Source organism: Mauremys mutica, chromosome 7 (genome assembly GCF_020497125.1).
Source record: "Mauremys mutica isolate MM-2020 ecotype Southern chromosome 7, ASM2049712v1, whole genome shotgun sequence".
Classification (NCBI taxonomy): Eukaryota; Metazoa; Chordata; order Testudines; family Geoemydidae; genus Mauremys; species Mauremys mutica.
The window spans coordinates 114730381-115018738 of NC_059078.1; the positions used below are offsets into that span (position 1 = coordinate 114730381).

A 288358-nucleotide genomic window follows, 5' to 3' on the forward strand; every position below is an offset into this window, starting at 1 on the left:
AAGGAAAGCAGGTCTCTGCGTCTTCCTCAACAAGAGAGGCCTGGTTCCAGCCAAGAGCCTGGTTCCAGCTGAGAGCCTGGGACAGCTCGCTACCTGGGCAAGCCTCCCAGTGAATGGGATGGTGCAGCCCAGGAAGGTTAACAAAAAGGATTGGCTGCATGGAGATGAGCCCTGAATAGGAGGGCAGGGTGCTGGCGACAAATCCTTTTATTTTAGACTTTAATATCTTGGACCAGGGGGACTCACGTGTGCTATTGCCAGAGGGCTAAGGCACTACATCACCCAACCACCTGGGACCCACAGCTGAGTGAGTCATGCCCTGATGAGCCCCAAGAGAGTGCTGCCTAGGCAACCCGATTCCAGGAGGCAAAAGGTTGCACATTCAAATTGGAGTTTGTAGCGTGACACTGACACATAGGGGTCATAATCTCACACTGAATTCATAAATTGTACAGACCTATTTTCAAATTGTCACTGGAGGTGAGGGTGGCTTTCTTCCCTACCCCCTTCTCTAAAAGAAGCAAATACATGGAGATCCCCATGGAGCCACACAGTCAGCTGGAGAAACATATCTCAGTAGTGATTTCAGGCCTCCCGTCAGGCAGCATAGCTACATTAAAGCCATGCTGTTAGGATTCCCTCATCCAGTGTTTTCCCTTGTAACCCTGTCTGAAGAGGCATTCCCAAGCACAGCAGGACTCTGATAAAACATAAATACAGCCCCAGTCTGTCCTGCCTGGCACCAGGTTTGCTACTGAGTGTCAGGGATGATGCAAGTCCTTGCAGCGCTCAAATGCACAGATCCCTGACCCTACAGAGAGACCTCAGCAGACTGGGAGTGGTGGTGTCATAAAGGTGGTGACCCTCTGTGTGTTCCATTCTATGCATCCGAAGAAATGAGCTGTAGCCCACGAAAGCTTATGCTGAAATAAATTTGTTAGTCTCTAAGGTGCCACAAGTACTCCTGTTCTTTTTGCAGATACAGACTAACATGGCTGCTACTCTGAAACCTCCTCATACTGTGGCACAAGGGCAAGATCTGAGTCCAGAGTCCACTCCACACACAGATTTAGAGGGAACAATTGGGCCCAATATTATCTAACTTTTCTCTATGCTCTATTAGCTGGCATTTAATCCCACGCATTTACTTGCATGCAGATACAACTGTTGCTAATTTCATCCTTAGTTTATTATTGGAGAAAACCTCCCATAGTTATTTATTAGGAACAGAGAATCCATGATATATTCAAAGCAGTGAAAACGTAATCCTGGATAATTTTTATTCCAAGAGGAAAGTCATCATGACTGATATATTCTTTCAATTAAAAACACCCATTTAGTTTATTTTTAACATTCCTTTCATTATGTTATGAGCTCTTTAAGGATAATGAAATAATTGCCTGTCTCTTTGATCTTTGTTTTGAAAGGAAACTTTAATAGTGTTATTTCTAGAGCAGGCTTACGGTATAAAACAATTAAAGGAAAAAAACACAAAATTAAAACATATTGAAGTACACGTTCCAATAATTAGGCCTCTAATTCCAGTTAGCTGGAGGGTTCTGTGGAGAGAAGTTCAAGCTAATGTTTGTTACAGATGAATTAAAATTATTTATTGTTTGCATTGCGGTAGCACGCAAAGGCCCTGTGAGCAGATGCCTTTCCCACTCTGCTCTGAAACACAGTGTACACATTATGTAGAATCCAAAATTACCCCCTTCTTGGGTTTTAATTTAATGCTGAAATTAACAGTAAGGTAAGAAAAGGTAATCTTAAACCTTCTCCCCAGGACTGACTGTTTCTAAGGTTCCTCTCACAGGACTGCTCTGCCCACACCCTAGATATTCTCTTCCTAAAGAATTCTGACACCTTCTTTGTACCCAGCTGGGAAACAAGCCATCTGCCTCACTGAGTTAACAGAACTCACTTGCTCCATTCCCAGCAGGATCATCCCCAAGAACAAAGTAGGTATTTCCTTATCAGCATATACAAACATTCAAGGCACACAAATATTTCTGCTTTCCTGGGACAGATTCTTCCCCTCAGCAAATATCTGTGTGGATTCTTGGCTGCTGGTGTTTATGTCCCATTTTAAAAAAGGTATCTGTTCACATACTAATCAATATCCTGGCTTTAGAGCATATGTGGTCATTTGCAATGTTCTGCAGACTGCTGCTCTTCATTAATATCATAGAAGTGCCTCCTCAGGACACCTTGCCTATTTTAAATAGATATAGGCTAGATCTTCAATTAATGTAATTCCATTGACTGCCATGGAGCTGATTCATGCCTGCTGAGGATCTGGCCCTATATTTGTAACCATACACTGGAAAAAAATCAGATGTATATTTCATAGGCATTTTTAGCTGCTAAAGATGTTCAGGAACAACACACGTACCAATTGTGTTAACTTAATGAATGTTACAGGAAAGTATTGCCTATAGTCTGTGATATGATTCATCACACTGTACACAGGAAATCTCCTTGGAAAATGCTATATTGAGGAAAATTCCAGCACTTTTTATTAAACAGTTTGTTTGTTTTCCAGGTGATTACTGACATATCATCTGCCTGTGCAAACAATTTTCCAGAGGGGAATGAGAGAACTGCATCAAAAATGAAAGAAGTTATTGTATATACTGAAGGTTGCGTAAACCAGAAATACCTACTCTGTTTGAGATGTTGGATAGATGCGTATGGTAGACAGTAAGTGCAGAGAAGGTAAGCCCTGCCAGTATAGGTTACTGAGCTGGATTTTTAGTAGAAGTCCTTGTGTAGATGAATATGTGATTAACCTCTCTAAAGTCACTCATCTTTTGGTAACTGTAATGGTCCTTTTCTTGCTGTCTGATATGAAATGTATCTGCTGTCGTGGCAGATTGGATGTAAAGATGTACTTTATGAATTGTAACTTTTCCAAACTTTATTCAGCCAGGAAATAGAGAGAACCCTAAGGTGAAGTGTTCATTAACATGCTAACAGAAGCTGTTCCAAAGAGGATATATGCTCAGACATGCAATGGGAGGTGGGGGTGCTTTAAAAGGCTCCAAGGTGTTAAAAGTAAAATGTCTGGTCTTCTTAACTAGTGTTTCACAGGCGTGCGTACATGGCTCTCACTGTTTAGACAAGTTCAAAGACTTCATTATCATATGGGCGGAAGAGCTTTTGTAAAGTGTAGATATGCACCCAAGCAAGATAGAAGATGGAAATGAAAAGAATAGAGATACTCAACCTATACATATTTGGCATGACCTTGAAATACAATTGTCTTTGTGTATTAATGTCTGGACTACAGGATGAGGTAATACATGAACACTTAAGATTGGGAAGGCAGTATGGCCTAGTGGATAAGCGCACTAGACCAGGATACTGGTGTTCTATTCCCAGCTCTCTTGCTGGGTAACTTCGGGCAAACAACTCTGCTGCAATTTTCCCCACATATAAAATGAGGATAATCATACTTACCTCATTGGTAAAGTGCTTTGAGATCTACTGATGAAAAGTGCTATTCAAGAGCTATGTATTTTTTATTATAAGAAAACGTGTAGGAAAGTTTTTTCCCCTTGCTGGAACTTTTCACGTATCTTTCTAGGACATTGAAAGACAGATAGACTGGCAGCAGGTGGCTGAGACAAAGGACATTTTAAGATACAATGTTTTCACCTTTTTGGTTTGTTTTCTCAGTAACTTGGCTTAGACCCCAGCTAGTTAAGGTTTAGGTCAGATTTAGTCTAGTTGTGCTTTACATTCAGCTTAATGTTTTGTGATTTTTCACAAAACCCTATACGAGGGGTTGGCAACCTCTGGCATGCGACTTGCCAGGGTAAGCACCCTGGTGAGCCGGGCCAGTTTGTTTACCTGCCGCGTCAGCAGGTTTGGCTGACCGCGGCTCCCACTGGCCGCAGTTCGCCGTCCCAGGCCAGTGGGGGTGGCCGAAAGCCGCAGCCAGCACATCCCTCACCCGCGCCACTTCCCGATGCCCCCATTGGTCTGGGACTCCCTGGTGAGCTGCATGCCAGAGGTTGCCGACCCCTGCCCTATACCAAATAACCTTTGCTTTTATTTAAGACCCCTGAAATTACTTGGATGCACTGTTAGCTTGGCCAGAACCACCGCTGGACAAATAACTTGTCTTCTCACTTTAAGGGATGTGGAAGCAGAGATGAGGTAACAGATTTGAGCTCTCTGTCTATAACAAGGGAGTTATGATAGCTCTTCTGAAATGGCCTTCTGATGGAGATTGCATAGGCCAGTGCAGGCATAAGGAAAGCTGAACATATGGTGGGTGCTTGGCTTGGTAACAATTTACTTTTCATTCAGTGGGATCCCAAAGTGCTTTAAAAGTATATGGGGAAGATCCTCAGTTGGTGTAAATTGTTGTAGCTCCTTTGAATCAAGCTCTGACAATTTTATACCAGCTGAGAATTCTGCCCTTATATGAATAATTCCACCAACCACTGAAATGTGGCAGTACCGGGGGGAAACGTGGTAGCAGTTGTACAATGCACTGCAACAACACACTGCAGCTTAGGACATAGAATGAAGAATTCCTTATCCAATTGAAAATACATAGGAAATTTTGGTAGTGTAATTACCCGAACAGGAATTTGGTCAGGATACCAAGTTTTAACATTTCTGCTCTTGATGTGCTGAGCCACTGGTTCAATATGAACTCTTTGGAAAAAATCATAGAATATCAGGGTTGGAAGGGACCTCAGGAGGTCATCTAGTCCAACCCCCTGCTCCAAGCAGGACCAATCCCCAGACAGATTTTTACCCCAGTTCCCTAAATGGCCCCCTCAAGGATTGAACTCACAACCCTGGGTTTAGCAGGCCAATGCTTAAATGCTATGCCACGTAATGACTCATCAATACCACTTTCTGCAGCCATTTAATTTTCTGAACAGGCGCAGCTCTGCTTAGCTTATGAGATCACAGCCCAAGGTCGTGAGGCTACAGGTGTGTGTTGAACTAGCTTTTGAAGGCTGGGACAATCCGGACTTGAGGTTCACACTGAAATAGTTCCTGTACTCATTTTCCAGGATTCCAATAAGCCTGAGTTAATAAATACAGATGATGGCAATTGTGACTTTGGGGAAATCTTGAAATATCAAAGTGGGTCACATACCGATCTAGAACTTTGGTAAAAGCAAAGACCTTTATGGTCAAGCTGAGAGAGAACATCTTGAATCCATTTATGGATATATGAAAAATTGATTGAATCTCTATGGGCTGGATTCTTTCAGAATGATAAACACTCAGATGGTTCTGGTACCCTCCATAAAAGGGATAGTCTGTTAAGTTTTTAAAGTCATAATAACTTTAAATGCAGGATTGTGGAGCACATGTAATGAAACGTCAGCACAATAAGCAGCTTAAGAGCTTTGTCTGTGAATTAATTGTTAGCTGCTTTGAGACAGCTACGGAGCCACTTGGACTTATTCTAAAGTGTTGGGTGCTGAAACGTAGGGCGTTTCCTGTCGCCTTACTAACAAAGCCCGTGTCGTAAACATTAACCCCATTTCTGGGCTCAGCTGATGTTTCCAAAGCTCAGAATTTGATCTCCACCAAGATAGTGCTGTGTGGTCTCTAGATTCTGACTGTGAAGTATGTTCTATGGCAGTTGAGCCAGGGGAGATTTAAGGAGGATTAACAGACCAAACTGTGGAAGTGATGTATCGTTTTCTAATAAAGAGAGCTCAAACCCAAAACTGTGTGCTACCAAAGCAGGCAATATTTTGTTGTAAAAGCAGGCCTGTTCTGGACAGCTGGCATTCTAATGACTCAGCCTTGGCTCATTTGTGGTTCAGGATCCAGTTCCGACTCATTTGGGGCCAAAGAGCTTCTAAGACTGATGGGATGACGGAGGCTCCTAAGGCCAGCTGGGGGATTGGGAACCCTGCTGAACCTCCTAAGGTTCACTGTGGGTAAGAGCAGAGATGAATTCACAAGCAAGGAAAGATGTGGTTCCTCCATGAAGTCTGAGCCGCAGCAGGAGATACAGGCAGGTGGTTTTTGCCCCTCTTTCCCTCTATCCCACACTTCCTGCAGATCTTAGAAGGAGAGTCCTAGTCCTTCAGACGTAAAGCCCTGAGAGAGCGCTAGGTGACTTGCCCAAGTTCACACAGGCAATCTGGAATAAAATCTAAATCTCCTAGTCCTGTTTTAACAATATCCTTCTTAAAAAGCAAAGTATCTCAAACCAATCTTGTAAGCCTGACATCCTTCATGTTATATAGGTACCCTCTTGGCTTGGTCACTTTTGGTCATTTCTAGGTCAAACACTTTATTCTATGGTACTTAAACAGATAAAACTGTTGGTCCAAGGTTTTAAAGAATGGATACCTATTATTTGACTCCTAGGACCTTATTAGGCCCCTAAAAAAGTAGCCTTATTTTCAAATGTGTTAAGGACCCAGCAGCTACCACTAGCATAAATGAGAGTGGCTGGGTGCTCAGTGCTTTTGAAAATCAAGCTTCTTATTTAAGTGCCTATATAAAGACTTTGGGCTTCAATATACAAAGGTGCCAAAGGGAGTTAGGTGCCTGACTCCGACTGAAATGGGAGTTGGGAGTTTAACTCCTTTTGGATCATTTCAAAACCCCATTCCACGAACCTAACTTTTAGACACCCATTTTTGAAAGTCTTGGCCTTAATGTGTATGTGTATGGATTATTTGGACCGATTTTATCCATTTGGCATCAAGACACCTAGCTTTGTCATATAATCCAATAGGAACTTGCAGTATTCAGTATAATGTGTATAGTCTTTCTTTTGAAAATAAATCACTCATGTGGAAATATTCAAATAACTGGGCACATGTCCAGATGGAGTGTGCCTCGCTTAGTGGCAGCAAGTTGTGGCACATATCCTATATTATCAAGGACAGTAAATGTTTTGGCTGCCCTAATAGAAAAACAATAATTCAATTGGGTATTATAAAGGAATTTCCTGGAGAAGTTTGGCCCCACTCAATCATCCTGTTAGATTTTTCCTTAATATGGAAGAGTGGCACATTAAATTCATTAAATAAATTGGCCCAGCTACATTTATTTCCAGATGGCTTTTCATAAAGGGGCTTAAAGATTTAAAATTACAAGTAATGGAAAATGGCTTTTTGAAGAAGCCTTTCTGTGTATCTCATATAGGATGATAATGATAATGACTGCTTGCATCCGAAGAAGTGGGTATTCACCCATGAAAGCTCATGCTGCAAAACGTCTGTTAGTCTATAAGGTGCCACAGGATTCTTTGCTGCTTCTAATGATACAATAGTTACACTATTGTATTTGCGATATTTCTAATCAAGGATGGATCTAATGTAATTGGTTTTAAATGCTTTATAAATCAATAGCAAAGGGTGCGAAATAATTGAAACCTCACCGGTTTATTTTGCAGGGATGCAAAATAAGGCTAGGGTATTGTACAAAGACAAAGAGGGGGCATGTGGGGAAAATGTCTTGCTGATAGCCTTTGGCCCTTGAAGTAAGCTTTTTAACACCGCACATATTCATGCTTCATCAGTGGCTCCAAATGATCTACACCTGTAGGTTCCAGCATGTTACATAAAGAAACATTTTGTATTTACAGTATATTAGGGGTGGGATTTTCCAAAGTGCTGTGCTTTGGATAACTTTGCTCCCACTGAAGTGTATAGGAGTTTTACTCTGGATTTCAGAGTGGACAGAGGTAAGTCAACGTTGAGCACTTCTGAAAATCTCACCCCAAACTTTATTTACAACTGATTCTAACAGAAGAATTTTGACCTTGCCAGAATGGTCTGTTTTAGCTCTACTCATGAGTGCAATCCTAATTAGACTATTGAAAAGGTTTGTGGGCCCGACTCTCCCATCACAGGATATGAGTAACTTCCACTGAAGTGGTGAAAAGGAGGCCCTCTGTGTGAAAGTAAATAAGACCCATCAATTTTGCAGTGCAAGATCCCTTTGCATCCTTTTCCTTACAATCTTAAACAAATTCCCTTTTCAAAGACCAGAATCCTCCCACACCTGTGAAGATTGTCCTGAATTACATAAGCTTCTCCCATGGGCAAGGTCCCAACTCCCATCACATCTATTAAACCTTTCCTTAGTCATCAATTCCTACACAGCCATAAACTTTTACTAATCATTTAAAAAAATCCATAGAATTTCCAAGTGGAAAATATTCACTCTGGTGTTAGGCCCCTTTCCACCTCACTGAAACTGACCCAGACAATTAGCTTGATCACAAGCTACCACCTCGTTGATATTAAGTGCAACAACTCATGTTAATGCAAAGCTAAGGTTGAAATGTAATATACGTAGTGAAGTCGGCAAATGAAAAAGTGGAGTTTTCTCTGCAATATTAACTGACTCTGCACATTCTGTACTCGGTTTATTATGTTACACATTTAACAGTTTAACTATGTATCAAGATTACTGTATGCAATGTGGGAGAGCTAATATTGACCGTAATGAGACCCTTAACTACTATTTCATGATTTTTGTATGCTTTAAAATTCTGATTATTATTTTAAATTGAGGATTTGGCTACCACTAGAAAGTTGTAATCCTTTAGCTATACCAGTACAGTTACAGTGGTACAAACCTTCTAGGGTAGATGCAACCACTCTGGTATAGCTTATTCCTGAACAGCAGAGGTTCTCAAACTGTGGTCCGCGAGATCCATTCAGGTGGTCTGCGGATAGTTCCCTCTCTCTAAGGTATGTGCCTGGGTGGCCACACACAAGAGAATGAAGGGCCACCCACCTAATTAGTGGAGCCACGCAGGTGCATGTGCATGGCTCCACTAATTAGGTGCCTGGACCCTGGAGAAGACACACATGTAAAGTGAGGTGGTGGCCTTGGGGGGAATAGGATGTAGGTGCCAGGGGGCAGTGGGGTGAGAAGAGGGAGTGGGGGAAATTTGGGATGTGCAGGGCTATGGCAGCCAGAGAAAGAGGCGACTTTCCCCAGCTCCAGGGCTGCAGCTGCCATGGAGAGATGGCCCTCCTTCCCAGCCTCAGCTCTATGCCTGCTGTGGCGGGGGAGAGACCCCCTCCTTCCCAGCCTCAGCTCTATGCCTGCTGTGGCGGGGGAGAGACCCCCTCCTTCCCAGCCTCAGCTCTATGCCTGCTGTGGCGGGGAAAAGACCCCCTCCTTCCCAGCCTCAGCTCTGTGGCTGCTCTGGCGGGGGAGAGACTCCCCTCCTTCCCAGCTCCATCTTGAGGCCTGCCGCTGCAGGGGAGAGAGGGCACATCCATCACATTAGAAAGGTAAGACTACTGATATTAAAATATGAGTTGTGATAAAACAGTACACAGCCCAGGTCAGACCAGGCCTATGACCAGGGCCCTCAAGAAGGACATTGAACAGGGTTCAGAGAAGAGCCATAAGACTGATTAAATTATTAGAAAACATGCCTGATACTAATAGACTCAAGGAACTCAATCTATTTAGTTTAACAAAGAGAAAGTTAAGGGATGACTTGATCACAGTCTACAAGTACCTAAGTAACCTTTGGGTGGGATAGAGTTCACTTCATTTCCCGTCTCCAGTGCCTTAAAAAAAACAAAAAACAAAAAAACAAACCCAACTCCCATAGAAAGTAGATGGAGACCCAGAGTTCAGTCTCTATAGATTTTCAGCAAGGATTGCACAGGGTCAACCTCCCCACATTCAAGTCCCAAACGGAACAAAAGAAATGAATTTAATTAAATAACTTTATAAAATCTTATGATAAAGAAACAATTAATAATCTAATTTTTACAACAAAACATGGCTATTTTATAATCCATGGACGTCACCTTCGCAGTTACACATAAACATAAATAAAGAAAACAAATTAAAATCTGAACAGTTCAGTCCCCACAGAAACACAGTGAGAAGAAACTGAGAGTTCCCAAAAGCTTAGGTTTAGTTCACCTAAGTCTCAGTTAGGAGTCTTTGATCACCAAATCTAGACAGTCTGCTGAGTCTAAAACAACATCTTCCCTCCACTTGCTTGTAGGGATCTTCATTTGGAATCCATGCAGACTCTTCCTCTGCTGAAATCACTGCTAGCTAGCCAGCTGACTGATTAACCAACCACTCAGTTAAGTGTATAGATTTAAAGAAAACCCTGCTGCAAAATGCGTCAGAGTTAGGGACAACAGCCTGCTTCCTGTGCCTGGGCTCAGCTTCTCCCAACTCACAAAGGGCATGTGGCCTTCTGCAAAACAGCTGACTTAACTGCTCACCCTCATGGAGTCTGACCCCAACAACAGGGAACCTATTGGAGCAGACCCAAAACTACCACACCCAATTCCAGAAGTTTCTGGATGTGGACTGCTTAATTCGCCTAGCAACAATGACCTACACACAACTCACTCCTACCTCCCCACAATGGGTCTTTTAAAGAGATTTCTCCCTGTTGGGCACATGGGTTACACCTAACTGGGGAACAAATATTTGATAGCAGTCTTTTCAATCTAGCAGACAAAGGTATTACAAGATCCAATGGCTAGAAGCTGAAGCTAGAAAAATTCAAACAGTAAATGAGGTGTAAATTTTAACAGTGAGGGTAATTAATCACTGGAACAATTTACCACACGTGGCAGTGGATTATCAATCATTCCCAATTTTTAAATCAGGAATAGATTTTTTTAAAAAAAAGATATGCACTAGTTCAAAAGGAATTATTTTGGGGACGTTCTCTGGCCTGTGTTATACAGAAGGTCCGACATGATGATCACAATGGTCCCTTCTGGCTTTGGAATCTACGAAACAGTGCAGAACACTATTGCCCTTGTCTACACTTGCAGCTCAGCTGTGTTCAGCATGACTGCAGCTATACTCATTTCTGACATCAAGTTCTCCGTAATGGGTAGTTTTTATAGTGCAAGACTTCTATAGTGCATACTTGTAATGCACCACATGTCCATACACAAAAGAGCTTGCAGCTCTGCATGTGTTGCCAGCACCATTGCGAATACACTTGCTATTGTGCAAGATTTACCACCACTGCATCCTGCATCAGGTAACTCTGCTTTGTTACAGTGCCACACAGGACAGAAAGCACTGGGTGTTTCAGTCACACCAGTACAAATAGTTCTTTCAGAACATTCTCACAGTTTCCACAGTGATCTCTGGCCAAGCCTTTGCACTCCAGAACAGATATGATATTGCATGTTTAAAATATATTTACCTTTTATATGTGTAGACATATGTATAACTCACAGTCATGTCAATTTTATAAATATAATTTTCATATGTATACAATTAGCATGGGTACCAATGTACAGGCTTGTGTTTTATATGTTTGCAAATTATACTAGTAAAATGCAAGTGTTTATATTTTTCAGGAAGGAAACTGAATTGGGCAGTGGATGGGAACTGTCCCAGGAATTGTGTGATATGTAACCACAATGTACTGCTAGTTGCAATGGTACAGGGCATGCTGTGTTTGAACAAAGTATATTGTGTGCATCCTAAACAGGACAGGCTAGTGGGGATCAGGGGCCGCTCTAGGAATCCCGCCGCCCCAAGCAGGGCGGCGCGCCGCAAGGCGCGCTCTGGCGGTCGCCGGTCCCGCGGCTCCGGGGGACCTCTTGCAGACGTGGCTGCGGAGGTTCCGCTGGTCCTGCGGCTCCGGTGGAGCATCCGCTGGCATGCCTGCAGGAGGTCCACCGAAGCCACGGTACCAGCGGACCCTCCGCAGTCATGCCTGTGGGAGGTCCACTGGTCCCGCGGCTCCGGTGGACCTCCCGCAGGCATGACTGCGGAAGGTCCGTTGGAGCTGCCTGCCGCCCTGCCGGCAAAATGCTGCCCCAAGCGCGCGCTTGGCGCGCTGGGGTCTGGAGCCGGCCCTGGTGGGGATGTTCTTCACCATTGCAATGGTGCAGTTGTCTAGTGTAGACAAGGCTTGTAAAGAGGGTATGTGTAATGCTCAGTACTACTGGCACAATTTGCTGAAGTGGGGGATATGTAGTGGGATTGCTTCCAAAGTCTAGGTGTTCGGGAAATGTTAAACATGTGTTTGGTAAAATTTTGGGGTACCCAATTAAAATCATTGTGTCAAATGCACTGTTAGGTACCAAGAATGCTTCTCTTCTAGTCCAGCTGAGCCTTTTCCTTGCTAATTTCTGCCAGATTTTCCACTGCCCCCCGCAAAGGCCCAATTCTTGTGTACCAATTGTAAATACTAGTTCTGTAAAGTTGGGGTATCATGGCTCTGCTGAAAAGCTCACAAACTACAAATATAGACTCTATTCAAAATATTTTGTTATTTGGTCCACTGATTATGCTGAATCCAGTGTTCCTGCTATTAAACCAACCAACCTTTGGTATAAATAGTTCCATACAACTTTGAATATCCCATTGGGATACTTCATTGTAATTGTTACCTTTATTATTTTACCCTCTGTACTTACAATGTCCCTAATGCTAGATGTCTGTGCCCCTTCTTTGTAATTGTATTTCATCTGTACATTTGTAAACTCATAATTTTCTGCAGCTTTTTAAATTACCCAAATCCCTTTTTTCCCTCTATGACTTCCAAAACAAAAATAAGCAATGAAAGGCAGAGAAAATCCTGTTGGATATGTCCTTACTAAAAGTCTTTTTGTGTAGCAATTAATTTACACTATTTACAAAGCAAAAATTATGTAATGCTATTGGAAAGCTTTGTACAACTTATTAAATGTCTCTCTGTAACTAATGCTCATTGCAGGAGTTCCTAGCCTTCACTCTGAATCAAGAGCTCGCAGGCGTGCTGGAGATTGTGGACTAGATTCTGATTTCCATTACACTAGTGTAAATATGGCACATGCTGTTGACTTTAGTGGAGTTACTCTGGATTTACACCAGTGTAGTTGGGATCATCATTTGGTGGCCTGTATGTAACTTAAGTGTGTGTATGTGTCATAGTTTTTTAGTTTGTCACCCCAGTGCCTACACCTCTGCCTAGAGAATGGGTAGTTTGAACCAACCAGCCTAGTAGAGTCATTTAAAATTCTTCATAATTATAAGTACATAGAAGTCTATAAGAGAACAAGTAACTGCTGTCCTCATGTGCTTGGAAAATTACTTCTTAAGGCTACGCAAACTTGAGGGGAAGTTTAAAAGCTAGGCTGCTGCATGTATCTAATGAAGTTTTGCTAGGGGTTAGGGCAAACATGACCTCAGAACTCTTGTGTCCTACTCCACTACTGATTGACTATGTGATGTTGGATAAATTGCCTAACCTCTACGTCCCTCAGTTTACCCCTCTGTAAAATGGAGATAGTACGTACTTTACAGGGGAGGGAAGGAAAGGCGATGTGAAGCTTAAACTTAACTCAGGTCAGATTCTGCCACCTTTACTCACACTGAAATAGTACCATACTCTGTGACAAGCCCCATTGATGTCACTGGGATTATTTTCAGAGTAAGGCAGTACTCAACATGAGTAATAGCAGGGATGCAGTGGTGCCACAGCCATGTGGAACATCACTCTAGGACCTGAAATCCAGGATGGAGCTATGCTCCAGCATTTCAGAAAGCTATTCTCCAGCAACTCTGCCTTGTCATTTTCTGATCCTCAGGTTAAGTCTTCACTGCAGATGGGAGGTGTGATTCCCAGCATTAGTCGGGCAGACTCGTGCTACCTCAGCTCATGCTAACATGCTAAAAATAGCAATGTGGATGTTGTGGCCCAGGCAGTGCCTTGGGCCGGCTGCTTGAACTCAGACTTAGGGGGTCAGGTAGACTCAGGACGTGAGCCCAAGCTGCCGTCTGTGCCGCAACGTCCACACAGCTATTTGTAGCATGCTAGCTCAAATTGAGCCAGTGCAGCATGCGATGTGGTATGAAAATGAGGCTCCAGCCAATATGCCTAGAAAGAACTTCAAACAACAATGTTCTTCTTCCCTGCCTTGCTTCCTGTTACAAATATATGATTTTCCTGGTGTACTTTATGATGCGGCAGTGACATTAAGTTGTTGCTAGAAGATATGCTAGGAAACAGATTTTCAATTAGATTTTTAGTCTTCCTTCCCTTAGCATCAGGGGAAGCTGGATCAGGCCCTCAGTGTAACAAAAATCCAGTCCTTGTCCCATGGGGTATACCTTACAATGCAAATTAAGGGCCAGTTCATTTATTCTTCCTCACATTAAGTAGCATCTTACTCTATGAGTAGCTCTAATGAAACCAGTGGAACTACTTGTGGAGTTAAAATACTGTTGGGCATGAGTAAGGGTAGCAGAAATGGCCCCAAATACCTATTTTTTGTTTATGTGTTGAAATGCCTTTTGACTTGCTGTGCCAGATTGGGAATGCTGCAGGGAATGAAAAAAAACACTGCCTGCCTGCCTTCTGCCCCATACTCCCCAATGTATACAAAGACATCCAATGTTGAGATCAGATGAACTGAAAAGCCTGCCAATCCCACAAGCTTCTAAAGTAAAACAAAACCTATATTTGTTGAGTATTTTCCTATAGCAATTCCCCCAGCTTTTGGGTATTGGAAGCCAATGAGAAAGAGAGCTGTTTTTCATTAGTTATTGATTTATGAAGAGAAAAATAACTTTTCTACTTGCAGATGAGAAAGTAGGTACCTAAATACAGTTACTTGCTTTTTGCGGAATAGGCTTGGCCAACCATCTCAGCCACCCACTATATCATTTTTACTATGCACTATTACATATAGACATGTGATCCTCTGTCTTCCAATCCCCACAGAACTAATACGACTCCCCCTACCAGGAAGCAAAAAGAGCTGTCTATCATGCTAAATCGAGGAACTCCAATTCTACTTATTGTCCCGTAACAAACACGTGTCTACATGTACAGCACTGCAGCAGTGCAGGTGTACCAATGCAGCTGTGCCACCACAGCCCGTCCTGTGAAGACACTCTATGCCGACCAGAGAGAGCTCTGTGGTCAGCACAATAAACCACCTCCACAAACGGCAGAAGCTATGTCCCACCAACATGGCACTGTGCACATAAGCACTTGTGATAGGATGTAACATATGTCGCTCAGGCGGTGGTTTATTCACATCCCTGAGGAACATAAGTCATAACAAGATAGGTTGTAGTGTAGACATAGCCTTAGTCTTCACTTTCTCTGCAGGCATGAACAGGGCCAGCTCCAGGCACCAGCGCAGCAAGCAGGTGCTTGAGGTGGTTAAGGCAATGGGGCGGCATGCTCGGGTCTTTGATGGCAATTCAGCGGCGGGTCCCTCAGTCCCTCTCAGGGGGAAGGACCTGCCGCTGAATTGCCGCCGAAGAATGAAACAGCGGTGGTAGAGCTGCCACCGAAGTGCCACCGATGCAGCTTTTTTTTTTCCTGACGCTTGGGGCAGCAAAAACTCTGGAGCCGGCCCTAGGCATGAACAACTAGCTGAGCCCTCTATCATGCTTGAGTGTGTCTTGCCTTTGGAAGTGAAGACAAGTGTCTTATATTTTATATGATAGAGAAAAGGGAGCCCATGGAGAGATGCAAAGAGAGGGGTGACATGATCAGAGTGATGGGGTAGGAAAATTATCATTGCAGCAGCATCCAGAATGGATATGCACAGGGCAAGACAGCATTTGTCAGGGCCAATGAAAAGGATGTTTCAGTAACTGTCATGTAGGATGATGAGAGCCTGGATAAGCGTTTTAGATATGAATGGACAGGAAAGGCCAAATCTTACAGCTGTTATGCAGAAAGAATAGGACTTAGCATGGATGTGAGGACCTAAAGAGAGGTCCCCATCAAAGATAACACCCGAGTCCTGAGTCCTGAGTCCTGGTCCTGAGTGATAGGCAGAATGGTGTTATTGTGAAGAAGTGGGTATTCACCCACGAAAGCTCATGCTGCAAAACGTCTGTTAGTCTATAAGGTGCCACAGGATTCTTTGCTGCTTCTGTTATTGTCCATAGTGATCAAGAAAGGATGTATCAGGGAAGGTTTTTATTGGGGGCGTAGAAGATTAAAAGCTCTGTTTTAGAGAGCATGAAGGCGGCTTAAGGCTGCTTTCTTTTACCTTGCCTCCTCCCCTGTGGTTGGGGAGCACGCCAATTAATATAATGTATTGTGAAATCACGGTGCATCTTTTTTCACAGGAAAGGCATTAGCAACCATATATTTATTATGCAAAAAATTTGTATTTACAGTACTGTATAATATACCAGTGCATCATTCTTAATACTACAGAAAACTACAGCTTGGATTATGGCCTTGCCACAAAAAGTAGAAATGTGCTAATGAAATGTGCTGATGACACAAAGTTGGTAGGCACCATCAATACAGTTGAGGATTGGAATATTATGCATTAAGAATTGGACAACCTTGAGGACTGGACTAATAGAAATGAACTAACAGTACAAAGTGCAAGACCATGCACTTAGGGACTAATAACAAGAATTTTTGCTATAAGTGTCATGCTCATCAATTGAATGCAACAGAAGATGAGAGAGAGACACATAGGTGTGTTGATCAATCATAGAATGACTAGGAGCCGCCGATGTGATGTGGCTGTGAAAAAGGCAAATGTGATCCTAGGATATGTTAAGCAAGGTATTTCCAGTGGAGAAAGGGAAACACTGGAGCTAGTGCACAAGGCATTGTGATAGGATACTGTGTACAGTTCTCGTCACCCGTGTTCAAGAAAGATGAATTCAAACTGGAATAAGTGCAGTGAAGAGCTATTAGCATGATCAAGGGAATGAAGAGCCTATGTTATAAGAGGAGACTAAAAGAGCTTGGCTTGTTTAACCTAGCAAAACAAAGTCTGAGGCAGAGATGACTGCTCTCTATAAATAAATCGGGTGGCAAACTCCAAGGAGGGTGAAGTGCTATTTAAGCTAGGAAACAAAGCTGGCACAAGAACAAATGGATATAAACTGGCCATGATTAAATTTAGACTGGATATTAGAAGGTTTTTAACCATCAGAGGAATGAGGCACTGGAGCTACTACCAGGGGCGGCTCTAGGAATTGCGCCGCCCCAAGCAGGGCGGCACGCCGCAGGGGGCGCTCTGGCGGTCGCCGGTCCCGCGGCTCCGGTGGACCTCCTGCAGACGTGCCTGCGGAGGGTCCGCTGGTCCCGTGGCTCCGGTGGACCTCCCGCAGGCACGCCTGCGGATGCTCCAACGAAGCCGCGGGACCAGCGGACCCTCCGCAGGGACGCCTGCGGGAGGTCCACCGGAGCCACCTGCCGCCCTTCCGTGGCACGCCGCCCCAAGCGCGCGCTTGGCGCGCTGGGGTCTGGAGCCAGCCCTGGCTACTACCCAGTAAGCATTGTGGGGGCAAAGAACCTGATTAGTTTTAAGACAGCGCTTAATTAATTCGTGAGTGGCATTGCATGACAGGATTTCCTGCAGGGCTGGGCTTCACAGTTCTGGAGGTCCCTTCCAGATCATATTTTATGTTCCTAAAATCTCATGGTTCAGCTGATCACCTTTAGGAGTCAGAAAGGGGTCTAGTTTGGGGGGTGGTTTGGTGTCCTTGCTCTGAAGCATCAGAGGTTGGAGATGGGACACTAGTGGGGTGGGCTGGTGATGTGGTACTTAGAATTCTATCTCAGGTGCTTGGCTGGTGGATCTTGCTCACATGTTCAGAGTCTAACTGATTATCATATTTAAGGTTGGGAAGGAATTTTTCCCCAGGTCAGATTGGCAGGGAACTTGGATATTTTTCACTTTCATCTGCAGCATTGGCCTCTTGCCAGAATCAAACGGGTATATCTCTCTAACTCAGTTCTCTGCCATTCAAGGGGCCTTGGGCATTGATGCACCTCAGTCTCTCCTGCTTTCTGCCAGTGGCGCACAGAAATTTTGTCTCATCAGGGCTGAAATACTTTTGTCTATTTCTTGTTGTTGGGCTTGCTATAGGGATGGCTGGGTGGTGATTAGTGGCCTGTTATATATAGGTCAGACTAGACGATCTGGTGGTCCCTTCTGGCCTTGAACTTTATAATCTATCGTGTCTAGAATAATGGGAACTGATCTAGACTGAGGCCACTAGGTTCTACTGTAATGAAAATAATATATGAGCTGTCAATGGATTTGTTTGTATTTATGTAACACTAAAGGTGTGCATCGCATTTTGCAAACCACTTGGGGGCAATCCCATTCCCCCTAAATCCGAAAATAGCTCTTCCCTCATCTGCACAGGGCTGCCCGGGGGGCGGGGGCGGCAAGAGGGGCAATTTGCCCTAGGCCCCAAGCCCCACAGGGGCCCCCATGAGAGATTTTTGGGGCCCCTGGAGCGGAGTCCTTCACTCACTCCAGGGGCCCCAGAAAACTCTCGCAGGGCCCGGGCCCCTGGAGCTTCTTCTGCTCTGGGTCGTCGTCGTCAATTCGGCGGGGGGGGGGGATCCCTCCGCTCCGGGACCTGCCGCCGAAGTGCTCTGAAGACCTGCAGCAGGGGGGTCCTTCCGGCACTTCGGCAGCGGGTCCCGGGCCAGGTCTTCGGCGGCAATTTGATGGCGGGGGCTCCCTGCTGCTGAAGACCCCAGGCCCCCTGAATCCTCTGGGAGGCCCTGCATCTGCATAGAAAGGGCAGAGTGATGAAGAGTCAGCTGCCTCCAGCACCACCCACAGAAGAAGCAGCCAATCCAATCCCCAGATCCCACAGATCTCCTGAGATTTCTGAATCTCAGAATGTCTGTTACACGCAAGGTCCATTAGCTCGGTGGCCTCATTCCATGGTGGCTCAGAAGTTCCCTACAACTCTTCGCCATTCCCTGGTGGTATATCTCCATAGCAACTGTGCCACCAGGGCTTCTTCCACATGCTCCTGAAACCTCCTCTCCCTCATGAGGGGAGGCTGCCTGACAGTGTGAGGAACTATTGATGATGTGAATTTGTTTTTATAGAAATGAGGAATGACAAGGTGACAGGCCCACTATATTGATTTAAGAAAAAGAGCTAATGATGTCTTGTGAACAACATTACTAAATAAAACAAATTTTTACCTTATTCAAATTAGTAGGGGTTTTTTGTCTGTTTTGTTTTGTTTTTTATCCCATAAAATTCTACTTATTTGAAATGGATCAGTAGCGACACCCAGTGGCCACAAAGACTTATAAGATGTCTGTGATATTTTTTCAAGTTAATTGACTCAAAATAGAGTCATACTGATTTATTTATAGAATCTAACAAAATTGTTCTTTGTACTAATACTTTATAAAGATTTATAAACAATTTTTTGGGTGGGGGGGTTGCTGGACAGGAATGGAGTGGATAGAAACATATTGCAAAAATATTCTGCAAAGCACCTCACTACTTGAACAACTATCTTTCTTAGAGGTTGACCTGGTACTTTGAAATATGTCCACATCCAGTTGGGATTTCACTTGAGAGCAGCTTGGTTTATATAGAGTACTTAACAACTTTATTTTAAAGTGACATTAAAACAAAAGCCTCCTGAAGGGAAAATTGAATTGTCTATGTGAAGGACTACAGCTTGCTTTAATTAGCGCTTGAAAAGTCCTCTGAGATCCTGGAATCGATCTACCTGTTAGTTTCTCATACTGCATCTATCACCATGATATCTGAACAGAAAGGTCATGTGTATTGTTTTTATTACTATGGGGATGTTATAATCATCATATGACCCGGAAGAAAACATAAAATCATCACTGATAAAGTTTTGCAGACAACATAAAAATTGGGGAGTGATAAATAATGAATAGGACAGGTCACTGATACAGAGTGATGTGGATCACTTAGTAAGTAGAGTGCCCAGCAAACAACATGATTTTAATACACTTAAATGTAAATATATCCATCTAGGAACAAAGAATGTAGGCCATACATAGAAGATGGCGGGCGGGAGGGATCTATCCTGGGAAGCAATGACTCTGAAAAAGACACTGTGGTGGCTAACCAGCTGAACATGAGCTTTCAGTGCAATGCTATGGCCAAAAAGGCTATTGTGATACTTGGATGCATAAACTGGGGAAGCTTGTGTAGGAGTAGAGAGGTTATCTTACCTATTTATTTGGCACTGGTGCAACTACTGCTGGACTAGTGTGTCCAATTCTGGACAATTTTTATATCAATACTGGATTTTTTTTAAAGATATGCTCTAGTCTAGTTCACAATTCAAGAAGTTGGCAAAGTGTTGATAAATTTAGAGAGTTCAGAGAAGAGTCACAAGAATGATTAAAGGATTGGAAATCATGCCTCTTAGTGAAAGGCTAAAGGAGCTCAATCTATTTAGCTTAACAAAGATCAGGTTAAGGGGTGACTTGATTACTCTAGAAGTACCTAGATAAGGAAACAAATATTTGATAATGGGCTCTTCAATCTAGCAGACAAAAGTTAACAAGATCCTGAAAGCTGAGGCTAGACGAATTCAGATTGGAAACAAGATGTACATTTTTTAACAGAGGGTAATTAATCATTGGAACAATTTACCAAGGGTTGTGGTAGATTCTCCATCACTGACAATTTTTATATCAATACTGGATTTTTTTTAAAGATATGCTCTAGTCTAGTTCAAAAGGAATTATTTTGGGGACATTCTCTGCCCTGTGTTATAGAGGAGATCTGACTAGATCAGCGTTTCTCAAACTGGGGGTCCGGACCCAAAAGGGGGGCCACAAGACTATTGTAGGGGGGCTCATGAGAATGGCGGCTGCTGGCCGGGCACCAGCTCCAAAGGCAGCACTGCCGCCAGAAGCAGCACAGGGGTAAGGGTGGCATGGTATGGGGGAAGTGTCATCACAGCCTGAAGTATTTTCAATGGGAGTCCCAGCAAAAAAAAGTTTGAGAACCCTTGGACTAGATAATTACAATGGTCCCATCTGGCCTTGGAATCTATGAATCAGGATTCAAATCTCTAGAGAACAGCGAGTTTCATTGCTATTAAAAAAGCATGGTTTACAAGAAAAAATGAGCATGAAACATACAATTTTCCAGTGCACATAACAAAGAAAAGTTTTGTAGTATATTTACAAAATGTTAGCGATGGGCCAGGGCTACAAAATACAGCTATGGATTTTGAACCTCCAAAGTCTGGGTTGTTTGGATTCTGGGATCATGTTAGCCCCACAGAGCCCTGTCCCTTTTCCTATGACACTTGTTTATTTAGTCTGTAATGCTTAGTCCTTCATTGAGAGTTAAAAAAATGCCAGGGTTGCAAAATGAACACACATGGCAGCAGGTTCATATTACTTACTTGCACAACAAGTGCTTACAATTATTTATACACAACTGGTATTTTAATAACAATCCTATAGATTAAGGTAATTCATATGAATGGAGCTGGTCTGTGAGCACTCACGTCAGTGCTGCTTTCAAATATCTTCAACCCAGTTTCCTAATCATTAGAAAAATGTCCTAGGGGCCCCACTGATATTGCAGTAACACAATTATTGTCTGTATTTAGATACACTGGTTCTTGAATGAATAATGTACAAGGAGATCTGATTACTGCTAAGCAAAACAGAGGTGTAAGTTGTTGGATAATGCCTGTCTTGCTAGGTATACTGAGCTAGTAGCATTATGCGTGTTACCTTGGTACTCTGCACTTATGCACTGCCTGTTCATTCCCTCTGGGGCACCTCGCACTGGCCACTGTTGGAAGACAGGATACTGGGCTAGAAGGACCTTTGGTCTGATCCAGTATGGCCGTTCTTATGTCTCTCCATATAAGCTCCTAGGCAGCCAACACTGTGGTGGTGAAGGGCAGACCACCGTTGCAGGTATGGAGGCTTTGGATTCAACTCCTGCTGCACACGGAGGCAAGTTATTATTTATTTATTAAATTATTTATTTAAAGGGAAAAAAGAAGGGGTTGGGATATATCTCCCTTCCCCCCCTAGCAAGAAATAGAGGGATGTCCTCTTCCACCCATACAGTGAGAGAGAGTTGGATGGGATAGAGTGAAGTTTTCTCTTCCTCACACCATGAGACAGCCTACTGGGGAAAAGGAATGTTCCCCCCACTGCTCAGTGGCAGATAGCCATTGGCAAGGGATAAAGTGTATTGAGCCATTTATGGCAGGTGACATGAGCTGCCAATAGGTGACAATACTGCTGTGACATTGTCACAGTTCACCTGTATTTCCCCTCAGTGGTCCAGCAAGGGCACCCACTCTCATGCTTCCAACCCCCCAGCCATTGCTATTCTGGGTGGAGCCCGGCGTCTCTCGCCCTTCTGACCAGGGTATTTCCAGGCTGCACAGTTCCCTGCCTTCACTGTGCTATTCCGAGGAGAAGCATGTTGTCCAAGCACACCTGCTTGCTTTCTCTTCAGAGACTGATAACAGAGTGATTGTCAACAGTTATAAGCACCACACAGTTCTTTCTTTGCAAGCCTATTTTATTCTTAAAGTAAAAGCACTACAGAGAAAGCATAGTGAAAACAATAAAAGAACCTCCTTGCGTACTAAGAACTAGGGCCCTACCAAATTCAAGGCCATGAAAAGCATGTCATGGACCTGGAAATCTGGTCTCCCCCCATGAAATTTGGTCTTTTGTGTGCTTTTACCCTATACTCTACAGATTTCATGAGGAAGACCAGTGTTTCTGAAATTGGGAGTTCTGACCCAAAAGGGAGTTGCAGGAGGGTCACAAGGATATTTAAAGGGAGTCGCAGTACTGGCACCCTTACTTCTGTGCTGCCTTCAGAGCTGGGCAGCCGGAGAGTGGCGGCTGTTGGCCAGGCACCCAGTTCTGAGGGCAAGGTCCCGCCAGCAGCAGCACAGAAGTAAGGGTGGAAATACCATACCATGCCACTCTTATTTCTGCACTGCTGCCTTCAGAGCTGGGCGGCTTGAGAGTGGTGGCTGCTGACTGAGGGGCCCCCTACAGGCAGCAGCGCAGAGTAAGGGTGGCAATACCATACCATGCCATCCTTACTTCTGTGCTGCTGCTTGCAGTGGCTTTGCCTTCAGAGCTGGTCTCCCATCCAGTACCTGCCGCTCTCCAGCTACCCAGCTCTGAAGACAGCGCCGCCGCCAGCAGCAGGGCAGAAGTAAGGATAGTAGTACTGTAACCCCCTCTACAATAACTTTGAGACCCCTCCACAACTCCTTTTTGGGTCAGGACCCCTACAGTTACAACACTCATGATTTCAGCTATTTAAATCTGAATCACAAATTTAGGATTGTTAAAATCCTGTGATTATAAAATTGACCAAAACGGACTGTGAATTTGGGAGAGCCCTACTAATAATATAGGCTCTGGCAGGAGCAGTCTTTCAGAACCCCATCCATGAGGTTTTCTTGGTGGTCACAAGTCCATCAGAGCTTCAGGTCAGAACAAGAATCCACTCATATGGGGCCTCAGTAGGCCCTGAGCTTCCAACCCTACCCTAGGCATTGGGACTCTCCACGGACCAGGGGTTCTGTCCATTTGTTGGATCAGGAAGAAGGTCCTGAACCAGTTTAAAACCAGGCTATATTTCCAAAAATCCTTTCTTTGTCTATAGGTCCCTGGAGAATCCAGCCTGAACTAATGTATGCACATTTCTCCAGGGGGATTGTTTCAATGGGCTGATAACAGATGAAATACATTAGCATCCCCTTCCTACTAGAGAAGATACATATAATACCACAACACATACCCATTTTCATTTTAATCCAATGGATCCCCAAAGATATTAACCTTAATTCAATAGGTCTTAACTGAATTCAATGAAGTTTATCTCAATTCCATAAGGTTTGTCCAGGATATTATAGGATATTGTTAGTCTGTCACAGACATAACCAGCTAGTTATTGAACTGTTTATGTCACAACAGTTTTGCAGTGACATCCAGGAATTTCAGTGTGCATTTATGGACTACCAGTACTCGGACAGCGTGGGTGAAATCCTGGACCCACTGCAGTCAATGGGAATTTTGCCATTGACTTAAATGAGGTCAGGAATTCACCTGTTGTGTTTAATTCCTGAATCTTACAGGTTCAGGAAGCAAGATGTTGTGTCCTCTTTTTTTTTTTTGCTGTAGCTCAGGCTTTTCCTTTACATCTTATCATGACAATTCGTTTCCACTGGAAAGCTCTTGCTATCCGTCTCTAACACTGAACTCCACAGTATATGCAGCATTCTTAGGGGAGGGACCTCCAAGCTGGAATTCACTCTTTCTTGCAGCCCAAAGACAGGGGACAAAGTCAACTCCCATTAAAGTCAGTAGAAGGACATAGTGCAAGATGCATTTATGCACTCTGGCATCTAGATGGATGATTTTTATCCATCATTAGACTGGGCAAAAAATGGGGTGAGTCTAATTGTATCAATGGTTGGCAACAGGTTTTTATTTTAATTTTTGCAATAGATGCCCAGATGTCACAATGATGTGTGCGATATAAATACCTACTGTGTCTGGCAAGAATAGGCAGTTGGAGCTGTTTGGAATATTAAGGAAGTTGATGTTACTTCAGTTGTATTGTGGGCAGAATGACCAGAGTAGTTTTATCACAGACTAAAACGACTGCTACTCTCCATTCTGATTGGAAGAGAGGGTCTACTTGAATGCCACTTTGATGCCTCCCTTGCGAGAAGGCACAAACTCCTCAGAACTCAGGGAAGTGGAACGTGTGCTGATGAAAATTAAGGGTGCTCAGCTACTTACTCAAAAGGCACTAATGGAAAACAAGTAGCATAAGCCACAGTGAAGCACCTAAGGGAAAACTAATCTGTGCCGTGATCAGTGTCGGCTGGAGACTCAATCCCGATGTAGTAATTGTTTTAAATGAGTGTTAAACAATGAAGGTCACATTTTCGCACAAATATATGTTGCATCAATATAACCCAATGATGGAAAAAATAATAATTGAAGCAGCATTTCTTTACATGCAAACAATATTAAGTTCTATTGTGATGTAACTTGTTTAGTGTTTGCTAATCTTTGGGAGCAGAAAGAGGAAGTTGGAAGATAAGTTGCGTACGTAACTGACAATTAGCTCTATCCTGCTCCCACTCCAGTCGTTAGGAGTTTTCCTATTGACACTGAGGGGTACAGGACTGGCCCCATTGCTTTGGAGGATGAATGGTATAGCCTGATTCCTCAAAGAATAACACTCAGGCCTTCATGTGGTAAACTACTGCTTTCCTTTATCTAATATTGGTTCTTTGTGGTCAGACTAAAATCTTGGCGAGATTTAACAATTCAAGTTTTATTTCATATAATGGGATACTCCCCTCCATTCTGTCCACTCTCTGACTGACTCATTCCTGTGATGAACTCTCCAACAATGTCCATTGTCTTGCAGGGATGGTATCTGGGCTTCTGTTACTGAGGTGAGATTACATTATCTATTGTAGTGAAGTCTGAGACCTTAACTGTACTGCCCAAGAAAAGACGTTAGTATAAAAATATATTTATGTCACATTGATTAGCCAGAGATGTTATTAATGTTACTGAAGCATAAGCACAGGAAGCCTGAGGACTAGAGCTAAGCCACTATGTGGTTAAATATGCCCTAAAGTAATGCCTTAGAGTATATTTCAGGCTTACTAAAAACCTGAAGAAAATAATATTATAAAAATCAACAAGATGTTTATCTAAAGGGAGGACAAAGGGTTCCCCCACCTTCTCCTCTAGGAAAAAGTATTTTCTGTAATAATGTTCATCTTTTTGCCGTTGCTTGTCTTGTAATCCATTTAACTGTGCTACGGTACTAGATTTATTTGGGAATTGCCTGCTGAGACCTGCATTGCTGGCAGATCCTATTAACATATATATCCAGTATTCTTATTGCATTTGCAAAATAAAGAATTGTGTGCATGGAACCTTTCTTCTTTTCCTTTATATTGCCAAGTAAGAACATACATACTGTCAGGTTTTGATTAACCAAAAGCAGCTTTTGATTAATCAAAAAGGAGGACATCGAAACAATGTCAGTGAAAGTCAGTGGAAGCAATGCTCTTTGATTAGGGAAAAAAACAAAGGTATAGAAATTATTATACACATTACCTTCCAATACAAGGGCATGACCCTGCAAACACTTATTACCAATTAGAGCCCTGTGAAGCACTTAAGCATGTGCTTAATTTTAAGCAGGTGAGCAGCCTTATGGAATATAACTAGTTTACTTATGGTGTAAGTCTTTGCAAGTTTGGGCTCTATATAAGGAATAAAATATATGAAAGAGTGTGAGTTTGTCTGAAGTGTTTTGTTTGTCTGGAGAGAAATGCCCTCTTCATCTATGTTATGAAGCAAGACTTGGAAGTCAAGTTCTTTTTATATAATAAAGAGAGTGGGTTTTAGATCATTTACCAAAAACCTATGTTGAAACACACAAAAAACCTGTGTTGAAACTTCAAAAGGCACCTCAATTCGAACACAGAAAGATGCATTCGTATATTGTCAGTAAGCTGAATAGTAAGGAAATGAGAAAGCTGACTCATAAAACCACAGAGCAAGGAAATGCAGTATGCAAGCAACCACAGCATCTTCATTTGGCCCCACTGTCCCTTGATACCACATGATGCAGCTTCCCGTAGCAGTGTTCCATAACCACGAACTATATTCATTTCACTAATGTAGGTACTCATAGACCCCCATTACTGTAGTTTGTGAGCAAATCACAATCTTATTTTTTAATGTATTTATCCCCACAACACCACTGTGAGGCAGGGAAGTATTATTAGCTCCACCTCATAGATGGGAAACTGAGGCACCGTGGCCCAGATCCTCAAAGACACCTAACTTTCATTGATTTATGACTTGCCCAAGGGCACGCAGGAAGTCTGTAGTGGAGTAAGATATAGAACCCTGGTCTTATGAATCCCAGGTTAGCATCCTAACCACTGGATCACCCTCCTTTCTCTGCATCACTTGTGCTACAATATTATAATTAGAGATGAGTCTGAACCAAATGCTTAAACGCAGACACTCCTGAACTCTCTGTGAGTTTAGATCCAGATCTGAACTTTAAGCCAAACCAAAACCCTGGATCAGAACACTGAACTTTGGGTGTAATAATGGTGTCAGATCAGAACTTTCTATAGATAATGATTGTGGGTAAAAACCACCCAGAGTACAAAATATCATCTTTAGAAACCCTGTGAAGGAGGTAGAGATGGTTAAGAATGGGGAGGCAATAATGATTTAATATGTAATCATTCTTCAATGAACCCGTAAACTTCTTCCTCCTCTCAACTTTGAACTCTTTCCAATGACACCCTGTACACTCAGGCAGTCATCCTTTCCCTGTGTGTCAAGTTACCTCTATCTCCTTCTTTATACCTTTCCTTAAAATGCTTCTTTTATTTAACCTTCCAGCGTATCTGACACCAAGGAAGTAACTACAGTAGGAAAAGCCGCGTTGACAAGTGAGAATCAAAGAGGGGGAAGAAGTAATATTTGTCATATGGAAAAGAAGTATAATTTTCAAATGTCTCAGAGGGTAACTGAGCATATACATAAAAAAAGTCCTTTACAATGCCCTTTAGCCAATCAGAACGCAGCATGTAAGCTCACATTACAGCATCTGATACACTGAACAGCTGGTGTGGAGGTAGCATTAACGCCTACAATTCTCTAGTGTAAAATTAAACACAGACAATTACCTTAAGATTAGTAACCTAACGCGTACATGGCTTAATCAAGCCTCTAAGCAGCCTACCCAGCAGCTATCCATGAATGCTTTGGAGGATTTTCAGGCTGGCCCTAAATCCCAAGAGGTACTTCCCCTCCTTGGTAGCAGGCATCCATTGCTACCTTATGCATTACACTGCTGCTGATGGGTGTCCGTTCCTAGAGACTCACTCTGAATCAGGGGAAGGAGCAGTCGGTAAGTGCTTTAACCATGTTAACTTTTATTCTTAATATAACAGGAATCTTAACTGTGTGAAAAGGAGGACTCTCTATATATGGGGATAGAACAGAAATCATCCTTGGAGATCTCCACGAAGCTCTCCTTGCGTTAATCGAAAAGCATCAGCAGGAGGTTCCTGAGGAGAGCTGCCTTATTGGGTGCTCCGTGGTAGCACAGTTTTCCACGCAAGGCTTTCATGAGGTACTCAGGGAGCACTGCCTCCCCGAGCACGGCTGTATCGGGCCCTGGTTCGTGCTAGCTTTCACGCAGCATGCGCTCTCTATCTCCTTCAGTGACCCTCCTCAGGGTGATTTCGCTCGGAGACTCCTGCATCTAACTAGGTTAATTACTGTAATTTTACGCCTGGTCCAAAGTATTTTTAAAAAATCTACGGACAGACGGCATAGCACAGACTCAGCACGCAGCTGCGTGACGAGCGTAACGGAAAGCCAAAGAATATAATGGACGCTCATGGAGGGAGGGGGGAATGAGGACGCAAGGTATCCCACAGTTCCTGCTGTCTCCGAAAAGTATTTGCATTCTTGGATGAGCTCCAAATGCTTCTAGGGTCAAACACAGTGTCTGCGGTGGGTCAGGGCATAGTTCGGCAATTTGCGCACACACCCCACCCACCACCAGAAGTGAAAACAATCCTCTGTTGACTCTTTTACATGTCACCCTATCTTTACTGAATGCTGCAGATAGACGCGATGGTGCAGCACGCTATGGATGGCTGATGATGAGGATGGATTTCCATCTTTTTGTACCATCAGCCTATTGGCACATGGGGCAGTGCAAAAGGGCTGGTAACCATGCCGACTAGTATCAGTAAGGTTAATCAAGGGCGCCTGTCCCTAATTTTTGATGGCTGATGGTACAATATGGCTGGTAACCGTCCTCATCATTGCAACAGGGGGCTGAGCTCCATCAGCCTCCACCCTTCATTGTAAATAAAAGATTCAATTGCCCCTGGACTAGCAGAGGGATGATGGGCTCCTTCATCCACACTCCTTAATGTCCTGCCTGGACTATCATTGCAGCTGGAGGCTTCCTTCCACTCATTTCTCACAAACAAGTCACTGTGTCTTATTCCTGCATTCTTTATTACTTCATCACACAAGTGGGGGGACAATGGTATGGTAGCCCAGGAAGGCTGGGGTAAGAACGGAATGAACAGGTGGTGTTGTTGCAGGAGCACCCCCTATGAATAGCATACAGCTCATAATATATGCAGGATCAGACACAGAGCAGCTGTGCTCTCTGGTTCTATGATACAGTGGTTCTCTAGTACACTTGCCCATAATCTAGGCAGGACTGATTCTATTTTTAGATACCAAAAAGGAGGGATTGACTCAGGGAGTCATTCCCAATTTTGGCTTTTGCGCCCCTGGCTAAGAGCAGCCAGGGGCACTTATGACAGCAGCAAATGGTACAAAAGGACTGGTAGCCATGATCATCTTAGTTCCAATTTATGGAAGGGTTTGGATGGTGCAATATGGCTGGTAACCATCTCTGCTGTCATGCAAAAGCAAAAGCATGCTGCTGTGTAGCGCTGCTGGCCCGCCTCTGTCAGCGGCATCTAGTACACATACGGTGACATACACAAAAGGCAAAACAGTGTCCATGGTTGCCACGCTATGGCGTATGCCAGGGCAATTCTGGGAAAACGGGCTTGAAATGATTGTCTGCCGTTGCTTTCCCGGAGGAAAGAATGACTGGCGACATTTACCCAGAATCCACCGCGAAAATGATTTCTGCCCCAGCAGGCACAGGGGTCTCAACCCAGAATTCACAGAGACAGCCTAGACTCAGTTAATTGTTCGCAAAAATGTATCTTTGCAAGGAATTCACTCCCTGTTTCCCATCTCACAGCTTCCACTGTCTCCAGACCTGCCACAGCATCCCCCTCGCAGAGGCTGGCGAAGATTAGGCGGCGAAAGAAAAAGACAAGGGACAAGATGTTCGAGGAACGTATGGGCTGCTACCTAGCAGAGGCGGACCAGCAGAGCCAGTGGAGGGAGACCGTCTCTCTGGGCCAGCGCTCACACAGCGAACGGGAGGAGAGGTGGCGTGAGGAAGACAAGCAGGCGACTGAAACAATGCTTGGTCTAGTGAGGGAGCAAACGGACACGCTCAGGCGCCTTGTGGATGTTCTGCAGGACCGCAGGAGGACAGAGCCCCCCTGCAGTGTATCTGCAACCGCCCTCCCCCGCCACAAAGTCCCATACCCCCCTCACCGAAAATAATCAGGAGGAGGGGCGGCCGGGGACGTGAATACTGTCACTGCACCACAGCACAGTGCTCAAGTACCCAAAAGCTCTCATACCGTACATTTGCCGAAGTCCTTCACTTCCAGACTCACAGTAGTCCCAATCCCAGTCCCATCCCCTAACTGTCTACTTAATTAATAAAAATGCTTTGCTGTTAATTACTGTTTCCGTTATGTTTTTTCAAAGAAGACTGTGTTTGAATGGGGGGCGTGGGGAAGGGGGTGGTTAATTGCATAGGACAGTCACCTTTCCCAGGGTACAGACACGGGGGCAGGATCAGCAGCGGGTCACACACACGGTGCAGTCAGTAGGCAACCTGGTCGGTTTTTGGAGGTGGTTTCCAGGATCTGTGTGGGCGGGGGAGATGTGACTTTGCAGCGGGGGAGGGCGGTTACAGATCTTATACAGCGGTCCTTGTCCTGGACCGCTGAGTCACGCAGCTGAGGAATCTGTATCCGTCCTCCTCCACCACAAGGTCACATATCCGCCCGCACACAGAATTCCATAAAGAGGGATGGCAGGCTCCGTTGAAAGAAGCCTTCCGGCACTGCGGACCGCTCTAGGAGCAGGAGCCTGTCATTCGTTGAGTTTAGAGGCGGTCTTTACATCACCGCACACCCTACCCAGCACAGCCTGCGTCCCAGTTTCAACCTTTTCACGAAAAGTCATTAATAAAGAAACCTTTGTTAAGTAATAATGGGACATGTATTTTATTTTTACACGTGTGCTGGAAGTGGGGGTAACGGGGTGAACGGGGTATGTAACCGAAGAGGAGAGTCAACAGTCAGTGGGTAAAGAAACAGGGGCAGGTTCAGCTTCTCTGTAAAGAAACTGAACAGTCACAGGTCACGCTGCTCGCTGCTCGCTGGTATTTGAAGAGTTCCTTGTTGCTGTCCCAGGCGCCTGTATAGGGCTTCATGAGCAAGTGCATTAGCGGGCAGGCTGGGTCACCGAGGATCACTATAGGCATCTGCACATCCACAACAGTTATTTCGTGGTCCGGGAAGAAACTACCTTCCTGCAGGCGTCTGAGCAGCCCTCAGTTCCTGAAAACACACGCATCATGAACCTTGCCCGGCCACCCGACGTTGATGTTTGTAAAACGTCCCCTATGGTCCCCCAGTGCTTGCAGCACCATTGAAAAGTAGCCCAATTTCTCAGCAGCTGACTGTGGAAGACGTGGACGATAAAGTGCGAGGAGGAGAAAACGGCGATGATCGCAGCGGGCTCCGTGCTTGCAGTGCTGTGGCGTCCGCGCTGTCACTGACCAGAAAAGTGCACGAACAGATTGCCCGCAGGCGCTTTCATGGAGGGAGGGAGGGAGGTTGTGATTGACGGTTCAATGACGACACTTACCCAAAACCACCCTCGACACATTTCTCCCCCCAGCAGGCATTGGGGGCTCTACCCAGCATTCCAATGGGCAGCGGGGACTGCGGGAACTGTGGGATAGCTTCCCACCGTGCACCGCTTCCAAAATCGACGCTGGCCCCGTGAATGTGGACTCAGAAATTCGAATTAGTGTATTTAGTATGGATACACAAATTCGACTTCATAAGGTCGAATCCACAAATTCGAACTAAGTTGATTCGAAATAGTCTTGTAGTGTAGACAAGGCCTAGGACAGTTTACTGCAATAATGGGGCTGCGTAAGTGCCTCCCCGGGTGGGGGAGAGAGATGGAATCTCTGAGCATAACTGTGGAGAAAAAGAGGAGGGGAGAGCATTGCCAGGAACTGTCCTCCCTAGCAGCAATTCTATCACTTCACAGGCTGGCTTTTCCTCTCTCTCTCTCTATTGTTATAAAGCTCTGACCTCTCTCCTGAAGAGGTTGGCCTGTCATGGAGCCAGCCTACGTGACCTGCCACTGCTTGTATAGCTTGGATATGCATGGGTGCGTCATTCCAGACAGGGCCCATAACTGAAGCCTCAGTGCCACCTGCATGCCTTGTTCCAGTTCTTCTTCCCATCCGCCTCAGCACTTCATTATGCATGTTTATCTGCAGTTGCTCTTTCTTGGCCTTTGATGTCCCTCATTCCTAAATTTCTCCAGAGAACAAATAGAGGGGTGTGTATATTTACTGAGTGAATAATGGATGAATATACGCTTACATTTACTGTGTCATGTTCCCTCTCAAGTAGATTATTTCTACATGGCACAAACAGTGTTGCCAGGCTATGTTTAAAGCTAATGAGCCACAGATTAGCATCTCAGAAGTCAATTAACAAGACCAGGTTGTTGTTGGTGGGGGTTTCCCCCCACCCAGTGACTTGTATTTATATTTTATTAATGAAATACAAGACTTCCTTGTGTGGGATATGCCCATGTTACTCATGAGCAGTGTACAGACATTATTTCTGTTAATGGCCTCAAACAGACAACTATGTAATCAAAGTGCTGTATGTTCCTTCAGGAAAGTAATCAAACTGTAGTTGCCATAGTAAATATGTACATTTATTTACCTAATCTCCATGTGCTTCCCCTGGCTGAACTCCACATTCCAGGTGTCTTCAGCCTGTCTTATCTTTCATACTGTTTAGAAAGAAGGGAACTGTGGCAGGGGTGGGAGTTACTTCAGGTTGATTCCAGAGGGTCGCTTTCTATGCTTAGATGCCCAGGAATGTGAATTTCTGTGGCTGAGTTAATGCTGCACTCGCAACCTTAATATTGGAATCCGTGGAGCTGAGGCCCAAAATAAGTGATGGGGCTGGCGATTAAAATACTCCCCCCTTCCCTGTATCCCACAGAAAAATATTTCTGACCTTCCCACCCCTCTTCACACACATTTTTGATCCCATGAATCAAATGAGCCAGCTAACCACCCTGCAGTTCTTCCCCTCCTCCAGGAAATAAATTCTGCCTCACCAACAGCTCCTCTGCTGTTATTGCCACCACTGCTTTTCTGCAAATGAACAGGCAGCCCCCTTCCACTCTGCTCTCTACTCCTCCACCCCCAACACCCGATAACAGCTGGGGGCTCCAACTGATCTGCTTTCATCTTTCCCCCTTCTCACCATATGCCACGCTCTCCTGCTCCCCCTTTCAGCCCCTCCTCACTAGGTCCCAGGCTCCCCCCATTTCCAAACAAGACCTCTCTCTCTCTCTCTGTCATGTTCCCCATCATTCTGTGCCCCCACACTCCCTTGCCTCCTCTGTGGGCAAGGAGAAATGTTCTGCTGCTGTTTCTCCATTATCTGGATTTCAGTCAAAATAATCTGTTTCTGGTGGGGTTTTATGAAATATAATTTCCTGGAACCTAAAGACCATAACAAGTAATGTACTTGCTCAAAAGCAAACACTAGGAAATGGTGAGAAGCAGAAACAATGCAACAGAAAAAGGTATCTTTACAGATGCTAGCATTGTGTATATTAAAGCTTAGATTCTGAAAAAATTTGTGCACATGATTAAGTTTACTACGCACGAGTAGTCCCACTGGACTTTCATCTTTGGGAAATTCACCTTTGAGATCAACAGGACTGCTACTTGTGCATAAAATTAAGCACATGAACAAATTTTTGCAGGATTGGGGATCTAGATAGTTGTTACCAAGGTATGAGAATGCAGAAGTACAGTACATACAATATTACTGGAATAACAGGATTAATTCTGAAAACTGACTAGGAAGTTAAAATATTGAGATATGAAATACATTGAAGGATTCACATGAAAAAACTTTTACCAGTATTTTTGAATGACTTTCCTTATGTCTGGCTTGATACCAGCTCCTAAATTTAGGAATGGAGCCAAATGGCAATAGAAAGTAAAGAACAGATCCCACAAGCAACCTCCTTCCTCAAGGAAAACTCATGGATTTTGGCAAAAGTTCCTGATTGGGGGTGGGGAACCTGAACTGATTTTTCAAAACTTCTCCAGAGGGTTCCATTGTCTCCTTATGTTGTATTTTGTGAGACAACAATGACAGCATGGATAGATGTTAATGTCAAAAATGACAGCAAAATAATTCTTGGATTTGTGCGTCACAGACCTCGGGGTAAGAGTTGTTGGCGAAAGTAGATTAGGAAATACTTATACAAGTAAGCAAGGTCTGTGTAAAGGCTGGAATATTGATCATGTTCACAGATTATTTTAATAGCTTAAATAGAGGGAAATTCACCTTTGTGCACTGAATGTGAAAAGAGCTCTCTGATCTGCACCACTTAAGCAGCACTTCATTATTTAGGTGAAAATCATGCTGCTGTAAAGGGGCCAACACAAGGCCCTCCACAGTACTATAGCACCATATTGAAGGGAAAGAGGTTGTGAGGCCACTGATGGAGCTGCCAGGCAAGGATGCTTTGATATCTCCTCTGTGCTCTGTATGAGTGGAACCTGCATAGACTAGCCCAATATAAAAGGAGACAAAGAAGCAGACTGGGAGAGGGCAAATATGAATCCAGCCAGCCCACCACACCGCACAACAGGGGTTGCAGCTGCTATTAAAGACCACAGGATGGAATAGATGTTTCAGGATGGGGAGGTTGCACTGCAGATTGGAGAAATATTCCATAGTCTATCCACACTTCACCCTATTAATGTGCAAGAACTCTAGCCTTATATGGCTATATTAAAATTCACCTTTAACATAGGGTCTAAGTGGTACATACGTGGTGCCCAAGGTCTTGTGTGGGCCCTCTGCAGAAGGTTGAATTTGGAGCATGAGATAATATCTATAAAAAGGCACATGAACTGAAAATGCAGGATTGCTTTTTTATGCAGTTTCTTGAACACTCTACATCAGTCAGAGGCTGTTCTGGACTAATCCAGGAAGTGAGCCAAGTATGAAAAACACATCTGAGGTTGTGGAACATCTAAGACTTATTGATCACAGTGTAATTACACTTGAAATGTATTAGGGGAAGTAACTAAAACAATTTTGACTCTAGGAAAGCTGATTTAGGAGCGTGCAAAATGCCCTCAGGGAGGCTGATTGAAATTCTCTCATGAGGTACCATGAATTTATTTTAGAGAAGAGTGGGACATACTCAGAGAAAAGGTGGATAGATTTGTACATCAATGAAATCTAAACAGACAAACATGGTACTAATGAACCAAAATATTACACATTTGAAAAGGAAGATGAAGACGATGAATACCATAAGTAAGAACAAGTTAAACCGACAATTAAAGGAGGAAAAGAAATATAAAATGCCAACCTACCGCTGCTTATTGGAACAAACAAAGATTCTTGATTTCAAATATTATAACAATAGGCAGAAGCTACAGATGGAAATATATCTAATCAGAAACAATAGTGGAGAAATACATATAAAGAATCAGACTGTGTTACATTAAAATGAAATTTTTTTCTTAATATCTAAGAAAAGACGTTGTGGAGATACAATTCCCAAGTGAGGGATCTAGTTTCATGTTGCAGTAGAAGTTAGATAGTGTTCACATAGCAATGGAAACCATGATTAAAAGATGGGATACTTTAAACTTGAATGTGATCCTCTTAAAATAAGCATCTAACACACTGCAAGCAGACATTTTTTATTCCAACTGTGTAAAATACCTCATGTAAAAATTAGAGATGCATCCAAACCAAGACCTAGGCCTGTATCTGTATTTGGGCCAGATCAAATCTTGGATCCAAACACCCCCATATTCTGGCAGGTTCAGAATCCAGATACAAACTGTGTGTCTCTAGGCCACCACTAGTAATAGAAATAACTAGACTATTTTACATTTATTGCATGTAGCATTTTCATTCAAGCATCACAAAGCTGTTTATAAATAATCAAAACCTTGTGAGCTAGGTCATATTGGACATGTGTCACAAATGGGTAGACAGAGGCATGAAGAAATTAAAAGCCCACATTTTCTAAAGAAGCCATTCATTTTTGGTGACTCCATTTTTGGGTGTCCTAGTTGAGACAACTTTTTTCAGATGTGCTAAGCACTCATAATTCTAAAGTAAAAGGAATTTGTGGCTGCTCAGCGTCTTTGAAAATCAGGCCCTAGGTGTTTGAAGTATGATGCACAAAAATGGAGGCTCCAAAAATTAGTTCCACTTTGGAAAGTGCTGGCCTAAGTTACTTGTCTGTGGTCCCACAGTGAATCCATTGCAGACTAGGAATAAAACAAGAGTGTAAATTGTCATCACTGTTGACATCAGTGAAGCTATGACAACTTACACTAGCTGAGGATCTGCCCGTGGATCTCTACAGCACTAAGATATTCTAAATGTGGTTAAGAATCACCTAGAATGCATTTCTTTGTGCTTTGGGATAGAGGAATTTTAGCTTGTGACAGTAAAAACTGCTAAAACAGCAGTTCTCAGCCGGGAGTCCGAGGCTCCCTGCTGGGCCTTGAGCAGGTTTCAGGGAGTTCACAAAGCAGGGCTGGCATTAGACTCCCTGGGGCCCAGGGCAGAAAGCCAAAGCCCCACCACTTGGGCCTGATGCTGAAGCCTGAGCAGCTTAGCTATGCGGGGCCCACTGTGGCGTGGGGCGCTGGGCGATTGCCCTGCTTGCTAACCCCTAATCGGGGCCGGCTCCAGAGCCCAGCGGGGCAAGCACCCGCCTGGGGCGGCCCTTTCCCGGGGGGGCGGCAGGCTGGGCCGGCGGACCTGCCGCAGTCATGCCTGCGGGAGATCCACCGGAGCCCCGGGAGCAGCGGACCTCCCGCAGGCATGACTGCGGAGGGGACGCTCGGCCAGCGGCTCCAGTGGACCTCCCGCAGGCATGACTGCGGACGGTTCGCTGGTCCCGCGGCTCGGCTGGACCTCCCGCAGGCATGCCTGCGGCAGCTCAACCTGAGCCGCCGGACCAGCAAACAGCCCGCAGCTGCGGGAGGTCCAGCCGAGCCGCGCGACCAGCGGACCCTCCGCAGTCATGCCCGCGGGAGGTCCGCTGCTCCCGGGGCTCGGGGGCGCCTCCCGGGCATGACTGCTTGGGGCGGCCAAATTTGTAGAGCCGCCCCTGCCCCTAATGCCAGCCCTGTTTTTTATATGAAGAAAAACAGTTGTTGTGGCACAGGTGGGCCGTGGAGTTTTTATAGCATGTTGTGGGGACCTCTGAAAGAAAAAGGTTGAGAACCCCTATGCTAGACGGATCTGGAGTTCAACCTGAGCTAGAGAAAGGTGTGTTTTGCCATCAGCTCAAAGTGTGAGCTCTGAAGGGGAACTGTAGATCATTTATCCAGGCAGTATCTCCTGCTGAGTCAAGCAGAATTCTTCAGGGGTGGAGGGAAAAAGGAGGAGGTGGCTTCCGTTACAAAGCAGCAATCCCTCTGCAATCTCTCTCAGCACTGGAGGTGGATTTATGCCAGTCTAATCCTTAATGTTGCAGAATTAAAGAAAGAGTCTCTGTGTGGAATCTCAATAGTATCAAAGTGAAGTTTGTGCATTTGTTTACCTAATTTCTTAATGTATCTATCATGTTTATTATGGTAGGGCCTAGGGACCAGCTGATAATGGGGCCCCATTATGCTAGGCACCATCCAAATCAGAGATTGTTCTGACACGTAAGTATTTTCTTCTATATAGTTTCTTTTCCTTTTTTAAATTTTATTAATTATTAAAATAAATAATCTGTCTTTTGTTTTATGCAATCCACTGAGATTGGTAATCTAATTTGATCTAATTTGAGATGCACTACATTAAAAAGGAGGCATGGGAGAGAGTCTGGGAGAGACAGTCTGTCCTAAAGACGTTTAAAAAGTGGATGGTAATGGCAATTTAATAATTTATGAAGAAAACACCCCAAACTACTTGTTACGGAATAATCCAATACTTCCTGCTTTCAAGCAACTTTTTCATTTCAAGTGGCATTTGCCATTTATCTTCATTTGCTGTTTAAAAAAAATACTCCGTCATATTTTTATCTTGTATTGTTTCTTATTTTAAGCTTGTGACCCTGATCTTTTCCCCTCTACCCCATGACAAACATCACACTCTAACATGTGCTTATCAACTGTTTACACTGTGGTAAATTGACTAAAAGCCTCTTTAACATTTCCTCATTTAGAGATCTCTCCTGATCAATGGTGAATTATATGAACAAAGGACTTGTGTTTCATGGTGTTTGCTATTCTTTTGCTTATTACATATGAGAATTGGCTCAAGTACATTCATTCTTTCATGAATTCATACCAAATGCTCTATGCTAAATTATGCATTGCCATGTTTTGCAATCTTATCCTCTATCATTGTTCCAGTGTCTTGCAGAACACAGAAATCAGTGTTGTAGGCCTGAAATATTCTGGCCCCTCGCATGTTTGTCTTAAAGGTCACCTGCAAAGAAAAAAAAGTTGGACATGACATTTTTTGTTTCTTTTTGATGTATAACGGAGGCCTGACATGGTTTTTTCCTAGAGAAGAAAAAGATGTTTTTCCTTACTTTTTTTAATCTTAGAAATATCAGGAATATATATATTGAGAGGGCCTGATTTTGCATTTTAGGCAGTTGTTTATACCTGTTCAAAGAGTGTGCAAAATACGACTAAAACATGATGGATAGGTTTTATACCCACTCTGTAAAGTCACAATATGAGGTGGAAAACACTAGAGAATCAGGCCTATTGTCTTCCCTTTTCTTTTCGAAGGTCTCTTTGGAGGACCACAGTACAGGATTTTTAGCTTTCTATGCCTTCATTGAACGGATAGTGATATTGGCCCTGATTCAGGAAAGCACTTAAACATAAGCTTAAATCCATTCCTAGTCAAGAGCAGCCCCAGTGATTTTAATGGGAGTTAAGTATGTGCTTATGTGCTTTCCTCAACCTGGCCCACTGATTCTAAGAAAGATCTTTTGTCCTATCTCTGTTAGGTGTGTTGAGTTAAATAATAAAGACCAGAGCATCTTAAACAGTTTTAAAATCCCTTCCTCTTTGTTGCTCAAATTTCATTTCTTTGGTTCAGTTGTCCATAGAATCTTCCAGAAAAATTAACGGTAGCTGAATTTCTAATCTTAAAACAAAAAAAACAAACAAAATAAATCCATTTCAGGCCCTCTTGATACAACATAAGGATGTAATCTCCCCTCCCCTTTTTGTCATTTACAGGTCACATTTAATTAGACTTCCTTACCTTCCCATCAGATTCTCATCCCATTCCATTTTACTCTACATTTCAGACACATCCTGTCAGTTTGCATTCTAACATATTTGTTGCTTAGTGTTTCCCTTCATTCTTTCATTCTTAAGAAAACTACAAACCACAAAATTCTGATTTCTGATGCTCCTTTTAGACCATGCTATTCTTTCCCATGAGAAAAACCTTCAGGAAAGGATAAGTAAGCCCTGGAAACTCTAAAAGGTGCATCCCAGTGGCAGCTACAGGGAACCCAATTGGAACTAAATTACTAATGGTTTATGCCAAGTTTGGAACCAAACTGATCACAATAGTAGAGGAAAGGATACGCCCCTTAACCTAGAAATCGGCAGTTGTACTTTCTGTTGTTTTTCCTTACCTAAAATCAAATCTACTATAAACTCTATGACTAATTCCTATTTAAACAGCAATTCAATTTCAAATCCACAATTAATTCCCATTATCTATTCCTATTTTATACACCCCTGTGCTTCAGTAGTTAAAATCTCCCATTATGACCTCTTTGGCCTTCCGATAGCCAATCATGAACATCCAATCATTTCAACTGTCAGTCATGGGCTCTATAAAAAGTTCACACTCTGAATCATCTCTAGTCTCAATCCATGGCTTTGTATCCTTACCAGGTTCTCAAAAATCCTGTATTTCATGGACTAATACTTACCTGCACTAAAAAATGGTACCTCTTGTTTTCCATGGTGTTTTATAAAAATGCAGTTCAGGAAGTTGACTTTTCTAAATTAAAAAAGGTAAATAAATCCAAAATTAGGTCTATTTTGCATAAATTCCAAAATACAGAAGGATAAATATAGTGTGATATCGAAAACTCACCTGTGTGATCAATACTATAGTGTTGTAGTTTATTAATTAAAATGCAGCAAGATGGACTAAAGTGTAAAACAGGTTCTAAAAAATAGCCTTTATCATTGAAGTCTGGGCTAAAAATCCTCATGAATAACAAACTTAAAGCTATTTTTAAAAACTTTTTAAGTATAAAAGACAGGCAAGTGACTAATTCATGGCACAGGCAAGCAGCTGGTAAAATATAATTTATAAATAGTACCTAATAGCAACTTTTGGAAAATGTACTGAGGCTACTGTTTTTGTGTTTCTGGCCAATTTATGCCCAGATTTATCCTATACACCAGTTTGCCCTATTAGATTAATAGATTTTTATAAACATATTTGTATATAATCTTTTCCATCAATAACATAGTGTTTTATTTCTATTGCTAACTTTTCATTTATGATGAAACAAATTAAATAAATAGCTATTTTGACAGGTTTCAGAGTAGCAGCCGTGTTAGTCCGTAGCCACAAAAAGAACAGGAGTACTTGTGGCACCTTAGAGACTAACAAATTTATTTGAGCATAAGCTTTCGTGGGAGTTACATACCTTCATAAAAATTCAAAATTTCTCTAATTTTCTGTTCAAAAAGTCGCTGCATGTCTTTTTCCCCTCTTTTAGCCAAGCCTCATATGCAATATGCTTTCTTTTAGCTTCTTTATGCCATTTGTACATTTATCTCTGTGCAACACTGATTTAAAGCACTCCCTAGAAATGTCTACTCTTTCTGTAAGAACACATTGTTAGATGTAACTCATCCCATCTGTATAGGATTCATCTGTTTCCTTGCTTGAAAAGAATATGCTCAGTGAAGTGTGGATTGCTTTCTTTTTCCTCACAGTTTCAACAATGTATACATCACAAATTAAAATGTCATTACATCATCTAGAATTCTTGGTTTTCCTTTATTCTCTTTACAATTTTCACATTCCTTCCTTGTCCACAACCGACTTTATTACAGCTTTTTCACAACATTTGTAATAACTTTTATTCCATTGTGCTATTTAAGTTCTTGTGTTGTGCCGATTACCATAATATCTAATACTCCTCCCTCCAAAGGGGCTGGCAGTGTGGTAGGGGAGTAAACATTGTTAGTAGCATCATTAACTCCCAAGCTGATTTATGTCAGGAAATCCATCAGGTCCTGAGGGGAGCATTCTGCAGAGAACAGTTGCTTTTCAGTTTCACCCCATCAAATGTTTGCTTTATCCAAAACTATAGACACTGCAGTGGTCCCACTAAGTGACTTTTGTAAGCTCTCAGGTAAGGAGTATCTTGTAAAGTGGCACTGCTCTTTCCCCCTTCCATTCTTTCAACCTAATTTTTGACACATTTGCTCCCCCACCCCCAGAGGACATTACTGGGCTACTGCAATTGATTCCATATAAGTATGGTGCTCTCATTCTAGTTCCTGATGAATATGGGTCCACATAAGGCAAACAGATTAAAAACCACCTGTGTAATTTGGCAATAACTACGCAGGGCTGGTATAGCAGTTGCAGATGGATGTTGCAGGGCAGGATCTGAATTTGATCTTGTTGGTGTTGATCCAGAACTTTCAAGATGTACTAATTTATGTCTTGAGCACTCCCTGCCAGTAAGATTTTTATTTGACTTGCCTAAAATTTATCAAGTTATTGCACTGATTTCATAATGCCTCATTACTGGCCCCCGTCAGGATCCATGTAAACCTGATACCTGTCTGAGGGACAGAGCAGCTCCTTCTTGGTGCCTCTAAGGTAGAGTGGAGGTGTGATTGAGTACTGCTGTCTATGGCAAGAATCCAGCTTGTACTGGTCATCCAGTCTCACAGCCAAACTGATATTTTTGCTGCAAATATAGGATCAAGGAGTAGCCCAATTCCACGGTTGCGCTTGTGAGAGCAGAAAAATTTCTGCATGTGTAATTAGATATGTATGTAATGATAGCCAGTTCCGCTGCTATTTAAACAGATAGAAGAATGTTTAAGTTATGCCCCTTTAATCAAACTAGAGTGCAAGCACTTTAAGGGGGGGACTGTGTTTTTGAAGATCTTTATATGGCATGTAACATAGTGAGGCCCAGATCTAGATTGATGGCTCTGGATGCTACTGGAGTACAAATAATAAAATAACAGACAGGATAGACTGTTAAAACCAGAAGGTTCCATGATGATTGGGGAGCCCCTTTAATTGGAGACTGGGTCAAAATGTGAGACTTGGGGTAGGTCCATACTTACCCGCCGGGTCGACGCGGAGAGTTCGACTTCTCGGAGTTCGAACTATCGCATCTAATCTAGATGCGACAGTTCGAACCCCGAACGTGCTCCCGTCGACTCCAGAACTCCACCACCGCGAATGGCGGTGGCGGAGTCGACGGGGGAGCCGCGGAGTTCGATCTCGCGGCGTCTGGACAGGTAGGAAATTCGAACTAAGGTAGTTCGACTTCAGCTACGCTATTTGCGTAGCTGAAGTCGCGTACCTTAGTTCAACCGCCCCCCCGTAGTGTAGACCAGGCAGTGTAGACCAGGCCTTAGATGATTCCATGGCAGTTGGGAACAGTTGTGGGTTGGTGGAGGAAGAAAACCGTTTTCAAGATTTCCCACTGGAAGAAGAGCAACTATCACCAGAGCCCTGCAAATTGGAAGATATCCACGAACCATGTTGATGGATCGGATGTGGACACATTTTGTATCCACGCAGGGCTCTATCACTGAAGTAGCTTGTCCTGGTGTTTTGTAATCAGGGGTAGGAACTTTTTTCTTCTTTCCATTGCTAGACAAGAAAGGGACTAGAAGCATGGTTTCCCAAGATAGTTTCTCAAAAGCTAGGATACGGAATTCATTTATTAGTGAGTGCATTTTAAGAACTCTGGGTGGTTGGAAACCAGGAGGCAGGTCCCCACAACACCATCATTCTCTAGCCATTTTCAAGAGCTGTTCAGTCCAAATCAGCCCAGCCTCCAGACAGCATCTGCAAAGGCAATGCCCAGTGGGCTCTCTCAGACCTCCTGCTCAAGGGCGGATGCAAAGGCTAGACGGGCAAAGGACCACTGAGAAAATAGCATTTTGGCCCTTCTCTAGCGCCTGTGCAAAGTGTGCCGAAAGTAACTGCCTGGGTGTAATAAACATGGCAGGGAGTGAACTGCAGGGGTTGGTAGCGGTGCATAGTCCTGAGCGTGGAGGGGGATCCTGGGAGTGAAGGGCAGAGGTGGGCAGCTGCAGGGCGTAGTGTGCTAATTCCTTGGCATGTCAGTGACCTGCAAAGGGGGGGGGATCTGGCGCTCTCCTACAGCCGCCCCTGCTATGTCGGAACCTCCTCCGTTCCGCCGGCCATTCATCCTCTTCAGCGGGGGTCTGCAGAAACAGCCCCGGGGATGCCGCGTCTCCCTCGGGCTGCATGTTTGACAAAAGCGGCCGGGGACCCTCGGCAGCCGCAGGCAGCTTCTGCAAACAGCCCCCCCTCTCCCGCCGTCAGTGCAGCTCCAGCCTCTGCTTCGCCCCCTAGCCCGTGGCAGCGCCCTCCGGGCTGCACAACGCTGCCCGCGGCAGCAGCAGCAAACAGGCCCCCCCCGGCGCACGCGGCCCAACTTGCGGGAGCCGCGCGCAAACGCGCCGCTCCCTCCCGCGCCCCTCCCACCGGCGGTGTTATGACGTCACCGCGCAGGGCGCCGTGCCCTGTGACGTGAGGGGTAAGGACCTCCTCTCTCCTCCAATCCGGGTGGACGGGGAGGGAAGCGGCCGTCGGTTTCCCCGCCCGGCTGGGGGCGGGAGGTGAGACCCGGATGAGGCGGCAGCTGGCTGAGGCGGAGCGCAGGGCAGCGCCGCGGGGCCGCGCGGGTGTCTCGGGCGGAGGCTGCGCCTCCCCCGCCGCTTTCCCAGCCCCTCCGCACCTGCCCCAGCTCCATGCCCACAAGATGGAGGCGGCGGCGGCGGCGCTGGTGTGAGGGGGGAGCCCGTGCCCAGGTGCGCGCCTGGCGGGCGGCGAGGCGGAGATGCTGCTGGTCTATGTGATCCTGATCTCGGCTCTGGCCGGTTCCTGCATCACGCTGCTGCTCCAGCTGCTGCTGCTCTACAGGAGGAAGCCGGAGCCCCCCGCGGTGGCCAGAGCCTCCGGCGGCCTCTTCTTCGCCAGGATCCTGCCTGACCACAGCCTCAGGGACTATTTCCACGGCTCGGAGTCGGCGGGCAGCCATCCGCCCCAGGAGCCTGCCCCTGCCGCCGCCTCCGCTGCGACCCCCTCCCCTGGCGCCGCCAAGCCCCAGGCTGAGCCCGGCGCCAAGCAGCAGCAGCAAGAGCCCTCTGCGTCCCCCTCCTCCCGAGAGGAGACCTGCTACTTCCTCAATGCCATCTGCCTCTTCCTCTTCAGGGAGCTCAGGGACACCTCCCTGGTCAGGCACTGGGTCACCAAGAAGATCAAGGTGGAGTTCGAGGAGCTGCTGCAGACCAAGATGACGGGCAAGGTGCTGGAGGGGCTCAGCCTCAGGGATGTGTCGCTGGGCGACGTGGTGCCCCTCTTCAAATCCATCAAGCTCATCCGGCCAGTGATCTGCAGTGACGAGGGCTGCCCCGAGGAACTGAGCTTCGAGGTGGACCTGGAGTATAATGGTGGCTTCCACCTAGCCATCGATGCGGACCTGGTCTTTGGCAAGTCAGCGTATCTCTTCGTCAAGATCTCCCGGGTGATGGGGAAGCTGAAATTGGTCTTCACCCGCTTGCCCTTCACGCACTGGTCCTTTTCTTTCATGGATGATCCTGTGATCGGCTTTGAGGTGAAATCCCAGTTTGAGGGGAGGCCCATGCCCCAGCTCACTTCTATCATCGTCAACCAGTTCAAGAAGGTCATCAAGCGCAAGCACACCTTACCCAATTATAAAATCAGGTAAGGTGCCATGTGCCCCTCTTCCCTGCAGTTACCTTGGGGCAGTCTGCATTCAAATGCCTGTCTTGTACTCACAGATAAGGAAAGGTTTTTATTGGCACTTTTTCAGGCATATGACAATGGCACTTGTATAGTATCTTTCATCTTGTGATCTCAAAGCACGTTGTAAAGATGAGTTAGTGTCACTTTAATTGTTTTGCAGATGAGGAACATAAAGCACAGTGTGGCCCAGGATCAGGTAGTAAATTAATGATAGAACAGGTGATAGAACCAGGTATCCCAACTACCAGTCCATTGCCTTATCCACTTGCTCCATGCTGCCTCTTTGGAATGTTGAAGGATGGCCTTGTGGCTAAAGCACAGGATGCAGCATTGGAGTATGTGGGCTTTGTTTCAGGGTCTGCTACGGACTGTGCGACCATGGGCAAGTCACTTGGCTTCACTTTTCCTATCTTAAAAAACAGGGACAGTAATTCTCACGTGAGGCAGGGACTAATTCACTCACTGTAAAGTGCTTTAATCTTCTCTGAAAGGCACTGTAAAAGTGCAAAATATCATCTTTTTTTCCCCAGTTCATTGCTGCTTCCGCCTGCTCCTCCAGCCCCTCCATCTGCCCTTGGCCAGGCCTAAGAGTTATATGGGGACTATTACTTGCTACTCAAGCTGCCATCATGGAATTTTCTAGTGTCAACTTTCTTTATTGTAGTAAAGGAGTGTGAAGAGCACCTTCTATCTGATTTATACACAGTGCAGTTTTGCATATAATGGGATGTCCAGTGATTTCTGTAGTGGAAGAATCCAAGTGATCAGTTATGTATCAGTCTAAGGGAACACATTTGTCCTTTTATTCACCTGTATGTTCTTCTATAGTTTGCATGATTACTTGCTAAATATTAATGTGACCCTATTTACTTGATTCCTCAGCACTAAGACCAATGTAAAGTTCCTTTCAGGGGAAGCCACACAAAGGAATCACTGCAGAGCTCCATCTGAATTCTAAAGTATATTTAATGTTTATGTTGAGGAGATGGCTTTAAAAGCCTTTCCTGTCTATTTTTTGTTACAAATTATGCTAAGCTCGTGTGGCTGTATATATGTGCATATGTGGAAAATGATCTAGGGCTTGGAAAATCCACAAAAGCAGGTCAGGTAAGAAACTTCTCAGAGTAAATGCCATATCAGAATCTTAATTCTCTTAACAAGTTAGAGGCTTTATGGTTGTGAATATAACTTACAAAGTCTGACTCAAGTCTAAACCAATGTGGTTGGGTCTTCCTGAGTCTTCAGACAGACACCTCCAGTACTTCAGCTGTTATTCATAGCATTCCCACAGTGCAGCAAAATGAAAAGTGACTGGAAGCTTGTCAGCTTCAAGGGCTATTATTCAGAACATTGTGGACAACGTGAAATTCACAAGAATCAGGTCAGTTTCATACAGTTGCAGTTTGGGAAAGGAACTTAAGCTAATAGTTGTGGGAAAAGACCTAAAACAGAGACTTTAAACCATGATTTGAGGATTCCAGTAACTCGGAGGTTAGGGTCTATTTCAGCAGTGGGTGGGCGAGGTTCTGTGGCCTGCAACGTGCAGGTCAGACTAGATGATCATGATGGTGGTCCCTTCTGACCTTACTCTCTGAAGGCAAGGGCAGTAAGGCCCCCACTGACTTCAACAGCCACTTGCAGCAAAGTGGGGAAGGACGGAGAGAACATTCTCCTCCCTTCTTCTTTCCAGTTGCCAGGGTGTCTGTGTGTAGGTCAGTGATGGCTCACTCCCCTCTTCAAGCAGTTGTGGAAGGGGTCTAGCATCTCACTTGGGAGGTGTCCCTGGATAGTGGAGACCCCTCTCCTCATTCAGTCCAAGATATTAGATGTCATGGGGAATTTTTCAAATCCTGTGCATGAGAGCTACTGGGTTAGGATTGTGAGTGCGGGTGAGAGAGAAAAAAAGAAAGTGATAAGTTAAGAAAGGGGAGTATGTTGTGGTGGAGGGGAGATGGACTTTGAAAAGAGAATTCTGAGTGACAGAAAATACTGGGCAGAGGTAGAACACAAAATTTAGGGCTTGGCTACACTTGTGAGTTACAGCGCAATAAAGGAGCCCCGGGTGCACTAGCTCACTACCTGTCCACACTAGCAAGGCACCTAGAGCGCTCTGACTCCATGGCTACAGCGTTGCTGGTACTCCACCTCAGCGAGTAGAATAACGTTTGCTGTGCCTCCCTGGAGCACCGTGGCGCCAGCGTGGACGAGGTATCGCATTACTGCGCCGATCAGCCTCTGGAAATGTCCCATAATCCCCTTAAGTCAAGTGGCCACTCTTCTCATTCTTTTGAACTCACTGTAGGAATGCGGATATACCCTTTGAAAGCTCCGTTTCTGACAGCCGGATGCTTATCTGTGCCAAGATCAGATAAGTGTGCTCTGAGACAGATTAGTGTGGAATGCTGTGTGTGTGGAGGGGTGGAGGGGGTTGCTGTCTGAACTTACAAGACAGCCTGCTGACATGCTCTCAGCCCCCCAAAAAACCACTCTCTTTCCCCCCACGTACACACAACATGCTCCCTGTCACACTCCACCCCCCCCCCCATTTGAAAAGCACATTTCAGTCACTTGCATGCTGGGATAGCTGCCCATAATGCAGCGCTCCCAATGCCACTGCAAATGTGGCCACGCCAGTGCGCTTGAAGCTGTCAGTGTGGACAGACTGCAGCACTTTCCCTACTGCAGTTTCCGAAGGTGGGTTTAACTCTCAGCGCTCTACATCTGCCAGTGTAGCCATGCCCTCAGTAAGAAAGAGATATGATTGTGGAGAAGGGGTCGGGGAGAGAAGGTAATTGAAAGAAATGCAGGAAAGGTATGGCATTATATGTTACAGGAAAGAAGAGAATGAATTCCAAGGAAAGAGAGTCTAAGAAATTTTGGAACCTAATTTAAAAAAAATAAAATCCAATAAAATATTAAAAATGAAATAGTTATTCCCTTAAATAGCAGGGAGTTTGGCTTTGAAAGCGTCATGGTAGCTTAGCTATTTTTCACCCTGGCTTGAAGACTTAGTACACAGGCTAGTAGGTGTTGGGTAACAAAATATCCACTCCCGTATATAAGACTGTTTTCTCAAGAGATCTGAATGTGCTTTATGGATATTGAAACTTAAAACTTAGAGCACAATCTGGGTGTTTAGTGTTGACCCCCATATACAGAGGGTGAAACCTGAAGCACAAACGTTTTTCTGAAGGTAGCACAATGTCAATGGTTATTGGGACAGGGGCCCAGGAGTTCTAATACTGTTCTCAACTCTAAACCACACTGCCTCATGGATAACAGTTTTGGAAAAGTCATCTTTCTTACTAGGCATTTCCTGTTTTAAATTTCTTTAAAAGAAGGCAAAACACTGAACCTGCAATTCAGATAGTTATGCTAATTTATTCTTTTATACAATTTTTCAGTGTTTGGGAGGAAGCCAGATAAATTTTTCCTGACGTAAACATTCAATAATTTCTCATCTGTATGGAATGTATTTGTCCCTGCCTCTCTTTTCTGTGATTTTAAAATATTATTGGTTAAATATTTAACAAGCAGTATGTTGTTTGCAGTTCAAGCCCTTTCTGTGGCTTTCCCCTCTCCACCCTCACTCTAGGAGTCTTGCAAATAAATAATTGAATAGTTGTAATAGTCTTAGGCTATGTCTACACTACAAGCTCTATAGCAGCAGAGCTGCAGTGCTGCAGCTACACCACTGTAATAGACACTTGCTACAGACAGGAGGAGTTTTTCTGTTGCTGTAATAAATCCACCCCCTCAGGAGGTAGTGGCTATGTCAACTGAAGACTACTTCTGTCAACCCAACTGTGTCTATACCTGGGCTTAGGTTGGCATAACTATGGGTATGTCTACGCTGCAATTAAAAACCTGGGGCTGGTCCATGCCCGCTGACTTGGGCTAACAGGATGTTTAATTGTGGTGTAGACATTCAAGCTTGGGCTGGAGCCTGGGCTCTAGGACCCTGCGAGGTGGGGTAATAGCCCAAACCCAAACATCTATGCTGCAATTAAACAGTCTTAGGGCTTGGCTACACTTGAAAGTTGCAGCGCTGGTGGAGGCTTTCCAGCGCTGCAATTAGTAACTGTCCACACCTGCAAGGCACATCAGGGCTGCAACTCCCTGGCTGCAGTGCTGGCTGTACACCTGGTCTTCTTGGGGTATAACGAGTGCAGCGCCGGTGATCCAGCGCTGCTCGTCAAGTGTGGCCACACACCAGCGCTGTTATTGGCCTCCAGGGTATTAGGAGATATCCCAGAATGCTTTTAACTAAATTACTCTCTTTGTTTTGTTATGCAGCCTCTCTTTGTTTTGTTGTGAACTCGGAGCTCCGCGGCGCTCCGGAGCACAGGGAGCTGCTTATCTAAAAAACAAACACAGCTCCTGTTTGCTGTGATCGATCTGTACCTGAGTGTGAACAATCAAATGAGAACCCCCTGCCTGTCTCATTCACAGGGGTTGAGTGTTTGCTTGACGAGGAACAGCTGGGGCAGAGGGGAGAACGGGAGTCCGTTGGATGCAGGCTGTTTGCAGTTAAGAGTTAAGATTAAGGGGTTGGGAACATTTTCTGATTTTGCAAGTCAGGAAGCTAACATACAGTGTTGGCTCCAAAAATCCACTCTCTCTCTCTCCCCCGCTCCCTGTCACACTACACACCACACCACACCACCCCCCTCTTTTGAAAAGCACGTTGCTGCCACTTGAACGCTGGGATAGCTGCCCATAATGCACTGCTCCCAACAGCGCTGCAAATGCTGCAAATGTGGCCACACTGCAGCGCTGGTAGCTGTGAGTGTGGCCACACACCAGCACTGTCCCTACACAGCTGCACGACCAGCGCTGTAACTTTCAAGTGTAGCCAAGCCCTTAGTCTGACCAGGAGTCAACTGGCATTGGCCAGCTGTGGGTGACGAATTGCTGTGTAGACATACCCTATGTGTCTCAGGTGTGAATTTTTCAGACCCCTGAGCTATGTAGCTGGGTCGGCATAAGTTTTAGGTTTAAACCAGGCCTTAGAAAGAGAAGATGTTAGCATACAAGGAGTTCTCTTTTGAACAATTTAAAAAGGTGACATCATTTTGGCTCAGTAATTTCCATATTGCAAGCCTCAAAGCTGTCCTATCTTGTTTCCAGCTGTTAAATAACATTTAAAGAAGCTAAAAGTACACTTAAAAAAAATTACTGTTTGTAAGTAAGCAACTGCTGTAGTTTCTACAGAGATATTTGATGGTCAATGGCAAGAGAGGAGGTCTAGACAATTGTAAATGGATTGATTATATGGTCATTCAAACAATCTCTTTATTAAGGTATGGCTCCCCATGACAGAAATTGAGAGCCCTGTGGTGGTAGTCTGCAGTCTATTCTGCCTGTCCTGATAAAGCTTGTGTAAACTAAAAGTTTTCATTTATTTTTGCTTAATCTTTTGTGATTACTAAGTGTTTTACAGGCAAATAACAACGCAGCCTACTTCTGTTTTTTCCAAATATAAATAAAGTTGTAATGAACAGTAATTGATAAGACTCTTTACAAATCATCTCTCCTCTTATGTAATCTAAAAAAAGGCTTTTGCCCCTCTCTGATTTTTTTCTGATTTTTAACAGATATATCACTTTACCAGTCTGTTCATAACGTTATAGTTTATTTTAATGTTGAATTTCTTAGGCTGATTATTCTTTATTGGATGCCGTTCTATCATCCAGAAAAAAAGTGGAACTGTCCAGCAGAAAATTGCAAAGAGCATAATTTGGCACATAAAAAATACAAATGTTGAATTGTTTAAGGTTGATGTTGACAGATTTACTTTAAAGATAACTGAAAGCCGGACTGTCGTGTAATTTGTAAAGTCTTGTTTAAAAAAGCCAAAATTGAGGGGCTCTTGTTTCTATGTGCTGTGTTGTAGTGAGAAATGTTGCTGTTCGTACGTCCCCCAAAGTTTGTCCACAGACCTGCCTCCCAGCTGGAGGAACAACCACCTCTTTGTTACGCCATATGGCTGTTACTCCCATTTTCTTTGGTAAGCTGTCACCTTCCAACTGCTGGAGAATCTTCGGATTCCAGCATTCCATCTGGTAATCACGGACTGGAGGAGATTGTACCTGGTGATATTCTAAACAAAAGGCCCTCAACCATGCTTGTAGCTTTTTCTATCACTGGACACTGACTCAACAGAAATTCTGGTCTTCAGAGTGGCACACAGACAGAGTGACAATCCTGGAAGGTTTGTGCAGGTGGCAGATGTGGGGCATGTGCTGCGTTGAGCTGTGTATGTATTTTTGTTTGTTGTGTATGCTCATTGTGTTGATTTGTGCAGGTGGCAGTTGGGCCAATCAATCCGTCTCCTGCATACAACCAATGAAACTGTTGTATGCAAATTAGTTGTAGAGTAAGGAGGGTGATTGTTACCTCTGATATCACAGTGGTCAAAGACTGTTGGCATAGCACAGATGCATGTCTTACCGTAGCTGTACACTGCTTAGGTGTAACTTGTAAGTCAAAATGGCTGGGAACTTAAAAATTGCATGGTAACAGACCACGAAACCCAGTAATGATTGAACCTGGTGATATTCTGAACAAAAAGAGCCCTCAGCACTGTTTGTAGATGTTTCCATCCTGCACAGTGACTCTGCAGACATAATAGGCTTCAGAGTGACATTCCTGAAATGTTCCTATGTAGATTATATCACACTGAATCAGATGTTCATGTTCTGATTTATTCCAATTTTGCAATTTAGAAATCCATAAGCCAAGGGGACAAATGATTTGACATGCTGTTAGAGCTTATGCTGAAATACTTACAAACTCTTATTTATATATATTCCATTGAGACTTTCCAAAATACCTGTTTTCCTTGGCTCTTGATCAAGAGTATTTGGGTTTAACAAAACAGTTATTTTGATGCAACAGTTGTCATTCAAGGGCAAAGCTGCTATCTCTCTAAGAGTCAGTTGGCTAAAATTCTCTGAAGGAGGCCACAGTATTATCTGAGTCCTAAGTTTTTCTCTTCCTTTCCTTAATCATCTACTGATGTGATGGTTCTTGGGGAATCCAGGGATGAAAGTCATTTTGTTGCCTCCCCTACTTCCAGGGAGACTTTCTTGTACTTAACTCGGTGTCCTCTCCCTGACACGATCAACCTGTTAGCCATCCAAGCACTCTTTTGGGCTATGCCAACCCTTACTTTACCTTATAAGTTAATAGTAGGTGCACCTGAGTCCCTGTGAAACATACCCCTGTAGTGTTCAGCCCCTTATCCACGGAACACTCACAGAAATACCAGGTCTGTTGTTCCCAAAAGAACAGTATTCACATCAGCTTGAATGATTCAACTCAGGATCAGCATTTCACTCAATACCACAGCATTGAGATGTATTTATAGTGAAAATAATAAGTTTATTATCAAGGCGATATTTAAGCGATAGTAAGAAAAAATATTGGAAACAAATAGTTACATATAAAACAAAATCGGATACAGTTTCTAAAAGTAAGCTGCTAATAAAAAAATTAAGCTATTGCTTTCTTTTATTTCACACACTGTAAAACCTCTTGTCCTTAATATACAGAACTCCCTTACTGATTTAGCTATAATAAGCGGATTAAGTATCTAAATGGATGAATTTGCAAGACCTTGAATTTGGAAATATAACAAATATCAGATTTGTAATATTATGGCTGTAGAAGTAAGTGGTGGTAGAATCAGGAGGACAAGGTAACTAAAGGACTTTAAAATCAGTGTCTTTCTTGCACATAAAGGAAACTTTCTGTATCTTCTATCTAGTGAAGCATGTTCTACATTCCCTATAGATGTGTCTCATAATGGAATTTACCAGATTACTAAGGCTGTGTCTGCATGAGAAAGTTTCATCAGTTTAAACTAAGGTGTGAATTTAAACTGGTACAAATCTGTATGGACACACTTATTTCAGTTTAAACATGGGAACTTTTTAAGCTTAATTTGGGATCAGGTTTAACCTAAAGTAAAATAAGAGTATCCACTTGGGTTTGCACCACGTTAGCTAAATCTGCACTGATTTATTTTAACCTAGCTTTTAAATGGCATTCTCATGTAGCAAGACCTAAAAAATTCAGAGGGTACAATTTTTTTATTCACACTTGTGTAAATCAGGAGTAACAGCAATGTGGAACTGGGTGTAAGGAAGAAGAATCTGACTCAAATTCTAAATAACTCTTTAACATGCCTTGGTAGTTTTTTTCCATACACTGCTGAAAATTGAGATTGCTTTACTTACAATGCACAATACATCTCACTAATCAGAATCTCCAAATACTTTACAAATGTGGATAAGTGGTAGCATCCTCAGTTCATTTAACATATAAAGAAACAGACATTGAAAGAGTGGTTCAAAGTGTCAGAGCCAGCCAGTGGCACCCAGGAAAAGAAGCCAATTTGTCTCATCCATTCTCATGTTGCAACCACCAGGCAATTAGGCACATTAACTGTAAAATTATACCTTTACTTTTTAATGTAAGCCATTTAGCACATTCCTTTAAATAATTTTTCATTGACTATTTTTAATGCTGAAACTGAAGTTAACAACCAGGGCGCACCTTTTAACATATGTTTGGGTTATTTAAAGTAACATCCTAGTTTTGTCCAAACATCCAATGTGTGATACTAGCTAAAGAAGAATTTATTAGGAACTTGGTTCACAATTAGTCAGTTTCTTAAGAATGCACCAGAACTTTGAGGCAGAACCAGAGGCAGAAACTAAACAGATTCAGAAAAGCAGGGTCTTACCAAGACTACTTTCTAGTAATGTTTTGTTGTTGGAAGTTAAATACCACAACTGATCACTTATGGACTTACATTTAGTTTGTTACTGAGTTCAGTTAAACAATAACTGATTCCAAAATAAAGCAGGTGATTCTATAGAATCCTTTTTGACACTTGACAGTATGACCCAAAAGCTTTAGTTTAACCTATTTTAATTCATCCATTACAGAACTTGTTACATAGCTTTTAAAGTGACTCCATATTTTCCAAGAAGTATAAGCCAAAAATGTAATGTAAGCAAGATATTGGCTTAAAATGGTTCTTTGCTTTTGAAGTGACAAACCTAATCAGGTAACAGAGGTCTTGAAAAATGTAGTGAACATCTAATGGAAGTCTAAACTTCTTAGCCACAATTACCTTTTAAAGGTAAGATTAGAGGCACCAGCAATGTCCAGGAGCAGTACTTTGTTGAGAATCCCACCTCCCAGCTCTTCTCATCTGGAAAGAGAAGATGCTAAGACTTTTACTAAGATGCTGTTTCTGGAGCCTACTGATATTTTTATATCTCCCCTTTCTTGCAAAACAGGTGCCTGTTACAGATTTGAAAGTCTGTTCGCTGTAGCTGCCAGAAGGGAAAGGACACATCTATTCTCTCCTATCCTTTGCTCACCTGACCCAGGTGGAAAAGTTTCTGCTAGTCTTTTCTCCCTTTTTTTCAGTTTTTTGGGTCCTTCTCCCTGTGGAAAAAATCCAGTGCCTGCCTCTGTTGATAGAGGTGTCATTATGACATTGTCATGATTCATGACAGTTTCAGTGCTGCTCACATGGTTCTTAAGAGCACCAGTGAAACTGACTAGAGACATCACTATATCGCCTGGCAAACTGATAAACAGGCAGTAGAGCTTTCTGTAAACACTGCAGTTTATCACGTTTGGAAGATCTTCATAGCCACAAGAGCAAATAACTTTTTATTTAAATGTTTTTATTTTTTTATTTGAATAGCTTATACAAAGCTGTAGGCACCTTGACATGTAATTAATATTACAGCAAAACAAAACCCCAACAGCATCAAATAACTATTCATAAAGGAACTTGGCTAGCTTGCCACCAGCTAAAAAGCTGCATTCCACCCTTTCATCATTCCCTCCGCCTACTCCAAAAATCCTGTTGAACAAGATGTCTTTTCAGTGTGCCTGGAAGGTCACCAAATTCAGTCTCTGATCAAATGAAAGCTTTAATTCTGTTGGTATTGATGATTTTGGCCATTGGTTCAGAATAGCAGAGAAAAGAGCTAAAATATTTTTTTTCCTCATGTCATCTAATTATGGGTTCTCACAGTCAGAAGGTAAATCTCAGAATCTCTTATCCTCTGAAAGTTTTAATTTTTTTTTAAATAATTAAAATAAGTTCTATAAGCAATAAACCACTCACAGGACATGTATTAGTAGGTTACTGGTGTGCTTTTTGGATCAGTGAGGGCATAAGCTCTTTGACATGTGAGTGATGACCAAATACTGCATTTTCATGCCTTGCCTGCAATTTATGTATTTCTGTGTGACAAAATCCTATGTAGGAGAATTACATGGGGATCAAGAAAATCTCAGTGAATGCAAAGGATGGTGGGAATAATTAAAAAAAATAAAAATCATGAAATCAATTGAGGTTGAAAGACAGTGTGAGAGAGAGAGATTTATAGTGGTAATTATACTTGCTTGCTTCAAAAACTGATCCAATTAAGGATTAGAGTTAATTGATTTGGTGAGCAATAGCACTTCCTTTCTCAAAATGTTGACCCTCAATCCTACCTATTTGAAAGGATGTGTGTGAGATTCTTTGACACAGTTGCAAATGAAAATAAAACTACAGCACTGGCTTACCTTACTTACAATTGTGGATTTTTAAAAAAATGCTTGCTTTCAGACCAGTGGTGTACTTTTGGGGTAGGTAGATGCTGGTGGGGGAGAGCCTGGGGGAAATCTGAAAGTTCTGTTGCAGACTTCTTCAGTTTGATATCGAAGTGTGGGGGAAAAAAAAACTTTAATGTTTTGAATGTTTGCTTTTTCGTGTGTTCTGATATCTCAAAAAAGGCTTGTTTCAAACTTGCTTCTCAGTGAGGACAAATGCCTTTGTTATTTTCCAACAAACTTTAGTGTTTTCCTAACAGGTCTGTCATAACTTGCATATTTTCAAGGCTTTCAGTAAAACCTCTACTGTTTGTTTCAGCTGACTACTAATCCTAGCTTTGAAAACTCAAATTTCTTTTTAGGATTAAGATAATATACGACACCTAGTGCTTTGGTTAAGTGGGAGAAGGCATGGCCTATTGTTAAGGTTCAAAACTGGGAGTCCAACTTCCCATTGAGACTCTGGCAAAAATTAAGTGATTTACTCAAAGTTTTCCTACTTAAAAATAGGAGTGATACTCTGCTATAGCATATGGGTGTTATGCAAATATATATCACTTGGAGATTCTCATATAGAAAGTAATACGCACACATGAAAAACGTATTCCTTTGCATAAGTTGGTCCAGATCTTGTAAATCTTTGCAAACAAAACAAAAAGGTAAGCGTTTAGAAAGCAATTTGAGTGAGGAAAGTGAGTTTCGGCAATGTAGTGTCATAGAATGCTGCACTCTAATCACTATGGAACTTAAGCCATGGCTACACTTGCAGATGTAGAGCGCTTGGGTTAAACAAGCCTTCGGAGAGTGCACCAGGGAAAGCGCTCCAGTCTGTCCACGCTGACAGCTGCAAGCACACAGGCGTGGCCACATTTGCGGCTCTTGAAGCGGCATTTGGAGCAGTGCATTATGGGCAGGTATCCCACAGAGCACCTCTTCCGATTCTGGCTCTGTGGCTTGTGCGAAGGGGCCCCATAATGCATCGCTTCACATCATAAGAACATAAGAACGGCCGTACCGGGTCAGACCAAAGGTCCATCTAGCCCAGTATCTGTCTACCGACAGTGGCCAATGCCAGGTGCCCCAGAGGGAGTGAACCTAACAGGCAATGATCAAGTGATCTCTCTCCTGCCATCCATCTCCATCCTCTGACGAACAGAGGCTAGGGACACCATTCTTACCCATCCTAGCTAATAGCCATTTATAGACTTAGCCACCATGAATTTATCCAGTCTCCTTTTAAACATTGTTATAGTCCTAGCCTTCACAACCTCCTCAGGTAAGGAGTTCCACAAGTTGACTGTGCGCTGCGTGAAGAAGAACTTCCTTTTATTTGTTTTAAACCTGCTGCCTATTAATTTCATTTGGTGACCCCTAGTTCTTGTATTATGGGAATAAGTAAATAACTTTTCCTTATCCACTTTCTCAACATCACTCATGATTTTATATACCTCTATCATATCCCCCCTTAGTCTTCTCTTTTCCAAGCTGAAGAGTCCTAGCCTCTTTAATCTTTCCTCGTATGGGACCCTCTCCAAACCCCTGATCATTTTAGTTGCCCTTTTCTGAACCTTTTCTAGTGCTAGAATATCTTTTTTGAGGTGAGGAGACCACATTTGTACACAGTATTCGAGATGTGGGCGTACCATGGATTTATATAAGGGCAATAATATATTCTCAGTCTTATTCTCTATCCCCTTTTTAATGATTCCTAACATCCTGTTTGCTTTTTTGACTGCCTCTGTGTTTCCGTCCACAATTGGTGCTATCTTTCAATGGTTCCTGTGCAGAGTGCGCTTTGTCTTCCCTTTTGGTCTGCGGGAATGGAGCCCGAACTGCTGTGGAACATGCTGACGAGTCTCGCCAGCACATCTCGTTTGGCAGTCAAGTTACTGCTTAAGATCCAAAGTGACAGTGAGGAGTCCAACGAGGATATTGAGTCGCGTAATGCATACGACACGAAATTGCTTGTCTCATTCACGGACATGCTCTCCACCGTGGAACACCGCTTTTGGGCTCGGGAAACAAGCACTGAGTGGTGGGATCACATTGTCCTGCAAGTCTTGGATGACGATCAGTGGCTGCAGAACTTTTGGATGAGAAAAGCCACTTTCATGGGACTGTGTGCTGAGCTCGCCCCCACCCTGCGGCGCAAGGACACGAGATTGGGAGCTGCCCTGCCGGTGGAGAAGCGGGTGGCTATTGCATTCTGGAAGCTGGCAAGTCCAGACAGCTACCGATCAGTCGCTAACCAGTTTGGAGTGGGAAAGTTGACGGTTAGAATTGTGTTGATGCAAGTTTGCAGGGCCATTAATCGCATCCTGCTCAGAAGAACCGTGACTCTGGGTAACGTGCATCACATTGTGTCTAGCTTTAAACAAATGGGTTTCCCTCACTGCAGAAGGGCAATAGATGGGATGCATATTCCTATTCTGGCACCAGCCCACCTAGCCTCCGAATATGTTAACTGAAAGGAGTATTTCTCCATGGTTTTCCAGCGCTTGTGGATCAGTGTGGTCATTTCAATGACATTAACGCAGGCTGACCTGGAAGGGTGCATGACACACGCATCTTTCGGAACACTGGCCTGTTCAAGAAGCTGCAAGCCAGGACTTTTTTCCCAGACCAGAGGATCACCATAGGGGAAGTCGAAATGCCCATTGTGATCCTTGGAGACCCCGCTTACCCTTTAATGCCGTGGCTCATGAAACCCTACACAGGGAGCCTGGACAGCAGCCAGGAACAGTTCAACTACATGCTGAGCCGGTGCCAAATGACTGTGGAGTGTGCTTTTGGCTGTTTGAAGGGCCGCTGGTGCTCTCTTTATGGGATGCTGGGCTTGGCCAAAGACAGTATCCCCATGGTTTTAGCCGCGTGCTGATATAACCCTGTGTTGTGGCTGAATTTGCACAGCCAGAGAGCAGGGCTATTAGAGGAGTGCAGCATGGGGCTGCAAGGATTAGGGATGTATTGAGGGAGCAATTTGAGGCTGAAAGCCACCAGTAATGTCTGGTGCTCTGCACAGGAGTTGAATGCAGTGGCTGTGTTTGGTACACTGACTTGCAGTGCTTGTTGCTTTCCTGGGCTAAGGTATATTTTGCTTTATGCACGAATGAAGTATGTTTTCAAAGTAAAGAACTCCATTTATTGAAAAGAAAATTCATTTATTGAGGAAAAAAAAAAGTAACACAGAAATACCAAAAGGGCAAGGGGGTGGGGTGGGGACCGGTTCACTCATAGGCTTGAGTGTGGGAATTTAAAGGGCGGGTCTGTTGCTTGGTCACCTGAGGACAGGGCAGCAGAGTTCAAAAGTGATGACCAGAGTGGCTAGAACAGGCATTGTGGGACACTTCCGGAGGCCAATCAGAGCCATCAGAGCGCATTAGGTGTCCACACTGGCGCCGCGGTGCTCCAGCAAGAGCACAACAAACGTTATTCCTCTCGGGGAGGTGGAGTACCAGGAGTGCTCCAGCCATGGAGTCAGAGCACTCTACGTGTCTTGCCAGTATGGACGGAGAGTGAGAGCGCTTTTGGTGGCTTTATTGCACTATAACGTGCAAGTGTAGCCAAGGCCTTCATCTCATGCTGACAGTTTCACTATAGTAGCTAGTCATTTCATGTTATTGGGTAACTGTGGTAAACTGCTTATTCAACATTCCTGCAGTGATTGCCTCAAGTCACCAACGCTCGTCTTTGTGTATAACTCATGTTCACACTTGCTTGGTTTTGAACTATTTCAACGTTTCATCATTCTCCATTGAACAATAGGAGAATTTATTAATTGTACTGAAAAGTAAACAAAATAAAATGGGGGTGTGAGAGAGTGGAAGAAGCATTTGGGGGAAAGTATTAGATACTCAAATGACAGGATCGGTAATTCAGTAAAGAAGTGTCAGTAGGGACTAATAGTAGTAGTATAACATTGAATTGTGGCTTTTTTTCAGCGACATTTCAAGTGATAGGTTGGACCAATGAAGTTATGAAGCAGAGCAGTTTTATTCTGTGATTTTTTTTTCTTGAACAACTTACAAGTTTTCCTGAAGTTAGTCAAGTGATATTTGTGTGTTAATGGGGCAGTTTTTTGATAAAATAAAGAACAGCAGTACATAAGTGATGAGAGAGCACCTAGTCACCTTATGTATGCTGCATTTAAAAAATGCATCACCGAAGGTGTCTTAGGGTTTGGCTACACTTGCAGCTGTACAGAGCTGGGAGTTAAAGCTGTCTTCGTACAGCTGTGTAGGGAAAGCACTGCAGTGTGGCCACACTGACAGCTACCAGCGCTGCGGTGTGGCCACATTTGCAGCATTTGCAGCGGTGTTGGGAGTGGTGCATTATGGGCAGCTATCCCAGCGTTCAAGTGGCTGCAACGTGCTTTTCAAAAGAGGGTGGGGTGGAGTGTGACAGGGAGTGTGGGGGAGACAGAGAGATTGGATTTTTGGAGCTGACACTGTGTCAGCTCCCTGCCTTGCAAGTTCTAAGGACTTGAAGATACACAGCACCAACCTTCAATCATTTTAAAAGTTTCGACCCCTTCCCCCACCCCTCTCTCATTCACTAAATGCAAATAGCCTTCAGACCAGATAAGCAGCTGCTCCAAAATGGATCCCCCTTCGCCCCCTCCGGGCTGCTTCTCTCCTCAAGCAAACACTAGCTGTGGACATTCATCCCCTTGCCTGCCTCTGCTGGAGCAAACAGTAGCTGTATTTGTTTTTTAGATAAGCAGCTCCGGGAGCCCGGAGTTCACAACAAAACAAAGAATGTTACCTTTACTTAAAAAGCATTATGGGAAGGTTCTGGAGGTGAGTTACAGCATAGTAAGATTAATCACTGTTTACACTGGCACCCCAGTGCTGCAAGAGCAGCGCTATAGTCATTATTCCCCAGGCCGAGGTGGAGTACAGCCAGCGCTGTAGCCAGGGAGATACAGCGCTGTATGTGCCTTGCCAATGTGGACGGGGAGTAAGTTACAGCGCTGTAAAGCCACCACCAGCGCTTTAACTCTCAAGTGTAGCCAAGCCCTTAGTATGTTTATTTTACTGCTGTATTATGGCTTCTGAGCAATCAAGTGGATTTGGATTTAAAAATAGGTTAACTTTCATTTCTGAAGTAATAAGACACATGATTTTTCCGAGTAAAAACATAAATTCACATATTTTTAAGGCCAGAAGGCAGGGACCATTCTAGTCATCTCATCTGACCTGCTAAAAAGCCATAGAATTTCACTAAAGGGTTCCTGTGTCAATCCCAAAACTTCTGATTGAGCTAGAGAATCTTCTAGAAAGACGTGTTCTTGATTTAAAGACTTAAAGTGATGAAGAATCCTTGGTAAATGTTTTCCAAAGGTTAATTACCCTCACTGTTTAAACAAAACCAAAACCTTATTTCTAGTCTGAATCTGTTTAGCTGCTGCATTTGGTCCTTGTATCCAAGGTGCTTAGTACTCTATGACTAGGGTATCTGGAAGATTGCCTGAGCCTATAGGATAAACCCTGATTGACAGCTTTGCTCTCTCTGTGCAGTGGAACTTCCTACAATTCAGAGCAAAGGTTGCCGGTGCAGGAGACAACTTATTTGGGGGCTGGCCAAAGACAGGGGAACAAAGTCTCACAGGCACTAAGGACTAATGCAGACCTCACTATTTTCCACTCCAAGAGCAAGGTGCAACAGACATATAGCTGGGTTTGTTTAACTATGTTCCAAAACACTCCACTGCACACATTTCTTCCCCTAGCGAGAGGATGAGGGAACAAATGTGTGACAGCTGTTAGTCATATTGCTTAATGGACTACTGAAAGGCATTCAGATACTACCTTGATGAGTGTGGTATAGAAACTTTTTTAGAATAACTTCAGCCATTGGCTCTTGTTATGCCTTTATCTGCCAGTTTAAAGACCCCTCTACTATCAGATATCTTCCTTCTGTTTAGGTGCTTATAGGCTATAAGTCTTCTCTTGACATTTTCTTTGCAAAACTAAATATACTAACTAATTTAAGCACTAACATATTGCTTTGTGTATTTTTCGATTGCAAAGATTTAACCAAGCACAAACTTTGGCCTGCAGTAACTATTATCGGTGATGTGTGTGACACCTTCCCAGGTTCACTCTTGGAGTTCAGGTGTATTTTTCAGGGCTGTTAGCTTTTAAAACAACAAAAAGAGTATTGTGGCATTCCACAGTTACCGTGTGTCACGGAATCCAGCTCAGATATTTTTAGTTTACAAACAATAAGGTGAGTTTTGTGTTTTACTTTTCAGAGTAGAACTCCAATGCATTGTTAGGCTAAAATGGGTGGCATGTTGTGGCTTTTCAGCGATGCTGAAGTGTCACTGGGCACCTTAAATATACCTGTTTCAATTTAATTATTTTAGATGGTGACAAAAATAATAAAACATGAGACCAGTTTAACAGAGTCTTGTGAAACTCCAGGTTTATGTAAGAGTGATAGAGAACTGCAAAGAAAGTGTAAGGGATGGCAAAGGTAAAAAGTAGAACTTGATTTTTGGGCGCTGGGGAGAGCGGTGGGGGGTGAGGTCCTTCTTATCTGTGTTGAAGCCTAGAGCAGGGGTGGGCAAACTTTTTGATCCGAGGGCCACATCGGGGTTGCGAAACAGTATAGTGGGCCAGGTAGGGAAGGCTGTGCCTCCCCAAACAGCCTGCCCCCTCACCCCCATCTGCCCCATCCCTCTTTGCTGCCCCGCTCAGAACCTCTGGTCCATCCAACCCCCCCGCTCCTTGTCCCCTGACTGCCCCCTCCTGGGACCCTCCCACCCCTGGGACCCCACCCCCATCCAACCGCCCTCCCTGTCCCCTAACCGCCCCCTCTTGGGACACCCTGCCCCTAACCGCCCCCCTGGGATCCCCTCCCTATCCACCCCTCCAGCCCCTTTTGGAATGTGGCCCTGCAAACATGGGTGGAGGGCTCAGGAGAAGCGGGTGCAGCCGGAGAGAAGCGGTGGTTTCTCCTTCAAAGTTAGCCAGCTGCGTGGATGCCTGGTGCTCCTTCTGAGTCCTTCCGCCGCATTCCCCAAGCTCCCGCCACCCGCACCGCCCACCTGCTCTCTTGCCCCTGCAGTGCAGCCCCTCCCCTCCTGCGGGGGGTGCACCAGTGCTGAGCTGCCCGGGAGCCCAGCCCTGGGGCCCCCTGTTGTTGTTTGGGGGTGGGGGCTGTGCCAGGGCACCCTGTGTTCACCCCTGAGCCGCGCTGCCTGGCCGGAGCCAGCCACGCCGCCACACTGCTGGCACGGTGAGCTGAGGCTGCGGTGGAGGGGGGACAGCAGGGGAGGGGTGGGGACTCGGGGGACAGGGCAGGATGGTCCCATGGGCCCTAGTTTGCCCACCTCTGGCCTAGAGGATGTCTGGTTCCTTAGCTCCTGTAAGCCTGAGGAATGAAAGGCTGGCACAAAGTTCAAACCAGTCTCTCCCACATAACAGGGCGGAACAATACTGTTAGATAAACTTGGAAACAGGAGTATTCAAATATTGATGAGAAGGATTTAAATAGATCATGTTTGTATAGCTTGCTATATTCTGATCAGTGGAAAGAATGAACTAATTTTTTTAAAACTTGAAACCATGGCAACAAACTGTGCTACAACCTGTGTGGCATTTCAAAGGTAAAGTATCAAAAAACGAATCGTGTTTGAAAATCTAAATCGTAGGTTGAATTACAGGTAAAATGTGGAATGGGAAATAACCCTCTAACTGAATTCTCCACAGTGCATGGTGATAAAACATGTTTCTTCTAAACAGCACTCAGAATTGTAGAGCTGCTGAAAAAATGCTATCTAAGTATTTGGTCTGTGTATACAGTATCTGCACTCTAAATTCAGTGACTAGTTTATTCAGATTTGATTTAGTTTGACTCACTTAAGCAACAGTAAAATTATACTATGTTCAGATAACTAAAATTTATCTATAGTAGTAATAGTTTGGATTACTACTACCGAGGTGTCTTATTTTAAGATCCAAGGATGGTAACGAATAGTCTTATTAAAAATATATAGAATCCCCTCCCCCACCCAAGCCCCGAGTGCCATTGTTAGATTTTTATTTTTTTTTAAACTATTTTGTAAACCAGCCTGGTGTTCTTGAGGAACAATTCTCTTTCCCCTGTACATAAAAACTGTATCTTGGTTTACAAAAAAAAATACATCGGGGTCACAACAGTGAAATACGTGTCTCGTCTAATCTGATTCTTACAAGGTGTTAGTGAAGAACATATTATGGGGCAATTAATGATAGAATTGACACCTTGAGTTCGTTAACTTTTTAGATTATAAATATGATGTTTTAAAGAATATAACTTGAATTATATTAACATTTAATTCCTATTTTCAGGGGTCTATCATTCAGTAAGATTCTTTTTTAAAAAAAAATGTCTAGAGATCTTCTATTGTAACATTTGTGAGGGAAATGGGGGGGAAAGGTAGGATCATAATACTTTGGTCTTTGAACTTCTATATTTAAAAATACTGTATGGTATGGGACAAGGGAGATATTTTACATTTCAACAGCAATGTCTTGCAAATCTTTGGTTCTCAATGTGTACACTTTTGGCTGTTTTGGCTTAAAGTAAAGTTCTAAAATCTTTCCAAATCCTTGATAGAAAATCAAGGAGAAAGTTCACTATGATTTACAATACTTATCTGCAAGTTTACATACATCTTTTGTATGAGTATCTGAATATGTCCTTAATGGTGAACTTATTTTTTTATTTTCCTATGTCAGTTTTACACATTAGTGTAACTTTGTGAACCATATGTTCTCATGGTAAAGGTTGCCTATATATATGTACTAAGATCTTCATGTTGGTTTTGCAATATGATGTGTTAAAACAGGATCATATTTTGTTTGCCAGTGTCACTAATGTAATTTACAACACTTAAGCATTTTGTACATCTGGTCTTGTTTACTGTGAATGGTGGTAAAACCTTTGTGCCCTTATATAAAATCTGCCTGTTTCCATGTACCACTCCATTTTGAATGAAACTTGAAGATGATGAAGTTGAGTATGGAATTCCATGTTGTGATGTAAGCATTAAAATAAAAATCAAATAGGCGGTGACTTTACTAGTGAAAATTAATCAGGCCATAACTCACATGTGTAGCAAATGACCTATAATGCCAAGAGGGTTACTATCACAGGCAAAAGTAACAATGTAGAACACGGGGAAACTGAAATTCACAGTCTTGAGGTGGCATTGCAAAAAAAAAAAAAACCAACCCAGCTTTTTTGGTTGGGCAAATAGTTTATTTACCGAAACATACAGTTTTGGTCAACCTGAAACGGTCTGCAAATTTGATTGAATTGTTCTGATTGAAACTACTGATTTTGGGCTGGAATAATGGGTGGAATAGTGGGTGGTGCTGCTGTTTGCCCACATTAGAATGTTTAGCCCAGTAAATAGGACACTTACCTGGGAAGTGGGAGCAGGGACTTGAATGTAGGCAACTTACCCTACAGCCTGATAGTTGGGTCTCCCCATTCACAGGTATTTGGGAATGAGGGGGTCTCAGTCCCTTCTGTTGAAGCTGTTCCACTTTGTGTAAAATACCTGAATAGTCATTGGGCCACACACAATGAGAGAGAGCAGTTTTGTAGCAAGGTGATTAGTGTACTCACTGGAAGAGGGGAGAGGAGACCTGGGTTCAAATCCCAGCTCTAGCATGGGGAATTGAGCTTGCGTCTGCCACATCCCAGGTGAGTGCCCTACAACTGGGCTAAAAGTTGAAAGGTGGGGTGGTGGCTCCTTCCGGACATGGTGAATTTAGGCTTTGGATTTTGTTTGACCTGAACTGAAATTTTTTTTTTTCATTTCTCTCCCCTCCCTTCTCCCCCTCCTCCCCCACTTCCAAAGAACAGGAAAATCAGTTATTCACTCAGATTTAATTGTGCAGATAAATCTATTAATGATTGTGTGTATGGTGGTGGGGGACCATATAAATACCTAAGATAGTGGTGAAACTTCTGTAACCTGTTCAACTTTTTAAAGATTATGTGTAAATGAATTTAGGGCTTTTGAAAGATCCTAGATTGAAAGTCCATAGTGTGCTTCACTATTGCTGTAATCCTGATGTGGAGGGATTATCTTTGAGTCAAAATCAGTCAATTCTTGGCCAGTATAGAAGCTTATAACAAGGATATCAGTGGTTTTCATGATGTAGACATGGAGAGGAAGTATGTGTGATAGGTTCAGTCACAGAGACCCCTGTGGGACTGTCACCTGATGTGCTGAATTTACCTCTGAGCCTGTTGTCCCTGCCATCTTGTGACTCCAGAACCCTGCCTTGTTGAGCCAGACATGCAAACCTGCTGCAACACAGACCCAGGTGTGGTCTATGCCCCCAAAGCTGCAGACTTTAACCAAAAACTGCTCAGCAAGTCACCTATCTCCAGCACCCAGACACCCAGTTCCCAATGGGATCCAAACCCCAAATAAAACCATTTTACTCTGTATAAAGCTTATACAGGATAAACTCATAAATTGTCCGCCTTCTATAACACTGAGAGAAAGATATGCACAGCTCTGTGCTCCCCTAGGTATTAATCACTCGCTCTGGGTTAATTAATAAAGAAAAGTGATTTTATTAAGTATAAAAAGTACAATTTAAGTAGTTCCAAGTAATAACAGACAGAACAAAGTAAGTTACCAAGCAAAATAAAACAAAACACGCAAGTCTAAACAGGTAAATCTCACCCTTAGAGATGTTCCAATAAGCTTCTTTCACAGACTAGACTTCTTCCTGGTCTGGGCCCAATTCTTTCCCCTGGTACAGTTCTTGTTAGCTCCAGCTCAGGTAGTAACTTCAGGGGTTTCTCATGACTGGCAGCACACTTTGTTCTGTTCCACCCCCTTATATGTCTTTGGCACAAGGCAGGAATCCTGTGTCCCCCCTTCTCTGGGTTCTCACCCCTCCATTTAAATGTAAAAGCACCAGGCTAAAGATGGATTCCAGTTCAGGTGACGAGATCACATGTCACGGTAAGACTTCATTACCCACTTGCTGGCGCACACATATACAGGAAGGCTTACAAGTAAATAGAGCCATTTACAACCAATTGTCCTAGTTAATGGGAGCCGTCAAGATTCCAAACCACTATTAATGGCCCACATGTTGCATAATTACAATAGGACCTCAGAGTTATTTCATATTTCTAGTTTCAGATACAAGAATGATATATTTATACAAATGAGATGACCACACTCAGTAGATTAAGCTTTATAATGATATCTTACAAGAGACCTTTTGCATAAAGCATATTTCAGTTACATTATAGTCACCCTCAATAGCATATTTCCATGAAACGTATGGAGTGCAAACGTATGGATTGGAGGTGAAAGCAGAGGGTTGGAATTGAAGAGATCTGGGTTCTACATGCAGCTCTGCCACAGACTTGCCCTTACTGTTAGCAGAGCTTTTTCCTATTTATAAAATGGGGATAAAACCCATCTTGCAGGACTATTTTGAGGCTTAAAGTTTGTATAGTACTTTAAGAGTATGTTATATGGAAGAAGGTGTTAGAGAATTGGAAAATAATGCTTTGCAGTAGGGAGTGGACAGACAGCTTTTTGTTGCTCCCCAGTGCTCTGAAGAATGATCTTCAAATAAAACTGAACATCCATTATTGATGGTATGTAATACTCAACAAGATTGCACATTTTTGAAACGTAGTATACAGTAGAACTTTCGAGTTATGAACATCAGTTACCAACTGACAAGTTAACCACACACCTCATCTGGAACCAGAAGTACGCAATCAGGCAGCAGCAGAGACACACACACCAAAAAAAAAAAAAAAAAAAGAGAAAAGCAAATATAGTACAGTGTTCTGTCAAACGTAAACTACTTTAAAAAAAAAGGGGGGGAGGAGAATGGAGGGAAGCAGAATTTTTCTTCTGCATAGTAAAGTTTCAAAGTTGTATTAAGTCAAAGTTCAGTTGTAAACTTTTTTGAAAGAACAACCATAACATTTTGTTCAGAGTTACGAATGTTTCAGAGTTCCCGAGGTGTTCGTAACTCTGAATACAATGTGTCTGATTAAACAGTTATTACTTGTCTAATGCAAGAGAAGGATTTTTTTAACCATCAGAATTGGCATCTAATCTCACTGAATGAAGGCAGAGATGCTGCTTTAGTTTATCTTTTTATTTTAAAATTAACTAAAAGCTGTCTGCTGGCGTGTTTTCTGGAGCAATCAAACACTGCCTAGTCTTTCAGTGTCCATGAAGGAGAGCACATTCTTTCTTTTTTTCTTTTGCAATACCTTTCAAAAAGTTATCTCTCTTCTTCCCACCCCCCCGCCCCGTCCATCTAGCCCAGTATCCTGTCTTCCGACAGTGGCCAATGCCAGGTGTCCCAGAGGGAATGAACAGAACAGGAAATCATCAAGTTATCTATCCCTGTTGCCCATTCCCAGCTTCCGGCAAACGGAGGTTAGGGACACCATCCCTCCCCATCCTGGCTAATAGCCATTGATGGACCTATCCTCCATGAATTTATCTAGTTCTTTTTTGAACCCTGTTATAGTCTGGGCCATCACTACATCCTCTGGCAAGGAGTTCCATAGGTTGACGGTGAGTTGTGTGAAAAACTTCCTTTTGTTTGTTTTAAACCTGGGCCTATTAATTTCATTTGGTGACCCCTAGTTCTTGTGTTATAAGGAGGTGTAAATAACACTTTCTTATTTACTTTCTCCACACCAGTCATGATTTTATAGATCTTTATCATATTCCCCCCCTTAGTCATCTTTTTTCCAAGCTGAAAAGTCCCAATTTTATTAATCTCTCCTCTTACGGCAGCCATTCCATACCCCTAATAATTTTTGTTGCCCTTTTCTGAACCTTTTCCAAGTCCAAGATATCTTTTTTGAGACGGGGCAACCATATCTGCATGCAGTATTCAAGATGTTGGTGTACCATGGATTTATATAGAGGCAATATGATATTTTCTGTCTTATTATCTATCCCTTTCTTAATGATTCCCAACATTCTGTTTGCTTTTCTGACTGCCGCAGCACATTGAGTGGATATTTTCAGAGAACTATCCCTAACGACTCCAAGATCTTTCTTGAGTGGTAACAGCTTATTTAGACCCCATCATTGTATCTGTATGGTTGGGATTATGTTTTCCAATGTGCATTATTTTGCATTTATCAACATTGAATTTCATCTGCCATCTTGTTGCCAATACCTGCTAAAGAGCAGTTTGACTTGTTTATTACAAATCTGTTTGAATTCATGGTGGAGTTGTTCTGAAACAAATCAAGGGGAACTGGAGCTTAGTCAGCTCTCTGTATCAATTATGGAAATGCATACTACATTCTTTACTGTTTAGTTTAGTGTAGAGGAATTTTTTCCTCCCTGAATATACTCTTGCTCTCAGTGTGCTTCTCCTAGTTTATGCAGGCTTTCGTGATAATGTTGTGCAGTTGACCACTGTACCCTGCTTGTAACCTGAGACTTCTGAAGGTGATTTAGAAAACCTTGGAAAACCACTTCTCCCATGCTGAGCACTGATCTATTATTCATTTTCTAATCTATTTTTCATTTTCCACTTACCTTTCCAGGAGGAAGTTCTTACACAGATTCTCTGTAGTTTGCCCACTATATCAAGGACATTCTCACAGAGGGCCCAATTCAAGAAAGCATTTAATCAAATATTTAAGTATGTGCTTAAAGTTAAGCATGTACTTAAGTGCTTTCCTGAACAGGTTCTAGCTGGAGGTATTCTCACCTGCCTGTTGTAGCCTCGGAACACAACTTCCATTGCAACAAGAGAAAAGCTGGAAGGATTTCACATGAAGTGCGCTTCCATAATTACACAGAGGCACATTGCTTGACCTTTGATGCCTGCGCTCTGCTGATCACTGGTTTTGATTCTGACATTGGTTGCATATTGACGAAACAGACCATGGCACTATCCTATTGGTACTATCAGTGGGAAATTGGTGAACTGGTTAAAAGATAGGAAACAAACGATAAGAATAAATGGTCAGTTTTAATTAATTAATGGAGATATCCTATCTCCTAGAGCTGGAAGGGACCTTGAAAGGTCATTGAGTCCAGCCCCCTGCCTTCACTAGCAGGACCAAGTACTGATTTTGCCCCAGATCCCTAAGTGGCCCTCTCAAGGATTGAACTCTCAACCCTGGGTTTAGCAAGCCAATGCTCAGACCACTGAACTATCCCTCCCCCCGATTGATTAATTTAATTAATTAGTCCCAGGCAGACTGGGTATTGCGTTCCTATAGCAAGTAGCACTGCCATGCTGCTCTGCTCACCAAGATGAGAATAGAAAGATATGCTCCTGGAAAAAAATAGTAATAGCTTCCAGTTGGCTGAGTCACTTGTATTCGTAGATGATCAACCTGTTTTTCAAAGAATCCCTTTGGCTAGTAGCAACAGAGATGGAAGGCCCACTCCATCACAAGGAACCCCTGTGCGTTTTGCCTGTATAGTACAATTCTTGAATAGAAAAGGCAAAAAAGGAGAGGCTTCTCAAATAGTTATCTCAACCATTGTACTTTGGGCATAATCCATGTTGTGGAAATTGTTCTCCCTCTGAGATTAAAAATAAATAAAGAAATATCCAGATCTTTCTTCAAGAAAACATGTGAATGTGGGCATGAAGGAGAGTTCCTTGCAGTGGAAACTACTGAGGCATAGGGGTTAGATTTATGTCAGGTTGTTGCTCAAGTATGACATGATTCTACCCTTATTCCTGGATTCCTTGGGTCTTGTATTTGAACTATCCATTGCAAACTTAATATATTTGGTCAGTCAGTGGGTTCAGGCCTTGCCTGGTTTGAAGCTAACATTATGTGAGGTTTTTGTTGTTCTTTGGAGTGAGCAGTTGGCTTCAGCCGTGTCCTATAAACATCCAAAGGAAACCCGGCAGTAGTAAGGGACCTGAAAACTCTCATATAACTATGGAATTCAGGATTTAAGAGAGGCTATTCTTCAGAAATATCCAAACAGAAACGTGGCCATTCTTAGGCCTGTCTTCTCTGTTTAAATAAAGAAATTAGTTTGAGAGGTCTACTTCAAGATTTTTTGCTTGTTTATTTTAGTACTGACAGAAGTATTAAGTGTTTTCAAGACTCTCTCTACCAGATCTATGACTTTCTGATAAAGAGGTAAAGCATCTGTGCTAGTTACCAGCAAAGAAGCCAACTGAATATTGGTGCATATTTTGCCAGATACTACAGCTCAAATGTTCAAAAGTGACTACTAGTAACTTGGGTTCCCATTTTGATACAGTTCAAACAGCCTGATTTTCAGAGGGTGGGTGCTGAGTACTTTATGAAAATCAGATACCACAAAAGTTTTTTTTTGCCAAGTAAGGCATCCAAAATCACTAGTTACTTTTGAAAAATGTCATCATAGACTTTGAGTCCAAAGATGATGCAGAAAGTTGCTGAAAGCTACTTTGGAGTAAACATATGGTACTTGTGGGATTGTACAACTATTATCTTTCCATCATCTAGGCAGGGGTAGAACTTCTACAAACTCCCTTGTGAAGAATTCTGCGATAGTAAGTTCCATCCTTATCTTCCCTTATGTCATCAAAATATCATGTTATCCCCGCAAAGTAATGGAAGGAGCATAATGTATGCATATGGATTAAGTGAAGGATCTTTAAGAGAAAAACAGGTACTACATTTCCTCTTCTTTGGTAGATTTGACTAAGTCCCTCAGGGCAGTGGTTCTCAAACTAGGGCCGTCACTTGTTCAGGGACGGCTCCTGGCAGGCCTCTGCCAGGCCAGTTTGTTTACCTGCTGCATCCGCAGGTTTGGCCGATCGGGGCTCCCACTGGCCGCGGTTCGCTGCTCCACGCCAATGGGGGGGGGCTGCAGGAAGGGCAGCCAGCATGTCCCCTGGCCTGCACCGCTTCCTGCAGCCCCCATTGGCCTGGAGCGGCAAACCGCAGCCAGTGGGAGCCGCAATCGGCCGAACCTGCGGACGTGACAGGTAAAGAAACTGTCCCGTCAGGGGCTTGAGAACCACTGCCTCAGGGTACTGAGAATTTATGCATGTGATCCTCCTGCATTAATGGGAAAATGGAATCCATGAAGTGGGTGGAGTGCTAAAATGTCAGAAAACTGATTTTGCATATTTTCATAATCGCCTGAGAAGACCCACATGCTCCAATAATGAGGCGTTTTTAATTAAATTGAGCTATTTTAACGGATGTGGTAAAGCTAAGATGCTTTGATCGTATTTGAGACTGACTATCAAATAGAAATATGCTTTGATTTGCTAAAATCAGTTGGATGTAGATCCAGTCATGCTTCTGCAGTACAGTTTTCATTGGTTTCAGTGTGGGCAAGAAAGTGAATTCTGCAAAATAAGTTTTTGTTTTTGTTTTTAAATAAGGATGAGCTCAAATTTTTTTCTCTCTCTCACTGGTGATCTGTAATGGAGCTTTCTGAGTTATAAAACCTTTCAGCAAAGGCATTGGTAGGATTATGTAACTTGTTAGACAATTTCTTTCAAAAAAGTGACTAAATATCACACACATTGTTTTTCATGCTTTTAGGAGTGACCTATAATGGTTTTAGAATTTTTCCAGGCAGTTTAGGATTAAATTGGCCAACAGTGTAACAAACCTAATTTAAATGCTATTTAAGCTTGAAACCAAAAATATTGATAATTTAAATGTTTTTAAGTAGCAAAAGCATGACTTTATCTGGTTTTTCAAAATCAGAATAACTTTAAATGATTTTATTAAAGTTTATTTATTGGATTTCTCCCGTAGGCAGTTAAATGGTTTCTGTGCCTGCAAAATGGAAGAAGTGCAGAACTTATTTTTTCCAAATGCAATTAAGTAATTGTCATCCCTGCATATCTTCCTTAATGGTACAATCTGTTAGAATAAATCAGTGTTTTGTTAAATACAGGTAACTTTATAAGATGCTGTCTTTCGCTTTCCATTTAGGAAGTTGGTTCCTGCAAATACAGTTTGAAATATCTCTCTAAAACCCTTCAGAATAACTCTGCACTAAAAATTTTAAAATTTGTAAATAATGTCTGTTACATTTTAAGTTTCGACTGTTTTGTTGGCATTTGAATTTAAAACCTATTTTAGTTTTAAAGTATTGTGATTAACTGAATATTTAATGTATATCTTCTAAAATAAGCATGTAACTTGACTATAAATTTGTAAACCTGACACTATTAATCTATGGCAGTAAAATGTAGCACTGAAAGTGATATAACCCAAAGTGATGATGTGGTTGTAAAGAGAAATCTGAGTAATTGTTTTTGGAGAACACTGTCATTACATTCCCACCATCAAACTGGTGAATAATTTAAAGCTTTTTTTCTTTCTTTCTCAGAACATATTGTTATATGATCATGCTCTTGCCTTTTCAGCTCAAGCTGACTTAGTTTGCAAATGATAACCTTTCCGTGCTATGAAAAAGGTCTGGTTTTCTTTAACCAGTCTAATTCCTCCTGTTTCTGAAGAGCAGAAAAGGAGTCCAGCTGCTGTTGATATTTTAGTTTGTCCCTCCTTGTATTTAGCTTGTGACTGTTTTTGCACTGTGGTTCTGGATATCCTTGGCAGATAGAGTGAATAGAATTACATAAGGCCTTGGTTGTCTTTGGCCAGACAGAGCTTGGTGGTTGTTTGTTTCTTGGTGCACCTGAAGACATTGTAAATGAGTAGATACCGATAGGAACAGATACTTTCAGCCTATTAGCTAAATCTTTCTTTTTTTATTGTTTTTCTCTTCTCTTCGGTATAAAAGACTATTCCTTGTTTTCATTTTGTCTAGGAAGAAACACTGGCTTAAAGCCCACAAAACAATCCACGTACAATAGCTAATACAAATAGATGCGAGTTTGGGCCAGACACTTTTTAAAAAACTAAATATTAATTCAGGCTGTTTTGCAGTTAGATGGATAGGGCTTTTCCCAAAATTCAAAAAGGAGGGAGCAGAAGGTTATGTGGTCTATATACCCCCATTATAGAAGCACAGAACGTTTTTTTTTTTCCCCCTACGGTAGTTTATAAGATATTTTGGCTTGGGTTTTCTTTGAGTTAAAGGTGGGGATAAAATACCAAATGTGCTGGATTTGCCTTCCTTCAAGGAGAACCCTGGATGGAGAATGTGGATTCTTAAGCATAAAGGGAACTTAAGTAGTTTTAGGTAGAGTATTTGAAACAAATGTATCTTTCTGTTTTTTGGCTTTATGTACAGAAGGACTGAGTCTTGTGCTATTTTAAGTGTAATATCTTTAAGTATTCATTGAGTAGCTCTCTTTTAACAAGATTTCTTTGACGACCTCATCTGACCTACTGTTGTGAAAACATACTTTTGCTGCTTGTTTTCTGTCTTATGTATTTGATTGAAATGCACTGGTGTTATTTAAGGACTGACTTGCACTGAAAAAGAAAAATATTGCATTCTTCTCTTGCAAAGTTTATTCAGAGATGCTGATGGAATGGGTTAGCCAACTAGTACATTCTTTTACTTTAATTTGAAAAGTCTCCATTTTTTTTCTAACTGGTATGGCAATTTTTGAAATTCAAGTAGAACATTTCTAACTTGTGCTGAAGTTATTTGCATGGATGGAAGTTGACAGCTCTATTAGTGGAGGAATGTTGATGAGCTTTTTGTGGGCAGATAACTAACCAGAGTATCTTTAAAATTTTATCTGATTTACTGGTCACTTTGAGTTTGAAATTAATTGTATAGTTGCTCCAGATAAGCAAAAAGTCCTATTGTTTAGACAACAGCACTACAAACACTAACATTTTAAAAACTAGTTCTGATATTGGGTTACTCAGTTTCTTCATTCTGTAGAGGGGGTTTTTGATTATTGGGAACAGTTGCAGAGAAGTCACCAACATAAATTCATTGTAGTTGATTCCATAGTTAAGCAATCTTCACAGGGAAAATGAAATGGCTTTGTATGTCACTGCTTTGTGGTGTACAAAGATTGTTTGAAGTAGTGGTGGAGACATTTAGAGCTTTTTTTTTGGTTTTGTCTTTCACTTTAGGAATGGTTTTGTAAATTTTGACCATGTATTAAGGTAGGATGGTAAGCCAGAGGGTAGTCTTAAATGTTAGTAGATGCAAGTTTTCTAACGGATTTTACTAGAGTTATACAGGGATGTGCTGCCTTTCACATCATGTATTTTGTCAAAGACTTGGTGAGAAAGTAGTTTTATGATTTTTCTATGTACAGAAGAACCTCAGTTACAGACACCTTGGGAATGGAGTTTGTTCATAACTCTGAAATGTCATAATTCTAAACAAATCATTATGATGGTTCTTTCAAAAGTGTGCAACTGAACATTGACTTAAAACAGCTTTGAAACTTTACCATGCAGAAGAACAATACTGCTTTTAACCATCTTAATATAACTGAAACAAGCACAGAAACAGTTTCCTTACCTTGTCAAATCTTTTTTTAAACTTTCCCTTTACTTTAGTAGTTAACATTTAACTATATTTGGTTTTTTTATTTTGTTTTTTTTGTCTCTGCTGCTGCCTGATGCTTACTTTGGGTTCCAAATGACTTGTGTGGTGTACCAGTCAGTTTGTAACTCTGGTGTTCATAACTCTGAGGTTTTACTGTATTGTAGGATGAGGGCATAGCCAGTTTTAGAAGGCAGTTAAACTATTCAACTTACTTTAACCAAATTAAGGAAAAGGGGAAGTTATTGATCACTATTCACTATATTACATGGGCTACAGCTGACTAGCTGAATACAAACGTAGGCACTACAGTATAGAAAGAATATAAATAAAATGAAAAGACTGTAAAGCAGTGGCTCTCAACCTTTCCAGACAAGACTCCTGAAAGTAATTTGTCTTAAGTACCCCCAAGTTTCACCTCACTTAAAGTATAGTTGCGTACAAAATCAGGAAAAAAACACAAGTGTCACAGCACACGATTACTGAAAAATTGCTTACTTTCTCATTTTTTACCATATGATTATAAAATAAATCAATTGGAATAGAAATATTGTACATATAGAGCAGTATAAACAAGCCATTTTCTGTATGAAATTTTAGTTTGTACTCACCCCGCCAGTGCTTTTTATGTAGCCTGTTGTAAACCTAGGCCAGAGGTAGGCAACCTATGGCACGTGCACCAAAGGTGGCACACGAGATTTTCAGTGGCACTCACACTGCTCGGGTCCTGGCCACCGGTCCGGGGGGCTCTGCATTTTAATTTAATTTTAAATGAAGCTTCTTAAAAAAATTTAAAACCTTATTTACTTTACATACAACAATTGTTTAGTTATAAATTATAAACATATAGAAAGAGACCTTCTAAAAATGTTAAATGTATTACTGGCATGTGAAACCTTAAATTAGAGTGAATAAATGAAGACTCGGCACACCACTTCTGAAAAGTTGCCGACCCCTGACCTAGGTAAATATCTAGATGAGTTGATATACCACCCCCTGGAAGATCTCTGCATACATGTACCCCTGGTTGAGAACCACTGCTGTAAAGGACAGCTTTATGGAGTGCAAAGGAGTACTACTATAATGAGATAAAGTTTTTGGAGACAATGGGTTATGAAGAACTGAGGAAACTGTACAACTTGGAAAAAACTGACTATGGGATAGAATTTAACTATGTACGTGCTTAAAGGGTTACTGAAAGTGGGAGAGAAACTGTTCTTTTTGTAGATAAAAATAGAAATAACTGATTTAAATCAAAATAAAGCCAGTTTAAAGATGGCCTGCACAGCAATGAAAAATGTGTGCCTTTTTTATTGCATTATGATGTATCTCTCCACCTGAAAGGTTTTTGTAAGTGTTTGGGAGGGAGTTTAACCTTAGAAATATCAGGAACATGAAGCTTTGTGATAGCTTTGCTAAAGGTCTCCTTGGAGAATTAGAAATCTTAAGTTGCTGGGACTGGGGTTTTTGAATTCTCAAAGTGAGCTTTTACCCAAGTGCGTCAGGAGTTTGAGTTAAATAGTTAACAAAAACAAAGTTTTAGAAAGTTAGACAGTCTTCCCAGCTCATCTGCTAAATTTTCATTATCATTTTGTGATGTTATCCCACTAGTTCCTAATCTTAGTCCTCCACGCAAACCAGGAAGACAAACTATGGTATTTCTGATATTAAACAGAAATCTGTTTTAAAAAAAAAAATCGAAAAAAAACCCCTCCAACCTTATTTGGCTGCCTTTATAGATTACAAAGAAGCAGTAAGGGCATCCACACTTAAAGGATGGACTTCACGGATTCCTGACAATTCTTGTTCTCTAATATATGTTCTCTAATCTCTAAGTTTGTGGTATTTTATCAGTGTGCCTGTTTTCTGTTATGCTAGCTGGTTGCTATGGGGTGAATGCAGTGAAGAAACACTAGAGAAGCTTTGTTTTCAAGGCATCATGTGACTAATCTTTGGTTAAGAGGAAAGAGTAGACTGAGAACAAGTTTGTTCAGCAAACTGATGATAGAAAATAATGTAAAATGACCAGCCAATGAGACATTCACTCGAGTACTTATCAATCCCCTATGATCAAGTGACTCTGAAACTCTGGTTCAGATAATGGAAAACAGTAGGAGATGAAACTGTTAAATCTACTACCTCTAATATGGGAGTGTCTCTCTGAAGAAACAATTGAGCAAGGATTTAGATAAATGCCTACTTATTAATAGGCAGTGGAGTGGAGAAGGGAAGGCCCTTACTTCAATCTTGGACACTCGTAAACTGGAATTAATGATAAGGCTAACTTAAAAGAGCCTCCTTTATTTCAAGATGTAACTGACCCATTTAAAAATCGGAGCAGAGTATTCACTTTGACGAGTGACTTAAGTCTCGCTGAACAGGCTGATGGCATTATAGAAAGACTTAAGAGATGAACTAATAAAAATATATTGGAAATTGGCATTGGGAACTATGGCGAGAAGGCAGAGCAATACTCAGAAAAACACGGTACTTCTTGCAAGTGCTTTTTGGTAAAATTCTCTCCACTATCACACCATTATCTGATTCTTGCATGACATATATAACAAAATGGAAACTGTCTTTTGGCAGGGCTACACTTTCAGCGCTGCAGCTGTACCGCTGTAGCACTTCAGTGCGGACACTACTATGCTGACAGGAGAGCTTCTCTTGTCAGCGTAGTTAATCCACCTCCGCGAGAGATGGTAGCTATGTTGATGGGAGAAGCTGTCTCATAGACATAGCGCTGTTTACACTGGAGCTTAGGGAGGTATAACTGCATCGATCAGGAGTATGGATTTTTCACATGCCTGAGTTGTTATACTCATGCAAGTGTATAGTGTGGACTTGGCCTTTGGTTACTGGCTGAGAATTAACAGTATCATAGAAATACTGGAGGGCTACTAAAGTCAACTTACTACCTCACAGAAAGAGCTCCTATATGTGCAGCTGCAGTGGGCTGGAGCCTCAGATTTATAAGAACTGTAGAAACCAGAGGCTGATTTGAAAGACTGAACCTTCAAGCCAGGTCCTGGGACAGAATCCTGATGGGAATCCAGCTCAGTTGCTCCATGTAGTGGCTGAGAGTGACGTGAGCATTTGGTTTCGCACAAGGGTTTGTTTCAGGATGTTGCTGGACAGAGGGAGGAATGTGCCATCATTCATCTGTTTCTGGCTGATTGGCCTAGTCTGGACAGTTTTTCTTTAAGTACTGTATAATGGCGTTTTGTGTATTAAAGATGGACTAAATATAATGGTAGATGTTGAAATCCTCTGAAAGTATTATAGAAGCGCAAAGCAGTTTACAAACTCCAGTGACTTAAGTCGGGGGTCTGCAGCCTTTGGCACGCAGCCCATCAAGGTAATCTGCTGGTGGGCCACAAAACATTTTGTTTATGTTGACCATCCGCAGGCACAGCCCGCCGCAGCTCCCAGTGGCTGCGGTTTGCCATTCCTGGCCAATGGGAGCTGCAGGAAGCCACATCCCTGCAGCCTGCACCATTTCCCGCAGCGCCCATTGGCTGGGAACAGCAAACCGCAGCCACTGGGAGCTGCAGGGGGGCCGTGCCTGCTGACGGTCTCGCCAGCGGATTACCCTGATAGACCATGTGCCGAAGGTTGCCGACCCCTGACTTAAGGCTATGGCTACACTGCGCAGCATTTAGTGACACAGCTGTGCCGCCAAAAGCTACACAGTGTAGCTGCTGTTTGTTGGCATGAGAGAGCTCTCCTGCCGACAAAAATCTTTCACTCCCCACAAGCTGCAGCAGCTTTGTTGGCAGGAGAGTGCTCCTGCCGACAAAGTGCTGTTCACACTGGCGCTTTTAGTTGGTAAAACTTTTGGCGTTCATTTGTGTGTGTGTGTGTGTGTGTGTGTTTTTTTTTTTAAACATCCCTGAATGACACGAGTTTTGCCAACAAAGTGCCAGTGTAGACATACCCTAGGTTCACAACACTCCTGAAAATGGAAAATATTGTCCTCTCTTTTTATATGGAGAAACTGGAACAATGAGACCTTGACTTGTACAGGTCATACGCAATCTGTTGCAGAGCTGGAAACAGACCCGAGATCTCTTGGCTAAATCTCATTAAATTAGCTTAATGAAGAATGTTTGCGACGGTGTTGTAGCTGTGTTGATCCCAGGATATTGGAGACTGGCAGAACAGCTCTGTGTAAGCTAGAGAGCTTGTCTTTTTCACCAACAGAAGTTGGTTCAATAAAAGATATTACTGTACCTCACCCACCTTGTCTGCTTAATGAAGTCTTTTTGCTAAAACACCAGTGTAAGTTAGTATTTTAAAGTAATACTTAAGTACAGTATTTTAAATAAATCCACTTGTTCATTAAGTGTGGCTGGATTATTCCTACTACTGTATAAATGTTGTATTAAATTAATGTTGTAGTTTATCTTGCTTCATAACATAAGGAGTGTTCCCAAGCTGACCTTTTGCAAGGTCATTATGGAAGGAGTAAACCTGGCTTCTGAGAATTGGAATACCTGGTATTGTTCTTTAGCAACCCTGTTTAGTGGAACAAAGGAGTAGCAATGACAGCTCTGCAGGGAGCACTCTTCACTAGCTGGAAGGTTGCTACTAAGTGGGGTTAGTTGTGGGGGACTGTCTGCATGAGTGAGTGAGATAGGGATAGGGACATCCTTTAGGCTAACTGGGAGCGGGGTGGGGGGGGGGAAATTGGAGGAACTGGGCATCTGGGAACCTATCATATACTTGTATTATAGATGGCCCATGTATGGATTTTACAGTAAGATCACAAGATGGCTAAATTTTGCTAGTTAAAGTAATAAGGCTTTTAAGTTGTGTATTCAGTCACCAGTTGCCAATAGGAAATAATCTTTCCAAACATTTTTACTTAATAAATGCAGTTGGGTTATCTCATCCTTGAACAGTCTGTAAACTGCTCAGTTAACTAACAAACAAGTAATTAAACCCTACTTGGAATAATAGTACATTGAGGTTTACATTTAATTTTGTAAACATACAAACATATAATAGATTATCATGAAATAGATGGCAATTGCTGGGTTATGAAAATTGAATGTTGTAAAGAAGCCGTTACATGTAACTAAATACTCCAAATTTAATTTTATTTGTAAGCTGCTAATATTAGTGGGAACGGAAGTATAATCTAAACTTGTTTTGGCCTAGGACTTTCAGGATCTATTTCCAAACGCATGTTGAAGCCATTAGGCAAGAAAAATGAAATCCGAGCCTGCTGTTTTGTAATTCACAACTTTGTTGGTTTTAAATGTACTTCTGTATTCTAATTCCATATTAAAAGAATATTATCAGATAACTAAATTATCTACAAAGTACTACAGAGCTCAAGTTCAACTTGAAAAGAAAACCTTAACTGCTTTGCATATTTCAGTACATACTGTATTGGAGTTCCTAGAATTTGGAATTCTCTTTGTAAGTCATCTTGCATTAATTGCAAAATTGACTGATATTTTTTAAACTCTCAACAGTCAGGAAATTAAAACTTATACTATTTTGCCTCACTTTCTAGCTTATAACATTATAATCTAAAATACACAGATAAAGTTATTTCTAAGGTAGCTATCAACATGGTATCTAAAAGCACAATACTGTAGGTACAATATGGTTCTTAAGATGCCATTGAAACATACCTCTGAATTTCCTCAATTTTGTTTAAAATTTCTATCAGAATATTGCAGTCATAACTTTTTTCCTTCTGATTTCTTTATTTTTAAGGTAGTTAAAAATAGACTTTCTTCTTTCATGCAGGCTCTGTGTTTTGAGTGTGGGGAGAGGGGCTGAGACTATGCTCTAGGAATGCTGACATCTTCATCACCGCATTTACTTACCACCTCTTCTTAATTTAAAAAATGATGCCTTTGCTGGTGAACTGAAGGGAGCTTTTCTGTTTTCTTCCTCTGGTGTCGTGCTCCATCAAATGAGAGTTTATGGGTTTCTGTAAATCCTAGGCCTGGTCCAAAAACACAAGTTGCACTGGTTAAACTAAAATCAGTGCAAAACCAGACCATGCCCTGCAAATGAGGGAAATCATTTTTTGATACTGTAAAAAAGTATTAAAATGCCGATCAAGGTATTCAGAATTTATACATAACATTAACTGTCTTCTTCAGTTTCTTTTCAAAGTTTTTATATTGCATTCTCAGCAAAATAATGCTCTAAAATTTTTTTCAATGTTGTAAGAACAGGTACTAGAATGAATAACAGTACTAACAGTGTCTTGTCTAATAGTGCACATCTCTAGCTATGCCTATCCTATTGTATGAAAACCTATACTGTGGTATGTAAATATTTGTCTGTAGGTTTTATTGTCCTTAATCACCTAAATACTTTAGTATATAGGTAAATTGAAAGCTTATAGTAGTTTCTTTACACATAATAGCACAAGATTTTTCTTTAACATACTATACAGCTACACAGTTTCAGCTCAGAGAATATTTTTATAAACTCCTTTATTCAAAATTACTGACACACTAGGATATGGCATTCAAGATAATCTATTCCAGGGAAAACAAAGTGTTTACTTTCTTGCAGTGTTATATACTCCTCAGCTTCTTTCATGGAAGAATTTTTAGTAGCTTCCGGGGGCCTTTTTTGGGGGGGGGAGAGGGGGGTCTGGAAGACTTGTAGAAATCAGATTTTCTGTCCTTAATTGTCTTAAACAGAAAAAGAACCCCTCCACCCAAAAAAACAAATACACACAAAAAAATGGCCCTGTAAGTATATTGCTTTTTCTTTGTGCCTGATAGTTCTGTTAATGTATTTTGAACTAGTAAAATAGTCCTATTTATGAAAAAGTGAGACTTTATATTTATTTTTTATCAGGTTCAAGCCATTTTTTCCATTTCAAGTTATGTCACCTGAGGAATATGAAGATCGGGATCTCAGCATACAAGATTTTCCATTGACAGAAGGCCGACTTAAAATTACCTTAATAGAATGTACAAGGTATGTCCTATCCTCCGCTCTGTCACTCTTTCTGGACTAAGTAATTTTTAGTGGTTTTCAAGTACATGATATTATTGCTAAGGGTGTTTTGATACAAGAACACTGCAGCTTCACTCTCCTGGTTGAACTCGTACTAGAATATAGCTTTTTTTTTAAATTAAAAATTCTTTCTCTTAATGATCAGTTGAAACATGGAACACACACTCTAAGCTGTTTAGATAATTCTGTGGGTGTATGTAGATCTGTGTATAATGATAATTTTTCTTCCTCTTTGCTTTTGGTTGCTTAAGTGTTAATCTGCTCCTACTGCTTATTTTCCCCCTCATCAAGTAAGAATTCATAGGTTCATAGGCTTATTGGTGACTTCATAATTTAGTTGCTGTGGAAGTGATTTCAATATTGAAAATAAAAAGAGATATTATCAAAAGTCCAAAGCAAGTAAAACTTGTTTTTGTGAAAGTGCCCTCAAATTCATAAAATTTAAGGCTGGATGGGACCATTAAATGATCTAGTCTGACCTCCTATATATCACAGACCATTACATTTCACCCAGTTCCCTGGTATTGAACCCAATAACTTTTGTGTTTCACTAAAACATTCACCAGCTCACTGCTGCGGCAATGTGCTGGCTATCAAACGTAGATATACATTTGTAGTTGTTGCTACCTGCCGACGCCATACGAAAGAAGAAGACTAAAGCATAACTTGTTTTTTGGGAAAATATATTTTAGCCAGGCATCTAGGCTTAATTTGAAGACATCAAGAGACAAAGAATCTGCCACTTCCCTTGATAGTTTTTCTCTGTGGTTAATTACCCTCATTGTTAGAAATTTGCACCAGATTTCTCATTTGAATTGGTCTGTCTTCAGCTTCCATACATTGATTCTTGTTATGCCCTTTTCCGCTAGATTAAAGAATCTTTTAGTATCTGGTATTTTATCCACATGAAGTTATTTATATGCTATGATCAAGACAGCTCTCAATCTAGTTTTTCATAAACTAAACAGCTTGATATTAAGTCTCTCCCTATAGGGCATTTTCTCCAGTTTTCAAATCAATTTTGTGGCTCTTTTATACCTTCTCCAATTTTTCAACATCCTTCTTTAAATGTGGGCACTAGATACAGTATTCCAGTATTGGTCTCACCAATATCGCATACAAAGGTGAAATCACCTTTCTACTCTTCTGTTTGTTCATCCAAGGATGATGATAGTCCTTTTTGCCACTGACTACATCTCACTGTGAACGCATGTTGAGTTGCTTGTTCAGTATGACCCCATGATCCTTTTCAAAGTCACTGCTTTCTGGGAGACAGGCTCCAATTCCCTAGTTATGATCTCATTCTTTGTTCCTTGAAGTGTAACTTAGCATTTGGCTGCATGAAAATGCATTTTGTTTGAATGGGCTCAGTTTACGAAGCAATCCAGATTGCCCTGCATATCTGCTCTGTCCACATCGTTATTTATCAATCTGCCAATCTTTGTGTCATCAGCAAATTTTATCAGCAGTGATTTTTATATTTACTTCCAGATTGGTGATGAAAATGTTGAAAAGCATTCGGCATAGTATGGATCCCTCTTGAACCCCACTAGAAACACCCCCATTCAATGACAATTCCCCGGTGATTGCTATTTTTTGAGATCTGTCAGTTAGCCAGTTCATAATCCATTTAATATGTGCTCTATTGATATTGTATCATGCTAATTTTCAAATCAGAATATTGTGCTTTACAAAATGCCGCCTTACATCTACTCAATTACATTTACCAACCAAATTTATAATCTCATTGGAATGAAATCAGATTTGTTAGACAAGACCTATTTTCCACAAAGTATGTTGACTGGCTCTGGCATTAATTTTATTCTTGTCCTTTAATTCTTAATCAGTTGAATCCCATATCAACTGTTCCATTATTTTGCCAGGGATTGATGTCAGGCCTATAGTTACCTGGGTCATCTCCCTTGCCCTTTTTAAATATCGGTGTAACATTAGCACTCTTCCAGTCACTGGAATTTTCCTGGTATTTCAAGGTTTGTTAAAAATTAATATCAGTGGGCCAGTGATCGCCTCACCCCACATTCTTAGCACTCTTGGCTGCAAGTTATTCAGGCTTGCTGATTTTAAAAATGATTATCCCTAATAGTTGCTGTTTAACATCCTCCATAGTGACTAATGGACTGGAAAGTACTTCCTCATCTTTATGTGATATGAGTACATCATCGTGTTCCTTTCTAAAACCAGAACAGAAATATTTATTGAACACTTCTTTTGCCTGTTCTGCACTACTGTTAATACCTTTACCATCTCCATCTAATAATGGGCCTATATCATTGCTAAGATTTCTCTTGTTCCTTATATACTTAAATTCCTTTTTATCGTCCTTAGCCCTGCCAGCTATAGAATTTTCCCTTGCGTTCTTTGATCCCCTTATCAATTTTCTACAATTCTTAATTTCTAATTTATATTGCTTTCTATCTACACTCCTTTTTTCCATTTGTTATGTTACTTTTTTTATTTCTAATTTATGCTTTCACTTCACCACAGAATCAGGATGTTTTTTTACCCACAGTTGTCTTGATTCTGGATTGTGAAATTGTGGCTTTTTGGCCACCTAGAAACTCCTCTTGAACTCCCAATTTTCATTCACATTTTTCATCTAAAGTTTTCCTTCCAATCCATTGTGTTTATAATTTTCCTCAGTTTGGGAAATTAGCCCTTGTGAAGCACAGCCATATGTATCTTGTCTTCCAGCAGTGGCCAATCTCAAGTGATCCCTCTTGTGTTGCCTATTCCTAGTTTCTGGTAAGCAGAGGTTAGGGACCTTCCGAGCATGGATTTCTGAGTTGCATCCCTGATCATTCTGCCTAATAGTCAAATTCATGGAGGATAGGTCCATCAATATCTAGGTTGTTTTTTGAACCCTGTTTTGGCCTTCACAGCATCCCCTGGCAATGAGTTTCACAGGTTGACTGTGTGTTTTGTGAAGAAGTACTTTCTTCTGTTTGTGTTCAACCTGCTGCTCATTAATTTCATTTGGTGACTGCCTAGTTTTTGTCTTAAGAGAGTGAGTAAATAACGCTTCCTTATTCACTTTCTCCACACCAGTCAAGATTTTATAGACCTCTATCGTATTCCTTCTTAGTAGTCTCTTTTCCAAGCTCAGTATTTTTAAGCTCTCTTCATATGGAAGCTGTTCCATACCCCAAATCATTTTTGTTGCCCTTCTCTACCTTTTCCAATTCTATTATCTTTTTTGAGATGGAGTGACAAGATCTTCACATGGTATTCAAGATGTGGATGTACCATGGATTTATATAGAGGCATTATGATTTTTTATGTCTTAGTATTTATCCTTTTCCTAATGGTTCCTAACATTGTTAGCTTTTTTTGACTGGCGCTGCACATTGAGTGGATGTTTACAGAGAACTATCCAAAATGGCTCCAAGATCTTTCTTGAGTGGTAACAGCTAATTTAGACCCCATCATTTTGTATGTATTGTTGGGATTATGTTTTCCAATGTGGATTACTTTGTATTTACCAACATTGAATTTCATCTGCCATTTTGTTGTGCAGTCACCCAGTTTTGTGAGATCCTTTTGTAACTCTTCGCAGTCTACTTTGTACTTTACTATCTTGAGTAATTTTGTATCATCTGCAGATTTTGCCACCTCACTGTTTACCCCTTTTTTCCAGATCATTTATAACTATGTTGAACATCACTGGTCCCAGAACAGACCCCTGTGGGACACCACTATTTACCTCTCTCCATTCTGAAAACTGACCATTTATTCCCACTCTTTGTTTCCTATCTTTTAGCCAGTTACCAATCCATGAGAGGACCTTCTCTCTTATCCCATGACAGCTTACTTTGCTTCAGAGCCTTTGGTGAGGGACCTTGTCAAAGGCTTTCTGAAAATCTAAATACACTATATCCACTGGATCCCTCTTGTCCACATGCTTGTTGACCCCCTCAAAGAATTCTAGTAGATTGGTGAGGCATGATTTCCCTTTTACAAAGCCATGTTGATTCTTCCCCAACAAATTGTGTTCATCTATGTGTCTTATAATTCTGTTCTTTACTATAGTTTCAAACACTTTGCCTGGTACTGAATTCAGTCTTACTGGCCTGTAATTGCTGGGATTGCTTCTAGAGCCTTTTTAAAAAATTGGCGTCCCATTAGCTATCATTCAGTCATCTGATACAGAAGCTGTTTTAAAGGATGGATTACATACCACAGTTGTGCAATCTCATATTTGAGTTCCTTCAGGACTCTTGCGTGAATACCATCTGGACCTGGTGATTTATTACTGTTTAGTTTATCAATTTTGTTCCAAAGCCTCGTCTAGTGACACCTCAATCTGGGACAGTTCCTCAGATTTGTCACCTAAAAAGAATGGCTCAAGTTTGGAAATTTTCCTTATATCCTCTGCAGTGAAGACTGTTGCAAAGAATTAATTTAGTTTCTCTGCAATGGCCTTATCTTCCTGGAGTGCTCCTTTAGTACCTTGATCATCCAGTGGCCTCACTGATTGTTTAGCAGGCTTTCTGCTTCTGATGAACTTAAATTTTATTTTTGCTATTAGTTTTTGAGTCTTTGGCTAGTTGCTCTTCAAATTCTTTTTTGGCCGCCCTAATTATATTTTTACACTTCATTTGCCAGTGTTTATGCTCTTTTTTCTGTTTTTCTCAGTAGGATTTAACTTCCAGTTTTTAAATAATGTCTTTTTGCCTTTAACCGCTTCCTTTACTTTGTTGTTTAGCCACGGTGGCACATTTTTGGTCCTCTTACTTTGTTTTTTAATTTGGGGCATACAGTTAATTTGAGCCTCGATTATGGTGTTTTTAAAAAGTTTCCATCCAGCTTGCAATCATTTCACTTTTGGGACTGTACCTCTTAATTTCTTTTTAACTAGCTTCCTCATTTTTGTGTACTTCCCCTTTCTGAAGTTAAATGCTACTGTAGTGGGCTTCTACCCTGCTCCCTCCAGGGATCTTAAATTTAATTATATTATGGTCACTGCTAGTTAGCAGTCCAGCTATATTCACCTCTTGGACCAGATCTTGTGCTCCACTTAGGACTAAATCAAGAATTGCCTCTCCCCTTCTGGGTTCCAGGACTAGCTGATCCAAGAAGCAGTCATGTATGGTGCAAATAAACTTTGTTCTGTCCTGAGGTGATGTATCCAGTCAACATGGGGATAGTTGAAATCCCCCATTATTATTGAGTTTTCTATTTTTATAAACTCTGTAATCTCCCTGAGCATTTCACAATCATCATCACCATTCTGATCAGGTGGTTGGTAGTATATCCCTACTGCTGTATTCTTCTTATTGAAGCACAGAATTTCTATCCATAGAGATTTTATGGTACAGTTTGGTTCATTTAAGATTTTTACTATATTTGACCCTATGCATTCTTTCACATATAGTGCCGCTCTGCTGTCAGCATGACCTATTCCGTCATTGCTATATATTTTGTGACAAAGTGGGAATGTTCTTACAGTTTTGTCTGAATACTGTGTGTGTGCCTCAGTTTCCCCTGTATCAGAGGGGTAGCTGTGTTAGTCTGGATCTGTAAAAGCAGCAAAGAGTCCTGTGGCACCTTATAGACTAACAGACGTATTGGAGCATGAGTTTTTGTGGGTGAATACCCACTTCGTCGGATGCACTCACGAAAGCTCATGCTCCAATACGTCTGTTAGTCTATAAGGTGCCACAGGACTCATTGCTGCTTTTTCAGTTTCTCCTGTGTTACTCAAGTTACTCACAGACAATGACTGACACTCTGTAACTTGGCAACTGATGGCCGAGGCTATCCTCTGTAAGAATCAGACCTGGGGTCTAGAAGAACAAAGCGAGAGGTGGAGGGTAGGTGGCCTGTTGGCCTGAGAAAGAGACAAAGGAAGGAGGAGGGCAGGTGGGCATGACTGAGGCTGGGCTGCTGGAAGCTGGTCAGTCTCCTGGTTGGGACTCAAGGGGGGTAAGCCTAGGACTCTGGAATCTCTATACTGCCCCCTGCCCTCCCCCCCATGGACTCTGTTGTAACTTCCTGCTTTCTGTGCTAATAAGATCTGTTCTGCGCTGTGTTCCAGACTACTATATCTTAACTTTAATAAAGCTTTTGATACTGTCTCACATGACCGTCTCATAAACAAACATTAATAGATCTTCCGCTAAGGGATGTCTCTGCCTGAACTGTGTGCTCCTTTGCACCTGTTAGTTTTCTCCCAGCCCGTAGTTTAAAAACTCCATGATCACTGATCCCAAGGTAGGCAACCACCTACTTTAAGTCCAGCATTTAATTCATCTTTATCTTTTAGTTACCTTGTGTGGGGCATAATACTTTCTGTGTAAGAAAATTATCTAGAATTTTCAGAAATTCTAATGATGACTTACTACTGGCTGCATGAGACCTCCAGCATATGTTTTCCAAACTGAAGTTCCCCATAACAATAAAACTTTTTTTCTTTCCGTTATAGACAGATGCTTAAGAAGTAATTTATTCTGTTCTCTGGTTTGATTTGTTGTTTTGTAACAGATCCCCACCAATATCCCTTCCTGATCTTTGTTAACTAGTGCACTGATCCACATGCATTCAAGATCCTGTGGTTCTGAGTTACAAATAACTATTAAAATCAGTAATGGTGTCTTTAGAGTCCCCACCTCTTACTCGGTCCTTCCTAAACAGGTTATAACCAGTGATTTTAATATTCCAACATACAAACTGTCTCACGAGGTTTCAGTAATGCCACTTATATCAATTTTCTTACTGATGAGAATTTCCAGTTCCTTTTGCATGTTACCCAAACTCTTAGTTTTGATATATAAGCAGCTGAAAAAATTCTTCTCTTCCCATTCTTTGTCACATCATAGAATCATATAATATTAGGGTTGGAAGAGAACCTCAGGGGGTCATCTAGTCCAAACCCCTGCTCAAAGCAGGACCAACACCAGCTAAATCATCCCAGCCAAGGCTTTGTCAAGCTGGACCTTAAAAACCTCTAAGGATGGAGATTCCACCACCTCCCTAGGTAACCCATTCCAGTGCTTCACCACCCTCCTAGTGAAATAGTGTTTCCTAATACCCACTATCAATTCAGTTTGTTCATGGCACACAGAGTTAGATTATTCTGTATTTTACTCCACAGCACCCTCCCCTTGCATTGAATATTATCTCCCTTCCAGCTGATCCACCTAGTCTCTTGCCAAGAAGATCAGCCCCTTCTCCCCCCACCTGTGAGAGGCATGTCATGCCATTCAAAAATTCCACTTTCAGGCTGGAATCTGACCAAATGTTTCAGAGAACAAAAATGTACGGCCAACAGTTCAGCTCCAGTATTTTCTGCCTTCGCTCATTTGTTGACTCTGAAGGATTTTTGAGAAGGTCACTTCCTCTTCTTTAGCTCCCTTGCAATGTGTGGAATTCATAATCTCCTCCAAACTTGCAGTTGAACTAAGAGCAGTTCTTTATTACTTTGCTAGCATCCTCACTCTCCTAGAAGAAGATAGCATTGTACATGTTTGAAATGTATGGAACTTTTTATCTGGAAATGTTTTTTTTTTAAATGTACAGTATTTATATTATTTTGAATTACAATGCTATGTTAGGTTACTCTTGTCATTCCTAATGACATCATAATTCATGATAATGAAACTTGAGTAGACTGTCAACAGAACCACAAAAGGCCCTCAAATCCATTTGATTTACACTTGTTTCATTGCAAATTTGAGGAGTCTAAACTATTTAGTTGAATTTGAAAAAACAGCACCTGGCACAAAATAAACTGCTGACTTAGTTAATGCTGCCATTTAAAATTTAAAAACTTGAATTCTTGCTAGTTTTTTTTTTATGCATTCAGTGTGTGTTCTCTTTAAAAACTTCCTTAAAAGTAAAGGTTTCAATACTCAAAACAACCAGGCTGACACAACTAGAAACTTGTTCTCCAATTTGACGCAAAAAGTGGTGTGACCCAAGTGGAAGTTTCTGCTGTAATGAATGCAGGAATTGTTTGTAATATTTTATGGACCATCTGTATGGCTCTGTATTGATCATTTTGATATTGCTACTCAGTGGGTACAGAAGGGTTAAAATGATGCCCCTGAGTCAGAGCTGAAGACACGAAGGACTAAACTAAGGACTTCCCAATACTGTTTTCCAATTGACTAATAAACTTTCTTCTGATATCATGGAGACTCTCTGGCTGATGCCAGCAGCTAGGGGATGCTCAACTGATGTATAGAGAATCTTTATGGAAAGCAAGAAACATTCCACTAGGAAGACATATATTGCTCAGTGGAAGTGCTTCTTGTTATGGCAGAAGATATGACCCTTTTCAGTCATCTATTTCGGTAATTTTGGACTACCTATTATCTCTTAAACAATCTTGCCTTTCTCACAGCTCCATTAAGATTCACTTGGCAGCAATTTCAGCCTTTCATTTTCATATTCAGGGTTCTTCAGTTTTTATCACCCAGTGCTCAAAATGTTTTTGAGAGTCCTACTGAGCGTTTCCACCGGTAAGGAAAATACCACCTTCTTGAAACGTGAACCTAGTCCTTACCTCTCTAATGGTACCTTTTTTCAAGCCCCTATCATCCCGCTCCCTTGACCACTTTCAATTGAGATTGAATTTTGGTGGCTATTACCTCTGCATGCAGAGTAATCAAAATCCAGGCGGTCACGACAAACCACACTGTCTGTATAAAAAAGTGTGTAAGGGGAACTGAGGCTTCACCCAAAATTTATTCTGAAAGTATTTTTGGACTTTCATATCCAGTTACCTGTAGTCTTTCCAAGACCTCACTTTTCTCCTGATGAAACAAAACTACATATCCTAGATGTGAAAAGGACACTTTTTTGTACTGCCTTAATAGACAAAGACTGGCTAGAAGATCTCCTAGACCAGTGCTTCTCAAAGTGGTGGTCCGCGGACTGGTGCCGGTCCGCGAGCCATCGGCTGTCAGTCCGCGGCGAGTTTCCTCATAAGAGCGTCAAATAGGATAATAATATGGCACCGGTCCCTGGCACATTGGGGGGAAAAAAATTGCCGGTCCCCCACATCAGATAGCTTGAAGCACTGTCCTAGACTTTTTTTTTTGCATATGGAAGTTCATCTTAAGGTAGACTTCTTTCTGCTTCAGGAATTTTGAAATGCACTGTACACTGTATCAGGGTAACCTTAGATATTAAGCAACTGCAACTCCCAGATCAGGTTACTCTGCCCATTCCACCAGAATGCAGGCCTCATCTGTGGCATGCTTCATTAGAGTTCTGATCACAGAGATTGTAGAGAGGCAACATGGTCCTTGGTGCACTTGTTCACCAATCGTTATTCGCTAATATCAACTTCTAGAACTAACACAAAGGTTGGCTGAACAGTCCTGCAGTCCTTTAAAATGAGCTCCTAGTCCCCACTGCCTGGAATGTTGAACTACTGGCTAATCACCATAAGTGGGAACCAGATGCACAGGAATTTAAAGGAGAGAAATCAGTTACTCAGTTTGCAGTAACTGTTGTTTGAGATGTTCTGTGCATACGGATCCCACAGCCCACTCTCCATCCCCACAGCTCAGAGACTTCTCTTGGGATCTTTGGATGACAAAGGAAATTTGAATGGTGGACAGGATCGCTCTGCCCTTTATTCCCTTTGGGGAGAGTGAGGATATGAAGGGCATATGCGCAACCTTTATGGGACGCAACTTCCAAACTCCTGAGCAAAGGTCACATGCACCCCAGTAGTAGGATCCACAACGACAGACTGTCTCAAAGAACAACAGGTACTGCAAGATGAATAACCATTTTTTTTCTGTGGCAGGTCTCTGTTTAGAGCCGCCCTTTTGAATTATTGAACACTGGGGGGCGGGGGGTCAGGAAGTGGGATCAGTAGTGGAGTCAGGAAGGCTCCAAATTCGGTCTGAGTTTGTATGGAGTGCTCAGAACACTCCACCCCGTGCCCCTCCCCTTTGCCACACACACAAAAATTGTTCAGCTTAACACCTGTCTTCTCCACATGACAAGTGTCTCATCCTAGGTTGTTTCATTAGCTAAAACCTGCCTGCTTGAACCATTGCTCTCCTCACCTACCCTCTCTGTTATTTTGTCTGTGACCCCTAGCCTTATTAACAGTCACTTGGCTTCAGCACTGAACACTGCCTGGCATCAGTGATACAGTCCTTACCAATTTTGATCACATTCAAACACAGAATGCTGTTGTCCTCGTTACCAATTCTCTGAGAAATGCAGTTCCATAAAGTTTAAAAAGAACCCTCTTATTACTAGTGACAGATGAGTAATGTTTAGCTTCCTTTACGTATTAGTAAGAATTGGATCTTTAAACTACATTAATAAAGTTTTGGGATGACATTTTGCAAACCAAAGGTTTTTTGTTCTCTACTGCAGATTAGTAATTAACACTCTTTTCACCCCAATCAGCTTTTGTGAGTGTGCACTTATGCACTGCATTTAGAGCTGAGCTTAGTATTCGCCCCCCAGGAAATGCCTGAAAATTGCATTTTTTTATTTTATTTTTTTTAAAGGAGAGAGAGCAAAGAAGAGGAGGGGCCTAGTAATATGCAGAATTATTTTCCCCCAATTTAAGCATTACTTATAAAAATATAACTTCAATAACTGGGACTTCTAGGTGCTAGGTAATAGATAATAAAAGTTGTAAATGAATGTTGCTGGGACAATACGATCTTTTACTACTGCAAAAATAATATATTTATTTTTTGATAAATATTCTAGGTAATGTTTTAAGACCAAAGCAAGATTACCTTCAGTTTGTTACCTATATTTGAGTATGTTCTCAAAGAATTGGAAGAGCAAATAAGTCAGACTGACAACTTCATAATCATTTTTATATTTTCTTTAGAGGGTGAAAAGCAACTCTAATTCTCCAACTGTGAAGATTTTCATGTTAAACTGTAGAGACTAGTTTACAAGTAAGACATATTAACTTGATTTTATTATGGGGAAAATAATTTTTTCAGACTAATCTGCTAAACATAACATTTATCTACATAGGTTCACCTTTGTAAAGCAAACAGGATTAAATGATTACCTTTCATTATCTTGGAATATATATCATGCTATGTAAAATAGTAGTTAAAGTATATGGCCATTGGATAGGCCTACTTGACAAAACAGCCCTACAGTGGAAAAACACAGTAATACGTGGCACCGGCACAAAGTACATGTTGTTCTTTTTAAAGAATTTAGAACAAAAATGAATCTACTTTGAAACTATTATAATCCAAGGAATATTCTACTATTTCTAAAATATTAAGGGTTTAAAAGTTACGGTTGCTGAAAATTAGAAAAATAAAAGTTTGTAGATCTTTTTTTTACATGTTCAGTCAGCAGCCAGTAAACCTGTACTGATGGAGGTTTTCTCCTCCACCTTGCCTCGCTGCTAGGAAGAGGTCATTGGTACCATAGGACATACTGCCTGCTCTCAGTTTCAGTGCCTGGCTCCACCCCAGCCCAGAGCAGCCATTACAGCAGGGGATGGCAAACTTTTTGGCCTGAGGGCCACATCGGGGTTGCAAAACGGTATGGAGGGCCGGGTAGGGAAGGCAGTGCCTCCCCAAACAGCCTGGACTCTGCCCCCTTCCACTTTCCTCCCCCTGACTGCCCCCCTCAGAATCCCTGACCCATCCAACCCCCCCCTGCTCCTTGTCCCCTGACCGTCCCCTCACAGGATCCCCGCCCCAACTGCCCCCGGGACCCCACCCCCTATCCAACCCCCTCCCCCCCCGGCTGCCCCCCAGCCGGCCCCCTGGGACTCCACCCCAAATCCACCACCGCCCCCAAGCCTCTTTCAGAATGTGGCCCTGCGAACATGGGTGGAGGACTCAGGAGGAGCAGGGGCAGCTGTGCAGCCGGAGAGAAGTGGCAGTTTTCCCTTCAAAGCACTGCTTCTCTCCGGCTGGTTGCATGGCCGCCAGGTGCTCCTGAGTCCTCCGGCCATGTTTCCCGACACCAGCACTGCCCGCCTGGTCTCCTGCCCCCTCAATGCAGCCCCTCCCCCCCACAGGGGGTGCACTGGTGCTGAGCTGCTCCAGGGCCTGGCCCTGGGGCCCCCTGTTGTTGGGGGACCCCGTGCCAAGGGCACCCTGTGTTCACTTGTAAATCTGCCCCTGAACCGTGCTGTCCGGCCGGAGCCTGCCACACTGCTGGCACTGTGAGTTGAGGCTGTGGGGGAGGGAGAACAACAGGGGAGGGGCTGGGCAGGATGGCCCCGCGGGCCGGATGTAGCCCGTGGGCTGTAGTTTGCCCACCTCTGCATTACAGGGAAGGTCAGGCCTCACCCCTTTAGTCGCGGGCTGGAGGGAACATTCTCAATTACTCTGTTGAGGTGGCCCATGTACGAGCTGGTCAACTGTAGGAGCTGTGAGGGGATGTAGAATGCTTAGTCAGGATGGAATCTTTGGAGATTTTAGCTGCTAAAAATCTGAAGTCTCTACTGAAACTGCAGTTTCTCAAAGCACCTACATAGGACGTGTTAGACACCGTGGTCAAAATTTTCAAGGTCAGCAGGAGTGAGGGGGCTACTCCTCTCTCTGGCATTTGGATGTGGTGGTGCCTTTACCTCCTGCATTTGTATTTAATCACAGACACAGATTGAAGTTCCAAACCAGTCTTCCTTCCTAAGGTCTGGTTTAATGTCTAATGCACAAAATATATCCCAGCACCTCTACAGGATACCTGTCCCATTTGACTCTTCTTAGGGACTACAAAAATTTCTTCTAAACAAAAGTTATACAAATTTCTTCTAAACAAAATATTTACTAATTTTCACTTTGTATTATGGTTTCTCCAATACTTTTTCCTATGTTTTAGAAGTCCCCTTCTTGGCACAGAGGTTCCAAGCAGTCACTGCCCCTAATCCTAAACCTAACCCTAAGCTTTTCTCTAGAGAAACCTTAGCCACTGCTGTTCCCCTTCAGGCTTCTAAGGGCATGTTTACACTGCAATTAAACACCCACAGCTGGTCCATGTCAGCTGACTTGGGCTCAGGCTGTGGGGCTGTAAAGTAGTGGTGTAGACGCTTAAACTGGAGCCCAAACTCTGGGACCCCTGTGAGGAGGGAAGATCCCAGAGCTCAGGCTGCAGCCTGGGCCTGAATGCCTACATTGCAGTTTTACAGCCAGCTGCCCAAGTCAGCAAACATGGGCCAAACACAGGTGTTTAAAAGCATACCTTAGGACAGCGGTTCCCAAACTGGGGTTTGAGAACCCCTGGGAATTCACGAAATGTTACAGGGGGTTCTCGGAAAAAATTTCCCTAATGGCGGACAGAGCTGTCCCTAGGTGGAGCCAGCAGCGCAGAACCCCTGGGCTTTCCAAGAGCTAAGAGGATCAAAGCAAGCATATCTATAACACTGAGGAGATTTAAACTTCAAGTCTCCTTATAAGAAATGGAAAGGGAGGTGGATATTTTTTGCTGTTTTTAAAATTAAATAGGCAACTAGTATTTTTAAAATTATTATGATGAACAAGTTTAAGCTTTGTTGTAACGTGCATTGTTTGTCTGGACTGCTCAAGACCTGAATGCTTGTGTAGGAGGAACTCTTTGAGTTGGCTTCTTAAATACCTTCATGCTGTTTCACATCTGATACTCTTTGATGAAACATAGGAGCCTTGTCTTAGAACAGGCTTATTCAAAGTGACACAAGCTACGAAAGTGAGATCATGGAAGAGTGTTGCCATTTTCATAATGTAATAAAAATATAATATAGAGACTTGTAGAGAGAGACCTTTTAAAAAACATTAAAATGTATTACCAGCACGCGAAACCTTAAATTAGAGTGAATAAATGGAAACTCGGCACACCACTTCTGAAAGGTTGCCGACCCCTGGTCTACACTATTTATAGCCCCAGAGCCTGATCCCTGTGAGATTGAGTGAGCTGACAAAGGCTCTGAGACTCAGTGCTGTGGATTTTTTAATTGTAGTGTAGACAAACCTGAAGCAAAGAGACAATCTGTCCCCACAGTGAGGGAACTGGACCTGCCTTTTATATCTTGTTTTCCTCTTCCTATCAATCTTTGTAGCTTACAGGTGCATAATTTGAGAGGAAATTTATAGGCAAGAGTTGGGCATGGATTGCTCTTAAAGACCTAGCTACCCTGTGACAGAAGGTGTGGTGCTTGTTTCTTCTGAAGAATCAGATTTATATATTCAAGTGCTGAAATGTAGGCATTCATATTCAAAAAATATTGGCCTGTACAAATAACGAAGCACTCCAAAGACAGTAGGAATGGGCCTGGACGCCTGCATGACTCCTGTTGTAATGACCCTCTACTTAAATTCAGGGTTGACTTCTCTGTCTTTGTAAGTTTCTAATACTCAGTTGTTGACAGTGGCTCAGATTTTTAAGTCTGATTTTTAAAAAAAGCTTTAGCATTGAAATGTATCTTCAGCTTTTAACAGTTAACAAGTAGCAAAAAAGGGACACAGATCCCAAAATCTCTTCTAACATCTGAAGTTGGAAAGGGGAACAGAAAACAAACACAATGGTTTACTTGGGATAGCTTTAAAGAAAAAAAGAAGACAAACAAGGCATGAATTTGTGGGTCTAGGTAATCCGTTGCCCAAACATGAACTAGGTATTGTGTAATCAAACAAGGACTAATCAACTGAACTGGAGCAGGGGAAGTAATCAAATCAGTGGTGTCTAGACAAATGAGTGGTAAAGTTGAACTGCAAGTGAGTTATGACAACAGTTGCTAGACATAAATAGGAGTTGGGGGAAAAATGTGGTGGATGAACACAGCACAAACATTTGAACTCCTCTGCTTATAAATACCACCAAATAAATTGATCTATAAAGGGTTAAAATGTTTTTTCATTCATCACTTATTTTAAGCCACCTAATTAATCTGTAAGTTAAAGGAAACAACCAAATCTGTTTTGATACCGGAGGCTTCAAGAATAACTGTAACGATTGGTATTTATATATCTTTGAAATAATGGCATACCTGTTCACTCAAGAAGAAATCCGGAGTTGGTAAAGTGACTTTATTTGTGAAAGGGAAAAGTCCATGAATTAAGTAAATGTTTGTTAAAGTGGAGGAGGTGTTAGTATCCTATAAATAATATGCTCTGTGATTATTATATTGAAGGTACTGGCTAGTTCCCTAAAGATTATTTTGTTAGCTGAAAATTTCTTTGTTTTTCCTAAATATCTAGCAGAACTATCTTTTTTTATTTTCTTTGCCTCACTGCTTAGAGAAACAAGATTGCGGACCAAAATGAACTTGGATGTATGCATGTGCACCTCCTATTGAAGCCAATGGGAATTATGACTGGTTACACCAGGGATGACTTTGGCCCAGATCTTAACTTTTCTTCCACATCTAAATTATTAGAACCTATTAACAACTGTATCATATGCAGTGTTGGGTTATGTTCCGAAAGCCTGATAGCCTGGTTACTGGAGTAATTCAGCATCTGTTGCTTAAGAAATTGTCATTTTGTAACAGCATTGTGCTCTATTGCAGTAGGTTAATACTGGCTTTAATGGCATTACTCTAGATATATTCCAGTGGTAAATTAGAGCCATATTCAACTCTTTTATTTCTATATTTAAAATTTTAGCTTTATCAGATAAAGGTTTTGTATTTTTAATAACAAGCATTCCTCATTAAATAGTTGGCATTGCTCAATATTACATTTCTCTTTTATGCTTTCATTTTGAGGGTATTTTTGGTAGATAAAAGTTGTGTGTAAGTGTCAATGCTTAAATGTATACATACATTATTTAAGAATATGGAGACAGAAGAACAATGTCAGCAAGTAAACCAGTGGTCCTGATCTCATCCTCTTGTCCCTGAAATAAAGATTAGAATTCATGCCCAGAAGAGAGAGTAGTATGATGAGAACTTAACATGTGAGAGACTTGTACAAACTAACTGCAAGAAGTGCTATACATTGCCAGACATCACTATAATGGGGTAAAAAGATGAAATATTATCCTACGTAGTGCTAGTCACATCTCCCCCTCCTCCCTTCCCCCCCCCCCCCCCCGGATCCTGATAAGATTCGTAAGCTTATTCTTCATATGAAGAAGCTGTAAGAAAGTTATTACTATTAAAGGTATTGGAAGATGAGTGCCAATTAAAAAGCTATGGCTCAGAGGTTAGCTAGGGAGGGTTTTTCCGGGATTGGTGCACAAGGGTCCTTCAGATACTAATAGTTATTAGTGAAACCTTTTCTAACAGGTTTTTAACTTTGGGAGAATGTAGTTTAGCTTTCAGACAGAGGTGCTTTTTAGACACTTTCTTGAACGTGATTGTATAACCGATAACCATGGTTCAGAAGTATAGGTTGTTCAGAATGGGTGGAGATATGTGAATGTGGTTAACATTTTAATTTTAGCTATGAAATAACTTCCACTGTGGTTTTCTAACTTCCTTTGTCTTCATTCTTCTTCCCCTTCCTCCCCGCTTGCACTTAAAACATTACATTGCATATCTTTCACCAACTTCAAGATCACATTGATCAAAATCCAAGATATGCGCATGTATTGCACAGTTCACTACATTAAAATGAAGGTACAGTCCTTGAAATGCAGGTACATTCAGGGGCCCCCTGCTCCCAGGCCATGCCCCACTCACTCCATCTCCCCTCACTCACTTGCTCATTTTCATTGGGCTGGGGCGGGGGGTTGGGGCACGGGAAGGGGTGAAGGCTCCGGCTGGAGGTGCAGGCTCTGAGGTGGGGCTAAGGATAAGATGTTTGGGGTGCAGGAGGGGGTTGGGGGGTGAGGCTGAAGCAGGGGGTTGGCGTGTGGGAGGAGGTACAGGCTCTAGGCTGGGGGGGGTGGGCTCTGGGGTGGGACCAAAAATGAGGGTTTCAGGGTGCAGGAGAGGAGTCTAGACTGGGGTGAGGGTTGGGGATGAGGGATTTGGGGTGCCGGAGGGAGCTCGGGGCAGGGGGTTGGGGTACAGAAGAGGGTGTGGGCTGCAGGAGGGAGTTTGGGTGTGGGAGGGGGCTCAGAGCTGGGGCAGGGGTTTGGGGCACGGGAAGGGTGAGGAGTGCAGGATCTGAGCAGCACTTATCTCTGACGGCTGCCTGGAAGCAGCAACAATTCCTTCAGCTCCTAGGTGGAGGGGTGGCCATAGGGTTCTGCATGCTGCCTCTGTCCACAGGCACCGCCTCCGCAGCCTCCATTGGCTGCGATTCCCGGCCAATGGGAGCTGCGGAGCTGGCACTTGGGGCAAGGGCAGTGTGTGGAGACCCCTTTGCTGCACCTGTGCGTAGGAGCTGAGGGACTTGTCGCCGCTTCCGGGGAGCTGCGTGCAGGTAGGGAGCCTGCCAGCCCTGCCAACCAGACTTTTACTAGTCCGGTCAGCTGTGCCTTCCTGTAAAAAAAAAAACAAACCAGACACCTGGAAATCCTAGATCAGGAGTATCTAAGCTTCCTAGAACAGGGTGGCATCCCAGGATTGTTTGAGCTGTCCATCCTTTTGATGTGAATATATTGAGGGTTATGAAGCTTACTATAAGTAAGATCTGTTGTATGAGACCTTGGAGATAGCATTCTTGTCAGCTCTGCACAAACTGAAAACATCGAGCAGTTCTCTTCATAAGACAGTGGGTTTGCTCCAGTATCCACCCCAAAATGTCCCATCTGTATGCTCTCGTGCAGCAAGCTTGAGAGCTGCTCTCCACCCGAAAGGTCTCTGAATTTCATTTATTGTGCATGTTATCAAGTTTGAAAAGGTCTTCATCATCTTTTGGGTTAAGATGTTATACATGAAATATGTGTGTGTTAGTACTATTGTGAAGAAAAGTCACAAGGATGATAGAAATTCAGTGTAATGAAACAAATTGCTACAAAGCAAAATCTTATCTTAAATGTTATAATAATGGTCTGCTATTGGATCAAGCAAGTTGAGAGTGGGCTTTGGGAGAGCAGGGGAAGAAATGAAGTCAAGATACTCAAAACACTTGTCTGTAAATACAGATTGTTTTTCTTACAGAATAAAATACTTATTTGAATATTAGATGTTTATAAAAGGCCATAAGAATTATGGCCAATTTTATTCACTTAATTCTTCCACTAGAGGGTGCAAGTGTTCTATAAACTTCCCTTTTGAGTGAGAGCAGTGCCTGAGTTGTAGAAGGGGTGTGTGTGTGTGTGTGTGTATGTATGTATGTATGTATGTATGTGTATATGTCAATTTTAATAGGGGAGAACTCCTGGTTTCATATTGCAGTATATGAAAAAGATGAATGAGTTTAAAAAGAAAAGTTGTGATTCTATAATAAATATGTAACCTACAGATTACACAGAGCCCAGATTATTATTAAAAATTACTACTACATCTGTATTTCAGATTACTGATTTTTGGATCCTATGAAAGAGAAACAAATGTTCATTGCACGTTTGAGCTGAGCAGTAATGTCTGGGAAGAAAAATCTCGGAGTTCCATTAAAACGGTAAGATGCATACATATTGTATTACTATGTGACTTAAAATCTCATATACTCTGTCTAGACCAGTGGTCCCCAACCTTTTCATCTGGCTGGTGCCAGACGAAGGACTGTGGCGGCAGTCGAGCATCCGCCGAAATGCCGCCAAAATTCGAGGGCATTTTGGTGGCAACGCCTCTTGATGACGTCGCTTGTCGGCGGCAAGCAGCGTCATTGAGAGGCAATGCCGCCGACTTTTGGCTGTTGTTTGACCGCCGGCCAGCACACGGGCACATTTAGATGCACCGTGTTGGGGACCCTGGTCTAGACTATATATGTTCATTATTCAGTAACTGGTACATCAAGTGCAGTCAGGGACTGCTAGGTACCAACTTTTTGTCACTAAAGGCCTGCTTATCAAAAAAGACACACATAAATGACTTGCACAAGCAATTACTGCCACAGTGCTGCTTGCTCATATAATACCCACATTGCATGCACAAATTAAGTGCACAACTGCACATATGCGTTCTTTAAAAATTGGACAGTTGAAATGCTTAACAGTCCAAATGTACAGGAAAAGTGATGAAGACATTACATGCCTAAAGAACTAATTAAGAAGAGTCTGCCAATATGAGTAACAGAAGTACTCCTGACTTTGTGTATAATCATGTATCCTATTTGAGCTCTTCTGCTAGTTTAGCAGCACACAGCCCACAAACAGGAAGAGTGTTTCTCAAATGTATAGTGTCATTGAAACATATATTACCTTCAAAAACTGGAAACAGTTGTAATTTCAGAGACTATGATGATATTAGAAATTAAATTGTCTTGGGATTCTGCTGAAAAAGTGATTTTAAAAAAAATCTTCATTTTAACAAATATTTGTAAAAGTTGTTTAAATATCTTTTTCTGTTCTATTTAGAGCCCAGTGGTACTTGTTTGGGGGCCAGAGGGGAGAAGAGGGTTAAGGAGCTCCCATCCTTTCCCCTCTCCTTTCTGCTCAACAAGAATAGTGCATTCTGCTTCTTCAGTACTACTGATCTTTGCTTATCAATATTTTTTCCAATATGAGCAAGCAATAAACCCATCTCACAGCTCTTCATAACTGCTAATATACTTCCTATAGCAGTTCTGCGGGCAGAATTCCTTATGAAGTGAATTGTACCATATTTCTGTGTGAGGAGATTGCAGGATTGGACCCAATATTGTCTGCAGGTCCTTATCTGCGTGGTCTTGTTGATATGTATAAAGTTGTATGACATTTGCCTGATCTGTGCCTTTACACAAAATTATGCTGACAGCATGTGGTAATAAGGACATTCAAATTCATGCTTTTTCAAAGAATAAATATTTTCTTTAAAATCAGTATGGGCAGGAATATTGTTATGCTTCCTTTCTCGGGCTTCTTCATTAGCTGTAGACGTTGAAAATTACAATAATTCTCATCGCAGTGGTACATTTTTGACAGCAGGTGGCAGTATAGTGAAACTGTTGGCCAGTTTGAGATGGTGTGAATATTTAAAAAGATAGAAAATAGTTTTGGACAGATTTTCAGAAGAGCTCTGCTCCTACTTAAGCACCTGAATGCTTTTGGAAATTTTGGCCTGTAATGTACAAAAAAAATTAATTTATGTAGATAACTTTCAGTGCCATAGTAAGCACTGTGCAAACTATGAATTACCAACAGCTGAGCTGTTAAAATGTTTCTGGTACATTGATAGCAATCCTTTGAGTGTTAAACAAGATGAATACCAAAAGAACTCTATTGGAACAATACTAGTGTTGACATAAACTAGGAACATTTTTTGTTACGTAAGGTGGAGGTGGTGTATATTAGAGAGCACATATCGTAGTACTGGAAGCTCTTTCTACATTTTTGTGTGTGGAATTTCTCAAATTTAAATTGCTGTGTGCAGTATTGTATGGCTTTCAACATAAAGTACTGCACACAGCAATTTAAGTTGGAGAAATTCCACACAACTTAGCTAGTTTATGAAATCTATTAATTTAACTGAAGTATATTCTCAGTGGATGTACAGAACAAGTCTGTAAGGTAAGAACCACATGTTCTTTGAGTGATTGTATGTCCATTCCACTTCAGGTATGTTCACACCCAGTGCTCCAGTCAGATTTTTCCCTTAGCAGTGTTGTCACATGGAGACCCTTTGGCAAAGGGTCCCTGTTCTTTGCAAATAACTCGTGTCTCAGATGTGACAAATTCACTACATCAAACACATGTTTTACAGACTATTTATCGATAATGGATATTGTGTTGTAAGGTACCTACAGAATGCTTGTAACGTAGCAAGACTCAGAATCATTGCAAGAAGTATGTACGGATTATATTTTCAGGAATATCTAAATATATTGCAAGTACATTTTATGATATTGGAGTAAAAGTTAGTCATCAGGGGATAAAATGTCTCATTATGGCCCCATTCAAGTATGAGGGAGTTGTTATCCCTCAGTGGTCTAGCCTTGCTCAGTTACAGAACTATCAGAGACCACTGCAAACAATCAAAACCACTTGGAGGTGGAAAAGGAACATTGCAACAAGACAGGTTTGCCCTGTCTATGAATAGTGACAAAAAACTGTTTCATCGTAACACAGGGTGGGGGGAAGCACTCTGAATCCTCACACTGAGGAGACATTTTGGTGAGCAGGGATGTTCTCATGGAAAAATTGGATCCTGGTTCCTGTGAAGGCAGCCAGCTCTGCAGCAGACTGAACTTTGGGTGGGAAAACCCACTTTATTAGATGAGAAAGATAACTAGTAATAACTGTAGATCCAGGTTTGTGTGTTATGTTTTTGTTTTGTATCATAACCATTTGTTTTCACCACTTTCTTGAACCTAAACTCCATTCTTTCTTAAACCTGTTTTTGTTTTGTTATAAGTGCTCACAAGTGCTGTATGATTTTTACAAGAGTGGTGATTTAAGGCAAAACTAGTGAACTGGGCCACACTGCTCTTTTGGGGGCGGAGGGATTTCTGTGAGTAGCTGATGTCAGGGGCTGGATATTACATGGATTCAAAGGGGCTTGAGTGCATTTATTGTTAACCTGAAAGACACAGATAGGGCTAATGTAGAGGAGAGTGTTTGAGTGGCTAACAGGCAGGTTAGGCTGGTGGTGGTAGCTCCCGAACACCCAGTTACCACAGGCAGGGCTACCCCTTGCTAGAGGCAGTGGGTAACAAGGTGACAGTCCTGTGTATCATGAGACTCGTCACAGGTACCCACTGGGACAGCATATGCTCTCTGCTGCCTTGTGTTGCTGTACAATGGTATAAAGCGTTCGGTTGCCCCTGATCACCCTCGGATTCTTCTTACTGTCTGTAATTGGTAGTTGGGGTGTTAGTTTCTTTTTATTATAGCTAGTGTACTCATCAATAGTTAGTTAGTTAGAGCTTTAGAATAAGTTTAATTTTTAATTTAATTGGTTTTACTTAGAGAGGAGGAGTTTGTTCTGGGTACCAACTCTTGGTACCGAGAAATCCTGTCTCCAGTCTTTAAGACTTGCACTGGCTTTGAGAAGTTTGTGCCATTAAGTGACCCTCTTTCCAATGTCTGAAGTGCTTAGGTGAGGGTTACAGCCAGGACAGGTGTCAAATATGTAGAGACTTCAAGCCCCAGATTAAGAAAGATAGAGAGGTAAGACTGCATCATCTCCTCATGGAGGCAGCCTGGTGTCCACTGTCAAAGCCTTCCCACTTAGGATGGGTACTGAGCACATCTGCCTCTGTCAGAAGTGCCCTTCAAACATTGCAGGGACTCTGTGCCCTTCTTCAGTGCCAAGGAAAAAGTATAGGCAGCATGCTTCCAAAGAGCCAATGTCCTTGGAACAGTCCCCAAGCAAACAAGGTGGAGGATAGGGATAGGGAGGGGCCAGGTAGGACAGTCTCTGTCAAGGTGCAATACAGCTTTGGGTGTTTTGTGTCACCAGTGCAATTCATTTCAAAGCATCCTGGGAATTCAGAACAATTTGGCAGATCTTTCAGCAAAGATTGCAAGTAGTCTCAGGGCACATACAGTTAAGGCTTATTTTTCAGACCTGGTGGTGAGGGTCTCTCAAATAGACCTGTTTGCTATTTACCACAAGAAACTCTTTTATTCAAGAGCAGGTCACAGTCAGGGATCTCTGACAGATGCTTTCATGTTATCCTGGAAAGAAAATCTGATTTATGTTTGCCCTCCTGTTCCACTCCTTTCCAGAGTGTTGCTCAGGATCAAGCAGCATCATGCTCACAGGATCCTCATAGCACCAGTGTGGCCTTAACAGTATTGGTTTTCCAGTCTGCTGATCCTCTCAGCCAAGACTCCTTTGACACTACCTCCAGAGCCAGACCTGATCTCCTGGACCACGGTTGCTTGTTAAATTCCAGTCTAGATGCTCTTACAGCCTGGATGCTCCAGGGTTAATGCCTCAGAAGGTAGACTATTCCGGGAATAGACAGAAAGCCTTTAGATATTCTTACCTGTTGAAGTGGTCACAGCAAAGGAGTATTTTGCCAGTCTGTGCCTCTATACAACATACTCTGGACTGTTTTTGTTCTCCCTGACAGAACAAGTCCTATCTGTTAGCTCTGTTAGAGTTCACCTATCTCTGCTTTCCACACTCTAGTTTTTGGTCATTGTCAATTAGATTCTTCTTAAAGGGTTTGGTCAGTTGATATCCCCAGATGGCAGATGCTATTTCTCCCCCTCCCCATAGCTACTTACTCTTCATCTATCCATCCATTTTTGGTAGTCATTACCTCTGGGAGAAGAGTGGGAGAATTATGGATGGTGGTAGCTGAACCTCCTTACACAACCTCTTATAGGGACAAAGTATACTTAAGTCCACACCCAAGATTTTTAGTTTAGTGTTGGATTTCCACTACAATCAAACAGTATACTTACTGACTCTCTTTCCCAAGCCCCATTCTCATAAGAATGTGGAGAGGCTCCATATCTTGGGTGTTAGAAGGGTGTTGGTTGTCCTGACCCAATTCAGGTCATCTTCTCAACTTCTTATGGTAGTTGCAGACAGGATGAAGGGCCTTTCATCCTCAATGCAGAAGATCTTGTCCAGGATTTCCTCCTGTAGATGCCTGTGCTATGACATCATAGCTCTGCCAAGCAGGATCTCATGCCGCATCTGCAGCATTTTTAGCTCAATTGTCTGTCAGAAACTTGTAGGGCTGCAGTTTGGTCATCAATATGCACCTGTATAACTCCTTATGCCATATCAGCATTCCAGAAGAGACTGTGCCAAGTTTGGACAAGCAGTCCTTTCCTTGAACAACGACTAGACTCTGAAACACACCTCCTGTGAGTCACCAGAAGTGGAATAGATGTGCAATCACCTGAAGAAAAACAGTTCCTAACCTGTTCTGTAATTATTGTTCTTTGAGATGTTGCACCTGTCTATTGCACAACCCACCCTCCTACCCCTCTATATCAGAGTCTGTCCCATAAAAAGGACCGGGGGGGAGGGGAGGGCACGGCGATTGAAGCTCGCTCCATGCTTTATACCATCACTCAGCAGCACAAGGCAACTGTGGGTGTGTGCGCTGCCCTGACTGGTACTGCTAAGGGGAAAATCTCCAATTCTGGTACACTGAGCATGCACACAATGGAAGTGGAATGGACATGAGCAACACATCTCAAAGAACATCAGTTACAGAACAGTTAGTAACCTGTTGTTGCTTGTTTTAAAGTGAGCTATTTTAATTGACAAAGTAATAGCTTGGATAGAAAATATTCCTAATAAAACTTGCTTCTTACTTCAATTGGGAGGTACTATTGTGGGGTGAATTTATCTGATAATCAAAATTCCAAAGAATACATGGGAAGAAGAATAAAATTCAGTGACTTCGTGAGACTTGGATCTTGAACACATACTGTAAATGAGTTATATAGCTGTATACTAATATAAGGCATGGACAAATATGGCACACGCTCTAAGAAGAATACTTCTGTTAGCATAGCTGTTGTTTGGGGAGGTGGTGTTACTATACTGACAGTGAAATTCCTGTTGGCATATGCTGCATCGACACTGAGGCTTTGCTACTACAGCTCTATACTAGTAACACATTTGTAGTGTAGACAAGGCATTAGATTAAGAAAAGACTAGAGGTGAAGTACCGGTTTCTACTGTGCATGCCAGAGGAGGGACTGAGGGTATGTGCACACTTAAATAAAAGACCTGGGGCTCACGGGGCTCTGGCTGTGAGTCTGATAAACTGCAGTGTAAACGCTTGGGCTGGAGCCCAGACTCTGAGACCCTGCAAGTGGGGAAAGTCTCAGAGCTCAGGCTTTGGCCCCAGTGTCAGCACTGAAGTTTTATAGTCCCTTGGCCCAAGGCAGCTGACCTGTATTCTGAGACTAGGACCTGCAAGTTTTTTATCGCAGGGTAGACATGCACTGAGGCACTGCGGTGTGGCTGGAGCCCACAGTAAGAATTCTGGGTGAATCAGTCAGAATGGCAAGTGAGGATGCCTGGGAGTACACATCAGAACAGTTGCTCCGGTACCCTTGAAGAGTGTAGCATGCTTTACACTCGGCCAGATCGGGAGATCATTTGTGAAGGTGGTGGGGTGGGGACAAGGCTAGCCTAAAGAGAACACAAGGAGAACTGTAATGCTCAGTCAAATTCTGGGCAACCCCTGTTCAGAAATGCAAGAGTCAAGGAAAGGCTTGCTGCACCCTTCCTTCCATTGTGTACTCATGAAACTTGGCTAGAATTTGGCACCATGAAAGCCAGTATTGCCAACCCCAAGCATGCAACAATCACAAACCATGCAACAGAATATCATGAGATTTATTTTAATTTAAAAAATGAGGCTCTTTATTGATTTGCTGGTTTGTTTGTTTAATGTAGAGTCTTTAGGGTATGCTCAGTCAGAGGACTCAATCCCCCCCCCTCTTTTTTTTTTAGATTCTCACCTAATCAAATGCCTTTAGGAATTGGCGCCTTACGAAAAATACCAGATTATTGCAAGAATAATGATAAAATTGTAAGAGTTGACAACACAGTAAAACAAAAACCGTGGAATTTAATATACTTGAATCTCTTAACACATAGTAATGACAAGTCACTCAATAGGAATAACTGATTGAATATTTGGATGGGAAGTTGTACCTCATAATTGCTTGCTCCTCCAAACAAGAGAAGCTTCCTGAGCTCCAACATTAATCTATGCCAGGTGTAGGCAACCTATGGCACGTGTGCCGAAGGCGGCACACAAGCTGATTTTCAGTGGCACTTGCACTGCCTGGGTCCTGACCACCAGTCCAGGGGGCTCTGCATTTTAATTTAATTTTAAATGAAGTTTCTTAAACATTTTAAAAACCTTATTTACTTTATAATATATAACTAAACTATTGTTGTATGTAGACTTATAGAAAGATCTTCTAAAAACATTAAAATGTATTACTGGCATGCGAAACCTTAAATCAGAGTGAATAAATGAAGACTCGGCACACAACTTCTGAAAGGTTGCCAACCCCTGATCTATGCAGTTGACTCTTGGCTGTAGTGGGGAGATGTTATTCATTGGTAAGTTGAGGATTTAATATTACTTATAGGTTCTCTTTAACATTTAAGTCTCCTCTTAATGCCAGTCAGTCCAGTAGTGACTGTATTCACCCACGAAAGCTCATGCTCCAAAATGTCTGTTAGTCTATAAGGTGCCACAGGACACTTTGCTGCTTTTACAGATCCAGACTACCCCTCTGATACTTGAGATAAAATTGTTAGAATGGATTTCCAAGAGTCCAGAAATCTTAAACAAGAACAATAGACAACTTAAGACAAATGGAATAATTACATATGTTCAATTTTAGAATTGTTTAATTCAGACGAGCTTTATAACCACATGAAGGCACAGCATCTGATTTGGACTGTGAATTATGTCCTACTGTTTTCATAAGGAAAATTCTCATATTCTGTAGTTATTGGCATTTTCATTCTTTATTATGTTAGCAGTGATAAGAGATTAGACAGCTTTAATACTTCATAATGAATGGTGGTGAGACACTAATCTGATCCCTTTATTTATGGAATATTAGTAGGTGTCACAATTAGTTTTGAAAAATGATGCTGTGTTATTAAACATATCCAGTGTGTTACTGAAATGTCTGTTATTAATATAAAGGGGTCTGGTGCCTCCAAGGTATTTATCAGATCATGTTCAGAGCTCAGACTAATAATTTGAGAGATGATTTGGCACATTCCCATACAAAATCTGCACATTACTAAAAGCATTAATTAATAGTGCAGACTGGTGGAATTAATGTTAATTTCTGAACTGTAATGTCATAATTATGCTTAATTAGTATTCTGTACCTTAGAAGGGAAGATCATTAAAGATGGGTGTCTTGCTACACTTCACACACTTATTTATTTATTTTTAGTATACAGATATTAACTAGAAGCAATCCCTTGTTTGGGGTGTAAGGGTCATAGCTTTTTATTGTTGTATGTAGATAAACAATAATAGATGTATTGAAAGTTGTCCACTAAAATGGAAACTAGCTTTTTCAATTAGATGGGTACATACTAATGGAAAAATTTGGATTTGTCCTATGCTACATTTTATTTTGTTCACATAGTGTGAAATCCTGGCCTCATTGAAGTCAATGGGAATTTTGCCACTGACTTCAGTGGTGCCAGGATTTCACCCACAGTAATGTGCAAGATTAGCAAAGTGGTTTTTTTTTTCCTTCTATCCAGACTTAATTATCTTATGGGGAAAAAATGAAAATAACTCCAGATAACAAGTGTATGCGTTACAGAAATGGACCCCAAAGTGTTAGGTTTTTATTTCATAGAGTTTTGTTTAGTTCAAAATCAGCTGTGGAGATGAATGCCTTTTCTGAGTGGGTATCCTTCAACCCCCCCAGAAATGGCCATATAGTACCACAGCACTTTTCTAAGAATAGTAACATTTCTGTGCCTGCTCCCAACAGAGTAGAGCGGGACAAACCTAGAACTGAGATTTGAGGTTCCTAGGATGTTAGGATTTGTTAATGTAAGTTATTCTGCAACACTTGGGAAGGGGGGATAGTGTTTTCTCTCTTTCTTTGCACAGTAGCTTCACCTTTATGCTGGATAGTTCAGCCTACTGTGTAACCACTATAGATTGTTGTCTTCTAGGTGTCTCATGCCCAATATAAGCATGTAAACTTTAAACTGGATAATTTATGCATTTACTATTTGTTTGAAAGTAAAATAATAGAAATAGTAGTGTGCATCATTAGTTCAGTTACTATCTACATATTGCTCTGCTGTTGTAGTACTGGAAATGCATTTAGAATACCCAATCCAGCAGAATTTTGTCTTTCCAGCTGTTTCACAAGATTTCTGTGAGTTTGAAACAGCACAGTCATGGAGAAAACTGCAGATTTATTTGGGTAAATTTCCCAGCATCCTCATTTTCCAAAGAGATGCCAGCAAGCACTTACTCTACTGAGCATTCGGGGAGTCAGTCCTCGGAACACTTAGATATTTAGGGAAGATTATCTGCATCAGTCTGCAGGTTTTGTCCTCTTACCTGGCAAATAGATATCTTCTTGGATTACTACAGCAGGGAAAAGGCTCTGCAATTAGGGGCGTCTACAGCAACCTGATCTTTCAGCTGAATAGATTCGCCAAGATTTGCAGCCTTTCTGGTAGATTTTATGGCTGAATCTGAATAGGGCCCTTGATGAGTTATCTGCATGCAATTTTTAAAATTGTTTTAGGCAAGTCAGTTGATGTGCTTTAATAACGACAGGCTGCATCTTTTTGCGGACCTTTATTTAAATAAATTACTTATAGGTGATTTTTTAAAAAAATAATTATATTTAAAGGTATCTGGCATAGGAACACATGGATGTTAAAATGAGAAAAATCATATAAATCAAATTCAACACCATTGAAATGAGTTGCCTGGAGATACTGAACTGTAATGTCAATTTGAAGTGGCTGTGAAACACTAATTTATAAATATATAAAGCCAAATGCCTCACAGTTAGCATTTTGGTGCGCTTATTTAACAGTCTGCCATTTGAGAGTTTAATCCTATCAAAAGAAAAGAGGAGGATTAAAGCAAGTAAAGGTTTTTGAAAATGTCACTTTTTATGAAAATTCATGGTCTTATAAAATTTGATAATATTTGTAAATACAGCGGGGAATAGGTCTGAGATTTGCGCCTTACGTAATATTCTGTAATCTGTCTTTCAAATAAACTTGAAGGCCATCAGATGTTTTCCTCTCTACCCTTGAGCATTAAACATTTTTAACTTCAGGCTTCAGATAGCTTTTCTACTATTTAACTAGAGATTTTCCATAAAATTCTACTGTATGTATATATTTTGCTGCAACAATGTTGGAACTAGTCTTTTTTCATGCATGTCCAAACTTATGTCTACCTTCTTGCATGTGAACTCTAGGATAGTTTTTAATATAATTACATTAGGCCATATTGTGACCGGAGAAACCCTTGCCTTCTCATGACAGGATCAGGGACAATTGCAGAACCTGTGATTGGGCGTGTAGGGGATACTTCCTTGCTGTTTTGGGGACAAACATTGCCCAAAGGGGAGGAAGCAGGTTCCATGGCTGTGCCTTTCAGTTTCCCCACTAGCTGGCAGAACAGGACAGATGCATCATGTGCAGCCTATGTAATTCTCCTCTTCTCCTCCCCCTTCCCCCCCATGAAACCCAATCTCCGAGGCACAGTCCCTCCCAGATTTTCCCTCCTGCAGCTCTATATAACCCCCAACCAAGGGCTTTTTAGGTTACGATCTAGCCTGTTAGGTTTGAAAAATAATATGCCACATAAAAACTGAATTAAAATTAATATTGTGAAGTGAAGCACTCAGTTAGAAAATCTAGTGGGAAAAGTGTATTTTTTCCAAAAAACCTCTGTACTCTATCAACTAAACTCAAGTTTTACTCAGCCTCTGAGAAGAAAATGCATTTTCAGCCAAAAACAAAGCAAATAAAAATTGCTCAGCCCAAATGGTGAAAGAGTCAAAGGTTATAAGCAACTGAAAATAGGTGGGGGCTTAGACTGGGATTAGGTACCCTAACTGGGCTGCAGCTGCTGCTGCCATTTTGCCGCTCATGTTGTCATTACAAAAGGTGATGGGATCTTATAGCCCATGCTTCATAGTTGCTACATTCTCTGCAAGGATAGCACTGCCCTCTCACTGATCCCCCAAGAAGCATATATGTTCCGAAGGGGTCTGTGAGGTTCTTGGGGGTGAGAGGTTTGCAATCTCTTCTTTATGGGTTGAGTGTAGGCAAGTGGTCTTCCACCTGGAGATGATTCCTCTATGACTGTTCCATGAGGAAAACCTTGCAGAGGCTTTTTACAGGATGGGTAGCTTTGTCCTTCTGTTCTTTTAATATTTCTGTTAAACTCATTAAAGGCATATTCCATGTTAACAATGCAGCCCTTTACAGCTACACTATATAAAGGTCAGTGACATGACAATTTTTTGTTGAAAATCTTTTGGTTCTCTATTTGGCATTTTTAATAACTGATTTAATTAACAGTCTTTCTAAAGGCTCCTATTCTGAATAGCAAATGTAATTGTTTTACGGATCTCATTTTTAAGTTGTTATTATGCAAATAGTATAAACAAATCAAGTTTCTCATAAAGCAATACAAAAAGGCAAGTAAATTGAACGTGATCTTTCCCCTTGAAGCAGATGTAAAACCCAAGAAGAGCTGTTCTATTTTAGCTTCCACAGACGTATTGTGCTGACAATCCTTTTTGTATTCTCGTGATAATCTGCTCTGCTACACATACAAATATTGGACACAGGAAGAGTTTTAAGTAGGTTTTGCAGACAGCTGTGTTTCTCATTTGCAAAGAAATTGATTTACAGTGATAGCTGATCTCACTAAATAAATAGCTTTCCTGCATAGGCCACCTAACTTTGTTTATATAAACAGTATGGCCTATTGTAAGAAAGATAACAGTGTTTTATTGATCAGGGTAAACAGATGGTTTCTGGGTAATTCAGTATGTTTCTGGAATGACTTTCCAAACTATTTGTGTGGTGTCCTACTGTGAAGCACTGCTGCCATTGTACTCAAATTGATGTCTGTTTGTGGTTAAAATGAGAAAAAACTTCTCCAAATATATTCTAACAGAACAATCTTTTAAAAAAAGGAATAACCACCCACACTTCTCCTTACTGCACTGATATTCCATGTTTGTTTATAAAGGCCACAGTTTTCAAAAATAAACTGATTTTTTTTGAGTGCTTAAATTTTTGGGCATCCAACTGAAACATCATAGATCACAGGTCTCTTTGTTGCTTTTTATAGATCAGAGGGGATACTGAGCACTTTCTGAACATCACACCCTTTGAAATGTGTCAAGTTAGGCATCCAAAATCACTAGTCACTTCTGAAAATCTTGGCCAAATTGTCTTACACTTTCATAGATTCCAAGGTCTGAAGGGACCATTGTGATCATCTAGACAGACCTCCTGTATAAAAAAGGCCATAGACCTTCCCCAAAATAATTGCTTGAGTGCATATATTATAAATACATCACATCTAGATTTAAAAATTGTCAGTGATAGAGAATCTACCACAACCATCGGTAATTTGTTCTAATGGTTAATTACTCTCCACCTTTAAAAAATTGATGCCTTATTTCCAGTCTTAATTTGTCTAGCTTCAACTTCCAGCCATTGGATCATGTTGTTCCTTTCTCTGCTACATTGAAGAGCCTATTATTAAATATTTGTTCCCCATGTGTAGACAGTGGCAGGGCATGGGTCCCAGCCAATTTGGGGACCCATGTAGGTAGGAGGCCACAGATGCTGGACCCATAGCCATGTCCCCGGCCCCTCCTCTCCCCCTTGGGCCCACTGCCTTGCTCCTCCTCTTTTCCCCTCAGGCCCCGCCCCCTGTCCAGGCCAGAAGTCAAGGCTGTGGTAGGGTGATCTTTCCCCCTCGCCCCCGTGTGGACCTAGCCTGTGCCCCTCTCATCCCCCCACAACCCACACGCAGGCTTGGCCAGAGCCCCGTCGCTCATCCCCTCAAGCCTCTTTTGGGCAAAACTAGGCATTATCCCATTTGCTGTTGCCAACTGATCATTAGTTTTGCCAAAAAAGTCAGGGCCCCAATAAATATTAATCCACCTCTGTATGTAGATACTTATAGACTAATCAGGTCACCCCTTAACATCTTTCTTGAATTGTGGGCACCAGAACAGGACACAGTATTTCAGTAGCAGTTGCACCAGTGCCAAATATAGAGGTAAAATAGCCTCTCTACTCCTACTTGAGATTCTCCTGTTTATGCATCCCAGGATAGCATTAGCTCTTTTGGCCACAACCTCACACTGTGAGCTCATGTTCAGCTAATTATTCGTCATGACCTCCAAGTTTTCTTCAGAGTCACTGTTTCTCAAGATAGGGTCCCCCATCATGCAAGTATGGCCTACATTCTTTGTTTCTACAGGTAAACATTTACATTTAGCTGTATTAAAATGCATATTATTTGCTTGTGCCCAGTTTACCAAGCAATCTAGGTCACTTTGAATCAGTGACCTGTCCTCCTCATTTTTTACCACTCCCCCAATTTTTGTCAGCTACTGACTTTATCAGTTATGATTTTATGTTATCTTCGAGGTCATTGATAAAAATGTTAACTAGCATAGGGCCAAGGACCAATTGCTGTGGAACCTCACTGAAAATACACCCACTAATGTCGACTCCCCATTTACAGCTACATTTTGAGACTCATTAGTTAACCAGTTTTAATCCATTTAATGTGTTCCATGTTAATTTTATGTTTTTTAATCAAAATGTCATGTTCCAAGTCAGATGCTTTACAGAAGTCTGTGTATTACATCAACACTGTTACCTTCGTCAACCAAATTTGTAATCTCATCTAAAAAGGATATCAAGTTAGTTTTGTCAGGATTTATTTTCCTATTGGTTCGCATTAATTACATTTAATATTTTACTAATCGAGTCCTGTATCAGCTGCTTTATTATTGTGCCAAGATCCACTGTAAGGCGGACAGGCCTATGATTACATGGGTCCTTTACCCCTTTTTAAAAATTGGCACTAAACATTAGCTTTCTTCCGGAACGCCACCAGTGTTCCTAGACTTTTATTGAAAATCAGCATCAGTGGTTCATCAAGATCATCAGCCTGTTCTTTTAAAACTCTTAGATGCAAGTTATGTGGATCTGCTCATTTAAAAAATGTCTGACTTTAATAGTTTGTTTAATATCCTCCTGAGATATTAATGGAATGGAAAGATTAAATGTTATCTCCATACGATGAAATGATATCATCTGTTCTCCCCCCCGCCCATGCAAAGCTGAAATATTTGTTGAACATTTTTGACTTTTCTGTATTATTATTGATTCAACTATTTCCATATAGTAATTAGCCAATACCATTGTCAGGATTATTCTTGTTCCTAATATAGTGTCCTTAACTCTGCTGGCCATAGATTGCTCCTTGTGTCCCTTTGCATCCCTTAGGAATTTTAGAAAAATAACTTCTGATTTATATTCATTATTATCAACTTCCCCTTTCTTCCATTTGTTGTACGTTATTATTTGTATTATTTTTTTTATAGCTGCCTTCACTTCCCCTCTAAACCAGGTTGGTTTTTTAAGCAGTAGGGCTCTCTTCCTTGAGTGTGGGATTGTGGCTTTTTGGGTGTCTAATAAGAAATACTTGAGCTACAATGGGCCAGATCTTCAGATGGTATAAATTGTTGCACTTCTATTGAACTGAAGGGAACTATGCTGATTAATATCAGTTTAAGATCTGGCATAATGACTTTTATTTCCAAGGGAGTACTGGAGAGAGATGTAGAATTCACATATAGCTTTTTTGGGGGGGGGGGGGGGAATGCTTCTGTTTTTTAATATCAAGATAAAACAAGCAACTTATATAATCTCTTTGAGACTCTCTCTCAGTGCTACTGGTAAGGGTAGAGTGGATGTAAAACTTCTCTGGATACAGTGCTCCGCTATGGACCAAGGACATCGAAAAATAACCGCTTAGCAAATGTTTAACTCTTCTTATACACCAAAAATATCCAAATCAGAAACACTTTGATTAAATCCATAAACTATAAATGTATCTAGTTTTCGAAAACTTCCTAACTACTGGAGAATTTTAGCTAGCTAATTTACCCAATAATGAAATCTGTTTAAGCATTAATAATATTCCAGCCTTGCAGAATTGTATTTTTAAAGTCTTTTCATATCATATACGTTTTTACAGGAATTTTAAAGCATTTAGCAGTTCTTACTCAAAACCAAAGTCTCATATTTTTGGGTTCCTTTTTCCTTCTTCAGAAGACACACACAATATCTCTGTCCAAAGTCATTCACATTGTGAGGTAAAACATGACAACATCAAAGCCCACGTGTGCATTTTTAACTTCAGGGCTTCCAACTTGCTACCTTTTACTTACATTTTCCTGGTCACTGCTGGGAACATTAATCTCTTATTAAAGTGAAAGTTGTGTTTTCTTTATCAAATCATGAACATGATATTTGTTGCCTGTAAATGAGAAAATAGTTCAGCATTTTGAATGAAAAATTTATTGCTAACCTTAGATCAATTTCTATGGATTTTAGAAGAAATATGAAAAATCGTTTCAATGCACAAAAGCAGTTCAGAATTAGGGCCTGATGCTAGAATCACTCCATCTAAAATTGCCAATCACAAGTAGAGTGATTACCATGCCACACTATTTCTAAATGTAATCTTAATTTGAGTGTTTCCACCTATTCATTCTCACAGTTGCACACAATCAAAGTTTTAGATTTAATTTGATTAGCTGTATATTCAGTATTGATGTTAAATAACACATTGAACTGATTCTGGTTTCATATAAACTGATGTAACTCGGTTGACTTTAGTGGAGTTATTCCTTATGTACATTGGTGTACATGAGATCAGAATCAGGCCTATTTTTTTTTAGTCTGTACGTATTGTCACAAAAGTTCCTTCTCTACTTTGGTGGGTCCTGTGCTTATTGGCGGATTTGCTCACCTCACAGATTCACCCCGTGGGTCGGGAAACAGCCCAGAGACCTTCCCCTCTGGTAGAAACCACAAGTCCAGGTCAATTCCTCATGTGTTTGATTAGGAGTTGGGAGGTTTGGGGGGAACCCGGGCCCGCCCTCTACTCCGGGTTCTAGCCCAGGGCCCTGTGGACTGCAGCTGTCTAGAGTGCCTCCTGGTACAGCTACAATTCCCTGGGCTACTTCCCCATGGCCTCCTCTTAACACTTTCTTTGTCCTCACCACCAGACCTTGCTTCTGATAACGCTTGTACTTCTCAGTCCTCCAGCGACATGCCTACTCGCTCTCAGCTTCTTGCACGCCTCTGGCTCCCAGTTTCTTGCATGCACTTCCTCTCCACTGGCCTGACTGGAGTGAGTCCTTTTATAGCATCAGAGGGGCCTTAATTAGAGTCAGGTGCTTAACAGCCTCACCTGACTCTTAGCAGGTTAAATGGAGTGAGGTGTTCTCATTAGCCTGGAGCAGCCCCTGCTCTGGTCACTCAGGGAACAGAAAACTGCTTATCCAGTGGCCAGTATATCTCCCTTTGACTACTCTGCTGTTCCCAACTGGCCTGGATCTATCACAGTATGTATTAGTGTGCTAATGATTACTGTAGTTAAATTTATAACAATGTGCTTTAGGGATGGCAAAGCAACAGGCAATTTTCTTAAACCTTCATAGTGCATCGTCTGCACCAATCACAATCACCTCCTAGCGTTACAAGCACTGCACTCCCAAGCATAGCAACCAATATTAGTGGCTTTCAGCTTCAAATTGCTGCCTCAAGGCATCCCTGATCCTTATGGCCCCTCTAATAGCCCTGGTCTCTGGCTGTTCAAATTCAGCCTCCAGGCACTGAGTCTCAGCAGTCCAGCCCTGAGTGAAGCTTTCACCCTTCCCGTCACAAATATTATAGACGTACAGCACGTGGCTATAAGCATAGGAATATTGTCTTTGGCCAGGTCCAGCCTCCCAAATAGGCAGCACCAGTGGGCCTTTAAATAGCCAAACACACACTCAACAGTCATTGAACCACTCCTTGCTGCTGTCAAGGTTCCCCGTGTATGGCTTTATAAGCCATGGCATTAAGGGGTAGGCACGGTCTCCTAGGATCACAGTGGGCATTCCGACTTTCCCTATGTTGATCTTCTGGTCAGGGAAGAAAGTCCCTGCTTGCAGCTTCCTGAATAGGCTAGTTTTCCTAAAGATGCGTTCATCATGCATCTTTCCGGACCAGCCTGCATTAATGTCTGTGATCCACAAGCACCTGGAGAACCCTAGAGACATACCCCTTCCAATTAGTATACTCGGTGGCCAAGTGGTCTGGTTCCAAAATTGGAATATGCGTGCCACAGTTTAGGGAAGCCCATTTGTGCAAAGCCATCCACAATGTCACGCACATTGCCCAGAGTCACTGTCTTTTGGAGCAGGATGCGATTAATGGCCCTGCACATTTCCATCAACACGCATCCAGTGGTCGACTTTCCCACTCTGAACTGGATAGCGACTGGTCGGTAGCAGTCTGGAGTAGCTAGCTTTCACAGTGCAATCGCCATGCGCTTCTCCAACGACCAGGCAGCTCTCATTCTTGTGTCCTTGCACTGCAGGGCTGGGGTGAGCTCATCACACAGTCCCATGAATGTGGCTTTCCTCATCCGAAAGTTCTGCAGCCACTGCTCATCATCCCAGACGTGCATGACGATGTGATCCCACCACTCAGTGCTTGTTTCCTGAGCTCAAAAGAAGTGTTCCACTGTGGTCAGCACCTTCATGAATGCTACAGGGAATCTCGTTCCTAGCTACTACACGTGGTGAGATTGATGTCAAACTCCTCTTGTCTTCGTAGTTTAAGGAATAACTCCAGTGCCGTTTGTGATGTGTTAGTGAGAGCGAGCAGCATATTGGTCAACAGTGCAGGATCCATTCCTGCAGACCGAAGAAGGCAGAGTGCGCAGTACAGAAACCGTTGAAAGATGGTGCCAAATGCGGATGGAAGTACAGGGATTGCTGGGATGTGAAGCAATGCATCACGGGGCATTGGGATAGGACCCAGGATGCCCTGGGACCTGCTCTGCCTTCCCACAACTCTTAGTGGCAGAAGAGGAAGAGATGCTCTGTGGGATAGCTGCCCAGAGTGCACCGCTGCGAATACCGCTGCAAGTGTGAACACACTATTGCGCAGGCAGCTGATAGTGTGATCCCACAGCAGCGGTTTCCCGTCAGCACTCTCTGTGCGTCGATGTAATTCTGCAGTGTTGACATACCCTTAGTTACTTGTATCTACTGAGCCACAGTAGCTATTTAAATAAAATTAATAGAACTGCCTAGTTTTTAAGCAGTAATATTACAAAATTTCAGTGGGTACCGTTAACCTGAATATTTATTGCACAACAGTATTTACCTTACACAGTAATTGCAGTACTCTGTGTTTATAGAATGGGTTAACTTTTAATGAGTAATAAATACCATGTTTCTTTAAATTATTTTAATTATATTTAGAATAGATAAGAAAACTTTATGGAATAATGCTATAATTGTAATCCTAAAACCCTTAAAAAGTTGGATGGCTTTCTTCTGACAAAACAATGCAAGGGTCATAAGGATTTTTTTTGGGAGGAGCAGAAAGGTTCTACACCAGGTTTCCACAATATCATGCAATTAAAATGAAAACTTGTGCAGATTGAGGTTTTTCTGTTTGTTAGGACAGGTGAGTTAGCATAGACATCACTTTTATTTTTATTTAGAAACATACACATTTTACTCTTTAAAAACATTAATACAGAAACACTTTTTTGAGATTCAGTTCAAGTATTCACTAAAAACCCACAGCAGTATGCCAGTTCATCATTTTGTAAAACAAAGCATTTTGTAAAGCTGACCCTGAATTACCAAGCAAATGAGTCATTATTTTCAGGTCAGAAAGATAATGCCTTCTATTTCTGATTCACTTAAGCCTCTTTTCTGTGTAGAGCTTTGGGAAACATTGCAATTAAATTAAAAATCCATGGTCTATTAAATGGGTGTGGTTGGTTAAATATCTGCCTTCCTTTCCCCAACTGACTCAATGTTGCTTGCTTTAAGATAACATCACAGTTACTTTCTGACTTAGAAGGGTAGCTTAGATATTTGATAGTCTTTCAGCCAATTGCAGTAAATATGATAATATAAATCTTATTCCATTGCTTTCCCAAAACTTTGAGCATGGTGCCACTACTACAGTCTAGTTCAGGGGAAAGGTGGAGGGGTTAGGATACTAAGCGGATTCCCTACCTGTTATGGCATAGAATAATAAGCAAACAGTGCTAACCTTTTTAACTCCCCTTTCTCCTAAATTCAGTTTCTCTCCTCTAATTAATCTTTGTCCATACATTTCATGTTCCCGAATTTCTCCCATCAGAAATGTCTTTTCTTGCTGAAATAGACTGACACATCTGGAAGAAACAGTTCAAAGGTAATTTAGGGGGAGTATTGCTACCTGTGGGCCCGTTCTCTCTCCTTACATGTGTTGAATCTCTTGCTCCATGAATACTCGTGGAGTAAAGAAATATTTAATATGAGTAAGGCTGACAGATACAGGGCTTGAGATATAAGCACAGTCTTTTTTGCCATGTATAAGAGCTGTAAGACTATTGTAAGAAACTATTGCACTTCATCAGGATATAATCACACTTTAAAATGTTGCCTCCTTAATTTTTTTTTTAATCTAGAGAGGGGTGTGTGTGTGTGTGTGTGTTCATGTTCACTGAAAAGACTCGAGCAGAAACTGGGGGAGTCTAATTTTTAACTCACATGAAAATTACAGACTGTACTTGGAACTGATTCTTCTTTGCTGACTTACATTGGCCCAAGTGTAAATTTATATTGATGTAAGTGAAAGCATAGTCAGCGCATAGTGAGCTTACCTCGGGGATGAACTTGACCCATAGGATCTCTTTGTCTTATTCTTAATCCAAATATCATCAGTTCTTAATATATGAATGTCCTGCTGTACAGCTGGAGAAAAATCAGTCCTATTGACACTGACCATGGTGCAGCAGAGTGATTGGTAACTTAGGGTGTTAGATTTTTTTTCTTCAGATAGTGTTTATATCAAAGAGTCACTATGCCCAGTATTGGTCCTAAGTACTGAAGTATAAACTATTGGAAAAACTTCAGTTTTTCTGATTGGGAAGAAAAATGTAAACTTAATGGGGAGAATGCCTTATTCTATAGTGATCATGGCATTTTCGGATAAGAATCTTTAGAACCACTTTTAATCTAAACTTCTTTTTACAAGTAGTTATTTGCCTGCCTTTTCAGAGTGTTGTTTTTTTCTGCAACACACACAAAAATAATTAGTTCAGTTAATTAATCTATTTCTGAAACCCAGGTAATACAGTGCCATTGCAGGGCTTGGATCTTACCTTTCTGCTGAGTTAAACTAATTTAAAAAAAAAAAAAGACACTCATTCTCACAGCCGATCAATTCAATCATGCTGATGGTTTAACTAATGTTATCTGGTGAAGGAAACTATTCACTTTTCTGTTTGCCTTTCCCTATTTAATCATTATGTGAAACAGCAACCTGAGGTTAATTTCTATTAACTTTGTTCTTGGGGATGAAGTCAACATTTAGAGAGAGATACAGAATAGAGGAAACAGAGAGCAGATAGTGTTTGAAGTATTTTCTATCAGTGTCATTTTCACCAGCAGGAACTCTGTGGCTGTTCAGTCTGTGGAGAAAAGCAGAAGGGAAGTATCACTGGTTGTTAGCTACAGTGTGCAGTCAGAAATCCATCCCATGTATTAGTGATTGGTAAATTATTCACAAGGCTATGATCTACCAACCCCTTTTTTCATGGAGTTAAAGATATGGAAGGTTGCCAAACATTTTATAAGTATTTAAGATAGTCACAGTCTAATACATATTGCAGTCTGTATAATCAGACATTTGTCAGTGAACTTATGGTGCATATTTCTCTACATCTTCTATAATGGTGCCAAACAGAAAAAAGAGAGAGACATGGAGAGTGTAGCTAGTATCCTGGGAAAACTTTTGGAGTCAGAAACTTGAATGACAAATCGATCCCTCCAGTGCAAATGAATGGGTAAAAGTCTGTTCCAGAGTAGTAGGGCTGGAGCTAGGAGACTGATGGTTATGTAAAAGAAACCTGTGTATATAGTGAGTAGACAGAGAAAATGGAGCCTTTGTCTTATGCTCTCAGAAAGCTGTCTCCCCTAGCTTCCAGGGAGATAAATTGAATCACTTTCACAAGTACTTTAATTAAAAATTTCAAAAGTGTCCACTAATTTGGGGTGCCGTTATTTCTAGGTGCCCAACTTAAAACAGCTGTGGTCTGATTTCCATAATGACTGGACACTCCCCGCTCCATCTGAAATTAATGGGAGTGATGTATCTTCAGTACTTCTGAAAACATCAGACACTAATTAAAAATAGGTCTAAAAAATCAGACATTGGCCATCCAAAAACAGAGATTAGTAGAACCAGTTTGAAAATTTTGTCCTTTAAACTAGCAGCTCTCTTTGAATAATCCCCCAGCTGGCTGTTAGTGCTGCACTTGAAAATTCTGGGACTTATCATTGGTGCCAGTGTTTTCCTTCTGTGCCGCCCCTCCCCCCCCCAATCTCTTCCCTCACTATTGGTTTACTTTCCTCTCAACATATGTAGCCCCACCTTGCCTCCCCATTCACTGGCCCAGTATGAGGTGGTTCAAGATAGGGGAAACCTGCCTTGCGACTTTTTACACAACTTTGGGAAACTAGGCCTGAGGCTCTTTTGTGTGTTCTGCATTGTATGTCAATGTGTGTTCACCTCACACCAGACCCACTCAGACAAACCACCAGGAACAAGGCTTTATTCTGTAAAGAACATAGAACAGGGTTACAGTCCAGCAGCCTCCTCTCTACTTGCCTACTATGCACTCCCAGATTAGTCAGTGCTGCGACTTTCTCTTGGGAGAGCGGAGGTACATTGTACAACACAACCCCCCCTTACAAACATGTTCTGACTCCCACAATAACTAAACCCCAAAACAAACAAGCCCATGTTCTCTTTTTGTGTTATTTAAACTCCTCTCAGGGGGCTCGTTAAGCCCTTTTTGGTCCTACGTGTAAAGAGCATAGAACAGGGATTACAGTCCAGCAGCCTCCTCTCTGCTTGCCTGCTACGTGCTCCCAGCTCAGTCAGTGCTGAGACCTCCTGCCGGGAGGGCAGAGGGGACATCCTGGCAGGAACCAGGAAGTTCTCACAACATGCCGCAGTTCGTATTCCACAATTTGTAGTTCCCATGGCTGCTGTTGAAGCACCCTGGACCTTGGGCTACACCCATGTAGCTTTAGCCAGATCACTTCCATCGAAGCTTAGTGCAAATCTCATGGCTGACATATGAATAGCAATAGTAAACCATCCTTCTTTGCTGAAGTATTCAGAATTACCCCTCTGAAATGTGGCAGTGATGCCAGTTAGAAGATGCCAGTTTTTCTTTCTGTTATTCTTTGGGAATAATATCTAATGTGGTTTGCAAGGGCTTCTAGAATTAATATAAGCCAGTGACCATGTTCGCCACTAGTTTCGGTATATTATGGGGGGAAGGGCAGTTAATTGTGACAGAAGAGAAAAAGACAGCACCAGAATGCCTCACTTCCCTATTGTTGGAAATGTCCTTTTACCACTGTACTAAAAAGTTTGGTGGGGGGGGGGAGAGGAGGAGAAGAACAACCTAGACACAGGGTGAATTTTGAATGAAGGGACAACTAGCAATCTAATATTTATTCTTTTATTGCATATCACCCCATCAGTGATATCTACAAAACAATTCTGTTTCCTCAAGTCTGCTACACATTCAGTAATTAAAGACAAAAATACATGTATTCATAAATCTACTGTCCCTTTATGTACATTACTAAATCCACATTCATAACAAGCAGCTCACCAACATTATCAACTGCTGTTGGACAAATAATTTTGCTGTGAAACTTGCAAAGAGAATCCCCCTGTGATCTGCACAGCCTGTTTCTAGGGAGCATGAAAAAATCTGCAGGATTAAAATGATGAAGAACATAGCATAACAATTACTTTCTGACATAAACAGAATACTCTGTATCTGGATAGTGAAAAATTTGTGTTAAGTTTGTTAGAGAAGATCTATCACAACTTGCAGTCATCTCTGTATTTTGGATTTAAGATCTGTGCACGGACGCAAATGAAATGAATCTCTGTGTGCATGAACACATAATATAAAGCCTTGTTTGAGGAGTTCAGTAAGAATAAGAACATCTGTTCAGGATTTACATGTTAATTAAAATTAATATGCTTATTATGTATTAAGTAAAATAAACTAGATGGCATGAAGTTTGCTGTTTAACCAAATCACCTCTTACCAGCAGCACTTACTTAATTGATCTAAAATCTATTAATTATTAAAGGAGAGGTGGCGGGGAAGATGGGAAAGAAAGTCAAGTACCGATTATGAACTTGGCACTGAAGACCAGATGTGATGATGGAGAAAGATTGCATTAATTTAGCAGTGTAAACAGAAAGAAGAATATCTAATGTGGATAATTGTCACTGCCAACAAAGTCACTTGGGTAATAAGGTCACAGGAGTAGAGCAACTAACTGTTCAATTAGCATGAAATCTTTTAGCAGTCAGATGATCTAACTTTCTTTTTGAAAGTCACAGGAAAAAATGTGATTATACAATTACAGCTATAAAATATGACAAGTATTGATTATAAATGATAAAATAATTTTCAAGTTGCTTATATATAATTTATAAATAAGATTTAAATTGGAGAACCACAAAGTTCACAAAAGACAGTAAAATTTAGGGAATTTAGCTACTTGGTTGTTAAATTCAGCATGATCAAGAGAAGGAAACAAAACAGCAAAAATAAAGGTGACTTTTATTTTGTTTCATGCTGGAAAGTTATTCTCGTGACCAAAATATCTTCTATATTACAACACAAGTTGTCCAAAATGTGACTAGAAAAGTGTTGACACTGACCTGCAGTAGCGAAATTTAAAAGTATTGCCAACGCCAATCATTCAAAAATCCTGTCAGGGCCCCTATAATAAACCATGGCTTTCTGGTTTTTTTATCTTTTTTAGAGTGCAGTCAGGTCACATTTTCAAGTTTTTCTTTACAACCATGAGGACTAAAACCTTCTTTTAGAAAAAGGAAAGTTGAGATTCTCATGTATTCACAGAACTCCAGGAGATGGTGCATTAAGAAAAACTCATAATACTGTGAAATTCACAATCAAATTACAAGAGATGGCAACACTTGATGTGTCTTTGTTTTATGTATTTGCTACAAACACTTGCAAGAATTTCTTATAAGAAATAGTAAAATAATTTTCCATGTTAGAAGATAATCAGCGGCATCTTGAGAATTATCCCCTTCATCATGCCACGGTCTATTTATATAAAATTGCTTACACTGCAGATACACTCAAGATGATGGCTACATAAAAATATTGTGTAAGTAAACTGTTCATTTCTACAAGTGTAAGTCGTAATCTTTTTTCTGGGTATTTTAAGGAATCACCAATTATGAATAGTATGTTAGACTGTTAATGATTCTGCTTTTTGCAGTCTTTTCCAGTGACTCTATCCCTGAGTAACAGTGAGGGGTCGATATTTTGGTTTTATTCTTTCTTATGTTTCAAAGAAATAGTAGAAATTTAGAGTTATTACTTAAGACATTAAGCCAGAGTTTCACAGAGTGTTTAATAATAGGATCCTTTTACAGTAGCACCTCAGAGTTACAGACACCTCAGGAACAGAAGTTGTTCGTAACTCCGAAATGTGGGGGATTCCAACTGAAGTCCTTCAGGAAATCCCATAGACTTTTCCTGTCCATTGTGGAAAGGTCCAAGGGCTCAGCAATATCCCAAAGGCTTTCCAAGTGCGTCTCGATTTGCATCCGATCGTGTTACCAAGCTCACAATATGTTCCCTTCAGACTTTGTTTGTACACACTCCACAAGGTCAATTTCGTCATCCGTCGCCTTCTTCAAGTGTGTCCCTATCTCAGAGATCTGTAAAGCGGCGACATGGGCGTCAGCCCCCACTTTCACATAACATTATGTGATTACTGGGGACTCCACCTCCGATGCCATCTTTGGCTCCCCAGTACTGTCATCTGTAACTGACCCAACTCCGAAGTCCCAGCCCTCCACAAGGGGTACTGCTCGGGAGTCACTTACAGTGTAGAACCCATAGGGACACTACTCGAAGAAGTTACTCATCTTGTGCAGTAATGATGGTTCTTCGAGATGTGTCCCCCTGTAGGTGTTCCACAACCCACCCTCCTCCCCTCTACTTCGGAGTTCTTGTCAATGACTCTGCGGTAGGGAAGGAACTGAGGGGCTTAGCCCATGCATGCTGGCAGGCCTCGTGGCGCAGCATGAGGAGAGACCGCATATGTGCGGGCCCAGCGGACACTGCTGCCATAGTTCTCCAATCAACAGCGCAGGACCGCAAACACACCTGCAGTGGAGCATTCTAGGAGGATACATCTCAAAGAATCATCATTACTGCACAAGGTGAGTAATTTCTTCCACTGTCATATAAATGTAGTTAACTACAGAGATGCTTTGTATTACATTTAGTTCTCAGAAGCTCTGGAACTGAAGATTCATCAAGTAATCTGTCTATCTGAGTAGCTCATAATTTTTTAGTCATAGCATGATGCCATGTTTTATACAACTAGCTATCGCTCAGTGTAGGCCAATAAAATCTGCTGTGTTGCCTGTAATAAATTTCTTGACTCCACCTGGAATGGAGTGTATCCATATTTGTACTACGTTAGTTATTGCTTCAAAGATTGCAAGAGAGAGCCTGCAATATTTTTTAAAATAAGCTTGTAAACATTTAGAACAAATTATCTACTAATTGCCTTGCTAGCAATTAACCATAGGCATCAGACTTCAAACTCTTATCATTTGATCTGTATTAAGGTTTTGGGCACAACAATCTGCCTACATGCTGTAGGGCTACTTTAACATCACTAATTTATAGACTTTAAATACAGCTACCAGGAAATACAAAAAGCTTGTTAAAGACTTATCCTCTCATCAGTAAAGTGACAACATAAAATAAACAATCAGTTTTTAGCCATGTTGCTGCACCTCCCTCTTACTTTCACAGAAATTAGTGTCTCTTTTGGATTTCTTTTGGCAGCTAGAATTTTGGGACTATATAGGATAACAGTAGATAGAGAAAAAGACATGCAGAAGGATGGATTCAGTCAGTAAATTCAAGAAAGATCATAGCTGGCACAAAGGGGCCACTCAGCCCCCCGTTAGATTCTCCATGGGCCCATAACCAGTGCATAACTTGTGCCACAGAAACCATGGTGGAGTGGGCATTCTAGGACAGGACAGCAGAGGACTAGAGGTAGAGTAGAACAGGACATGTAGGAAGAGAAAGAAGAATGGTTAGGACATATCAGCACACTGGCAATTCCCTCTTGATGCAGGACCCCTTTGGGCTATGGCTGAAGGAGGGACAGGGTTAATATAGCCCCAAGGTTACTCTAGTCTGCCTGCACGATGGGTCCCCAGCAACAGCAAAACAGTGGAGGTGCAAGCATCTTCATCTGTGTCCCTGCATTGGGTCTACTGTATGTGTTTACAAATTGTAACTGTTTACAAATTGTGAATGATCATGTCATTTAAATAGAAAATCCAAATATGAGCTCTCCTACATGCTAAGAACTCCTGTATTATGACAAAATATAAATGAACCCAAACTGATTTGCTTAAATACCATGGTGTTAAGAGTCTTAGCATTACCTTAGATAGCCAGCTACATTGCTACAGTTTTATTTCACAGTAACTTCATGAATTTATTAAAGGAATTTCTCTGCTGACATGAAAAACTGCCAGATCACCTGGTGTTGAAAGCCAGTCATTATATGCTTTTTCTCCCATCTACTGCCAGGTGGCAATAACTGCTTACCACATTGGTTTATATAGAGAAAGATTTGAAGATTTATAGACAATTAAATACAAACTGTAATAACCTGGACATTCATCTATTTTGATTTGAACAATTTGATTTCAATAAAAGCAACTTAATTCCTAATAAGAGTGGAAAGCCAAAATAAGAAAGCATTGGTTAGTGACCGTTGTTTATACTGTGAAATAATGGCAAGTAAATTACTAAATAAAACTATGCATATAAAGGGCACAAAATGTAGTTGTATTTTTTGATTATGTGGTACATAATAATCTGCACCATACCGTCTGGTGACTATGTGGAGAAAAGAACAGCAGTGAAGAACACTATTAAGTTCTTAGAATGAGCAAGGCGTTTGATGACATTGTATTGCTGACAGACATTTCAAAATGGTGCATGCTGTGCAAAGGTAGCATGATTGGCATCCAACAACTGAGAGCAAATAGACTTCATACATGCAAAAGTCATAATTTCTGTGCAAAAATGAGAATGCAAAAATTGTGCATTCATAAACAGAAGCTGTGTGACAGCTCATTGAATATTTGGCCTGTAAAAGTTTAGCAATATTTATTTCCAATGCTGATATATTTAAGTATCTTGTGCCCTCTTATGATTTCTACATATTTTTTGTGTGGACATTTTGGTTTGAATTTTAATTAAACATAATATCAAAAATCTAGCAATACAAAGATTAAACAAATTACCATGGCAATACCTTCATTTCCCACATTGTACCTTCAGCTGCCATCTACAGCTGGAGTACAGTAACGTTCCAAGGAAGAAAGCAAGTTGCCACAGTGGGCTCCAGTAACTACTCTAGAGGAAGAACTTGTAAATCTTGGGTTTCAGGTCCTTGATTTTTAAAAATGCAAAACGTAGTCATCTTAACATTTTGAAAAAAGAATACCCTATTTTCCCTTATTGAGCCAGTTAGTTGGTCAATATGAAAATTGACCAGGCTAAGCCCAAAATAGACTCTCATCCCATGCACCATAATTAGAATAATGAAAATAATTATATATACTGTCGCCTAGCCAGCAGAATATATATTACTGTGAATAATTGGGTGATTAGACTTTTCCAGGACACCTTAAATGTGGAACCTGAATATGGGAATGTTCCCCTAGTGCAGTGGTTCTCAGTCGGCGGGCTACTTGTGGCCTAATCAGCTCACAGCTGTGGCTCATGTGACATCCTTAGGGCCATACAGGTAATATATCGTGTGGATGCGGCCCACATAACACAGAGAGCTGCATATGCAGCCCAAAATGGTAAATAGATTGAGAATCACTGCCATAGTGGATCATTATTGTCTTACTGGATTAGACCCAAAGTCCATCTAGTCCTGTAGTCAATGGCAGTGGCCACTAGCAGGTGCTTCAGAGGAAGGTGTAAAAACTCCACCACAGATGAATATAGGATAATCTGCCTCTTGCTCTTCCTCCCCTGTTGTCCAGTTAGGTCTCATCCTGATCTCTAACAGTCAGAGATTGGCTTGGGCATGGCACTGTTCTAGCGAGCGTCATAAGATATTTACATGTCAGATGTGCTAAAGATTCAAATGTCCCTTCATGCTTCAACCACCATTCCAGAGGACGTGTTCATGCTGATGATGGGCTCTGCTCAGTAATGATCCAGAGCAGTGCAGACCGACGCATCTTCACTTTCATCATCTGAGTCAGATGCCACCAGCAGAAGGTTGATTTTGGGGGGTGGGTGGTTCAGGATCTATAGTTTCTGCATCTGAGCGTTGCTCTTTTAAGACTTCTGAAAACATGCTCCACATATCGTCCCTCTCAGATTTTGGAAGGCTCTTCAGATTCTTAAACCTTGGGTTGAGTGCTGTAGCTATCTTTAGAAATCCCACATTGGTACCTTCTTTGCGTTTTGTTAAATCTGCAGTGAAAGTGTGCTTAAAACAAACAACATGTGCTGGGCCATCATCTGAGATGGCTATAACATGAAATATATGACAGAATGCGGATAAAACAGAGCAGGAGACATACTATTCCTCCCCTAGGAGTTCAGTCAAAATTTAATGAACGCATTTTTTTAACGAGCATGATCAGCATGGAAGCATGTCCTCTGGAATGGTTTCCAAAGCATAAAGGGGCATATGAATGTTTAGTATATCTGGCACATAAATACCTTGCAATGCCGGTTACAAAAGTGCCATACGAATGCCTGTTCTCACTTTCAGGTGACATTGTAAATAAGAAGTAGGCGGCATTATCTCCTGTAAATGTAAACCAGCTTGTTTGTCTTAATGATTGGTTGAACAAGAAGTAGGACTGAGTGGACTTGTAGGCTCTAAAGTTTTACATTGTTTTGTTTTTGAGTGAAGTTCTGTAACAAAAAAATTCTACATTTGTAAGTTGCACTTTCACGATAAAGAGATTGCATTACGGAACTAGTATGAGGTAAATGGAAAAATCCTATTTCTTTTGTTTGTCATTTTACAGTGCAAATATTTGTATTCTGTGTTGTAATTGAAATCAATATATTTGAAAATATAAAAAAAAATCCAAAAATATTTAATAAATTTCAATTGGTATTCTAATGTTTAACAGTGCAATTAAAACTGCTATGAATTGTGATTAATTTTTTTAATCACAATTTTTGAGCTAATTGCGTGACTTACATGCGATTAATTGACAGCCCTAATATAAATATCTAATCACCTTTTGAAGAGGAAGCAAAGGGAGGTGAATTATAAAATTATACCAAATATAGTTCTGTAAATAGAAATGTGGGCATTTAAGTACAGTACAACCAATTACTGTTGAGAGAGACATTTAGGTGGGCCATATGCTCTACATAAAAGTAAATTCAATTGTAGCTGTACAAATAATTATTAACAAAGCACTTCTCCATCACATCAGTATATGCAAAAAACCCTGATGTTACACATAGCTGTTAACCTTGGCACACTACATGCAAAACATTAATGTTTCTAGTTCAACCCAGAAATGAGTCCTTGCCGTAAAAAGGCATAAACATACATTCCTATCCCCACTCAGAGGTTTTAAGCTACTAAATCATACAAATATCAAAATACAATGTAATGTAGAATTTTATTATCTTACAGTTCTGTTGTTTAGATGGTATTAAAGTATGTAAGTCAAAGGATATTTTTATGAACCCCAAGAGTTCAGCGAGAAAGAAAGGCTCTGCGTGATGAAAACATGGGTTTACTCTTCATGATTTACTGCTGACATTTGAAGGCTCCAAACTTCTTCAGTAGGAAGTAAAACCCCTTACCGATACATTACGGTAACCTACAGAGATGAGTGGTGGTTAGATGATACAGGAACACTGAGCTTTTTCTGATTGGGAGTAGAAACAAAAAAAGTGAAAAGCAGTACTCTTGCTAGTGTCTCCATAACAACCCCAGCCTCTATATCCTTTCCTCACATAAAATTTAAATTAGCTGCAAATCAAAAACCCAAAATGAGACTTCAATAGGATTAAAAAAGATGAAAGATGAAATATGAATGTATTGCAGAGCAATCATTAAAATACAATTTTTCCCCCTCTCAGGCTTTTGAGCTCAAATAGCAATGATGTGATCATTGTTACAACTTCCCTTAAGGGTCTAAAAAGTATTCTTACGTAGTTTATATTTTCTGTGCTGTCCACAGTCCAATTGGCTGTATTGTATTGTACATCTGCCTCACTGCAAATATACTAATTTTTGCCTTAAGTTTAGAATATAACAGAACAAATTTGGGTTTCTGTACTTTTTCTACAAAGCATACTCATCTCTTGTTATATATCCACTTTTGCTATCTTTTCTGTTCAGATTTTAAGTGAGACAATTTACTATCATGTCTCTGATTAACTTGATGGTAAATAAGAATTGAATTTGTTTTTAATATTTAATTCTTAAATCTCAACCTGTTCTTATCTTAACAGCACGAACACAAGTGCTGCTTCCTACCTTATTCAGGAGAATATGTTTTAATGGTGGTATAGCTGTCATTACCTCCGAGACTAAGCATTTCACTCTACTTAAGTCCATAGTCTAAAAATCAACTGTGACTTTTCCAGCTGTCAGAGATGGGGTTGTCTCTTCTTTTTAGGATGTAATTGGGATATTTTAATGACCGAAGGAGTTGGAGACAGAATAGTGAGAAGAGTGGCTTGCAAAATTTTCCCAGATTGCTCTGGGAATTTTCCCCTACTCTGTCCTTACTGTCTTTTTCCCTCTAAACTCTTATCTCTGTCATTTTCAAATACTTTCTTTTTACTAGTTCTTCAGTGTGTTTGACTGTGTTGAAAAGGATTGCTTTGTAGAAGAACTGACACCAGTTGTCCAGACTCTAATCTACGTAACTCTTGTTCTCCCAAAATTACCATGGGGGATGGGCAGTTGCATAGCTAGTTATGGAGAAATTGGTGAGTGATCCTGTCTAATTGTGTATCTTGAAGTTTGATTGCAGGAGTTCTTCAATATTAATTATATTGTAGAAACAGATCTTAGAGGTTTAGCGTTCCAAGATCAATTGGAAGGTTTTATCGACACATTTTTATATTAAGAGTTTTAATTGCACTATTTTTGGTGACAAAAATTTATTCATACGATTGTTTATGGGAAAATTACAGAGAAAAAAGTTCATTTTGAATTCAGAAGCCCCAGATCAATTTATGTTTTATATTATATTTTAGACACCTTATACATGGTTATTTTTACCAAGCATACTATCTGGAATGTTTTTAAAAACAGAAATTATTTTGCCTTAGTGTATCATAAGTGAGCAAGAGCAGATATTTAATACCTGAATCTATTGTATGAGTCATGTTTGTTTTGAAAGAGAGTATTTCAGGGCTGCAGTTCAGGACTTTGTAAAGAAAGCACTTTAAGCACATAGCAGCGTTTTGCAAAGTTGCAACCTTTAGCTTATGACAAAAATGGGACAGGTGCAGCCTGGGCCTTTTAGACTGAGGCTGAAGCTTCATTGTTGACTTTGTCTGCCCCCTTAAATGTCAACAGGCACACTTGCAGAGATGATCCGCCATCAGCCTGAGGTCCAGCATAAAAATAAAAGCAAACCGCAAGCATATTTCATTTTGCTTTTCTTTGATAAAGGTCTTGCAATCAAAAGATGATAAATTGAACTGTTCAGACTTGAGCATTGCAAACCAAGACACAAAGCAACTAGTGGCTTGAGAACTGATGCAGATATCAGTGCTGTGATATTTGGAACAATAAATCATGCTTGCTTTTAAACGGAGCAATACCTACATATAGATATTTTTTCTAATGTAATTTGACAACTTCCTTTTTTATTGTTTGTGCATGATCTTGTGTTGTATAACTGAATCATATGAGCAAGATTCTATTCTCAGGTATGCTGGGGTAAATCCTTGGTTTAGTGGGCTTCATCTGGATTTGTACTTGTGTAACTGAGAGCAGACTCTAGTGCTTAGAAATTGAGGGAAATAATCTCTTAAACCTTCAAATCAGACCCCTTCTCATTGCAGGTTTATCCTTAGAGTATATTTACTACTACTTTGATCATTTTAAAATGACTTAAGTGATGGAGTTAGGATTTAAATGATACATTAATTAAGGTAATTTCTCACGTTTCCATTTGAATTTTATCACACGCTAGCCCCAAAATGACTTAGTTTTGAAAACTGAATCTTTGTAATTGAGTTAGTAAATAATAGCTACCAAGTCCTGGTTCTATTTGAAAAAAAAAATCAGAAATGGAAAGATGTTTTAAAGCAGAACACTTTGCTATTAAACCTTCACAGTATTGTAGTTATTTTTTATTACATTTTCCTTGGGTATCATTGTGACTGAAAGCACCCTTCTATTCACGCTCTGCATGTTAATGTAATAATCTGTGTGCAAAATATGCCTTGTGAAGTATCATGTAAAACAACACACTTATCATTAATGTTCTCGCATATTTTATGTATGAAATGCATATTAAGAGTTGTGAGCATACACTGAAATTATGACTAAAATGTGTTTACTGGACAAATGCGGGCAGGGGAATAAAGCTGTTTCTCAAAGAAAAAGAACAAGTCAACCTCTCTAACCAGGTGTTATCAAAGCTGATTGGCAAACACTTGTCAAGTGGCCATTCTTTGGCAACAAAGGAGGCAGGAACAAATCAATCTACAGTTTAGCAAACAGCAACATGGAACCTCTTTCACTATGAGACTCTGTGCCTGTCCTCACAGCTGGAATGAATTTTATCTAGGGGTAACTGGGTGGCTGAACTATAAAAATGAAGGGCAAAAACACCCGAAGCACTCTTGCACTCTCTCTATTCTACCTCAGAAGACAAAGGAACCAGTCCTTTGACTTTGCAGGGGGATCCTGACCTGAGAATTTGGTCAGCCTTGTTGCTGGGAACCCGTGGTAAGGATTTTACCTCAAACCAAGTCTAACTTAAGTTATAGCTACTGAAAATGTTTTTATCTTTATTTTACCTGCAGCCATTTCTAACTTTAATACCTTATACTTATGCTCATTAAAAACCTATCTCTGTGTAGTTAAACTTGTTTGACTTTTAATCTAAACAAACCCAGTGTTGTGTTTTAAACTGAACTGTTTGGTAACTCTAGTTAAAGCAGCAAACTGTTGAATATTGACCCTTTACAGAGGCAATGGACCTTCAATATCTGAACTGTCCAGGAAAGGGCTGGACAGTGCAAAACACGTGTTTTGGGGGAAATTTGGGACTGGGAGCATGTTGGGGTCACCCTATAAGTAGTAAACAAGGTTGATGGAAGCCAGACTGTGACTGGTGTGATGCTGACAGGTTGCTGGGGTCATAACTGCTGGACCAGGGCTATAGCTATACACAGACACTTAGAGTGTGACCTGCATGCTGGTGAGCTGTTTGTGAGCAACCCAGGTTGGGAGCTACAACAGCAAAGCATTGTGAGGCACCCAAGGTTGTGAGGCAGGTGGTGACATAACCCCTCACTGGTCTGGATTGCACCCTAAAATGTGACAATCATCAATGGAGTTGTTGCTGCTTTAAGGATAATATTCATAGACTAGATTATATGAAACAGTGGTTAAGTACTAAAACAAAAAAAGGACATTCTGTCTTAAATCTGGCACGGCTTCCTACTCTTTCAGTTTTTGCCTGGATACAGTGTTTCAAGGTCTTGGAGTGTGCGACTTCAGGTATGGCTACACTTCTTTGTAAACCCTGGTCTGTGTGACACTAGTCTGCAGACTTGGTACTTTTAAACCCACACTTTTGCATCCACGCTGTATAGTGAACCCAGGCTTACAGGTTCTGGACCTGGGTGTCTCAATCTTACTAAAAAAAGAACGGGAATACTTGTGGCACCTTAGAGACTAACAAATTTATTTCAGCATAAGCTTTCGTGGGCTACAGCTCACTTCTTCGGATGCATAGAATGGAACACACAGACAGAAGATATTTATACATACAGAGAACATGAAACGGTGGAAGTACGCATACTAACTGGAAGAGTCCAATCAATTGAGATGAGCTATCATCAGGAGGAGGAAAAAAAAACCTTTGAAGTGATAATTGAGATGAAGGTGAGCCATTTTGTCAGAAGTGGACTCAGGACACTGCAGGGTTGCTAGACCAGTGCACAGCCAGAAAGTGCACCTGCCATAATTGGAGAAGGAGCCACATGTGCAAGGGAAATCAAGGGTGCTTTGTGCACCCACATCCTGTGCTTTCCTGGCCCCAGGAATGAGGGGGTAAGTACATGTATGATGCATGTACGTATACAGTAAAACAAAGAGTGGGTAAAATACTATCTGTGGGTGGTGTTGAGGGGGGTCCACTCACCCTCCCACCAGAGGTGATGGTTCTTGTTTATTTGAACTTATGGATGTGATGGAATATGTTGTGACTTACAGGCATTTTTTAATCTTTGTTCTGTAAAATGGGCTTGTGTGTCAAACCACTGTTTATGGATAGCTGTTATGTAGTTCAGCTGTAGTAAAGGTGTTAAACAGCTCTCAGGACACCATACCTGTGTGTGAACAAAACACTTCATTTCTAGACATGCATTTAATAAAAACTGAAAAATTGGAAAAATTGATAGCCAGGCCAACTGCCATCAAACTCCAAAGACAGGGAAAAAAAATTATTACAAACACCAAACAGTGAAGGATGCTTGTGAAATCACTACAAAAACAGTGAACAGTACATGTAAAACACTCCAGCTCTGTTTAACTGATTCTGAATGTCACCTGCCCCTCTTCTCTTTGGCCCTTCAAGCAGGGCTTTGGAGCTCCACTCCAGCTCCAGGCAAAAACCTGTAGCTCCACTGCTCTGCAGCTGCTCCGCACTCCAGCTCTGGGCTCCGCTCCAAAGCCCTGCCTTCAAGCGCATTTTAAGCACACTGGCCACTGTGGCACTGGAGTGGAGGAATTAACAGGGTACATTTGCCCATTCCATCTAATGTTATTCCTTGTGGCATAGACCTCAAAATTGTTCAAATGGTTCAGGACATGGTAGCATGGTGGGAAGTTTCAGGTGGAGCTGGGTCTGGAGCCTGCAGTCTTGCTGCCATGCACGCAAGCAGCCTCTCAATCAGTTTTTTGTTGTGTAGTCTTCCTCCAGCAAGCACGGTTCATTCCCCAGAAACTGCACTGCCAGACTCCCCTTACTCTCACCAGCCTGTCTCCATCAATCTGGCCAGCATCCTTTTCCTGTTGTTGCAGCAGTTACTGGTTGGTTTTATCCAGGCTGTCCACTATTAATTCTTCACATACCCTCTTCTTCCTTGATCACTGTATGTGAAAAACACACCCACACACACCCACACACACACCCTACCTCTCTCTCTGACAGTGCCTGCTGAGGTGGAAGGGCTGCCAAGACAAATGAAAGAATACATTGTTGTCTACGTAATGTCAAAAACAAGTTTGACTTCATTTGTAGCAAAAGTGGCTATGGAATCTCAAGATCAAAAGATGTTTTCTATAATTTGGTTTTATCTTCTGAGAAAAATAATTCAGTTCTCAGACATACCTCAGATGCTGCTGAGAGGCAGAGCAGGAACCCATCAGGTATTATGGTAAGGTCCAATTTACAAAATCAATTTAAATTATTTATAAAATTCCAGACCATTTCTCCTTCGGCGGGTACCACTTGCTGTGGTTTTACTACCTATGGTCTTACAGTCCTTTCAAAGAGTCAACTTTCTGGAGAACCTAACAGTTCTAGAGATTCCTGAATGGCAAAGGGATCTTCTGCCCCAAGCTAGCAGGGGCAACCCAGTCATGTATACTAAAGAGCTTTTTAGGTTTATAGTGACTGACCAGCACATCTGTGAATTGAGGAGTCTAGTGACCTACTGAGGAAGCCCTAATAAGTAGGCAGTGCCCAGAAATGTGACCATCCATCTGGAGTTCCTGCTTCAGCAAAAGTTTGCAATCATCAGCAAATAGGATTGGCTGAAAATTTGTGGGGAAATCAACAGGATGCTGTGTTAGCCTGCAGATGTTTTGTAGCCTTCCTGGTAGGTCCCTGCATTCGTGCAGTGACTTGATGCATCTTGGGCCTATAATACAGACCCCACTGACTACATACAAACATTCTTGGACAACTTGGACTCACAGCATCCATGTTCTAGATATAGATCTGAGGGACAGCTTGGTCTATAATAGGGCATCCATTGCCTAAATAACCACCCCCTTCTTCCTTCCCTGGGATCATACTACTTTAACAAAGGGCTACAAAGCACCCTCCTTCCCCGCACATTTCTAGACCCGTTATATGGTATCCATGGACAACGTACAACCCCCCAGTGCATTTCAGATGTTTAATACAGCACCCATGGACTTCATTCCTATTTCTCCCCTTCCCTCCATTACAGTTTAGGGTTGTGACTGTCTGGTGTGGCTGATTTGTACAGTGTACTATCAGGGAAAGCAATGTAAGGCTCTTAATTTTAACATCCCTCCCACACGCACATCTTTGTAACAATGGGTGAGTAGTAAAAATTCCATCATAACTGCTTGTTTCACTTTTGTTCACTTTCCTGTATCCATTTAGAATTCCACATGGTAGTGGTGGCAGGGGGGTGAGGCCATGGTGCTAGTGTGCGTTCCACCATTAGTGGATAGACACTACTATCCCGGCTTGTAGCCATAAACTGGAAATCCGTCCTATCTGTATATTAACAACAAATATGGAGGCAGAAACTTAGCAGGCTCAGGCACTACTTCTGCATCTTCTGCTTTTGCTGCCTGTTCCACTGTGGGCTGCTCCCCCAGGGCATCCTTAAACAGCTCCTGTGAGTATGGGCCTAGGATGTGCTGTAGCTGCTCCATTGGCAATGCCTTCTCAGGGACTGGCATGAACACCAGAGTCACTTTCTGAGCTTGATCCAGCAGCTGCCGTCTCTCTTCCAGTGCCAATTGTGACCTGGGGTTTATAAGGGTGCCAGCTCTGGTTAGCAGATAGTGATGAACTACTGTGGGCTCAATGCTTGTCCTGGTTCACTGCACCCAGTCATATTCCTCGTTGAAGGGGCAGGTATATGGGAAGTTTCAGAAGAGTGGTTGTTATCCCTAACTTCACAGTAATTGGTCTTGAGCTGCTTGATTGGCTCTCTGCATTGATCAGTGGTCTGGTGAATCCGCAATGCCGCAAGCTATCGCTGAGATTTCCTGTAGGGTGACCAGACAGCAAGTGTGAAAAATTGGGACAGGGTGGGGGTTAACAGGAGCCTATATAAGAAAAAGACCCCAAAATCGGGACTGTCCCTATAAAATCGGGACATCTGGTCACCCTAATTTCCTGGTACACATAATTTCTGATGCTTTTGCTGAGTGTCTTGCTTGCCTCACACCAGAGATTAACCAGAGTCTGGCTGCATTCATGTGGCCAGCTAACAGCACGTTTGGCGTAGGACCACTTCTTGTTGGTGGCCGTAGCTAATGCAGGAGATGGTAAACTTTGTTTCCAGCATTCGATGGATGGGTTGCTTCATTCCTAGAAATCAAGTGAGTAGTTTGGGGATAGAAGGGCTTGAGAAACACTGGCCAAGGGGATTGTGGGATAGTCATGGTGGAGTCTCTGGACACGAATCTAGGGACCAAAGCTTGAGCTGCTTTCACGCAGCAAAAAAAAATAGGACTCTGACCGAAATCCCAGTGGGACTTGGACTCAGACCCACCCTCTCACCCACGCTAAACCCAGCAGGTCCTAGGACTCTGGTCCTGAGGGCTTACTGACCCAAGTCAAAAATGTTTGTACAGTAACTCCTCACTTAAAGTTATCCCAGTTAAAGTCGTCCCATTGTTACATTGCTGATCAATTAGGGAACATGCTCGTTTAAAGTTGTGCAATGCTCCCTTAGAATGTCATCATTTGGCAGCCGCCTGCTTTGTCCACTGCTTGCAGGAAGAGCAGCCTGTTGCAGCTAGCTGGTGGGATTTGGTACCAGGGTGGATCAGCAGCCCCCCAAGCTTCCTGCTCCCCTAAGTTCCGTGTGCAGCAGGCACCCAGCAGGCTATCAATTGCTGGCAGTTCAGCTGTCCCTCCCCCCACTGCCATGTGCTGCTCTTGCCCTCTCCTCCTCCTTGCTGTGCGGAGGATGGGGGGAGAGAAGAAGGGGGCTAATGTCAGGGTGTCTCCTTCCCCCCTGCTCCTGCACCCTATCTCCATAGAGCAGCGGGGACACACGACAGGGCTCGGGATGGAGGGAGTTTCCTGGCAGCAGCTGTGTCTCAGCTTGCTGATTAACTTAACAAGGCAGTGTACTTAAGAGTGCGGTCAGCATACTTTAAGGGGAAATGCGCCCCCCACACACACACACACGGTGTGTGTCTCTGTCTCTGACTGCTATGCTGTCTCTCCTCCCTCCATTCCTGCTACCTTGTAGTGTGAGGCTACATTAACAACAATGAGTTAACCCTTCAGGGCTCAGCCAATTGCTAGTTCATCATTTAGCAGTAAGGCATTCCCTGGGAAATATCCACCCTCTGACTTCAGCACCTCAACCAAGCTTCACAATCATCATTGCTGTGTAGAGTATGAAATTGTTTAAAACTGAGAGAGAGAGCACGCGCACGAGAGAGAGAGAGAGAGTGTGTGTGTGTGTGTGTGTGTGTATATATATAGATATATAGATTAGATTAGATAGTCTTTTTTGTCTGGCAAAAAAAAAATTCCCTGAAACCTAACCCCCCTTATTTACATTAATTCTTATGGGGAAATTGGATTTGCTTAACATCGTTTTGCTTTTTTCAGGAACATAACTACAACATTAAGTGAGGAGTTACCATATGTGGATGGTAGGGGGTTTGGATGCAAATCTGAATCTGAGCCAGGGCTTACAATATAGTGTGGACGTACTCTTCCTCTCTACCTGAACCCGTATGTACTGCAAAAAAAAATCAGAATGGATGAACGATTACTTTCGCTGTAGGCAGAGACAGATTTAGGATTTAGGGGTTTCCTTGATTATTGTTCTTGGAAGATTCACTTTTTTCTTGGTTCTCTGACCACCTTCTGTGCCCTTGAACTCTAACAGTCTGGGTCATAGAAGGGCTTCCTGAACATAGCCTTTCTCCACCATCTCCAGAGGTTTATTTTGGCAATATGGAAATATGATTAGTTTGGAAATATGATGTATTTTAGAATTCCTTCCAGAACTCAGGTTGTTCAGCTTCAGGGTTATGCCCTGTCCCACACCCACGTAAAAAAGGTTGTACAGTTTGTGACATAGTTGGGTTTTTTTGACTGTGTATTAAAATAAATGTTTTCCATATCCTAGATACGTATGACATTCAGCTGTTCAAACATATTGAAGAGTTACGTCCGTTTTGTTTTCTTGCCAGTCAGACTTCTCGCTATGGGGAACTAAAGTCTGTTTATCAAATTATATAGTGAAATGGATGATTCAGCAAGAAAAACAAGACATCAAGCCTTCAACTCTTCAGGTTGTGTTTGTACATGTTAGGCAGAAAGTTTGACAGCATATTGATTCCCATTTGTAGCCAATGTAAAATTCGATTTTTAAATAGTTTTTCTGATAAATTGGAAGGTGCTTCTTATGTTTGGAAGAAAAATTCTGAAATTGCTACCAAAATATGCTTTAAGGCATTTTAAGCAAATATTCATACAGATCTGTTCATCACATAATGAATTTTCAGCACTGGATTGACATAAAGGTCAAGTATAGTTGTTGCAACTTTTACAAGTGACAGATAGTAAGAAAATGAAACTCTGGCCTCAGGTGTGTTGTTTCTTGCTGCTTCTAATTAAAAGTGACAGTGAGCTGCTGTTTCATTGCCTGGCAGCAACTTGTGCTCTGTAACCATAAGCAAATTGATTTGACATGTTGTATTTGATGAAATAACCAAAAATAGGCACACAGCCATTGACTAAGATACCTCTTACTGTGTGTGTGTGTGTGTGTGTGTGTGTGTGTGTGTGTGTATACACACACATACTGCAGCATGAATCAAGTCAAGATCTTCAGAAACTCATTTAGGCTCGCTGTCTTTTCTTTTTTGAATTGACGCAAAGTGAACAGTTTCTTGCAAATCTTGACCTTTTAATGGTAATTATTGAAAGTAAAAGTTAGATATAAGTCTTCAGAATGTCAGTCATAATTACGATCATTTTAGCCATGCAAAATTTCAAAAGTTGGGGGGTCTTTTATTCTTTTTTGAAAAGCTTTTAAAGTTACTGTTCATTTTGATACCCAGTGTTTATTGATAGAATTTCTAGTGTCATAATAATGTTGATTAATTTTATTAAACGTGTTTTCATTCCTTTTGATTTTGACTAGTTCAGTATGAATTTAACAGTATGCAAAAATGATCAGATTAGTTAGAGATTTAGGTTTGCTGCTTTATTTTCTATAGTATTACTGTGACTATTTCATTATTTATAGTAGAGTGCAACTTTTTATCAGGAGGTGAGAAAGTAGGATGTGTGTACTATAAAAATCACAAAAACAGTATTAATCAGTGTTGTACAGTATTAACTTGTATAGTCATGTTGCCTCTCTCTTATAGATGTAGGCAGATCATTACTCTGACTATCACACTGCTGAGAATTTTATTCCTATGAATTGCTGAAAAATGTTATTTTTACAAGGGAACAAAATGTTCCTGTGTTCAAGCTCTTTCATGGCACCATATAAGTTTTAGAAGTAAATGAACTCTCACAAATGCTTAATGAGATGATTAATACATGAAATGTCCTAGATCAGCCATTTGATTGAAACAGGCCAGTCCTTGCTTACAGACAGCTCCACAACCTAAAGCAAATACTCACCAGCAACCACACACCACACAACAAAAACACTAACCCAGGAACCTGTCCTTGCAACAAAGCCTGTTACCAACTCTGTGCACATATCTATTCAAGGGACACCATCATAGATTCTAATCACATCAGCCATACCATCAGAGGCTCGTTCACCTGCACATCTACCAATGTGATATATGCCATCATGTGCCAGCAATGCTCCTCTGCCATGTACATTTGCCAGACCGGACAGTCTCTATGCAAAAGAATAAATTGACACAAATCAGACGTCAAGAATTATAACATTCAAAAACCAGTTGGAGAACACTTCAACCTCCCTGGTCACTCAATTACAGACCTAAAAGTCACAATTCTCCAACAAAAAAACTTCAAAAACAGACTCCAACGAGAAACTGCAGAACTGGAATTAATTTCCAAATTGAACACCATTAAATTAGGCTTGAATAAAGACTGGGAGTGGATGGGTCATTACACAAAGTAAAAACTATTTCCCCATGCTAATTTTTCCCCTACTGTTACTCGCACTTTCTTGTCAACTGTTTGAAATGGGCCATCCTGATTATCAGTACAAAAGTTTTTTTTTCCTCCTGCTGATAATAGCCCACCTTAATTGATTAGTCTAGTTAGAGTTGGTATGGCAACACCCATTTTTTTCATGGTGGGTGGGGGTGTGTGTGTATGTATAATATATATATATATATAAATCTTCCTACTATATTTTCCACTGCATGCATCCGATGACGTGGGTTTTAGCCCATGAAAGCTTATGCCCAAATACATTTGTTAATCTCTAAGGTGCCACAAGTACTCCTCATTCTTTTTGCTGATACAGACTAACATGGCTACCACTCTGAAAAATGTGTTGGTAGTTATGGCTCATCATATGAAATAGATGGGCTCAAGTTGTGGTCAGAGCTTGCTCTCAATCTGATTGAATTTAATGGCAAAATTCCCACTGATCTGAATGGGTGCATGATTGGGACCTCAAAAAGGATGGTGGCTTTGTGTGAGGGCTCTCGGTGAAGGAGAATCTGTAAAGCCACTGCTTAAAAGAGAAGAACTTACAGTAGTTAAAGAACCTCCTAAAAGCAATGTTAGTATTATTATAACAAAAACATTAGTGGTACAAAATAAAATCGATCTAGCTTATATTCAAGCTATTCTTTGAATCCACTTTATCCTCTTCTTCATAACAGCAATTTTTAAGCCCCTTAGTAAGATACACTTAAATATACTTGGATATAACTTACATGTATACCCCAAATTAAAAAACATAGTAAGAGAACCAAAAAAGTGCCACTGTGGCTAAACAACATAGTAAGAGAAGCAGTGAGAGGCAAAAAGGCATCCTTTAAAAAGTGGAAATTAAATCCTAGTGAGGAAAATAGAACGAAGCATAAACTCTGGCAAATGAAGTGTAAAAATATAATTAGGAAGGCCAAAAAAGAATTTGAAGAACAGCTAGCTAAAGACTCAAAAAGTAATAGCAAAAAAAATTGTTTAAGTACATCAGAAGTAGGAAGCCTGTTAAACAATCAGTGGGGCCACTGGACAATCAAGATGCTAAAGGAACACTCAAGAACGATAAGACCATTGCGGAGAAACTAAATTAATTCTTTGCATCGGTTTTCATGGATGTCAGGGCCCAAACCTGAGCCATTCTTTTTAGGTGACAAATTTGAGGAACTGTCCCAGATTTGAGGTGTCATTAGAGGAGGTTTTGGAATAAATTGATAAACTAAACAGTAATAAGTCACCAGGTCCAGCTGGTATTCACCCAAGAGTTCTGAAGGCACTCAAACATAAAATTGCACAACTGTGGTATGTAATCTATCCTTTAAATCAGTTTCTGTACCAGATGACTGGATGATAGCTAGTGAGACGCCAATTTTTAAAAAAGGCTCTAGAGGCAATCCCAGAAATTACAGGCTGGTAAGTCTGAATTCAGTACCAGGCAAACTGGTTGAAACTATAGTAAAGAACAAAATTATCAGACACATAGATGAACATAATTTGTTGGGGAAGAGTCAACATGGTTTTTGTAAAGAGAAATCATGCCTCACCGATCTACTAGAATTCTTTGAGGGGCTCAACAAGCATGTGGACAAGGGGGATCCAGTGGATATAGTGTATTTAGATTTTCAGAAAGCCTTTGACAAGGTCCCTCACCAAAGGCTCTGGAGCAAAGTAAGCTGTCATGGGATAAGAGGGAAGGTCCTCTCATGGATTGGTAACTGGCTAAAAGATAGGAAACAAAGGGTAGGAATAAATGGTCAGTTTTCAGAATGGAGAGACGTAAATAGTGGTGTCCCCCAGGGGTCTGTGCTGTGACCAGTCCTATTCAAAACATATTCATAAATGATCTGGAAAAAGGGGTAAACAGTGAGATGGCAAAATTTGCAGATGATACAAAACTACTCAAGATAGTTAAGTCCCAGTCAGACTGCGAAGAACTACAAAAGGATCTCTCAAAACTGGGTGACTGGGCAACAAAATGGCAGATGAAATTCGGTGTTGATAAATACAAAGTAATGCACATTAGAAAACATAATCCCAAGTATACATATAAAATGATCGTATCAGAGGGGTAGCCGTGTTAGTCTGGTTCTGTAGAAGCAGCAAAGAATCCTGTGGCACCTTATAGACTAACAGACGTTTTGCAGCATGAGCTTTCGTGGGTGAATACCCACTTCTTCGGATGCAAGTGGTGGAAATTTCCTGGGGCAGGTATATATAAGCAAGCAAGAAGCAAGCTAGAGATAACTAGGTTAGTTCAATCAGGGAGGATGAGGCCCTCTTCTAGCAGTTGAGGTGTGAACACCCAGGGAGGAGAAACTGCTTTTGTAGTTGGCAAGCCATTCACAGTCTTTGTTTAATCCTGAGCTGATGGTGTCAAATTTGCTGATGAACTGAAGCTCAGCAGTTTCTCTTTGAAGCCTGGTCCTGAAGTTTTTTTGCTGCAGGATGGCTACCTTTAAATCTGCTATGGATAAATGGACACAAGTCAGATATTCGGAATGGCAGTATACAAAAACCTGTAGGAGAACACTTCAACCTCCCTGCACACACAGTAGCAGATTTAAAGGTCACCATCCTGCAGCAAAAAAACTTCAGGACCAGACTTCGAAGAGAAACTGCTGAGCTTCAGGTATCAGAGGGATAGCTGTGTTAGTCTGGATCTGTAAAAAGCAACAGACAGTCCTGTGGCACCTTAAAGACTAACAGATGTATTGGAGCATAAGCTTTCATGGGTGAATACCCACTTCCTCAGCTTCAGTTCATTTGCAAATTTGACACCATCAGATCAGGATTAAACAAAGACTGTGAATGGCTAGTCAACTACAAAAGCAGTTTCTCCTTCCCTGGTGTTCACACCTCAACTACTAGAAGAGGGCCTTATCCTCCCTGATTGAACTAACCTTGTTATCTCTAGACTGATTCTTGCCTGCATATTTATACCTGCCTCTCGAAATTTCCAGTACATTCATCTGATGAAGTGGGTATTCACCCATGAAAGCTTATGCTCCAATACGTCTGTTAGTCTATAAGGTGCCACAGGACTCTGTTGCTTTTTATAGATCCAGACTAACACGGTTACCCCTCTGATATAAAATGATGGGGTTCAAATTAGCTGTTACCACTCAAGAAAGAGATCTTTCTTTCAGAGATAGTTCTCTGAAAATATCCACTCAATGTGCAGCAGCAGTCAAAAAAAGCAAACAGAATATTGGGAATCATTAAGGAAGGGATAGATAATAAGACAGAAAATATCATATTGCCTCTATATAAATCCATGGTACACCCACATCTTGAATACTGTGTGCAGCCATCTCAAAGATATATTGGAATTGGAAAAGGTTCAGAGAAGGGCAACAAAAATTATTAGGGGTATAGAACAGCTGCCATATGAGGAGAGATTAATAAGACTCGGACTTTTCAGCTTGGAAAAGAGACGACTATGGGGGGATATGATTGAAGTCTATAAAATCATGACTGGTGTGGAGAAAATAAATAAGGATGTGTTGTTTATTCCTCATAGCAGAAGAACTAGGAGTCACCAAATGAAATTAATAGGCAGCAGATTTAAAACAAACAAAAGGAAGTATTTTTTTTCACACAACACACAGTCAACCTGTGGAACTCCTTGCCTTTTTCGAACCCTGTTGATAGTCTTGGCCAGTTGGCCCGTTCTTATGTTCTTATACATACAAAGGAAAGGATTTATATATAGCAACAGAAACAAAGTAGAAAAATTCAAGGGCATTTGGAAATCTGTTTATATTAAAGCTATTTTTAAAAATTCACAATGCTTCTTTGGTGAGTTTTTGTTGGAAAGTTGTATCTATACCACACGATGCTATGACAATGGTAACTAAATACTTTGTTAAAAATAGGACTATTGAAGTAAAACCCCTGTGAGTGATCAGAATATATATTCTCACTACTGAAGTGTATGGGCAAAATTTTCAAGCAATGTATTTTACCTGTGTAGAAAGAAAAATGTGCTGATTCCTGTCCCACAGTCACTTAGAATTCCATAGTACAGCACATGGACTTCATATTTCTAGTAGATTTGAATGTCTGAGGACTTTGGAATTCTTTCTGGAAAATGAATGGTTCTTAGATCAGGAGTTACAGGCTATGGGTGGATGGATTGAAATCTATACTGATTTTTACTGTATACGTATTTGAACATGTTTTTCTTCTCCATCTCAAGTAAACATTTTTTTTTGAAAGAAAATGTTTCTGATGTCCCCTGTAATTAGCTGCTGCATCAACATTTTCTATCACAAGAGTCCACAAGAAGTTCATTTCAAGAAGTCGTCCTAGTAGGCCAAATTTAGTTGTCCTGTCTTACACATAATATTAGTGGTCCAAAGAGATGCCCTCAACTTTCTCCCTCTTCTCAATACCCAGTTTCAATAAACCTGCCTCAATATTTGTTGTTAGACTATTTGCCTGAGGTTTTTGCAAAATATTCTTTAATAATAGCTGAGTCATGTTCAAGAGGAAGCCTTCTTTCTGTCAAATACATAAAAGGTAATATCAGAGTTGGAAAAAATCAATTTTTTCCATTTTTCAGAGCTGAGGGAAATCATCACAGTGGGGTTTAATAAACACTAAAAGGATGTCAGTGCATAAGAGCATTTTAAGACGAGATACATTGGTGTTTCTACTAAATTGCTCTCCATGGAAGAGCTGCATGTAAAACTGAAGGTTTGCTTTTTACCTGCTTCTAACATTATTGTGAAGTTAAATGCAGGTTGCTTGCTTCCTTGTTTGTCTTTAACTCCTCCATTCAACTCCTGTAATTGCTGTTTAGTTAGTGTGTGTCAGCAATTCATGATAATTGCTAAACAGGTTATTTTTTGCATGTCACAGAAACTGTTTTTCTGTACAATTTTTATAATGATTAGTAAAGCTGAGACTGCTACTGCAAGCTTGTCAGAAATATTGAGGAACAATAATTTGCAGACCCTCTTTTTGCTTAATGGTGAGCAATCAGCCTGACTAGTCTGTCCGTATTTTATTTGGTTAGGTCCTTATCCTGCAGACGCTTAATTTTTCTACTGAGAGTTGTTCCCTTAAAATCATTGTGACTACTCAAGGTAATAAAATTAAACCTGTCCATAAAGATTTGCAGGAATTAGGGTTTTGGTGAATTATTGCTTGTATACATCAGTCTAAAGCATAAGATATTCCAGAGTGGAGTTGTACCTGCTTATTTTGTAATATGCACTTCTTTGTAGTTTTATAGGACATTATGATTTATGGTGATGTACTGCATAGGTGTCCTGATGAACGTTTTTAAAAATATAAAAATTCACTGACCACAAAATAGAGTTTTCATAAAAGTAAAGAAAAGTATTAAGGCCTTGATCCTTTAATTGATATCAGTGAGATTCCTTGTGGGCAAGGAAGTCCACCCATGTGCTGTCAATTACAGGATAAGAGTCTAACATCTCCTCTCGTTAATGAAACAATAAAGACATTGAAAAATAAGACTTTTCTAATTTTTGCTAATGTCCCACAGGAAGTGAGACTGGCCAGTGTCTTGGATTGCCTCCTATCTCAGAGAAACCCAAGGTGCCACTTTTGAAAGCTTACTTTTTGTTTTGTTTTGGTGTAACGGTGTTAATGAAACCTGGGTTTGTGCTTTGATAGTTTGTTCTAAAACTGTCTTGTCTTCACCGAGCATTTCTTTATTGGCAGTAAACCATGAGTAGTGTACAAACTTTTAGTCCATTAATGTTGTCATGTAATTGTTTCATTAAATTTAAACCTGGACACATACAGTACTTTAAGAAAATCACAACTTTTCTTCCTTGGTACTGAGTAGAGTTGGTCAAAACTCAGAATTCCCATGGAACAGAAATTCCAGCATTTAAAATAAAAAGGCAAAAATTTAGAAATTTCCCATGAAATGGAATTTCTGGGGAAAAATCATTTGGAGTTAATCAAAATGTTTCATTTCAATAAAAAAAAGTTTTGATTTTGACTTTTCTATTTTTAAATGTCAACTGCATATTTTTATTCTGTATTTGTATTTTATTTTTATTGTAAAACTAGGATTTAATAATTTTAAAATTATAAACAAAATTAAAATACTGTAATTGGTGACTGATACTGTAATTAGTAAAAGGCATTCTAATTGGTCATTTGTATTCTAACTGGTTTGCTGGTGGCTGCTTGGTTAGCTCTTTGGTAACTGGTATAACTAGTCATTTGTAATTGATATTCTAATGGATAATCAGTATTGCAGTTGGTAGAATCATAGAAATCTAGGCTGGGAAGGGATCATCCAGTCTAGTCCCCTGCACTCAAGGCAGGACTAAGTAATAACTATACCATTCCTGATAGGTGTTGGTCTAACTTGTTCTTAAAAAACCCCAGTGATGGAGATTCCACAACCTCCCTTGGTAATCTGTTCCAGTGCTTCACATTTTTCCTGATGTCCCACCTAAACCTCCCTTGCTGCAATTTAAGCTCATTGCTTCTTGTCCTATCCTCAAAGGTTAAAGAGATCAATTTTCTACCCTCCTTCTTGTAACAACCTTTTATGCACTTGAAAACTGTTATGTCCCCCTCAGTCTTCTCTTTTCCAGGCTAAACAAACCCATTTTTTTCCAATCTTTCCTCATAGGTCATGTTTTCTAGACCTTTAATAATTTTTGTTGCCTTCCTCTGGATTTCTTCCAATTTATCCACATCTTTCCTGAAATTTGGTGCCCAGAATTGGACACAATATTCCAGTTGAGCTTTATCTGTGCAGAGTAGAGTGGGAAAAATTACTTCTCATGGAGACACAGAGAACAATTGATCACTGTCGTCTTTAATAACAAACTTTAACAGATTTGAAGACTGTTATCTGGTCCCCCCTCAAATGATCTTTTCCCAAGGCTGAACATGGTGTTTTTTTAAATCTTTCCTCATAGGTCAAGTTTTCTAAACCTTTTAGCATTTTTGTAGCTTTCCTCATATATAAAAATGACATAAAATAAATCTAATATGTAAAATACTATATAGTATAAAAACGTAAATTAAAAAATTATGATTTGATGGTGGATTTTTCCCCCATGGGGGGCGGGGTGTGTGTGTGTGTGTGTGAGAGAGAGAGAGATAAGGCCTCTGCTGTATTGCTCATTAACTACTTGGTTTTAATGTTTTGTTATTTGCTTTCTTCATTTATGACCAGTGAAGATACGGGATGTTGTGGTGGTGTCAGAGATTGCTCGTTAGATGGAGGGAAGTGAACATAAAGGGTTAATTTTCCTCAAGACTTAGTGGATGACAGATTAGGTAGATGAATATCTGCAGATGATATTAATGTGAGCATTGAAGGACCTCTCTAGAGCCACTGAATCTAATTCAGGAGTCAGAGTAAGGGCTGAACTGACAGAAGCCATGGCCCCAAAATAAAGCAAAAGGGAAATTCACTAAAGACACTGAGGACTGAAGTCTGAATGGTTGTTATGGTCCAGAGATTCAGTATGACTCTGCCACTGTGTGGAATAATGGATAATGCACAGTTGTGCATTTAAAATATTAAACCAGGAAATACCATCAGTTGAGTGCAATCATGCACCAAGAGAAATTCCAGAGTATTCCTTCAGAAAAAAACTTGCTTGATGAGAGTTGATTTTTTAAAATGGTGTTTTACATTCACTGAACTGGAGTTCAGTACTGGTAGCCATGAGTTTTTATTCCTCTTACTGTTGAAGTCTAGTTGAGTTGAAAATTTAGTCCCCGGTTTTTAGTTTTCCACAAGTCGATTGGTGTTGCACTTTAATTTTAGTTTTCTTCTTATTGATCAAACTTTCTCTGCACCAAGCAGAATGGGCTGGAGAGTCTACTTCAGGCTAAACCCCACTTGTATATTGGAGAATTTATTATGCAAGAATTTATTATTCCAAGGTCATTGGAACCTCTAATTTCCCAGCAGACAATGGGATTCCTTTAGACATTAAGAACAAACATTTTCCATCATCTTTTGTCTCATTATTTTTATTCTGCCACAACATAGGCATATGAATTTTAATCTAAAAATAAAATTAAATATGAAATAAATAAAATAAACCAATAAAATATGTCAAAATGACTTTTCATTTTGAAACAAAAACTCCAAATTCTCATTCCAGTAAGTTCGAAACACTTCATGTTGCTGGTTTTGACTAACTTTCATTTAGAAAAAAATCATGTTCTCAAAGAACATTTCAATTTGATGAATTGACATTTTCTGATGAAAATTTTTCTACCAGCTATAATACTGCAAATGTCAGTTTCCTTGGTATAGAAAGAGAATTGTCCAGCAACCTGAGCATGTGGATCTTTGTTCATGGGTCTTGAAAAAATATTTAGCACAAAAAATTCTACTTTTGGAGATTTGGGCCCAATCATAGAAACAAGGAAAGTTTCAAGCTTTTTAGTCAAGAAACTTTATTGAATATATTCCATAGATATAGTTTATTTGTGATCCATAAATTAGTGTTGCAATGAATTAACATGAAGTTTATTCACAATTTTTAAAGTGAATAATGTAATTATAATTTCCTTAGAATGTTGCATTTAAGCATGCTGCCATGGTGAGAAGGGTGGAACTCTCTTCAACCTCTGACCATAGATAGCTAGATATTTCTGCTAAAATGATCAGTAGTGAGATGCATAAAAATGATATTTTAATTAAATAGGCTTATTGTATCATTTATTTGTACCACACCAGTGAGCAATGGAGCAGACTACAGTGTAACAGTTGTTCTGTCCTCAGTTCATTAAGACAGCATTGCATTGGTTTATGTTGAAGAAGCTTATCCTGGCAACTAGTAGGGCTAAAACCATTTGTTTAAATAAAAGATTCATTCTTACTGGGCCTCAAGAGAGGTATCAGTCTAGTGTGGCATTGTCTGATCCTTACTATTCTGCACTTACATAGGACTTGAGTTCAAATAGAAAAGAGGTTTTAAAAAAATGAAGTTATTGTACCTATTTCTAAGATGCTTATTCCCATAGTAATCAGGTGAAGTGAAACGTTTAATCAGACAAGCATGTTAGTTATTTTTCTCTATATTTTTAAAACATCACAGTCAGTTGTATCTTTAATTAGAAATTAGTAAAATAAAATTATGGGAGAATTCCCATTCCCTAGCCATCAAAAATCGTGAAAGACTCATTGCATTACTCTGTCCCACTTTCCTTGATGAGTATTTCCAAAATTGGTATCCTTTGTTCCTAAGTGTATAGTTAGAGTAAATGTGAGAACATATCCTTTAGAGTAACAGTATATAAATGGTATAATAATAATGCTTGAACTGAGTTTTAAAGGTTTGGGGTTTTTTCCTTTTTTTTCTTTTGCTTGATGGGGGAATCTCTCATTTCAATTTCATCTTCAGTGGTGGTTGAATATGTGAGTGAAATTAGTTTTTGATGTTTTGCGGCATTTAATTCATTCTGAGCAGTGGTTAGTTACTTTCCTATCAGTTGGCTATTCCAACTCAGATCTGAAACTTGTGCAACTAGAAGTTGCATCATATACCTAAAAGGCTAATCTAAGCTATCTCAGTATTGTGAACCCACAAGAGGAAACTGAAAATTCTCTGTATATATTGGAATCAGCATTCTTACCTCAGCCTAAAGGGAGTTCAAGAGCCTAGCATGAGAGCACAGCCATGAGTTGCTCATTAAGCCTTATTTTAAAATGAAAGCTTTGATTATATCTTTGTGCCTTTGTTTTTCAGACTCACTGTTATTGCTTCATATAATTGAGCCTGGTTTTTCTCATCCTTTGTTAACAGCCTATTTAATAAGCACAGTTCAGTTACCTTCTAAGTTCATATATGTTACCCGTCCACTTTGCTTTCTCTGAGTATGCTCTGGTTTCTAACTGCAATTTCATGAAAGTCTACTTAATTTTTATAACATTTGTGTACCATCTATTGTATTAAATAATCAAACATTGTGTATGCTAAAACTACGGACTAATTACCATATGTATGTTTTTAATGGAAAGAATAGGATTTAGAAAAGATACAGAAGTGTTAGCCAGAATTAATCATTTTAGTACAGGAACTGAAGAGAAATCTTGCTACAATTTATAAGATAATATACATAAAAGAATCAGATAAAATATATTGCTTATTTTTTGTTTTCAGTTGGGGGGAGGGATAGCTCAGTGGTTTGAGCATTGGCCTGCTAAACCCAGGGTTGTGAGTTCAGTCCTTGAGGGGGCCACTTAAGGATCTGGGGCAAAAATCAGTACTTGGTCCTGCTAGTGAAGGCAGGGGGCTGGACTCAATGACCTTTCAAAGTCCCTTCCAGTTCTAGGAGATATACCTATCTCCAATTATTTATTTTTAGTTTTCTCTCTCAATTTAATTTTTGTAAGCATATTTTCACAAAATATCTGACATGCTAAAGGAAATATAAAGATTAAAGGGATGTTTTTGAAAGGCACAAATTGGAGTTAAGTGGCCAATTGCTGTTGAATTTGGGTAGGATGTGGGCACCTAACTCTCAGACTGTTTTGGAAATCTCAGCCTAATAAACTAATAACCAACTTGTTTCTAAAAAATTGTGCTAAATCGTTTTCTTTAAAGTGAGTGTTTTGAGGGTTGAATTTGGCCCTCAGGATTTAGTCAAATGTTCATAGAGTTTCCTCCTTGTTCTTCTTTCAGGAGGAGTTTTCTCCACTTTGGGAAGGGAAGGGGGTTCACTTGTCTAAACTTGTGGATCTTCTTTATCCCTGCAGACTAGATCCCCCTCAAGGGGTGTTCTGGAATGCAGAGGAGGACTTCAGACTCTACGACAGTTATTTGCCTCTCTTTGCCCTGTAGATGTGGGAGCACGCCACAGAGAGAGGAGAGCCTACTCCCTCCTAACATCAGGACTCCAGCAGAGCATCTATTAGAGGGACTTCGTGGGCTGTAGTGGAATCTGAGTGTATGCCATTGCATTGGCATTCCCTGATCCTTTCCACAGCCCATTCTGGCCCAGAAATATAAGTATCTAATCTCTTCACAAAGGCAGATGGAACCAGGATGACTGGACTTACTCTAGGGATGAAGAAATGGTAGTTTCAATCCACAATTCATTTTATAGGGTGATGTGCTGCAACAGTCTTTAATAATTTATACCTACAATTATTTCTGAGGCAGCAGAAAACAAGCAACTACCTCTCAAATAGTGACCTTCAATGGTAATGATTAGTATAAAATCCTGGTATATGATTCTGTATGTGATTCCCCCATGTCAGCTCTGCATTCAGAAATGCTAGTTTTACAAACTTCTTTATACACATTTCTTTTCTTTTTGTCCCTAAAACTACATTATGCTGCACCTATTAATATTAACAGTAGTTAGAGGAATCAGCTGTAATACTGTCAACAAGTTTTAAAAATCTGTTAAATGCTTTCAGCTGACATAAATTAAGGAACGTGATAGCTGTGTTTGGACAATTTGTGACATACACATTTGCCACCGTAGTGACAACAGCTAAGCTATAATTACCTCTAATTATAGTAAATGCCACATAGTTAACAATCAATACATATTCCATTGGCTAGTTAATAGGAATTATTTGTAAAAATGCTCCTATCCTTCTATGTGAGGTTAAAAAAAATCAGATCTGCATTGAACAGCACCTTTGTTAATTTCAAATGTCCACCATTTGTAAAAGCTGATAATTTGGCCTAAAGGGCCAATACAGCAAGAAAAGAAAATGTCAAGTTTCCAGGAGACCTATACAGAGCCACTGAAGAGGGATTTTTCAGAGCCTCTCTACACTTAGGTAGAAGCCAGACATATTTTTTACATTGATTTTTGTCTTAAAAGAATTTGTACCACTGGTCATTCATGTGTGCGTGAGAGAGAGAGAGAGATGTGACTAGGGTAAAACTGAAGAGAGACAGGAATTTTTCAGTTACTGAAAATTAAATTCTCTTTCTTCTAAGTATGTCACGGTATATCATTTTGGTGTAGTTTAATGTTCTGGAAGGCTAGTCAAAATGACAACACCACTATGCCTGCAAGAGTCTAATATTACTGCCCTTATTAGATGAGGTAGTTTTCCAAGTCCACCTTTGTGAATGAGTATTATTTACATTCCTTACATAGAGATGCTTAACTATGTAGCTGTACCCAATTTTAATTCATAAACTGAGCCTTTAAAAGACATGGTAAGTTTATGTCCTACTTATGCCATTACAGTAATATTGAAAACATTTTCCCCACCTTCACAGTTTTTGTCCCTATAACAAATTGCAGGTGCAGGTATTTGCAGATATAAATTAGATCCTGGTTAATATAATTAAAAATATTATTTTTAATTATATTAGCAAGCTGTGCATTTCTAAGCTGTAAATGTGTAGCTATGAAGTTAAGCATCATAAATGCATTGTTCAGATTCATAAAGATTAACGAAACACTTTGATTTTCACTTGCAGCTAACATCTGTTAGACTTCCAAAATGACAAGACGGGGGTGGGGAAAGCTATGAGTCACAGGGAATGTTTTTTTTTCCCCCCTTCAGTTTACTTCCAGAACATAGACCTATTATTAAACTAAATAGTGATAGTTAGGGTTATGTTCCATGATGTATTTAGATGCACAAATAGTAGTAGTATTGATGAGCTTCCAAAACCCTTATTGTGAAATCAATGTTCATACACTTTATATCCCATTAAATTTTGTGTTTGTGACACCACATTACAATGTTTTATTAATTCCAAGCTGAATAAGAGGTTTGTGTCCTTTGTTATATATATTTAAAAAAAACAAAAGGAACAAGTGTTATTTGGCTTTTTATGGTGTATTTCTTTTGAATTCTCTATTCCCATCCCAATGTGTGCCTAATCATCAGATTGTTTCATGAACAATCTGTAGGATGATGCTTGAGAGGCTGTTTTACATTTATGCCCCTCTTTTTATGATATATTCCAGGATATACCACAATGTAGTGCAGTGGTTCTCTAACCATAACTGAACCATTTCTGAATAGAGAGATCCTCTCATTGACAACCTCCCCTCCGTACCATCTAATCCCATGCATTACTTAAGGAACTATAGTGTGTGGTTACATGAAAAAAAGTAATGATAGATCTAATATTTAATGACACCAAATGAAAATAAACTCACTTTAATATGAGGAGTGCAGCTACTTTTGGCTATAATGGGTTTTGTGCATCTACAGTTTATTTTTTCTCCCTGGTGTAAGACTTTTTTTAAACTAATAAATGTAATTTCCTTGCATTACCTGCAGCCCCACTGTTCTAATTGCTCTGTCATTTAGCAAGTTGATTCCATCTTTGAGTGTTTCCTATCCTTCTAAATTTGCTGTAATCCACAAATTTGATCTCGGTTTAATTTACACCAAAAAACGTACACAACAAAAAAAGACATGAAGCAGCTGCATGTAAGGCACAGAGGTTTGGGAGTTCAGTTGATTAAATAATCCCTGGGAACTCTGAAAGCACACTGGACTGCACTATAACTAGCAGGAAGTATCACTGTTGGTATTTTGGTGGATGCTACATCTTTGGGACCATCTGAGAGTGCTCTGCCAACCACTAATTATTCACAATTTAAGAACCATCCCTCACTCATTTAAGCAATAATCTGCATTAACAACAAGACCGCTCTGGCAAACTTGTTAAAACTGGAAATAGGTGTTCCTTAAATACTTGTGAAAGCAGCAGAGTCTCCTGTGGCACCTTATAGACTAACAGATGTTTTGGAGCATGAGCTTTCGTGGGTGAATACCCACTTCGTCGGATGCATGGGTGAATACCCACTTCGTCCAGACTAACACGGCTACCCCTCTGATCCTTAAATACTTGTTTTACATCTTTGAGTGACAGAAATACCTATCGTATAATTTCAGAGTTGTAGAAAAAGTGGCAAGAGATACAAGTTTTAATCAGGAGGTTGATTTATCTTTCTTGTGTTTTCTCTTTGAAACATTTAATATTGTTCCACAACAAGAAATTTCTTACACTTCCCTGGCACTGAAGAGAACGTTAAAATGTAGACACCCATCAGTTCCTAAGTGCCCAAATGGATCAGACCTATATCAGCCCAGATAGAAAGCTGCCTTAATCAAGTCTTCAAGATGATAACCTGTTTCATTTCGAAAGAAAGATTCAGAAACATTAGAGCTGCTTAGATTTTCTGAAAATCTCAAAGTTGCCAAAAAGAAATCCATTCATCTGGTTTAGTTTGGTAAATGAGAGCAGTTTAATGTCTTCATAAGAAGTATTTATCAACTTCAACACAGTCACACCAAGGATGAGCTTGATTCATGTTCTAAGGATCTCTCCTTTTCAAATAACTCTCTTTCAAGTACAGTGAAAGCTTTGTTAGCCGGCATGTTGGGAGTATGGGGGGAGTTCTGGTAAGTCAAAAATTCCAGTTAACTAAGAGAGAGGGAGCTTGGGAGCAGGCTCAGGGCTGGGAGTTGGGGCATGGGTTCTGGGAGGGAGTTTGGATACGGGAGGGGGTGCCGGGTGCCAGATCCATGCGGTGCTCACCTCAGGAGGCTCCCCACAAGCGGCGACATGTCCCTGCTGCTCCTAGGCGGAAGCGTGGCTAGGCGGTTCTGCGTGCTGCCTCCGCCTGCAGGCACTGCCCCTGCAGCTCCCATTGGCTGTGGTTCCTGGCCAAGGGGAGCTGCGGAGTCAGCACTTGGGACGGGGCCAGCGCGCAGAGCTGCTAAGCAGGACTTGCACCCTCTGGCCCCTTAACTCTTCTCCTAGCTACATAAGGGTGGTGCCATCTCAATTCCCCTCAGTTCCTTTGCACTGCCTGCAACTTGAGTAGGAGGATTCTTTGTGGTGTTTACCTCTTGCTTCTTTCTGTCTAGTGTTTCTGAATTGTGGTGGTGTGTGTGTATAGTTGGCAGTTTAGTAGTATTCTTAGGTTTTTGTTAATTATAAGTAGTTAGTAACAGTTTTTATCCTAGTTTTAGCCTGGTGGAATGCACTCCCCGGGTTTTAAACATTGCCCATCATGTGGGCTGGCTATTCCTAATGGTGACCACTTTGTGCTTATTGTTCCTGGGAGAGGAGCACATTAAGGAAAGGTACTCCATCTGCAAGTAGTTCAGGAAGGGAATGTAAGTGGTGAGAGACTTACACCTTAAGCAGCACTTCTGGAGCAGACCATAAGACCAGATTGGCACCACACGCCTCTGCAGATCATCTGATCCAGCAGAGCCTTTTGGAGCCAACACGAGATGTTGCTCCATGCTTGAGATCTGATGTTTCCCCTAAGAGGAATTATTCTCCTTCCTCTGGCCCTCTGAGGAAGAGTTCTCATGAGACAGACCAAGGCCATTCCAGGATTCTGAGAGATTCCTCTTCATCTTCTAAGAGGAGGCCTGACCAGCACCGTAATTCCTCCAATATTTAGAGTGGAGCGGGGCCATCTAGTACCACACTGAGATCAGTTGGATACTGTACCAGTGACTCCAGTAACAGGGCATCCGTTGAGTCCAGTACTGACGACGTCAGAGTCAGCACCAACTGTCCCTATGTCATTGGCACAGCAGGTGGCATCAGACCTGCATTTACTCTCTGTTTCTGATTATTCCCCAATAATTCAGGAGCATTCAGCTGCCATGTCTACTGCTTCTGCTGCTGTGCCCTTGGCACCAAGTGATCTGGTCACAGTCGTCTCATTTTTCGGCACCGTGTTCTGCATTGCCTGAGACTCAAAGTGCATGGGGGTCAGGGGTGGGCAGCCTTCTTTTCAGCACTGACTGGTCCATCAGTGCAGATGTTATCTTTGGCACTAAAGGTATCTTAACTGCAGACCTCGTCTTAGGTGGTACTGGCCTCAGCTCTGGTTACCATATTTTGTTCTGATACTGCATGGAAGTGCTATGCCTGTTTCGACACTGAAAGCATCAACTGCTAATCCATCTTAAGTATTGATGCCATCTCCATATTCGTTTTCGGGCAAGACTGGTCATTTGCTTTCTCCGTCAGGAGTGGCTCCTCTGCTACCATCAGGCAACTTCCAGGGCTCATCGGGATCGAGTTCAGGATAATTTTCTTCCTTTCCCTTGCCTTCCAAGCAACACTCTCAGAAGTCCTTGAGACTGTCCTTGGACCACAATCAGTACAGAGATTGTCACCTTTGCTGCAGTAGATATAGGGGCTCCTAGCCTAGTACCTGCTGGCCATCAGTGCCTCCTTGGAATCCTTGGGACATTTCTCAGTCTGCAAGATCCAGTTCTTCAACCCAGTCCAGGACAAGATCTCCAATCCCAACCGCAGTCTTTCTTCCCAAGCCACCTCCATTGCAGACATACTATGAGGTCATTCTTCCTGAGCCAGTTCAACCTGATTTTCTCATACAGGGAAAGCAGTCCTGAAGTTGGTCTTTACGAGACTCCGAGCCCCATCTCCTTTTGATACTGCTTGTGAGTCACTGAGTGGAATACACAGCTGCAGCCCACTGGAAGAAGAAAAGATGGTTACCTGCCTGTACAGTAACTTGTTTTTTGAAATGTGTAGTCATGTATTCCACAACCCATCCTCCATCCACTCTGCACTGGAATCTCAACTCGGAAGTTTGGCATGAAGGAACTGAGGAGGTAGGGCAATGCTACCCGTAAATAGCTAGGGGAGGGGTTTAGGAGTCAGAGGTCACCAGCGCCATCTTATCTGCATTAGGATTAGCAGGTTTTTCAAATTTAATTGCACTGTATTAATACTTCTTTGGAGCCTTTCTGCCATTTATTTTGATGGTCTACAGTCTGGCTTTGCTGCGCTGAGCATCTGCACACCTGAGTGGAATACATGTCTGCACCCACATTTCAAAGAACAACAGTTACTGTATGGGTAGGTAACCATCTTTTCCAGGAAGTACATGTGTGTGATCCTAATGCTTAGTGCTTTATAGAAGGTTCCAAGTCAGTGCTTTAGAGTGCATGCCCCTTCCAGAAATGGGGATCTTTGCTGACAAGCTCTCTAAGAACTAGAGTTACTGGTAATTATTTTTTTCAAACATCTGTGTCACATTATTATTAGTGTCTATTTTTATTGTTATGAGTCTAGTATCCAAAAGCCATGATCAAGACTGGGGCATATTGTGCTAGGCACTGTAGTCAGTTACCTCCCTTTCCATTCCTCCCCATCCACATATTTTTACTGCTCAGAACTAATATTAAGTCCATTTAGTGATCATTGCTACCTCACACTGTATTGCACTGTATTAGAGGCCATCTTGTCAGGTACTAGTTTTCAAATAAGTTATCATTACTTTCTTCAAAATGGACTTAGAAATAATCCTGAGACTTTTCTCCAACCACACTTTGACCCTGTTGTAAAAGCAACTCTCAAATATTATGAAAGCCAAGCTTTCTGGGCAGTTACCTCAACTATCCGGGAATTCAGGACTAGGATCATAGGTGCCGACTCCATGGGTGCTCCAGGGCTGGAGCACCCAAGGAGAAAAATTAGCAGGTGCTTAGCACCCGCCGTCAGCCAAGCTCCCCTCCCTCCCCCCACTCCCACTTGCCTGTGGCCCCCGCTAATCAACTCCTCCCCATCCCTCCCAACACCTCATGCACGCAGAACAGGTGTTCCGCAGCGTGCAGGAGGCACTGGGGGGAGGGGCTTGGAGGAAGGGGTGGAGCGGGGCTGAGGGGGGCTTGGAGGAAGGGGTGGAGTGGTGGCAGGGCCTGGGGCTGAGCAGAGGTTGAGCATCCCCAGGGAAAATTAGAAGCCGGCGCCTGTGACTAGGATAACAGAGCTCTTCTCCTTAGATAGCACAAAGCTAACAGACCAGACCAGACCCCAGCCTTTCTTCTTACCATGACATCGAAATATCACATTTTGTTAATTGATTCCAGACTCTATGGGCTGAGGTTCATAATTTTGAATTAGATTTAATAAAGGACTGTAGACCATCAAAATAAATGGCAGAAAGGCTCCAAAGAAGTATTAATACAGTGCAATTAAATTTGAAAAACCTGCTAATCCTAATGCAGGTAAGATGGGAATCATCCTGGTTTTTCCTGTCACTTTCTTACCAAAAGAGACAGTTCATTCTTGTCAGTCTCTTGCCATCAGTTGTCGTCTTCTAATCCTGTAATATGCAAAGCTACATAACCTAAAGTCACTCTGTCTATGAACTTGATGACGTGAAAAGTGTATCAAAAACTGTGTCAAGTCTCTTTCCGTGTAATAGGCCTTTTATAAAATTTCTATTCTTTCTTCCAAAAATATTTCTAATAAACTTTTCTATTTGTTTTTTTTTTAATCCTGACTGAATAGCCTATTGCTAAGCAACACTTATACTAGAGCTGTGTCTCACACAGAATGGAATGGGAGGAGCTAATTTTTATAGGCAATTAGATTATTTATTTGCATTACAGAAGCGCTTGAGACCCCAGGTGAGACCAGATCATTGTTCTAGGTGCTATACATATTCATAGTAAGAAACAGTCACTGCCCTGACAAGTTGACAGTTGTAGCATTCAAAATAGGCAACATAGACAAAGAGCGTGAAAAAATATTATCCCCATTTTGTAGATGGAGACCTGAAGCAGAGAGAGATTACATGATTTTCCCAGGTTCACACAGAGAGTCTGCGTCAGAGCTGGGAAGTAAACCCAGATCTCCTGCCTTAACCACAAGACCATTTTTAGGTAAAAGAAGAAAATGAATTGTAGTACATAGCACTTCTATAGCTACAAAGTACGGTACAAAACGTAACAATTTATCAAAACCCAAGACTGCCCTGAGTGTCATGACTATCGCAGAGGGGCATTGATAAAGCCAGGTATGGGCAGGGAAAGGGTCTCATAAGTAATCTGCTTCATATACAAAAGCCATCTTATGATATTGAGCAAACCAACATGCACTCAAAAGAGGAGGATAAACTCCAGACAGTTCAAACATAGACAATTGAATAGTGGCTCAGGAAAAGGGGTTGGGGGGGAACTGCCTACCTAAACTCAGTAAATTGAAAGCAAATAAAAAGTTTCCTTTAGAGGATTTCTGCAAACAGCAGCTGTGTCTCAGTCCTCAAAAAAAGCAAATTAAATTTCACTCCTTCAAGCTGAGAGACTAGACATGGGGGAACTTGCAATGTCTCAAATGGATAGAAAAGCACTTTGGCAGAAGTACAGTAGATAGCCAAATGGTTCAAATATTATGTGTTACATACAAAGTAGCATCCTTAAAGTGAGTGGTTTTGATGCTCTGTTACCAAAACCTTGAAGCCATACTAAAAATATAAAGGAATAAGTAAAGGGGGGCAGCCTAAACACAGCTTCAGCTGGATCAGAGCATTGCAAAGGTGATATTTAAGCTCCATTTCCCTCCTGAATTGCATTTGTACAGTTTAGCTGTTGTTGAGGATCTGACGTGTGTGTGTGTGTACAGTATTTTAAAGTATGTACAATATGTATACATGGAATTTCTTACACTACCTTTCAATGTAGAAGTCTTGAGAATTGGTGAGGTTTTATTTCTTCCCGCCCCAACTGTTAACTGACTTAGTAAATGGTGAATATAGGACCTGATCCAGTGCCTGTTGAAGTCAAGTGGATCCCTGTGCAGTCAAAAAAATTGATTTATATTGTTTCATAATGCCTATTTTTATAATTATTTTTATTCCATAAATATATGATTGATTGGAACTAACCATTGAAACATTGTCAGTTAGCCACTGTATTCCAGTAAACGTTATGTCTCTTCTTTCCAGGCAGAACTAATTAAAGGGAATTTACAAAGTGTTGGACTCACTCTCCGTCTAGTGCCGTCTAAGGAAGAGGATGGAGGACATGTTGTTGTTGAAACTGTTACACCAAACTCACCTGCTGCAGCTGCTGATCTTCAAAGAGGAGATAGACTTATAGCGATTGGAGGTAAGCAATCACGTCATTTGTTTTTAAAAAGAACAGTAGTTTGTCATCACAAAAGAGCAGTAATCAGTTTTATTCAAGTAAAATGTTGTTCAAAACAGCAACAACAAAAAACAGTCTCCTATTGTTACATTAGCTTTTGTGTATTTGTGGCCACCTAAGGTGTATAATTTAACTGTGACCCATTTACTTGCATATTAAAACATTTATTCTATACCTGATGTAAATCCAAAGAACTGCTGAAGAAACATTTAAAGTGTAGTTGTACTCTTCACAGCTCTAAAAACAGCATTGTGGGGTTCTCTGTTCATGGTCTTTTAATGTTTTACTATAACATCTGCTTACTTAAAAGGCAAAATAGAGAATTTCTGTCTCCCAGGCCTGCAAACCCAGTATTGGCTCTGAAGTGCTAACACGAGTGTGAAGTTATTTCTGACCGTAAAATAATCACATACAACTCAAATGTGACCCAAGGAGATGTGTTGAGTATGAAAGTACCATTTTTATATTGGGGGCTGTAGGTTCTCATCGTGTCTGACCCTCTGCCCACTTTTATTTAGAAGCTGAAATATTACTTAAGAGTCTAACTTTAGCCAAAATTTGCAAATCTGGGTACCTAATGTTAATTGAAAGTGTAGTTGCTGTGTAAAAGCCATGATCTATCCTTGATCTTTGTGCAAACCTCCCTTGACTTCATTGGGAATCCTGGCGTGGATTGAGGGTAGTACGTTGTCCTAAAATGACACCTGGGCTCACAGACCATAGTTAAAAATGGAATTCAACCCTCTTTACAGGAAGACTTTGACACTATATGGACCATATCTAAATGGACTGTATAGCTGCTCTTTGTCCAACGGACACTACTGTGGTATTAAACCGTGGTCAACCACTGATTCTAGTAACCTCTCTATTTCTTTTTAAAATAGTTTACTAGATGCTGTTTTTGTTAGCAGTTGATTGAAAACCTGAAAACAGTCCATTTATTTTGCATATTTATTATCTTCATAATTACCAGTATGAAAATTAAGATGATACAGCTGTTAGTTATCTCTAAATAGATGTGTAAATATCAAGTCTAATTGAAGTGAAAATGAACTATCCAGTTATGGTAAAATAATATGCTGAATTGTTCAGATTGCTATGGCAAGCAGGACAAGGCCTTGATCACGGAGCCAGAACATCAGTCACCATTTACTCTTTCCCTGAGACACACAGAATAAGTCAGACAATTATTTAAAGCATTTCAGGTCACCAGTAACACAATTCCATGCTTCAGCAGTAGGGCATGCTCGGGTTTCAAACAGGGCCAAATCCTGAATCCAATGCCCGTGTACTCAAGTGCAGGAAAGAGTTCCAGTGATTCAGACCACAGAGTCCACTTCTGTTGATGACCCCATGGAACTCTAACGATAAACTGATTTACATTATAGTGTTCAACTAAACAACACAATGGGCCAGATCCTGGGTCCTGCCTAAATTCTCATTGCATTGCTCTAGAAGTCTAAAAGGGATTTCAAGCTGGCTCAGACAGGCAGCTGAAGAATGTCCCAACAGAATTCTTGCCTGGCATGAAGCTGGTGTAGCCTGCCTTACATCACCCCTGGACTTCACTGACTTCAATGGGACTATTTATATACTTAAATTAAGCACATCCTTAAGTACAATTCTACCTGGCTGAATCAGGGCTTTAGAGCGATGCTTAGCTATCCGTCTAGGCTATGCCTGGGGGTCAGGATCAGGAAAATAGGTTGCTTAGAGCCGTCTTCACCTCCTCCCACCATTGAGCCCAACTGAGATTCTTGGCCATTGTGCCTACATACTGTTGTTAATGTACTGGTGCTGATTTGTTTGTTATCCTAACACTACCTTTATTATTTTAGCTATGCATATTTCTAAGGCAGGTACCCATCCTTCTAGTGTCTGGGTGCTAAATACTACTGAAAATCCCCAATAGACACCAATTCATTTTTAGTTTCATAGTAAACTGTTTATCAATTATTCTTTTTCCCGCACACCAATACTGTTCTACTTCGGTAAGAATAATGAAAAGAATCCTACTATTATTACCTTCCAGTTGGGATCTTTTTATCATAATAGCTTGATTGTTCCCCTTTATTAATAACAATATTACTAAATATTACAGATTTGAATGAATTTGTGTACTGATTTTGGACACTGCCGTTATTTTTTGCTTTCAAGTTTGCTAAATTTTTTTTTCTTTTTATAGGAGTTAAAATCACATCGACTGTTCAAGTGCTAAAGCTTATCAAGCAGGCTGGTGACCGAGTTTTAGTGTTCTATGAAAGGCCCGTTGGTTATAATCAGCATGGTGCAGCACTCCAGGATGGTTTTGGACAGTTAGAAGACCCTGCTTTTCTGGCACACCCAGAAGAGGAACAAACTTGTGTTTCAGCAGATGCTGATAACAAAGAACTGGATTCAGAATTTGAAGATTTAGCTTGTGATATAAAGTCACCTGAGCTCAAAGAAGAGATGCCAACAACTCAGAGTCCCAAACGTTCTGTAGTAACGTTTGCTACTAAACCACTTGGAACAATATCTCCAATTCTAAATCGCAAGCTACATTTAGGAAATTATCAGACTACTTCAAAAACACAACCAAAAGATGGAGTCAAACTGGTAGTGCCCAAAAGTTCCGAGGGTCAGGACACATCACAACAATCAGTTAGACCACCTCAGGGGAGCAGTACTAAACCTCCTGTACCACCTAGGCCACAAATTAAACTTACTTTGCCTTCTAGTGAAACTCAAAATCTGTTAGAAACAGGAGACATATCTTCTGAAAAACCAGAGAGGCCTCCTCCACCTGCAAACAATGGAGATAAATGCACAGAAAAGGTAACAAAAAATAATGATCAAGTGGAAGACCCAGTGATATCAAAACCAACAGTAACAAAACCAGAAATAGTAAAAGATACAATTTCAGAAAATTCACGTAGTTCTAAGGAAAGTGGAGATGACCAACATACATGGGAATCACCAGAAATTCCTTATCGCAATCGACAAGGTCGATGGGCAAGGATAAGGGCATCCTCCTGTATATTTGAAGTGGAAGGATACCATAAGTACCTTAATGTTGCACTTTGGTGCAGAGACCCTTTCAAAATGGGTGGTCTTATCTGTTTAGGACACATAAGTATAAAACTTGAAGAAATTGCTTTAGATTGTATAGCTACATCATCCATGGAATACCTTAGAACGCTTAGATTAAACGCTCCTGCACCTAAAGCAGCAGTCACTAGAACTGCTTTGCGCAGTTTGACAGTGCATAAGGGATTCAATGAAAAGTTTTGCTATGGCGATATAACTTTACACTTTAAATATCTAAAAGAAGGGGAACCAGAAGACTCAAGTTTTCTGCTGGAGAAAGAAAAGGAATATAATTTGGTAGAAGAAGTTCATGCACTTCAGAAAGAGGATCCTTATCTGGGACAAATGATTTTTACAGAAAACAAGCATAATTTTCAAGATACTCAGTTCCAGAACCCAACGTGGTGTGACTACTGCAAAAAGAAGGTTTGGACTAAAGCAGCTTCCCAGTGCATGCTCTGTGCTTATGTTTGTCATAAAAAATGTCAAGAAAAATGTCTAGCTGAAACCCCATTTTGTGTAGGAGCTGAAAGGAGACTTGACCGAATTATGGGAATTTGTAGGATGGACGGACAGGAAGCTCCTCAAGCTGTATCCTCTCGTGTTGATTCAGAATCTAAATCTGTGAACAAAACCACAGGTTTAACAAGACACATCATCAACACAAGTACCCGTTTGTTAAATCTTCGTCAAGTCCCTAAAGCTCGCTTTGTTGAGCCAGGGATGGACATCGTAGAACCTTCACCAAAGCACACTCCAAACACTTCAGATAATGAAAGCAGTGACACTGAAATTTGCAGTCCAAATAGTCCCTCAAAACGTGCAGCAAGCACAGGGATAAAGTTAGCAAAAAAGGAGGGAGGACTAGATGACAATGTCTTCGTTGCAGTAAAAGAAATTGGCCGCGATCTCTATAAAAGCTTGCCTACAGAGGAAAGGTTCCAGAAATTAGAGTTCATGTTGGATAAACTGCAGAATGAAATAGACCAAGAATTGGAAAATAATAATTCACTCATTCGAGAAGAAAAAGAGACAGGTGATGCAAGGAAAAAAGCACTAATTTCTGCTGCATTGGCTAAATCAGGTGAAAGACTGCAAGCCCTTACACTGCTTATGATCCACTACAGAGCAGGCATTGAGGATATAGAATCTTTGGAAAATGCACCTTTAGACCAGCAATCCAGAAAAGTGACTAAATATGCAGAAGACACTAGCACTACAGAAGAACTGGATCATGAAGATGTCAGTGTGACAGAGGCTCCAACATTCAACAGCATATCAGAACCACCGCTTGACACTCCTCGTTCAGTAGACTGATAGTTGCATATTTGGCTTTCGGAAGAATGGATTGAAAAGAATACTTTGCACTTAATAAAAAAAAATCAGATAAGTCAAAATTTAATTAAACACTGGTACAATGTACATGACCTGCTTCACCACAGTTATTTGCCTGTGTAAGAGTAAGGTTAGTAGAGCTATTTTTCCAGCTACAGTACCACCATTTTGTTAAACAGGCTGGTTCAAATTGTGTTAAAACTACATTTTTGGGTTTATACTGGGAGTTTATTTTTAATAATTTATTTTTAACTTTTTTCTAATTATGTGAGCTAACATTTCATGTTAATGTATATGTGGTGTCCTTCGTGTATTATTAACCTTTTTTGTTTTTGAATTAGTAATTTGAACAGGAAATTTTTGAACAGGATTTTTGAAATGTTTGATTTCCATTATATGATGAAAACATTGTGAGCTTGCTGCATGCCTAAACTGATGACAACACAGCAGTCATTGAGGGACCAGGTTTTGAAATTTTGATCATGTTGCATTGATTTATGTCTTCTAAATAGTTGTATATTTTTTGCCAAATGTATCATGAAAACACTGTGGCTTTTATTTTGTCTGTTATAACAACTGTCCAGTAAAAGTATTATTGCATATCAAGTTGCTTGCTTTCTGTACTTTTGTTAAACACGGGTAACTTTTCAAAAGTTGTGGCTAATCTGAAATCTAGTAATGCTGTACCAAACAAAATATTTCCTCCTTAGACCTTTGGGATATTAAATCCTGTTTGAATATAATACATAATTATGTACCAATACTGTTTAGTAATTTTATTGGACTATTCCAGCAAAAGTATCAATATTATTTTTATTAAGATAGAAATAGCTGGCAGCCTTATAGAATATAATCAGATTTTTAAATGTAACATTTTAACCTATTAAAGGAAAATTGCAGTTCTAAAATGTGGATTTTTAGAATTAGCGTTACCACTCTCCTTGCAAAGGCATGCAAGGATGTTTAAGATTTATTTTGCACCCACAGATTAAGTGTAAAATAAATTTCATATTTAAACAGACTCACTATATGCTATGTGTCTCAACACTTCTGGTGTCACCATGCATTACAGAACTGCATTCAGCCACTCAACCAGAAGAAACGGTTTGAGCAAAAAGACCACCTTATTCAGCAAAGTGTAACATCTTTGCATTTGATCAAAACAAATAAGTCCAGTAGAGGTGAGGAGGAATTTTGGCCAGCGCTTTTTGAAAAGAACCATCTGGTCTTGTGCTGTGTGTAAGTTTTGGATCCTAGCATCATCTGGCTAAGTATGATATTCCTATTGACTTATTATAAATGTGTCTTGAGGTTTCATCTTGTATATGTAGATAGACCATATATTGTTTTCATCTTTATTTTAGGTACTGTATTGTATCATGGATCGTAGCAAATAGGCCTTTGTGCAAACAACAGTGAAGCTAATACAGTTAAATTGTTTTTTGTTTTTTTTTTATTAAATGATTTTAATTGGCAGGCAGCCACTAACATAGTATTCTGTTCAATTTGTCTCTCAATTTATTTTGTGATGGACAAAAACAAAAAACAATAGTTTTAGCAGGAAAAACCTATTTGTACCTTTAAGTAAAATCAATTATTTGCACTCATGCAACACCCTTTTTTGGTGAAGTTTTGGGGCACCTGCTGATTATTTAGCTGATGTGTGGAAAACACTATCCATGCTCAAATAGGCATGTATTACACTTTTTAAAATTCTGCTTCAGCAAACAGTCTCACAAAATAAAATCCTTTTAATGACTAAAATAGTTGTTTAACCCTTTACTTGATTGAAATGCAGATTGTCTTTCACGTTTTATTTTTGAGTAGCTCACCATTGGTGGTAATCTGGACTAAATCTCCATCAGTGTTAACTCATTATGGATTACCATAAGAGCTTTCAAATATATCCAAATAAATCATTAAACTCCACCAGGCATGAAGTAGCTGCAGAAATAACATAAATTTTGGTTTTTCACAAAAGCACATTCAAGGTTTTAAATTATATAATTGTGTAATACAATGGATATGAAAAGCTGGATATAATTTTCTTCATAAAACACTGCTAATGATGATTGTAAAACATAAAAAATGTAGTGCAATATTTTAAAATATGTTGAATGGGGAGGGGCGCTAGTTGTATTTGAGTGATAAGGAAAACATAAAAATCTTATCTGGCATTAATTACAATAAACACTGACTCTTGAGGAAAAGCTGTAATACTACATTCCTAATGTAATCTTTGCTTTCCTGTAAATAGCTGAAAATAAAGAATACTACAGAAAATGAGAATATATTTGATTTAGTGATGTGTAGCTAGGTGGCAGCTACAAATATTTACAGAAACTCTGCCTGATATGATTTTGTTGGCTATGATTTTATCATGAGAACAAGCTTTAATAAAATAGTTTTGCTAAATTATCAGTTGCTTCTTTGCACTGTTAAACTACTGCAATGCAATATTTTAAAAATATTATTCTTTAAGGTATGATAATTTAGAAAGCGCAGTACCTTTTGGGCGTGGGGGAGAATACATGTTTATAGAAAAGTAAAATGACTGATTGCTGTATAAGCCTTTAATGCATTCTCTGTATTTAGTATATGCATTTTAATTACACTCAGCACAATTTAAAAAATATGGAAGTTTTTCAAAAACATTGGGCCAAATAAATACATGGTGTAACGCTATCAATGTTTGCAGCATGCCTAGAATAGCAGGACTCATCCTTGATTAAGACTTCTGGGCGCTGTACAAATACTACTACGTCTAATGATGGTAATGACTCTGTCCAGGGAACAATCTGACTCACTCTAAGAGTAATTCTGATCTATCCTATATTTTTTCTTCCTTGTGCTTTATTTTTTTATTCCCTGTAACATTTTTTTAAATAGAATTCTTGCCGTTTACTAACTCACTTTATTTGTTCCTCCTGCTAATTCCTCATCTGTATTCTCCTGAAATGTGTACTTTGTCATAAATAGACATTTAGAACTACAGGAGGAGGAGGAGCAGCACAGCACATAAGCTACTAAGCAGCAAATATTTTTAGGGGAAATAGGGATAGAAAAATACACTAAATGACAGCAGCAGAATTATTCCTAAACAGAATGTTTTTCAAAGTTTCCCATGTGGTTAAAGGTAAATATAATTACAGCCATGAGGTGCCATTGGGTTGGTAATACTGATTTTAGATTAAATCCACCTGTTCCACCAAGGCCACAGAAGACCCAAAGAACAGAACCCAGAATTTGCATGGTTCTAGTGTATGGGTTGGGAGGGGGGAGGGAGAGAGAGAGAGGCCATACAGAGGGTTTCATTGTCCCCATGGGATATGGGTGGATTGGGGGCGCAGTGATAGGGCACAGCTATGATATGTTTGGATACACTGACTAGAAACCCCACAATGAGGGGATACACAGAGCCATAGTCTGCTTGTTCTGCACTATGCTCCTCGTTTGAAGAGGACTGAGCTGACCCACTGAATCTCTCCTCATGGGTCTCTCACACAAAGCTCATTTACTTGGGATTTGTATAGCAATGTGAATGTCTCCCTTAATTTTCATTCTTTTTTTAAAATTCTTAATTGATCAAGAAAAATGCAAAAATAAATCCAGTGAACAGGACATTCTACCTTTTTCAACTTATACTCTTTTAAATATAACAACTTATGTTATCTAAATATGAACTTAAACAATACACTGATTAATGCAATTGGTGATTGCACTTCATCCAGATGAATATACTGTATGCTAATTAAAATTTAAATGTCAGTATTATAGATCCAGCTTCAGGGCAATAAATTCAACTGAACAATTGATATCAACCAGAAATGCTCACAAAAACAAAGTAAAAGACTTACTTCTTTCCTTGGGCTGAAGTTTGATTTTTTTTAAATTGATCGACAAATTTGTATGATATAAACATTTTAAGGCAGAGAATTGTTTGGAAACAAATTTCAAGGCCATGACAAATGCTAATAATCTATTTTACTGCCCCATTACACATTGCAAAATCCAAATCCCAAATGAACACAGTCATAATTTGCAGACCACATTTCTCACTCATTTCACTGGTCAAAACATGAATTTCATATCTACCATTACCTAGTCATGCAACTAGATTCACTGTTAAATCTCACAGTTGAAGCTATTTTTAAAAAAATGCTAATCTTGAAAATACAAACTGCTTCTATTAAAGAAAACTCCGTAGAAAGGATATTGCTCTGCATGGCAGTTTACATATAGTTGGTGTTGCAACCAATGCGGTGGACTGAAGGAACTGTTGACAGACTTGCCAAATCTCAGTCTCTGTTGTATTAAAAATGTTTGTCCTCCAAATACTTTGTGGGGCATAGAAGGAATCATTTTCTTGTATTTCAAGTGTGTCGGAAACTACAGAAATGCTGTCAACCCTGTTGCATCAATAAAATATAATAAAAGACAGCCACATGCAAAATTAGTTACTAGCATAAGTCAGTTTTCAGACTCTGTCAAAGACTTTGCTGTGATCCTTCATACTTTGTAAGGAGTCAGTTCCTGCTGTGGTGTGGCCTCATAACTTTGATTTACTTACATATGGCCATTCAGGAGTGAACAGTGTCCTATATGCCTTGTAATCCCTTCTACATCTTTCTGCATTATTTATTAGAACAGTTTACAAAAATTAAAATTTGGATCAAAAATAATTTGTCAGATTGCTTGGGAGCTCATTTTACATTAGCAGGTTATACACAGGCATCTTGTCTCCTGGTGTGGAAACGTTTAACCTGCCTGTTAGAAATCAAATAGACTCGGTATGGGTTGAATGTTGCTTTTGATAAATTCTGGTTACCTTCTTTCCACTTCTTGGTGTGTGCAAACCATAACAGCATAGAAAATGGTGAGATAGTTTCCGTATTGTGTTGCAATAAATCATGAATTTATATTAGATTACTTTTTTATTATTTATTTTATGTAGTCTTACTGCATAATTATCAACAAAGCAATACTTGAGATTTGATTCACAGCATTTCCATACTTTCTGACCATACTATGTACGCTTTACAAAACCATATGTAAACATAGAGTATCTGCTGTAGTACATAAAACATCTGCTGATACATGAAAGAAGGCACATAAAGATTTTAATTTACAAACAAAAACTACATGTAAACAACACTAGATTAAAAAACATACTTCAGTTTTTTGTTGAGTGTTTACTTTAGAAGTTTGATTTTTCTCAGTTCAGATAAGTAGATTGTCTAATGCAGTATTTTCATTGCATTAGATTTAGTCTCATCAAATAGCTCATTATCAATACCTCTAGTTATGTTACTTTTCCATTATTTTGACTAGATTTATAATTTGACTTCATTTTCAAATAGAAGAAACATACAAACAAAATTTCTAGACACGTAGGCAAATCAATGTAAAGAAGTTTTTAGTCAAAGCTACCGAAGTTGAGTCCTGCAAGTAAGATGTTAAATATAAATACTGTGGTACTGCAATGATCTTAACTAATCATAAAAATCCTGAAATGAATGTGTAAGTAGTACCTGAAATAAAGTTGAGATGACAAAAATAAAAGTTCTGAATATAAAAATTGTAAATGTCAAAGCTTCATGCTGCTCTAACTCTCTTGAAGGTATAATAGCCCACTTGTACATAAATAATTTTAGCAGGAGATATCAAATACTCTTCTGTCCAGTTTTCTCAGCACCAAGACTGTCTGGTTAGCTAATACTACATTACAGGGCAAAAAAGTAATGGCAATGTTTTAACTTTGGTTTTGTTGTATATTTACATGTCCTTGGCCAGATCCTCAGCTGGTTTAAATTGGCATAGCTGAATTGATTTCAGTGGAGCTACATCTATATTTACATCAGCTGTAGTTTTATAACCCAATTTCACTCTCATACAACTGTAATCTCCAAAGGGGGGGGGGTGCGTACAGATTTTGACCCTTGTCTTTTGTTTCCTTAGTTGGCCTAGTGCTATTTTAGATTAATAGCCAACAAACACTGGCCTTTCAATTCATCCCTATATATCTAAAGTGAGTTCCTGACTTGAAACTTGCCCAGCGTTCCTTCATCCATCAGATGGAAACCATAGTATCTCCTGTGTGAGAGAGCAAACCTACAGTTTCTTCTGAAGCTAGTGACAATACCCTTTAGTGGATGAGCCAGCGAGAGTCACTGGAGTTAGAGCAGTACCCATCCTTCAGAAACACGTTTTAACTTTTTTAGCAATACACTGATATGTCTGAAAACAATTTTTGTTTTTAAAAATAGTTTTATTTTCTTACCGTAAGGTCTCAGTATGCCATCAATTTTATGCAGAGCTCACCTTTAAAATCATCTGGGGAGCTCTGCAAGGAAACTAAAATTGATGGCACTGTATGACCCTGAGCTGAGCAACTAGACTTTATCTCTTGTGAATGTGCTTCAAAGAGCACAGTACATTTAATAGAGCTGAGAGTTGGATAGGTTGTGTACTCTTTGAACTTCACATTTTTTTAATCAGAGGAATAATTAATAGAAGCATTTTACTGTCAAGAACTCATTACCCACTAATGAGTCCAAACTACGAAATCTTATGTCATTGTCCATGAATAAGATTTAGAAAATTATAGTTTGGATTCAAATGTTTATACAGATTTAACTACACAGTTAATCAAAAATATACTGTATAATATTTAATAAAATTAAATACATAAAATAAAGTTTTCACCACTATACAAACCCCCTATAAAAGCTAGTTTCTCTTTATAAGGCAGTTGGCAATCTGCGTTATAACCATGGGAAATAAATAATATACCTTTGGTTTTTTTACTATTTCACCATTAAAAGTACAGTACACCTAAAACATATTTCTGTATGAGATGTTTCACAGGAAACACTGCATTGTGTACACCAAAATACTCAATATGGCTTTTAATATTATTCATCACTTTCAGATTCTTCATCATCACCTACTGGATATGACTGGACGTTGTTCTGAGTATACATTTTTGTTTTAAGGGGACAGTTATGATCCATGAGTATTGCCTAAAAGAAAAAAAGAGCAGGGGTATTAGCATATCTGCTAAACATTTTAATGATCTCTGCAGCTGACTGTTTTTCACAAAAAGCCACAAAACTTCAGCCACTGTTTTAGGGACTGATTCTTCTTTATTAAAGTCAGTGGCAAAACCTTTGTTGAGTTCAGCTAGAGTAGGATCAAGCCCATAAAGGAGATTATAGGTAAAAGCCTGACCCCATTGAAGTTAATGGCAAAACTTCTATCTATAGGACTTCAGTGAGGCCAAGATTTCACCCTGTGTCACTAACTTGAAATGTGAGTTATCTAAAGTGACACAAGGACTCCTTGTTGTTTTTGTTGTTAATCTAAATCACAAGAGAGCAGAATAGCATTGCTTTAAGGAATGGTTCTATCCTGGGTCACTTAATTTCCCCATCACCTCCACCTCTCACACATCAAAGCAATGTGAATAATCCACACCATGACTACTGTTCAGAATGTTACCAGTTACCCCCTACACATGGAGAACATTTTTTTTTTCTGGTTTCAGAAACCATTCAAACTTGTAGCATCTATTCTACGCTTATGGAGTGGACCAAATTCTGCTCTTAGGGTATGTCTACACTGCAGTTAAGCACTGCAGCTGACCTGTCAGGTGACACAGGCCCATGGGGCTCGGGCTGTAAAATCGTGATGCAGACGATTGGGCTCAGGCAGGAACCCAAGCTCCGTGACCCTGCAAGAGGGGAGGAACCCAGAGGCTGGGCTCAAGCTCAAATGTCTACACTGCAATTCTACAGCCCCACAATCCTGAGTCAGCTGCCACAGGCCAGCCAGCGGGGGTTAATTGCAGTGTAGACATACCTTTAGTTACCAATGAAACTGGTAGCCCAAATTAATTCCTGGAATATCCCAGTGTACATTTTATTGACTGAAGTTGGGCCACTGTGAGTTGTAACTGTAATATCAGGTTTTGTCTGTGAGAACAGAGATTGGTGGCCTGTTTATTTGTATTTAATGCTAACCTATAAAAATCCAGTTATTGCAATGGAAGGCCACTAACTACAAATCATTATATTCTATTGATTATGGCTTTTTATTAATCATGCAAAGTGAATAAGGTAGGAAATCGCCTTTCTGTCCTCTTAATCAAAATTGAAAGCAGAGCAGTGCCAGATCAGTGACATGCAACAAGTTACTTAGAGAATAGTGAACTATGCAGTTATCATTTGAATTATGGTAGCACTTATAGGCCCCAATCAAGGTTGGACCCCTCACAAGGTGTTGTATTAATGTCTGATTGAAGAACTTGCACATCATAGGTGTAATCCGGGCCCCACTGACGTCGGTGAAAAAACTCCCCTTGATTGCAATAGGGTTAGGATTTCATTCCATAGAATTGCAAAATAGCAATCTGCACACATGACTTTAAGACCTTTGAGGGTAAGGGTATTTTTGCATCAGTATAAATAGTTATGTGAGAATTTCTCCAATCCAAAATTGGCCTTTTGCCCTTAACAAGACAGCTGAAACTAAGCTTGTTGTCGTCACAGTGGGCGGCCACTTTTTTTTTTTCTTCTTTCAAGCTCACCTGCAGCACAGGCAGATGGAAACTGGCTTTGATCACTCATGCATGAACAGTGTTTTCCCCTCGTCTACTGTTCTTGCCACAGGAAAACAAAATGGTCCTATCAATGATGCTGTACATGACCTATGGTTTCAATGCAGCTACTTACTCACAAGAGAGTAATATAATTTCTGAAGAAAAAGGCGCAGTTGTCTAACTGTTTATATACAAAAGATTCCTAAATATATTGCAAGAGAGTTAAATTCAAATTAGTGTCAAGGATCATCTTTTTGGTTTGTGCTGTTGTCCCTGAGATTTTTTTTAAACTGAATTTTGGAAGACTTTGTATATCAAACTAGAGCAATATAGCTATAAGAATTTCTTGCCTACATACAAGGTTAAAAGATCCTTCAGTTTAGTTAGAAATTACACAATACATTTTTTTTAAAAATGTATACTGAACGTTTCTTTGCTGCCAAAAATAGTTCTGTTTTTTCGTGGGTTTGCAGGTTGCTGGTTATAGTTCATTCACAGGTCAGTCTGCTATTTACATGTGTACTCAGGGTCATGATGCGTTCACAAAAGCAGAACTAAATGCCAACTCCCCATTCTTTTGAATTTTAGTGGAATGCCACAAGTTATAGTGAATGATGGGTAGTTTTACTAATGGTGATGATGAAGCTACATTTTCCATTTCATCATGAGTGCTTCAAATATCAGAACGTCAGTGGGGAAAAAACGGTATCATTGTATATATCTTCATCAGTCTTGGATTTTTCATCCATCATAATCTGCTCCTTACTGCTTTACCAAATAGATCAGTGGAGAAGAGTAAAGGGGGAAAGGGACCAGAGAGAAGGGAAGTGCTGCTTGTGCATGTTAGGCTTGAATTCTGTTTTCATTTTCCTTCAGTGTGGTTTAATCAGTTTAATGTGGCAGCTGAACTAAAAATATGTATCACCTATCCTGGCTTGTATGAAGAATGTCATTTTATGGGATGAAAAATGCATGTTTTATAAAAACAAAAAAGAACCCTCAGTAAGTTTAAATCCATGACCCTAAAATCACTGACATGGGCAATTGCCCCCATGTTCTATAACTACCCTAGTGACTACAATCCTCATAGATGCACTCCAGCAATTAAGCTTTGGCTGTTTTCTGAGCTGAATCACTTTCACCAAGTATACTTCTTTCTCCAAACAGCAAATCTGAGTTTGAGATTTCCACACCAGAGGCACTGCAGCATTTCATACTGAGTCCAGCCATTACACTGTTGGGGAACAACTTTTGGGCCCTTACTGCTTTCAGTCAAGTAAACCATGCATTGCTCATTTTATTGCAAAAACAATAGGAGGGAGTGCTAAAACATTGTAGAAGGTCTCAGGAAATACAGTTCCAGTTACAAAGTGGAGTTACTACTCCAAAGAGGAAGGGCAGAGATGGCAGAAAATCCCTGGGTCCTTTGGTTTTCTGGATAATTAGTGCTAGAGAAGTATAAATAAGGCATTGTTCATGTTACTGCAAAATAACATTTTCTGCTTACCATTTTTTCTTCCTTGGCAGGTGGACTTCGAAGGAAAAAACATAGAGGAGCAAAGAGAATATCCACAATCCCTATAATTGTCATGAGCCATGGAAATCCAATTGCCTTTGCAATAGCACCACCAGCAGAGGGACCTTTTGGAAATAAAAAGCTCTTTCTAAATACTGCAAAATATTTATGATAAGCATTGAGGGTAAAAATATTTTTAAATACAAAATTCATGATATAAAAATCCATTTAAGAAAAGTAAACACAGTGTATGCATTTAAAATTCATGTTTGAGCACAAAATGCTGTTGGGTACCAATCCTATGTCCACTGAAGTAATTGGAGATCATATGTTGGTTTCAATGGGCATGGAATCAGAACTCTTGTACACTGTTCTTGCACCACACCGCAGTAAATAGGCTAGGCACAAGGTTCCATGGCACAGTGCACTGAGGGGAAGACAATGGAATCCTTTCCTTCTCCAGCCAGGCAAAGGAGAAACCACTGCTGTAGCTTCGGGTACTATAATGCCCCCATACTGGGGACCTAACTTCCTTGACTGGCGCCTGCCTTTCCCCATCACGACACATAGGAGGTGTGGAATCTCCATATAGGCTGCCAGCATTCTGTTCCCTTACCAACCTAATGCAGCAGAATCACACCAATTTTGCAGTCTATAGAGCCTTTAGTGCTCTGGGTATTTGCCCCAAGCCCTTTTTTAGTTTCTCTTTTCACGTCTATTAGATGCTTTACAAACAGGAGAAAATTAAGCCCTTACCTAATGCAAACCCCATGCAGAAGGCAACATCAGCTATTGCATACACACTGCCATAGACTGAAACATGACGCAGATCTACAAGGTAGCCCATAATTGGCATCATTGAGGAATCCACCATTCCTGATTATGATGATAGGAGGAAAATTATATTTCATGAAACAGCTTTCATTTTTCTCTCTTAATATATCAACTTCATATGATCTAAAAAGATGTAAATGAAACTAGAATTGTTAATCTAAAGAAGCTTTTAATAACATATTCCTATAGAAAAACTATTCAGTCCAGGCTTATACATCTTTGCTTATGCCTATGAGCATAAAGGATTGTACTAGTTTCAAGTCTGTCATTATTATTATGCTATACTTCACATGAATGATTTGTGAGCTGTTTTCACTGTGAGTATAAAAGCCTCATGAGTTATCAGATCAAAAAGCTGCATGATATTTGTGGTTTATAAACATTACTGTAATTTCTACACTTACTAAAAGTCCTTTGTGTTTGCAGACACTTCAGAATACCTGCTAAATATCAAATTACTAAGCCATCTGTCAACCTCTGTACCCTGTAATCATTAAAAAAATCCCACTCAAGTTTCACTGCATGGCCCATTATAAGCAAACACATTCATGTGTACTATGACGACAGGGCACGTGTGTATGCTAGGGGATTTACGCTGGGTCAGCAGTAAGTCAAGTGTGTTTGCTTCTATGTAAATGTCAGGCAATAGTAAACTGCTGGGGTTTTGTGTTTTGTTTTATTTTTTAACAATGCATTGCTAGAATTCTGGGACATCTTAAAAGATCCATTGAGGTCAATAGAGTTATTCCCAGGTAATAGAGGTCAGAATCTAGCCCAATTGCTGAAAGTCTAGGTTGAACAGCCTTGAGTGTAGGCCTTAAAACTATTGCTAATCTACTGACAAATTTGTTTCAGAGTGTAACCGTGGGTGTTGCTCATTCAGAATGGCAAGAAAAAGAATCCTTTATGTAATTCTGTACTAATGTTAATTTTCTAAATAAGCAGCAAAATATGTACATACAAGTAATTTTACTTACCAATGGCAAACCCGACCCCAAAATTTGGTGCTATGAGCCCGTATATGTTTTTGGCAAATGGTACCTGCAAATTAAATTTCAGAGATTTAAGTATAACCCATAACATCTTGCTAATGGGATCATTGTCTTTTTCGCAAATAAATACTCAAAACAATTGATTTAACTGTTTAGTATGGCAGCATGGAGCAATTTGTACAGAAATACAGATGAAAAGTAATTGTTTTGCATGATTGTGTCATAACAAATACTTATTGCATTTAATTAAACTTATAATAGCTGTTGATTAGGCGACAACTCTAAGAAATTATGGTTCGTATTCTTCAACTCTTTGGTCACCTCCTGCAACATGATAAGCACTCTCTAGAAGGCAATTTTTGTTGAAAGCACTCAGGATTGATTAACAAACTGATGTTTAAAAATGCATCACAAGCAGAAACTTCAGTAAAATCTCATGAGCAAAATACATACTCAAAGTTAATATATAAATTTTTTTGGGCTGAGTTGAATTTGTAGTTCGTTCTGCTGACATGTCAATTTTTACTCACACATAAAATGCTTATTCCCACGATTATCATCCCAAGTAGAGCACAAAGCCACCTATGAAAGGAGAAATGTTATCTCTTAATATCTGTTATATCTCAAAAAAATGCAGTTTTGTTAGAGATGGTCTGGAATTTTTCAATGCTATTTCTAAGGTACACCTCTACTTGATATAACACTGTTCTCGGGAGCCAAAAAATCTTACCGTGTTATAGGTGAAAACACGTTATATCAAACTTGCTTTGATCCACCAGCGTGCGCAGCCCCCCCCTCCACCCCCCCAGAGCACTGCTTTACCACGTTATATCCGAATTCGTGTTATATCGTGTCACGTTATTATCAGGGTAGAGGTGTAGTAGTGCAGGGTTATGTAACCAAATACGTAACATGATATATTTAAATGAAATTTCAGGTTAATAATATCTAATAAAATCTAATGATTTCTATTATCAAGTAATTGCCTGAGGAAAAATTGGAAATGCTATATGAATATGCTGAAGGATAGTGGTTTTTTAATTAAGCATACCTTCCCATTTTGTGTGCAAGTACCCCAAAAATATTAGTTCCAATAAGATAAGAGATACTAGCTGGAAGGAAAGCGACGCCTGGAAAATATGAAAAAAAACATTTTATCAACAATGATTTCAGTGAAGTGAAAAACTAATAAGTTCAGACACAGCAATTGTGATTAAAACAATCTAATGGAATCCTGGAGCCTGTACCAAAGCATTAAATATCCGGTTTGTTCCAGCCCTTTTGTGGAATCTAACAAGATTATCCATCAAATGCAATACCATTGTGACGCCTTCAAAAAGAGTATTTCAGTATCAGCTATAAGAATCTCTGTATGTGTGAGAGAAAGAGACAACAAATTATATTCAGAATAAATATAATAAACTTTGGGCCAAATCATGGCCCATTCTGTGTGCCACTGCAAGGGGTAAAAGGGTGCAAGGGGGTGCCTCCCTCTAACATCCTTACACCAATGTGCCCTACTGCTGCTTCTGCCAGGCATGGAACTACCATCTTTACAGAGCTGCTACATTACCCCCTTCTGCAGGTGAGCAGGAAGAGGCACATTGAAGGGGTACCTCTCTCTCCTGCCGAAACCTAGTCCTTTGTTAGGCAGGAATTAAAGTTAAGAGTGCATCTCAGTAACTTAAGGGTAAAAAAATTTTTTTTTAAAAGAACACTACTGGTTTTTTAAAAAATTTATAGAGCTACTATATTCAGAGTTAAAGCTAAACTTAAGAACAAAATCAATCATCTGAGTCATCTAAGGCAATTTGCAGTTAAGGTCACCCAACCAACCTTAACTCTGACCCTGTAATAACACCAGCCTCCTATCTCCCCCTCAAACTTACGTTATAAGATATGTTATTTTTGATCAAAGACTTTTTCTAAAGGCTTGAGCAGTCCACAGACTATGACTGTGGAATTTTGAATTTGCACTCACTATTTGTTAGACCAGGGCTTTCTCAAACTTCATTGCACCACCACCCCCTTCTGACAACAAAAATTATTACGTGACCCCAGGAGTGGGGACCAAAGCCTGAGCCCAGCTGCCCCGGGTGGCAGGGCCAAAGCCCGAGCCCACCGTCCCAGGCGTGGGGGCCAAATCTGAAGCCCAAGGACTTCAGCCCCAGGCAGGGGACCTGTAACTTGGGCCCTACCACCCAGGGCTGAAACTCTTGAGCTTTGGCTTTGGCTTTGGCCCTGGCCTCAGGCTCCAACAAGTCTGAGCCAGTCCTGACGACCCCATTAAAATGGGGTCACGACCCACTTTGGGGTCCTGACCCACATTTTGAGAACCGCTGTGTTAGAGGGTAAACTAGGATTTTAAGCGGTTCAAGTGTACCTGGTGATTCCAGCTCTCTTCCCTTGCATCACATGACAGAGAGCAGGTGACTGAGAACCAGGCCTATTGGGAGAGAGAAGAGGAAGCCTGCCCTCAGGAGGAGAAGAAAACTGGTAGAAATAGTACTATGCTTGTAAGGACTGATGTTTTCCTGGTAAAGGACACTGAGGAAGGTTGTTTGTGGAAGAAGGCAGGAGAAGAGTCAGAGAAAAAGGTGCTGTAGGAACTGGCTCTGGAACCCAGTGGAAGAGGACAGTTGGCCGTAGGGCAGGTGATTGTCCCCAATTCAGGGTCCCAAGCACTGTAGTAGGGAGGACATGAGCTGCCTGGAAAGATGGTGAAGAAAATGCTGTGCTGAGGAGAGGAGGACTGCTGAGCACTGGGGAGGGTTACAGGACTCTTAGTTTGTCCTGGAACGGCTCTTGCTTTAGTCCTCTAGCCAAAACAGCAAGTCATCAACAATCCCAGATCTGTTGAGGCCTCAGGTCAGAAGCTGAGGTAGTGCATTCATCCTGATGTTGGATAAGGTAAGCTGCTGCTATGCAACTATATGGATACAGTAAAGTTAATGGTGGTGGGGCTGGGGATAGGAACGGGGCTGGGAGCAGAGCTGGGACCAGGGCTGAGACGGAGCCACAGCTGGGCTGTGGTGGTGGGCCGGCAGCCAGGCCCCTGGCCCCCTGGCCAGATGTGGATCTGCAGCTGGGGACTTGGGGTGGGACCGGGTGCAGGGCTGGGAGACGGAGTCATGGCTGGGGGCGGGGCTGAAGCAGAGCTGGGGGTGGGTCAGATCTGGGTGCCACGCCCTCCCTGCCCCCTTGGGACTGGCCTGGGGCCACAACGCACCCCCCCACCAAAACATTCCTCCATGTCCTCCTAGAATAGTGTGCCTCATAGTCTGGGAACTTCTGGCATAGAAAGACACAGCCCCTCACCCTAAATAATTTACAATGTAAGGGTCTGAACATTCCCTACGCTCCTCTTGGGCGCAGGATTCACCACCCATGTGGAGCCAATTCCAGAACTGGAGCTTAATTTAAGACATACTAGTTACATTTTAAACAAGAAAAAGGAAATAGAGAGGACAAGGCTATTACATTAATGCTGTTACTTAGGCAAACTCGGCACACAACTTCTTGGTTCCGAATCATTCATTTTTAAAATATAAACTAGCATCATTTAATGCCAACCGCCCCAACACTGAACTCTCATCGGCTGTCACAACATACCTAACATTAATTGTCTGACTTCTTGCAGATGTCACAGCAGAAAGGGTCCTTAAGAAAGAAGGAGAGTCTATTCTACTTATGGATCTGTTCAGGGACAACTTTCTATGTACAACAGGCAATAACAACTTATTAGTATCTTACACATTCACAGCTATCCCAAGCAAGGGAGCTTCCAACATATCCCTTGAAAGGTAATACCACAGCATAATAAACTTCACTATGAAGAAGCTTTTTCTAATATTCAGCCTGAAGTTTCTGTTAATTCTGTCTCATTACTCCTAGTTATGCCCCCTTGTACGAGGCTTAGTAATTCCTTTCTATCCTTTGTTCTGGTATTTTTATATTCTTCAAATATCTGTAGATAGGTGAAGTGAGGGTCCTGGTAACTGTCAAAGGTCACTTAGGAAAGGATAGAAGAATTGAAGCAATTCTATTACTCCTGATTATTCTCTAAGCTCTTTCCCATTTCTTTGTATGTTCCTAATAATGAACTAAAAACTGATGCTCTTGTTCCAAATGCAATCTCACCATGGTCACATACTGGCCTATTATTTGATGTCACTGTAAGTATCCAAAAATCATACTGGCCTTTACATATGACCTTCATATAGCAAACTCATATTTCATTGCTCTTTGCTATCACATCTAGGTTTCTCTTGATATTATTGCTCCTCAGGTTTCTTTCTTTCATCTGAATATCTGCTATTTGGATTAGGTTTCCCCGGATATACTCACTGCATTTTTTGTTGTTGCTCCTCCCCCAGGGTGAATCCTCTTTTATTTCCTGACCTTACTTCTAACTTCCACATAGTAGAGGAATGCAGAACCGTTGCTGTGAATTTATTGTTCTGTTTACCTCTTTTGAAACCAAACCAGCAAGTGTATGACAATTCAATGCAGACCATGCCTAGCATTCTAGTCAATCATTTCACAGTCAAATAAATCAGCATGGTATGTGTTCAAACAATTCCCTTAAAGTACACCACAGCCTCCCTCTGGAGCCAGCATATATTTTTCTTGCCTATATCGTTCCCTTTGGTGTTCATAAACAAAATTTAGGGAGACATTTTAGCAGCAGCATCTTATGACTAACCCCCCTACACACACATACACAGCTTACAATGAAAAACATGCTATTTTTGCGTATAATAAATGGACGCCATTACCCTAGTCCTGTTGCGAGCTGAATGTATACATCATTCTACTTACTATAGGAGAACTGGAAAATTACAAAAATGTTACTGAACTTAGCTAAGACTTGCAGTTAGCTATGTAAGGCAATGGGTAAGCTGTGAAATACTGAATCTCCAGTTTTCCCTTTTCTAAGTTGTATGGACTATAAAACCAACTGATCCAAATCAGGATTTCTGAAGGAACTGCAAGATCATACTTCAAACAACTAGACTCTAAATCATATAAAAGTCATCATTTTCAAAGCTTTCGGGTTAAGATAGATTTTAAACACTTTCAACTGCTAATGCCATCAAATCAGACAAAGCATGATGAAATCAACTGCTTTTATCATTAAGGGATAAAACTAGTATTAATTAAAATGGATAGTCTCCTCCAAACAATCTTTATTCAAACAGGAAGTTCTCAAACCTCATTTCTTTGACATCAATAATATGTTCTGGTTGAGGGAGGCAGATAAACAAGCAGCTTTCCACTAGCTGGATTATGTTTTCTTCTGTAAGGGAGGCTTTAAAAATCTCGTCTTATGCATTAATGCTCTCACATTACAATATAGCACTCTTTATCATGGTTGATAGTTTGGCAATCTTTTAATTATTGATACTTAATTCCATTCTGGCTTCCTGAGGGTGCTTTTTTTAGAACTAAAGTTTGCATGTCATCTGTGGTGATGACCTGTAATAATACAATTATGAGTGAATAATATTGTTTGTAGATAATAGTATTTGGGAGAATTATAACATCCCTTTAATGTTATCCTTCAGCTACTGCAATGTGCTCAATGTTAACTACAGTTTAATAAAATTTGACTCGAAAATTACCTTTTTAATTAAAATGTCACATATTAACACTAAAGAAGAAACACGAAGAATGTTACCATGTGATAACTCAAATAATGTGAAGATATGTACTTTCAGCCTCTTAAAATGTTAACTTTATAGGCCAGATTAAGCTGTAAACTCTAACTGCTTTACCCCACTCTGGAGCATCACAAAATAATCTGATTGTACTAGCCAGTTTCCACCTCCAGCTACATGCACATGCTCGCACATCGTTCTACAATATCCCCTGCACACATTCTCTTCCCTCTCCCTGAATAGATCATGAAACAACTCCTGATTTTCAATGATGTGAAAAGGGAATCTGATTCACCATTTCACCCTTCTCAGACATGCAAACAACTCCATCAGACACAGCATGCACTCCAGAAAGCAAACTAGCCCAGATTAATGAATAGGTAAATCAATCCATATAGCTAATCCCCTCCTAAAATAACTCCATTGAAACTATTTAAATAAAATAACTTAAAAGAAACGTTTGCTGCCATCATATTGTTCGCTCTGCTTGTATGATCTATCCATTTGTCTGTCATGTCTACTTAGACTTTGAGGCAAGACTCTCTCTTAATCTATGTCTGTACAGTACTAATTATAATGGGACCCACCCCACTCTCAGTTTCTATGTAAGCACTAGTATAATAAACATGATAAATAACACAAGGGGATGGGCTGGGATAAAGAAAATGCAAAGATATTAAAAGTAAAACAAGATATTGCCATAAATGCTCATAATGTGCCCAAAACATTGAGGAGTACGAAGGAGTGCTGTGATTGGTATCTTGGCAGAGTCCTCACTATTGAATACTTTGCTTTTTGGTGCAGTCTTGTTCATTCCAAAGGCAAAGAACTTGGGGTGAAATCCTGGCCCCACTGATCTCAATTACACAATTACCATTGACTCAGTAGGGCCAGGATTTTGCCCTTGCTCTTAAGAAGTATTAGGAGCTCCATGGAGAAGCCCTTTGACAGAGATGATTTAATAGTAATGGAAGAGGATGAAATCCTTCAGACTCAGGGAGATCCTCCCAATCCTCCCTTCAATTTGGTTGCAGAATTTTAACAAGGGCCTAGAGCTCCCTCAGCATTACTGCTGTAAACCGACAGTTCTGGAATGTGTACATACGTGTGTGTGCTACATACAGCACAGATACATATGTAGTACTGCCAGTCCCAACCATTCAAAACTATGAATCAAGTGGCGTAAATCATGAGATTTTAATAAAAAATAATCTTGGGTTCTTTTTATTTGTCTTCTGGGTTTTGAGCATTTATGGTGCACTCAGGTCACATTTTCATACTTTTCTCTGTAACCACAAGAGCCAGAAACTTTATTTTTTAAATGAAATTGAGATTTTTGTATACTCACTGGTCTTCAGGAGCTGGGGTGTCAAGTCAAACATCAAATATTGCAACACTCATAACTAAAATCATGATAGCTGGCACGCTGTTCCATCATTCCGATATATAGACTTGGAAGGATTACGTTTTTATCGGTAAGTGTCAATAAACATTGATTTCACCATATACACACAAACTGATGAAAAAATATTTCTGTCGATGATTGAAATTTACTGATAGGCAAAGTAAGAAAAATGCTGTTTGATTTAAGGATGAATCTTCAACATATGTTGACAGATTGTGTTTTAACAGTTATGACTCTAACTTTTTGATTCTCAATGTCTGCTCTCATTAAATAATTCTGACCCTCCATAATTTTCCACATTTTAAATGGATAAAAATAAAAAATGCTTCAATAAAAAAATCTATTATCCATTGAAATTATAAAAGAATAAAAACTGAATTCTGCTGTGTGTATATCTCACAACCTCTAAATATGTGTACATTATCACACAATTGAGTATGATGTTGACGAAAAGATGAAAAAAATGATCATCTTGCCATCTATCATCAAAGCACCCAAGGAGACCACTGCTAACAAAACCACAATTGGAACAGCTTCATGCTACAACAGGGGTAGGCAACCTATGGCACGTGTGCCGAAGGCGGCACACGAGCTGATTTTCAGTGGCACTCACACTGCCCGGGTCCTGGCCACCGGTCCGGGGGGCTCTGCATTTTAATTTAATTTTAAATGAAGTTTCTTAAACATTTTTAAAATCTTATTTACTTTACATACAATAATAATGTAGTTATATATTATAGACTTATAGAAAGAGATCTTCTAAAAACATTAAAAATGTATTACTAGCACGCGAAACCTTAAATTAGAGTGAATAAATGAAGACTTGGCACACCACTTCTGAAAGGTTGCTGACCCCTGTGCTACAATATACTAGACTCAAGTAAAATATATTGCACTATACTTTACCAAGTTGCCATTTTCTTGAACACATGGTCTCCATCATCCAGATAGGCAATGCTGGTTCCAGCATAGCAATAGCCATGTTTGCAAAGCAGATTGATCCTTAAAGAGAGGAGGGGTTGGGGGAAGGAAATGCAGGGATTATATCACTTGAATGTTAACACCAAAAGCTGAACAGAGAAGGGCAGTGTTTGTAGAAACAATGTGTTCTTTGTAGCCCTGTTTCTCGTACACCAAATATTGATTAACTTTAAATGGTGGGGGGGGGATCACTTAAGTTTCCAATTTCTTATTTATTTCAGTTCTCCAAGGAATTGTACAATAAAGGTTAAGCTATTTTCATAATGGGGTTGGGGGAGACAAAGATTTCAGTGAGCTTGGTGACATTTAGAAAGTGCACTGTGTCTGACTGTTGTACAAATGATAAGTTATAACTATAATCTTTTGTTCTTTACATCTGTTCTCTTGGGGCTAAATCCTAGCCCTATTGTGTACAAGGCATGGCCTCTGACTCCATTCCCGAGGTATCTGAGGATGATTAAGAGGCGGCACTGTGTCCTTCCTGGCTCAGTGGGAGGTCCCCATAATTCTGTCAGCCACAGAGAATCTTAAAGGAACTGTGTATCCCTTAAAGCAAAAAGGAGCTGTGATCCTGAGGAATGCCCGCTACTCCCGCCAGGATATTGGGGAGGATAGAAAGTTAATCTCCTCTTTCTTCATCAGCATCCTACTTACTTCCAGAAAAGAGAGATGTTTTTATTTATTATTACTTTGTAAAACTTGAGTCCATCTTGGCCCCACTCTCCCACTACAGCAGCTCAGCAGGGGCTTCAGTTAACTTTGTAGATGCAGCATAGTGAAGGAAAAGGTCCAAGATCCATTGATGGCTTCTATAGGAAGCAGGGTGCTCATTATTATGGGTTATCCACACCTTGAGAGGCTCAATGTATCCCAACCAGATGCAAGGATATTTCCTCTCCAACCCAGACATTCCAAGGATGGGTCAGGCCTCTCTGCAAAGCCAACATGGGTGTACATGTAGAAAATACTTAGTCCTGCCATGAGTGCAGGGGACTAGACTAGGTGACCTCTCGAGGTTCCTTCGAGGTCTGTGATTCTATGAAAACTAGTGACATGCTTGATCCATAGTAAGAGAAGACCAGAACTTGGCCTCTGATAAAAGTGGCATTCTCTGTGGTCTCAAATATTTTGAAGTGTAGCTGTGAATGAACTGGCTGCATTCAGTTTAGTGCTGGCAAAAGATGCACCCTTATCAAAAGTATTCTACAGTAATATTATAAAGTGCTGCCATAGCACTGTTCAAGCTACAGTGTTTTTGACCATTACTGTGGAACCCTCTACTATTTTGTATAAGGGCTGGATTTACAGCCTTGGAGATGTAAATCGTCTATGCTCAAAGGAGATCTAGTGCAGATGGTGGTATTTCAAACATCCCCACACTGTGCTACAATATGCCTCAGCTAGAGCCAAGTGGAATGTTTTATGAAATTTAATATGCTGTAAATTTACCTGTTGAATTCAAGGAGCCAGAATGACTCGTAGTTTCTTTCCAGATTTCCCAGTCACACTTATCTGCATCTTCACCAAATTTTTCCTAGTGTATTTTGTTACATGGTTGAAGGCACAAGGTATTTTTTCTGATTCCCTGACTAGAGGAGCCAACCCCATTTGCTCAAGAAAACCTGCACAAACTGGGGGGTGAGGGGTAAGTGTAGGATAGTGAGAGATATATGCTTATCTGCTAATACACCACAAAGTGAGCTTCCACAAAGTTTTAAAGCCATTGTTGTAACCAGTACCCTTAGATATGTAATCCTCAAGTCTTTCTTTCTAATACTTACAGTCTTGGACTGGTATTCAGAGACATTCAAGTGTCCCTACGGTAGTTTATCAGTCAATTTTTACCTTTAAAAACTCAAGTCTAATTTGTCTGAGGTCATAGAGAAATTATTTCTCCTGGAAGAAACCTCTCATCACACAGTTCAGCACAAAATGAGCACCACTGTCATTCTTTGTTCAAAAATGCCAAGATGTATTAGACTGCACATCTAAGACCCCCTAAGACAAACTTGTAGACTCACTACCCATACATTCCTGGGGCAAGCAACAATGGCTAAAGTAAACTTTCCGCTATATTTTGTTCTCTTGGAACCTTCAAATGTCTATGAGCAGTTCCAGTTAAATACACAAGGATGCCTTGTCCAAAACCCAAGTCAACTGAGCCTGAAAGAACACCTTGATGCTGGAAAATCACTTCATCTCACACAAAATACAGGTGGAGGAATGAATTCTATTCTGTCTTAGACTCAAAGAAGAGATCAAGTAACAAAATTCTTATTCAGGTCTTAATAAAGTTACCCAAAAATAGAGTTCGAAAACACAAATGTGTATAAAGGAGTTGAGTCCATTTCCCTAACAATACATGACAGAAAATGTCTCTAGGAGAGAGGTTCTCAAACTTCATTGCACCATGACCCCCTTCCAACAACAAAAATTACTACACAGCGCCAGGAGGGGGGTCCAAAACCTCAGCTCATCCAACTCCTGCCACCCTGGGTAGGGGAGCCAAACCCAGAGCCTGACCCCACTGCCCTGGGCAGGGAGCTCAAAGCTGAAGCCCAAATGCTTCAGCCCCAGTCAAGGAGCCTGTAACCTGAGCCATGCCACCCAGGACTGAAGCCCTTGGGCTTGAGTCTCTCTCTCTCTCTCTCTCTCTCTCTCCTTTCTTCAGGGCTTTCTCATTATATGACTCCAATTTGTCATCCCTAAATGTGCTATATACTGTCAATGTGTGAAAGCTACTGGAGGAAATATTGAGGCAGTTCGACATGTGATCTCACCAGTATTTGGATGACACCCAATTCTATGTCCTTCTTTAAACCCCAATGCTCTGTTGAATGTAAACCAGGTCACAAGAAGCACCTCTTAGAAATATCAAGAGATCTTTTCATAGAGCTTCTTGCTACAGATAAGCCAAACTAGTTAGAGAAATACATATACCTTTGACTATAAAGTAGACAATTATGAAGCACGAATTTGACCTACACGCAGAGGCCCTGGAGTCTGAACTTATAACTATGAAACTAATACCGCCAAAGTGAGAATGCAGAAGACATTTTAAAGTGTCAATCCATTTATAACTCCTAAAATGCTCATGACTTTTACCTGTGTTTAGCAAGGCTTCCCAGTGGAGCTGTAGTGAAAGGTTTGCCCTGGTAGCTAATTCTGGATTACAAGTCTGTCATACTCCATAAGCTTCCTGTACATTGCAAGCCTGACAGTTCCCAGTAGGCTCACAGTGAACAGTGGCATCCCCACTGAGAGAGAGAATGGAAAATTCAAACTTATTTGAGCCTAAGGTGTGGCCTACATAGCTACATCAGCCAGGATTGCGCTTCCTGTGAGAAAGATTAATCAAATGAATAATGCCTGTAATAGCAAATGACACTTACCATTAGACCCTGAGCTACCTGCGAGCAGGTGCCTTTCCCAAAATCCTATAAACATAGTTCATTCTCTAGGTACAATCCAAACTCACACCCTTTCTAATGAAAACAAAGTTCAGCTTAATCCTTTCCCCCAGGCTTGGATGGTCTGATAAACCTTCCCTCACAACTGCTCAGCCATATGCTGGATCTTCTTTCTCCCCAGACAGCCACACTTCCCATATATCAAGGTAGCACAATTGTCTCTTGACTCAAGGTTCACCTACATTGTGTATGAGATTGTGAATAGCATCTCATGTAGACATACCCTGACACCCCCGGGTATGTACTTGCTTATGGAGCTAGTACAGAAGCCTGCATGTGGCATCTTCACTTCTATTTTTTGGTGAGCTAGATAGAGTACAGCTAAGGCAGGTACATCTACACAAGCTGCCATTCATATCCTTGGTTACAATGTAGACACCCTCAGTGAGTCAGCGGAACTCACTTAACCCTTTCCCAGCAAAACCAACATCTGTTAACAGGTTGGAGTGCTTCCAATCTACCAGTCTGTTGCAATTCCATTAGAGTTTTCCCTATTGCAAAGCATTTATCCTAGTAAATAATAGGCTTTGAAAAAGAGTTACGTATGTTTTTAGCTGACCAGAAGTGTGTATTGACATAAGCCTAACTGATACAAGTATTTTTTCCTGCAAGTTTCTCAGGTGAACAATACATGCTTTACATAGTACTATGCAGAGACGGATGTGGACCATAATCTCTGCTCTTTGGGAAGTTCAAAGTCTGATGTGAATCCAAGACTTGCATCTTGAGCCCATCTGAATGTCCATGAATTATTTTGTTCCTGGAATCTTGTTTTAAATTAATATTGCAAATAATTGTGATGCATTGGTAGAAAGTTATTCGTAACCAGGGCCAGAGTAAGGCAGTCTGGGATTCAAGGTACAGGAAAAAAGCACAGTCAGAATTAAATTGTATAAGAATTAAACTGTACCTGCCGCAATAATGATATATGGATCTCTCAAGAGGGTCAGTAATGGTGTCCCTTTTTGAGTCTGTCAGACAAATAACAAAACCTCAGGGTTAGGAAGGGCAAAACATCACCCATTATATAAAGTGTTTTTTTATGGTGGTACTTACTTCTGGTTGTGCTCTGGATGGTTGTAGAATAAATAACTGAACAGCTGCAAAAAGAAATCAATGCTGTAGCTGTTGTTTAAGATGGTGGCTATACTACATAGTAAAAATCAATGAATGAAACAAACAGAATTATGAATGTTAATATTTACTGACCTCCATCTAACAGAGCTAATGCTGCCAACACAAGGAAAGGCGCTGTCTTTCCCACAAACTCATACATCACACTCCCAAAAGGTGGACCCACTAGGAAAGAAAAACAAGGAAAACATTCACGGTTCTTTTTCTTTTAAGATTCCTTTTAAGATTTCAGCACATTGGGGGCCCAGTTCTCTTAACACTGAAATTCAATGCCAAAATTCCCATCCATCTTAATGGTCATTAATTAAAATAACAAAAGCACTGTAACTCAGTATGAGGAACATATTTAGATTAGATTAGACAATTTCCCAAAGATTGTTGTCTGCAGTCTACAAACATTGCCTAAACAAGAAATGTCAAGCATGGGCCACATCCCACTTGCTTTACTCACACAATCAGGTCCACTGATTTCCCTAGTACTATCTGTGTGAATAAGGCAAGCAGGATTTTGTCCCTATGGAAGTAAGAATGCTAGAAACCTGACAAAGGGTCTGAAAGGTGCTCATGAGGATGAGTATAGTAGAAATACTGATCTTAGAGCCTGTTCATGCTGCAGTCAGGAAGATTTTTTGCCACTGACTAAAATTGGAACAGGATGGGCCCAAACCTGTGGCCGATCTATGTTCAACTCTTGGATTTAAAAATAGATTTATGTGGATGAGAACATAGCCCATAGTGTTTGTATTTCTAACTTCAAAGGCTTTTCCAAACAAACTGCAGCTGCACCGCTTAAAAGCCACTTATGTAACTGAGAATGAACAATGATATCTCTGGATGTTAATCACTGTTCTCCAGCACACAGTTAAGGAGAGGCATTCTGAATCAGAGAAGATGATTGGTGACCGACTTTGAAAGTCAGAAGATTTGTCTTCCTTTAGCAAAATGTATCTGCATATTTAACTTTTTAAAACTATTTTTAGTGTGCACTGTTAATATAATCTGGAGATAGGATGACAAAATCCTATTTCATAGACGGGAGATACCAAGTGGAATCTCCTATAGCATCCATACAATACAGATATGCATTGTGGGTTTTTTGGATTTGGGGCAGGGGATTGGTTGGTTTTTGGTTTTTTTTATTCCCATTAATATTTCATCTCACTGACCTAATACTCCCATAGCCAGTCCTCCTAATGCAATTCCCATTGCATTGCCTCTCTCTTCATCATTTGTATAAACACTGGCCAGCATACCCATCCCTAAAATTAAAAATAAAAAAATTAGGCAGCTCTATAATATAACTTATTTTCATCATACACCAGTTTACTGAATATTAGAAAGATGTGATATTAGACATTTACTCTGTGTGTGTATATATATGTATACACACATATATACATGCGCACACACACACACACACATATATATGCATGCCTCCACATGTAACTCCCACTGAAGTCAAAGAAAGTCCTGCAAGCATAGATGGCTTATAAGGTTATGCCTCATTTTATATGCCATTACACACACAAAAACTATATTAAAAGAACATTATTAGGTTACAAAATCAAGCACTCATGGGAAATGCCAGAATGAAGGCTGCCTGTGCAACCTTACTTTGGACCCCTTCTATGTATTCATTATGATACAGTCACTAATTACATGATCACATACTACTTTTTTCCATGTAGTGCACCGAATGGAGAGTGCTCATTGAATGAGCAGCTAGTCAATATGTTGTTTACTCCTTGTTCAATGTGTGGTCCTAGGCCTTATTTACTGTACACAATTCAAATCCTGGCTGAAGACAGAATTACTAATTTCTTCATGGACTTTTCAAGAGTGCTCATCATTATACAATAAGTGCTTCACAAACATTAATGCAGTTAGGTTCAGAACACCTCTGTAAAATGAGAGGATATTGATCTCTGTTCTGTGGTCAATAGTATCTGCTAATTTTGGGTGTCCAAATTGAGGTGCCTAGAACCTGACTTTTTCAGAGTACTTAGCACTGTACAGCAGTTTATATGTTCAATGCACAGCTCCCATTGAATTCTGTTGCAGCTGCCAGTGTTCAGCAGTACTGTAGATCAGACGCCAGAATCTCAAGTCAGGTGTTCAGAAAATGAGGAACACACAATTGGTGACCGTTTGTGAAAAGTCTGGTTTAAGTGACTTGATTAGCATCACATAGGAACTGCGTGGCAAAAGCTGGGATAGAATTCAGTTCTCTAGGGCAGCATTCAACTACTTCAACCATGAGTCTATTCTTTGTCTGCCTGAAATCCCCTGTCTCGTTCATTACATTTTCCAACTTCTGCAACAAGTGAGATTGGGATCAGAGCAGGTCAATCCTGTGCACTGAATGTGGTAGGGTTTCTGTGGAAAAAATAGTATGCGATCATGTAACAAAGACTGTATCATAAAGCATTTACATGCAGGCAATCTTAATTCTGTCATTTCCTAATTTTTGAGTGTGACTTTGCAATCTTACTGTTCTTTTTCTCTAATTTCCTTTATAAAAGCAAACTGGAAAAAAACAAATTCCCTCATGAGTCATGTGGTGGCATACTGACAAGCAAAGTGGTCACCAGCAAGGTTGTAATCTTTAGAGCCATTGTACAGACTTCTGCCACTTGAGCTAACTGATAGCAGTAGCAGGTTTTCATCTTCTATGTGGACCAACACTAAAGGCAGATGGGACACTTTGCCACTAGATTTCACAGATATTTGCTGACAGCAGAGGAATAGTGAGACTGGGAATTGTTGATTCTGTTCCAGGCTGTGGAGGGAGAGTATACTGTAGTTGGCACAGACTATTCTTCTCAGTGGCGGCTCTAGGAATTGCGCCGCCCCAAGCAGGGCGGCACGCCACGGGAGGTGCTCTGGCAGTCGCCGGTACCGCGGCTCGGGTGGACCTCCTGCAGACGTGCCTGCGGAGGGTCCGCTGGTCCCGCGGCTTCGGGGGAGCATCCGCAGACACACCTGCGGGAGGTCCACCTGAGCCACGGGACCAGTGGACCCTCCGCAGGCATGCCTGCGGGAGGTCCACCGCAGCCGCCTGCCACCCTCCTGGCGGCATGCCGCCCCAAGCGCTGGGGTCTAGAGCCGGCCCTGATTCTTCTCATTCCTCCCGAACCAGACTCTTTCTGTACTGTCCCCTCCAACCTATCCCTCTCCCAGTCCTGTCTCTTTTCTATCCCTTGCTCTTCATCACAGTCCCATTCTCCTCACATAGACAGCCCCTTCTCAGGCTTCTCATCCCAGTCCTAGTGCCCCTCCCCATGGACTCCTCATCTCATTGATGTTCCTGGCATCACTGAAAGTATAGAAAAGATGGTTTTCCCTGCCATTGATTCAGATGCCCAGACTTTGGACCTGAACACTCAAGCAGCCCAGAGCTTCAGGAAAGTCCTGCTCAGCCCTGGGCTGGAGCATGCCCAGTGCAGATGGAGTCTTCATGGAATTTAGCTGCCAACTCTTAACAAGTCTTTGCTAACCATGTGCATGCTGCAATTTTGCAAAGATTTAAATTGGCTAAATTTGGGTGGGTTTTCACGAAGATGGCAAAAGGCATATCCCCGACACAAAGGCCACTCATTGCTAAATTTCAAGTCCCTGTTTCAAAGCATAGAGGCTTTTTGTAACCAAAAAAAAAAGTTGACGACATGATTTTTTTTAAAATGGTCAAAACAATGTGATTTTCCCTACCCTCATTCTTATTCAGACCCTCATTCTGTGAACTATTTTGATGCAAAATTTTCCTAAAAAAAATTAAAAACAATTCCAGCTGAGGCAGACTCCCAACATAGAAATCTCAGCCCAAACAGTTAAGGTTTGGCAAAGTTTTAAGCAACTGAAAACAGGGTCTTATAATGGGAAGTGGCAAGTTACCAGCCTTTAGTGCAGACATCTATTCTTGCTGATCTTACATTGATTAAAAGAATTAAAAAATCGAAAGACATTTGTACACAAGAACCCGAAAAAGCATAGATCTTTAGTCTTCTACAGTAACGTGACCCAAATACCAAAGAATTTAGAAGTGACATTTCTCTGAGATACTTTCAGCCAGCTTCTTGCATACAAAGTAAAATGAATGTAATTGAATTCAACATTAATTATTGAAACTGCCAGACAAAATACAATTAAGGAAATGACTGTCACTAGAATGACAAGCTAAAATACAGTTAATTTAATCTATCATCTACACTTTCATTCTTACCAGCCACAGAAGAACAGGAGGAACCCACTCCTTGAAGAGATCTTGCTATGAACAGCAATGTATAGCTTCCCGAGAAGGCAAACACTGCAGAAAAGGCCGAGGTAGATTTTTAAAATCAGGTTAAATCTAACGAGGTTAAAACGTTAAAGATATTTTAACAATCATGAAAACACCATTCAGCCAAGTGTTTTCTGTCACTGTTGTCACTTTCAATGCTAACCACATTATTTTCTCTTATTACATTTAGATTTGTCAGTGTTGAATCGTTTCTCCACATCTAAGCCTCCTGGTAACACAGAAAAAAAAAATGTATACAAGCTATCTTTACTAATGAGTAAGGGTTAGAATATGCACTGTTCTCATGCAACTGCCCCCACCTTCACCCCATCTCCGTGCACTGCTGCATTACCATGATCCAATTTGCAGTTCCAAGCATTGGGGAGAGCAGGGGCTGCACCCCAGATACTCCTTCCCACAAGTAAGTGGGCAAAGAGAGGCTTAGCAATGGTTCTACTCTGCTCCCCACTATGTTCTGCCTCACATAGTTGGCTGGGCATGCAGAGGACTGTGTGGCACCCCTGTAAGGACTCTCACAACTTACAGCTCCTCCTAATAGGGGAGCACCAGAGAAACAGTGTCTGTGAGGCACAGTGCCTGCCAGTGCTGCCCCTGGAGGACTGCATCTGTGCACTGCCCCTTGCATAAGGCTGTACTTAAAGGCCCTATCTAGCCTCTTGGGTATTGCACTGGATCCTACACTCTACTCTTGAAAGACTCCCCACTGACATTAGTGTAGGGCAGAGGTAGGCAAACTACGGCCTACGGGCGACATCCGGCCCGCGGGACCGTCCTGCCCGGCCCTTGAGCTCCCGGACAGGGAGGCTAGCCAGCCCCCAGCCCCTCCCCCGCTACTCCCTTTCCCCGCAGCCATGCCGCCACACGGGCAGCACTCTGGGCAGTGGGGCTGCGTGCTCCTGCAGGGCAGCGCAGCAGCATGTCTGGCTCCAGCCAGGCAGCGCGGCCCCCAGACATGCTGTTCTGAGCGGCATGGTAAGGGGGCCAGGGCATTGGATAAGGGGCTGGGGGTCCCGGCGGCAGTCAGGGAGCAGGGGGTGGTTGGATGGGGTGGAGGTTCTGGGGGGCGGTCAGGGGACGGGGAACAGAGGGGGTTGGATAGGCATGAGGTCCCAGGGGGCCTATCAAGGGGCGGGAGTGTGGATAGGGATCAGAGCAGTCAGGGGACTGGGAGCAGGGGGGTTGGATGGGGAGGTCCTGGGGGCGGTTAGGGGACAAGAAGCAGGGGGGGTTGGATGGGTCAGGGGTTCTGAGGGGGGCAGTCGGGGGCAGGATGTGGGAGGAGTCAGATAGGGGCGGGGGCCAGGCTGTTTGGGGAGGCACAACCTTCACTACCCGGCCCTCCATACAGTTTTGCAACCCCAATGTGGCCCTCGGGCCAAAAAGTTTGCCATCCCCTGGTGTAGGGTGAACACTTGTCCCTGAAAACAAGGAATGTACTCTTTCAGGGCCTGTTCCTGTGTCACTGTCAGTTTTACAAAATCTGCAAGTTGGCCACTTGAAGGAGTACCCAACCAGCTGAGCTGGTGAAGCTGACAACTTGCTGGCTGAACACACATGAGTCACAAGTACCTCCTCCCCCAATCTTGCATGAGCCCTGGAACCAGCCTTCATGTGCACATATGGCCTTATTCTATTCTTTCACCAGTTTTCACTGAGTTTCATAGAGTTACTGATGATTTGTGCTAGTGTGAGCCATAGTCTAATTCACAGGGTGGCAGAAAACAAGTCAGGTGAGTTTCTCAGATGAAGAGAAGTAATAGGCATCCTTTTCTCCTACCATCCCATGTTCACCTACTTGATGCCCACCAAAATCACTCCAGACATGCATTCAAATCTCAGCACCAACTTCTTCCTGTTACAGGCATCCCAGTATTTTACTTTGAAAATAAGGTTCCCCCTGCCCTCCAATAGAAACAGGGAGTCTTCTGAGAGAGTCAAGTCTGCTGGATCATTTATGAAAAATGCAGCATCTGCATCGAAGTATGCAAAAACCAGACACTTACTAATTGTTGACAGAAACATGATGCAGAAGCCAGCAAACATTGGAATCTGGTAGCCTATTCTGGAAAACAAAGTCAGCACAAATATATTTAAAAATGGTACTTTTTCATGCACATTTTAAAACAGGTTTGTTCAGGTAAAATCCTTGCTTGATTATATATATGAGTAGTTTAAATAAATATCAATTATTTGTATTACAGTTTACAAAAAAATTGCTTATAAAATTTCAAATAGTTTTAAATATTATTCTGCCTTATCCTTTTTTATGGACAAACTTATTTTTTAAAATAAGATAAAGAACAGAAGCAAACTTCAGAGAAGGGGGAAAGAGACAAGGAGGAAAGGAAGTAGGCAGAGACGATGGAAAGGTGATGGGGAGGGGCCATGCATTTAATAAGCTCATTCAGCTACTGTAGGACTTCTTTCAGTCAGTGTGTTGTACTTTTAAGTAATAGAATGCTGCTGACTTATATGGACTAAATGGCGTGGTCCTGAACTAAATGAAACTCTAATTGTTAATGGGAATCTTTCTTAATTAAGGGCTGCAGAAAATACATCTGTCTTAGAAAGGCAAATGCTGCACTCACTCATGTGCAGAACTCCCATTAGCATCAGTGGGAGCTCCGTATATGCAAGAAATGTAGAATATATAAGTTTATGGAAGGGATGGTAAAATGGGATAGCCTAATTTTGGCAATTAATTGATCTTTGACTATTAGCAGTAAATATGCCCAATGGCCTGTGATGGGACACTAGATAGGGTGGGATCTGAGTTACTACAGAGAATTCTTTCCTGGGTGTCTGGCTGGTGAGTCTTGCCCACATGCTAAGGGTTTAGCTGATCGCCATATTTGGGGTCGGGAAGGAAATTTCCTCTGGGCAGACTGGCAGAGGCCCTGGGGTTTTTTTGCCTTCCTCTGCAGCGTGGGGCATGGGTCACTTGCTGGAGGATTCTCTGCACCTTGAAGTCTTTAAACCACAAGTTGAGGACTTCAGTAGCTCAGACATAGGTCAGGGGTTTGTTACAGGAGTGGGTGGGTGAGATTCTGTGGCCTACATTGTGCAAGAGGTCAGACTAGAAGATCATAATGGTCCCTTCTGACCTTAAAGTCTATGAGTCTATATGAAATAAAAATCTACAATGGAGATTAGAAGGGGGAGTTTTGCCCTAAATGCTTCTCCTTTATTAAAAATAATATGGCACTATTATTTAGATATTAAGATAACAGTTAAAGCAAATTGGTTAGTTTTAGGATTAGGTAACTGGACTGGGACTCAGAAAATCTGAGTTCAATTCCTAGTTCTGTCACAGGCTTCATGTATGACTTTGAACAAGTCACTTAATCTCTCTCTGTCTCGCTTTCCCATCTGTAAAATGAGGATAATACTCTTTTTTTTCTGTCTTGTCTACTTAGATTGTAAGCTTTTCAGGGCAGGCACCATTTTGTAGTATGTGCAAGTACAAAGCACTGTCCAATGGGTTCTCTGGGAGAGTGACACGGTATAAAGGTGCACTGGTATGTTACTGGGTTGTTGTCCATCATCAGGCTGATCTGGGCAGGGGAAGGTGTGTCCCCTGTCCTTTCCCAGCTGACTGAAGGTAGAAAGGGCTATTAGCCATTAGTCTGAGTTGTATTCTGATTTTGAGTTTGCGTTTCTGGAAATAAAGCAAGCCCTGAACAAAAGTATGTGAAAAAACCTATGGTTTGGACTTTATTTTTCTATCCTTAGCTGGTAGTTTGAACACCAGCTTACATGGTGGTACTGCAATAAGAAAAAAGGTAAGGAAAGGGAATAGATGGGAAGGAAAGCCATATATAAGAAGATAACAGTAGTCATTCTAAGAAAAACATGTTTGGATGCTCAGTGAAGTGAGGTCTTGATTATGCCTGTCAATAATTGCACCGCAGATATGCCCCTGATGGACAAAGTTCAGAATTAAAAGAGGAGCGACCAGAATCTCTGCTGCTAGTAAGGAAATCCCAAAAATCTGTATCATTTATGAGAGTAAGCTTGTGAGGAAGCAGACTGATGATGACCATAGGTGCATTGAATTCAAATTATGTTATGTGCATGAGGATACATACTAAGGTGACTCCCATATTCATGCTGAAGTCCCCAACACCAGCTTAGGGAACTCAGCTGTCACATCCCTCATATACTCTACTTGGCTAAACCAAGAGAACAGATACTAATTTAGGATCTAATCCTGCCGCATTGGAGCAGGTCAAACTCTACTTGACTGCAGGATCAAGGCCTTCAAGTTCTAACTTACTTCACTGTCTTTAAGTAATCTTTCTACTCATGGAAATTCTGTAGACTGAAGGCACTAAGGAAACCTAAATGTTGGAACCCACTGGTCCTGAAGAACTGTAACATTTTATATAGTACTTTTCATCCCTATATCTTAAAACATTTTACAAAGCTGGATAAGCATTATTATTATTCCTGCTTTATCATGGGGAAAATGAATCATAGAGAGAGAAAATGACTTGCACCGTGATCAGAGCATGTCTGGGGAAGAACTAGGAATAGAACCCAATTCTCCTGTCCTATGTGCCCTAGTTAGTGGGCCATGCCACCTAATGCAGTTGGTTAAGATTTGATACAAAACTTTTTGTCCATATAGACATTAATTGCTGTATACCCAGACTTCATTTGTACGTATTCATTTCCTTTAGCTGAATCAAAACAGAATTTCAAATTTCTTTAATCCTTCAATAGTATGAGGCAAAGGTATTGGTTCAATGCAAGATGTGTTTGCTGGCTCAAGTTATTATAGCCCTGGATGCCTCTACTATGGAAATTACAGAGGGAAAGGAAAGGCTTGCCTGAAATCTTGCCCAGGGTTTGGGGAGATGTTGATCTGATGCAGCATCACTAACTCAGCATGGGGCTCCTGGCTCACTAGAAGGCAGGAGCTGGGTTTAACAAACAGGCTTGGGGAAACCCTCACCCACACCTTACAGATGTGCAGTGTCTCTTCCTGTTTGGTCATCTCTTAATACACCTGCACATCTTCCTAAAATAGCAGCACTGATTAGTTGGTTGCCGTGGTACCATTAGGTCCTGTAGCTGTGTTCTCTGACCCCTCCAATAGAGTTTACAATGCACAGATTAGGAGTTTGTGCTCTGATCAGATCAGTCACTAAACTTTTTTTTACATGTAAATAAGCCCACATAGCAACTATTTTAATTACTCCTCCCTCTTTCTCCTGGGCCACTCCCCATCATTGTTCTGTGGTGTTTTTTGTACAGGGAAAAGTTGTGACTATGCAATGGGTTGGAACATTTCATGTAGCTTCTGTTCCCTTCCCATGACTTTTCTCCCCAATTTTTTATATCTCTACACCATATAGCAGAGGAAAACCCTGAGACCTGTAAATCTCTTCTGTCTCTACTGCTCCTTTTTCTTTTACTCTCTCTTTAATTCCACAAGTAGGGAATTACTTGCTCAGTGGTAAATCTGAGACAAAATCCAATATATTTCAAAGGGCTCTCTGCAGCTAGAAAAGATTTTGCAAGTATTTGTGACTTCAGGAAAAATACCTATCATTAATCAGTGGAGGAAGGCAGCTATGGATAAAGTATGTATAAATTGCTGAGATTCAGTGACAAGATGGATCCAATATTACAGGATTGTCTGGTAGTGATTACACTCATGTAACCCTTCTGCCAGGTGGAATCGGCAGCAACAAGGTTCCATATCTATGGGTTCCTCTTAACAGTACAAGACAAATCCAGCTCATACCCCCACCCAGAAATCTGAAAGAACTAAACACCCCTCGGTGCCAAGAGGCAATACTTCCCTGCTCACAAGCACCAAATCTGTGTATGACAAAAGAAAACTTTTATTAAGAGCCAAAGGAAACTTATTAATTTGGGAAAACGCCACAATAATTAATCAAAAGTAAGTCCACAATAGTGAAGTAACAATAAGTAAAACATCTGCCCCATAGTATCTTGAACACAAGTCCTTTTCCTTCGTTTCCCACCTTGCAGAGTGAAAGTCCAATGGGTGAATGTCCCTTTAACATGCCACTTCCCTCTGCTGCACCCCCGTCACAGTTGAAGTGCCAGATTTCAGAGGTGCATTCGCTTGGGTTCACCTCCTGCCCCTGAGCATATGCGCAAGAATCAACCAGCCAAGCACCTGGGAGAGAGACTGCTAGGTGCCACCTCAGAGCCCTGGTCCATCCCATCCAATGAGCCATCTCCAACCATGGCCATACCTGATACATCAGAGGAAGAAGGTCAACCCCCACCCAGAATTCATGGTGGGGAGGATATCTTCCTGACCCTTGCAGGTGACCAGCTGAAACCCTGAAGCATGAGCTTTTTGGAACCTAAGACATAAACCATAAGTGAGCCTTAGGGCCCCTTGAGCCCTGCCCTCTGCCATCACAGGCAACATCATCATATAATTCCACTCATAAATTTGCTCAGCTCTCTCTTAAAACTAACTATGTTGTTTGCCTCCACAACTCCTACTGGAAGGCTGTTCCAGAACTTCACCCCTCTGATGGTTAGAAATCTTCTAATTTACAGCCTGAATTTGTTCATGACCAGTTTATATCCATTTATTCTTGTGCCAGCATTGTCCTTTAGCTTAAATATCTCTTCACCCTCCCTGGTATTTACCACCTAATGTATTTATGGAGAGCAATCATATTCTCCTATCAGCCTTCTTTTTGCTAAACTAAACAAGCCGAGCTCTTCCAGTCTCCTCTCATAAGGTAGGTTATCTTAGTAGCTCTTCTCTACACCTATTCCAGTTTAAATTCATCTTTCACAATTGTGGGTGACCAGAACGGTATACAGTATGCCAAATGAGGTCTTACCAGTTCCTTGCCCAATTACATTAATACTTCTCTATCTCTACTGGAAATACCTCAGCTGATACATCCTACATTGCATTTGTCTTTTTCACAGCCATGTCACATTGGTGGCTCATTGTCATCTTATGATCAACCCCCCACCACCCTGGTCTTTCCCTTCCTCTGTTGCTTCCAGCTGATTAGCTTCCAACTTGTAGCACAAATTCTTCTTATTACACCTTAAGTGCATGATCTTGCACTTTGTACTATTGAATTTCATCCTATTTCTGTCACTCCAGTCTTCAGCGTCATCCAGATGTACCGATATAATATTCCAGTCCTCCTCTGTATTGATGATGCTTCCCAATGTAGTATCATTAGCTCCTTCATTTTGTGCCAAGATCATTAATAAAAATATTGAATAAAATTGCTCCCAAGACCAATCCTTGAGTAACTCCATTAGTTACTTCCTTCCAGTCTGATAATTCACCTTTCAGCAAAACCCATTGCCTTCTCCCTTTTAGCCACCTTACAATTCTTGTACAGATCCCCATCTTTCCTAATTTAACTAATAATTTCCCATGTGGTACCATGCCAAATGCTTTACTGAAATCCAAGTATATTATATCTACTGCATTTCCCCTTATCTAAAAAATCTCTTATTTTCTCAAAGGAGGAAAACAGGTCACTCTGGCATGATCTATTTTTGGTAAACTTGTGTTACATTACATCCCCTTTACCATTTACCTCCATTAATTTATTTTTTTTCCTGCCCTTTAGTCATACAATAAAGAAAATAACATTTCATTTCCCCTGTGTCCAAGACTAAAGTAAATTTTAACCCACAACAGCCCAAATTTATCACTTAGGCAAAGCAGGTCTGTCTGCTGATCACTTAGGCAAAGTAGGTGTGTCCAAGCAAATATATTTTGCTCCTGAGGGGGGGCTCCCCCAATTCATCAATAGATAGCAGGAAAGAGTTAATTCAGACCCTGTTTTACACTAATTAGCGAGATTACCTTATGGTGGTGAGACAAACCATTGATGGGTTTTGTGCTGCAATGAAATAAAATTGAAACAAGGCAAAGGTAGCAGAAACAGTGTTTTTTGTTACTTCCACTGGTGCAAATACTTTGATTTCAGTGCCATTACTCCAGAGTAGTATTGGTGTAACTGAGAATAGGCTGTCTGGTTCTGCATTTTGGCATGTTCACTCTGAGAATTCTGCCATTTTCAACAAAGGCAATTTAGTCTATCATCTCACTGTCCTGTTACCTCATACTTCTGTTCTCTTGGTATAAGTGAATGGGCCTGATTCTTAACCTCTTTACGCTTTCTGTAGACATTTACACATGTAAATGGTAGGTCATCAGCTGAACATGACTCCCAGTGTGATGCTGTGGCCAGTGAAGAGCCACAAGAATTATTAAAGCATTAGAAAACATGATTACAGTGACAGAGCTCAATCTATTTAGTTTACAAATAGAAGGTTAAGGGTGACTTGATTAGCCCATACATATGCATGTGGTGGAACAAATATTTGATAATAGGCTCTTCACCCTAGCAGACAAAGGTACAGCAAGATCCAATGGCTGCAAATTGAAGCTAGATAAATTCAGAATGGAAATAATATGTAAATTTTTCACCAGTGAGGGTAATTAATCATTACAACAATTTACCAAGACTTATGGTGGATTCTCCATCACTAACAATCTTTTAATCAACAGTGGATGGTATAGTTCCAAAGGAATTATTTTGGGCAAGTTTTATAACCATATATTATGCAGGAGGTCAGACCACAGTGGTCCCTTCTGGTCTTAGAATCTATGAATCTATGTTTAAACTAAATATAAAATGTTACTGTTTTGCACCCAGTTTATATCTATGTAAATGACTACATAAGGCAGCAGGAAGCAAACCCAAATATTGTTAGAGCCCTGATCTCTTCCAACAAACTGTCACTCTCCATAGCTAAGGTAGCAACTAGCTTCCATTATTATTAAGCCCTGTTTTATTTCTCCTGTAATTTTGTCTTGGAAAATATGTTTTGGATTGAGAACTGCCAGATGTGCATCAGATGCAAAGGAGACTTCCTACAAAGTTAAAGAAAATTTAAGTTATTGAGTTAATACACGTAACTAAAAACTTATTCAGATCTGAGATGTTTTGGCTTTTTTTTAAACATTTCATTCTCTCTTTTTAGCTCATAAATCCCATGCATGAGCTATAGTAAAAGAACCTAAGTTGAAATTAAGCAAGGTTATTAATGACTTTTTATGGATAGCTGCAGGGATCCATCCTGCTGCCATTAATGTCAATTTGGGAGGTGGGGGGGTTCTGTTATTTTAAATGGGAACAAGACAAGCTGCTACAACCAAGATTTTCCAAAATGTCCACTGATTTTGAGTGCTTAACTCGTTGGGCAAACAAAAACTGAAGCATTGAGTATTTGATGCCCCTTTTGAAAATACTGGTGTGGGTGGGTGGGAGAGAGAGAGAACACTACCCTATAATCGCTGCCTATAACTTAAAAAGAACATAAAAGCACTTCTATAACAGACAGCTAATGGTGACTTCCTTCAGCTCGAGGGCTAGGGAGCTGTGTTTTGGGAGCTGTAGGACAAAGGTTTCAGTCTCTAGCCTGATGTTGCTTTGTTGTAGAAAGTAGATGGTTTCTCCATAATTAACATTTCAAGCACTTATCACCCTGGTTTTGACAGTGTGGGATGATTAAATTAAATTACTTATTTTTTAAATAATTTATTTAATTCAGGTTGAGACTTCCTAAATCTAATTTGATGATTTGTGTTATTGCAACTTTAGATTAAAATTTATAATGTACTACATTTTATAAAGGCTAGGGAGTGGGAGGTTAAATGCTACTACTGCTAAAGACATCTTACTTGAATTTTACAAAACTGCTACAGCAGGGGTCGGCAACCTTTCAGAAGTGGTGTGCCGAGTCTTCATTTATTCACTCTAATTTAAGGTTATGTGTGCCAGTAAAATATTTTAACGTTTTTAGAAGGTACCTTTCTATAAATCTATAATATAGAACGAAACTATTGTTGTATGTAAAGTGAATAAGGTTTTTAAAATGTTTAAGAAGCTTCATTTAAAATTAAATAAAAATCCAGAGCCCCCCGGACGGTGGGCAGGACCCGGGCAGTGTGAGTGCCACTGAAAATCAGCTCGCGTGCTGCCTTTGGCATGCATGCCATAGGTTCCCTACCCCTGTGCTACAGGGAAAAGTAAAATACTGAAAATTAAGGCCATCACCCTGCAAATACTTAGGCAGGTATGTAATTTTATTCACATGAACAATTCCCCTGACTTAAAAATAATGACTTGTGTTTAAAGTTAAGCACAGTATATATCTATATGCAGTAACAGGGACTAAAACTGACTTGTATTAATCTTTTCTCTTAGTGGCATTAAAATCTTTGACCTGGTGGCATTAAAACCTTTGTCACTTCAAAACAAAATTGCTTCAGTGTTAACAATGAAAAAATATTTATACTTCAATACATTTTAAAAGTTCACAAACATTTTGTTATACACACAGGCCAAATTTTTCAAAAATTAGAAGCCAAAAGTTAGGCCCCTAGGAGCTTTAGAAAATCCAACTCTGAAGTCACTTAGGAGCACAAGACACACTGACTTCAAGCTGCAATCATTGAGGGAAAAGTATAGCCTGGTCACGTACTTTTAACTTTCTTGACTTGTGGATGTTCAATATATCAAAAGTTGATGTTGGTTGCAAATATGGCAAGTGCTATTTGTTTATCAATGTGTTGTATGAGTTTGTGTTATTTCACTAAGGATATTAATGAGGCCCTGAACTTGTCTTGTCCAGCATAGGGGAGGATTTTAAGTGTGAAATTTCTTAGCAGAAAATTCTATATAAAATCTAAAATTCAACTAACACTTAGAGATTGCAAGACTTCAAAATGGCTGCTTTCTGAAACATTCAGTAGGTGTCTAATTTTTGTTTCTGTCCCTCTATCTGCTAAATAAAGTCAAATTATACCGTCGTATTTGAATCCTAGGTAGATTTTGACGTTGGCTTGTGCAGGAGCCCGTTTTCAAGGGTAGAAATAGTAAAATACTTGAAATTTAAGGTGACCATTTTTTTCAAATTTAAAACCAGGACATGCCGAGTATTGCCGAGATCCAACGACAAGAACCGTCGTGTAAAATAAAACTAAAACTAGGATAAATTAATAAAATTGATTTAGGCTGGTTTATCAAGGATTGATTTGATGTACTCAGTCTTTTGATAAATTAATAATTTTTGATTTTTGATTTTGTAGTCCTAAACTGTACTGGTTACATCTCACGACTAACCAGACCAGTGTCCAAAAAACCAGTACTGTACTGGTAAAACCAGTACGTATGGTCACTTTATTGAAATTGCCACTATGTGGAAGCTGGACATGATTCACTGTCAATGGAGTTTATGAAGTGGAAACATCATGGCTAAGGAGAATATTTTCATCATCTACCTCCAAACCAGTCTAAGCTTCTTTTCAAAAGTCGGGGGGGGGGAGGTGGGGGGAAGAGGAAAGGGCATGTGAAGCCCCACCAGATCTGGTAAAGTGACTCCTCCTGTTGCGGCAGATGACTCCCTACCAACTCCACTCCAGATCCAGGTGAGAAAGCAGGGATCAATTGTGACTGAGTTATATGATCCCTGATCTGCTCCTGAGGCAGTATGACTAGATTCTGCCTGTGGGGTTATGGAAAAGCCACAATCTAGCTCTATATTTGCTTTTGTTAAGTGACTTTTACCAATATTTAGAGTGAAAGCAGACTGTGCTATTTACTCTTCCATGACAAACAAAGGGTATGCCTACATAACAAAACCTGTGCATGGGGTGCGGTTCTCAGACTGGGGCTCATGACTCCTCAGGATGTCGCAAGGTTGTTACATGGGGAGTCGCGAGCTGTCAGCTGGCACCCCAAACCACACTTCACCTCCAGCATTTATAATAGTGTTAAATATTAAAAAAGTGTTTTTAATGTATGGGGGGAGGTCGCACTCAGAGGCTTGCTGTGTGAAATGGGTCACTAGTACAAAAGTTTGAGAACCACTGGGCTACCCTATCCAAGCTAACTTGAATCTAGCTAGCATGGTAACAGTATGAGGCCCACACAGTTTGTTAACAAAAGGCAGCTTTCAAGGACAAAACAGTGGAGGTGTACATACTCAAATGCTCCTTCCACCAATGTAACTCCCCTGCTATGCCGACATAATAAAACCACCACAACAAGAGGCAAAGGACTTATGTTGCTGTAGTTAGGGTAACGCAGTGTGTATGTGTAAGACCAGTGGTCACCAATCGGTTGATCGTGATCCACTGGTTGATCCTAGAGGATTTCCCAGTTGATCACGATCTCTGGCAGTGCAGCGGTGCTGCTGCTAAGCAGGGTCAGCTCCAGGAACCAGCAAAGGAAGCAGGTGCCTTGGGCGGCCTATTGAAAGTGGCAGCACGTCCAGGTCTTTGGCAGCAATTCTGTGGCGGGTCCTTCACTCTCTCTTCCTTTTCGGCGGCACTTTGGCGGCAGCTCAATCGGGGTTTTTGGTTTTTTTCCCTTCGACACTTGGGGCGGCAAGAAAGCTGGAGCCAGCCCTGCCGCTAAGTCAGGTTCCCTGCCTGCTCCAGCCCCACGCCGCTCCCGGAAGCAGCCAGCATGGCCCTGGAGGGGGAGGGTCTCCCTCCGTGCACTGCTTCTGCCTGCAAACACCGCCCCCGCCGCTACAATTGTCCGGGAACAGGGAGCTGCGGCCAATGGGAGCTGCAGCCAATGGGAGCTGCAGGGGTGGTGCTTGCAGAGAGGGGCAGGGCACAGAGCCACATGCCCCCTGCCCCTCCCCCAGGGGCCTCAGGGGTGCCTTGGCCCCTTTCGGGAGCAGCGTGGGGCCGGGGTAGGCAGGGAGCCGGCCTTAGCAGCAGCCACATTGCACCGCAGACCAGGAGCCGCCACAGCTAAGTGCTGCCCAGCAGGAAGCCACACCCCAACCATGAGCCCCCTCCCAGAACCAGCACCCCAAACCCCCTCCTGCACCCCAAACCCCAGCCGTAAGCCCCCTCCGACAGCCAGCACCCTATACCCCCTCCTGCACTCCAAGCTCCAGCCCTGACCCCCCCCTTCCCAGAGCCAGAAGCCTGTACCCGCTCCAGCACTCCAACACTGTGCCCCAGCCCAGAGCCTCCTCCTGCACCCAAACTCCCTCCCAGAGCCTGCACCCTGCAACCCCTCCTGCACCCCAACCCTCTGACCCAGGCTCAGCCCAGAGCCCCCTCCCAGACTGCGAACCCCTCGGCCCCATCCCAGAGCCCACACTCCCTCCCGAACCCCAATCCCCTACCCCAGCCTGGTGAAAGTGAGTGAGGGTGGGGAGAGCAAGCGACGGGCGGCGGGGTGGGGTGGGGTGGGGTGGAGTGAGCAGGGTGGGGCCTCAGGGAAGGGCAGGATAGATCCTGGGTTGCCCTTAAATTCAAAAAGTGATCTTGGGCGTAAAAAGGTTGGAGACCATTGGTGTAGACACTGCATTCTTTACATCCATTGTTGGGTGTCATTCTTCTCAATTTCAGGGCTCCCCTGGAGATTGACAAGAAAGCTGTCTCTGGGTCTCCACCAGGCTCCCAACTTGGTCTGCTGTCCGGACACCACACTCTGTGTTGGGAGCCCTGCTACCCCTCAGAGTTCCAGCTTCCTGCAGAGAGCATAGCAGCTGACCTGACTCAGGGTGTGGGTCTCCCTGCCGGAGGCAAGAAGCCCTGGGTGGCTTCCCCTTGTTCCCATCTAGGAGCACAGAGGCAAGCATAGTGTAGTGTAGACACAACCTCAGGTAAGACGGTGCAGTGCAGGCTCTGGAGCAGGCTAGTGAACAGAATATGTACCCAAGATCCATACAGGGCTTATCCTGACTGCATTGCACTGTCTGCACTGTTACTGTTTCCTATACTAGCTGGATGTAAACTAGCTCAGGTAAGCTAGTCCAGGCACAGTTTTTTCTGTGTAGACATACCCCTAGTTCTCTAAGAAATATCTGTATTTTGTCAGCTGTCCATTAAATGATGCTGGAATTTACAACAGCCATTAGTTAGCATCACTCACTCCTTTTTTCTTTTGTGTAGTTAGACATGGTTTTAATTTTTAATTATTAGATTAGTGAATTAAAGATGGGAAAAATCCTGAGAAACTCTAAAAACAAGTAAAAGAGAGCCAGTTGCAGCTGCAAAGTGAAATTAATGTAATTATCTGTGGCATCAAGTACAAACTTGAGTGCTTAAAAGGGCATATTTCTTCATACAATCTGAATAATAACCCAAAATAAATATCATTCTTTCCCCAGTAATCTAAAAACAAAAACATAAAATGCAACTCTTTTGAGAAAGAAACATGCTGAGCTTCTCACCAAAAAGGTTATGACTTTTTTTAACATGGACAAAACTTATTTTTTTCCCTAATCCCATTCTTTAAAATAGCAGAACCATTTTTACTGAAACTTTCCAAAAATAATTCAATTTGAAGAAGATACCCAGTATGGAAAAACTCAGGCTGAACAATTTAGTTTGGCAAAGTATAAACAACTGAAAACAGGGTATTTATAAGGAGAAGTCTGTGGCAACTTTAACTATAGGCAGTGCTACCAGTTCCACCTATAATAAATCAATATTGTTACACTTTCTATTTAACCTACAGAGAGAGAGAAACAGCTATTATAAGTTCTTCACCAAAAAACTCTGCTGTGAGGTGATGAATATATTAATTGATGATATTTTCCTTAAAACATCCCTCAAAAGAAAGTATTTAGATACTGAGGTCAAGGTAAAAATTGTACATTAAACAACAACACTCTATGGATCAAAGTTAGGGTTATTGTGTCATGATCACATTCTTTTCTGTATACTTAAAAAGAATATACTGTTTGTTTACAAGGCTCAAACACTTAAACAGGAAATTAACAGTTAAGGACAATATAAATTTTACACTGCCCATATATAATATGGTAGGTAATGCAATGGCTCACAACACTCCTTCCCACTGGAGGAAATCTTAGTATGCAACCTCTCAGAAAGCTCGCCCTACATCGCCCTGATGGGAAGGAGGGGATAGCCATGTTAAAATAAATAAATAAGCTAGGCAGACCAATCTCAAACCTAGTGGATCCTAGAGATCCACACAGATCCCTCAAGATCCACAGGATCTCAGGGCCATCTGTGTGCAGGCTTTGTGCCCCGGCAGGAACCACATCCAGTATCCTCCCCAGAACACAGCTCCACAGGAGCAATGCCACCCCTCCCAAGACACAGGTACATCAGGACTATGTTCATAAAATACAAACAGATATGAACCCATAATTATGCACACACCGTGGCTTCCAGGCACTTCCGCGGTGTATTTTTTCTGAAGAAACTATATAAACTGTATTACCAGTGTGACCACTTAAATTGACCACTAACAAAATCAATAGAATACTTGTAAATGGCATATTATTAAAAGATGACTATTCTTTATATGAAAGTGTCTGTGTGGGGGATATATCCTTGCAAAATTATAATCAAAATGTACCAATCTAGGCAACTAATCTACATGTTACCTTTATCATAATGACGACTGTTGATGAATAAATTGATAGGAGTTGCTCATCAGCAACAAAAAATCCCTTATTTTCACTAGGTATTTACATAAAATTTTTGCAAGGGGGTGTGAGGTGAGATGAGAGAGAATCTTGTTTAAAGGCTGGTCTAAACACAAACTTGTACAGATTTAATAGAAGATTTGACCTGTGCAAACCCCGCTGTAGTACAGTATATATCGCTATATCACAAAAAATTTAGTTAAACTGTTACATCTTCTGTGTATAGACAAGCCCAAAGGTTTAAGAGGGATATCAGTTTTGACTTCAGAAGCAGAAATATCTAGTACTCCCAATGTTTTGATTGTTTGTATAACAGGCATGCATGATAAGCATTGCATGCTCCAACAAAAGAAAACCATCTGACCAGGATAATATAATAGAGAGCTTGCCAAAGAACACTTTCCAGAGAGAAAACTGTTTGTTGAAAGAACAAGTTACACAAAACACAAAAACACAGAAAATAATGCTTTGACTCTAAACAAAATCGGAAGTAACTTTGATCCTATATTGTCATACGTTTTACATATTAGGTAACATGTAACATGTGATTAGGTAACATATAGTATTATGCCCAGGAATTGAAAGAAATTGCTTCAATGGGGAACATGCACACAAACCATTAACATTAAAACAGGGCTTAAAATTATGTTCATTTTCATAATTAATAATGGAACTCCCACAATTGTTTAAAAAAAAATCTATCAAGTTTACAAGTATTGTACTTTGTGCACATGGCACTCCTGTCCACATATTCATCATGTCACTTATTATGATACTGTCATTTCTGTACTACTTGAGCTATTATCAATAAAATAACCTCTAGTCTGTTCCACTTACACCAAATGCTTAAAATAAACTACAATTATAAATACACTATCTCCAAACAAAGAACACCGTGCTTCATTTACTTTCTTTTTGAATTTCATTGATGAAATACTAATAGTATGAATACTATAGCTGTGGTTCTAATTCCATTCAAATAAATTTTCAGCAATGTCCCTTTTAAACACACTTTCAATATTTCCACATATATGACATCTACAAAAGAACATTTTTGTATGAAGACATTCGAGCAGAACATCGAGCAGAACTACAATATAGGAGGCTAGATCCTCAGCTAGTGTAAATCAGTGTGACACCATTGATTTCAATGAAGTAAAACGATTTACACTAGCTGAGGATCTAGCCTCCTATATTGTAGTTCAGTGATGGAACAGCTATGTATTGTATACAATAGTCTTGCTCCCTTTCCCACTGAGGTCATGCACAGCTTTGCATTTTTTTCTCACTATGAGCTTATAGAGAACATTAACCAGAGTCCTAGATTCACAAGATGCACTATAAATAATGAGTCTCTACAGCACATGCAAGGAAAAAATTCTGAATACTGCCTACAACTTCAACATCAAATTCTCACATTATAGGTTTACTCACAATGATCTGGCTGTTTTAGTTACTGAACCATCTTGTCTTTCTGGCCCAGTAATGTAATATTTTTGACTGACCCTTTCAGGAAATGCTTCAGTAAAAGCTTCTATAAAGATATGCAGACCAAGGAGTTAAAAGAAATTGGATGATGATTAAAATAGCAAAATGGTTCAAGCATAATTACACCAGTTTACTTTGAAAAACCTTTAGTTATAAAGCAGATGTGATAGTCAAGCATATTCCAGTGGCTATAAAAGAAATGAGAACTCCAGGGAGTCGGGGCCATAAAAAAAGAAAATAAATCTTTGTTTGAAATACTGATTATAGTAAAATCTTAGTATAAAATGCTAACAATATAAGAGAAATAACATACCTGTTTGTCATTGGCCCTATGAAAGGGTTTGTGATTAGCTGCACAGTGGCTTTAGAAGCGAACAATAAACCAACTTGGACATTTTCATTTAGCAAGTCCTTGTCTTCCGTGGGGCAATCAGATGGTACGTTAGTCACATTTACCACCATTTGCTCTGTCTGAGTGTGATACAAATTTCTTGATCTTGTCCTATCAGACTGACTTCCAGTATCCATTGTGGAGTTGTCATAATAGGAGAAGATGCTTTGAAAACTGGCCACAGTTGATGCAGCTATCTCAGGTCTCATAGTCTGGATTTCTGTTTCATTTTTCTCGTGTTTAATGCTGTACAGGTAACTTGGAATTATTGGCACTGGAAAAGCAAACACAATTTGTAAGTAACTTAGTATCTGTTGTATGTAAATGCCATAATTTCATTAGCTTGCATACTTTATCACAGAAAATGTAACATCAGAACAAATAAAAATAGGGCTTTGTTATATAGAACAATGATAAAGAGTTTGTTGGTTTTTATTTTTATTTTTTTATTATTATTCTTATTATTATTGTGCCTTCAGCAAAGAATTATGACAACAAATGTTATTCCAGGAAAAAAAATACTCACTGTTCTGAATTATAATTAGGAAGTGTAGTTATAAGCAACTTCTGCAAGGCTTTTCCGTAGATATTCAGTTTATGTTGACAGGCATGACTACCTGTCTACACAAGTACTATTTAAGGGCAAAACATGTGAGGAACCTCAAGACATTATTTGTCCAGTCTTGTCGTGTGATACTTTTACAAGGAACACTTACTGAGCTAAGAAGGCATTTAAACCATGGGCACTTCCAATAAAAATATATTATGTTCAAGAAATGTTGCTGGAAATAACACTATTCAGAGGGAAAAGATTTTATATTATTTTTATATTAAATAAATAGAGATCTAAGATGGTCACGCTGTTCATTGGTGAGAGGGTTTTCAGTTCATATAAAATGAAGTCATTTAAAAGTAAAATTCTGTACATGTTTTAAGATATTAGCTATATCCTAAATGGATTAATATATAATAAAGGAAAATTAGTATTTTTAAAATAGTAAAAGCAGATGAGACAGTAATTTTTAATCAGGAAATATTAGTAACAAAATCAACAGTTGTTAACGCGTATTGCCTCTTGCAAAAGTCTGAAACTATATATTGTTCTGAAATATATTTTTTCAGCAAACCTGCAAACTGAGGTTACATAAAAGGTCTTCTAACATAACTATTGAACAACCAATGAAATGCATATATTGTTTACAAGAGAACATTTTTCCTTAAAAAAAAAATTACTTGCCAAAAATATATATTAGCCTTTCATTAGAGGCCATATTGTGCCATCATTTTTTTTTCTTTTTAAGCTGATCTCCCTAATGAAATAAATAAGGAATTTAGTTTAAAAACTGCCATGGTATAGCCCAAGGTGTCAAATCTGTAGAATCTATATGTGTATATCAATGTAATACAAGTGTGTGAACACAAACTGGTATTTTCCCCTTGTTTTTGACTTTTTTTTATTTGCATCTTTGTATCCAAATTTATATTAGTATGATGACTTCTAAAACAATCAGTTAAAAATGTTCAAAAACTTGAACTCTAAATGCATTTTTAACTGTAAGTATTCTATCCTAATATGTGGTTAGGTTCTGTCGCTATACCATGGAACTTTTGCCATTGATTTCAATGTTGCACAGTTGGGCCCTTAATCTTTGTTCTGATCAAAGTTGATTTTACTAAACCTAGTTATGAGTTATTTAAAATCTAGCTAAAAGGCCTTCATATTAGTCTGACTAAATAACATTGCTTTGCCACCAAAATCATCTCATAAGAGCAATGGGGGCGAATGCACAGGAATTATCATGAGGAAACATATTTCTCAAGTGTTATCTAGCCTGTCCTTCTGGTTTGCATGACCACAGAGGAAAGAAAAGGCTGAACAGTTAAAAATCATTTAGAAATTAACAGATAACTTTTTCCCACTAGAAATTACTGATATCTCTGTGAAGAACTTTTTAGACAATTATCATGTATTTTTTAATAAATATAAACTAAACCAAAACTATGAGGTGAGTGGATGAGTAGAGTATGTATTTGTGCAATATCTACATCTCATATATAATTTGAAAAAATGTATTGCAGAGAATATATTATTTAGAAAGAAACACCAATCAAACTTGCAGAAGAAAATACTGTACACAGACTGTTCAGTGCATCCATTGGGAAGATTTTGTTGTTAAAATAAGTTGGAAAGAAAGGTTCTACATACCCACTACAGTAAGCAGCATGTTGTCCAGGAGTAATGCAATGAAAACAATAAGCAGAATTAGTTTTCGGGACTGCCGACTCTCCCTGAGCCAGCTGAGGACACTGAATTCATTCCAAGCCATGGCTCAGGCTCCCTCAGGCAACGACTTACACTGCAAACATATAAAGGAGAGTTAGGCGAATCCAGGAAAAGCTGCCTCCCTGTTGCTTTCATGACCCGCTTAGTTGGCGCAGGTTTGTTTCCCCATTTCCAGCAATAGAGGAAATGTGTAGACCGTGATTAGTTTCTTTCTTACTCAGGGGTGGGCGGCAGAGGCGTAGTTAGATCTCTACCCATAATCCTAGATAAGCCTGATGTTTCTCTCAAAATAATCAGTTAAATCCTGGCTTCAAATTGTCATTATTATGTGTCATAAAGTGAAAGAAATTCCCGCCCCCCGCAACCCATCAGCTTAGCACAACGGCCTCCAATACGTGGTGGAGGATTAGTCCTCTGTATCCTCTTGCTGCAGAGAAATGGAGCAAATCTACTCAGCCCTTCACTCCCGTCTTCCCGCGTTATGCCTTTACACCCCAGCCATCGGTTCTGCACAGAGGAATCGCAGCCATTCCGCTGGGTTTGGGACCTTCCCCACAAACAGAGGTGGCACAGCGCGGTTTCCTTCTCGCCGCTTGCAGACTCATCCCTGCACTGGTTCATGTTTACAAGAACTTCTTAGCCTTACGGGCTAGAAACTTATTTTTTTTAAAGGAAGCTTCGATTCTGCAGGGACTAACGGGGCCATTTCAGCCGTGCTGGTACATTGTACCCCCGTGATCGGGCTCAACCTGCCCCATGCCTGCCTACCTCCAAATATAGGGCGGCCGAACTGTTCTTGGGAGCCCCGCTTCAGGAGAGAAGGCAGCACCTGGCGTGAATCTGCATGAAGACAAGAGCGTCTAGCAAACTGCCCCCTTTCCAAGTCCTCTGTCTCACTCAGCTGCTCCCATTCACTGTCCTACGGCTGAGTTATGATGGGACCTCGGCCCTTCCAACCAGCAGGTCAAAGGCTTTGCTCTCACTAGGAGCTGCTGCTGCGGCCAGAGCTCAACTCGCGCTTCGCTCCCGATTCTGAACCACCAGGCAGATGGGAGGCTGGAGGTTTGCAAAAGGTGTGACAGTCTCATCGAAAGGACAACACTCTCTGGCCAGTAATCCGTCTCTGCCCCGCTGTCACTGCTCCCCCTCTGCCACTGCCCCCCTCACGCGCCCAGAGCCCCCCACTGTCACTGCTCCCTCACATCCCCCCTGTTCCCCGCTGTCACTGCTCCCCCTCTCTGCCACTGCCCCCTCACGTTCCCAGAGCCCCCCACTGTCACTGCCCCCACCCCCACTGTCACTGCTCCCTCACATTCCCCCTGCCCCCGCTGTCACTGCTCCCCCTCTCTGCCACTGCCCCCCTCACGCGCCCAGAGCCCCCCACTGTCACTGCTCCCTCACATCCCCCGTGCCCCCCGCTGTCACTGCTCCCCCCTCTCTGCCACTGCCCCCCCTCACGGTCCCAGAGCCCCCCCCACTCTCACTGCTCCCTCACATCCCCCGTGCCCCCCGCTGTCACTGCTCCCCCTCTCTGCCACTGCCCTCTCACGTTCCCAGAGCCCCCCACTGTCACTGCTCCCTCACATCCCCCGTGCCCCCCGCTGTCACTGCTCCCCCTCTCTGCCACTGCCCCTCTCACGTTCCCAGAGCCCCCCCCCACTATCACTGCTCCCTCACATCCCCCTGCCCCCCGCTGTCACTGCTCCCCCTCTCTGCCACTGCCCCCCCTCACGTTCCCAGAGCCCCCCCACTATCACTGCTCCCTCACATCCCCCGTGCCCCCCGCTGTCACTGCTCCCCGTCTCTGCCACTGCCCCCTCACGTTCCCAGAGCCCCCCACTGTCACTGCTCCCTCACATCGCCCCGCTGCCACTGCTCCCTCTCGTTCCCAGAACCCCCCCACTATCACTACCCCCACCCCCACTTTCACTTCTCCCTCACATTCCCCTTGCCCCCCGCTGTCACTGCCCCCCTCACACTCCCAGAGCCCCCCGCTGTCACTGCTCCCCCTCTCTGCCACTGCTCCCCTCACTCCCCCCTGTCCCCCTGTCACTGCTCCCGCTCTCTGCCACTGCCCCCTCACATTCCCAGAGGCCCCCCACTGTCACTGCTCCCTCACATCCCCCTGCCCCCCGCTGTCACTGCTCCCCCTCTGCCACTGCCCCTCTCACGCGCCCAGAGCCCCCCCACTGTCACTGCCCCCACCCCCACTGTCACTGCTCCCTCAATCCCCCCTGCCCCCCGCTGTCACTGCTCCCCCTCTGCCACTGCCCCCCTCACGTTCCACAGCTCCCCACTGCCCACCTCTATCCCTGCCCCCCACAGCCCCCTGCCCCCCGCTGTCACCGCTCCCCGTCTCTGCCCTTGATCCCTTCCCCTCCTGGTGCCCCCCTCATACGCCCCCGGCCCCCCAGCTCTCGGCTCCCGCCCATTATCTCTCGCTCCCCGCCCGGGACTAGCCGGCGAGCTCGGCGGGGCGCCCCGGCTGCTGCGGCGCTTACCCGGCGCGGCTCCTTTGCTGCTGGTCTCTGTCCGCTCTCCGCGGGTCCTGCCCGCCTGGGCTCCGCTCTGGCGTCCTGCTGGGCCGGGGGGGAGCCGCGCTGAGAGCCCCGGGCGCCTCTGGGCAGCGCCACTTACCAGCCTCCTCCCTGACGTCACGCCAGATGCTTATCGCCCCCCCCCCCACACCCCGGCGCCTCTGGGGCAAGGGCTGCAGCAGCGCGCCCTGCCCCGGGCAGCCAACCCAAGCCCCCGCCTCACCCCCAGCCCCTTGGCCCCAGCGCCCCGGGGAGCGAGCGCCTGCCCGGGCGAGGCACCGCGTGCTGCTGCTGCGGACTGCCCCTGCCCAGCTAGCGCGAAGCCCGGGAGCAGAACAAGCCGGTTTGCTCCCTGCAGATGCCCCCTAAGGCCCCGGCGGCGGCTGGGAGCTCCGCGAACAGACAAAGGGGAAGGCGAGGTGCTTATTTAGCCTGCTGGGGGTTCCTGGTGTGGCCGGGACAGAGTCCGGCTCCGGGATTTGGGTGCTCAGCAGGGCGCTCCTGCAGTTTCTAGGCTCGCCCGCAGCAGGATCCGTGGCACACAGACTCCTGGCACAGCGTGCGGATAGTTAGCGCATAAGTTCTCTCGAGACCGGGGTGGGAGTTGGTGTGAAACGGACCCACTTTTGCGTGCGAGGGGAATGCGAACTGGGCTGGACGCGTCCTCCTGGAACTGGTTCGGGAAGGCAGGCTGGCATGCGCTCCACTGGGAAGGAGACAACTAACAGACGCATGGGCGTAGGTAGAATCATCTATCCCAGGATGTGGGTGTCAGGGCAGGGAAGCTATGCTACAGGATGTAGTTAAGTATATCCCAATAGAAGAGGCACATGTTCCCGATTAACTTGGAGGAGTGAGCGAAATACCCTTAATAAGCTTCACACAGAAGATGTGTTTGTTTGTTTTTCGGAAAACCTTTCCAACACTTCAAATTCCCTGCATGCCTGGGAAGACTCAAGACAATCTGCCCTTACAGGCAAAACTTCAGTGTACCCTGTCCCCCTCCCCCACTTCCCGTGGAACACAGCTTTTCAACTGGGGATTGCCCCCTGGGAGGGGATGTCAGACTTGGGGGGTGGGGGGAGGGATAGTGCAGCAAGCCTTTTGATCTTTCCCTGTTATGGCAGAAGTAGGGGGCACACCACTCAGATTTGACCTGGCCACCCCTAGGTGGTAGGTGGGCCAATTCTCAGTGAGTGGCATTGTGACCTGGCTGGCACACAGTGTCACACTCAGGTTCGGCCCAGCTACCCCTACCGCCCAAAGCAGCCTACTCCACCTATAGATAGAGCAACCTCTGCTGGGAAGACTATGCAGACTAAATTCCATGGTTTTACTAATTCTTTTCTTAAATACCTTGATCAAGTTGTATGATCTGAGATTAAATAACCCACTTCCATGGCATATCTGCCTGTTTCTTCTCAAATTGCTGCATATATTTACTATAATTAGGAATTTATTTCAATATCCTTTGTATCTTGTATTAGAGAAGATGTAAAGATTGGCAGTCAAAGTTTCATATTATGCAGTTATACAAGGGCAGCTGTACATTGGACTGATCAAGTAGCATATGTTAATTAGTTGCATTTTCATATAGCACTGCTGTCTGAGCTGCATAACATATTCTGCGTTTAAAAAAACCCCAACTCTACTGGACTTTCATATACTTTGCCAATTATTCTTCACATGGTATCTGTTTCAAATCAAGTTGGTTCAATGGGAGTCTCCATTGAATCATAGACTTTAAGATCAGGAGGGACCATTATGATCTTCTAGTCTGACCTCCTGCACAATGCAGGCCACAGAATCTCACCCACCCACTCCTGTATCAAACCTGTCTCTGAGCCATTGAAGTCCTCAAAAATCATGGTTTAAAGACTTCAAGGTGCAGAGAATCTTCCAGCAAGTGACCCGTGCCCCATACTGCAGAGGAAGACGAAACCCCCCCAGCGCTTCTGCCAACCTGCCCTGGAGGAAAATTCCTTCCCGACCCCAAATATGGTGATCAGCTAAACCCTATATATACACACCCAGTTTATGTTTTAAACAAACAATTTAATACTGTTCACAGCTATGAGGATTGTGAAGCTTGGTTGAAGTGGTGAAGTTAGAGGGTGGGATATTTCCCAGGGAATGCCTTGCTGATGAACTAGCACTGGGCTGAGCCTTCAAGGATTAACACATTGTTGTTAATGTAGCCTCACATTCTACAAGGCAGCGGGAATGGAGGGGAGGGGAGATAGCATAGCAGACAGAGACAGACATACACCTTGTGGGTGGGAGAGAGAGAGAAATGTACACTGCCCCTTTAAGTAAGCTGACCTATTCTTAAGTGCATTGTCTTTTTAAGTGGATCAGGAAGTTGAGAGAGCAGTTGCTGCCCCAGGCTCTCTCTGTCTCCTCAGTCTGTGTCCCCACCCTGCTCTATATGGAGAAAAAGGGGTAAGCGGGGTGTAGGAGCAGGGGGGAGGGGAACACCCTGACATTAGCCTCCCCTTCCCTCCCCCCATGCACAGCAAGCAGGAGGCTTGGGGAGCAGCTCCAAGGCAGAGGGCAGGAGCAGCACATGGCAGTGGAGGGAGGATAGCTGCAACTGCTAGTCTGCTGGCAGCTGCTGCACAGGGAACTTAGGGGATCGGGGAGCTGATAGGGGGGCTGCTAGTCCACCCTGGTTCTCAGCCCCCATCAGCTAGCTCCAATGGGCTGCTCTTCCTGCAAGCAGTGGACAAAGCAGGCGGCTGCCAAACAACGTTAGAAGGGAGCATTGCACAACTTTAAACGAGCATGTTCCCTAATTGATCAGCAACGTAACAACGAAACAACTTTAACCAGGATGACTTTAAGTGAGGAGTTACTGTACAGTCCTAAATGACTTAAGTGGTTATGAAAATTTTACCCTTTCCTTTATTGCAGAGGAAAGTAGTGATAGGAAAGAGATTAACTGTTGAGTCACGAGTTTCACATGGAGGATGGTGGCACTGTGTACAGCACCTCATAACCCATTACAGTATGGGCTAAAGGTAGGTTGGATATCACGAAGTCAAAGACCAAGATGTCAAGGGCATTTAAGCCTCAGCTCTCACATTGGGTTTCACACCTGGACTTTGACAGATAGTGCTATGGATTTAGAATAGTAAAATAAAGTGGCAAAGCCAAAGAAAGCAGCAAAGAGTCTTGTGGCACCTTATAGACTAAGATGTTTAGGAGCATGAGCTTTCGTGGGTGAATACCCACTTCGTCGGATGCAACCAAAGAAGAGAGTCACTGTTACTGCTACTGAAGATGTAACTGCTGCTGAAGATAAGCACCTAGCTAAAGATGGCATTGACATTGCTAATTATTTAGGAGTCAAGATTTCCACAGTAGATGAAGATTTGTCTGCAGCAACATATCATCTATGCATAGCTGGATGTTGCCCTAGGCAATGGGCATGCTGTTTCCACATTTAATGGGCAGGAGTGTCATTTTGCTGAGTTGTTTCCTATGGCTTATTTAACTGTTAAAACTAAAAAAGGAAAGAAAATGGAGTATATTACAACCATGTCTCTCGTCATTCCTCCTCTGGTAGCTAAAGTTCACCCTAGATCCCCACAGGCAGCACAGATTCAGGCAGCCTAACTGGTAAATTTTGGATCACCATGAAGCATTACTTTAGTGCTTTGCATTCCTCTTAATTTCCTATCAGCATTTCAAACATGCCTGTGTTTTATGGATTCTATGAGTGTATATCACACTTGGGATCTGAAATAAGCACATTTTCCCAGTTCTGACCCAAAGACCTCCAGTTATTATTAATTATATAAATGTGGAGAATGTTGTCCTGTCTGAAGCCAATTTCTTCCAGGAGATCTAATTTGTTTCAAAGTAGGGAAATCCCCCATTAGCACACATGTCAAGGCAAGAAGTCACTGCAAGCCAGAAAAAGTGACAAATGAAGAATTCAGGAGGAGGATGAAACAGAAACCAATAGAACAGGAAATTACAGAAAACTAGAGAGAGCTAGGACATACATGGAGGAAAGACCTGAATAGCATAACAAGACAAGCATTGGAATGGAACTGCAGACAAGACGCTATGAGGTAGACCAAGGATAACATGGAAATGCACAATAGAAGCAGAATTAAAAGCTCACAAAATGACATGGGAAGAAGTTAAGACTTCAGCAGGATATCAGCAAAGATGGTGAAGGCCCTATGTTCTACTTGGAATAGAGAGGCATAAGAGAGAAGAGAAGAGAAAGTAGGCTCTTAGGTCCATATTTTGGCACCTAATAAGAAGACAGATTTTCAGAAGTTCTGAGCACCCTGAAGCTAACACAGAAGTCACTGGGAGCTGCAGGGTGTTCAGCAATTTTGAAAAATTAGGACACTAACTTAGGTGCTGAAAACAGTGTTAGGAGTCTAACTAAAAGCATCCATTTTGCAAATGTTGGCCTCTGTGTCTAGTGTATAGTGAAGCAGGCAAATGCAGGTGGAGAGATGGAGGCAGGACAAAGGAGAGAGGCTATTTGTAATAACTGTATATAAGAACCCAATCCTGCAACCCATGATTATACAATTAATCCCACCGAAGTAAACAGAATTACTCATGGAAGTAATAGGGTGGCCATCTTATATTGAGGATTTGTCTAAGGCAGCTGTTTTTGAAAACTTGGCATTTAGAGAGTAAGGTCTTAATAACTCTCCAAGTTTCATTGCCATATAGTAAGATCAACTTTACAATTGTTTTAAACATTCAAAGTTTAGTTTGGAGGGCAAGATTTCTGTTTCTCCAGATCAGCTTTAGAGTTACAAAGGCATGTCTGGCTTTCGCTATTCTGGCTTTAACATCTTCATCTGTTCTGCCTGTTGTACTTACAAAACTGCCAAGATATGTGAAATATTGGACCTCTTTTATATCCGTCCCAGAAGGTGTTATTGGTGTTTCTTGTTGTGTGGTGATTCCCGTGGTTTTAGTTTTCTCAGTGTTGATTTTCAACTCTATTAATTGTACAAAGGCCGGGAGATCTTGTTTTGGTTTGCATGGCTCTGTGGGTATGAGCTAGCAAGCTGATGTCATCTTCAAAGTCAAGGTCCTCTAACTGCTATGTGAAAGTCCATTGTATGCCCGTTGGCTATTCTGTGGTCTTTCTCATTACCCAACCCACTACAAGTAAAAAGATCACGGGTTAAATTTTTCTCTGATGCCCATAGTAACCTTGAATGGTTTAAGTCAGTTTGCTGTTATGTATTACTTGACATGTCATATTTTCACAGAAGCTCGGAATGATGCTCACAAAATTTGGAGGCATGGCATAGCAACTAACATAAAACTGTGCTCTCCACTGTATCAAAAGCTTGTTGGAAATCTATAAAATGAGTATAAAGTGGTGACTCCCATTCAGTCAACAGTTCTATGATGATATATAGGGTTACTAGTTGATCTGTACATAATTTCTTCTGCCTGAATCCTACCTGTTCTTGTTGTAACCTTGAATCTACCTCTTTCCTTTTTCTCTCTAATACATGCAAATAGGTTACCTTACTTGGGATTGATAACAATTGACTGTCCCTCCAATTTTTACACTGACTGACGTCTCCTTTCTTTTTCAGCTTTACTATATGATCCAGTCCCCACTCGTTTGGTATTTTTTCTTCATCCTGTATCTTTTATAAGAGGCCAGTCAAAATGTCTACTGTGTTCTTCAAGTCCACCTTAAGAACCTCCACTGGAATGTTATCTGGACCTGCTGCTTTTCCACTTTTTAACAGATTCACTGCCCAGTCTCTACCTCTACTTTGGTGATAGGCATCCTATTTTGGCATCCAGATTTTCTCCTTCCTCTATATATGGAGGATTGGCCACTGGTTCGCCATGCAGAAGTTGACTAAAGTATTGCCTCCATATATTTAATTGTTCTGATGTCTTCATTGTTAAGTTGCACTAGTCTTGAACTGCTGGTTGGTATTTGTTTTTCTTCCTGACAACTATCTGTGTGATAGTGATGTTGAGAAAGTGGATAAGGAAAAGTTATTTACTTATTCCCATAATACAAGAACTAGGGGTCACCAAATGAAATTAATAGGCAGCAGGTTTAAAACAAATAAAAGGAAGTTCTTCTTCACGCAGCGCACAGTCAACTTGTGGAACTCCTTACCTGAGGATGTTGTGAAGGCTAGGACTATAACAATGTTTAAAAGGGAACTGGATAATTCATGGTGGCTAAGTCCATAAATGGCTATTAGCCAGGATGGGTAAGAATGGTGTCCCTAGCCTCTGTTCATCAGAGGATGGAGATGGATGGCAGGAGAGAGATCACTTGATCATTGCCTGTTAGGTTCACTCCCTCTGGAACACCTGGCACTGGCCACTGTCGGTAGACAGATACTGGGCTAGATGGACCTTTGGTCTGACTCGGTACGGCCGTTCTTATGTTCTTATGTTCTTATCTAATGATGTTGTATGGTGTCTTCATGTCATTTTTTGCTACAGCATCTTGCATTTGTTGCCATTTTGTCTATTAAGTATCAAATGAGGAACCTACTTTAGGCACATATTTTTGAGAAACATGGCCCCAGGGTATATCCACAAATACACTCATCTTCCTATTGAATTTTTACAAATTTTTTCACTGCCTTGAAGGAAACCTAATCCCATTTTTAAGATGCAACTCTTTACATTTTACAGTTATTTCTAGACTGTGCTGTTGCATTTACAATAATTCATAATTATCTGAGTCTATTGTAGGAATTAGTCATTTGCAATTATTTGTACTATGAGAAAATTTACTTTGTTAGAAGGTCTTCCTGTGAACTGAGCTAGAAAACAAGACTTGGCTAACAACTATACAGCCACAGTTTCTATCCCACTAATAGCATGAAACATCCTTAGTCAGCTTTTTCACCTCTGGAGGTCCCTCAAGATTTTTTTTTCTTTGTGCCTAACAGCTGTGCTACTAATTAATACATAGTAACCCTGGGAGGTAATTAGATCCCTGAATAATGTATTTCATATTTCACATGCTCTTGGAATATGCAGTGTTTTGCAGTACAGAATGTAGCATATAGGTCCCATAATTGACCTTGACTTAGGAGGAGACAGAGAGAAGAGAAATGTTGCTTTGGAAGGGTTATTATTAATCAACATTTAGAGTTACATTTTGCTCTAAATGGATATGGCCACTCAAATGTGTGTGTCATAACCCAGGGTGTTGGACTTATGGTGAGTCCCAGATCCATCCTGCTGGTATAAGGCTTCTCCTTTAAGAAGGATCTGTGTGCATACCTCCCCTCATATCTGCTGTACACAACAGCAAATTGTGCCGAGGGGCTAAGCCAGACCCGTTATCCAGCAGACCATGCCTCCTTAGGGCTATATTCCATTCAGTGGAGCAGTTACCTTGTCCCTCCTCCTGCTGTAATGATTTTCATAAGTTGTAGTCCTGTACTGCAGTTGCACATAAGTGGAGAAGGAAGGTTCCTCATACTCTCTTCTCTTAACTAGCACACCTGTGCAGCAGTGCGTTGTCACATATTGCATGAGATGCGAAACCAACTATAATGCAGAATTAGGCAAACAGCATATTGCAGTAGCTTTCATTTGTAACTGCAAATCTCTTAAATGATGCCAGTAACAGAGACAAGGCGACTTTTTGAAAATACATACATTTTATATTAGCACTGTCCCTTGGACAAAAGGAATCTAATTATTGGGGATGTAACTGCTGTAAGAGCCAGATAATAAACCAGTCTCTTTGAACTAGTCTCTTTGGGGGTGGTCTCTTTGAAGACTGTGAGTGTGTGAGAGTTTGAAGTGAATGAGTCAAAGGTATAAACTGTTTTGTGTGGCGACTGATCATAACTGAGTGGATAGGAGGGGTAAAGTCCTTGTGCTTTGGGCTGGAGAGGTATAAATACAGAGCTAGCCAGCTAGTCACAGCTCATTCCCAAATCTAGAGGGGCACTGGCAGAATGAGCATTTATATTACTACAGGGTCAGTTTATACTCCTGGGGAAGTTGGGCACTGAAGGGCTGCTCAGGTCGTAGACAATGGAGTAAAGTAAAATCATAAACCAAACAAATACACAAACATCTTTATATTTAAAGATAAAAACTAGTTCAGCCTAGTCCTCAGTCACAGAATAGAAATCCCAGGATAACTATGGATGTTAAAGTTCAGCAACAGATCAATCAATGTGCAGGCTACCCAATTTACTGCACAAAGTCTGTAATGTGCCACTGTCTAGGTGTATGTATACAACTGACGCAAGCAGCTCACAGACCTCAAAACATAAGTCTAGCATACTGAGGCCGGAATTATTGAACTGGATGAGCAGAAAGAGACAGATTTACGTATAGAGGCAGAATCTAGAGACGCTGTAGTAGGGTCTATCCTCAACTGCCCCAATCTTCCAGTCGTAGGCCAGTGTCGTGAGGAGGGAAGACCATAGTGTAACAAATTCCCCTAGATGCGATGTACATTCCAGTAAAATTAGAGTGGGTCAATCCTTTCTCATGCCCTGAGGAGGTCATTGAAAGAGATGGGAATACGGATGAGAGATGCAGCAGACAGGCTGTGGTGAAAGGGGACTAGAATGTTAGGGAAAAAATCAGCAGGTAGGGAACTGATGATTGTGAGAACCATTCTGTGACTTGCTTATAGAGACATCTAGATAAACTTCTAATGCGTTCTGGAGAGGAGCCTGCGCTCACAAAACATACTCACATGAAAGGGCTCCTAAAGCTAAACTCAGGCGTGTACAGTAAACCCCACAGTAAATAGAACCAAAATAACTAAATCAGTTATAATTCAGACCTTTAGTTATTTTGGTTTAAGTCTGAGTGTAGACCCTCCTATTTCAGAATAAGAGTGCCCTACTTCAAACTAACAATTTGACTTGTTACTAAATTAAGGGTTTTTTTAAACAGAGCACTCTTCTTCTGAAATAGGAGGGTCCACATGCAGACTTGAACTGAAATAACTAAAGGTGTTAATTATAACCAAGTTTTATGTTTGTTTGTTTTTCTGTTCTATCTACCATATAGCTAAACCTTCAGATGTTTAGGGAAAAGGTTTACAGCAGGGTCAGAAATTCTTTGAGTATATAAGAAATAGGAAACCTTCACTCTGATGATGACAATTTAAAGTTAACATTTTAAGCTATTTTTCTGCTGTTCATTTTAGCCAAAACATCCAGTTACTCTGGGAGTGTGGGTTGAGCTTGAGCAGAAAACCATCACTTTCCTCATGTGTCCCTGAAAAAAACATATGATCCATAGTATTTAAGGTAGCATATTATACTACGTACACAATACGTAGTATTCCTGTCTGAATAATGACTAAAGTAATGACAGAATAAATTCCAGTTCACTTGTATAATGTTTTGCAGGCTCTCACTGAAATGAAGACAAGCACAGAAGCTCAGTCTTAATAATTCAGACACTGAATTAACTGGCCTACTTTCAGCAATATTCACTGAAAATTGGTTGCAAGGATTTGCTGCTTTAACGTACAGCTAACCTTTCCGAGAACATATGTTGTAACTTAGAACTGTATTTTTTTAAAGGAACTATTATCAAAAACTCTATTTGATTAGCCATTATACTTTGCTGACCTGCTTAGAACTACATTAAGGGCTTCAGGCTCTAACCTGTCAAACACATGATTATAAACCTCTTCTGGCAAAAGGTTATGGTCAGTCCCCTAGAAACAAATCATTGTGAAATGCTTGTCAAAAACATTTCAATTGTTGTCATGCCATTTTTGGACTCTCTTGAGTATTTTTCTCCTTACCCCTGGTATAATGTGAGTGATGCTTTATGACACCTGGGTACTTTCACTGCAAGCTTTTGGGTGCCCCAACATTTTTCCTTCTGAGAGTGCGGGCTAATAAGAGGCGCATTATTATGGGATTTAACATGGGTATCTTTAGAATCTGTCAGGAAAGCCATTAGCCAGCCAGATGTTGATGGCAGATACTATTGGTGGCAGGTATTGTCTATACAATCCGATGTCGCCTACCACAGTTTACTGAAAGTAAGGGCTAGTTTTGACATGTTTAGTTGATCTAACAAAAAGGGAAGATCTGCCAAGCACAATAAAAGCTGGATAATGACCAGGCTAAATAACACCTTGTTTTATCTGTCCTTTCTGAGCTAGTATTCTGTTTGCAGTTGACAGCCCTGAAGGCAATCCAGTGTTAGCGCCCTGATCAATGGGAAGACTGGCTGGCCACAATGTTACAAACCTAATTATTTTCTCCAGAAATTTGTCTGTAACTAAAAGGCGTCTGACAAATAATCTTTCCCATCCCTGGAGCTTAGAGGAATCCAGTCATTACATGCAAACTGTGTTAATATAGACGGTTTACGTTTCTGTTGAAATTGTTGTCCTTTATCTGGCTTTGCAACAAACACTGCCCTCCGGGCATATTAGGAGGTTCACATTAATGTATGTAAAGCCATTACATAGTTTTCATTACAACAAATATAAAGAATGGCCACTGTATGTATATAGCAGTAAGCCACATTATTGCATGCATTAGTTAAATATTGGTGCACTCTTTGGGTACATTGTGAGACATCGAGCCAGACTGGGTGCTCGGCAGGCTGGAGAAGGGAAGCAGCAGTTTCTTTTCCTTCAGTATCTGGACGTCAAAGGCAAGTGCTGCACTGGGCCATGTGATTGCAATTCTCAGGAGGGAATGTTAGACAGAAGGTCTTCACTCCAAGTATACCTAGGGACCCCAAGACTGAAGCAGAGCCTGAGCTCTGTTCAAACTTTGGAGCCTTAAAACACCTGGGGATGCACAGCCTGGATTTCCTTTCACAGCATTCTGGTGGCCACCCTGCATGGAGAGCCTGACCAAATCTGTAACAGTAGACTCAGTGCTGAGCAGTATCTGAAAAATAGAGAGGAGATTTGAAATTAAACTTACTGTAAGTAACTTCTTTAAATTTCATCAGGTATCTAAAAGCTTAGCTAATAGCCAGCTCCCAATTTAGCTTCTTAAGTAAGGTTAGTTTATGAGCTGCCTTCGAAAATCCCTTCCTACAACCATAAATCTCCGCCACTTCAGCTAAAAGACATAGGCCCAGATCTACAAAGGTATTTAGGCTCCTAACTTCTACAAAATCACTGGAAGTTAGGAGCCTAAATACCTTTGTGGATCTGGGCCTAAGTCCATTGGCTGCCAGCTGTAACAGACTCATTGACCTCTTACATGACCAACCTCTAGAAATGGTAGAATGTAACACACTAGTCCCCCAACTCTGCTATAACACATGTTGGTCTTGCCTGTTGTTGTAAGGATGGGATGAGTTTTCAGGATGTTATAATTCTTAAGCTTCCCTATTTGTTACTTTTATGCCACATCAGACATTTTGGGATCAGAGTTTTGTTGCAGGGACTTTATTTTGCTTGTGTCACACCACCAAATGACAACTTATTGCTAGTAATTATTAAAACACACATAAAAGAGAAAAGGTCAAAAATTTACAATGAAGAAGGTCAAGCAACTTTTCATTTTAAATAAATTCTTTCTGGCCTCTCTCTGTGTTTGTGTTTTAAAGTATAAAAACCCCGTCCTTTACAGTGTCTCAGATGGTGTCTCCTGTCCTTGGTGGGAAAGAAGAAAAGTCACTTTTACTTGGTAGCTCTCAGGTCCTCAAAGTCTATTGTTAAAGTCTAATCCTGTCTCTTCTTAATGCATTCAGGGTGGGGTGGGGAGGGAAAGGAAAAGAGAATGGCATAAGAAAATGCACTTCCTGTCTCTAGGTTGTACTAATTTCTGTTCCTGGACAATCTCAGCCCCAGCAAATATGATGCAAATATGATGCAAAACCCTATTAGCCACTCTGGGACATAAGCTATGCACGCCTAGATTGGAAAAATATTAAGCGAGGTGGTGGTTGTTTTTTATCTGGCCAGTTTATGGGAAGCAAGGCCAGGACTAGTTTTAGCTGCCCAAACTGGTCACAGTAAAGTGCTGCAAGGTTAGATTTGTCCTAAATGGCTATGTTGGACTCTTATTAGATAGGTTTCAGAGTAGCAGCCGTGTTAGTCTGTATCCGCAAAAAGAACAGGAGTTCTTGTGGCACCTTAGAGACTAACAAATTTATTTCAGCATAAGCTTTCATGGGCTACAGCTCACTTCTTCGGATGCATAGAATGGAACACACAGACAGAAGATATTTATACATACAGAGAACATGAAAAGGTGAGTACTTCCATCTTCTGTCTGTGTGTTCCATTCTATGCATCCGAAGAAGTGAGCTGTAGCCCACAAAAGCTTATACTGAAATAAATTTGTTAGTCTCTAAGGTGCCACAAGTACTCCTTTTCTTATTAGATAGAATCAGAAAAAGAAAGATAGACAAGAGGTGAGAGGAAACATGCAGGGACAGGGGAGTAGGTCTCACATCTGTCTGGTCAGAATATCTTTCAGTAAAGTCCTAGTCCTGCTGGGTTGTTGGGATGGTAGCAACCATGTGAGTGAGGCTAATGCTAATGCTAATTGGCCATGCTCCAATCTTCCTGCCACTTTGGGATGATGTGGAAATTGTCTAGTGCTCCTTGGAAGAAATATCCAAAAAGGGCAGCAAACTTGCTCCCTCAAAAACACTCAATTAAACCCAAGCTTCGGATGGTATATATATGGGGCCATTCCTTTCCTCGTCAGAAGATTCTAATCTGTTGTAGCAATCTGTAACTTCACTAGAAGTCCTGAAAACCTGTAAACAGCAGTTCTTTTAGCTCAAATTAGCTCACTTGACAAGTTTTTACTCTGCCTCATGTTTCCTTTCAACAGTAGTTTTCCATAACATGTTTATAGATTAAAATAACCCACCTGCCCTCTTTCATGCTGTGGTGGGGCAGGATCAGGGGAGTAAGAGCGAGCTCCTGGCTGGTTGCTCAGTATGCCAGTGCTAGGCCCTAAGGTAAAGGTGAAGAAGGTGCTAGGGTCATGGGGAAGTGGCCCAGGAAAATAGACTGAGAAGGTGGAGGGGACGCAGCAAGTGGCTGCTATCTACAGGGTCCCTGGTCTGGGATCTAGAGTAGTGGGCAGGCTCGGGTCCCTTTCTCCCCCGCCTTACTCCTTGCCAATGGGGGAGTGGCTAAACAGTAGACTGTGGTCACCACTGAGAGAAGTGGCTGGACAGGAACTACAGAGATGTCCCCCGGAATGGGGAGCACCAAGTGTGGCACAGCTGAAGGGCTTTGACACTGAAGAGTATGTTGCAGTCCTTGGAGGGATGTGAGTCCAGGAGCAGAAGAGGTGACAGGCGGAGCAGCACCAGAGCAAGGTGCACTGACTACCAGAGCCAATTCCCATATTGGCCACTAGGAGGCGCTGGAATGGTGAGTCCCACCCCATCACACATCCACTTTAAACAAGTTAAAGGATTCAACATAACACTGTAAATATGGAACTAAGTAATCTTATAGAATGAAAGGCCCAATCAGCCCTTGTGTAAGAGGGTGTGTAGCGGGGCAGTTGCCCCACTCCTGAAAAAGGTAGGCTGATTGGGTTTGGCTGCAGCTGTGGCCGCTTTGCCAATCAGGCCACAGCTGGCTGAGCTGGGTCAGAGTTTCTCTCTGTCTCTGGAGAGAGAAGGACCTAGCTGCCTGAAGGAGCAAGGGTACCTGAGGCCGAGCAGTGCTGGGGAAGGGCAAAGAAGCTGGGGAGCTCCAGCCTGGCAGCTCCCCAGGCGGAGGCCTTGGTTAAGGCCTAAGAAGGTACTGGGGTTGCAGAGGGGCTAGGCCGGGGATAGGCAGAGGCAGCGGCTGCTGGTCCAACCCCCTTGCCAATGATGAGTGGCCATTATGGACTGCAGTTTGCCACAGTGAGAGGGGGCTGGTTGATGACTGGCAGTAGCCGCTGAGGCAAGGTGGGGATAGAGGGTTGGGGGTTCCCCGGGGAGGGGAGACCCAGAGTGTGGGGGTGCTGGGTCTGGGAGGAATACAGACCCAGCACCCCCACACTCTGGGTCTCCCCTCCCCGGGAGGCATGTCCCTAAGGCAGGCGAGACATGGGCCACCAGGAGGTGCTCTGGGCTAGACAAGAGCTAATTCCCAAAATGACCAGTAGGAGGTGCTGCACCAGTGAGCCTTCACTCCACTACAGGGTGTAACACCACTGAAGTCAGTGGTTCCTGTTCTCTACCGTTGTTATAACAGGGTTTGGTTCTGTCTGTGTAGAAAGGATCAAATAATGTTATAATGATAAAGATCAGGGTGTGACATGGTTATAATACTGTATAGCAGGGGCGGCTCCAGGCCCCCGCACGCCAAGCACGTGCTTGGGGCAGCATGCTGTGAGGGGTGCTGTGCCGGTCGCCGGGAGGGCAGCAGGTGGCTCCGGTGGACCTCCCGCAGGCGTGCCTGCGGAGGGTCCGCTGGTCCCGCGGCTTTGGTGGAGCATCCGCGGGCGTGCCTACGGGAGGTCCACGGGAGCCGCGGGACCAGAGGACCCTCCGCAGGCACGTCTGCGGGAGGTCCACCGGAGCCGCGGGACTGGCGACTGGCAGAGCGCCCCCCGCGGCGTGCCGCCGTGCTTGGGGTGGCGAAATGGCTAGAGCTGCCCCTTCTATATAGTCTCCTTTATATATGCATGGTAACATGATGGAAGGACTATCAAGTTATAACATAATTCCCTAATACAGCTGCTTTATCTAATGTAGATGGGCCCAGGAAGGCAGCTGACAGCAGTGTTCTCAAAAAAACTCTCCATTCACTGTGATCTGTGAATCCATACTAGCACCCTATAATCAACTATCAGGGCAAGACCTAAATGTATTATCCTGGATTAAATCCATTATAAAATTAATGGTGAAAAACAAACCAGCTGTATGGGGCAAGTGAGATTTGCAGGCTGTTGGACACTGTGATTGTTCCAACTATGTTAGCATTAGAGCAACATCTGTGCTGAATACTATTCTGCTGATACAGTAGCCGTATAGATTCTAATGAAATAATTATGGTATAAGAGCACAAAGCTGCATTCAGAGCATGAGGGGAAATCAAACGGCTGTAACACAGCAACAAAGACACTAGACTAGCTTTGAGATGAAAAGCTTTTGTGGCTCTTTATTTATATTACTAGCATAAATAAAGTCGTCTTTAGCCCTCTATGAAATGTGCTAAAGGTAAACACAAAGAAATGTACGCTGCTCGGTAAAGTGCTAGGTAAAGAGGCATAGTTACACCTTTGCCAAAGTACATGACTTTAAATAAAAGGTCTGGATTAAGTGTCTGTGTATATTTTATAATGAAATGCAATACACTAATTTTAAAAGCACAATACACTTAATTGTAAGTGTGAGACTTGATATACAAGAGACTGAAGACAGCTTCTCATGGGGGCCTGCAACAGAGCTGGCATTGGGTACCCCCTCATGGCCCCAACTATTCCTCAATAACTCATAAAAGGCTTCTCTCTATTCTGTAATAACCCTCATTGTGGTCTGGTTTTATGGGCATAAAGTTCAAAATAAACAGAAAAACATCTCCCTCCCTTCCCCCAAGCCTTAAACTGGGCTCAGCCCCTTCTTCCTGAGGTGCTGTCTGAAAATGCCCCAGAGTCTCAGTGTTTTCCCTGCAGCAGGCTTACTCCCAGGCCTTCCTAGCTGGAGCGTCTCCCCTGATCTCAGGGTGTTGTCTGCAGGAGCCTTTCTCACTTCCTGCCATCCGTCTACAACTTCCTCTGTTTCTGGCTTCCAAACCCAAACTCTTGCCCCCGGTCAAGGGTCTTCAGAAGCTTCCAGCTCATTGCAGCCTCTGCCACAGCCTCCTGTCTTCTGTTCCCCAAAGGCTCTTTATGGAGACCAGCTGCCCTCTATGGGTATGTCTACACTGCATTTGGGGGCAAACCTCTCAGCCCAGGTACACAGACTTGTGGCAGGCAGCAGGGCTTGCACTAGCACACTAAAAATAGCTGTGTAGATGTTGTGGCTCAGGCTGGCATTCAGAACTAGCTTCATTGTCTAAACTGAATCAAGTGTAGAAAGTGAACAAAGCAGAAAAAAGGGTGAAAACTAAACTATATTTTTTTTATTTATTTAATTTTAAGGGACCAAAACCCTGGGTCTAATACTGGACCCAGGGTGTGGGAAGAAAGGTGGCTTTCAGTTACCTTTCTATTCCCTTGGTCCTTGGCCCAGCTGGACCTGTGGGCTGCTTTAAGTTACATTGGCTAGAGTAGCCCTGCAGGGACCAGTCTGCCAGCAAGGAATCAGGTGTGCTCTGGCTCCACCCCCAGCCATGCCTCTGACCTATGCAGAAATGTCTTCCATGCCTGGAGTAGAGATTAGATGACACAGAGGTGGCTACACTGGCTTTACTCCACCCAGGGATTTACTCCTGTTTGCTCCATTAGAGGATGGAGTTGAGGCCAGGATCAGGCCCTAATACTGTGATGGCCCAAGCCTGCATTCACACACACAATCCCATTGACTTCAAAGTATAAGAGTTTGTGGGACTGGGTTCTAAAATGTTGCTAGTAACAATGATAAGGACATTTTAAAAATCCATGTTGTTTTAATGGTGTCCTTTTAAATGTCCGTATGTCATTTACAATGACATTTCTCTGGAATATCCATTCTAGGGTAGATTGAATAAATATAAATAAAACAGAGCTGGTTAAATTGAAATTCATAACTCATAAAAATGAGATTTGTGTCCTAGGAGGATTGTGAAATATCCTCTGTTGAATCAAATGTGACTATAATCTCTTAGGTAAGTATGTATATTACTATAAACATTATAGTCAAGAAGTCTTTAGCCAATGCATTTTTCATGTACTCACTTTTCTTCAGCTAAACCCGTTTCCATTTTTTGCATCTTGGTTTCAATGTGGGGAGTTTTTTTCTGTCTTTTGGATTTTGAAATCTTCATGTGAGTTCTAAGTACACTTTTAAAAATGGAAAACTGTTTAGGAATATAAATTGCACTGCTGTGCTTAGTCACAAATGGACAGAGGCAATGAGGTTTTACAATAAGCTGGAAATGTCTGTGTTTTGTTGTGTTAATAAATGTTCCAGTGATGCTCTTAAAGACAATAAATTACTGGTAATGGAACACTATCCTCAGCACGTAGAAGTCATTTTCCACTTCCAGACATTCTCAGATTAGGTTTAAATTGCTATTAGAAAATCCTAAACATGTTTATTTGAAGAAAATCTCTTTAATGCTTACTAGTAATCCACAGTAGCTGTTTGGGATATGGTTAACTAGTGGTTTCCTAGGGAAGGTAGTTTATAGAATAGGAAGGGAGCTGAGCTACATCATATCCGTGGTCTTAGCAAAGGGAATGGCACAGTGAGATTTCAGCATCCTGTAATTTTTTACAGCTGGCTGGCTGTATTGCTCAGCTGAAGAGGAAATGTACTGTCAGCCTGAATAGAAAAGAGGATCAGGAGTCTGAGTTTATAACACAGATGTAAGAATTGATCTAAAGGCCGTGCCCGGCGGCTGCAAATGTTAGAGTGTATGTCCTGCTAATACTTATCCATAGAAAGCCCTTTTATCTCCTCCCTTTTATGGTTATTGAAACGGCAACCAAAGTAGGGGTAAAGAGAGACCAAGGAAACTAGGACATTAAAATTGGAGGAAATAATGGAAACGTAGGCTCCGATATACATGTGTTTAACATTTAACATAGAAGTAGTCCTATTGACTCGAGTGAGACTATGCATGTACGCCCAATTAAAGAGCATACATGTTTTGTTGAACTGGGTCCTAAAACAAATTTATGTCCTGACTCTGCAAATACATTACTACTGGAGGTGGTAATATTGTGAGTAATCCCACTGGCTACTATGAGCAATGAGACTATACATGATAATAAGCCCTATGCCCAGTAGTGTTTGCAGCATGGGACCCACACATATAGGACATTTTGGGGGCAAATTCTGAAGCCTTTACTTATCCTTTCTTACTCATGATGAGAAACTCTCATTGAAGTCAGATTTAAAATTGAGTAAGGAAATCAGAATTTGGCCATCTGTGGTGTTTGTAGGGTTTTTTTGGGGGGGGGAAGGGGAAGTTGGTTTTGTTTGTTGGTTTAATAAGTTTATTACAAGCTACCAAGATTTTCTTAAGCAATGACACATTATCTTTCAATACATTTAATTAATGTCTAACTTTGATAATGAAAAACTAATGGGGAAGGAAAAAACCATAAATGTTAATTTTTAACAAGAGCTCTTAGGCCGACAGGAATGAAGCCATGAGCAAACTATGTAGGGATTGCACAGGGATTAATTAACTCTATATTCTGTGGGGACTACATTGATTGATCTGAGAGTGTGCTAGATTTTTCAGTATTTATTTTATACAAATCAAGGCTCCAGTCCTTCAATGAAGCCCACACAGATGGACCCTTCTCCTGTACACAGCTTATTGCATGATTCGGGCCCAAGTGGATACCTACCTATTTGCAGAACCAGAAATTCGGATCTGAATATATTCGAGGTATCCAGTCTGAAACTGCATATTCTTTCAGCATTAATCTTAAAATATGCTATGTTCCTTCTCTGATTCTTTTGCCTTTTATGAACTACACTGAGCCAAATTAAAATTGGTTTAAGTGGATGTTACTCCATTAACTTCAGTGGGATTTACCCACTCCTACCAAGGCTGTCTTTTCTTGATATGATAGAGAAAATAGGGGTTAAAATATCATGCTAAGGTAACAGGAATTTGCTTTGTTACTTCTGTTCTCAATCAGGGTATTGAACTTTTACAGTGGTGGGTGATATACATTTTCTTGTTTGGTGGCATGATGTGGCATGCAATTTTTCACACCATGTGCAGCAGCCCATGATACCTATAAAGTCAGTGATCAGAAACACTAGGAACCCTGTGCTTCACTGCTCATGTTATTGCACAAGCAAATCTGCCTTCACTTGGAATAAACAAGAAACAGATCGATCTCACTACAGTTACCAGTAGAAAGCTAATTACAGGGATTCTAGTGATTCCAAACACAGATCTTCTAAACAATCAACAGCTGATTATCTGGCTACTTACTGAAAGGGTTGATTACTGAACAACCAAACTGAATTTTCTAGGAACATATATATTGGTATTTAAGGAAAATAGTGATGATTTAGGCTTGTCCATGATATGCAGCCACGTCCACCTCTAGCCATAGCACCTCCCCTGCTTTCTCATTTGCAGTTCCATCTGAGCTAGCACCTGTGTGCCATGGATAGAGATTGAGGGCTAAGTGTCTAGATCAGTGGTTCTCAACCTATTTACCATTGTGGGCAGCATCCAGTACTACCTGTATGGCCCTGAGGATGTCACATGGGCTGCAGTTCTGTGATCATTGGGCCGCAAACGGTGCACGGGCTGCAGGTTGAGAACCACTGGTCTAGCTGCTTTGAAAATCCCATTAGGAATCTACTTTGCTTCTTTAGGTGCCTAAATACTTCTAAAAGTCAGCCCCTGAATTTTATAACTGCCCTTCCTTACTCAGACTTGCATTTCAGCTCCACCTCCTAGCTTCCTGGTGTAAATGGAGGAATCAAGTAGATGATGTGGTGCCTCACAAATAGGTATGTGCATGTTGTCCCATGTGTGGTAGGGAAGGCCGTGTTCTCCACAGATTGAGATAGAGTTGCAGGCAGGTAGCAAGTGGCTGTAGCAAGTAGGGTGTTGTGTTCATGTGGATATTAGGGGCAGGGGCGGCTCTACCTTTTTGGCCGCCCCAAGCAGTCATGCGCGGGAGGCGCCCCGGAGCCGCGGGAGCAGCGGACCTCCCGCGGGCATGACTGCGGAGGGTCCGCTGGTCGTGCGGCTCGGCTGGACCTCCCGCAGCTGCGGACGGTTCGCAGGTCCGGCGGCTCCACTTGAGCTGCCACAGGCATGCCTGCGGGAGGTCCAGCCAAGCCGCGGGACCAGCGAACCGTCCGCAGTCATGCCTGCGGGAGGTCCACTGGAGCCGCGGGACGAGCGCCCCCTCCGCAGCCATGCCTGCGGCAGGTCCGGTCGTCCTGGGGCGCCGGTGGACCTCCCGCAGGCATGACTGCGGCAGGTCCGCCGGCCCAGCCTGCGGCCCCCCCGGGAAAGGGCCGCCCCACGCGCATGCTTGCCGCGCTGGGGTCTGGAGCCGGCCCTGATTAGGGGTACATCTACACAGCCCACGGCTGGCCAAGGTCAACTGATTCAGGTTCACAGGGCTCAGGCTACAGGGCTGTAAAATTGCTGTGTAGATATTTGGACTCAGGCTGGAGGCCAAGCTCTGGGACCTACAAGCGGGGAGGGTCCCAGAGCCTGGGATTCAGCCTAAGCCCAAACATCCACTCAGCAATTTTTAGCCCCGCAACTGAATGGACTGCCCAGAAATAATCCGTCCCAGTTTTAACACTGAGTCCTATGCATTGTAGGAGCAGACTTTGCAGTTTAATGGTCAGTATTGTGTGATTGTGTCATTACAAACATGGTCAATAAAGCAGATAGTTACATAGTTCAGTAGGGACCCAGCAGTAGACACAGGCGACTGGTAACTGCTGAGAGTCTGGGAGTGGGAGGAGGGGAACTATTTAAAGGTTATGGTGGTGTGCAGCAGGTTTCAAGGCAGGTACTCAAGAGATAAAGGAGTTTTGATTTCTAGAGTTACTTTTGATGTCATGCCTCCCCCACCCCCAGCCATCCCCAGCTTCACCCCAGGCCCCACTATCTCCCCCGATCCTCTCCATTGCCCCTGGCCACCACTGCCTCCCTGGGCTCTGCACCCTACCCCTGGTGTCCCTGGGCCCTGCTGCCTGCCCCCCTGCATTACCCTGACTCCCCAAGCTCCCTTCTGCACACGCCAGGCAGGCTAGTCCAGACGTACTGGAGCAGGTAACTGCAGCTGCTGGTGAGGAGGGGATGGGACTCAGCAGGCTTCCCCGTGCCCCCTCTAGCAGAGAGCTGTGCTGCCAGCCTGGTGTCGCTTCCCTGCTCTGGGCGCCACTAGTGGGGTTCAGCGGAAGTGCTAGCTGCTGTTGCCTTTCCCAGGCACATCCCTTCCACCATGCTCAGCTGGACTCCCATCTTGGCAGAAATCTGGGGGGCACATAGGCACTGACTCCGTGGGTGCTCCAGGCTCAAGCACCCACCAAAAAAATAGGGGGTGCTCAGCCCCTGCAGGGCTGGATTAATCTTTTGTGGACCCTGGTACCCGGACCATGGCTCCATTCCCCACTCAGCCTTTTCCCCCAAGGCCATGCCTGCCACTCCGCCCCGAGGCTCTGCCCCTGCTTGGCCTCTTCCGGGAGGGGGAACAGAGAGGAGCACCCACTGGCAAAAACAAAAGTCAGCACTTGTAGGGATATAAGGAGCCATGTAACCCCACATGCCCCCCTACACATCACCTATGGCAGTAGAGTATCTTTGCCTTCTTAGGCTTTGATCCAGCAAAGCACTTAAGCATATGCATAACTTTAAGAATATGAGTAGTCCAGTTGCTGTGCTCACATGTCCACAAAATTTACAGCTGTGCTCGAGTTCTTTGCTGAAATTGAGTCCTCAGAATTATTTAGTTATAAATGACTCCACCCTTGTCCTTTTTTTTTGTATCGTAGTGTTATTTTGTCATTCAGTAACCTATTCTGTAGATGCATTCAAATTTCCCATGTTTTTCCTGCAAGAAGTGTTGGTCAGAATCAATGTCTGCAAAACTTTATGAGAGCTTCAGATGACAGGGTGGAAGAAGTAAAAGATATTCTATCATTATGAGTTTCCAGTTCTTTAGTGACGTTTAGTTAAATTATATCAACCATCATTTTGAGAGAAGCACATTTAGGTCCTAATGACTGAGGTATCGTAGGTATTTATTTTGTGATTTCTTTGTCTTCATTTTACAGAGGTTTGTGTGTTTGCTTCATTCAGTAGAGCAAATTATATGAAAAACATTTTCAGAACTTCTCCTCTTGCAACCTTCAGGTCTTTCATTGGTCTTTATGGTCCCTATCCTGCAAATATTTACCCATGCTTAATTTTTAGCACATAAGTAGTCCCATTAAATTCAGTGGAATTAATGAAATGCTTAAAGTTAAGCATATGCATAAGTACTTGCAGGACTGGGGCCTATATTTGTTTACTTTTTTTTTTATAAAGGGAATTGACCATTTCCAAAAGCACAAAGTCCTTTTTTTTTAATGTAACATGTTTAGTATGGTATGAGTGAAATTCCTGCCAGTGCAGAGATCTCACACGAGAACAATGCAGACTTATGACCCTTTTTAAGACATTACACAGGACTTACAGGATGCATAAACACAAGGATGGATTCCTCTATTTATGAACATCTAGTAAATGAGTCTGTTCTTGTCCATTATTTAGTTACCTGTCTCAAGGTGAAACAAAAAAAGTTTTTAATTTTAACAAGCTTGGTTATCTTCATGTTTTCTTTCCTTCTCTTTCTGCACCTTTTTCATCTGAGCCATCCACTGAAAGCAGGCAAATTATAACTAGCCATAACTGTGATTATAACTAATTATATCTAGACCACCTGGAGTAAGGAAGAAGGAAAACTAATGAAGGAACTAATTGGCTTCTATGCAGTGTTTTTCAAATAACTCTTCCTGGCAGTATTATTAAAATTGCTTCTTGTGAAATGCAGGCTGTTTAAAATAGTATGTTCTGAACAATCCCATTCTGACGAAGTGCATAATCAAAAATGTGAATCTCCTATACTCCCAGTATATTAACAAAACAGAGTTATCAATGAAATTAGAAACTGGAAGCTGTATCAGACTTATTAGATTCCAAAATTAGAGACCACTTCTAAAAACATAGGTCTCCACGACCATAGATCCCTTCTTCCTTTAATTCTCCATAGTACTTCCATCTATTTGCCAATCAAACTAAATTGTCCTATTAATTCTCAGTTTGTAACCCAACAGCAAATACGGTGTGATTCCTTTATTTTCCTGTGCAATGTTGCCTAGTGGTTAAAGCAAGAGGCCCGGCATTTTTTCCTTCACTGTTCCCTCTTACAATGTAATGTGTTGCTAAAGCTATTGAAAAGTGGGAAGTAGATAGTGGGTAATGCTGACAGTATTAATATCCCTGACTAGGCCTTCCCTTGATTTCAATGAACATTGGATCAGGCCCTAGATAACTAGTGGGATTTTTTCCACCACTTTGTTATTGCAGGGGAGGTCAGATCTTTCCAAAGTACTTAGCATTAAATGCCAGTATGTCAGATATAACACACCCCAGCCATCTAGCTGTAGGGGAAAAATGACAGTTTGTTGGTGCTGCAGGCATTCAGCCTTTGGCCTAGTGCTTTACCATGCTCCTGAGAAATATGGCTGTCTCAGGATAGCAGCATATGCTGCTGTCTGTTAACCCTGACATGTGTATCTGCTATTCTGGGGACTCTTCTCTTTTTTTCAGATGGTGATAACTACTTTCAACTGGATCCCATATAATTTCAGATAGAGATGGGGGCCTGTGATGGGCTATTCACCCTACACAAGCCCTAAGTGGGTTCATGTGGGCCAGAAGGGGCCAATTAACCTTATATACTGCACCTGGAGGGAAGCCAGGACTTGATAAGCACTAATGGCAGATGAAGCCAGCTGGGGTGGTACCTGGAGTAGTGGGTGGGTGTTTGGTCCCCATACCAGCCATTGGCAAAGCAGCACCAGAGCTGCAGTTGGAACAGAAGAAATTGTATATGGACAGCTTGTCCAGTGGGACTTTGTTACCTCAGAATGGGGGGACTATATAGTGACCTGGCTGGAGGAATACCCTGAGTCACGGTGAGAGGGACCACAATACAAGTAACTGATGGAAGGGAGCAGCAGATGGGGTGAGAGCTAAGTCCCAGATCCAGCCAAAAGGAGGCGCATGTGTGTGAGCGGACATCTTCACGGGACCCAAATCAAAATCTCACAATCAAACCACATGAGCTTTGGTTGAAATCCAAAACCCAGAACTAGGTGTTTACAAATAGCCTTTATTTTTATAGTGGGCTGAACATCCCTGGAATTTTGGGGTGTTCAGAATCTGGCTCATCATCTAGTTATTGTGACTTGAATCTATCTCTAACTTCAGCTACAATTAATAAGTGTTATGATCATGTACCTTGTGACATGCAGGTACCTTGTCATGTTATGGTCATGTACCTTGTTCTCTATATGACAAAAAATAACCACTTTAATTCTGCAACCTCTATCTCCTGCAAATAACAAAAAAGACATAATTTAGCTCTGCTGGAGTTTCCATCTATATGAAAGGAAACTTCAATAGGTTCACTTCATTGCCTACATTATTAACTCTCAATATCTGAGTAGATTCTCTCCTTACAGGACTAAATAAAAGGGACAAAAACAAAGTATTAAAGGAGAAATTAGGGATAAAAGAAATAATTTTCATGCATAGTTAACCACAGTGTCTTTGTTCTCCAGATAGCTAAAGTCAACTTCAAAGTTAGATTTTAAACAGAGGGTCACTTCACTATCCATAGCAACAAATGGTGTATCTCATTGCTCAAAGAACTGTGAATTGTACCTGAATACCACAGTAAACAATATTTATACATAGAAACATAGTACTGTTAATGAAAGCTGAATTGGGTACTACTCTGAGCTCCAGCTGCAACCTGATCCCAAATGTCTACACCACAGTTAAACAGCCCCTTAACAGAGTGGATTACGGGGTTTAAGGGTCCTGGGCCAGAGCAAGTGGGGGCCCCTCCCTACTCCTTCTGTCTGCAGTCCCTCTCCGGCGCTCCTGCCGGGGAAATAGGGTTGGGGCACAGGGGTTGCCATGCCCACTTGACACTTCTACTGGGGAGTGGGGGCTTCTTCTGCTTGCCCACTGCTCCTGCCTGGGATTGGAGTGTGGGGGCTTCCTCTGCTCTCCAGGAGGAGTGCCAGGCAGGCAGGCAGAGCAGGGCAAGCCCCAGTGCTCATTTTTCTGGAGCGCCCCAATTGGCTGGGGCCGCTGGGCACAGGCCCCATTGCCCCAGTGGATAATCCACCACTGCCCCTTAGCCTGAGTCAGCTGGCATGGGCCAGCTGTGGGTGTTTAACTGCCGTGTAGACATACCCTTTGTGCTTTCTCCCATCCTCACACGTGGGAGGAGCTCCCGGTAAACATCCTCAAAGCAACTTCATGGTGCTATTTCAAATTCCTCTCTTACTGTGGTGCTTACAAACACTTGACATCAGGTAGACAGCTGGTGTGCTGAGAGCAAGCCTGTCATGCTGACCAAATAGTCTGATTGCTTTCTTGTGCTCCTCCATCTTTGTTCATATCTTCCTGCTATCTCTTTTGTTATATTTAGACTGTAAACTGTTTGGGGCAGGAACCATCTTTTTATTATGTGTTTGTACAGTGCTAACACAATGTAGTCGCGACTCATGACTGAGGATTATAGGTGCTATTTCACTATAAATAAAAAAATAACTAATTGATGGGTGGGAGTTTTACCATTAACTTTGGTAACAGGCTTGAAACCATAAAGCACTGAGAAAAGCAATTTGCTCTACTGTGGATTGCACATGGGTAGGTTATTTTCAAATCAATGCTTAAACTAATAATTTGACCATATATAGTACGTTCATTAATGCAGAGCGAGTATTAACACTGCACATTTATTCAAGTGGAGCCTTTCTTGCTTTTGGAAACTTCATGAGCAGACCACATTTTCCTTTGATTTATTCAATATTTAAATTTACTCTAATTTATTTATGAGGGATTTTATTTCCCATTGCAAACTCTTTCTGAAGTAAGTATTTGATGATCAAAACTTGAACTTTATTGGCTCTCTCTGTTTGAGCGCACAAATGATATGGTTTTGTTTTCATTTGCTGATTCTATGTAGGTAACTCTTAGAATTAGGAGGAAAGCATCAAGGAGCCATTGGGCTTTAAGCATGGAGTGGAAAGTGATAAACAGAATTAGGAAAATTCAGAAAATGTTAAGCCTTATTAGGTACACAGGCCTCCCCTGAGCGTGGGCGGAGAGTCCTGTGGGCCCATGGTGCCCAGGCACCAGGAATATTCCTGGCCGGGGGCCCGGCTCCAGCAAAGTTGCCCACCTATCCCCCCCCCACCATGTGTCCCCCAGCCCTGCCTGCTGCCCCCAGGTAATTTAAAACAGCCTGGGGGCTCCCACCGCCACCTGGCAGCGCAGCGGGGCTGAGTGTCTTCCTGCATGCTCGTTCCATGTTGCTGCCAGCTCATCCTTGCAGCCCTTAGGGGGGAGGGAGGAGGCGGCTGTGCTGCTGCATGCTGCCTCCACCCCAAATGCCCCTGCAGCCAATGGGAAGCTGCAGGAGCGGTGCCTGGGGACAGCAGCGCATGGAGACCCCCCAGCCTGCCCTGCCTAGGAGCCGCTGCTGGAGGGGGTGCCCCAGGTAAGCACCGAACCCCCATCCACTTCCAGAGCCTGCACCCACACTCCCTCCCCACACATACCCTCCCATCCCCAAACTCCCTCCCAGAGCTTGCATCCCTCACGTCCTCCTCCACCCCGCCCCAGCCCAGAGCCTGCACCCAGCACCCAAACTCCCTCCCAGAGCCTGCACCCCCACCCCCAGCCCACAGCCTGAATCCTACACCCAGCACCCAAACTCCATCCCAGAGCCTGCACCTCAGACTCCCTCCCCCACCCAAACTCCGTCCCAGAGCCTGTACTCCTCCTGCACCCCATTCCCCTGCCCCAGCCTAGGGCCTGCACCCCAGACCTCCTCCCCCCACCCAAACTCCCTCCCAGAGCCTTAGGCTGCCCCTTCCCCTGCGAGGTTGATTTTTAGACAATATACCATTTACAGTGCAGATACTTGACGAGGAGATTCAAACATCACTTTACATGGGTAGAACTTGCTGGACTCTGCACTAATTGAGTCCTTGTTGAACCTAATCAGATTTCTTTTGGCCCAAACCTCCAATTTGTCTAGGTCACTCTGGACCCTATCCCTACTCTCCAGCATATCTACCTCTCCCCTGAGTTTAGTGTCATCCGCGAACTTGCTGAGGGTGCAATCCATCCCATCATCCAGATCATTAATGAAGATGTTGAACAAAACCAGCCCCCGGATGGACCCCGGTGCACTCCGGTTGATACTGGCTGCCAACTAGACATGGATCCGTTGATCACTACCCTTTGAGACCAACAATCTAGCCAGCTTTCTATCCACCTTATAGTCCATTCATCCAATCCATACTTCTTTAACTTGCTGGCAAGAATACTGTGGGAGACCATATCAAAAGCTTTGCTAAAGTCAAGGTATATCATGTCCACCGCTTTCCTCATATCCACAGAGCTAGTTATCTCATTGTAGAAGGCAATAAGGTTGGTCAGACATGACTTGCCCTTGGTGAATCCATGTTGACTGTTCCTGATCATCTTCCTCTCCTCCAAGTGCTTCAAAATGGATGCCTTGAGGACCTACTCACAGTTACATTTCATGTAGCAAATATAATGGATACATTCACACTTCCATGATTTAATGTGACAATACCTGTGGGCCAAATATTCAATAAGAACAGGAGTACTTGTGGCACCTTAGAGACTAATAAATTTATTTGAGCATAAATTTGTTAGTCTCTAAGGTGCCACAAGTACTCCTGTTCTTTTTGCAGATACAGACTAACATGGCTGCTACTCTGAAACAGATTCAATAAGGTGGCTTCCTTTTCTGTGGTGAATTCATGAGGAATCCTGGCCCTTAACCAACTCCAATCCACAGAAGGCATGATTCTCTTCTCACTTGCACCAGTGTACATTAGGGTTTATGCCACTGAAGTCCATACAAGTAACTATTGTGAGGGGGAGGAGTATCAAGTCCAGAGATTTTACCCCTCCATGTGCTGTCCTGAGCTTCCTTGCTCTATGGCAGCATGATCAGCTCAGAGGTCATGCTGTCAGTGGTCTCTGAAGTCCACATTTGCACAGTACTCCTCCCTTCTCTGAAGTGGGAGAAGCGTTGGATCAGAAGTTAATTCTGCTCTAAGTAATTTCTGTGTGAAATATGTGGGTTTTGCCAAGTTAGCACACTGTCTGCTGTTTGCTCCTCGGCTCTGTACCCCCTTGCAAATGCTCAGGCCCCCACAAAAAAGCCTTGCAGAGAGCCTCAAACATATAGCATTCAGCTGGAGTGGTGTTGGGGGGAAGAAGCGGGAGCATGCTGCCTAGCATCTGATCCCCAGAGATACTTGAATGGTGTCTGTGCCCATTTTCTCACCACTGGTATCACAAGGCCCCACATTTGTAAGCTGTGTTCTGAAACTCAAGAAGAGCTGAAAAGTGCTCCTCTGCTAGGCTAGCGATGGTCCCTTTTCTCTGCGTTTCAAAGGAATCATCCAGAATGTATTCGACACATAGACAAATAGCTACTGTGGCGCCTTGTATGCGTAGTCCTGAGTATTCAGGGCAGGAAGAGTTCAGTGGTCACACTAGTATTTAAAGGGGTGGTCAGGCCATTGTTATTCAGCAATTAGGCTCTTTTACAAGACATGACATTTAACGTGTTTACATCTGAAATGCCTGGTGCAGTTATAATCAGCTGCCAGGGCCATGAACTCTGTTACTGGGTGAAATAGTTATTCAAGACACCGTTCAGCTTAAATTCAAGAAAAATATTAACGAAAACTGAAGACATTTAACAGTTCACTAGTTTACGTTGGCAGTGACGGCACATTCTGCCCCTAGCTCTGATGACAAAAGGGCCCACAGGAAGTGAGATGGCTTATTTAAAAGCATTCCTAATTTAATGGAACCATCAAGCTGTGTGCATACCAAGCCTGAATAACAGTGTGATCTCTTGTCCATCCCTATCCCCTTTACGATCAATCATTGTATCATGTCTAAAATCAGATTGCAAGGTCACTGGGGCAGGGACCATGTCAAGGCTCTTGATTTACTTTGTAATACACCCCCCCAAAAAAATCTGGTTTAGGTGCATCTATAAAACCATAATAAATGGGAAGCGACCATGGGTTGCTACTCTTAACATACCATTTCTGTGCAGAAATAGGATCTCTTTGCTGGCAGTTCATCATTGCAACCAGCATTACCTTTATTTAAATAGAAGGAATAAAATGGCCATGGGGCTGCCTTTTCAGCCACAGGCTTTTCTTTCTGTTGCCCATGGTTTTGCAAGTTTGTTTCCAGCATCTCTGCATATTTTTGGAATTAGGAAGTCTTTTGAGATGGTTGGGAGTATGGAACATGCTACACCTACACCCATGCTCTCGAATGAACTCTCACAGGAAAATAAGACAGAAACACCCTGCCCCCTGGGGGTGAACACTTTTCACAAAGCGACTACTCTATAGCTGACCTCTCAGTCCTCATCCTCAAAGGAAACCTGCACAACACTTTCAAAAGACAAGCCTGGGTGCTAGACACCAAAAATCAAGGACTGAACAGAGACACTGGATTTATGACTTATTACAATAATCTGTAACCCATAACCCCTTATTTTTGTCCTATGAAGAGGTGTTAATGGCCACTCTACTTTAATAGAATATCAGGGTTAGAAGAGACCTCAGGAGGTCATCTAGTCTAACCCCTTGCTCAAAGCAGGACCAATCCCCAGACAGATTTTTGCCCCAGATCTTTAAATGGCCCCCTTAAGGATTGAACTCACAACCCTGGGTTTAGCAGGCCAATGCTCAAACCACTGAGAAATACCTCCCCTCTTTCAATAGGCCTTTGTAATATTTGCTAACTACTGATGATAAACAAAATGTTCCACCTTGCATTTTTCTGTGACTTGGGAAGAAGACCTGAAGAAGAGCTCTGTGTGGCTTGAAAGCTTGTCTCTCTCACCAACAGAAGTTGGTCCTGTTACCCGAAATTGGGCCAGCTGGTAAGCTTAGGGAGGACTAATGACCCACCAGAGTTTGGCAGAAAGCAGCATGTTTATTATACTGATAGCTAAGCTGAAAAGAAGGGGGAGGGGCAGTTTCCACACTCATACTCGCGCTCCCAGTACAGGCACGGCACTGGAGATGTCAGGATCCTTCAAGGTAAGTGTTCCCCAGTGCAGCGATGGATGGTGGGATGAAGGTTAAGTCTTCCTGAGGCACGATGGAATGCAATGCGGCAAACCACTGGCCAGGTGGTCCGGGCAAATTGCCTTTACGGGAGGTACAATCTTGTGAGTGCACCACTGAGCACAGGGCCCCTTCCCCTTTTAAGGACCTGCTCCTCATGGACTGTGACTAGAGATGACTTGGCCACATCTGGTTGGTCACACTCCACCTCAGACAGTGTCCATGCACTGGGTGTGTGATCGCTGACTAATTAGAGTTTCCAGACACCTTGTCTACCTGGGAGCTCTTCTGATCTTCCAGCTGTTCAAACAGCCCATTCATCCCACAAGCATTTCAGGAGGGAGAATGAGGAAGAAAGCCACTTCACAGGTATTCAGAGAGGGAGAGGAGACAAAAGGGGCGGAGTGGGGAAATGTAACAGAACTTTTGAGCATATAGGTGATACATATGATACAGAACAGGTCCAATAAAAGATATTATTCTGTTCGATATGTAAAAAGACAAGATGGGTGAGGTATTTGCAACAGCTCGTTTTGACTCTGAAATGTCTAGTACTCAAAAGATATGTCTACATTGTGGGGGATAAAAGTGTTAACATTACTCCTGGGGGGATTCTGCACCACTGCTCATGCAGAATTTTTGCATAAATTAATGTTGTGCATGCAGAATTTCCTTTCCACTCACAGAAATGGGCTGCAGAGCTGCTGGCCACCACTAGGGGCTGCTGGACCTGGCAGAACCCAGCTCTCAAATAGAAGACACTGTGTGCGGGAGGGAGAGGGAGCTGGAGGTTTCTGGGCAGCTGCAGTTCCCAGCATGCCCTGAGGGAGGGATGCAGCCGTGCAAGAAATTCCATGCAAGCCTGGGATCCGGCTCCCTCTGGATTCCTCAGCTCTGAGAGAGAGGGGGGGTGCAATTTTGTGGGTTGGGGGGGCTGTGACTGGACTTGGGGGAGAGGGGTGTCTTGGCTGGGGGCCCCCATGGCTGGGCTCTGGAGGGTAGGGGGTGTGGGTGTCTGGGCTGGGAGGATCCTCGCAGCTGGGCTTTGGGGGGGTAAGGGGTGTGGGTGTCTGGCCCCCTGATGAACTCTGAGGGGGAGGAGGCAGAGAAACGGGGATTTATTTAACTCTTTACTCCTGGGGGAATTGTAACAATATAGACACAAGACAGACATAGTTGCTGACAGGTATTTTGAAATAAATTACCAAAATAATTTGAAATTTGAGTGATTAGAGACGGTTTTGACAAATAAAATATGCAGAATTTTTAATTTTTTGGTGCAGAATTCCTCCAGGAGTAACTCAGATTAACACGGCTACCCCCTGATACTTAGCTAGTCTGTATCCACAAAAACAACAAGGAGTCCAGTGCACCTTAAAGACTAACAGATTTATTTGGGCATAAGCTTTTGTGGGTAAAAAATCCACTTCTTCAGATGCATGATTAGCTAACTCTGGTTCGAATAACAGTGAAGACACAGCAATTTTAACTCAGGTAAGCCCCCACAACCCCGACCCCTCTCCCCAGCAGGAGCGCCTAGTGGGCAGAGCAGGTCAGGGGTGCCCATTTTCCTGGGCCCCCCAATTGGCCAGGGCCCCTGGGCATGGGCCCCATTGGCCCAGTGGCTAATCTGCCACTGCCCATTGTGCTGGTCACTGCACAAAATCATAGCAAGAGACAGTCACAAAATAGACAGAACAGGTACTGTGGAGAAAGGAGGTATCATCATTCCTATTTTACAGATGGGGAACTGAGGCACAGTGGTAAAAGCACCAGTCCTGGAGCAACGCCATGGGCAGACCCTTGAAGTCAGTGGGGCTCTGCATGAGTGCAAGGACCTGCCTATTCAGAGCTACTTCCAAGATTAATGCTGTAGAGATTAGTCACAAAGGAAGCCTGGCCCAACCCTGGACTTGAACACAAGTCCCCTGAATCACCATAATTTACTGGATGGAACAGGAAATGTAGATGCAGATAACCTGGGTTCTATTTCCAATACTGTCATGGGCGGGGGAGGAATAATTAATTCAGCCTCTCTCTGCATTAGTTTCCCTATCTGTAAAGTGGAGATAATATGTACAGTAGAACCGCAGAGTTATGCACACCACAGTTACGAACTGACCGGTCAACCACACACATCATTTGGAACCGGAAGCTCGCAATCAGGCAGTAGCAGACACAAAAAAAGCAAATACAGTACGGTGCTGTGTTAAACGTAAACTACTAAAAAAATGAAGGGAAACTTAAAAAGATTTGACAAGGTAAGGAAACTGTTTCTATGCTTGCTTTATTTAAACTAAGATGGTTAAAAGGAGCATTTTTTCTTCTGCATAGTAAAGTTTCAAAGTTGTGTTAAGTCGATGTCCAGTTGTAACTTTCGAAAGAACCATCATAACGATTTGTTCAGAATTATGACATTTCAGAGTTACAAACCGTCTCCATTCCCGAGGTGTTTATAACTCTGAGGTTCTACTGTACTAACAAAGCACTGCGAGATCTTTCTATGAAAAGTGCTACATAAGGGCAAAATGTTCTTGCATAGGGTGACCAGATGTCCTGTTTTTAAAGGGACAGTCCCATTTTGGGGGACTTTTTCTTATATAGGTGCCTATTACCTCCCAGCCCCTGTCCCGTTTTTTCACAGTTGCTGTCTGGTCACCCTATTCTTGCATAAGATAGTGACAGTTAAAGGCAAGGACTTGAATAGACACACTGACACCAAATATGGGCCTAAAAGGGGATCAGTGAGAGGTGTGTAAGGGTGGGTTGGAAGTAGGGGTAAACGTGATGGTACTGTAGTCTGAAACCTTATTTCCTATTACTATTGTCCTAGCATCTCCCACTGCCAAGGCCCAATGTCCTTCTTGTAACATCTGTCCTATATTTCCTAATATATAGGCTGTTGAGGACACAGTTCAGTCTCAATAATCCAGACCTCAGTTATGCAAAAGCCCCATTTCCCCCAAAGCATGGTCGTGTTCCCTTGTGTTTATTAATACTATGGAGAAATCCCTCCCTTATCTAACACTTTGGTTTGAAAACATGATTCCTCAGCCCCCCTCCCCACTAACATTCAGATAATAGAGGTTGTACTTTATAATTGCATGTAAAAACTCTATACTGTGAATGCTATACTGAAAAGTTGTTCATTAATAAAATATAGACTGCACAACTGCTCTCAATTTATCATGGGTAATTTATTAACTGCATCACTTATAACACATTATAAATCACCGTACTAGCTTGTTTGTCAAATACACCAGGAGAAAAATGTCCATTGAAATTTGTCCCGTTTTGCATTTATTTTTTTCTTAAAGTACTGATTGTGCCTCCTCTCCACATTCTTGATATCCCTCCTCCCCCATACCTGCTCCTCCACCACTGTCTATCTGCTGTATCCACAAACGTCCCCAAACCAAACACTGCTGTTGTTCCCCCACAACAGGGAAAGGAGGAGCAATGTGGTGTGGGTGATGGGGCACTAGAGTGGGAGGAAGGAGAGCTGGATTCTCTTCCTGGACCTGCATCTGACCTGCTGTGTGACTTTTTAGGCAAGTGCCTCTGCTTCCCTATGCCTCAGTTTCCTCATTAGTAAAATGGGGGAAATGATACCCACTTTCTTTTGAGATCTGCAGATGGAAAGTGCTGTGTAACAACTAAGTATTATTATACCTTTCCCTTCCAATATCTGCTTCTCCTCATGAGCCCTCCATCCTCTACCAGGGCACCAATATCTTAGCTTTGCTTATACAAAACCCCATGTCTAGCCTTACGTTAAATTTGCTAACTTTTCCCCATCTACAAAAATAACATTACAGAAGTCCATGGGCCAAAGTGTTTGCTAGTGTGCATTGGCAGCAGAGCATTTGGCTCTGCGTATTGGCTTAAATAGAAAGACACAACTTCGCTGATCTTTGCACAATATTTACAGGTTTCCAACACGCCCTCTGGTGGTATCTGTTCTTTCAAAGAAACCAGGTTTAGCTGCACCATCTAGTGGCTCCACTGTAGTTTGAGATAAATAATTTTACCATAAGCAACACATTTGATTTGATAAGCTAGTGCTGAATAATAAAAATGACCAAAGATCATAGGTAATTATGAATGAATGTAGCAAAATGTTAAAAGCAGAACTAGTCATATTTTCATTCCTGGAGCTTTTAGCTATCAGTAAATAGACCAGCTCTCCATTTAAATAAAAGCATGATCCTAAAGGGAAAAATAAATTTGAGGGAGCAGGGTTCACTCACAGTGGTACAGAGAGCTGGAAGTGTCTCCTCCCAGGGTCAGCCTGAGTGCTGAGGGGTGGGATTTAAACCTCAGAAGGGCAGGTTGTGTTGTCACCTGCCCTTCCTTTGGTTTTCCACTGCATGAGGGCAGCTTTAATTTCCTCCATAGAAGCTTTACTGGTGAGGGGATGCTCCTTCACTCTGCTAACACACCCAGCCTTTACCTCCCACCAGTTCAGCCAGCAGAACATGATTAGGCAGTAGAGCTGGTCAAAAATGGAGGGATGAGAAAGGGTTCTCTATGGAAAAAATATTTTTGTCTAAATTTTCTATTAAATTCTTGATTTGTTTTGGGGGTTTTTGGGGTGGGAGCAGCAAAACTGAACATTTTTGTCCAAAAACTGTAATATTTTGGTTTTCAGCTTAAAATAGTTTGGGTTTGGGGCACTTTGTTTTTCAACAAAAAAAATCCGTTTTTTTTCTACAGAAAGCGGATGTTAAATTCCCAATTCTCCATCAAAAAAGCTTTTGATTAAATTTTTTTCAACCAGCACAGTTAGGCAAATCGTGAGGTGTGACTGTCCTTCTTCCCTATACTCACTTGTTCTCACCAACAGCCCGCATCTGCCCTTTCCTCTCACCCTAACCTCTACCCCAATGACAACAATTAAGTGAACACAAGACCCAACAAAACTGGCAGAGTTCTGTTATAGGCGCTGACTTTTGTTTCTGCCGGCGGGTGCTTTTGAAGAGGGGTGTGTGTTGGGGGGGAGGGGCACTCTGCCAGTTTTGTGGGGAGGCTATTTTTAGCATATTTATGCATTTCTTTCATAGTCTACTTACTGAATGTGTCTATCATTGGTATCTTTACTATTTTAATAATTAAATTGTTACGAACTACATAATTACATTATCATGAATTACAGTCATTGCAATCACCTGTAAGCTCTCTTCACGAAAGTCCCAGTTTAAAGACATTATGTCTCGGTGTAGGTTTCTGGATGAAACTGTCAGCAATCTTATTCCCATCTAGTTCCCTGGTTTTGTCTTGATGCACGTTAATACTGCTGAGGGCATTCTGTGCCAAAAAATTAAAAATTCTGTGCACAATATTTTAAAATTCTGCAAGTTTTATTTGTCAATAAATAAATGTGGAGGCTCCAGCATGGCAGTGGGGAGCACAGGCCGCTGGCTGCACAAAGGTGGGAGATCACCCTGCGGCACCCCCACCCTGGGACACGGACTCAGTGGTGAGGCTGTATCCAACCCTGACACAGCACAAGGCCTGGGCCTGCTCCAGACACTGCCTTCTGCACCGGATGTGGGGCAGGCAGGCTCAACCAGGCAGGATCCAAGTGTGAAGAGGAGCAGTGGGGGATCCAAGTGTGGGATTCTGCGTGGGACAATCTGTGTGTAGGCAGCTCAGTGGTGGGTCTAGATGTGGGGGGATCTGGATGCACAGAGGCTCATTGGTGGGGGTTCCAAATGCTGGGGCAATGGGACTCTGTGGGGGCTTCCAGGTGATGATGGTTGGGGCTCAGAGGAGCGGTCTGGGTGTGGGGGTTGCAGTGGAGGAGTCTGGGTGCTGAGGGAGTGGGGCTTGGTGGGGTAGGGGTCTGGGTGCAGCTAGTTTGGGGTCAGTGCTGTGGGGGTCTGGATGTGGGGGCTCAGGGTGGTGTGGGGGGGTGGGTCTCATCTGCGTGAGGGTTTGAGTGCAGGATCTCAGTAGGGGGTGGTCTGGGTGCAGGGGTGGGGTTCAGGTATGGAAGGCTAGTGGGGTTCTGGATGTATGGGATCAGGGTTGGTGGGGAGGTCCAGATGCACAGGGGTTGGGTGGACGGGGGAGCAGCTCCCCATATGGTGACTCCTCCCCCCACAGCTGAGGAATGATGGGGGCAGAAAGCAGGGGAGGATGCTGAGTTTCCTGCAGCTGGGGGAGGTGTCTGGGAATGAATCTGACATAGCCCCGGTCACTGCCTGCTGTGGAAGAGGAAGTCCTTTCCTCTCCTGCCTCCAGCAGCTGATATCAGCTCAGGGTAAGAGCCGTGGTTGGGGTGTCCCTAGCTCCGTGGTGATTTACCTCTCCAGTTGGCTTGTCCAGGTGCCTGAAATGATGTACCTGCACTGCTAGGGAGTGGTGCATGACTGCTCTTGTCAGAAAGTAATTTTTCTGCAGGGAAACAAAGATATCTGCAGAGACATTCATTCTGCGCATGCGCAGTGGTGCAGAATTCCCCCAGAAGTAACATTAAGGACAGCTACATTATTCAGTTGTATCTGTCCCATTGATGACTGGAGATAATTTTTAAGTTTTCTGAACCTGGAGAATGAGTTCAGGATTATGCAGACACAGTGAGAAGGATTCTTATACATTTGCAGTACTCAGGAAATATAGTGCTTCCAGAGTACTGCGAATGATTCCAAGAACTTTCTTGATGAGTAACAGCTAATTTAGGCACCATCATTTTGTATGTATAGTTGGGATTATGTTTTGCCATGTGCATTACTTTGCATTTAACATTGAATTTCATCTGCCATTTTGTTGCCAAGTTACCCAGTTTTGTGAGATCCCTTTGTAACTCTTTGCAGTCTGTTTTGGACTTAACTATCTTGAGTAATTTTGTATTGTTGGCAAACTTTGCCACCGCACTGTTTCTCCCTTTTTTCAGACCATGTATTAATGTGTTGAACAGCACTGGTCCTAGTACAAGCCCCTGGGAAAACCACCATTTACTTCTCTCCATTCTGAAAATGGACCATTTATTCCTACCATTTGTTTCCGATCTTTTAACTGGAGTGCCTGGGAATGCTTTCAGGATCAATTAAAGATCCTTAATTTAATTTATTGACAAGTCTTTTGTTAATTACCTCACCTTTGTTTATAAACAAACTCCCTGCTCCAAGGGCAGAAGTTGTTAGCAGCACAGAACATATCACATTCTTGGTGCTGAGCATCCACTGTTTTTTTCCGTGGGTGCTTGAGCCCCAGAGCACCCATGGAGTTGGTGGCTGTGCTGCTAGTCATCACCATGTTCATTCATAGATGTGTGATTTCTCGGTTCCCACCGTTCATCCCTTAGGTCTGTGAGCTCTGTAGGGCTGGGACTTTCTCTTCAGCGCTCTTTGCCCAATGCCTAGCGCAATGGGCACCTGATCCTGACGGAGGCCTTTGAACACTACAACAACAATAATAATAGATAAAAAGTCAGTGTCGCCTGTGGCTGCTCTGGCCACATGCCATCCCTGGCAAAGGCGCTAGAACCTTTATAGAAGGGGAGGCACTGGTGCTGGAACCGGGGGCCCAAGGGGCCATGCCCCCCACTTTTTAACATGGGCATAGATTGGATGGTAGGGGGCAGTGTTGCCCCCTCGAAACTGCAAGCCTCAGACAGACACGGAGTGATGCCGGCAATTGCTGCGCCTCACGGCGGGGAAGCTGATAACATGCCACAAAGTGCAGACCCTGCCAGCGCCACACCGTGCCTACCCGAGGCTTGCAACTTGGGGGGGCAATGCCACCCCTTGTCCCCAAACTACATTAATCCTAAAAAGTGGGGGAGGCATCGGCCCCGGTCCCCTCCCCCCCAGCAATTCTGGCACTGTTTAGATCTGGGAGCTAAAGTAAGTGGCACTATACCCTCTGTCAGAGGGGAAATTGAAGGCAATTTGCATACTGCAACCTTCTCTCCTACCAGGTAATGGACTTTCAACCAGCAAAGGCCACTAGCCAAGTCCAGCATAGGCTCTTTATCCGGATGGAGATGTGTTTAGTCCTGACAGGACTACCATAATAAGATTAGCTTTGCTTTTGTGGAGGGGAGAGGGAAGGTGGGGAGGTGTTTTGTTACAGAGTTCAGGATCCCCATGAAAATCCTAACAATTTTGCCCAATTCATGTTACCATGTTATCCCTGTGCTAATTGCAGGGAATCCCCTATGCACTAAAGTAGGGTTCATTACTTGCAAACTGCAGTTGTAAAAATGTTAATGGTGACCACTCTAGCTTTACACTTCCAGCCAGTTGTCTCCTCTACTTGTTGCCCATGTGCTGAAGAGATATTCACAGCTAATAAGACTCTTCTGCTGTGTATAGGATTCATACCAACCCCTTCACTTCAAGCCAGCTTCATATTTCTTGTTTGAAATCAGATTCCTTTACCTTGTGTGTCAACAGCAACTCTCCAGAGGTGAAGATGGGCACCTATGGAAAACAACACTTCTAGAACAGTGTAGAAAGGAAGGGTGGTACCGTGGTTAGACCGCTGGCTGGGAACTTGGGAGACTCAGTTTGAGTTCTCTGTTCTATCACAGACTACCTGTGACCCCTTAGGCAAATCAGTTAGTCTCTGTCCCTCGGTTCCCCATCTGTAAAGTGGGGATAATAGCACTTCCCTACCTCACAAGGGTGTTGTGAGGATAAATACACTAAAGATTGTTATGGGCTCAGATATAATGGTAATGAAACCATATAAGCACCTTGAATATATGCATTACTTTTTTCAGGGAAAAAATTATGAAAAGACACACAAGCTTATGCTGAAATAAATTTGTTAGTCTCTAAGGTGCTACAAGTACTGCTGTTCTTTTTACAAGAACATCAGTTATAGTCATTATTGAATATATTTGTTAAGGTACTCAGAAGGCTCCCATTGATTTCAATGGGCTTTGGATCAGGTCTGTACTATAATAGACAATATAAGGCCAAATATTCAATCCCATGGAAGCCCTTCCAGCATAGGCAATTTAGCCATGCTATGCCCATATTTGGAACCATATTTGGTGGCCACAATGCCCTGGAGTAGCGGGGACTGTACGTGCTTTGTATTGATACATGAGGTGGAGTTGTCCCATGTGCTTGTTGAATCATACCCATCATTGGTAAAGTGCTTTATGAGCCTCTGATAGCAGGTGCTATTAGTGCAAAGTCTTATGATTAATGCATTATTCTAGGGCTGCAGGGTCAGCACAATATCAGGACTAGTCTCTCAGTTTCTCCTTTTAAAGTTGATTTTATTGGAGGTTCAAATTCTGTCAGAGATGTTCTGGCAGGAGATACACATTCGGAAATCATATTTACCCCGTATCCTTTATATCTCACAGCTTTGAGCCCATCTCTCCTTAACATTTTGTGGCAGGAATAGGAACATGGTCAGTTTATTGTGATAAAATAAATATCTTATCTTAGGTCTCTATACTTCTGCTCATCACCATAGTATCTGAGTTCCCTCTCAGCTACACATAGGGGGTCAGATTTCCAAAAATGTTCAGCTGTCACTGAGAATCTGGCCATTAGACTGGCCCAACCCAAGTGTGATATATAGTAGCCAGTATAACAGTGCCAGCATAGAATAACCTGCAATACCACTGTCAAAGCAAGATTTTAGCACGTTCCTTGGGCATGCACAGTATTCATACATATTCCCCAGCCAGGGTGCTACAGGTTCTGTATTCATCAGTCTGTGCTTGATTTGCCTACTGCTTATATAGAAAACAAAAGTATTATAGAGAATAGAAAAGTGGGGGAAGAGACTCATTTAGTGGCGGTTGATGACACCTGAAAGTGGTGAATAGACAAAACATGATCAGAGGTAGTTCCTAGCACCCAATCAAGAGCATGCTGTATCTGATTCAAACAGGCAAGGCAAACGCTACCCTGAAGAGCCTCCACTGGATTGCTTCCCTTCCTCAGTCTTACAGACATTAGGGCAAATCCCCAGCCCAGCTGGCTGCTTTGCACCACATAGATGCTGCAGAGCAACCAGAAGGCTGCTCTAATGGGGAAGGTAAGGATTGACCTAACAAAGGAGACTCCAGCTAGCATAAAACCATTACAGCTGGCTCAATGGCACCTACACCCAGACCCCTCTTATAAGGAGCTGGCTAGGGGTGTGGAGGAGTGTCTTGCCCTAGGGGACCAACCTAACTTAGAGCATCCCTAGGTCTCTAAATTACACAGGAGGATGAACCACCCACCTCCCCACAGTCAGCCCCAGGATTGGGGGAGCAGAAAGGAGGACTAGAGCCCTTAAGGCCTGCATTAAGTAGAGCAGAGGTAGGCACCTATAGCACGTGTGCCAAAGGCGGCACGCAAGCTGATTTTCAGTGGCACTCACACTGCCCGGGTCCTGGCCACCGGTCCAGGGGGCTCTGCATTTTAATTTAATTTTAAATGAAGCTTCTTAAGAATTTTGAAAACCTTATTTACTTTATATACAACAATAGTTCAGTTATATATTATAGACTTATAGAAAGAGACCTTCTAAAAATGTTAAAATGTATTACCGGCACGCAAAACCTTAAATCGGAGTGAATAAATGAAGACTCGGCACACCACTTCTGAAAGGTTGCCAACCCCTGAAATAGAGGTTAGCTGAACCCAAAGATCTAGATTCCTGTCTTGTCTAGCCCAAGGGACAGGACAGGACAGGGGTCAGTGCTCTGGATTTTAGTCCCAGCCCTGCTGCTGTGTGACCTTAGGTAAGTCACCTGATGTCTTTATACCTCACTAAAATAATTATACTTATTCACCTTTGAGGAGAGTTCTGAAATCTACAGGTGAAATGTCTAAGTGCTACATATTTTTCTGGAGCAAATGCTTTTATTAACCCTACTATGGGCAATGAAACACAGAGCTGCCCATGGTTTAGAAATGCCAGGAGTCCTTTGCATATGTGATTAAAGGGAAGGAAGGGAAGAATACTAATAAAGGCCCTGATCCTGCAGACCTTACACAGGCAATTTTTTTACTGGCTTGAGTAGGAGTATTGTCTACACAATGACTTTAGGACTGAATCTTCACTTAGGACTTTGAGTAAAATGACAGAAGTTGTATTATTTAGGGGGTAAGGTCCCTAAAGGCTGAACTCACATCCTTTGAAGAGAATGGGAGTGTTATTATTAATGTCAGTGACAGATAGTTTGGGCTCTTAGCTGAAAGATACAAATCTTACTAGGAAATAGTGTCTTTTCCCCTCACCTGGTAAAAGAGTCTTAGCCATGCACAAAGGGGACAAGTAAGGGTAAAAGGAAAACAAATTGGGTGCTATAAACTTAAAGAATGCAATGAGAGAGAGAGATGGCTGCAAAATTCCAAGTCATGTTTAATGGGTGCCAATAGATGTTCCAAGTTAAAATTGATCACAACATTTAGTCAAGATGGTACATAAAGAGGACATCAGTCCATTAGAAAACCACTTAACATTCCACTAACCAAATAAAGATTTAAAACATCCATGGGACAGAGATAATAATTCAGACTTGCATCCTGATACGCCAGATATGGATCAGTTTCAATAAATTAGAGACTGTATTGTGACAGGATCCCCAGGGTGCAACCTGGGACTGTGGGACGGCTCTGCCCCCTTAACTCTCCAGCCTGGGTTGTCTCTCACAATGCTTTGCTAGTGACAAGCAGCAAACCCCTCCAGGCACTGTTATCGCTCAGCACAACAGCATGTGAAGCCCCACACCTAGCTAGATGGCATGAATGCTCCCAGAGCCACTCATGAATCACACAGAGAAAGGCACCAGCCAAATCCCCACAGCTCTCAGCCTTGTACCTCAGGAATATACCATCTTGCACTGCTCAAGGCAAGCAGTGCAGGTTTATTAATTGGTTCACCACTTCATCAATGGAAAGTACACCAGCCTTTGTAAACCTAAGCAGATTTACCAAACACTTCAAGCAAACTCACTGGTAAAGATAAACATTTAAACAAATTTATTGACTACAAAAGATAGATTTCAAGTGATTATAAGTGGTAGGCAAAAAATCAGAGAGGTTACCAAAAGAAAAGAAAATATAAGCACACAGTCTAAACTCTCAACCCTATTAGACTGGGCAACATCTAGATTAAGCATTTTCTCTCACCCCACTGGATATTGTAGTTCATAGTACACAGGTTTCACCCTTAAAACCTGGGCCTGTCTCCTCTGTTGGAGTCTTCAGTCTTCTCAGTGTCCTTGTTGCTTGCAGCATAGGTTGGGGGAGGAAAAAAGGCAAACCATGGGGCCCCTATGTTCTATTTTATATGCTTAGTCCATGTGCTTGGAGAACACAAGTCCAGGCATGTCCTGGTGTGTCTCCTGTGAGTGAGTCATTGAATTGCAGCTCCTCTGCTGGACAATGGCTGGTGATGTCTGTTTGGCACCCACCCGGGCATTGGTTACCTACCTTGTTGTTGTCTCTGGAGAGCAAGTATCTGGGTGCTTCCCAAACCTACTGCAGATTTTAGTAAAAACCATACAACACAATCCTTATAATTTCATATGCATTGATGATATACACATTTAGACAGAACCATGGCTTTCAGCAGATCATAACCTTTCCCCTGATACCTCACCTGGCATGCTTTATATGCAATATCACAAATATATATAAATGAAGAATATGGGGGTTACAGGGCGTTCCCCTGAGATATAGAATGTCATGTATTGCAGGGCATGGTGGATAAACAAAAGCATGTTGTCAGCATTCTGGGGTCCCTTGTAATCATTCTGGGCAAGATCAGAGAGAGAGGGTAAAGTGAGGGAAGGCTAATTTTCCCCAGCACTGACATACATTTACGATAATTATTTATTGATACTCAGGACCACATCTACTTCACAGTCCAGGAGTTCAACCCAATAAATAAATTGACCAAACCGAATTTTATAGACAACATAAGATAAATTATTGCACCTCACTCAAAATAATCTTCTCTATATCTAAGTACATTGATGAAATGATACATTTAGTAATAGCTTAGAATAATGGAATCCTAGTCTATTCGTTATGTATAAAAAAAAAAGGATAGGTTAAGAGTGACACGCGACAGGCTTGTCCGTTTACACTGTAAACTCTTTAGAACAGGAGTGAGTCTTAATATTTGTTTGTATGGTGCCTAGCACACTGAGGCCCTGATCTCGGCTTCTACGCATTACTATAATAAAATAATTATGATTAATCTGTCAGATGTTTTAAAAATGTGGAAGTAATTATTAACAAGATACATTTTTGCATAATTCCTGAAATATAAGTCTTTACAATGTTTGCCCTAATAAGTATAAAATATATGATGACATCACATATTACTGTGAGATACAGGAGCTGCTCATCAGCCAGCTATCATTTGCTTGTGATCAAAGAATATACTTCTGCAAATTCATACGCACAGTGGCATCCTTTACTTATGCAGTTAGTCTCATTGGCTACTTGGGAGGATGGATGGCTTTGAGTTTAAGGCACAGCGCTAGAACTCATATGATCGGAGCTCAGTTCCTGTTTCTGTGATTTCCTATATGACTATAATCAGGTCATTGAATCTCCATGTCTCAGTTCCCCATCTCTAAAACTGAGGATACTTCCCAGCCCCACTTAGATGTGGAGGAAAAACCTGTGGTGATTAGGGGGAGTATGTATACATATAAATACATAAGTAAGCTTACTTGCATGAGTAAGGGTTTGCAGGTTCAGACGGTTGCCTTTATTATAGTGTTCAGCAACTGCTGGGATCCTGGATAAAAGTGCTAGGAAATGCAAATCTGTGTCAGTGTGGCATGTATGTGAATGGAGGGGTGTAAATAGCTAATTTGTTTTTGCTGTTCAGCAGAACTTTTTGTTTGGGTTTGTTCTGTGCAAGTTTTACATAGCATATTTGTGAAAAGAAATGTTTAAAGGTCTCTGTACCTCTGAGTATTTTTAATCTTAGAAGAAATGGTTTGATCCTTCTGGGTAAGAGCAATTAAATACAATAATAAAATCGATGTGATATTATGCAGTGTAGAGAGGGATAGTTTACAAAGGAATGATGTGATATCCTGTCTTGCTGGTTATGAGAAGTAAGAAGCTGCTTGTAATGAAAGCCTGGTCTACACTAGGCGTTTAAATCGGTTTTAGGAGCCTAAAACCGATTTAACGCCACAACCGTCCACACTAGGAGGCACCTTATATCGATTTTAATGGCTCTTTAAACCGGTTTCTGTACTCCTCCCTAACGAGAGGAGTAGCGCTAGTATCGGTATTACCATATCGGATTAGGGTTAGTGTGGCCGCTGATCGACGGTATTGGCCTCCGGGCGGTATCCCACAGTGCACCACTGACCGCTCTGGACAGCAATCTGAACTCGGATGCAGTGGCCAGGTAGACAGGAAAAGCCCCGCGAAGTTTTGAATATTTCCTGTTTGCCCAGCATGGAGCTCCGATCAGCACGTGTGGCGATGCAGTTAAAAATCAAAATAAAGAAAGAGCTCCCGCATGGACCATGCGGACGTGATCGCTGTAAGGGCAGGCAAATCTGTTCTATCAGCGCTCCGTTACAGAAGACGAAATTCAAAATCATTTTTTTAAAATCTCCAGACAGACGCCATAGCAGGAGCTCAGCGCACTGCTGCATGACAAGCATAACGGAAAGCCAAAGAATCAAATGGACGCTCATGGACTGGAGGACTCAAGCTATCCCACAGTTCCTGCAGTCTCTAAAAAGCATTTGCATTCTTGGCTGAGCTCCAAATGCTTCTAGGGTCAAAAACAGTGTCCGCGGTGGGTCAGGGCATAGCTAGGCAATTTACGCACACCCCCACCCACCCCCAGAAGTGAAAGGGAAAACAATCCTCTCTTGACTCTTTTACATGTCACCCCATCTTTACTGAATGCTGCAGATAGACGCGATGGTGCAGCACTCAACACCAACATCCTTGCTCCCCCCACGCTATGGATGGCTGATGGTACAAAACGACTGGTATCCGTCCTCATCATCAGCCTATTGGCACATGGGGCAGTGCAAAAGGACTGGTAACCATGCTGACTAGCATCTGTTAGGTCGATCAAGGGCGCCTGGCCCTAATTTTTCCTGGTAGATGGTACAATATGGCTGATAACCATTGTCATCATAGCAACAGGGGGCTGAGCTCCATCAGCCCCCACCCTTCATGTGTAAAGAAAAGATTCAATTGCCCCTGAACTAGCAGAGGGATGCTGGGCTCCTCTCCTACACACTCCTTACTGTCCTGTCTGGACTATCATAGCAGCTGGAGGCTGCCTTCCACTCATATCTCACTAACAAGTCACTGTGTCTTATTCCTGCATTCTTTATTACTTCATCACACAAGTGGGGGGACAATGCTACGGTATCCCAGGAAGGCTGAGGGAAGAACGGAATCAACAGGTGGGGTTGTTGCAGGAGCACCCCCTGTGAATAGAATACAGCTCATAATTTCTGCAGGATCTGACACAGAGCAGCTGTGCTCTCTGGTTCTCTGATACAGTAGTTCTCTAGTACACTTGCCCATATTCTAGGCAGGACTGATTCTATTTTTAGATACCAAAAAGGAGGGATTGACTCAGGGAGTCATTCCCAATTTTGGCTTTTGCGCCCCTGGCTAAGAGCAGCCAGGGGCACTTATGACAGCAGCAAATGGCACAGTGCAAAAGGACTGGTAGCCACGATCATTTTATTACCAATTTATGGTATGGTAGATGGTACAATATGGCTGATAACCATCTCTGCTATCATGCAAAAGCAAAAGCATGCTGCTGTGTAGCACTGCTGAATCGCCTCTGTGAGCGGCATCTAGTACACATACGGTGACAGTCACAAAAGGCGAAACAGGCTCCATGATTGCCATGCTATGGCATCTTCCAGGGCAATCCAGGGAAAAAAGGCATGAAATGCTTGTTTGCCGTTGCTTTCCCAACGGAAGGAGTGACTGACGACATTTACCCAGAACCACCCGCGACAATGATTTTTGCCGCATCAGGCACTGGGATCTCAACCCGGAAATTCAAAGGGGCGGGGGAGGCTGCGGGAACTATGGGATAGCTACGGAATAGCTACCCACAGTGCAATGCTCCAGAAATCGACGCTAGCCTCGGACCATGGACGCACACCACCGATTTAATGTGTTTAGTGTGGCCGCGCACACTCGATTTTATACAATCTGTTTTGTTAAACCGGTTTATGTAAATTTGGAATAATCCCATAGTGTAGACGTACCCGAAGTGGCTGCACAATGGGGCTGTTTAAGTCTCAGAGGCATAATCTCTGAGGCTAGACTAAAGCCTTTCGGGAAATGTAGTGTAGTAGCTGGGTGGCCATTTTGTTGAAGGCATGTTTGTGATTTGTCTGTTTAATTAGTGTGGTTTTATTGTGGACGTTCTGGCATTAAAGGCTGAAGATGAATTAACTGTCTGTTGACTGCTCATGTCAGTTAATTGGCAGGTTTTGAAAACGGAGATAGATTTTAACTCTTTTGAGTGAAGCATTGTGGGTAATCCATTATAAAGAGGGTTGAGCTAACCAGCCAAGACAGGGCAGAATTTTTAGGGTTACAGCAAAATGCTCAGTTAGGGGGACTAGTGCTCATTTGTGTGTTAATTGAGAAGGTAGCTTCTTAAATTGAGGGGTATTTTTTTTCTCTTAATTTTCCAAGTAAAGAGAAATTTTATAGAGAATTCTTTCACAGAGTTTCACTGCAATTCCAAACTCTCACAATTACCTAGTGCAACTAAAATAGAACAGCTTTTCACAGTCTGAAGGCTAATGATTAACACTGATACTGCACCACACTAAGGAGTCCCGGGATTTCAGTTTGAAATGGTGATGTTTTGAGACAGAGTAAAATAACCGAGGTTCACATTATACTGGAAGCTAAAAGAGAAACACTGAAGCCTGAATTGAGCTAGTGTTTAAACACTTAATCAGGAATTGTATGCTCTTTATTATTATTTTTAATTTTATTATACAACATATTTTTCTATATCAGTGCATGTATTTTATACATCATCGGTGTTTAATTACTACTAATAGCCATTAATAATTAGTACTGAATATAAATCATCATTCTTCATTGAGATTACAAGAGATGCCATATAAATATTCAGAAAATATCAACTTTAAAGCGCAAACCTGCTAATAAAAATAACATACATCACATAATGGTCAAAATGCACTATAATATTTACAGTCTTCATTAAAATTCAATTTTTATGCTTATAATTTACAAGCTAAGACAGAGTTGGTTAAATGCAGTGGTTCTCTTTATAGAGTGTGTATCTAGTTTTGATACATAAAAAGATGTATGGTTAGCATGATAGGTTCTTTGTTCAGTAAAATTATTATTCCTAATACTTGGCACATATAATGTGCTTTACAAGTTCAGAGTACTCGACAAGCATTAACTATGTAAGTTGCACAACACCCTTGGTTGTGGTAAGTGGTGTTTCCCTATTTTCAGATGGGGAAGTGACAGAGGTGAAGTGACTTGCCCAAGGCCACACTGCAAGTCAGTGGCAAAGTTGGGATTAGCACTCAGGGCTTCTAGGGTTCCAGTCCCAAACGCAGTCAGTTTAGACCATACTGTCCCACTAACAATATACCAGTAGCTATGGTTCATAAGTTGTAACAGTCTCAGGTTTGTTGCATGCATTCGCACAAATTGCTAGCTCTAGAACAGAAACTGTGATTAGCAGCTGCATGTTATAGATGAACACCATAAACTTATGTACATTACACTGATTACAAAGAGTTGAAAGGATATGAATGCTGATCCTTAATACAGGGAACTGATTTACAGTAGAATGCTTCAGTGTGCAGGACGTAAAGTTTCTAAAACTATGGTATTTATGTAACTTTGATTTCAAATATCCTGTTCCTAACTGGAAAAACATGTTGAACATTATAGAAGAAATATTATTCTCACGGTAACAAACTTTGGGCTAGATCCTCAGGTCTGGCTGAGCAGTGAATGAGGGGATAAAGGTGGCTAAGCCATTTTTCCACTTCTCTGATTCTGGGGCCAGCCAAGAGCCCATTTGGCTCCATTCATAACTTAGAGCAGCCTAAGACTGCTACTAGTTACATCAGCTAGAATGATCACCTAATGGCTGCTTTGTCAGTCAGAGATCTCCAGAGTCCAGTGTTCTCCTCCAGTCCCGCTATGCTGGGGCAGGAAGTGGGCTAGCTATGCTGTCTGGCTTTGTGTCACCCAGGCGTTTCTCTACCCAAGGGGAATCCCCAGCTAGGGTGAGCAGATGTCCTGATTTTATAGGGACAGTCCCGATATTTGGGCCTTTGTCTTATATAAGCTCCTATTATCCCCCACCCCCGTCCCGATTTTTCACATTTGCTGTCTGGTCACCCTATCCCCAGCTACCGATTTAGGAGCAGTTTTCTGTCTGCTTTGCACTGCCTGAACACTACAAAACAGCTGGAGAGGATGAGGGGTTTTGAGAAACTTTGGCCTTTTTAAATTTTAACATTACACTGACCATTAAGAAACTTAGATGTGTTAATAGCATGAATGAACAGCTAGGTGGGTGTATACCTTAATTATGTTTAATTATCTCAGCCAAGTTCTGCCATTGAAAAGTGGGTAGGTGTGTAACAGGGGACAGGGCCACTGTCTGGTCCTGGTGAACAAGAGGTTAGCTTTAGCTGTGCTTCTGCAGGTGCTGTGGGGAAGAACCATAATTTAACACTTTGGGCAGCAGAGAGGAGAGACTGCCTGTGGGTAGACAGACTTCCACTACCAGGGCTTATAAGATTGAGCTGACTTCCGGCTGGGGGAGGGTTTTTTAAATGTTAGTTGTGGGTTTTCTTATTTTTTCTGGTTACAAATCTCTCTTGAGGAAAACCTTTGCTGACTGCACCTGTCTATTTTCTCCTGAGGCCTTCCACCAGTTTACAGCATGATTTCAGAACAAGTGGAGCTCATGTAAATGAGGGGGAAATATGGTCCCCTCTAAGACTTCCATAAATCAGAGAGAAGAAAATGCACTAACAATTTCATCTGATTGCAATCACCAGTGAATGTGACTGGGAGAAATGATGGCTATTTTTTACATGGATATTTCTCATACTGTCTTGACGTCTTCTTACTAACATATGAAATCACCTTTCTGTACAAGCCAATCAATCGCTCTTGTCCCAGCTTAAAAGCAATGATGACTATTTCCATACCGATGACAATATAGAGGGAAAAAAACAAGAAAAAGTTGGGATGTTCCAAGTGAATATCACCAAACCCAATTGTTGTCAAGGTGATAAAACAAAAATAGAAAGCCTCCTCAAAATTCATGTGTTTTTCCCACTTTGGAAGAATAGCTGCTGCACAGGAGATGTATGCAAAGACAATTAGTGCCATTAGCAAGATGGGCACATCTAGCTTTTCAAGTTCTTTGCCAAAGTTTTCAATGACACAGGTCATCTTCCCTGAATCTAGTTCAGGACATGAACTCCATCTTTCAAATTTGTTAATTCTTGGTGGCATAAGGTATTGATTTTCTCTTGCAATTAGCATTTCAAATATTTCAGCATTCCGATATTGCAGTGACTTCCTTTTAACAGAGGATTGGCTTTTCAGCACTTCCGTGATACTTAAAGGTTCCTGGATGACTATTTTGTGTTGCATAAGCAATGATGATCCAGTTTTTATCTCATTGTTTTTCTTACAGATGCATCCAGAACACAGTTTAGCTGGTTTACAGGCTAACATTTTTGACTGAAGTTTTCTAAATTCATTGTAAGACCTGGTTAAGATAGTTGCAAGGATGTCTCCCAGGTCTGTCAGAACCAAGAACATCAGAGGTATGCCAAATAATGCATATAGCATACACAGATATTTTCCAACCTTTGTTACGGGGTAGCTATGGCCATAACCTAAAAACAAAATAAAAATAGAACACTGCAATTTATTTTCTATTCAAAACATTGAACTTTTTAATACTGTCAGTTTTAAGTCAATAGTTTGTGTGGTGATATTTTAGTCAATAGTCTGTGAGGTTTTTTTTTTGTTTTTTTTTAGCATTTATCTCAATCCTTTTAAAAACTTCTTAGGCCGGGAGCTTTGTAGATGGGTGTGACAGAAGGACCTTCTCTGTATTCCTTCTGAAAGAGCATATGTACAAACCATAAAACTTACCTGAAAGCAGAGAGTTTTTTGCATGTGGTAACTCATATGTAGAAATTGACCCAGAATGGAATACCAGATCAAAACTCCCTATATTTTGGTAAATTCAGATCTGGATTCTAATCTGAATTTTTGCAACTGGTTATTCTGTTAAATAGCTTGGAACAATGAATCTCAACACCTTGACTTATGACTCAGGGCCATTGTTGATCATAATTGTCACTGTGAATGATTTGAAACTGTTTACAGTTTGTTAGATCTGATTTTAATGGCAGGAGTTGCATTTGACATATGGAGAGTTGTAAAACTGGGCTTTAGGGGACACACATTTTCTCCATTGAAGAGCATGGCTGGAAACCAATAACACTTTACTCTAGTGGTCTAAAAAGTACCAATATCGAATGCAACTAATGCAAAATTATTACCAGACTTCCACTGCCAAATGATCAATTTAAGTAACAAAATGGTAGTGTAAGATATACAACTGCAAATTAAATTAGGACATAGGACTCCTTTCCTGCAGTTATGCCATTGCTTCTTTGGATATGAAATTAAAACCCTAACCCTAAGTTAATGCATTTCCATTAGGGAAAAGATAACAGAGATAAATTGTATTAAAGTTTTTAATGGAAGTTCTCTTCTTTGTCCTCCAAAAAGGCATAAAGAATCCTTTTTAAAAAATGCTTTTCTCTTCCTTAGTCAACACCGTTTCCTCTCAGATGATTTTGGGGTCTGTCTTTAAGATTATTAAACCAAATACTGGAGTATAATTGCCAGGTCACCTTCATTCTTACTAACGATAGCTATAGTCTTTATGTTCTAATCCAGCCTCTGCCACTAACTCAGTATGTGGCCTTTGGGAGCTTATTTATCCTGTGTGTCTCCATTCCCACATCTGTGAAATGGGAATGCTAATTATTACTCTGCAGAGGTGAGTGGTGAGGATTAATTACTGTAATTAATATGTGGAGTGTGATTTCTTTTTTCCTTTTGATTCATATACATAAAAGTGCCTACCACAAGTTATAGTTGCTTTAACATTTATTACAAATATAATCCAGCCAAATAACAAAGCAACAGCTGATCTCACCCCACACAAATGGCTCTCAATCAACAACAAAAATGAATATCCCTTGCTCCTCACCTCCTCTAGACCCCCAAGCATCTTAGAAGCAGCAAAGAATCCTGTGGGACCTTATAGACTAACAGACGTTTTGCAGCATGAGCTTTCGTGGGTGAATACCCACTTCTTCGGATGCAAGAAGTGGGTATTCACCCACGAAAGCTCATGCTGCAAAACGTCTGTTAGTCTATAAGGTGCCACAGGATTCTTTGCTGCTTCTACAGAACCAGACTAACACGGCTACCCCTCTGATACTTGACACCAAGCATCTTAGGCCTTCCAAAGAGCCTAAGCCATCAGATGTGGTTTATAGCTTCCTGGGAAGGTGGACAAATAGGGTTTATTTTGGATCAAGCACATAGGATGGGAGTAAGAGTGCTTCTAAGTGCCTAACTCACTTCTGAAAATAAGACTTAAGGTCCTAAATCATGTAAGAGATTTGGACACATTTACATGTCATAAATATTTACTACTACTTCCTAGCACCTGCTATCTATTCTTCCTCATTTCTTGCCAGAGAGGAAACTATTTTGCATTCCTAGTGTGAGACTCTCTTAAGTTGCACTCCCCCACAAAATAACATCAGCTACAGCACTTACTAAGGTAATAATTGGAGATATACCAATCTCCTAGAACTGGAAGGGACCTTGAAAGGTCATTGAGTCCAGCCCCATGCCTTCACTAGCAGGACCAATTTTTGCCCCAGATCCCTAAGTGGCCTCCTTAAGAATTGAACTCATAACCCTGGGTTTAGCGGGCTCGGGCTCACTCTCTCTCCCCCCCCCCCATTATATCCCTAGCCAATTTGGTTTGATGTTTAAGCAAAATGTGTCCATACCGATCCTTTGGTCCTTACTCAAGCAAAACTCCCCATTGAAATTAATGGCTTCTAGTTTTTAACTATGGTTTGTCTTCCTTTTTAAATCATTTGCAATAGCAAAATATTATATGTGGAAGAACATGAAATTGCAGAGACGGAAGAGAACCAAACTTCCATGTAGACCCATTCCACAAATCAGCTCTTATATTGAAGTCAGGGGGGATTTTGCCTGAGTCAGTAAAATAAATAAATAAAATCCTGATGCCTCTCTCACAGAAGTCCCATAAGAAAAGGTGCAGATGTAGACACACCCACTCTGGTTGTAGCTCGTCTGCCATATGCAGAGGTACTTGTGCGGTAGTACAGTCATATCTAGAAAACCAGTGGTGCAGGACATTCCATGTATAATAAGCACCCTGGTGTGATTACATGCTGGTTCTATGCTGTAAAGAAAACAGATGGATTTTTTTTTTAATGTAACAAAGAGGAAGATAAACAGCCCTGGAAGGGCAGAAAGGGGTAACCAAAGAAAGTAGTCTAAGGCAGTGGTTCTCAAACTTTTTTTTTTTCATGGACCACTTGAAAATTGCTGAGGGTCTTGGCAGACCACTTAATGATCTTTCCAAATGTTGTTTGTACCGTTAGCTAACTATTGGAAAGCACTTGGATAAAAGCGCTATATAAAAAAAAACTTAATTATTTTTTGTTCTACAAATAAAAGCACACAATTCATATTTTAATATCAGTAGTCTAACCTTTCTAATGCGATGGATGTGCCCTCTCTCCCCTTCTGTGGCAGTCCGTGAACTGGGGTTGGGAACAAAAGGGGTCTCTCCTTCTCTCCCCCACCGCAACAGCCTCCGAGCTGGGGATGGGAAGAAGGGAGGTCTCTCCCTCGCCACAGAGCTGAGGCTGGGAAGGAGGGCTATCTCTCCCTCACAGCTGCAGTCCTGGAGCTGGGGAAAGTTGCCTCTTTCTCTGGCTGCCGCAGCCCTGCACGTCCCAAATTCCCCCCACCCCCTCTTCTCGCCCCACTGCCCCCTTCCACCTACCCTCTTCTCCCCCCAAGGCCACCACCTCACCTTACATGTATGTCTTCTCCAGGGTCCAAGCACCTAATTAGTGGAGCCATGCCTGCACGGCTCCACTAATTAGGTGGGTGGTCCTTCATTCTCTCATGTGCGGCCACCCAGGAGCGCACCTTAGAAGGAACTATCCGCGGACCGCCTGAATGGGTCCGCGGACCACAGTTTGAGAACCTCTGGTCTATGGAGTGGGAAGGAGACTTTAACCACACAACTTGAGGTCTTGAAACTGATTTCTTAATAGCAGAAACGGGAGGAGTATAGCTGAGGTTATACAGGAGAATGAATTCTGAGTCCAAGCACTTATAGAGGCATGGGTGTGTGCACGTTGTTTGAAAACTGTGGATTCTGTCATATCTTATGCTGAAGGATTATGTCAGATAACTTTTCATACCCATATTTAGTGTAACTGAATTTTGGTCAGTTGAATAAATACAGGTTTCAGCTGGATATCTGACTATGTTACCTTCTTTAAAAAAAACCACACACCCACCCGAGAAATCTTCTGTCTCTGTCCCTTTCCTTATTAGCCTCTCTGGATTGCTGTTGCTGCCTCCTGCCCTTCCCTCACAAAGGGTGGTGTTGGTCATTGTCTCAGGCATGCACGTTCTGAGTGGTTCTATGTGGAAGACTTAGTCACTGCCTGCTCTTGCCAACGGGTGAGACTGGTGTCAAGAAGAACAGCAGAAGCACATGGAAAGTAGCACCCCATAATGTTGTAGAGAAGGGACTAGAACAGGTCATTTTTGTTTGTATCTAGGTCATCTGTCTACATCTGGAGCCGGACTGGAAAATTTCAAGAGTACTTTATAGAAGCTTGACTAGCCATTCTCAATACGTCTCAGTGGATACGCAAGAAATAATTAATTTTAATGCCTTATATTTATAACACACTTTTCAACCTCAACAACTGTGAAGCTCTTTAAAATCAGATCACCACCTCTGTGGTGGAGGGCAACACCCAGCATCATACACAACAGTGGGGAGGGCAAGAGCACATTTTGAACCAAAACAGTAGAGAAAACCTGTTTGTTCTTTTTTACAAAAAAGTTGCATTGAGTCATGATGACCATGTGTGCATGCACCTGAGCAGCTAATTTGCATGTCCAATTACAACAACCTCAGTGCTAAAATGCATTAGAATATACTGGTATACAGAGCACTGGATAACATTTTAACTCGAATTACTCACTACAAATATAGGTCGTCCTTTGTGAATTCATTGGCTGAAACCCATGAGTTAAATGCAGTGATTAGCATCCGATGTTAAGTGTACTTTACCTCACAACTTACCCACTGTTGTGAACACAGTACAGCAGAAAAAGAGAGACCCGAGGAAAGACCATTGTTCTTTTGGATCGGCAAACCATTCCGACTTAGCTTTGGTAAACAGGTCATGGACTCTTTTCTTAAATATCTTCTCATTTTCTGTCATATTTTCTGTTACAATAACAAAATAGCATGTGGTAACTGCTTCAAGACGCTGGGCCACACCAGCAGCTGCTGTAAATCAGCATAACTCCATTATGCTGGCTGAGGATCTGGCTCTGTTACTTTAAAAGAAGAACATATCCACACACAAACATATCTTGCCCATGCTGTAAGCAGAGTCAGGCTAGTAGCTATGGTGAAGAAACAGAGGAGGGTGGGCTGATGGGTGAAAGCATATAACATTAAAAAATGAGTACAAAGAAACTGGGTAATTTTTAAAAAGAGAAAGATAGAAGATATACCAGAGAGAATGACACAAAATTTGACATCTGTCTTTCATGACATCCAGCTCTTCTCTTTTAGGTACCTGGTTTATTCTTCTTCTGATTGAATAATTGAACTACGGGGAGACAGAGGTGAGAGGGAAAAGAGGTGCAACCAGCATGGTCTTTTACTTAAGAAAGTAAAACAATTTGTAATCAGAAGATAAACAGAAAAGTCTCCATTTCTGGTCTACTGCTGAGACCCATGGCCCCTACCTGTGGATAAATACCAAATGCATTATCTCTAGCAGCTACTCCTATAGCCTGCACATATAGGCATCTTTGGAGTGTGACTTACTCCCTGTAATCCCTCCTGATAAAAATCACTTCCAAAATAGAGTAAGCTCAGTTGAAAAAAGGCACTCGTATTCTGGAATAAGTGTCCACAGAGGGTTTATACTGAAATAAATAACTCTTCTGGAATAATTATTCTGGAGTTGTTATTTTGTTAATTTTTTAAGTGTAGACAAGCCCTCAGAAAGAGCCAGTGACCATTCACTTAAAGCTCTTTTATCTATGTAGTCTGCTGTAGACAATGAATAAGTGCTACCACCTTCTCTTTCTTTGCCATCCTGACATTATATCCCCTGTACTTGGACCCATCCTTCACATAAATGATTATTAGGATCCAGCTTTCCTTTGACTCTCTGAACTGTAATGTTTTTGTTTTGTAAGGCAGCAGGCTGACCACTGATTACTAGGTGACTAAAGGAGACCCACATGAGGGATGTTACAATAGCTAAGCAATCAGTCACTGTTTAGCTACCCAGGGTAACTTTAAATCTTTCCAGTAATGCAAGAAAAAGAGAAGTAGATAAGCACTACAAAAATCTAGTCAAACATTCACATAGGGATCGTGGAAGTTTACAGCCTGGAAATCATAATTAAAGCAAATAAATAATTCTAAACACAAGGAAAAGCTGCCTCCACGCTTACCCTTCATTATTTTGAAGTATATAGTCACAAGTTAAGCGATCTAATTTGAATGACAAGGGGATTGGTAATACCCTGTAAGCGAAGTCATTTTTCTATTACTGCACATACCTGTTAAATCTTTAGAGAGGTTCCACAGCTTCAGCATAAAATCCTTATATTCTTTACTTTCATTACAATTTCTGTTACCCTCAATGTGAGAAAACATGACAGCCCCCAGAAAAGCATAGATCACTAAAGAAGAGATGAAGCAGGCATGAGGAAACACCACCCAAAACACTCTTGTGCACATCTTTTTGTCTTGCTGGGGACGAGATCTGAGTTCCATCCTCAAGACTCCGTTAGGAAAAAATCAGCTAGAGCTTTTAGAAACAGGGAAGTGAGAAATCTCTGACATTTCAGTGAGGCGTCGTCTCCTATCTGGGAAATGAGAAATCCCCTGTTTCATGCTTTCAGAAGGAGGACTTTATAATTGAACATTGTAGTAGTGTCCCAGTGGGCCCTGGAAAGAGCCTACGACTAATCAAGTCTTAAAATATCTGTCAGATGATGATACAGCATGCTATAGCACTGAATTATTATTGATCAGGGAGAGCTGTAATGCACACAGATGACCAGCTACTGTATGTATCTATTGGACTAAATTGCAGTTTAAAGTTTCTTGTACTGAACTTCAGCTTTTGCTTTTCATTGGCACAATGGAAGCAAATTTCCCAGTAACAGATGAAAAGATGCACAGTGTAAATAAAGGACATGTATGTGATATGGGACATTCCACCAGGAATGAAGAGGAGAGACCTATAATTTATCAGAGGCAGACAATGCTGGGACTCTACCATTGTACTAATGATCATTCCGGCAGGGCTGCAGAATAATTCCGTCTCTCCTACTGATGCATGAAGCTGCTGTCTAGGCCACCTTGTATTGGTTGTTTTTTTTAACTGTAAAGGATTTTGTCTATGAGGCCAAACCATGAAGTCCTTGCCCAATTTTTAGCCCCACGCTAGTGACTTTTCTGGAAGCACATCTACCTTCAAAACCAAAACTCTCACTCTTATCCCTCACTCTGAGACACTGAAAGCGATGAGCACTGTCACTGTCCTTTGCTATTTTGAACAGTGAGGGTAACTAGAACAGGCTACAAAGGATGTGGGAAATTCTCCAGCTCTTGTAAGGCTTTAAACAAAGCCTGGAAATCCTCTAGTACCCCCACACGATACTGAGCTAGCAGCTGCTGAAATGTTATGGCCTTTGCTATGAAGGAGAGCAGACTAGCCGATCATAATGATCCCTTTTGGCCTTAAAAGCTATAAGCTAGCTCCTCGGTTGTGCTCCATGGTGGAGCTCCAAGGTGTGGTGTGTTCATCCCAGCTTGGCCCACCTGCTAGGGAAGCAGGGACTGGGTGCCGCATTCTGATCTTCAGCTGGCTTTTCAGGGCTTAGTCCCTGGTACGACAGACTACATGACTGGCTGTTATTTATTTAGTTTTCACTGGACCGGTACATCATTTTTAGGCAATAGACCTAGAAATCCTTTTTGCTGTTTAATCTGCTCTTTTTTTTTTTTCTTACATAAATGCACCCTTAAAACATTTGAAAATGGCTCACGTGTCTCTTTTGTAGTTCAGTATCAGAGGGGTAGCCGTGTTAGTCTGGATCTGTAAAAGCAGCAAAGAGTCTTGTGGCACCTTATAGACTAACAGACGTTTTGGAGTATGAGCTTTTGTGGGTGAAATACCAATAAATGTATTCACCCACGAAAGCTCATGCTTCAAAATGTCTGTTAGTCTATAAGGTGCCACAAGACTCTTTGCTGCTTTTGTAGTTCAGTTTTAATTAGCAAGAAAGCCTACAGCATTTTCACATCACAGGATTGTAATCATGGTGGTGGCATGACTTGTCCTAGGGACTAGATGACCTCCTGAGGTCTCTTCCAATCATATCTTCTGTGATTCTAGGAGTTTGTCACCTGCTTCTCAGATTTCAGCCACAGTCCTATAAGGTGTGCTGAATCCTTCAGTCCCATTGATCTTCAGTAGGACCAAAGATGGCTTCACGATTCCCAGGACATCCTCAGCCACTTGAAGTATCAAGCTTGGAGCTTGCAGCAATGAGAGAATTTGATAAAAAATATATTCAGTAAATGATTTTTACATTAGCTGCTTAATCTAAAGCATTTCCCACTGTCGCTGTGTTACAATATTTGGGCTCAAATGCTTAAAAGCAAACTGTGGTAAGCACAAGCTAGTCCAAATTGAGTTAATGCTACTAGCACTGAGAAAGATTTTTGCAGTCTGCATTTCCTTTTCATATTAATGGACTGCACAACTTACGCATTTCCTAAAGGCCATTTCTGAATTCCATTTCTTTCATTAGTGCAAATAAACATTGCTCTAGAGATGACACTTGAAAAGGTTTTGGGCAAACCTGCAAGATTTAATTAATCCAATACCAATAAATGTATATTACCATTTGTAGTTCATCTGGTTTTCTTTGATTACAAAAGTTCAAATTAGAAAGTCCTTTCTTTGTGCACAGAGAGGCTTTTAGATAATCAATGATAACTCTTCCTGCATATAACCATCCATTATTTTGTCAACAGATCTGCTATTTAGATGCTCTTCAATCAAACTCCATTACATTCAATATACTGTACTTTTAAATGCTCCACTATCCAAGTCCACGTAACACAATGTCTAGCCAGGTTCAAGCTTTGTCTTTTTCAACAAGTATGATGCAAACGATAGGTATTTGTAAGTAGTTTATAGAAATTATACAAGGACAGATTTATGACTGCTACAGTTTGCATGAGGCATTGACTCCAATGGGAATAGTGTGAGAGTAAGGACTGAGATCCTAGTCCTGCAAAGACCTACGCACTCTCAAATCAATGGAAATTGAAAGCACTCAGTACATTGCAGAATTCCGTTCTAACAACTGGAGGATTTGGCTTGTTTTTGTTCGGAAATGCACTGCAGTATCAGTGCTCCCCATTCTTACGTGAGCATGAATATCTCTGCATACTGAAGTGCACTTTGGGGTAGTCAGGTCCAGTCAGTACTGACATTTTAAAATGTAGGTTTATGGAAAATAGACCTTGTCAGGCTAATTTGACTTTTTTATGTGATTACAAGTTTGATTGATAAAGGTAATAGTGTTGATGTAATAGACTTCTGTAAGGCATTAGAGTTGGTACAACACATCATTTTGGCTAAGAAAATAGAACAATACAAAATCAACAAAGCAAAAATTAAATGGATTTAAAAACTGGCTAACTGATGTGTCTCAAAACGTAACTGTAAACAAAGAATCAGAATGGGTGTGTTCCTTCTGGTGTCCTGCAAGGATCAGTTCCCGGCTCTATGCTTTTTAGCCATGGCCTGGAAGAGAACGTAAAATTATCATGGATAAAGTTTGCAAATGACACACAGCTTAAGGGAGTGGTAAATAATGAAGAGGACAGGTCACCTGATGGAGTTATCTGGATCGCTTGGTAAGCCAGGTTCAAGCATTTTAATATGGCTAAATGTATATATATAGGAAGAAAGAATGTAGGCCATACTTACAAGATGGGAGACTATCTAGGGAAGCAGTGCCTCTATAATCAGCTGAACATGAACAATACTGTGGCAAAAGGGCTAATGTGATCCTTGGATGTATAAACAGGGGGAGATCAAGTAGGAGTAGGGAGGATATGTTACCTCTATATCTGACACAAGTCTGACTGATACTGGAATACTGTGTCCACTCTTAGTGCCCACAATTTAAGAAGGATTCTGATAAATTAGAAGGGGTTCAGAGAAGAGCCATGATAATGATTTAAAGGATGAGAAAACAAGCCTTATAGTAAAAACTAATAGAGCTCAATCTGTTTAGCTTATGTGATGGTTGTTGGGTTGCCCAGAACTGGGAGTCAGCTTGTTACTCCCTTGCCTCTGGCTAGAGAAAGACTTGCTTGTGCTTAACTGGGTGTCAGGTCCCTGACAGTTCCACTTTGTTAGCCACCTAAACAGTCTCCTCTGGGCTATGCTTCCCTTACTTTATCTTGCACGTTAAAAATAGGTGCACCAGAATTTCTTCATCTTCAGCCTTTTCAGTTCACTAACTTGAACCTCTTTCTGAATTAGTCCAAGAAGCAGAAATATCTGCCATTGGCAGATTCAGTGCAGCAATTCTTGCCAGTGAACGGAAGATCCATTGCAGGTAACGAGGTGCAAACAAACCAAAGCAAAGGATACAGCATTACTAAGTGCACTTGGTTCTGTTCTTTGGATGAGAATAGTTTAATTTTGCTTCATGGTACAGTTACAAATATATGGATCAATACATTGATGTTAGTGTTTGGAATGCGAGACCTCACTCCAAGGTTCTGCTAATAAAACATTGCTGAGAAGCAATGCAGGAGCTCTGGGTTTCCAAATAAACAAAGGGGATTAACATGGTTCTACTATTGCTCAAGTCACCACAGAACTAATGCAGTGAACAGAATGTTAGTGTAGATGAGACTAGCTCAGTCCAACAGTTTCATTTTATAACAAAGATGCTCGCCGCCAAAGATAGCAGAAAGTTGTTTTTCTGGAATTAATGTTTGTACAGCGCTTCAAACATGTGACTTATGTGCAGTAAACTATTAGAACAGAGGTGGCAACTTTACACTACTTTGGTTAGCCAAAAACCTAGGTTCAAAAGGACAAATCTACCTCTACCTCTTGGAAAGGTTTTAATTATTCGTCTTATTATTGATATGACACCATCAGTGTTAGAAGTTTTAAAGTGAGATCCCAAAACCACAGAAATTAGCAACTAGCTGTTAGCCTATTATAAATACGCATATGGTGGCTTTCCAAGGGATATTGTGGGCATCACAGCACCCCTAATGCCCAGCATGTTGGATACTAATGGAAAAGCATCTCATCCGACTATTGGATTATGAAGGGTATCCACTTTATATGATGAACCTAGCAGAGGGCCTGGCACATGGCCTATGCACCAGTTCAGTCTCACTTGAGCCCTCAAAATCAGGCTTCAGTGATGTGTGAGCTTGTGTTGACTTTCTGTGCAGCTTGAACTTTACCCTAAAAGGAGATTATCCATAAAGCCATGTGACAGTAACAGGGTTAATTTCTAGTGCTCATTTCAAACACAGGGAAGGAACTTTTCTCTTTTTTTAAGCCATAGGGTAAAAAGCCTTAGCTTGCACTAAAATGTTGTATTATTATTATTATTATTATTATTATTATTTGTTTGTATTGCAGTAGTGCCTAGGAGCCCCAGTCATGGATCGGGGCCCCATTGTGCTAGGGGCTGTACAATCACAGAACAAAATGATGGGTCCTGCCCCAAAGAGCTTGCACTCTCATCCCCCGCAAAAGCAGCTGCCATCAGTACATAACAATGGGTTGGTTTCATAGTAAAGAGTGAGACATTCCTCTAACACTATTATCATTTTTTAATTTATGACACTGCCCAAGATGTGGTTGACTCTTTCCAAACATTCGAGACTGGGTGGTCATTGTTCAAAGGAGCTTACAATCCAAAAACAGGCAGAGAAGAAGATAGAGGTCCAACAATAGACCATTTTTATTCAAGTCACTGCAATTCATCATACCCAGCACAGCAGAAGTGAGTCTTCAAGAGGGGCTTCAATGTGGACAGGATAAAGGAGCCTTGCAGATCAGCTCAAGCAATTCATCCCATGCATAAGGGCTGTGTGGAAGAAGGTACAGACAGGAGCGCTGCCAGCTTTTTTGGTGCCCTAGGTGGCAGAAGGTCCCGCCCCCGAAATGGCACCCCCAACAAAGGCGTCGGATGGTCCCGCCCCCGGAATACCACCGACGACCGGGGCGGCCGCCGCCCCCCAAATGTTAGCACCCTAGGCGACCGCCTAAGTCGCCTAATGGGTTGCGCTGGCCCTGGGTACAGAGGTTACTGGGCAAGAAGTTGCAATATACCTTCTGCTTGTGTTAATGCTCATGATGTCACTAGTGGTGGGATGCAGGAGCTCAGGTGCTGTCATTTCTGAATCTAGAAGCACCATATGGGTTTGCTTCCCAACTATCTTCCTGCTCTCCACCAACTATGAGTGGGAACATAGCTATGTATACTCTTCACAGAAACAGTGGTATTTCTGCAAAAGTGGTGGGTTCAAGTCAAGGGAGATTCTATGAAAAGCAATCACTGTCCACAACGAATATCCCAGCAGTACTGAAATCTGAATGAAAACAGAGCAGTGGCTGGCTGTTCTGTGAATATTGCTGCTATTTCATGTCATTTCTACTTGTTCATAAAATCTGTGGCTGCAGGTGATTACAGTTTTTGTACTGGCTTCATACATTTTCTTTAAGAAGTTATTACACAGCCACTTGTTGTCAGAGTTGTACCGGTGTGGTGCTCTGCTGTCTCCTTCTTGATATTACTCGGCTGCGTGCGTGAGTTCCCTCTGTGTGCTGCCCCAGCTCTGCACAGATAGCTGACACAGCAGACCCGACGAGAACCCCCAATAACCACAGAGTCCAGTAAGATGCAAAGTCACGTCGACTAGGTTTATTGCGATCTCGGACACAATGGCAGTTCCCTGTAGGTTTCTTAGCCTAACTCAGGGCATACTACGAGAAAGTGCCTCTTGGCAAGGACCCGGCTTAGTGGCGGGACTTTCCACTCCCCCTACGGCCGGACAAAGGTTCCGCCCCAGGAGTGCTTCTTATACACAGATACAAACAAGTTACACATCACACCTGACGTATTGAGGTGCAACCTCTCTACGTAGCAAGTTACAACCCCTCTACGTATTAAGGTACCGCCTTCTACCTTGTACATGTTGGTTCGATTAAAACAACTCTATCCATCATTTTACCCTTTTCCCCCTGTCATTGGGATGGGTCGGCCTGTCCTCCTGTTATCTATGGAATGTTTCAGTATAGTGTGTTCTAGTGCTGTGTTTATGCTAGGTGAATATATGTTTATGCAGCATCAGCCCTTTTCGTGCCAGCTTCTGTGAGCAGGGCCTACCTCTGGCTCACAGCTTAATTTTGCTTTATGTTAGCAAAGTCTTGACCATTACTTTAGTTCAGGCCTCAGGCCTCATACTGGGCCTTTATCAGGGCCTGCACTTACTACACCACTCATCTAAATCTAGCTGGACGGTGCCACATTGTGCTGGCCTAGGATTTCCTGGCCAGTATGATTAGTATGGCTTTCTCACAAGCTGCCTCAGTCCTCCAGCCATCTGGACAGTCACAGACTAGCCTCAGAAATATGGAGAAGCACACCACTTTCCTGCCTGGACCACCACGTTGTCAATCTGGGTATTAAAGGAATCCTCTCCACCAGCCAACACAGGCCATCCCTGGAGGTTGCTGGTTGCCAAAAACCCCTAGAGAACAGAACCCCAAAACATGTCCAACTTTCCTTACAAATCCCCAAGGACAAAAAGACCATCTACCGACAAAACGAGATGTGTGGTAGTCTTAAAACTAAAAGTCTGTGTGCTCTTGTGCAGGAAGCCTTTCCATGCACCAGCAGTACACCCAGAAAAAATACTCACTACAGCAACCTGTGGGAGTGCAGGCTAGGGGCATGGTCAGGATCCTGCCATCCTGCATGCCTGCTAGCAGCCAGGCACATAGAGATGATGGAGCAGGGCAGTCCATGTTGGACCTTTTCAAGGCAGCACTAAGTGCCACTGGTGGTGTGTGCTTCTCCTCTGTCTACCAAAGATATTCTGCCTTCATCTGCCCTTCCCAGGCAGGATGCCCCAGGCCACTTCTGCTTGGCTGCTCCAGCCCTGAAACCAACCAGTCCACCCACCCACATCTCTCTCACAGTTTTATAGATATGTGAGAGGTGACCCTCATCTAAATAGTATCTGAACACATTTGCCACCCAGTACAATTACCAGTATCTGATCCAAAGTCAGGCTAAGCCATTGAACCACAACAAACCTGGGCTTCTGAACTCTTAACACTTGAGGTGCTAGCTTGCTGTGAAAATTCCTGTCTCATCAAAAGAAGACCAGATGCCCTCCTTTCTGAATATCTACTTGAAAAATATTCCTCTATACCCTATAGTGCCTCCATTTAACATTATGCTTCTATGAATATTGCTTTTAGGTGAATTATTGATGTCGCTTATGGATTGATGTCTCTAAAGTTGCCCTACACAGAAACTGATGAGTTGCATATTGCAAGGAAGTGCTTTACAGCAGAGTTTTAAGGAGCACATTTCCATAGTTCAGTGAGAGGTACGTGTCACCGCTATACTCAATAGACATGGGAGCTGTGTAGTTAATTCTCCATGTGTTTTCCTGAAAATATGCCCCATCCTTATGCATGCCATTCTTTGAGCATGCAGAACAAACAGGCAGAAAGATCCAAATCTTTTGTCTGATGCATGGCTGGGTACCCAGGATCTCTGTAGGATCAAATGAGGAAGAATGCTAACAGAGTCACTATTCCCCATATGCCCATTATCCCCCACCGAGTGGAAAAGGACTGGAGAGCCACACAGAGCCACCCCCGTCCCCAAACACCCCACTCCATGGTAGCATACAAGGGGCCTCCATGCAGCTGGCCTCTGTGCCACACATGGTAGACTTCGCATATGAGGCTTTCCCAAACCCCGTCCCTGCCTGCACACCAGTTCTGCTGTGAGTGGAACTCTCTATAGCTGTAGAGGCTGGTTCCCCGGAGAGCCTCTGATCTTAGGGATGCCTGCCTAAATTCTCACTGCCATTATCTTATACATTCATAGGAAATTAAATGATTTTACAAAGGCGTCTTACACCCAGTGTGAATTGGAAAAAGAGAGAAGCTGTAGCATCCTGAAACCATCGGCTTAATGTATAATTAAGATCCGTTTTAAAATATGCAAAGGCCCTACATTAACGTGCCAGGGGGACAGCAGGAACCATCCTTCTTGGTTTCTTTACTACCGCACACAAACACTTTATCCATCTCCATCTGTATCATCAGATGTTTATATGAATGAAAGCAATTAGCTCAGCAAGCCATTCCACTAGAGAGCTCGTTTGCCCACATCGAAGTACCATAATTATTTTTGTTCATTAATCTGTGATTGAGCACTCATTTTAGGCACACCTCTAACAGCAGAAATACACAGCTTATTTATGTTAAGCACTGTCCTGAGGACTACTGCAGAAGTCGTCAATTTGTAGCAGAATTTGACCAGATTCTTCATTCATTTAAACTCATTCAACCCAATGTAATGAGAGAAGAGAGAGCAGGGTTTGCCCTTTTTCTATAAAGGCCTAGTGGGAATATTCATTATAAACTCACCACTCAAACAACATTCCTGTTCTCTGCTTTGCTTCTCTCTTCCTTTGGCTATCCCAGCACACAAATGTGCTCTTCTCTGCTGCAGTATAGAGGGTGGGTGTGTAATCCTCTGTCCAAAATTAAAGGTGATCAAAAATAATTTCAAGGACTTCAAACATCTTCTTAAAACAAACAAGCCCACTGCATTTTACTGAAGAGTTAATGTAGAGAGAGATTCTCCCAGGAAACTACCAGCCTGTTGTTGGGCTTTTTTATTTTTTAATTGCTTCTGAAATTGTTTCTATTATGTATTTCCAGAGAGGTAAATAAACCCACACAAGTAGCTGAGTGTGGGAGGCAGGGAGGTTATTTCCATTAACTGTTTCTTGCCTACTCACTTCCATAGCTCACACTCACAGAACGGATTTGTTTGGGTCTTTGAACAGGTTTGTCTACCACAGCATCCACATCCACAGCCTTCAAGGACTTGTGGGACTTGGAAGGCTGCAGATGTTTTTTGCTGGATCCAACTCTTTTGCAAAGATAGTCACATGTAACTATAGAAAGGCAGATTTCAGATCTCTGCGCCAGACTTTCTAAAGAGCCTTGCTCCTATTTAGGCAATGAAATAACTTAGCCTGTAAACTCTTTGGGGCAGAGACTGTTATAAAGTTACTGGGTCAGATCCGCAGCCACTGTAAATCAGTGAAGTTCCATTGGCTTCAATGAAGCTACACCAATTTACACAGGCTGAGGGTCTGGCGCAGTGACACTCAAGACTGCAGTTTGTGAGCCACAAGTGGCTCTTCATTGAGTCTCCCGCAGCGCTTTGCAGCCCATGATATTAAAACACTGTGTGATTTAATTATTAACCAATCAGGACACTTTTGCTATGTTACTGAGCCATTAAGTTATCAACTTGCACTAAGTTATTGACTGACTTACAATATTTCCCCTGTCACACTGCTTAAATATGAATAGTGCTATAGTAAATGAAACCATGAATTCACACTACTTTGGCTCTTTTGGGTAATGTTGATTGCTAATTTGGCTCCTGAATCACTGAGTGTCACTGGTCTGGCCCGGTTAAGTCAATCTTTGCAATGTGCCATTTCATAAAGAAACCTTCATTTCTAGGTTATAACTATTTTATAACTGTTAATTAAAACTCTGTTAAAACAAGTAAACAAATGGAGCAATGATGTTCTGGAGAGGGTGCCTGGGAACTCCTGTTTGAAATTCTGACACCAAATACGTGCACACCTCAAGGTTTTACCCTCACTACAGATTAAGGTTTTAATAACATCCATTTCATTAACGGCCTGACAATGCCCATAGGAGTCAACCAACTATTAATATTCTCTATGAGGCAGATCCTCATAAGTTGTCATAGCCCCATTGCAATGTACTTTCCCAGTGGGTTTCCCCCCCCCCCCCCGCACCCAGGAACATACATCTAATCATTTGAAGCAATGTGCAGTTACATTTATGCTTATTGCTCCCGCCTTGATGGCATTTATGAAGTGCTATTGTTTAAATGGTAGAACTCATAAATATGTCCCCCACTGGATAAGAGGGATCATTTTTCAGGGAGCCTTATGTGACCACATGGACTGATCATCACTGAAACAGACACTTGCGTTATGGTTTCTGTTTTGCAGGCAAGTATAGAGGAAACTGGGCCACTCTGGAAATGACGTTTGATTATTGTTGAGATTACTGTTAATTATAACTTGATTACTATAGCACCTAGGAACCCCAGTCATGGACCAGCACCCCCTTGTTGTAGGTGCTGTGCAACACAGAACAAAAAGACAGCCCCTGACCCAAAGAACATACAATCTGAGTATAAGACAAACGAGAACAGGTGGATGTAGACCGACTAATGGGGGAGTACAATAAAACAATACTTATCACCATGATAGGCAGTTGATTCCACACACCAACAGCCTACGTCATGGTCAAGATTTTTTTTTGGTAGGCCTCGTGACAAAGGAGAGTTTTAAGGAGGGATCTGAAGTAGAACACTGAACTGGCTTTGTTGATGTTTCCAAGCATGGAGGGCAGCATGGGAAAAAGCCTGAAGGTGCTTGTTTGACAATTTAACAAGTGAGCGATGGAGGCTGGCCTCATGGGCTGATCAAAAGCAGGTAGTCAACTTTTTTGATACTGAATGAGCGATAGGTAAAATGGGGGTAGGCCATGAAAAGCCTTGAAAGCAAAGACAAGTAGCTTATGGTTGATATGACAGAGAAGAGGAAGGCAGTGGAGGCACGCCAAGAGAGAGGCGACATGGTCAAAATGATGGGCTAGGAGAATGATCTTTGTAGTAGCACTCTGAATGGCTAAAAGTAGGGCAAGATGGCATTTGTCAAGGCTGGAGAAAAGGATGTTGCAGTAATCGAGACACAAGATGATGAGAGCCCGAATGAGAGCTTTAGCTGTGTGGATGGATAGAAAAGGCCATATCTTAGATAGATTATGCAGAAAGAATCTGCAAGAAGTAGATACAACCTGGATATGAGGAGCTAGAGAGGAGTCAAAGTCAAAAATGATGCCCAGGGTATGGGCTAGGAAGAGCAGTGACTTGGGGAACATAAACAAGAATGCAAGATAACCTTATGTCTCCCTTAGATTTCAACTGGGTTTATCCTCTTGTGGAATTTGGCATGTACATTGGGAGTGAGAACAACAAGATAACAACAGATATAGCCAGAGGGGGACGGTTAGGTGTAAGGAAGAGGGCGGGGACGGATACTAGATCTACAGGTCATACTGGTAGTACTGTGTCCCTACCGAGTTGGGTGAAAAGAGTGAGAGGAGCCCATCAGCAAAAATTAGGATGTTTGTTCACCAATGCGAGAAGCTTAGGTAATAAAATGGAGGAACTAGAGCTCCTGGTCCGAGAATTGAAACCGGATATCGTAGGAATAACCGAAACATGGTGGAACAGTAGCCATGACTGGAGTACAGGTATGGAAGGGTATGTGCTGTTTAGGAAAGACCGATGCAAAGGTAAAGGTGGGGGAGTAGCATTGTATATCAATAATGAGGTGAAATGTAATGAAATAACTAGCAATGCAATGGATAATACGGAGTCTGTCTGGGCAATGGTCACATTGGGGAAGAAAACTACCAGAGCGTCACCCGGGATAGTGATTGGGGTGTGCTATAGACCACCGGGATCTAGCTTGGAGACGGATAGAGAGCTCTTTAATGTTTTTAAGGAGGTAAATACTAATAGGAACTGCTTGATCATGGGGGACTTTAACTTCCCGGATATAGATTGGGAAACAAATGCTAGTAATAATAATAGGGCTCAGCTTTTCCTAGACGTGATAGCTGATGAATTCCTTCATCAAGTGGTTGCTGAACCGATGAGGGGGGATGCCATTTTAGATCTGATTTTGGTGAGTAACGAGGACCTTGTTGAGGAAATAGTTGTAGGGAACAACCTTGGCTCGAGTGATCATGAGCTAATTCGTTTCAAAATAAATGAGAGGATAATCAATATTGCATCTGAAACTAGGGTTTACGATTTCAAAAGGGCTAACTTTACTAAATTAAGGCAACTAGTTAGGGAAGTGGACTGGACTAACATATTTAGGGATCTAAAGGCAGATGACGCCTGGGGTTACTTCAGGTTGAAGTTGCAGGAGTTGTCAGAGGCATGTATCCCGAGAAAGGGAAAACGGCTCGTAGGTAGCAGTTTTAGACCGACCTGGATGAGCAAGCGTCTTAGAGGGGTCATTAAGAAAAAACAGAAAGCGTACCAGGAGTGGAAAATGGGAGGGATCAGCAAAGAAACCTACCTTATTGAGGTCAGAGGGTGTAGGGAAGCAGTGAGAAAGGCAAAGTGACGGGTGGAGATGGACCTAGCAAAGGGGATTAAAACCAATAGCAAAAGGTTTTTTAGCCATATAAATAGGAAGAAAACCAAGAAAGAAGAAGTGGGACCGCTTAAAACTTTAAACGGAGTGGAGATTAGGGATAATCTTGGAATGGCACAATATCTGAACGAATATTTTGCCTCGGTCTTTAATGAGGCTAATGAAGGGCTAAGGAATAGTGATAGAGGGACCGATGGGAATGAAGATATGGGGGTAGACATTACGGTATCTGAGGTAGAAGCCAAACTTGAACAGCTTAACGGAAGTAAATCGGGGGGCCCGGATAATCTTCATCCTAGAATATTAAGGGAATTGGCAAGTGATATTGCTAGCCCGTTAGCGATGATTTTTAATAAATCTCTAAATTCGGGGATTGTACCGTTTGACTGGAGATTAGCTAATGTAGTTCCTATATTCAAGAAGGGGAAAAAAAGTGACCCAGGTAACTACAGGCCAGTTAGTTTAACATCTGTAGTATGCAAAGTCATGGAAAAATTTTTAAAAGAGAGAGTGGTTACGGAGCATGAGGCCGATGGCAACTGAGATAGATTACAGCATGGATTTACGAAAGGTAGATCGTGCCAAACCAACCTGATCTCCTTCTTTGAGAAAGTAACAGATTTTTTAGACAAGGGAAATGCGGTGGATCTAATATATCTGGATTTCAGTAAGGCGTTTGATACGGTACCGCATGAGGAATTACTGGTTAAATTGGAAAAGATGGGGATCGAAATGAAAATCCAGAGGTGGATAAGGAGCTGGTTAAAGGGGAGACTGCAGAGGGTAGTATTGAAGGGGGAACTGTCGGGTTGGAGGGGGGTTACCAGTGGAGTTCCTCAAGGTTCGGTTTTGGGTCCGATTTTATTCAATCTATTTATTGCTGACCTGGGAACCAAGAGTAGGAGTGGGCTGATAAAGTTTGCGGATGACACCAAGTTGGGAGGTATTGCCAACTCGGAAAAGGATCGGGATATCCTCCAGGGAGATTTGGATGACCTTGTAAACTGGAGTATTAGTAACAGGATGAAATTCAATAGTGAGAAGTGTAAGGTTATGCATTTAGGGATGACTAATAAGAATTTTAGTTATAAGCTAGGGACGCACCAGTTGGAAGTAACGGAGGAGGAGAAGGACCTAGGAGTCCTGGTTGATCGTAGGATGACTATGAGTAGGCAATGTGATGTGGCCGTTAAAAAAGCTAATGCGGTCTTGGGATGCATTAGGCAAGGTATTTCTAGTAGGGATAAGGAGGTGCTAGTCCCGTTATATAAGGCGTTGGTGAGACCTCATTTGGAGTACTGTGTGCAGTTTTGGTCTCCCATGTTTAAGAAGGATGAATTCAAACTGGAACGGGTACAAAGAAGGGCCACTAGAATGATCCGAGGAATGGAAGGCCTGTCGTATGAAAGGAGACTTGAGGAGCTCGGTTTGTTTTCCTTAACCAAAAGAAGGATAAGAGGAGATATGATTGCACTCTTTAAATATATCAGAGGGATAAATACCAGGGAAGGAGAGGAATTATTTCAGCTCAGTGCTAATGTGGACACGAGGACAAACGGATATAAATTGTCAGTCAGGAAATTTAGGCTTGAAATTAGACGAAGGTTTCTAACCATCAGGGGAGTGCAATACTGGAACAGCCTACCGAGGGAAATAGTGGGGGCGAAGGACCTCCATGACTTTAAGATTAAGCTAGATAAGTTTATGGAGGAGATGGTATGATAGGATAACGGGCTTAGTCAATAGGTCAATTAAGTGCCACACTGGTAAATAGTACAATGGGTCAATGATATGATATTCTTAACCTTTTTCCAGGGGGTATGGCTGGAGAGTCTTGCCCGCATGCTCGGGGTTCAGCTGACCGCCATATTTGGGGTCGGGAAGGAATTTTCCTCCAGGGTAGATTGGCAGTGGCCCTGGAGGTTTTTCGCCTTCCTCCGAAGCATGGGGCAGGGGTCGCTTGCTAAAGGAGTGGGTGGATCGGCTTATGTGGCCTGCATCTTGCAGGAGGTCAGACTAGATGATCATAATGGTCCCTTCTGATCTTG

General features: G+C 41.7%; 3 protein-coding genes across 5 annotated transcripts; 1 reads left to right on the forward strand and 2 right to left on the reverse strand.

Annotated features, from left to right (window-relative positions):
- Positions 1-43645: 43645 nt before the first annotated feature.
- Positions 43646-168846, forward strand: PDZD8 (PDZ domain containing 8). Of its 2 annotated transcripts, XR_006580999.1 has the most exons (6): positions 43646-44724; positions 81668-81790; positions 100137-100239; positions 161670-161832; positions 164057-166405; positions 167348-168822. XR_006580999.1 is itself a non-coding variant. In XM_045023549.1 (5 exons), the coding sequence occupies exons 1-5, from the start codon at positions 43838-43840 to the stop codon at positions 166255-166257; spliced, it is 3477 nt and encodes a 1158-aa protein (XP_044879484.1). In that variant the 5' UTR covers positions 43646-43837; the 3' UTR covers positions 166258-168846. The 2 variants fall into 2 exon arrangements, 1 of the variants encoding a protein (XP_044879484.1); XM_045023549.1 differs by having other exon boundaries at positions 164057-168846.
- A 2355-nt stretch (positions 168847-171201) lies between these two features.
- Positions 171202-217381, reverse strand: SLC18A2 (solute carrier family 18 member A2). Of its 2 annotated transcripts, XM_045023550.1 has the most exons (17): positions 217299-217381; positions 215566-215637; positions 214720-214870; positions 212436-212787; positions 197167-197225; positions 195086-195169; positions 192033-192125; positions 190942-191031; positions 190789-190832; positions 190643-190703; positions 186188-186283; positions 179268-179346; positions 178747-178798; positions 178202-178265; positions 177147-177266; positions 176382-176515; positions 171202-173297 (listed from the first exon to the last, which is right to left on the reverse strand). In XM_045023550.1, the coding sequence occupies exons 3-17, from the start codon at positions 214838-214840 to the stop codon at positions 173190-173192; spliced, it is 1557 nt and encodes a 518-aa protein (XP_044879485.1). In that variant the 5' UTR covers positions 214841-214870; positions 215566-215637; positions 217299-217381; the 3' UTR covers positions 171202-173189. The 2 variants fall into 2 exon arrangements, with proteins under 2 accessions (XP_044879485.1, XP_044879486.1); XM_045023551.1 differs by lacking the exon at positions 217299-217381 and having other exon boundaries at positions 215566-215910.
- A 48975-nt stretch (positions 217382-266356) lies between these two features.
- Positions 266357-273476, reverse strand: KCNK18 (potassium two pore domain channel subfamily K member 18). Its single transcript, XM_045022880.1, has 3 exons — positions 273260-273476; positions 271755-271901; positions 266357-267183 (listed from the first exon to the last, which is right to left on the reverse strand). Exons 1-3 carry the CDS (start codon positions 273474-273476, stop codon positions 266357-266359), a joined length of 1191 nt encoding a protein of 396 aa, XP_044878815.1.
- Between the last annotated feature and the right edge of the window lie 14882 nt (positions 273477-288358).

Bases quoted from the DNA above. Each gene is read 5' to 3' on its own strand.
- PDZD8 (XM_045023549.1), top strand. From the start codon at position 43,838: ATGCTGCTGGTCTATGTGATCCTGATCTCGGCTCTGGCCGGTTCCTGC. The intron at 44,725-81,667 runs GTAAGGTGCCAT...ATTTTTTATCAG, and splicing joins TTACCCAATTATAAAATCAG to GTTCAAGCCATTTTTTCCAT. The intron at 81,791-100,136 runs GTATGTCCTATC...TCTGTATTTCAG, and splicing joins ACCTTAATAGAATGTACAAG to ATTACTGATTTTTGGATCCT.
- KCNK18 (XM_045022880.1), bottom strand. From the start codon at position 273,476: ATGGAACTCAGATCTCGTCCCCAGCAAGACAAAAAGATGTGCACAAGA. The intron at 271,902-273,259 runs GTATGTGCAGTA...TTATTGTAACAG, and splicing joins CCTCTCTAAAGATTTAACAG to AAAATATGACAGAAAATGAG. The intron at 267,184-271,754 runs GTAAGTTGTGAG...TTTTGTTTTTAG, and splicing joins TACTGTGTTCACAACAGTGG to GTTATGGCCATAGCTACCCC.
- SLC18A2 (XM_045023550.1), bottom strand. From the start codon at position 214,840: ATGGCTTGGAATGAATTCAGTGTCCTCAGCTGGCTCAGGGAGAGTCGG. The intron at 190,704-190,788 runs GTAAGTACCACC...TTTGTCTGACAG, and splicing joins CATCCAGAGCACAACCAGAA to ACTCAAAAAGGGACACCATT. The intron at 186,284-190,642 runs GTACAGTTTAAT...CCTCTCTTTAAG, and splicing joins ATATATCATTATTGCGGCAG to GATCAATCTGCTTTGCAAAC.